Below are 288,358 nucleotides of genomic sequence, written 5' to 3'. Positions count from 1 at the left end.
TGTTCTCTGTGTGCTAAGCAGATGACAAAATGTTTCGGACCCTGGCAAACGCATCGTTTATTCATCCTATAGCAAGTTATTTCTGAAGGCAACAGATGAAAGCAGAAGTCTCTTCCTTGCCAAAGATGGGCTTTTGACCAGTGCAAGTACCTGCAAATAGGGGGGGAAAAAAGCAATTTAGAAAGGCCTTTCTGATATTCTTAGTGATCTTGTGCTGAAGGGAACCACTCTATGTGTCAAACCAAAGTCTCTGCTTCACTATCTTCAGTATAAGTCTCTGGTTTTGGTTTCACTTCCTCTTCCGTTATCATTTATCAAAGCTTAACAGATGATGCTGCCTTTGAGGGGTTGGACGGATGCCCTCCTCCACAGCGGCCTGAGACCATGCAGAAGGCAACTGCTCTCGGCTGCCCATCACCAGCGATTGCTGTCTCCGGGCAGCTCCACCAGCCAAAAAGGACGGCAGCATCGGGGGGTGCTTGTGGCCACATCCCAACTCTGTGCAGTGTCATATAAAATGAGGGCTTTCTCCACGTATGATGTGCCCATGTGTACCTCTGTAATGTTAAGAAGCATGTAATGTAAATCTGTAATTGCATGCTCTCTAACAAGTTGCTATTGAAAGTCTGAATATGTGAATTGATCTGCTTTGTATTTCACTGGTGCCAAAAGGGCCAGGATAACAGATGGCAATTCATCCTCTGCGTAAATGGACAATTGGAGGCTGAGCAGCAGAAAGATATCACCATTAAAAGATTTGTGTGATCATTGCTATTTTTCTGCTTTTCAGAATTGTTTTGCAGAGTCTTGGGCAGTTGCTTAAGCCTTATGGTATTAAAAGTTTATACATCACTACTGCAAATTTTTCTCATTGAGAGCAGAAGCTGCCAAGCAGAAAAAAAGAGAAAAGGTAACAGAACCGTACTTTGTGCTCAGGTTACTTTTTATGAGTCCCTGTTGTTTATTCTGCAGTGTACACCCAGTATCAGTTACAACATTGGAGACTGTGAATCCATCAGAGAGAAAGTCTATAAACGGGATAAAGCCATGTCATATTGTTCTCACTGTCAGTTTATCTCTTTTTTTATTTTACCCTTTCATAGGTGACAGTGGTGATAAAAAAAAATAAATAAATCTGAGGCAATGTGTTGTTCAAACCTTAGCTGTTGTTACAGCATATTTATGTGTTTAAGAAGTCAATGGTATCATCAAAGGGATGACTGACTGAAAAATGAAGTGATCTATCAGGGTGGAATAGAAGGATATAAATTTTTACTTAACTTTTGTGTTCTTGCATCTTATTAATGAATAAAAAAACCCCATTTAACAGACTTAAAATAAAAATATTATGTTTATCCAAGGAGTTTGTTGCATGTTACTTTATGTTTATTTACATGTATGCTTGACTACATAAACTCATCAGCAGATAAGTTTTGCATTCTTAATTTAACCCTTTAAAACAACTGTGATATATATAGAGTACTCATATTTTTCTTGATTTATGTCCACTGAAACCCTCATGGATTTTACTGGATTTGGGATTAGACTCCAAAAGTGTGGCTGTAATACCCACTACTGATAAACGTAGGAACCATGTTCCTCATCCAACTTCTCTGACAGTGCCAACACAGACAGAAACATTTTTCAGACTAAGTGGATGTTGTTCTCTTGACACAATCTCACCCTGTGCGTGAGTATAAATAATTTTCTGTATACTCTTACTGAGGAAGAGCTGTGCCTGTGACACAATGGTGTAGTTTTTGCCCTGGTGAGAATGTCTACATGCAGAAGTGAAATAACAGCAGGAGGAGCTGCCTGTAGAGACACGATTGGCTCAGCATCTTCCCAGAAACGTTAAAGTCACTGTCTTTATTTTAGCGTCATTTATGTTTTCTGTTTCTGTCTGGCTGTGCCTAGCTTGGCACTATGCACACTATGACTGATGCTCTCACCTAAGTGCCAGATTTTGCTAGGTTGGGTGTGAAAATTGTGTCCACGGGATGCTCAGTTGATTTAAGTAAAATTGTCTGGGATGCCAGACATCAGCCAGCAACAAACCTGAGAGACACTCCATGTATGTGTCTGAACCTTGTGAATCCTACCCTGACAACTGTGCAAAAAAAAAAAAAACCCTAATATTAAAAAGAGCACAGCAACCTCAGCCAGATTTTCACTACGTGGTGTTAAATATATAAAAAGGTGGCAACTAATGAGTGCCTGGGGCGAATACCCTTGGAGAGGGAATGTTTCCCTCTATCATTTCCCTACTCCTGCTGATACTTTTCATATTATACTGCACCTGCTGCTATAGTGACATTTAGAAGTTTGGAATTAGGACTCATCCTCCTGATCCAGAAAGCTTAGATTTAATTGAGTCAATGCAAACAGTCAATAAGTGAAAGGCCAGAGACAGGTTTTACGACCAGGTAGTCAGACTGGTGGAGAGGTGGTGAAGCGTGACCGCCTTCCACTGTCAACACTGCTGCTCTTTGGCAAATGCTTTTCTCTAGCAGAGACTTTTATTGCATTTGGATATCATAGATTCCTCTAGGTTGGAAAAAACCTTTAAGACCGTCGAGTCCAGCCGTTAACTTTGCACCGCCAAATCCACCACTAAACCATGTCCCTAAGCACCGCATCTTCACATCTTTTAAATATCTCCAGGAATGGTGGCTCAGTCCTCATCCAGACTTACACTTGGGTTCAGTGCATTGGAAACGTGAATGCTGTAAATTACTACAGTTTTAATTGGTGTTACAATTTACATCACATGTGCATTTATTTACTACCAGAGCCAAGCAGCTCATAAAGAACTATGTTTGTCCCGGGTGACCTGATTAGGAGGAGGGAAGATACCAACAGAGACTAACAAAAGAGCTAATATTATCAGGGAGGCTTCTCGTTAGGGCTTAGTAGAAATCAGAAGCAAATCACTGGAAGTCCTGCTACAAAGAAAAACAAAAATAACTTGGGGCTTTGCTGAGATGGCTGCTCGTGACTGGAGAAAATACATTAAAGTATGTGTTAGCAGTATTTGTTTGATATTTACTTAGAAAAGCTGGAAATGATTGGGCAGAAGAGCAGCAGCAGTGTTTGCTTAGCAATTTGTCTTCCAGTGTTGGACTGGAGGGCAGACAAAAAAAAAAAGAAAAGGCAGAAGAGGAACTCCCAGAAGGGGGAACATACATACTTCCCGTACTCAAGGTAGGGGAAAGGTACAATTCTTGAGTGAAGCAGCTAATAGAGGGCGGCTGAGGCACCTCATTTTCCTGCTAGGGCACTAGCTCTTTCCCCAGGCAATAGGAAAGATTTAGGATTTCTGGGATTCAGCAGCTTTTTGTCCTGGTCAGGTGTGACAGGAATGGTGTTTTGCAGTGATGCTGTGAGAAGTCTGAGCTAGTTTCCCCCCCGCCGCACACAGCCAAAGCTAATACAGTCAGAATCAACTCCTCAGCTGGCTGAAGATGAAAATCTTTGAGGAGCTACTTTTGGTAAAATCATGTGGTCGCACACAATGGGTGGTGGGAAAAGGACACAGCCTTGCCTCCTTTCAGACGCCATCTGCCCAACAACATGGGTTTGGAGAGGATGAATTCAAGCTATTCAAGATGGAGTCTAAACAGAGAAGTAAAAGGAAAAAAAATAAGCCACCAGCAGAGCGTGATCAATGCTGGAGGGTGAAACCTCTACTGAACTGAAGAAGATGCAAGGACAGCAAGATCAGGTATTGACCAATATGAAAACTCATTTCAAAAGGTCTCAGATTTCAGAATATAATCCCCCAAATTCCCTGAGCAATCCTGAAGTAAAAAGCTTCTTCCTCTCAGAAAATAGTCTGATAGCAACCTCCAAAGTCATGTTTTAAAGCAGAGCCAACTGTAAATCTAGTTTCCAAAATATGCAAGACAATAACTATCTTCAATATCCAAAACAGCCAAGACTTCAAAGCAAAGTCACAACTGCTTGGTGTCTCTACATTGTGGTGCAAGTGGTCAAAGTGAACAGAAATTAGGCATAGAAGCAATTTTTTTACTGATACTTACCTTATTTTATGTGGAGAGAGCAAGATTCTTGATTCTTTATAGTAGGACATCTCCCTTGAACAATACGAGCCTGGCCTGCTTTCGGTTCAAGGCGTCCACAACTCCCCTGCTCCCTCAAGTTGTACAGAACAAAAGCACTTATGGTATTTCCTCCCTCCTATGTCTTTTATTTCTCATGGACATAACAAAAATAAGGATATAAAGGAGACGGATTTTGTTCTAACTGCTCTGTGCATAAACACATGATTTCAGTCTGCAGGGGTTTTCCTTTGGTATCCATCACCCTGAGCACGCAGTGAAGGGGTGAAATGCACACAAAAGTAACCAAGCCAGCCAGTGGCTCATTTATTAAATTAAAAAATAAAATTTGAAGGTTTTTTTTTTTTTTCGTGGGAAGTATGGAGTGATGTTGGCTTCTTCCCATTGGCACTGGCTCAGCAAGTGGCAACAGAATACAGAAAAAAAACAAGCTAAGAGCAAAATGTTTACATCAGTGGTTCTTTAAATGAAAAAGTACTACAAGCTGCAGTCTTCAATGTGTTTATATTTCACCAGTGCTCAAACAACACACATCAACCAGGGCTATACACACCAAACACAACACTAAACTGTAATTTTCTATATGATAGGCTGTTTAATAAAATATTTCTACTCCATCTCCAGTCCCAATTAAGGTTGCAGTCAAAAGGACATGGAAAGTAATTTTGTTCCTGGCACATAAATAAGTTTTAAAGTGATTCGATATGCTGATTAAGTTATTCAAAACAAAAGAAATGAATCTATTTCTCATTAATTTTACCTTGAAGCACAAAAGTACATCCACTTGAGAGTATATAGTATTTTGGTTTTATTTATTGATATTGTAAAGCAGTGCTATGAATGCAGCAGTTTTGTTATGAGCCGTAAAATTCATCTGTAATAATCAAATTCCAAGCAGCTGTGGATGCAGTTTAAACTGGAAAACATACCATCTCATTATCTACTTTATTTTCTTCGGCAATTCATGCTGGATCTAATATACGGAGACAGTTTTTATCAGGATTCTAGGAATTGCATATACAGGCAAGAGTGGCCTTAGTTGTAAATATAAGTGATCAGTATCCCAGCATCTTTTCAAAGAATCTTGGAAAATTTAGGCTTGAAGAGCCCTTTGGAGGTCATCTGGTCCTGCCCAACCTGCAAAGCTAGGCCAGCGTGAAAGCTGTTTAGGTTGCTCAAAGCATTGGCCAGTTAAATTTTGAGTTTTCAAAGTGGAGATTGCACAAAGGAGAAATTTATCCTGGGAAACCTGTCTCAGCACTTGAGGAATCCTCATTATTTTGCAGATTCTTTTTGCTTCCCTAACTAGAATATCTCTTGCTGCAATTTCTAACCATTGCCTCGTGTCTTTTTTTTCCCTGCATGTTTAATGTATAATGTATAACACTTTGCATTTTCCCAGGGCATCACATCATAGGAAAAGTTCAGTTAACTAGTTCACATTCTACAGGTGAGAGTATTTAAAACTAATTTCAGGTTAGTACAGAAATTACATCTAAGGATCTCTTAGATCTATTTAGTCGGCATGACTGGAGCCATGTGGATTTTTTTTTGTTCTTAACATACTGGCTTGATAATGCTGATGGATGAATTAATTTTATTTCAGTCAGAAAATAAGATTTTATTTTCTGTCATGATAGGTACTGCAGTATGCTTTCTGCATCTTCACGTTCAAATTCATGAATATTCTTTGGGTTCTAAATGCATTGGTCTGGCTTCTGAAAGACTTTTTGCAGTGAATCTTCCATCTGTCGTAGTTCAGCCCCGATCGGGACCAGACTACGTAGTCTCTCTCTCGCTCCCCCCACCCTCCGAGAGAATAGGGGGAGATGATATAAGAAAAACGGTTCAAGGTTTGAGATAAGGACAGGGAGAAATCCTTAAAGTTACCGTCATGGGCAAAACAGACTCGACTTGGGGAAAACTATTCATTTATTTCTAAAATTAGCAGGAGAATGAGACAGGGAACAAGATAACCTCTCCCCACCCCTCCCTCTTCCCGGGCTTAACATTATCTCTACTACCTTCCCCTCCCGAGTGGCACGGGGGGGGAAAAGGGAATGGGGGTTACGTTCAGTTCATCACGCGTTGTTTTACGCCGCTGTATCATCGTCAGGGGAAGAACTCCTCGCATTCCTCCTCTGCTCCAGCGTGGGGTCCCTCCCACGGGCCACAGTCCTTTGTGAAACTGCTCCGGCGTGGGTCATCTCTTCCACGGGGTGCAGTCCCTCTAGAACAGCTGTCCCAGCAGGCCCTCCACGGGCCACAGCCTCCTTCAGGCCTCCACCTGCTCTGGCGTGGGGTCCTCCACGGGCTGCAGGTGGATCTCTGCCCCTCCGTGGACCTCCATGGGCTGCAGGGGGACAACCCGCTCCACCATGGTCTTCACCACGAGTTGCAGAGGAATCTTGGCCAGGAGCCGCATTACTCCTCCCCCTCCTTCTGAACTGACCTTGGCGTCTGCAGCCGTTCCTCACAACAGGCTGGCAGACGCCTCTCAGGATCCTTTTTACATCTTATTCACTTCTCATCTCCTCTCCACTTCTTGCAGCCGGGCCGGGCCGAGTCGGGCCCAGTCGGCTGCCCGGCGGGAGGCCAGAGGGTGAGGCCTGCAAGGCCCATGAGGCTCGCGCCTCCCCCTCTCTGCCCCCCGCTCAGCTCCTTCACATCTTCTCCTCCACTTTTTCCTGTTTTCCCCTACTTAAATACGTTATCGCAGAGGCGTTATCATGGGACATTCTGCTACCAATTGGCTCGGCCTTGGCCAGCAGCGGGTCCGCCCTAGGCCTGGCCGAGTCCACTGAACAAAGGGGAGCGACTTCTAGCAGCTTCCTACAGAAGCTACCACCTTAGGCCCCCCCCTCACTAACAAAACCAGAACACCATCTCAAATTATTCTGTACCTATAAACAAAATGAAAACTGGATACAGCATGTAGGCCAAAATAAGTTCTGTGGCTAAAATAAGTTTGCTGATGTTTTACTTCTCTCAAAAGTTGGGGTTTTTTTTGTTTCCAGTTTGCCAAGCACGCGGGTGAGTAGGTTCACTGCTGTGGAAAGACAGTGTGGTGATGGCAATGGACCCAGAAAAATCTGTGGATCCTCTTCGGACAGGTGTGGACCTGGAGCACAGCCAAGGCTGGTTGGTCCATGGCTGTAGGTGCTGCTAGGAGGGAACACGTTCCTCATTGGTGCTCCTACCCATCCCACTGCAACTCCTTTGCCTACTACCAGCCTGAGTTCAGCGCAGCTGCTAAGGATGGAGAAAAGGGAGCGGGTGAAGATGTAGTAAGAGAGCTCCCTTTTTATTGGAAAATAAAATTGTGCTCTGTGAGAGGGAACAGCTGGCAGAAGGTTATAGCCAATGGTGGGGTGCAGCCAGATTTACGGTTATGGCGAAGTTACAGAAGTACCTGTGAATTTATATTCTACAGACAAGCTTTTATTGCTCTAATGAGAATCTATGTACTCTACTGTGGAGTATTATTATTAATAAAAATTGCATTGATGGTTCTTCCTTTTGCCTTGCGGTGTGGCTCTAGTTTGTTTTTTTTTTTTTAGCCGTATACTTCGTCACTATGGTTGTTGTTGTTTGCAAGCCTGTTGCATTTCAGAGAAGAAATTACTTTTGAAGAAGAAAGCAGCTCGTTACCCATGGAATACAGAAAAATTAAAATTGTAATTTTTTTTGTCTTGATGCTCTTCATATCCTAATTCTCCAAATGGCTTGGATACCACAGTTGTATGAAATAAACCATGCTCAATACACATAGAAAAACGGTTGCAGCTACTTCTTCTAAACTATTTACTTACACATGTCCTTTAGAAAAACTGGAAGAATGCATGCTAACTTTACATGAACTTGTTTTATTTAAAATGTCATGGACATTTATAAAACTCCACTTAATTAATATAAAGCATATAAAAATGTGATCGATAAAGAAGAGTAAAATAAAGTTTAAGAACCTGGTTAAAAAAGCAGTTAGAACTGAAATGTAATTTAACCTAAGCTAGAAAATACCCACAATAACAGTGACTGGAAATCTATTAAAGTGAAAAATCTGTAAATCCATCTGGTTATTTTAGTAACCTAATAAATTTCAGCACTTCTGTCTGAGAGTTTATTATGATTTAATATATCTGCCTTACCACATTTATGGTCTAATTTAACAATGTAGCATCAATTTCTATGAATTATATGTGTTGTAAATTGAATAATTCAAGAACCGGAACACTGAAACAATAAATGTCTTAAGGTTATTGTTTTATTTTTCTTTTCATAGATTCTTTTCTTGAGACTATGGATTTCAAAACTGAAAGAAAACTTTATATACACATTTTGCACTCTTTGTATTAAAATGTTAAGATTTTTTTCTTAAGATGTAACAAGAGCTGTGACAAGCAATATCTTTTTTCTTCATGAAGGACTATCTCATAATAATATTTCTCTACCAAAAATGTGGTTTTGACACATCCTAAAAACAGACCACAAGATAGAAAAGCATAATAAATCTCTGTTTATTTATGAGCTTGTCCTTTCAGTGAGTGATGTCTGAACCTAGGTGACATTTATTTAAATTTCCTTTAATGGTGAATCGAGTAGTGCTGTCAAAACCTACTCACCTCTGTCAAAAGCACATGGTGATTTTTTTACTAGCAATCTTCTCTATAATTGTGCTAGTTTATCCACTATTTTTTTTTCTCAGAAAGTATCTTATTTTGCAGAATCTGAATCTCCAGTGACTAAAAAATAGTCATTCCACAGAATGAGTAATTATTTCATTACATTAAAACTGCAGGAATTGTTATACATCCATTACACAAGGACACGTATTCCTTCAAGAATATTTTAGGCAAAGGAATTACATGTATAGAAAAGAATTAGAATAAAGAACACTTGATTTACTGTAATATGAGATTAGTGTGGCCCAACTAAAGAATTGTTATTATCTCAACTTTTGAAGACAGTTGTATGGATTTCCCAGGGGATTACAGGGACTACCTTCTCCATTCAGAGCAGAGCGCTGCTCGAATTCTTGTGGCCATCCCAGAAAGGGCAAACAGTACTTTCAAACTTTTTTCTAATTCCTCTGTTTTTCACTTGCCACTGTAAATTTGTCAAAAAAAAATGTTACATTTGAGTGTCTTTATCTGTGAGTATTTCTACAGCATTAACCCTTAAGTAGGAGAGTCATCAAACAAAAGCATCCTAAAAAAAGATTTATCAGGACAAGAAGCCTGCTCTCAGCAGGAGGAGCAGATCTATAGCTTTTTTTCTCCTTTATTTCACAATATTTGACAAAAAAAAAAAAAAAAAAAGCTTTTCAATGAAAAAAGCCAGGCTGGTTGAGGATAAAATTTTACACATTCTATCATTAAGCTTAATTGTGATTTCATTAGCATTTGTAGTTTTATTCAGAACCTGTCTCTTCAGGCCTTAGTGAGGCTGGTTCCAGCCTTTTGTAGATGAAAATCTCATCATTTTAAAAACAATGAAATCTTAACAGACAAAAGAAGCTGAACTGTGCTTTCCTATTTTTAGCGATAAGCAGCTGAGAAGGCATCAAGGCCCAAGCAAAGTTCTGCTATGAAAAATTCATCATAGAACCCTTCTCCAGAGCTTGTTTCTGCTGCAAGTGCATTTTAATTTTATTTAATACTTGGTGAATTAGAATAGACTCTTGAGAAAGGAGGGAAGAAATAAAACACAACATACCACAAGACCAAGAGTCAGACAAAGAAATCCCTGAAAAGTAATGAAGTTCTTCTTACCAACTTTGTAGCTTAATGTTAAATTATTAACTTTGACTTATAACTGTTATTTAAAAGAATGAAAAAAAATATAAAAAACCACCAAATCTACCTGCATGCAGTTTACTTCTTAAAAGATTTTGTGTCAACTTCAGGACGCAAAACCTCTCTTTTAAGAGTAGGAACTTCTAAAGTATAGCTAAGATCAAACCGGATAGATTGTTTTAAAATATCTATACTGTCATGATATGAAGACTCAGTTCCTAGGGACTATGAAACACAAGCTCTGGGAAAATCTGAAGGAGCCAAGTAATGACTCAGTATTTAGATTGTGAGATTTTCAGCTTGTAGAAAGCTAAAGACTGACATGCTGAGAGACTGCCAGGAAACCTTAACCACAGTGGGTGGTTTATTTTTAATCACATCGCACACTGGTCTTACATGACAAGTGAGAAAAGAGAAGACTTTTTGGCATTGCATAAAATGAATTAATACGCAGTGTAAATGTATCAGGAAGCACACACTGCAGTGGGGCTAGATTTTTTTTGTTTGTGATCATAAGTGAGCAAAATTTCTGTATGGCTTGTGCATTCTGGCACACAGTCTAGAAAAAGGCATTCTGTGAGTGCCTGCTCCTGTGAACGATAAGGGAATTTTAATCCATGTATTCTTATTCATTTCTCTTCAGGTAAACAGTACGTACTGGCTACTAGTTAGCAAAGTCTTCCTTTTAAGCATTTTTGTTTAAGTATTTTATTGCTTGGAGTCACATGCTTCCAAGGGTCCTGACAATTAATTCAACCTGGACTTTTCTGAGAAGGTTCGGGCACTTGTGTTGTACTGTACCAGCCTTGTTGGTGCTGGAAGTAAGACATAAGCAGACTTCTTGTGCAAATATTGATTTGCCTTAGTTTTCTCTCTCTTTTTCTGGAACATGCGACCCCTGACTTAAAGAGAAGGGTGCGTTATGGCCCAAAGCTATGGGAGCTGTTGCGTTGAGATAGGAGGATCTGGATTCAGTCTCCCGTTCTGGCCACGACAGAATATTGCCTTGAATCCTTTCTCTCCCACTTGAGAGGAATTCTCTGTACGCTATGCCAGGCTGAGATGGCTGTCCAGCTGTGTCTTCAGTTTTGCTTTTAAATGGTTAGATGTTTCTGTTATCTGTAGTCTTGTTATGGAAACTAGTTAGAGTTTATGTTAATATTAAAACTTGCAAGATTGATACCAACATGTTAATATATGATAAATAAATAATTTCTAATAATTTGGAGAAGTAGAAATTTATCTTCTAAACCAACAAAGCAGCACCTGAAAACTTCTGTGCTGCACAGCTCTAAACAGAACCCAGTTGCACGGCTTGTGAAGGAGCAGAGCAGAAAACAGCGCAAAACATTAACTATCCCACACCCGGAAGACAATATTTGAGTTCATATTTCCCTTGTCAACATGAAGCATTTCTTAACTTTTTCTCCTTTTACATTTGCAGCACAAACCCAGGGTGAGCGCAGGCTGGTTGTCACCTGGAGCTGTGCTACCCAGGTGGGTGTGATGGTCCCTGCTGCTGCCCCTGATGCAAAGTGTCACCACCTGTGTTGCCCCCTGCCCATGAAAGGTGGAGGCTGGGGCACAGCTCAGTTTGGCTGGGGAGTGGGAGGCAGCTGAGCTGCTGGTGGGAGTCTGCAGTTTGGTCTCTGCTTTTGGAAGTGCCTTTTTTGAGCTCAGTGTTTTCAGGCTTTCCTTGTGCTGGATGGATGGAGACCATGCTTCTTCAGAGGTTCGTTTTGGCTGGTGATCTGCAAACAGGTACACCGTACTAAGGCTGGTGACGGAGTTGTTTATAGCATTTCTGCTGTTGTAAAACCATGCTGTGGTTCTTCAGTCCTGGAGAAAAGTTGGCTCTCCTGTTTCCTGGAGGCCTTTGCTGCTTTCTATTAGTTCAGTTGTGTCCAATTCCCCTGGCTTGCTTTGTTCTCCTTAATATCCCCAATGCTTGGCTTTATGTGTCCCCTTTGCTATGTTTGTCTGCCATCTTCCATCAGATCTTCTTGCTATTCATATGCAAGCTTCGCTTGTTTCATGAAAATCTTGTAGTGAATAAATTGCTTTTCTTGTAAGTGGGCAAGGGAAGGGAGGGGGAGATCTCTTTCTTTCTCTCCCTTTCTTGTTCAAAAAAGCCTTAAAGTTAGTAGATAAGTAGGTACTAAAAATCTCTAGAGGAAAAGAAGATTTAAGCTATAGAGGCTGGTATATCAGGGTGTTTTGTGTCTATATTAATTGATGTGGAATTTGTTTTCAATAGCATTGAAAATACAGATGTGAAAACGGTAATAAACTGACTGCAGTCTATCACAGATGCCTCTGGTGAGGGGGATCTGATACCTGAGAGCAGGCTGTGCTGCAGCACCTTCCCTAATACATATGGTTTTCCACCTCTGTTTTTTAACAGGTAGTTGTGATAGCAGAGATTGTGTGCTTTTCGTGCTAATTGAATTTCACTATGAACGAACATTATAAATGTGTAGCTTTGTGCGACACAGTTATATTTTGAAGCAAGACCCTCTATAGGTGTCATGCAGAAATACAGGTTTGCATTATCATTCAAAACTTTGTGTGGATAGCCTTTCACATTCATTATCTTCCAAGAATAGAAAGCAGTGGTATCTCATTTGCATTAACTGAATGCTTTCTATTTGATTTCCTCTTTAAAATAGTTTTGCCTCATTCTATGTTATCTTGAAAATTTGTGTGGATTTCCAGTAATGATTGCTGCATAGATTTAGCTGTGCTTCACCTCTCTGCTAGTGCCTGCCAATCATGATATTGCATTTAAAAATACCTCAGCTACTATCTTATCACGGGCAGCAGCATTTTACATACAACAACAGAATCTAGAAGAGTGGTTTTACATTTATTAAGTGTTGCAATTAAAATTGTAATAGCGTGAAATGCTTTTGGAATGGGAAATTGCTGCCTGTACTGAAACAGAAGTGAGGATGATCCCAGGCAGGTGGCCTGGGATGTTTCGTTGCAGGACTGGGGATGTGGCTGACAGACTGTATCCAAACGGCAGGTGGAAAAGGGTGATATTCATCTAAAAAAGTGCGTGTTTTCAGGCTACAAGCACACTCTCCTAGTCCAGAGGGAATTCTTAGCGGTTATGAGTCCTAGTTAGTGAAGATCAGAATAATTCCTTTGTTCTATTAAAAAAAAAAAACAAACACACACACACAAAAAAAACCCCCACACTTCTGTAAGCTCCAATTTTACTCTTACTCCAGGGAAGTATTTGCCTTTGATGGCAAAAGCAAATGTTTATCTGCAAAGCTTTAATTTTATAGCCTTGATTGTTCTATGTGCCAGGTCTTTGTCATTATTGTACCCAGAAGCTTTAAACACACCTGTTAGCAAATTTTGATGCAGCTCAGGCTATTGCATTCTTTTCCTTGTTCCTTATGAACTGACTATCTGAAATCACCAAATAAACAGTACTTCTAGGGGTTTTTAATGTTCAGAGGGGGAAGATAAGAGAATTTTCATTATAGATCTTAAATAATGTATTTTCACTATCATTTGCAAAGTGTCTGGAGTAGAAGCTGCGAATAAATCTCACTGGCTTTTTTTTTTTAAGTTGATTTCTTTCTGATTTGTCATGGAGCTTGTTTCTGATCATGTAGCACTTTGTGCTCACTCTTACTGGTGTACATGATGTCTCTGTCAAGCAGCAACATCAGGCTCTGTCAGCGTGGGTCTGATTTTTGGAGAGGGTCAGTGGCTGTTGATTCACAAGTGAAATTTGTGCTGCCTCTCAGAAAGTGTCCACACGTTAATGTCTGTATCTTTATTTTATATTTATGGGTGTATTAGTCTTCACTTGTGTTGCTCTGTGAATAGCTGAACTAGGGTAGCTGGTTGATTATCCTCTTTTCCATAGCTCCACTTTTCACCTTGTTTCTTTAAATAATTGCTGCCAGATTTGTTTCACTTCTAGTGACAATATACTACTAAATATGTATAGTCACACCTGCTGAGTTCTATTTGGGTCATACTGGCAATAAGTAAAACTTCCAGGTCCTTGGAAGTATCTGATCAGGTTTTTTTTTTTACATTTATAAAAGTATAGTGATTTTTATTTCATAAGTCTCAAAAAAAAAAAAAATAGTCTGGGGCTTCACACGGTGGGGAAAAACTATTTCAGAGTCCCACCACAACAAGAAATAGGAATTAATGGATGTCTTCTGAGATAGCATTTTTATCTTGGTATTATTCAAATCCCTGTTTTTATATCAGAGAGAGACAAATCAAAAGCTTACTCAGACAGGTTAATTTGGGGGAATGAGTGAGAATTAACTAACTTGAACAGTAATCACACTGAAAGTAGCATTTCTATCTGAACTAAAGCTAAGCCTTGTCTCAGGTGGCCTTCCACCAATAAAGTGTAAAAGCCTCTTCATAATTTTGGATTGACAGCCAAACAATGTTTTAGTGGAATGGACACAAGACATCAAGTCACTTAAGTGTTCAAGTGGACATTGTTATAGTGGAGATAGAAAACCCAATACTTTTCATTCTTCTGTAGGGTTCGATTGACTTCATGATAAGCTTATAATGAAGTGCACTTCTCAGGAAGATGGAAATCTGCAATTTACTCAGGAGAGAGAGAAGAAGAGCCTGTATCACAGGAGGTGCATAAGGACTGGGATTACAGTTGATGCAAGACAGCAGGTTAATATTACCATGAAAGTGTACAAAACAAAATGTTTCTCAAATTGAACTAAATGAATCATTCTAAATAAGGCTAAGAAAAATGATAGATTCTGATTTTATTCATCTGCAGTGACAATGAAAAAAATTCTTTATATTTGTCATGTAATAGTTCATGTGGAAAACATCTGACCAATTCTGCTCTTAATTTTTATGCTTTCTGTAATGTAAAAGTAAAAAAAACTACTGTATTTTCAGCTATTTGATATCCAGTTGCAATACAGGTTCCCTGCCACAATTTTTAGCAGAGTTTTTTCACTACCTGAATTCTCAGTAGCTCTCAAAGATGGAGTGATGTACTGCTCAGTTTTTCTCCAGGTGGTTTTAGTTAACAATAGACAGCAGACTGAATACATTTTATGTCTGTCTTTGTTTTTCACTTATCCTTTTAATAGGACAGAATCTACAGCAATGTATAATGAGCTATACAATTAAGTAAAGCAACTGTGATGTGTTGTCTCACTTCCAAGGATAAAGATTAATGCATTCAAGGTTCAAATCTCAAAAAATTCTCGTTTATTAGAGGGTAACACTTATATTGTGGAATTTGAAATAGTATATTTCTTCTGTGGGGAGCTTTTTCTTGTTTCTAGTTTTAGTTGTGTCTGTAACTTCATTTTTTCTTCCTAGAACATCCTTATCTTTCACTGTTTATTAGACATATGTAGTTCTTATCCTCCTTCACATTCAGGAAAGGAACTCCTTAAATGTATTAGGAGATGTATTAATTTAGTTTCCATCAGTTTATTCAATGATTGTTCTCCTTATCTTGTGAAGGGTTATCAAAGCTATCAGTTAACTTGATTTTCCTAAAGTGTTAGTTTTATCTAATACTAGTCTCCTCTCGTGCTATACAGAAAGGACTGAGGTGACTCTCTTGCATTTCTTGTGGCTTGGGTTTCATATTACCTCTAACTGGAAAATGCTACTGGAAACAACTTCAAGCTCATGGATGGCAGGAATGTTAACTGTGAACAAGAACAGTGGTAAAAGTCCATTTAGTAGCTGTTTACTACTTCTGTTTTTCTGATATATGTACTGGGGTTGATGTTGTTCAGTGGCCTTAACAATGAGTTTGCAGCCAGTGAGCTGAAAAGTGATTAAAGTGCAGATTCAGAGGAACCCTGGCAGGTTGGAGAAATGGGCTGATGTGAACCTCGTGAACCCCAACCAAGGTCAATGTGAAGTCATCCATGTGGAGTGATACAGCCCCACGTAACAACAGGCAGTGTATTGTCTGGGTAGGAAGCAGTTTTGCTGCAGAAAAGGAGCTGGAAGTTGTGGTGAACAAGTCTAGCAGGAGTCATCAACATGCTGTTGAAGGGAGGAAGTCTGGTTGTCTACTGCGCTGTGTTAGCCAGGGTAGATGGCAAGGGAGGTCATTCTTTCTCTATGTTCAGCACTTCTGCAAAAGCACCTGGAGTACTGTACCCAGTTTTGTGCTCCCAGGTGAGAGACTGACATATTGGAGCAAGACTAGTGGTGGGCAACCAAGATGTTCAGGAGGCAAGTTATGAGTAGAGGTTGGGAGAGCCAGGTGTCTTCAGCCTCAGGAAGGGAAGTATAAGGAGTGACCTTAGCATCATCTAATGCACCATAATGTGATGAGGTACAAGGAATACTATTTAAAAAATGGGAAATTGCTGTTAAGTATAAGGTTTCCTCACGAACGAGGGTGGTGAAACACAGGAACATGCTGCCAAGAGAGGCTGAATAATACTATCCTTGAAGACATTCAACACTTAACCAGGCAAGTGCTGCAACAAGCACTGGATGTCATGCTAGAAGTGACATCCAAGGACACTTTCCAACTTAAATTATTCTGTAGTCTAGAATAAGTGAAAAGAAGTCAGATGATCATAAACACCTATGAATACTGATTTTGTTATTTCTTTTTTAAGGGGGAAGTTAATAGGAAATTGTTCTTTGTCTACAGAAATGTGAGCATTAATGACCTCACCACTTCTGCAATATTTTTCATGTTGAATTTTAAAACTCAAACAGTAGATTTCTGAGGGGGGGAAATGCTACTTGACAGTTACCTGTCTTTCTCAATTCAATACTCTGCAGTAAAAAAAAAAAACCAAAAAAAACACCCCATCTTTAATTTGGATTTTATTTCAAATTTGAGATTCTACTTTGTGGCTGGAACTGTGTAGGAGAACAAATACCCTTGGATTTTGAAAGGCCTCTGGGCTAATTATTTTGTGCCTGCAAAATTTGGAGCAACTATGGAAGGTAAAGACATTTATATTCCTTCATATTTTTGATGTGGGACTGATATGTAGAACACATCCTTCTTTCTACTCAAATGAGTTTATAAAACGCAATTATGGCACGGAGAAGTATATATTTTCCAAAGCGTCTTGGGGAAATCCTGTTTGTGTTTGTCGAAATGAATTTCAGAGAGCTTTAACTGATATCTGCAACTTAATGAGTAGTTGTTTCTAGAAATTGGATTTTGAGTTGCAGTGGAAAATTACAATGTTGACAAGAAATGCAGTGCTTTGAAGCAACAATTTAGGGTTCCCTATAATGTAGATATTCTGAGAATTGGATTTTTTGGGAAATTATTTAATTATTTTCTAGGCAGTTTGAAAGAAAACAACAAAAACCACACTAGATATTTACTTTTTCTTTCTAAAACTTGATTTTTTTTTATTCCTTAGAAGTTGAAAAATCAGGGTTTTTTTTTTGTTGTTGTTGGAAAATCATTTCAAGAAAAGAGATATTGCTAATCATAGTGGATTTGTTGAGACTAAATGAACATGTGAGAAAAAATTGTTTTTAAGTACATTTTCATATTGTCTATCTCCTGAAAGTTTTTTCTTTGCTTTTATATTTATTCGTGGTGTGAAGTACCTCTAAAGACCTGAAAAATAAGCTTGACATTTCCTCAATTAGTTAGGATGCTTCATCACCATTTTGATTGGTATGAGAGTCAACATGATTTAAATAAAACTTCCTGATATTGTCCAATGTGGTAATTCTTTTTGTGCCACTTACTAAAAAAAAAAGTCTTTAAAATCCCCCTAATTTTGCAAGATATAACTGAGTAACTTGGTACCTGGAGTGTTCCTTGCTCTTCTCAACCTGGCTTCTTAAATGGACAGCAAGTGAAAAGCTTTTTGAATTGCCTGAAAGCATGTATATATGTTGTTGTTTTGACAAGTCATTAAACAGTAGTAGAGCTTTTACAAACAACTAATGTTAATCATTGCTCTGAGAGGAGAATCTCTTCTGAAACACTGTAGTTTCTTCAATGAAGCATCACTTTTTAAGAAAGTGTATACAAGCAGTGGTTTTATTCCAAGTGTATTGAGAATAATTCCCATTATACTGGATGTTGACTGATCTAGTTTTATGAAAACTGTTTTTAAAAGTTCTATTGTGTTATTCTGCTCCTGGAAAAGTTCATAGTGAAGCAATATTTTACTTGAGAAGCTGTTCCATGGCTCTAGAGCCATGTGAGTTTAATGCTTTAAGAATGCCTGAGAGAGATTATTTCCTCTAATCATGTTTGATTCCCATTCACTCTTAACCAGTAGATGCAGAGGACAAGACATGAGTGCTTAGGAGTGAGGAAGCTTCTCAGGGTAGGAAGAAGGGACTTTGCTGTCCCACCTTGGGGGGCAGAAAAAAGCAGAGTGAACTACCTTGCCATTTCTTCATTTATTCTGGAAAGGGAGGAGCACACTATTGATATTCTGGTGACCAAGCTGGCATGCAAAAGCTTCTGACTGCCTCAACACAGACCTTATTTTATATATGCATTCAGAACGTCCATTAAATCCATTTCATTACCCTAAGCACATCATAAATATTGCATGCTCTGAACTAAGGATATAAGATGCTTTTACTCTAGCCTCATAAAACATTTGAGAGTAGTGAGGACTGTGAATATTAAGTCAGAGTAATCTGCCTAAAGTGTACCTGACTGTCAGAACCTTGTGGTATAATTCCCTTACAAACCGAAAGCAGACTTTTGAGGAATGTGAGGATCTGAATTATTTTACTTCTCCCTTAATTTTTTACACTCCCTCCCCTCAATCAGCCCTGTCACTTTGATTTCACAGGAGCTGTCAAAGTGACTGTCTTAGTGTTAACAATTGGTTCACTTGCTTCTCTGGCAGATAGCTGCTAAATAGATATTTTCCAAAATATTTCTTGCTTTTTCTCAGTAGAAGATCAAGTACTCCAGAAATTAAATTATCTATATTGTGTTTTATGTCTCTGAAATCTGGAGACATCTTTAAAAACCTAAGTGAGAAATATTTTTTGTGCAGCAGCGATTTTAGTAGACAAAGCTTCCTGCAAGCTTTCCTTTTCTCTAACATTGGTTTTGACAAATTAGTCAGATGTGAGTGACATTCAGTTTTCCAAAGATGACTTGTAGAGCACTTAGTAGGTTGTTATCATACACAAGTGCTTTTATCACATTACTGTGCTTGAAACCATTACCAGAGGGGTGACAAGATGGCATGTGAAAAGCTAAGTATACAAGCTCTGACTACTTGAAATAAACTTTTTGAATTCATTAAAAAATCTGTGTGATTGGCTGCAAAAAAAAAAGAGCTGTGTTGTGAATGAGTAATTGGAGGAGTCTGTTACTGTACCAGTTTCTTAAAGCTCTTCCTCTGCCCTTTGGTACAAATATTTATCCACATATTTCCTCACTAGAAAAGTGACGTCTAGCTTTACAAAAATAAACCTCACCTCTGCAAGAGTTGATCTTTAGCTTTCCTTTAGGAGAACGTTATTTCTGTGATTCTTCTAAACTAAGCCCCAAAAATAGGGGGATGGTGTGGTATTAATGAAACTGCTATGGCATGAGTGACAAACCAGCTGGCTTTGGTGGGCAGAGTATTCATGAAGTGGGTCACCTTCAGGCAAGAATGGCCTTTTGCAGGTGTCCATCCTAGCCCTGCTTCTGCTGAATGGTAATGGATGAAATGGGTGGAGCGCCAGGATTTTTTTGCCTATGAAATGCAAAGGCAACACAAAATCAGAAGTCGCACAAAATTCAAAACTATCTTAAAAGTGAGAGACATGGCCTTAAAATTACTTATAATGCTATTTAAAATTACCTATAATGCTACTTAAAATGTAGAACTGCAAGATACTTTCCATTTCATGCTGAGAACAGGTTCCAATAGTACCTGCAAAAGAGTCTAAAAAGCAAGCACAGATTGGAAGTGGTGAATGCTTTCCTTTTTGCTTTGTTTAAGTTACAAAGAATGAGTTTTTAATAACAGAACTGAAAGGCAGCACATTTTTTAATGTGGAGAAATTACTGCAACATTGGCGCTGCAACAATATATTTCCTCAGACTGAAGTCTTGCATAAAAACTGCTATAATGCATTTTATAAGATGTTTATGATGAAAGAAAAGCAATTCTGCTCATTGGAGTGGAAGGAACGAAGTGAGATTAAATACTTAGCAGGCGCTTTAAGAACTTCATTCATGCTAGTGTTGTTAAGTTGAATGGGCAGAAAATAACTAACGAAGTAAGTTGTATTTTTAAACTCTCAAATCAGCATAAGGTTATGGACTCTTCAGAGGAGTGGCACTGAGGACAAATAACTGTATTACCAGAATATCATGCTTTGCACAAAATATATCTGGGTAGTCTTGAAACTGCATTCGAAGAGTTAATTTGCAATTAATGTGAATGGAAATTTGTGCTTAATTAATTGTGCTTAATTTTGGGGGAAAATTGGAGTGTGACAACCTGTCTAATAGATACAGATGTAATGAGTTCTGGGTTTAACTGCTAGACTAATGGGAAATGTGAGAGAAGACACTGGGTTGCTCTTCAAACTTTAGCCCATTTATTTAAACTCTAGATTGTTTTCAAGCAAGATAATATGTCATAGGGTGATTAGGTGCTACTCCCACTGAACTGTTTTCTACTGATACAGTCTAGTTTGCTTGTAGACTTTGTTATTGCCAGAATTATCTTAAGTATACAAATCCAATCATTCACATTTTTTATTAGAACTATTTCAATAAGAGTATTGAAAAATCGTGCAAGTTATAAATACTGAAAATACTTTCATTTTTTCATTACTGCAATATAGCACCTTCTAAAAAACAGCTACCACAATTTATTTCAAATGGTAGTAATTTAACATGTAAAATAAGCCAAGGTCAGAGTCCAGGTCCCAGTGAGGAAAAGGTATTGTGCTTCTATTGGAGACATGGATTAAAATAATGTAAATATTGGAGGGAGACACAAAGGACACATCCTAATGCCTCTCTACTAATTTTAAACTTTATCTGGGGAGTCTCCAGAATTTTTATTATAAAGCTCTGTTTTCCTTTTCACAATGTTTCTTCAAGTCACATGTAAGTTATCTCTGGAAAGTATCACATTATTTACTTTAGTTACTTTGTTGCTTTATTACATCAATATTTATATATTAAATTGAATTATTTTGTGGTATGTTCTTCCCCTGTAAGATGAGGGCTTAGGCAATATGAGCAATAATGAGGTTTTCCTCTTAATCTAGATATACAGATCAGATACATGTAATCAATGTACAGACTGTAACCTGAACAGGTTTTGGCTATTTCTATTTGGGGATATTGAGAATAAATCCATATTCCCTAGGCATTCCACATTTGCAATGTCAAATGGTAAATGCTGGATGGATTAAAGGGAAAAATCTAAAAGCTGTGTAATAGGAGTTAGATTTAGCAGGGAAGTATGGATAACAGTCAGATCAAGGAGAAAGAGTGCAATAAACTTGTTTTTACCCTTTAAACATCTTTATTTTTCCTTTTAGGTAGTAAGATGAAGTTAATTGGGTAATGAAGTTCAAGTTTTGAACTTTTTACTATTTCTTGTGCCTCTCCTTATAACAGAGAAACTTATTTTTAATTAAGAATTTAGAACCTTGCTGCAACCTACACAACATTATTTTATATTCACAGGAGCTAAGATAGGATATACACCAAAACTACTTAGATCTTTGGAAAATAAATAGGAAAGGTATCATAGTGCGTTCCCACAAAACATTGTAATTCTAGCTAAGCACCCAATAAATTTCACCAATTTCTTACCATCTATCTTCGGGGGGGGGGGGGGGGGGGAATTGCTGTTCCACAATAATTATCCTTTGATTGCTGTATTCTAATTGGGATATTTTGCCAATGTAAGAAGTTGTATGATTGACATACAGCTAATTTCTGCCTAGAACATTTTTTCCTGCTTCCCTGTGAGCAGCTGTATTAATGAGACGTGTCTGGCTTATTAGAATTGGTGTTTAGGAAACTGAACAAAATATTATTCTTTTGCATGTAACTACTAAAAGTTTGTCGAAAAGCCTGGATAGAAGTCACTGTGGTCTTAACTGAGGAAGAAAAAAAAAAAAAAAAAAATTAAAAAAAAAAAACCTTTAGAAATAAGAGACTTGGAAAAATATTGTAATATTTTTCTAGCACAGAGACTTAAATTCTTGTGGACTTAAGGAACATGTGAAACAAAGCACTCGCTATATAGGTGTGATGACTTTTGTACACACATGCATGCATAATCCTCATCAAGATGCAAGCTGATTAGACAAATGTGCAACTAGGTTTAAAATGAATTTATTTAATTAACAGCAATTTAGTCGCACTCATTAAGAGCAATTGCTGACAGCCTGAATGTCAAGCCAGCATGAGGCAATGATAACTGGGGGAGAATACTTTGAGTGGGTAAAGGAAATCCTCCTGGAGAAACCAAGAAAGGAGACTTCAGTGGGAGGCAACCAAGGTACAGTGAAGTAAAACATAATGGAAGGGGAAATTCCAGTAGAAATGGGTAAGGCATTATTCTAGAAGCATTATCCGTTGTGCTAATATTGATGCAGCAGTATGGAAGATGAGAATTTTTTGAGTAGCAGAGAGGAGACGGGTCTAACCGGTGAGTTGGAACTACAACAACCATTCATGTAAATAAGTGGTTTCCTCTTCTACAATGTGTGTTTCATACTTACTGTTCTATTCTGTATGGAACTAATAGATGTACTGAGATAGTAATTCTGCTTCATCTTAGCTCCGTATTTTGAGAGATTGTAATTCATTTGAAGAGCCTTCAACCATACCTGCAAGCTAGGAAAATCTTTACCAGTTCACTTGGGAATTTAGGCTGATTCAACTGTGTTCCTCTAGAATTCTTTATCTTCTCAGTTTTCATCTTTAAAAGGAAGTTAGTCTATTAATCTTATGGTTGAAGAGAGTTCTGCTAAAGAGTGACAGTAATGAACTTAGCTAATAAACTGGTCACAACAAAAAATATTTTTCCTTTAAAATCAGCTCAGATGAGCACTTGCACTTTGCAGGTGAAACAGTGAAATATGAATCTCTTACGCTAACTCTCACTGAATCAGCATGTGCTGGAGTAATCCTTTTGATGTTATATACAGGGATGAAGATCAATGGGACTTTGTCTACTCTCAATGGTATGAATCCCTCTCACTTTGTCTTATACTGGTCTTGTTTATTACTATATACAGAGCACTGTTCTGGGGTTCTTTCTAGTAGGGGACTGTCTTGCCTGTCATACGTTAACTGTCACAGTTTAATGAAATTTGTATGCGGTGTGTTCATTTTGTTCATTCATTGTGTTCATTTGTGTATCATCTGCGTGTGATATACAGGAACTGCTGACAGGGCAGTCCCCACTTTAAATCCATATGCAGGTGGAATGAAGAATGTTTATGGTCAAATCAACATAAAGTCAAACTCAAACACTAGTGAAAAAATCAAAATTAAGTGATTTAAGTTCTTCTCCATTGGATGTCTTGAGCTTTCAGCACTCTTGATCCTTTTTCTCCCAATTAAAATTTTGTAGTTGTACACATACTTTAAATAAACCTCAGCATCATCTCTTAGATGCAAAAGAAGGAAAAACTAGACTGTTTGTTCAAAACTTCACAAACTAATTGTTATGGCTAAGAAAACCAACTCTGTTCAGCATGCTGTTCTTGAATTGTGCTGTATGGCTAATGTCTTGTTCCAGGTGCTGCCATGTCATCTTGTTCTTACTGATGGCATGGTTATCCCTCTGTTCCTGAAATGTGATTTTGTTGCTGTACTTTCCAATAGAATGTAGAAAAAGCAAAAAAACAGCTTGTGTTTGGACTCAGTTTGTGATGAGTTTCACTAGCTCTTCACTCACTTTGTCCTTAACCCTCTAAGTCCTGACACTCAGACTTAAGGATTTTAGGAGTATTTGTACATGTTGAGGTGTGTGTATTAAGTGAGATCTAAGCCTCACTTCATCTTGAATGAGTTCTTCAGTGTCGTACCCACAGTTGTGCTTTCTCTGAGTGCAGCTTAATTTCGTTGTTCATGCTTTGGCTTCTGCCTGGCTGCATTGGAAGGAATAGTTTTTCCTATTTTGCTTTCAGTCTGGGTAGTTCTGATTTTTTTTTTCCCTCCCTGAAAACACATCCCAAATCAGCTGCTCTCTTGAAAGGCACTTTAACTACTGAAGGAGCAGATGAGAGATGACTAGCCTTTTGTCCTCTAACCTTATCTGAGAAAGACAGGACCTTATGTCGAAGGCACTGACGTGTAGGTTCAAGGCTGTGAATGTCAGACTGAGCCGTCTGTAGTCAGGCATCTCTTCTACAAACTTGAAGTGCTTTGTTCTCCAAGCTTTTTTTTTGTTGTTGCTTTCTTCTATACTGATGCACAGCCTACTCATGGTTATCACTCACAATAGGGTGGTTTAGGATATATAATGACCAAAACAAAGTATGGTGTAAGAATAGTGAAAAACAAAAGCTGTTTTCCTTGGAGCAGGAGCTGAGCTTGATGGTTTTAAACTCAATCACTTCACAGCTGCTTCTGCTTGGGGAGGGGAAAAAGTCTGCCTGCAATGCAGTCATTGACTTTAAAAGCTTGACTTGTCAGCTCTTTCTGCAATGTCTTTAAGGATTGGAATAATTAACGCAATGTTTTTAAGTCTCACTTTGTAGAGAAAATGAATTTGTATCCAACTGAATGTGTGATGATTAGATAGGATTTTGAAAGTTATTAACACATCAGGCAAACTATATTTCCACATTCTGCATGTACTGCAGTGCACACTGATAAGTGTGTTAGCCTGGAGGAACAACTAAGATTAAAGAAAAATATAGCATCTCTTCCATAAAGTATTGATGCTACAGTGAAGGGGAGAAACTATAACACAGACAGTGAGGGACAACCGAAGATCCAAGTTCTTCCTTACTGTTGCAAGGACAGGAGAGATTTCTGGTTTTGTTAATTATGAAATTGCCCAGTGTATTATCTCCAGGATAAAATACTAAATATTAATATTTGCTGTATCTTTTGTACTGGCCAATAACTACTCTTTTTGTCAGTTGATAGAATTGAGAAAAACTCTTGACAAATACTTAAGATCTAGCTGTCTTCCGACAAGTGTATCACGTTGGGGGGGTTGTAGGTAATGAAGATGCAGACTGTCAAATGATTCTTGCAATAATGAGTCCATGTTTCATACTGGAAAGTTTATTTTTTTTAAATCTTTATTCTTCTCCCAATCAATTCTGGATGCACAAAATGGTTTTAACATCAGCACTGCAACATTAGCTGAGTTTACGTTGTACTTCCAGTGTTATGGGCTTCACAGGAGTCGTGCTGCGATTTGTTTTTGAAATCTTTCATTGTGCTTTTTATTTTCTGTGTCTTAGGCCCAATGTGTTTCAGAGGAATTGTACTCAATTGCTTGGGGGCTAATGAAGTGTTGAGCAATACAACTGCAGACAAATCCGAAGTGAGAGACTGATAGGAGTGGCTTTCTATAGATGCTGGTTATACGAAGATGCTGTCTGCTGTACGTACCTCTTGGCAGACTTGTCTTGCTCGTTCTCTATTTCTTTCTAGTCTGTTCTGTTCTCCTTTTTAATTTTTATCCTCTCTTCTGCTCATTTTTTCAAAATCTTAAATCAAGGAACTTGACTTTCTGGGGGGAGAAGAAACATAAAATGTTAATATTCAAATCATAAAGCTATGTCTAAAAAAAAAATTCTTTCATTAGTTACTCATTATTGTAACAGAAGGAATGTTTCACTTGCCTTAGAGGAAGGCAATTTATCCTTCTTCCATTATTTTTTCATCAAGTCACATGCTTTATCTGAAAAGTTATAAATTGATTTAAAATGTTCTCTAATTTAGTTAATTATTAGCTAATGATAACATTTGTTATCTATTGGGTATCTAAAGGCAATTTCTGTTGCTAAATTTGATCCCATTGATTCTGCCCTCATTAAAAATAAAACCACAAAATGGAAACACCAGCTCTCAGGAAGGTCAAATGTTAAGGTGATTTGAGCTCTATAGTATTGACTGTTGAAAAAATGTGGTGGGCAGGTAGCTTTAGCACATTCTTGTAGCCTTTATGTAATGTTTCTTTCCCTCTGGTGTCTATGATTATTTCTTAATTTTATAATCCAGACACTTGCTACTCAGCTGACTTCTGCCCAGTAATTCTCACTCTACCTTTTGCTTTTTCTACCCTTCTTTCTGTTCATCTCCATGTTAGATTTTGATGGCACAAAGCTCTGTGCTCCCCAGTCTGCTCACTTTGATTTTTCACAATGAGCTTCCAGCCTCTGCCTGCAGTTCTGAGATGGGGATCTTGCCTCACACAAAAAGGGAGATGGACAAGATGATACACAGCTCATAGCCTCCCTTGGTCAGTGTGGAGATAACAGATGGGGTGAAATGAGCAGCCTGAGATGCCAGTTGAATGATCTGTTCACTCTTCTGCTGCTGGAGAGTTGGTTTGTTCCTCTTCTGCTATGTGTGATAGCCTTTTTCAATTTCCTCAATGTTGTTATTTTATCTTCCCTTGGTTTCTCTTGCACATGCAGCTCATAACACTGCCCTGCAATTAGCAGCTATTCCCCTAATGAATTAGACCTTTGCGTTAATGAATAAACTCATGTGAAAATTTATAAATAGTGACAACATTATCAATACAACTCTTCTGAAAATGAACATTCCACTACCTGATTCCTGTAACCATACCAGAGAGGAGGAAAACAAGTATTTAAACACTGAGATATTTAAAGGTTCCTTCCAACCCAAACTCTCCTATGATTCAAAGCCTATAGGACTTTTGACATTCCTAGATTGCTTTTTTTCGGAAAGCTTCCAAATATTTCTGTTCCAGCCAGGAGGTCTAACACAAGTATTGTTAGTGGCCAGCGGTGTAACTCCTCAGCATTTTTAAAGCTAGCTGAAGCTTTTTGTAAGGCACAACTTTAAGATTTCATTTTTAAGGACAATGTGTAATAAGACTGTATATATGCAGCAGTGACCCCAGGAAGATATTTTGGATCAATTACTTCCCAAAGGTATTTAAAATTTAATGGGTGTTCAGAAGTATTCTGATATTGGTTTGTTTTTTTTTTTTCTTTATACCCTGTGGGTGCTTACCTTCACTCTGACTCTTCCCTGGACAGCTTTTGGGGCTTTCACTGAGCTGAGACAAAATACACCTGGAGGTATGCTGCTCCTCTGTTAGGCCTTCTGAAATGGTCATTCCTCTTGAAATGGGAAAAGGTTCCCAGTCATTACCTGGTTGAGATGTGTCACCAGCTAATAATGCACAGTCCCTTGGGAGTGGGATCCATGAACTGCTCAACTAGCTCAGTGTACCCTCTGGACATCGTCTGTAAGATTCTGGTCTGCTCTTTCTTTAAGAAGTATAAATCTGTTTCAACCTTTTGTGCCTTGATGCAAGAAAGTAGCCCATGAGCTTGAAAAAAAACCAACTTAAACATTTGTTCTTACTCTAATTTACTTTTGTTAAAAGCACATTTACTCTCTAGGAGTTGAACACATACAACAAAGTTTGAATATTTTATATTGCTAAGCACCTTTAACTTTCATTGTGTTTGGCGATAAAGTAATTCCAGCCAAGATGTGATATCAGTATTAGTCATGGTAAACTGATTTTACTTTGTCAAGGACATCCAAATGACTTAACATCAGATTTCAAATTTAGTATAAACCTTCACAAAGCAGTTCATGCTTTTCCAGATCTCTAGATATTTGTCTGAGCCTGCTTTCTATAACTTCCTTTAAACTTGCCTCCCTCATACAGAAGTGCACTAACAGTTCTTGTGAATGAGCTATGGAAGATGGTGAGAGACAAACTTTTTCAGAAGAAAAGCCTGCCTTGGTGTCTTGTACCTTCATTTTTCAATGCTGCTGTTAACTTCCGTCTGATGGGATATACATGCTTGCTATGGCTGTAATCTGTCACCTGGCAGTATGTTGTTCCTATTTGTGCTCATGTAATAAATTGCTTGGTGTTGTGGGTAAGTTGTCTCTATTTCCCTTGGTTGCTTTTTTTTTTTCCTCATTAAGATTTTGTTGGCTTCAAAGCTGGGAAAGTTTTAGCAAAATTAACATACTAATCATGCATGTTTAGAGGGATGTCTGCCAGAGTCACAGGTTGAGAGCCAAAGCCATAGCTATGCCGCTCCCGAAGCAGAGGGGATGTGGTGTTTGGGGCAGTATGAGGGATCACCTCTCAGCATCCCTAAGGATTGTGCTCAAACCTGGACTTGGCTCTATACTCAGAGTATAAATCTCTATACTAACTCATTCATTGTATTATCCCTGTATTTTCTGGAAGATATTTTCTATTCTGTCCAAGTCCCTGGCAAGCTTAGGCTCTCAAATTTTTATTTGAGACATAAGGGCAGTGTAAATATTTAACTTCAATTAGCAAAACAATATTGTGTTTATTCCTTCTTTCACTCATTAAGTTGTTCTGTTGGAGATCTGAATGTTCTTCCTTAATAAATGTGGGTTTATAATACCAATGGAACATATGAGAGGACTTAGCATATTTGGCTTCTCTGTCTCCAGCCTTATTTCAGAATACCAACTATTTATTGGGGGTTTGAACTTGCATGTTCAAATGCTCAGGAAGTTAATTCTACCTTCAAGTCAGAAAGTTGCAATGGCTGTTAAAGCGTTTATCCAGCTCGAAAACAGAAACCAAATAGCATTGTACTCAGGATTTATGATTCATCTTGAATATATGAATCTGGGAACAGGGCTTTATTGGTCCCTTTAAAGGTCTGAGACTCCAGAGCTTCCTACCTGTCATAAGGAGGAAAATTGGATTCTGCCTTTCTGGGCAAGCTGATAGCACAGTCTGACTCTTTGCTTTTTTTCTCTGGTTACGGATGTGGAGTTCTATACGTATCTTTTAAAAATGTCCGGACAAGATGTTTTCTTATCATACTTGAATCACATTTGCTTTCTGAACTATTCGTGCAGATTTGGGGTTTGAGTGAAACGGATCACTGTCACAGATATTTTTTTTTTTAAAAAAAAAAAAAGCAAAAGCAAATTAAACTTTAAAATGTTGTTGCCTTTTTCCTAGGGGTAAAGATATTTGGCAAATGCAACACGAATCCTATAATAGCTTTGGCTGCCTTAGAAATGTCTTTTTACCTCCAATGAATAAATAGTTTGCCAAATGTTTATCCCAGTTGTACCTCTGATACTTTATTAAATCTAAGAATATTCATAAAGTGCTACAGCAAAAATAGACCAGGCACAGTATTTTTTCAGTACCAACAACAAAAGAAAGGCAAGGATGAGGGGGTAACACAGGAAATTTTTTTAGGGTAAGTGGAAGTGACCTGACATGTGATTCTCATACATCAAATGATGTTATGGATACCTTGTTGTGGCTTTTCCTGAATATGTACTGAAAGAAACCTGTCTGAAATTACTTCTGTTTTACCTTTTACCCAAATAGGTACAGGTCAGATTGGGTAAGGAGTTTGTATCATTGTTGATTCTTTTTAAAGTTTCAGACCAAATTATGAATGAATGCTGATCAGGAACTTGGTGCTGCTCAGGTGCTGAGGAAGGGTCAGACAACAAATACTTTGTGTCAAATAAGCTTGGAGGAAAATGGTGGCACAAGCAAGAGGAATAGACATTTGGTAAGGTCAGGTCTATGGCAGTCTGAAAAGTAGTGTTCAGGCTATAGTGTTGGGTTTGTGTAGCAGGGGGCTACAGTGACAGCTTCTGTCAGAAGTTGCTAGAAGTTTCTCCTTGGTCTGGTGGACCTGACTGGGTCTACAGCAGACCTGCCGCTGGCCAGGGCTGAGCCAATTGGTGACAGTGGTGATGCCTCTGATAAATAAAACAGAAGTGTGGGCAGGCCGTGGGCTTTGCAGGCCTCTCCCTCTAGTCTCCCACTGGGCAGCTGTCTGGTCCTGGCCTGACAAAAAGGAGAGAAGAGAGGAGATGTGAGAGAATGAGGTGTCTGCCTGAGCCTGACTGAAGAATTTCTTGAGAGGAATGATTGCAGATGTCAAGGTCAGTGAAGAAGGAGGGGGAAGGGTAAAGTTGCTCCTGCAGTTCACCTGCAGCCCATGGTGAAGCAGGTTGTACCCCTGCAGCCCATGGGAGGTCCACAGAGGAGCAGAGATCCACCTGCAGCCCAGGGAGGACCCCATCTTGGGGCAGGCGGATGCCTGAAGGAGGCTGTGGCCCGTGGAGGGCCTGCTGGGGCAGCCATTCCAGAGGGACTGCACCCCGTGGAAAAATGACCCACGCTGGAGCAGTTCATGAAGCCTGTGGGAGGGACCCCATGCTGGAGCAGGGGAGGAATGTGAGTCCTCCTCCTCCAAGGAGGAAGGAACCATAGAAAATAGTGTGTGATGAACTGACTGCAACCCCCTTTCCCACTGTGCCACATGGGGAGTGGGAGAGGTTGGAGATAGTTGGGAACAAAGTTGAGCCCAGGGAGAAGGGGAGGCATGGAGGGAAGTTGTTCTTAAGATCTGGGTTTTTTTCTACTTTAGTTTTATTGTTAATGAATTGAATTGTTTTCCTCAAGTCTAGTCTTTTTTTTTGCCTGTAACAGTGACCTGAATGATCTTTCCCTGTCCTTATCTCCACCCTTGAGTCTTTTGCTATATTATATCTCCCTGACTCCCTCAGAGTGGGGAGAGTGAGTGTGAGCGACTGCGTAGGGCTTAATCTTGAGTGGGGCTAAACTATGACAACGATGCAACTTCTTTCTCCATGATTTAATCTCTGCTTGCATAATACATAAGAGGGGAATAAATAATGGAAGTGTTGAAGATTTAGTGAAAGAACAGTTCCTGATCTTCACGTTCATAATTTGCTGCAGGATGTTGTATGCTAATTTTTTTTAAAATGATGGTTACAAGATGATCTTTTCTGGATGCTTGCACTGCTGCTGAGGGAAGACACCGAAATCTGACTGCAGTCCCAGTTTCTCTCTAAACCCATATCTAAAGCTTCTAGATAGAAATTAAAATTTCATTCCTCTGTGCAAAATAGGTATAAAGAACAATTGGTTATGCTCCAGGAAAGCACTGCAGATGAAGGAAGAGCCGGACATAGTTGTTTTACTTGCCTTTCATCTCAAGTAGTATGCCTTCTAAGGGAATTTGGAAAACAAAACTCCCAAAAACCACCAAAACTGTAAGAAAACTATTAAGAAACCCCAAGCGTGTATTAGCTATGGATCAGTGGGATCACAGCTTGCTTGGAAAGAATATGAAAAACTCATTCCAAAAAATGCTGGTGGAAGGATGAAGTCAGTGTAAGACTAATTCTAAAATCACTCAAATCAGGGGAAGCTATGCTTTTTTCACTGGAAACAAGACTGAATCTTCAGCAATTTCAGTGCAAAAAGAAAAAGTTTAAGCCTATGTTACATAATTCTATTATGAAATTTATATTTTGTTCTCTAAGAAAATAGTTTGCATAGGGGCCTTTGGGTATTATTGCTAATTATCTCCCCAGTCCTTCCTCAAGCAAAATTAATATTCTGAGTTTGCTACAGTAATTGAAATTTTAAAGGGAAGATTTTCAATAGCCTTCTGAGAATATTGGATAGGTGTTTAAACAGCAGAAGTGATTTAAGATTTGGATTGTAATAGCATCTTCTAGTTTCTTCAGTACATTAAAAAAGTAAAGGCACAAATGATTGCATGTTGACTGTTGCACTAAGTATAGAAATTAAGTAATACACAAATGAATGCTTGCCTACAGGGGTAACAATAAAACTAACGATAAAAACACTTTCAATATTGGTTTTACATATTGGAAGTTTAAAGTTGTTTGTGGGTTATAATATAAAAATCGTAAATGTCTTGGAGAAACAGTTCAACAAACTTTATTGAATTACTACTTAATGTTTTCTTTTTCTTGTTGATAATGGAGAAGAAAAAAAGGAAAAAATGTTTTATTTTATGCTGGTGTAGCTAAGTACTGTAGCTCAGAGAAGAAATGTATAGGCCAACTGAACCTGATAGCTGCAATACTAAAAAAAAAAGTGTGAAAACTGAAAGCACTGTTCTCAGCATCTGTGCAACAAGCAAATTCCAGAGAATCCTGACTTCAAGCAAGCTTCTAAAAAATGAAACTGCTGTCTGTGCCTGGCTTTTATTTCTATTGCTAATAGCTGGCTTTTTTTCATTTTTTAAAAATAATTTCAAGGAGGATTGATCTGACCGAAAGATACAAAGATAGTCTGAATAATGAGAACTTAACGTTTTCACTTAGATGTTTATCTGGCAATCACAGTCTGGTGACAGCTGCTGCAGATGTTACATTTGTGAAAATTTGCTCCTTAATTTAAGACAAGAAAAATGCTCATAATTCTCATGTGACTTTTGTATGGTGTGGGAGATCCTAATTTTCTAAAATTCAAATGCAAAGCTGTAGTTTTATTGCTGCAATTCTGTCTTGACAGTTTTTTTTGCTAATCTGTTAAGCACCATACCTGGAAAAGTGGTCAACCATTGCTGTTGTAATAGAACCAATATCATCTGTCCCTGTGAACACAGTTCAATTTCCTTGTTTTGTGGGAGTTTTTGTCTAAACAAATTCTCAATTTTAAAATCTGGCATACCTGTATGGACACACAAGAAGAAACTTGCACCTGCTACATGAATTCAGTACTAGTTAGGAACAGAGAGCAGTAAGATTAATTTGCAATATGACTATTTGTATATTTACTTGCATGTTTTCCTCCAGAGATACCTGGTTTTAGGGCAGATGAAAAAGAATTTACTGCAAAAATAAAGCTGTAGTTTTGTGTAGCTCTTAATTTACTGGGTTTTTTTTTTTTATTATTGTGAGGAAGAAATTTAATTCCACAAGTCAAAAAATGTTTTTTTCATTTTGTAAAGAAATTAAACTGTAGAGACTGTCTTATGAAGAATTATAAGTACTGTAGCAAATATACACACTCGTGAACATTATGAACTCCATCTCATGCGAAACACATTAGAGGTAATAAAGCATACATGAGCACTTCAAAAGCAAATCCAAAAGAAGCCATCATGTCCATAAGCCTGAAATCTTCTCTGATTACAAAACAATTTTTTAAAAAGAAGTGTGCCTCAGCAGGATGTTTGCAGTGAAGTGTATGAAAAGCCACCCTGATGAACTAATGTGCCAAAAAAACAACCTCATGTTCTGCATTCAATGCCAACGTTTCGAACACACATCTTACTCTTGAGCTTATCACTGCTTGGTTCATTTTAGTTATTTATGAAATAATTTTATTCAGCTTTGAGTGTATAAAGCAACAAATTGCTCCCATAGCTCTAATAACTTCTGTTTTGCTGCAGTTTAGCAATCCTATGCATAGAATGCTTGCTATCTAAGGTAGTATGTTTGTTTGTATCAAATAGTTTTATGACCAGACCATAAAAAGGTGGTGTAATATTCATAAATCTCTAGCTTATTTAGTCAGTTCATGAATAGTTGATGTTGTTTTGCTTATGGCTGCATCACTGTGTCATGGCTGAAATGGCAGCACAAAGCATTAAACAGATTTACCCAGAGAGGTTGTGGATTCTCAGTCTTTGGAGATATTTAAAAGCCATCCAGACATGATCTTGGGTAACTGGCTCTGGATGGCTCTGCTAGAGTCAGAGGATTGGACCAGATAACCTTTCAGCCTCAAACATTCTGTGGTTTGGTGAAACCCAACTATTCCAAACTGACAGATGAAGGCTGGCAGCTTGGAGTAGGGAAGAGACTTCCCAGAGCTGTTCTGTCCCACTGAGAGCAAAATGGGGGCAAGGTAACCACTGGTGCTGCAGCTGTGCCTTGGCACTGGATGGGATCTGGGAAAAGTGGGGTGTGCTGGGAGAAGGGTACAGATTCAGCTGCAGACCCTCTCCCAGCTCACTGATGGGAAATGGGAAACACAAGCAGGGTGTGGGGCTTGAGTGTTCAGTAGGGTGCCAGCATATCCTACACTCTGTGCCAAGACTAAACCCATCCCTATCCACCACGATAAACTGTCATGATACAAAAGGCATAGCTACCTGTTTACCTCAGACTATGTGGTGATGTTTGTCCTCCCTCTAGCCAGGGATATAAAAAGAGGAAAAATTGTGTATTATCCACTTTCTTAGTCTGACAACCCTCCATCTGCCTGAAAAAAAACCCTGACACACAGGTATATAACTTCATGAGGAATATTCAACACTAGAAGAGAATTTGCTACAGGGTATTGAATCTGAGACACTTAATTGCTTTTGTGTATTGAATCTAGAGTGCGAAGTCTAAATCAGGCTTTAATCTAAATAGTTAATCAGTTTAATCTAATAATCTAAATGGGATTATTTGATTGTCTGTTGTCATTATTTTCTGAAACAATTCAGCCAAGCATGAGAAATACTACAAGCTTTGAGGCAGCAGAGAGGGTAAAAACACCTAAAATATATAGGTATTAAATTCTTATGTATTAGGCACTACGTGTTTTCTGTTAGATCTAGTCTAATGTAGTTTCATAGAATTTGCCTGAAGTATTTTAAACCCTTTCCTAACCCTTATGTGGAAGACTTTTAGGGTAGAAGTGCTTTAGTGGACTAGTAAATATTTATAAAGTAATTAAAGAGTCCGTTCAAAGTGTTCATGCACAGCACTTCCTATTGCTGAAAACTTGTTCTACCTTCTTTTGCTGCTTTTTCCTCTTCCTTCTCTTCTCATGCCTTCTCCTGGCATGATTGACTACTGTTATAAGGTCATTATACACAGAACTTGGAAATGGTGCATCTAGGCCTTCATCGGTATCACTGGCTAGCATATGTATTACTGTTTCAAGAGACCTCCCTTGGACATGAGACTAATCTAAGAATTTAGATGTCCACTGAGAAGAAATAATGTGACCATCTTGGGATAGAAAAGCATGCCACAGGTTGGTGACTTTTGAAATGAAAATTGTGGTGATTTCTTGATGAAACATTTATGTTCATTTTTTGAAAAATCTCTGATACAGGTTAATAAATAATATACAACATAATGTGTCTACTAGAATTATGAAACAGCATTTTCTTGTCTTGGTGAGTTTACCAAGAATTGTACACCAAATTCTCACAGTGGAATTTGTTGTCAAATCTCACAAGAGGTCTATTAGGACTTGGAGTATAATTATAACTTTAAATATAATTAAGAGCTGTCATTTTGCTACTTGCTGTCTAAAAAAGTAGGTCTCTATGTTCTTGCTGAAACTACTATTTTTTCTAGTAAGAATTGTTTTGTTTGTCTTGCAGTGCACTAGTATTATCTTTGCATGGGACTCTCTCAAGCCCTACTTCACAAAAAGTAAATATTTTGCATGGGGAATCTATCTCTAAGAAAACTATAAGAACTTTAATACACTGAACTAAGACTGATAAATAGCACCTGCAAAGAAATTTTCCATTTTCAGAAAATATTGATGGAGTGTTTTCACAAAATAGTCTTGTGGTAAAAGAAATGTTGAGCTTCAGCATTAATTTTTCTGTCAAAACAATTTCAGTGATGCGTCTTTGTCTCTTGGTACATCCATAATGTCTGCAGATGAGGTGTAAAAGGAAGCTTTTAGATACCATGGTGATGAGTGTAATACAAAATGATAGACTTTCTAAAGCAAGGGTTGTCTCATGTATTGTTCTGAGCTAACAGAACCTCCAGAAATACTTGTAAATGTTTTGGATTTATTTTCATTGAATGTCTAATGAAGAAAAATAATGCATTTCAAAGTAAAATTACTTGCTAATAGAAGAAATGTGAATAAGATTTTATGATGAGAGTATGACGATGATAATGACAAAGGGATTATTAGACAAAGGCTATGAAAAAAGAAAGTCAGGATGAGTAAGAGAGGCAGGGGTGAGAACCTCATTAAAAGTCTGTGTTGAATCCTTGTGACAGCAGGTAAGATGAGAGAGAACTGAAGTATGTGAGAGTGGAGACCAAAGTAGCAGCAAGCCTCTTCAAATGAAGACATTATCATGCTGAGTCTTTTAATATTATTTTAAGAGGTGTTGTGAAGGAGAATATTCCTTGAATATTACTGAAGATTAATGTCAAACTCTTTTTAATGGAGGGACCGCATTGCGCAAGAAAGACCTGTGGTCTGAGGTAATTATGCTGCGATGGATAATACTGAGAAAAATAGAATATGCTAAATTTTGTAAAGTGGTGCGTGGAATGAGCGAGACATGAAATCTAAGCATATTAGTACAATATACTCTCTTGGTACACCTCAAACAAGTACAAATTAAAGAATGTGTAATGTAAACTAGAAGATTTTTTCTGCAATTTTTCTGTGCTTATATTGTACTGGGAAATGATGCAGGCAAATTAAAGTTGTTTATATGGAAAAACCATCCCATCTGCAGAGAAATGAAAACCAGTATAAATTGGTTTCAGTTTTCTTTCCAAGAAATATCTTCACCTGAGTATACTTTGAGTATAGATACCACAGTAAACAGAAACAACTTGAGACATCACTTTTACTTAACTTCTTAAAATTGTAACCAAGGGCATCTTCAATTCCCTCCTATTTACTTCCCAGTCCAAATATGGCAGTTTGTTTCAGTGATCATGGGGAGCCAGAAACCAGGCATTCCTTAGGATCAAGTGCCTTAATTTAAATCACTCTTTCAGGAAAGCTTAGATTTTAGGAATATGCACTATAACGATTAACTGTGGAGGAAGCTTGCAGAATTTACTGATCCTTAGTATCTAGTTGTGCTGGTTTTGTGTAGCAAGGAGGCTACGGCGACAGGTTCTGGGAGAAGCTGCTAGAAGTTTCCACTTTATCTGGTGGACTCAGCCGGGTCTAGGGTGGACCTGCTGCTGGCCAGGGCCGAGCCAATTGGTGACAGTGATGATGCCTCTCTAATAACATAGTTAAGAAGGGGAAAATTAAAAAAAAAAGTGAAGAAGCAGAAGCATGGGCAGAGAGAGGGACGTGTGGGCCTTGTGGCTGTCACCTTCTGTCCTCCCACTGGGCAGCTGTCTGAGTCTGACTCAGCCTGATGGAGAGAAGTGAAGAGAGGAGATGTGAAGAGAATGTGAGGCATCTGCCTGCTAATTGTGAAGAATTTTTGTGAGAGGAAGAGCTGCAGAAGCCAAGGTCTGTGAAGGATGAGGAGGAGTAATGCTGCTGCTGGCCAAGGTTCTGCTGCAGTCCATGGTGAAGTAGGATGTCCCTCTGCACTTCATGGAGGTCCACAGAGGAGCAGAGATCCACCTGCAGCCCAGGGAGGACCCGCTGGGGCAGCTGTTCTGGAGGGACTGCACCCGATGGAAAAATGACCCACACTGGAGCAGTTTCACGAAGGACTGGAGCCCGTGGGTGGGACCCCACAACGGAGCAGGGGAGGAATGTGAGGAGTTCTTTTCCTGAGGAGGAAGGAGTGGTGTAAGGTGATGTTTGAACTGACCACAACCCTCATTCCCTCTTTCCCCATGTGCCACTTGGAAGAAGGTAGAGATAATTTGAAATAAAGTTAAGTGCGCAAGAGGGAAGGGTGGAGGGAATTTTTTAGTCCTCTCTCATTATCCTGCTGTGGTTTTATTATTAATCAATTGAAAGTGTTCCCTAATTTGAGTCTGTTTTGCTTGTAACAGTAACTTGAATGATCTCTCTTTATCTCACACCTCAGCTTCTTGTTATATTCTCTCTCCCATTCCCTCAGAGTGGGGAGAGTGAGTGAAAAACTGTGTAGCTTGGTCCTGAATGGGGCTAAACTACAACTGCAGCATGTACTGGTAGCAATGGATTGACTCTATCAAGCCTTGAAGGAAACAAAAGATTTAGTAAGAAGGGGAACAGAATGCAATCATACACTCAGATTTTACTGCAATTGTCTTGTTTATACACAAAATAAGGAAAAAAAAGTGAAATATTTTCTACCCTATTGCTTGCACAATGTACAAATAATTCTTTAAAAAAAAGTCTGTCCTTGATGTTCTGACTTAACAGTCAGAATAATTGATATATTCAGTTATGACTAGAATTCAGAGCAAGCTAAACTACTAAAGCAATATAAGGGATTGCAAAAAATCTCATATTTGTTTTTCTACTGCCTGTGTTGAAAGTGTAGTGTGTGCATGTACGTGTTCATCTTGTCTTGGTATGCATCTTTCTTCAGTGTAAAAATTAAACTCTACAGCTTAAAAAAAGTAATTATTAATGAGAAAGTAATAATAAGGTTTCTGTATGCTATGGACTAAGTAACCTAAGGATTAGTTTTAGAGAAAAAAAATGCACCCACCACATACTAGGGGCAGATTTCTGGGCCTGTACTCGGTGTTTTAACACAGTGATGGGTACTAGTAAATGTGGTACTAGTAAACGTTAATGGCTGCAAAGCCAATAACTCCTACTATTTTTTTTATACAAGTAGTCATTGTCCATTAGGATGAGTCAGGGTGATTATTTTTTTTCTGCATTGATATTAGAAACATCCTACTTAATAATTTTAGTATAAAATTATGGCTGTTTTGTAGATTCAGATGAGTCACAAATGACAAGCTATTCAAAATGTTTTTCAAGTATTAACTATTTCTCAGTTCAAATTTAGAAAATTGAGTTGTTTTGCCCTGTGTTTTCTATGTGAAACTTTTCAGACTTATTGAAAGTGGCGTATAATGGTGACAGATAGCCAAAGATATTTGTAAAGCAAATGATTAAAGATGAACAATTTAACCTTTAAAAGAGGGAACAAACTGAAGATGAATTAAACAAAAAATATCTACAAAGAGGGAAACAAAAGAAAGGGAGAAGCAGCAGCATGATAATCTGTTTCTATTTGCTTAAATGACTAGGTTAAACAGCAAGGTTAACTTTGGACTAAGACCTACCTTACTAATTTTTTTATTTGGTTTGTATATCTCCAGTAATAATGGTTGCTTCTGAAAAAAAATTGTAGGCTGACTTCATCTTTCATTCTTCTAAGAACTAAACAGTATGGAATTCTCTAATTTCTCTGCAGATGCTTCACTGTGTTTCTTTGCTCTGGAAGTTACTATCAGACAATATATATAGTCACTGGTGTGCTCCACAAACTCCTTAAACAAAATGTAGCATATTCTCAAGGAAGAACAGATATAATAAACCGATATGCTGTCTGATACAGCTTCCTGGGGAGAAAAATCCAGAATAGGTGAACTTCTGAAGAAAATTAAATTGGAATATGATTCCTTCACATCTTCGGAAGGCTGTGAAAGGATCAGGCTGTACTTGCTCATTCCATGATGGTTTCTTGCCCTGTAGGAGTCAAGAAAAGCTTATCCTTTGATATCTGATGTAATATATAGGATCATAGAATGGTTTGGGTTGGAAGGGACCTCTAAAGACCATCTACTCCAACCCCCCTGCAAGGAGCAGGGGCCTCTCCAACCAGATCAGGTTGCTCAGAGCCCCGTCCAGCCTGGCCTGGAATGTTTCCAGGGATGGGGCTTCCACCACCTCTCTGGGTGGGCAACCTGTGCCAGTGTTCCACCACCCTCACTGTAAAAAAACTTTTTTTTTTCTTTATATCAACTCTGAATTTACCTCCTATTTTAAAACCATTATCCCTCATCCTGTCACAATAGGCCCTACTGAAGAGTGTCTCCCAGTCTTTCCTGTAGGCCCCCTTTAGCTACTGGAAGGCTGCTATAAGGTCTCCCCAGAGTCTTCTTGTCTCCAGGCTGAACAGCCCCAAGTCTCTCAGACTGTACTCATAGGAAAGGTGCTCCAGCCCTTTCATCATTTTTGTGGCCCTCCTCTGGACCTTGTCCAGCAGGTCCACGCCCTTCTTATTTTGGTGGCTCCAGAGCTGGACACAATGCTGCAGGTGGGGGTCTCACCAGAGCTGAGTAGAGGGGCAGAATCCCCTCCCTCAACCTGCTGGCCAACATTGCTTTTGATGCAGCCCAGGATGCAGTTGGCTTTCTGGGCTGCAAGTGCATGTTGCTGGCTCGTGCTGAGCTTCTCCATCCACCAGCACTCCAAGTCCTTCTCCTCAGGGCTGCTCTCAATCCAGTCTCCCTTTCAGCCTGTATTTGTGCCTGGGATTGCCTTGACACATGTGCAGGACCTTGCACTTGGCCTGGTTGACCTTCATGAGGTTTGCATAGGCCCACCTCTCCAGCCTGTCAAGGTCCCTCTGGATGGCATCCCTCTCTTCTAGCATGCTGATGGCACCACACAGCTTGGTGTCACTGGTGAACTTGCTGAGGGTGCACTCTATCCTACTGTCCATGTTGCTGACAAAGATGTTAAACAGGGCTGGTCCTTATGGGTATTCAATTGTTATTTCACCCTGTCTTTCTCTGAAAACTGGGAATTGAATGAATTGATTGTCTGCCCGTGACTACAGGGGACAAGACTTGGTGACTTGGGTGGTTCATAACATTCCTGTTTGCTGACACTAAACTGTCAAACTCCACTTTCCATTCCTTTGGCTGCACAGGTAAGATGTAGCTCTGAAACAGTTTTCAGTGACAGCAATGATTGTCTTGAGAGGCAACTTCGGTGTCTAGGTTTCAAAAACTGAAACTTGAGTTCCATAGGCATTGGCTAGGTTTTTGAAGTCTCTGTTTCAACAGAAAGCCCTGGAGGCTGTTACCACTGAGTGGAGTTAGCTAGGTCAGCTAAGCACGTATGAAATGCCTTGGGCAGTTTTCAATAAATATGACATGATTCATAGTGGTTAGATTTGTTTTGAGTCTTTCCCAAGCTGTTAATTTTTGTGTTCCTGAAAGCCTTTTCCTTTCTCAGGCAAATTAATAATCCTTTTTTTTTTTTTTTTTTTGCTTTATAACCTTATCTTCCTCTATAGCTCTTTGTCTCTGCCATGAAAAATCTTCTATTCTCTTCACTGACATTGACAATGAGGGTTGGCACTGTTTGTAGGTGTCTTTCTGCTTCCTGAAATGCTTAGCCTTTTCTCTTAAATTTCTTCAGAAAATATCTCCTTTATTTAATGAAGATCTCAGGTACACTGAACTTCTAAATCTGTATGTCTTACTGTTTGATTTTTTTCTTGTACCCAAGCACCTCTTCTCTTCTCTGATTAGGTACTTTATCTCCCTTATGAGAGGAAAAAGCATTGTATTGAAAGGGAGTAATCAAGATGGTGATTTCCTGATAAGAGCACACCCTCAATTGTCTCAATTTTCTTCTGTAATTCATTTTTAATATCCCCTAGTAGTTTGTTGAATATGAGTGAGAATGGAGGTATCTGGCGTTTTTTTTTTTTTTTTGCAGTGTGTGATCTGCCTGTGGTCAAAGGAATGCTTATAAAAACTATAGAGACTGTAATGCAAAGGGAGAGGCTTTTTGACCAGACTTTAGAATATCAGTGCATGCTACTAGAATGATGTTGAAAATGTTAGTCTAATCACTTTCACTTTTTAACTTCAAAAGAACATTACTATTACATTAATTCCTGAGGCTAGTATTTAAAAAAAAAAACAAAACAAAACAAACAAAGGAATGTGTGATGAGGAAGTAATAAAGGTGATTAGATCTGGCAGTTTTTCTGAGGCTTTTAATCTTTCCATCACACCTTTCCATGAAGCTATTGAGCTCTTGAGCTCTAGCTGCCTGTCCAAAGTGACTGTTACAGCATCATCTCATGATGAGAGAGAGAGAAAGCACCAGGCCCAGGGAAACCCTGGGACATGGGTTGTCCCATCTCTTTTCAAGATGGAACTTGATTCTACAGTTGCAGCTGTGCTGTGGGCTCTGGAGGTGCTGCCCAGACCTGTCTCCTGTGTCGATGCGTGCTCTGGTGTTGTTCCCCAGCCCATGCCTGTGGCCACTTCCCAGGCGCAAGTATCAAGTACGGGCAGGCAACACACGTGGACTCGCAGGTCTGTGAGGGTTACAAACGAACTAGTTTTGAAAGTAAACTTGCTATAAAACTTCAGATTTGGGCTCAAGCACTTCTGAAAACCATATCTTGACCTCAGGGTTTATTTTATCAGTTATCTAGGACACGTTTAATTCAAAACAACTTTTGTCCTAAAACAGCTTTTGAAAACAGAAATCCACAGAATATGAGAAAACACTGAAATTCTTGAGATGCTCTCTCACCTATCCCTTTTCAAGATTAGTTCAGTTACATCTAAATTTGATAGCTGTTATACCAAACCAAATTAACAAGTTACCTTATTAGAAGTCTTTCTTTAAGAGAATTTCAGTATGATTTACATTTCGTCAGTTAACTCTGAAGATTTAAAATATTAAAACTATAGAAGATAATCTTGAACTGTTTTCACCCGTGCTGGAACTGCCCTGGACTCTTAGTGACACCTCTGAAGGAAAAATTACACCAGTCATGTACAACATAGGTGTTTTATGTGAGGGGGGAAAAAAAACTTATCAATTTATGTATATACAGTAATATTTGTCAGAGCTAAACTTGCAACTTAATCACCTATTGTGATTAAGTTTGAAGTCATAAAACTGTGGGAAAAAGATTTGTTATAATCCTCATTTTCTCTTTATTTCAATCAGCTAATCTTGTGGAGACATGAAAGTAGATGTTTGCCCTTTTCTTTAGAGTAGGCATGCTATGTTTTACTGCAATTACTGAATAATGCCACATTCAGGTAATTAACCAGTCATTAAATACTTTCAGGAGAACCTGCTGTTGGGGGGACTGTTGTACCATTTGTTTTGTATGCTTTCATTTACAGAAGGCTATCAACAGCAGAGGTAGGTAGGCTAATGAAGCATGAAAGAATGGGACAAAAAAAAAGACAACTGCTGGCACTGTAATAGCTCTTTCAATACAAGGATTATGAAAAAAGGCTAATATGACATTGCTTTTCCTGTGCTTTGGGACTTGTGAGAACATCCCTGAAATGCCAGGCCTGACTCTGACATTTACTTTTGGCTAGCACTAAGATCTCTGTAGAGGGGCAAATATAACCATTGATATAAAGAGCCGAGCCACAAAATTGCATGGTTTCTTTCCCCATCCCCTTTGTGTTGCCCAAAAGGATTCAGATGCATGCTGTGCTGTTACTATGAGATAAAGCCACATGGTATATGTTTTCATGTATACCAAAAATTTATTTTCTTGCAAAAAAAAAAAAAAAATCTCTGATCATTCTGATTTACTTTCTATTTAGCAACAAGCATAATCTATCATGAAGCGAGTCAGACACCTAGTGTCTAGTTCAAATTATTTCTCTGAGTCTATAATTCATACACTAAACATGCTCAGTGTTGTTGCCTGGCACTGAGGAAATACTGTGCATCTAAAAGACTTTTTACACAGGAATTTTTAAAGGATTAAAAGTGGCTTCTAGTAATCTGATAGTAAATACTAATCTGAATCTTGCAAGAATATACTGATTTAAAATAAATGTTGCATGACTGTTAATGTTTTGAATAATATTTGCTATAATTTACTGTAAGGAAAAAGTATTGCATCTTAAATTGTGATATATTAATTTTTAGAAGTAATGCAAAATTCTCAAACCTTTAATTATTCTTAATTTCCTGTTGCCTAGGGAATACTTAGTGTGTTTTACTTCTGTGTGTCAAATTCCTTAAGAGGTGGTTTTTCTAGAATTTTCTAAATGAATCTAGGCAGCTGTATATTTTCTCAAATACAGCATCTTGTATATATAAAATAAGAACTATAATCAGGAAGTATCTTTCTATGACAAATGACATTATAGAAATAGTATTATTCCTGATGCTCTGCTTTGCTTTTGAGGAGGTCATGTGCTGAATCACAAGAAAATTCTTGTGTGCAATCTCAAAAAAAACCTCAGGTGAAGTTCCTGTGTGGTTGTTTTATACTCTTTTCATGAAAGAAAAAGGCATCAGGTAAAAAAAAATTACTTAATCCTCCTTCATTGGAGCTTTTTTAATACTAGCCAAGCTTCTGGTTTTTTGAGATACGTGTATGAGGATCCTAACAAAATATCTCTTGCCCAGAACTGTTGAAATGCCAGACTAGTAGAAAACTTGTAATTCATGAAAACCCTATTGTTTATCCTTGGAGGTCTTGCCAGGTTTGTATGTACGAATAAATGGGAATCCAGATGACTGATTTGACCCTTCTACCTTGAAATTTCTATGAAATGCAAACAAGTAGAACTTGTTCGTATTAAATTTAGTCAAGTCTCAGTTTCATTGTCAGTATGATTTCAAACCTGACAGATTAGTCTTAGTCAACCTGCTGCTCTTCTACATTTCTGTCTTTATATGACTGAATTGCTCTGTATTGATTAAATTATTACAGAGGTTGGGTTGGATTATATCTGCATTAGTCTGACACTAGTGTGGGTGAGGTTTGAACTATCACAGCAGTATCTTGAAACTCCAAAGCATTTCACTGTACATGTCAAAATCTTTAATGGTACTTAAATTTCCAACTCTACATTAAAAAAATTTTAGCAGAATTTAATAATTATAATAACGCATTGAGTTTAAATTTGGTTTTATTAGAATCTATGTTGAAGTAGCTCAGTACTGGGGAAAACCCCACACATATGTAAGTCTGCAAGGACTTAGCCTGTCAAGTGTTATAGAGGAAATTTGAGAGAAGTAATTGCCTTGTAACTAAGATGCGTTTTGGTCTTGGACTTTGCTACAGGTTTCTCCAAGGTTAATCTTTTTCTGTTGCATTTCTTCATTTTTCAGTAACAGTGGTTACAGGTGTATGGAGAAAGCTGTTGTAATGTGTCATCAAGGTCAAAAATAATCTTGTTATGGGGTTAGGGAATGGCTGGAAGAGGAACTGCCTTTTTGAATTGGGCAAGACCTTTTGCCTTTACTATTAGCTTTCTAGCCTTTACTTTAGGGTATGAGCAACACTTTGTTGGCAGAAATAGCAGATTGCTTTAGCCACATCAAGGTTTTTATATATATATATATATATGTTAGTAACTTCAAATGGACTTCATGCCTAACAAAGCAAAAGCCTTCCATCAGGGAAACAGTCTCTTATCTATGTAAGTATCTGATATCACAGTAAATTCCTCTATATACACAGGGAGAGCTGGTGATTATGCGCTGCCCTACTCATGTTCCTGGTTCTGAGAAATATTTTTTCATATAGCCCTGAAAAACACTTATCAGACAAATATTGGTGGACCAAAAGGGGCTGTTCCGTGCATACATTTAGCTTTCTGATGTCAGTAGGTCTTAAGTAGTGGTGCCCTCTTGCCCTTCTGAAAAAAAAAAAAATAAAATTATTGGAATGTATTTCTTCTGAATAAAATAATAATATGGAATGGTGACTTTCTTATTGGTAATTCTGAAATGTCAAGTACCTAATGTTAAACTTCACTGTTATTAACAAACTACTTATTCATTTTGCTGGATTGATTCAGCACATTAAAAAGAAAAATTAAATATAATTTGAAAAGTATAGATCTTACTGGAGGATAAAATAAATGGCAATAGTTGACTCCTAAGTCAAAGTACATGGTTTAGAGACTTAAGAATATAAGCTGTGTTTGTTTGGACTGCAATGACAGAGTATGCTCTGGATTAATTTTGTGTATCTGTGTATATATGTTGGTAAGATATCTATTTAGAAAAGTTAGATTGGTTTAAATTATCTTTAGATAAAGTATTCATACAACTAAGAAGTCTAAAGATTAAACAGATTTTTGGACTGCAGCCCATTAAGCCTGCCTTTATTAATGGAACTTCACAAATTATTTTCCTGTTACACAGGGTAAAGTGTTTGCTGTCTGGTTACTTAATTGTTTTGATTTTTTTCTTCCCTGGAGAGAATAATTGTCACTGGGTTGGTTTAGGATAGAACTTTATTGAATCCTGCAAGTAATGTTAAAAAAGGGAACAATCTGCAGTAAATTCTAAAGGGAATTTTAAATAGTTATGGGACAGTTAATTCAAAACTTAAAATTATTTCCTCCCAACAACACTAAATAAGAAAATGAAAGGTATAAAACTATGTTTTCAAGATTGATTATTCAATATTGCTCTGAAAGCTATTTGCAAAACAGATTCAAATGTGTGAATTCATCAGCAGAATGTAGCCAAAATTGCCTCCCTTTTCTACCAGCTCAAAAATGATAGAGATTATATAGTAAAATAATCAAATTGCTGTTGTGCCTGTGTTGATTTAGCAGACAGTCTGAGGTGTTCCTGGGTTGCTTACAGAAGATAAATGGCATTTTCTTCCCTACCTCTTTCTATAATATGAGTAGCTGCTTTGTGGAAATCTAAATGGGTAACTCTTCAGTTAATATAAAAGATACCATCAAAAAGTGTGCTAGAGAAGTATAAACATTTACTATTTAGAAACTATGTTGGTTTGTTACAGCATAACGTCCTTATGGTCTCTCTTTTTCTATTAGGTAAGACAGGAACTGTTCATTTCTTGTGTGTAAATCAAATCCCTTCTGTATGCATTGAAGCTGTCTTCAGTATGGTTTTTTACTTCTTGCTTGCAGAATAATGCCAAAGTTTCTGAAATCACAGATATTCCTTAGGATTTGTGCTAGAGACCCAATGTTTTGCTCTGAAGCACGGAAATCCTAAATTTTTACATGGTAACTGTGTTATTTAGGTGGCCTTTCTGAATTTATATATGCTAATTAGACTTGAAGATGAAAACAATTCAATTTGGGTAGATTTCTCTGTGTGAATGAAGGAATTTTCCTTTGACCTATACTCTTCTGAAACTGTCACTATTTTACTAAGTAAGAATAAAAACTCTAATTACTGTTGGAGCCCTTTTGGGTAGCTGGGTGTTCAGGAAAATCCTGGTTTAGATATCCAACCAGTAATAGCTGGCTTTGTCCTAACTGCTATGAAAAAGCAACCCTGGAAAGACTCTTTCATAACCTTTGCTACACATGAAATTTTGTCTATTGTGAGGGGGAACCTATTCACACAAAGCTAACACACATCATAAAGTCCAGTTAGGTTCACCCTGGGTGATTACACAGTTTCTTCACTAAACATGTAGGCCAGCTATTTCTGTCTCTCCCTTACCTGTTTTCATTCAGCTTTCTGCTTCTCCTGAAGGTCTTAACAAGAGCTCTAGGAAGGAGACAACTAGGCAAAGACATTTGGGGTTGGCTCTTTTCCTCTTGTCCAGAGTGAAGGATCCAGTAATTCAATCTTGACCCTTGGTGTGGTGGTTCATTGTCTATGTGACTGAAACAGTTGATGAGGATGATGGATACCAAAACTAGGAATAAGGTCTCGACCTTTTTTTATACTTCGTCTATTTCGATTCTTTTAGTAGGAGTTCAGGAGATTTTTTCTTCTCTCCTTTTCACAGTTCCCAGTTGTGTCAACAACTATGTCTAGAAATGAGACAGAAATTCATGGGCCTTATAATATATGTATGTCTTAATATTTCTTTCATTTTTTCTTCCTTCCTGAAATTATGCGGCCAGATCCAGCTCTTACCTTTGAGTGTGCTGAAGCCCCTGCTCTTTTGTCTGTTGACCTAAATCAAGTTTGTCCCCACTGTTAATGCCTTGCAAAATGCAGTTCAAGTAGAGTGTGTGCTCAAAAATATAGTCAGTTATGATTAACAGTTTTATATAAGAGATGAGAAACCCTACATTTATATTTACTTCCTGGTGGTGAAGATGTATCAAATTAAGATACTGCACTTCTGGGCAGATGCCATGCAACAAAATTTGTAAGCTGTTTTCCTATGTTTCTAAATGGTGGAGCATTTCCACTTTAACATAAGCAAATACTAATTGGATCACAGCAGAAGAGAATAAATTTAATTCTGTGTTAGTTTCATCCCTGTTCTGGGCAGGTGCTCTCTCTTGCTGTTGTAGTGTTTTCAACATTTGTTTACCTGTAGTTCAAATGGTTATGACAAGAGAGGTTGATTGCCACACCCATTTCTCAACAAGAATATAAAATTTCAGAGCAATCACTAGGACACAACTCAGTCCAAGCAGAGGAGGTCATTAAGCTTGGGCCTTCCATTACATGAGTTCCTTAGCATTGATCTGCTGGACAAAGGGAAAAAGCTATTAACACTTCCTACTCACAGTGTAAACATTCACTTCTCTTGTATTAAAACAATTCACAAAAGTCCCCCAAAAACCTGAAAATGAGATTCTACTTTTTCATACAAGTTAAAAAATTCAATTTGATATCAAGCTTTTTTTTTCTTTTGAGAAAAAAAGTATTTGTAAATGGATTCTATGAACTAAAGGTTAACTTAATTTAGTGTACTAAAAGCTGAATGATTTCAAATCCTTACATGTCTTACATCTGAAAAAAAAATTCAGTGATAAAATGCTACTTTCAGGCACATTTCACAATGTTCAAATATTGATACTTTGGGGACACAGCCATGCCTGCAAATATGGCAGATAGAAGCATGAGACAACTGAAAAGCATTTTAAAATGTACATAAGTGTCTAATGACCAGATTTATTACAAGTAATTATTGTTTATAGAGCAGCTTTGTAGTAGTAGTCAAATCGTTTAGACAGAGTTTGGAGGAATAACAGGTTCTGGTGCTTTTGGTTCTGTTAGGTACCTATATGTGTGTCTTTAGGCACCTAAATAAAGTTCTGAAAATTACTTAGGTTCCCATGATACTCTCAAAGATTTTGTTCAGATATCTTGCCAAAAGCAACAGTCTTTGAAGAGCCAGGGAGGAAGAAACAGAAAAACTCAAAAACGCTTGACAAATAAAAAGGTACTAAAGCCACAAAATAGCTCAGGTTCCAAGTTTTGACATCTGCTATTGATGATGTTGAGAGAGGAATGAGAGTGCAGAAAGAAAAGGCAGAGTTGCCAAATGAAACAGGGCTTCTGCTGCTCCCAGGCTGGCTTAGCTCTGCTAGATCAAAGCAGATGCAGTGTTAGGAAATTAAAAGCAAATAAAAATTAATATAATTATTTACAATACATTATCTTCTCCATCTCAAAGGGTGGCTCTTACCCTTCAGCAGAGCTGGCTGGTATTTCAGGATTTTTGCACACACTACATCATGCATATAGAGAATAGAACAGTTTGGGGATTGCCTAAATTGCCAAGGAACAGTGCTCGCTCTTTTGTCATATGTGTAAATGCATAAAATCAAGGAGGAACAAATCCCCTTTTACAAATGAAGAAATAGTCACAGACGGCTAAAGACTTCATGTGCACTCGACTGATTTAAATATTCAGGGTTACATGGGAAACTTAGCGGCAGCGATAGTAATGTGGTACTTCATTTTAAATTTAAACCTAATTTTTAAATTAAATCCCATTGAGATGAATGTCACTGGAGAAAAAGAAAACCTTCAGATAAAGATTTGTGCAGGAGGTGAAATTGCTCATGTATCCAGGAAAAGTTACAAGAATGCAGCTAAGGATAGTGTGAAGTTCTTAGGGCACTGAAGGTTGGAAGAATGATTCTCCCTCTGGGCATTTGTGATGCTTGGTCATTAGAGGGTTAAGGTTCTGCTTTCTTGAAGTTGTGATACACTGGACTTATTTGTGGAACAACTCCATGTAAAATACTACTTTTGCATATTTATAAACAGGGATGTGCAACTTAAGCTATGAATTTTGTGTAGGATATATTGATAGGATTGTTACCTCATGTAAAAACTTCTGACAAATTTAGCAGCCAGTATTTTCATTTGGGGGAAGTTTGGTTCAGAAAACAATCAGATTATTTCAGTCAACAATAACGGCATACCTAGACTTTATTTAAGAGGAACTGAAATAAAGGGCTATTTAGAAAAGAATGCATTAGAGAAGAATGCAATGCAAGTTTGTTTTGCTGATATTTCCTTTCTCTTTCATTGTGTGCGCTGTGCTGAATTTGCCTTCCAACGGACATAATGTTTGTTTGTTTGCCCGTTTTCCCTGTTATGTAACCTTTTCTAAAGTTTTGTTAAGTGCTGTGACACTTTCACCAAGCTGTCTTTTTACTACCCCTCATGTGTATTAATTGAACTGAAATGAAAAACAGAACTGCCACATTTTTTTTTGACTGGCCTTCTTGAAAAGCTTCCCTTGTGATTGATTTCTTTTTTTTTTTTTCTTCAATCCCATTTCCATGTTACTCCACTTGTTAGTATTAGCCTCGTTACCTCACTTGGGTTCCTTGTTTTGATCAGAGCCTATCTAGAAATTACTTCCTGCAGATTCCCTTAACTTAGGGAAATGTCCCACTGGTACACAGTTCGGTGTTTTTTGCAATTATTTTTTGTTTTAATTCATTTTTTTTTTTTAAGCTCGGCCCTGGTTGAGGATATGTTTCCTGTGCAAGCGCATGGGAGCTCCACCTGCTCCCTGCTTGCACAGAGACCGAGAGGATCACCAGCAGCTCCATTTAAACCTGGCTTACGTTAGCAGGGGCAGCCCTGAGAATTCACTTCTCTCAAGCTGATTTCAGAGATTTTGGATTTGTCCTGTAGTTGCAGGACAAGAGACTGCTTGGTAAAAGCTGCATAGATTTTTTTTTTTCCCCTTGTATTATTTACTTATCTTTCCCACTGAGCAAAGACAAGGAAGCTAAGAAAGCGATGGGGAGCTGACAGCTGACCGTATCACCTTTTCTCTAGCTAAGGCTTGGTCATTCTCTCACTACAAACTCCTGTGTGATCCCTTTTCACAAACGACAATTCATCCTTTATCAGCTCTGTTGCTCTTAAGGAAATTCAGAGTTGGCAGTGCATTTACCGGCCTCCCACCCCCGGTGCCCCTGCTTCGAGCATCCCCTGCCCAGCTCCGCTCCGGGCGTTTCGTGGCTGTGTCGTTTCCCACCATCGCCAGTGGGTGACTCTCTCGGCACTGCTCATCCCACTCGGGCTGGCTGGTGGGACAGGCTGGGGAAAAAAAAACCAGATCGTTTTCTTATCTTGAGTTCTGTTGAGGTTTACTTGCATCTAAAGAAAGGAAAACTTAATAATTCTTTAAAGCTTAAATCCCTTTCCTTAATATTTCTAGCACTGTTTTCCCTAGAAAGAAACTTTTTAGACTCAAGGCTCTAAGAAATGGTTCTCAGATTCTTAATTCACTTGTTTTCAAGGAACAATGCAGCCTGTGGTCATTTATCTTGCTGCACACAAAGACCTGAGTGTTCCCCGAGGAAACACAACGGTGGCACGCGTACCTTGCGCAGCTGGCAGGCTCACACTGGGCTGGCCTGCGGGATGCACTTGTTTCCATTGGTATTCCTTAGCCCCTCCCAGCTGGACCAGTGGGTAACAAAATGTGAATTAGACTCTTCAAACAAAGTTAGTAAGTCCAAAACTTAGCAGACATATAGATGTCTCTACTTCTCCTTGCTCTTTTTGTAGCAGCTACACAGAAATACCATAATACTGCTGTCACTACAAGAACAGAAGAAATTTTTAAAGCAGTGGTTTTCTAACTTAGAGAAGAGCTGCAATATTTAACAAATGCTGCAAAGCTGGAAGAACAGCTTCATGGAAATAGAGTTTCTCAGTCATTGATTTATACCTTTTGCACTGTTACAGTTTGGGGATTTATTTTTTTTTGTGATAGGAAGTTATTTTTCCCCAGACTGGAAGTTTGGGGAAGCCAAACTTAAAGTGGCTGCTTCTTTTGTTTTTATTTTGAGTTATACTGAGACTATCTTACAATGTCAGCTGTGATAATTGAACTGGATAAGCTTTCTTCAGATGCAGTTGAGAGCAAAGAGGATTCCAAGTCAGATTTTAAGGAAGGCAAATTCAGTAAATCGTATGCAGATTATCACGGTTTTCAACTTCACTGCTCGCATTCTGCACCAGCCGGTAAGCATGTGTTTATTTAAACTATTTCCTAAAATCTGCGTCTTGTTACTCATGTAACACTCTACAAGTAAACTATAAGACCCAATAAGTAAAACACAGGGTTTGATTCATTGCCATCACATGCATACAATATATGAAGTCATTTTTACTTTAGATAAAGGGCAGAACATAAATGTTAAAAAAAAAAAAATTGGTGTCTCCTGAACACTCTAGCACACAGCATACTGCTGAAGAAGAGCCCAAGAGGCTGTTACCTTTGCACTACCTGGAAGATGAGCTTTCTGTAGGAGGTGACATAGCTTTTGTGTAAGTTAGAGCAGCCCTAGCAGCTGCTCTGGCATTAGGCTTTGCAAGGTGTGTACGTAAGCTGTGCTGTCTGGTGTCTAGCACTGTGACTCCTCTTCTGCTTTTCTCATGTATCTTTTATCACATCAGGGCTTGTAAAGAGGGAACTACATATGCTGTAAGGTGTTTTGTGTGTGTGTGTGTCTTGGTTTTTTTTTGACCACTGTGGCTCACTTATTGATTTTATTTTGTGGCAGATGCTACATATAGCTAGAATGGGTCCCCAAAAATGTCAAATAAGCATCATGAAACTTGAATTTTGCTGAAAATTCATAGCCATGAAAAATAATGAATGTGTCTGCCTTGGATTGTCTAATATAACCAAGAGGACACATTTACAGTTAATGAACAGAATGTCAGTTATGCCCTTAAAGCTTTGTGAAGTATTGGATGGTCATTCATCTAGGAAATACCCATTAAGAATGACTACCCTGATTTCTTGTGAATTACACATGTACCTTGACTTGCACAACTCCCAAGGGATAGTTTGATTTTGATTGTGTTATCACTTGCGCCTGACCCCTGGAACAAAGCATAGACGAGAGAAACGGAGAATATCTGAATGTAAGGGACAATTTATCCTGTGACAGGACAACCTACCTGCGGTGGAAGATTGCAACTTTCACTTAGCTAAAGTAGGTGAATATTTAAAAAAAAACCTTTTGATATTTTTAACTCTATAACAAAATTTGGGAACCTCTTAAACTTGTAAACTCACTTCTTACACTTCGAAATGGTCAAATGGTTGGGATGTCATGCTGCCTATTCTTTTGCAGGAAAACCAGGTAACTTTGTGCCATGCTCAGTATAAACTTTCTATTTTTACTTTCTGTAAAGCTTTCACTAAATTTTGTAAACCAGAATTTTCTTCTAAATGCACTTTTAAAAGTTTGTCTTGTATGCTAGCATGCTTTTGCGTGGTCAGAAATCAAGTGTCTGTCAGTTCCCCTGGGATCCTATAAAATAACTTCAAAACTACCTCTCCTACCCCAGAAAAGTGCCACTAAAGAACTTATGCATGTGCTAGCTGATATACTTTGCTGTGTTCGCTAAATATCAGAGTAATCTGTTCTAGCCTACCCCGTTGATCAAGAGTAAAACAAACTTTCAGCATGAGCAGCATATTGTTTGAGGAATTATACCATTCAGAGTTTTGCAGGAAAGAAGGAAAGAGAGAGGAAAAAAAAAAAAATCTCCTTGTTGGTATTCTTTTGGAAAAAAAAAAATAACTTTTTTCTTCTTAAAATAATTACACCCTGCAAATATTTGTTGCAAACACTAAAGCAATTTTATTCTACTATTCCTAAAGCAGAAACATTGCTAGCAAGCATCTTTGCAAGATGTGTTGCTAGGGTTTGAAGATTTCTTTTTTGGTGTTTTTGCACCATGGGAAGAATTTTAAAAATGCTGATATATTGTCTTAGTAATTCCAGGTTTTATGAATAGTGACTTAAGGCAAATGCAATCTCATCTTTTCCCTTCTAAAAGTTTCTGATATGTTTATTTTAGCAATGTTTAAAGTAAGCAAGCCCTTTTGTAGTTTCCAGTGTTGGGTTGCGTTGACTGAAGTCTGAATGGAACAGTGTAAACAAGTCCTGTTTGGCTTCCACATGTCACTTCCTAAAAGGAACTTCTACTTGTGCAGCTATGGCTATTCATAAAAATAAACCGCTTTTGCTTATACTAAAATGATGAAACTTATTTCTCCATGGGTAGACTATTTCCCAGAAATGACGTTTCATAGGCAAAATGAAAACTTAAAGCTATGGAAAGTAACTGAAATTTTGCTCTTAGAATTTAGATTTTGGGTTGGTTTTTGTTTTGTGTGGGTTTTTTTTTTTTTTTTCTGATAGCAATAGTAGTATGAAAACCTTCAAAATCAATATCCTACATCAGGATGATGCACTGAGGTTTGTGAGTGCTGACTCCTTTGCCCCACAGGACTTCACCTCTTGCAGTTGCAGCCTTAGGAATCTTACATTTAGGTTCAATGTTTTTGTACATTTTCCTTTTTTTATAGGAGGATTTAAAGAACTCTCCTCCAAAATCACTCAAATCACAAATAAGTGGTAGTATAAGGTACCTATGCTATGAAAACAGAAATACTTACTGTTAACTTACATTAAAAAAAGCTGTAGAGAACATGTCCTTTCTTCTGTTCGATCTGCTGTCCATGTCCTCCATTGCATTATGAGAGGTTTATTGTTTAAAATTTATTATACTGTGCTTGTACTATGATATTTTTATATATAAAGCAGATGATTCAAGAATCATAAGAAAAAACTTTTCTTATGAAAACATCACACCTCACAGTGGAAATACAGAAAAGTGATTACTCTGACAAAGTCATATCCTGAAATTCAGTCTGAAGTTCTTGAAATGGAAAATGGAAATGTTATTAGAAAACTTGATGTATAGTCAAAGTTGCTGAGATAGGAAAATATTAACTATATTTTTTGTACCTATTTTAACCAAATGCATTCCAATGGGATATAAATGTTTAAATTACTTTGCTAAATCTCTCCTGTTAGATAAGGAACAATGTTGTTATAAATTAGATTAAGTTTCTGCATATCACTCCATTTTCAAGTCTTATGCAAGTACCAATCCTGAAGCATATTTATTTGGCATCTGCAGTTACATCAGAATACATTGCAGAGAGTGATAACACTAGAATAAGAACAGCAGCAATGTTAAATGGATATTTTTCTGTACAGAATACAGACGTTTTCCATGCAGAGCGTTACTGAGATCTTTGGGAGTTTATCACTTGCGGTGTAATACTGAGACGTTGTTTCAAAAGATTAAATTCAGAGATGCATGACCAAGCTCGGTTGATGAACGCTCAATGACCAACCTTGCGTTACCTGGACTCTGGGTGACAGTTGGCATGGAGCAGTGACCCTTGTAGACACAGCAGGTAATGTGGTGTTGATGGATTTTTAGAGATGCCATGCTATCTTTAATAACATAAAGCTTATTCTGATTTATATGCTACTTATCCTGCAAAGAATTTTTAATACAATATGATAACATGAATGCCAGTGTCACAGCTACAGCAATTTGTCTACACCATGGACAGCAGAAGGCTACTTGTGACACAGAAATATAGGACCAGAGCTCTGTTGCATTTGCCAGGGCAGAATTTCCTCCAGGGCCCCCGGTGTGTTTGCTGTTCAGACTTCTCACAGGAGTCAAAGCTAATCTGAATATTCCAGCTGTAAATATTTGTGCAGATTTAAACCTTATTACCCTGACAGATGCTGTTCTGTTTCCCTTCTTATTAGCATGGAAATGACTGAAAACACTCAACCTACAATAATGGTCTTTATCTCCTAATTTTTGTTTTACAGCTATAAGACAAACCATACTCAAACATTTCTCCACATAAATTCTACAGTATGTTCCTTGAGATGGTTTGGTCCAAATAACTCTTGATCTAGAATAAAAAAAAAAAATCTTAAAAAAAAAAAAATATATATATATATAAAAGTATGAACTGTAAGTAAGGTTTTTAGTAGCATAACTGGTAGTGGTGGGGTCAGAGTAGAGCACTCAAACTCTCCTGAAGTGAAACATGCAGTAAATCATAGATTTGACTCTGACTTTTGGTAGAATGGTACAAGGCTAGTGAAACATTTTTTTTTTCCTGCCTTTGTTGTGATTCTCTTACTGATTAGTTTTTGGGGGAAGGGATGTGAAAGTTATTTTCCAGAGAATAGTTGCTGTGTTTCAGAAGTTATTTTTACCGCTGGTCTATTTATGTACTACAAATCACCCTTACGCTGTATGAGGGTATAAATGGGACAAAGCGAAGTATTAAACTTGCAGCACCTAAAAAGGGTTAAATTAAGGACACATTGCGGAAAAATGCTTTAATCCATGCAGCACTACAGCACAGCTAGGCTAACACTCTTCAGGGAGAGGGAAAGGGGACTTATTGGGTAAAGATGATGGAACTAAGTAAATGCTTCCAAGTGTTTAGTATTTTGTGTTTAAAACCATCAGTGTGGTAGGTGTCTATACAGAGAGAGATAAGAAATGTATTTTTCTACTTTAGCAGATTTTGAAGTGTAGAAGAGCCTTTGGGAGGCAGAAGAGCAGTGGGGGTGGTTTGAGTTTCACCAACATAAAACCAAGTTCCGTTCTAGACAACAGAACATCTGGGGATGAAGAAAAAAGGATGAGCAAAGCTTGTCCTCATTTGCCACCAGGATGAATATGATGAAAAGGACAATAATTTAGCAAATTTCTGTATGGGTGTCTGCCCCTCTTTTCCTTTCCAAGATGGTAAAAAGGGAGGCAGCATCAGACTGAGCTCTGAGTGCTTGCTGTCATCCCTCTCAGCAACCTGTCTAGACACCTTGCTACATCACCCCCTCCGAAACACTTTTCACAATGCATATATCACAGCTTTATGGGAGTGTTGCATTGCGGAGGAGTAAAAGTACATACTTTAGTTTCATCTGATATCACAAAATGCAAAGTGGTGTATAATTGTCTTCAAAAAATAGCATTTCCTTTATTGAAGTGGAAGTACTTCGCAAAAATTTTACACGGCAGAAGGAATAAAAAATAATCTATAGCTTTTATTTGAAGTTTCTTTATTGTAAAGCTGTATATGAACATCCCTTATTTGAATGTATTTGTCATTCCTGAAACACCAAAATACTTTGCTTACTGAAAATCTGCTAAACCCGTGTTTCTTATTTATAAGTTTTAGAAGGTAGTTTAATTGCTGAAAGGAATTTTTTTTGCTCTCTTTATTTAAACTTTGAGAAGTGCTTCAATCAAGGTTGCATCCCAATGTCCAGGGAAGTGAATAAATACTGGCTTTGTGCATAAATCTGTACCACACCACCAATTTGCCTTAATTACTCACACTGGGATTCTAGAGTAAAAACAAGAAGGGATCACATACAGTGCACAGAAAATTGTCTAGTGGTTACAACCCAACTGAAGCTCCTGGCTTCTCTGTAGAAAGCTGCAGTGTAATGCAGAATCAGGACTTGAAACACCTACAGGAACCTAATTTTTGTTTACTTGAACAAATCTAACAAAGTAATCTTTACACAAAGATTAGGGGCTATTTTTCTTCTTTTCTATTTCCTCTTATAAAACACAAGGTCAAGAAATGCATTTTTCCATCATTTCAAGAAGCAATTTTAGAAACTCCTGTCAGGAAGATCAATATTCAGAAATAATCCTCCTACTTGTTATGCCATGTCAAGCCAACATTTAGTTGAAAGCCACCAAGAAACAGAATTAATTCAGCAGTAGAGCAGAAATATAAGTTATTAGCAGTCTCCTAACCTCAGTGCAGCCAAATGTATTTCATTATTTCTGACAGATAACATTATTTTTAATTCTAACTTTACCTTGGAGGCAGACTTTTCTATGTCCAAATCACTATAAGTAAAATGCTGCCAATTTTGAAATGAAGTGGGCATCTTGTGTGGGGATTGCAGGTGGAGGGAAAGCGGGGAGAAAACTATTTGTTCACACATGCATGGAGGCTGCGACTAAAAGTTAGGTAGTACATCTTCAGTTGAGTGAGACTTTAGTACTAGCCTGAGTCAGTCTTTTTGGTATTCAGCCTACAGATGTGCTGCGAGTTACAACTTCAAGAACTTTCTCTTTGGTGCTACACTTGGTACCAAAATTTCATTAATAATACACAAAATAAGCCTGTAGCTAATGCATAATTCAGAGATTGCAGAGAGGCCTAACGTACTGAGGCGTTCACCTCTGCCCCTGGGGGTCATGACTGCTATCCTCACACGGCTACAATAAATGGAAACTAAGCTGGATATAGAAATTTAATTTTTCCCAGAGGCATCGTTTCTCTTCTGTGCTCTTCCTTCCTCTAATGAGCTGTTTACTTTCTATGCGAGAGTGGGGTAGGTCAACTAACTCTGAGTAAAGATGCTCTAATGATTTATAATCGTGGATTTTATTTCCCAAATTCCCTCAGTAACAAGAGGCGAAGCATGTCTTCACAAAGAATATGTTACCCGCAGACATTACTAAAACTTTCCCTGATTTGAAAGGTAAAGTCCATACTTGAAAAATGGAGCAGTACGGATTTGCTAACAAAGGTCAAAAAACGAGAGTGAGAGTCAAGCCTGAACAGCCTTCCTGTAGCACAGTGTATCTTACACCTGCAAAGCCTGAATACAGCAACAAAACACTTGTATTTCAGTTGTTAGAAGTACTGAGTCTGTATGCTTAAGTTGTTTCTCCTTGTACAATGAGCATAAGTTGGCAAGTAGGCTTCCAGTAAAATATAGGATGCAAGATGACTTGAGTGTGGACCTCAGAGATGTCACTGAGGCATTCAGGCTTTATTAAAAAAATTTAGAATCTGAGGATATGTCACTAATATGCTATTACATCAACATGTTTTAAAAGAACAAGTCTGAAGGTCATGAGTGTTATAAGTAGAGTGGACAGGTGGCCACATAACGATAACCTTGGTAAGTAAAGAATGCTCCTCTGGTGATGCAGAATATGTTTATATTCCATGTTTGAACACAGACTTTACTATAAGATTTAATAGCTGTGTCTAGACAGTATGCAATGAGGAAAAAAAATGATGTAATTTAGTGCATGGTCTATAAGCTATTGCTTACATCCAATTTCTTTTTTTTGTCTTGATAAAACAACTTATTAGGCTTTCTGTTACACCATCATAAACATATAGAAACTCTAGCAGATTTTCTAGACCTTGATATTTGTATCAGTATTGTAATATGACCTAAGTTAATCTGATGTAAAAAAAAAAAAAAAACCCAAACAAAAAAAAAAAAACAAACCTTCCTGAAAACATAAGTTTAGTAATATTTAGAAGGGACATCATGGGAGAGGGAGAATTATATGGAGTTATCTGTGCAGGCAGCTGAATGTTATAAATAGAAAGAGTTTTGAGTGGTGCTGGAAGAGACAAGTGTGTTTTTTCCAAAAGCACATGGTGAGAAAGAATTTGGCTGCCTGTTAGTCTCAGTCCCAAAATGTACTGGTTCGCTGGTAAGATAGTAAATTGAGATGGTATGCATATGCAAAAGTATTAGTAATTATTCAGATCTTTATCAAATTTGTCCTCCCGCCTTTCGGGTCATGGGGAAGTCACTTAGATCAAAACACTTCAGTCTCTTGATTTTAAGCAAAAACTGTGCCAAACCTCTCTGATTGTATATATTTTATAAATAGAATTAACCTGAAGTTTCTGTTTTAACACTTTGAACATTTACGGTGACTACTTCTAAATTACGCATGGTCTTTTCTGTATTAAAATGAAATACACTTCAAAACAGCATGTTAAATTGCATTGTGTATCATAAATCTTTTAAATAAGCAATAAGCTTCCTTATTTTGCTGCTATATTACTGTTTTGCTCTGTAATGCAGTTTGCTTTATGAAAATTCGTATTGTAGTCAGCTACTAACATTAATAATTTTAGAATGTTACTAACCCGAGTTGGTAAAATGTTTAGCAAATCTCATTTGAAGGAACCGAATTATGTGTGTTGAAGATAAACTATATCGGTCTTACCTGAAGTGCAAGACTCATTTCTACAGTGCCTTTTTTCTTACACATTTTGAAACCAAGAATTTTCTTGTCCTTCCTTTTAGAAAGGAAATTTGCTTGCTTACATTGATCAGCAAGGCTTTCTTCTTCTGGTTTAAATACTCTTTTCCTTAATTTCTTTTTTTTTTCTTCCGTTCTTTTCCTTATAGATAAAAAGAATAATAGGTCAATTCATTGTTAGTCATTATAGATACAAAGATTGCTAGCAGTTATCACACTGGGACTGTGAATAAGAGGTTAAAACCGATTTCTGCTTTCCCTACCTAGGCACCAAAAAAAAGACTTAAATACCAGAATACTTGAGTCAATCCATACTGCAAGCTTTTTCTCATCTCATTTTGGGATTTGCCTTCTGTATTCCAAACATTTTGATTTTGACACTCCAAAACTGCTCCCACATCTCTTTCACTTCTGAAGTTTTCATTTCTGCAAGTTTATAAAATATTCAATGAAAACACTCTTGTAGGGGTATTCGATTACTCAGTTTTTCCTTCACCTCAACAACACTCTGCTGAACCCAAACAAGGAAACTAATGAATTATTTAAGTGAACCAACATCAAAATCCCATGTTGCTACGTCATAGACTTGTGCTCCAGGTTCCTGCTGTCTGATTCTATTTTGTCAAAGGAAGAGACACTCAAAGTCTGCACGGTTTCTCTTCCAGGATCCTCACTAAGGCAAGCTCTATTAGTGTAGCTTTAAATAAATAAAAAAGAATGAATAGAGGATCTTGCCCTGTAGGCTTTGCCAAGCCAAAAAGACTTTTTTTACTCAATGGCACTTTGACAGACTAAAGACTAGATTACAAGTAGTCTTTCAGAAAGGTAATTTCTGATGTACGTCAATCAAGAGCTCAACTATATTCATTTGTGGGTTTTCTAAAATGACTATTTGGAAAAATGTTTGGACTCTGGAATTTTCCTCTGAGAAAACAAAGGACTGTGGAAGGAGGAGTCTGGTTTTGCTATGATGCTTGAGTTGGCCGCTCATTGTGGCTTTGTGGAATGCCTGGTGCGAGGTGCCGATTGTTGCTGCTCACTTCTATTGACTAAACTTAATGTTATTTTAGAAATAAAACAGTAGTAAAAATAGCAAGTGTATTCTGGGTAGCACTGATAGACTTTCTGTCAAAAAAAAGACAAAAGATGAGTCATTTGGGATTAAGGAACCCTGTGACAGTATATATTTATGTGCCCTTTTAATTTTTGTTTATAAAAACTCAAGGAGAACATAAATCTTCAGAATTCAAGGATGATCAAAACTAAGTTGAATTAAGTTTATTCCAAATGTTGACATCTTATTCTTCTTGAGAGTGACTTGGCCTTGTTCTCTGATTAATTTAACTAGATGTACCTAATACAGGTTTTTTATATCTTTTTTTTTTTTCCTTCATTTCTGGAAGAACAGTTTTGTATGCGCTTTTCACACAGGATGTGCTACTGGCTTGTCCACTTACCTCAGGAAGGAAATAGAGAAGGGCAATTCAAAAGAAATTGAAATAAATGTCCCATTTATAGACACTTTGTCCTACTCAAAGTTCACAAAGTGTAATACAATGCATTTTTGTTGTGTTCTAATCTTTCTCTTAAAAGTATCTGTTATAGTAGAATTAAATGTGATAACTTTTACTTTTAGAAAATCTTGACTCCTAATGTTATTTTGATCTCCATATGCTTTCCTTCTTTGTTTAGCTGGGAAGAGCAAAGCACAGAAGATTTGGGAACTCTGGGAGGGAACTGTTATGCTTTCCTGTCCTTCACAGGGCATACAGGAATACTATACTAACTTGGGTCAAAATCTACCTTGTTTGGTAACCTGTTTCTGGCAGCAATCAGTATCTGCTATTTCAGAGGAAAGGAGAACAGGAAAGCATCTTGTTGGCCACATTTCCAGTAGCTCCTCAAGGATATCCCACCACTTGATCTCCTGAAGCAGCACTGAAGTCTTGCAGGAGGTATGGCACTCAGCTTGAGAAAAATCAATCCTAGTTTCACAAATGCAGAGTTTAGTCACTTGAGACAGAGGTTCCCAAACCACTGCTTTTAGTTAGTTCAAAACTCACATAAAGTGTACTTAAATGAGTCTGGGGCGGGGGGGGGGAACCCAAGACCCTCTAGAACTGATCATATGACTTTCACTGAAAACCCTCATAACAAACTTTAGGAATTTGACTTGTAATCTTGTACTCACGTTTTTGGCTCCAGTGCTGATTCCTTTCTTTCTATGTAGCTCATATTTTTGAGTTTTACAAGGTACGTTACTCTCATTCTTCTTCATGACCAGAACATACTCTCCTCTCCTTTTTGGTTTACTCAACATAGAGCACTTGAAACAGTCTTCCTCTCTGCTCAAATTCATTCCTAACTTTTTTTCCTGACCTTTGCACAAAGGTAACTTTTCTCATCTGTCCATCAGCATTTTTGATTCAGTTTCATCTCACTTGTGATTTCACATTGCATGTGTATTTTTTAAATTTTTTTTTTTACATCTGTTTTCTCACTCATTACTTTACACCTCTCACTTCTGGAGTGATAACTTTTTCCAAGTATATCACACACTTCAACCATCCATCTTCAGTTCATTTCTTAAAACCAATTGTTTAACTTTCAGGTACTTTCAGTACCTTAACTTTTCTTACCCTACTTTTTTAGACTAACTTATCTCTCATTAATAAGATACTTTGACTTTCTCTGATGGTGCCAATGACATGATCGTACTGACACTGCTTCCATTTCTTTCATGCTTTCCTTTTCTGTCTTAATCTTTAAAAAAAAAAAAGAGAGAGAGAAAGGAAACTGTTACTCCCTCCTTTTTAAAAAAGTATATGAAATTGTATTTTAAATATATACTTTCTGTGAAGAAAACTAAAATAAGGAGAGGAGTTTGAAGCTGATATTTCTAGGCTTTTTTTTTTTTGGTGAGTGCAGTTGACAAAACTACACAAGATCTGATATGATGTCCACCATCTATGTCTCCAGTAATAAAGAACTTTCTCTGTTATTATTCAAGCAATTTTTTGAAAATTGAGATGTGAAGAGATTGAGGACCCTCAATTAAAAAGAATCAAATACTAAAACTCCTCATTTTGCATAGCTGTGGGTCCATTTAGCATTTCTGGAAAAATGGGTCCTGACTGACGTGCCCAAGACCATGAAGGAGTTGGTGAGCCATAAACTTTAGGGAGCTGCTTGGCAGATTTAAAAAAAAAAAAAAAAATGTATTTTACAATTTTTTTTAATTATATCATTAATTTGGCATGCTTTATGAAGCTTACTGGATGTATACTTCAGCAAGAATAAAATATAATGCTCTACTTAGAGATAGAAAAGGTATTTTTAAGGTATTGGTAATATCTCTTCATAAAATGGCAAACATATACACGGAATCAGGATATGCTCTGTTAAATCCAAAGAGAACACAGACACGTAATTTTTAATCCTGTAGAATATTACCACAGGGAAGTTAAACTGTGAGCATAAAAATCATCTTACCTGAATAATGCAGTGATACTCTTGTGAGAAGTTATTTGGAGGAAGTGAGGATGTATATGAAGACAATTCCACCAATTTCACAGTTTCTCCTTCATCAGAGAAAGCTTTTGGTGCAATAAAGTGGCCATTGACTCATATTGCTATACTTTAAACATTAAGTAAGTAATGACTTACTTAAGTAAGTTTGCAGATGACACCAAGTTGGGTGGTGGTGTTGATCTGCCTGAGGGTAGGGAGGCCCTTTAGAGGGATCTGGATAGGCTGGATCGCTGGGATGAGGTTCAACAAGGCCAAGTCTTGGGTCCTGCACTTTGGCCACAATAACCCCATGCAGCACTATAGATTCGGAGCTGAGTGGCTGGAGGACTGTGAAGAGGAAAGGGACCTGGTGTTGGTTGATGCTCAGCTGAACATGAGCTGACAGTGTGCCCAGGTGGCCAAGAGGGCCAACGGCATCCTGGCCTGCATTAGAAATAGTGTGGCCAGCAGGAGCAGGGAGGTAATCATCCCCCTGTATTCGGTGCTGGTGAGGCCGCACCTCGAGTATTGTGTTCAGTTTTGGGCCCCTCACTACAAGAAAGACATTGAAGCCCTGGAACGTGTCCAGAGAAGGGCAACAAAGCTGGTGAGGGGTCTGGAGCACAGGACTTATGAGGAGCGGCTGAGAGAGTTGGGATTGTTTAGTCTGAAGAAGAGGAGGCTCAGGGGAGACCTCATTGCACTCTATAGCTTCCTGAAGGCAGGCTGTGATGAGCAGGGGTTTGGCCTCTTCTCCCAGGCAACAAGCAGGACCCGAGGAAATGGCCACAAGTTGTACCAGAGGAAGTTTAGATTGGACGCGAGGAAAAACTTTTTCTCCCAAAGAGTGGTCAGGCACTGGAACGGCCTGCCCAGGGAGGTGGTGGAGTCGCTGTCCCTGGCAGTGTTCAAGAAGCGGCTTGATGAGAAGCTACAAGATATAGTTTAGTAGCTGTGGCAGCAATGGTAATGGGAAGACTGTTGGACTAGATGATCTTATAGGTCCCATCCAACCATGTGATTCTATGATTAATATTTCTGTTGGAAAAAAAAAGGAAAATTTAGCTATTGTGAAGGAGTAGTTGAAATAAGTTTCAAAGGAAGATTTTTACTTTATGGGTTTTTTAATAGAAATGCAAATAGATTTGTTTGGTGTAATGCTTGCAGAAAGCTCTGCAGAAACGAATTTGTAACCAACAATTTAGAGTGACAAAACAGTTAAGCTGTTTCTCCTGAAAAGATGAGGGGGAGAACCAAGGAATCTCTTGGATGTGCCAAGCTTGACGCAATGTGCTTTTTGAAGCATTTTATGTGGTGATTTGAGATCTTGCTAAAACCTGAAACAACTCACAGTGCATATGTACATATGTTGGCTTCTTTGGGAACAGATTGGGAAGGCAACCACTTGGCGTTGTCAGTGTCCTTTGTTCACTGCCACCTGTGTTGTGCGAGTGAAACAAAGGTGGGGGTACGATCCAGGCTTTGGATTTGTAACAGCAAGATGTAATCATATGTCCTAATGTTCTCTCTCACTTTTGAGAAGCTATTTAAAAATAAGGGATATAAAAACCAGATGAGCGTTACAAATATGAAGCTACCACACATTCCAAGTTGGCTTGTTAGCTTTGTTCAAACTGCCCTCCAAAAATAGTTCTGATGATAGTGCCATGAGTTTAATGACACCGTAGGACTATTTCTCTCTGCTGCCACACAGGGCAGCAGGGCAAAAGTTTCCTTACTCATCTTTTTTTTCTAGATTAGGAGAAAAAGCCCTAAATACACTGTTCAAACACATAAAAGAACACACTATCTTAACTAATTAGCAAGGGTTATGCAGGCTCATTCTGTAACACCAACTTTTATTAGTGAAGCACTGGGATTTTTTTATAACAAATTAGAGCAACTATTTGCTGTGAGGGTACCTGAGTTACAGCCCTGACCAGAACTTTCCTTTCATTACAAGTACAACTAATATTAGGAAATGTGATCCCAATAATGTTTAAAAAACTGAAATAACTGTCATGAACCTGCAACGTTTTTAAAGACTTTCCATTCAATAGTATATTTTCCTTACAAAGCAACTACCAAAAGCCAAATCCTTTCCTCTATTCTCTAACAAAGCTCCCAGTGCCCAAATAAGCTCCAAATGTACTTTCCTTCCTCACATTGAAGATGATGATCAGACATGAACAAAAGCTACTGTGTAGAGGTCTCTCAAGAAATTCAAACAGGTTTTGGAAGAACTGTTTATAACAAATCAAGAGTTTGAGTGTCCAGAGATAAATTTGATCCTAAAAGTGGAATCCTGCTATGTCTCATATTTTCCTCTTGCCATTACAATATGAATTACGTTTTGACACATAACTTCAGAAAAAATCTCCAATGGACCAAGACTCCAAGTAGGAATACAAATAACTCCTATTGATACTTGCATGTTATGGGAGAAGACTTGGCTCCTGAAATTGCTGCTGTGTGAGTAGTCATCTTGGGCAGCACATTGCTAACACCACAGTGTAGTACCCAGCACTGTCTAAAGCCCTTGCACTTGTCTTTGGCACCGTGTCGCGTATCTAAATTTTCCAATGAAAGGGATACTGAGCGGCCTGACTGCACAAAGTTCTTTGTTTCCTCCCTGTGCACTGGCACGCACCAGCACCGGCTCTGAGGCTGCTTGTTTAAGAAACCCTGGGCCTCGGTCTGCATTCTTCAGTGTAGAACCACAGTATCAGGATCCTGAATATGCAGGAACTATGCAGTAATGCTGCAGAATATGTCAGCAAATCTTTGGAAAAAAAAAAACCCTAGAAATTAAATAGTACAGCAAAACAAAGGTCTTTGTGCTCCACAGAATTCACTCAGATGGCATTTACCGCAGAAACTGGACACTGTGTCCAAATAACAGAATTAATGACTAAGATATGACATGATATTTCTTTGTCTTTACTATTTCTAGTATGTTTAATACATTTATTTATCTTGGGCATATCTTAGTACTTAAAAGGAAAATACTAAGACTTCACTGTTGATGTAAGAGTATCAGCGAATTAAACATTAAAAGGTAATTTAAAAATCATATTCATTTGTGAAAGCTGTTTTTCATGGTATCTGATTTGTCATATAGCATAGTTATTTACATGATCTATGTTAAAAACTACTACATTAAAAGGTGCCCTTCTATAGATAACTCTGCTTTTGAAGAACCTTGGAGAACCAGGTGTAGTATGTAAAAGCTGACAACTTGGTCTGAAGGTGGCTTAGCTAATAAATCCTCCAACTTTCACCTATTTTTTTTTTTTTTTAAATTCTGCAACCATATGCTGAAATGACTAGTGCTCTGTGTGAGCACAACTTTCCTTTTACATAGTGCTCTGAATCAAGGCTGCTGTGATAGTACTGTTATTTGTAGAAACCACTAATAGGTGTGACTGCAGCTTTTCTCAGGATGATTAAATTTGACACAGCATTCAAATAGGACAGCTTCCACAGAAACTGGGAGGCTTCATTCTGACTTAGGCTAGGAAAGAACTGGACCTTGACTTTTGACTTCCTTGTTTACTCTTCAGTTTTTCCCATTTGGCCTCTCTGTTTCTGGGCTACTGACAAACTACATTTGTTTCTATTTTTGCGTATATAACAGGAAAGACATGATTGTGGAGGCATTGCATTCAGCTTGCAATCCTCTGTCGACATTTGAAATGCTGAAATTCCTTCTATTTTGTGTTGATGCCTTCAAGGTTTGCGTCTTCAATCTGTAGGCACTGATGTGTCACAAGTTGTTTTCTCACTATGTGTTCTTTGGCATGATTTTACTTCCCAAAATTGAACAGGCAGAATAATTGGTAGTGTTTGGAATGGAGTACAAAACCAATATTGTTTGAATAATTTTTAGGAATCAAATTATCAGAAGTGTCTAATATTGAGACTATCGGATTTCTAGTATTTTCTTAACATGGAAATAGTGGTCTTATGGTTGCGCTGTAGATGAAGTTATAGAGGCGGTCTCTTCTCTGTATTTTTATAAAAATAAGAGTCAGGTCAAAAATTAACTTTTTCCCCTTTATTCTTTTCATCTCTTTTTTTTTTCTTATCAAACCGTTGCAAATTTACTCAGAACGCAGAATTTTCCCCTGACTGTATTTGGTAGCTCAATATGGACTTTTTAGAACAAAGGCTGGAGAGTGGTGGGAAAGCTACTGTTGATTGAAGATGAGGAAGCACATCTTCAGCACTGAAAATGTGAATCCATAGTCTGCATAAAGAAATGACCCTGTGATGTGTATATCATTGATGGACTCTGGAATCAGTCATTCAAAATAAATCAGCATTTTGTCACCTAGCTAATGAAACATTAGCATAAATTTTCTTTTTTTTTTTTCTTTTTTTTTTAATTTGGATGGTAGGAGTTGTTTTTAATTTACTTTACCAGAAATGGCTGTGCTAATACGGTGGTTCTGAGACATCCAGCCTCTGTTCTTAGCATGCGGTCTTTCTGCAGAACATGAAAATTACCAATGGAGGCACAGCTTCACAGTTACTTTTTCATCTTGTGTATTCCTCTACCAATAACCTTTCTGAATCTTTCTAGTTAATTTTCATGATGGAAGATTTGTACCTTGCAATATGACAGTACAGATCAATAAGTACTGGGTAAAATATGCTTTGCCTGGTTTTATTCCTGTGTTTGCAGTACCATCGATTCATTTCTTTTTATGAAAAGAGTGTTGTTGCAAGAAACAAAAGCTCAGCCTTTGCTTCCGTGCAATCTTGGAACAGTGAGTTTCGTACTCAGCTTATCTGTCGTACAAACATGGCATTTTCCAGCAGGCCAAGTCTAGACTAGCTAGTTATGCAATGTCCAAGTCAAGCAGGGTCTAAGAGGGAGAAATGAAACTGGTATCTGCACTCATGCAAGGGATTTGCTTGTGAGTACTGTTGGCCATGCAGCGTGCTGGAGACTGTTGTAATAACTTACTATGTTCCACACTGTTAACAACATCATAGCAGAGGCCATCATGTGCTTCTGCCCACAATTGTTTAATTTACTGGTAGAGACGTGGCCTCAGAACCTCGGCATGTTGAAGCTACACAGAAGTATGTTCATTCAACCAAGATGCCATTGACAAATATTTTTCCTTGTTGAGTTCCTAATCTAGGAAGGATAGAGAAAGCAATTAGAATAACTGAGTTTTGCACTCAGCAAGGTTGCTAATGGGTCTTTGCACTTTTTGTCTCATATGCTAAACATTCATTTTGTACCACCTAATAGTTTGAAGAGGGGAGAGGTTTTGGGTTTTTTTACAGTAATAGTGTATCCTATGAAAGTAACGTGCTTATTGTTTATCTACAGCATTTATGACAAAACAAGAAGACCTTGTAGAAATAGATCTTCAAACTGTACTTTTCATGCCAGATCTGTTCTCCGAGAAATTGTCAGATGGGATTTTTTCTGGGGGTATTAACTACTTCTTCCTCTTTCCTGTCCTCTTCTCTTAAACCAAGTGCTTAAATAGTCTAGGAAGTTTGACTGCTAGACCCAAATTCTTACCGAGTAATGTTATGGTCTGTATTATACTAAAATCTTACTTAGGGATGGCTCCATAGCATCAGATTAAGTTTAGACTTTTCATTACCAGAATTTTAAATATAATGTTTGTGTTAATACATTTCTGCTTCACAATGGGTCAGGCACACAAGGGACTGAGTTAGAACTCCTGTTCAAATAATCTTTTCCAGATTAAAGTGGATTTGCTTGTTTTCTCACTACTGTCCCAGTTTTTTTTTTTTAAAGTGATCTGGCAGTTCCCACTCCATGAACAGATTGCCCAGAGAGGTGGTGGATGCCCCATCCCTGGAAACATTCAAGGCCAGGTTGGATGAGGCTCTGAGCAACCTGATCTGGTTGAGATGTCCCTGCTCCTTGCAGGGGGGTTGGACTAGATGGCATATAAAGGTCCCTTCCAGCCCTAACTATTCTATGATACTATAACCTGAAGGACTTGCTTGTTTAACATGAAGGTAGAATCTGTTGAAGGGTAAAAATGTAAATGTGCTAGTTGAATAGCAATTGAATATTTAAATGTTTTCATTACTCCACTTTTGTGCTCAGTTTTGGGACCCGAATAACTTGAATTAATCTCACTCTTGCGATTAAAGATGTAGCTGCACTATTCACTGCTTCAGGGAAAAGCACAGGGCGAGTATATACCGCATTACTTGCTCTGGTAGCTGCTTATCTACACATTCTTCCTCTGCACTACAGCTAAAAATTAATCATCTTTGTGATCTGACTGTGGACATGAGCAGTTACCACTGCTCTGCATCGTACTGTTTTCTCAATGCTTCTCATGTTGATTTTTTTTTCTTAACATCAAAAAGTTCCAAAATCCTGTCCCTGCTTTCTGTCTCTATCTTTAATTTGAGTAGCAAATTGGAATAACTTCTATTTATAAAACCTGGAGATTAAGGTTTCAGAGAGATTTATTTTTATCATTTAACTGCTCTGCAGAAGGATTTTTCTTGTTTCTTTTGTTTGGTTTGTGTGGAAAGTTTTCTGTTTGATTTTGAAACTATGTAATTATTTGATAGTATAAATATTAGCCTAAGTAGTCTCACATATCTGCTGCATAGAAATTATTTGTTTTTACAGTATTACCTTTGGCTTATGTCCTTTAAAACTCAGCTTTTGGCTTGCTTTACAATGATCGCAGACTTTCATGCAAGTCTGAGTCTTCTGGTAAAATTGCTTATAAAAATGTGAGCACATAATCTATGAAGTTGCTCACATCTACTTGAAATGTGTCCCCAGTTGGTAAACCCCCAAATCCCTCTCCCTCAGAAAAAGTTGTCTAAACGTTTCATAAGCCTTAATCTTTTCTGAATCATTCCTTGTTAAAAGTATTGATACATTTCAATGGCCATAACTTATAAACAAAGCAAAATGGCTAATTAGTATAAGTTACTAAGTTTGATTAAAAGAAAACTTAAGGCTAAAAGGCAAGCAAAGAATTAAATGCCAGGTATAGTTTCAGAAAGGTAGATCATATCAGGCAGAACTCTTGGCTTCTACTGATTAAAATAAATTTCCCAGATTTAAGTAAAACACAATGTGAACCGACCTGGGAAATTAGAACTTAAATGAGACAGGCAATCTCATTTAGTAGAAGAATTGTAAATGCTAAGATATGGTTAGAAAGAACGAATGTTGCCAAAATGTTATGTACTGTTGCAGGTAGATGTTATAGCATACTCTCCATTGAACTTAAGCAACATGCAGGAAAGTAATGGAGGAGTCTTGCATTTGGGATCGCTAATGTTTGGAAAACAAGAAAAAAGGGACTGTTATATTTTCTTTATTCTTTTGAAGCTCTCAAAAAAAATCCAAAGTATGTCTTAACATGAAAAATTTTTAATTAGTTTTTTGTCTAAGAAGCAAAATTAGGTTTTTTTATACTTTTCTAAGTCATATATTGGGAAGATAGGAAGCTTGTTAACAAGTGGAAAGACTTTTATTGAATCCATGTAGTACTACTGCTTAACAGAGCAAAAATTTGTATTTGTGACTGAAGTGAATGAGTCTGAACAAATACAACCACTATGATAACACTTCATTGTATTATTTTTATCCTACATTAGTCCTTTTCCCAGGCTAACATGTTTATTTGAAGCATGTATGTCTGTTCTTGACTGTGCTATTGCCTCCAGATATATGTGATTGTAGGCTGTGAGTGGCTAGTGACAGTCCCTGCATAAAGGAAAAGACATTTTATAATGTGTTTTGTCTAGCTCACTATCAGCGGATCTTGATCATTGGTCCCTGGAGTCTCTTGTGGTTGCCCATAAAAACATTACTGGTAAAGACAAATAAAGTGATGCCAAGAATTAAGATGCTGAAGAGACACTGGTCCAAGAAGCACAGGTTCAAACTTAAATGTATTTATATCATTTATGTCAATTTTTCATTGACTTCAATTTGGCCTGCAGTTCTTTAAGTCACAGAGATGTCTTTATCTCACAGAATTTTTCTGTCTCCCTATCAATACTAGAGAGTAGTACTTTGCACTGCAGGATCTCCATCAGCCTTGACCATGTTGTATTCATTTACTTTATAGTATTAGATACTAAGTATTGACTAAAACTTTATTTTAGTCAGGTTTTAACAGTTTTGTTGTTAATGATCCTGAATGGTGGCTTCCAGCATTTTGATATGTGCAAATGAGAACTGAAGAAGGGAACAGATTTTAATTTTATGGTAATAAACCCTTACTAGTTTTTTAAACTTGAATATTCTTCCTATGGAAACTTGGAATAAAATGTGGAAGCCATTTATCTGGTGGGAAAAACAAAAACCCCAAGCCCACCAAAAAAAAACAAGCTCTTCCTCAGCTGACTTTTTTTTTATCTTCTGTTTTGAAGGTGAAACAGAAAAAAAAATAAAATAAATATAATTTTTGGCAGAAAAAGTTGTGCTGTATTTACTAACAGGTTCCATGTTGTTAGATTTTGTTTTCCAATTACTTTTTGGGAGAAAGTCAGAATATGGTTATATATGTAAGTCTAATCTAAATGGACCTTTCTTCATGACAAAAGGATTTTTTTTTTCTTTCTTACGGCTAAATAATTATGTACTTCTAGATTCTTACCCACTATAGTGGGGTTTTTTTGTAAGTGACTGGCATTCCTATGTGTAGCCCACCTTTGTGTGATACAATTCTGGCCATTTAAGCCAGCACTAAACTCCGCTGTGGCTGAGCAAATAGCAATTTTGCAGAAGACGGAATCTCATCTGTAGTGCTCTTTTTGGCTCAAGTTTGCCTGGGTTCAAGTAGTTAGGTTTCTAAAAAGGACATGAGAGTGCTTTATCAAGTCATTTCCATATTGAAGTAATTGTTTTCCTGGTTGTAAAATCTTGTAAACTGATTTTAAAATGCTGTCTTTTATGTTTTATGCTATCTTTTGTCTTTCAAATGCTATCTTAGTGACAATTATGGTATTTTAGGATGTCTGTGCATCAAGACGACTCAGTTTTATCATTCAGAAAAAGATACAACTTTAAAATGTGGCCTTTGTTATATTTTTTTAAGTATTTTCGTATTATTATTCTGCAGTGTACATTTCTGTAACTTAATATTCCATTTGCTATACGGAAGTAAATTTCATTAATTGTTCCTGTAGCAGCAACCTTCCTCAACAAAAGGGATTTCAAAGATATAATTTCACAAATATCTTTGCAAATAAATTTTATTTGATACAAGTATCTCTAATGAAGTAATACAAAGATATTTTCACAATTTTAAAAGGTATTTGAAAACTTTTTGTGGTGCAGGGCTGATATTCTTGCTTGAAAGCTAGCTTTTCTTTGGGAATATTTTGGATGTCAGAAAAGAACTTCTCACTATTTTTAATAGTACAAATTTAAGTTTGTTTTTATTCCAGTGAGATTCATAGCAGTTAATTGAGTACTCTTTTGAACCTATGCCTTTAAATTCTATCTCTCGTGCACACAGTATGAATTATCATTATTTCTATTACTTGTTGGTTTTTGGTTGTTTGTTTTTTTTTTTTTTTTTTCAATAATAGTTGTCTTTTCAAAAGAGGAGTTCAACACTAGGGGACTTAAGGTTGAAAACTGGTGCTTTAATTGACTAACTTGAGACTGTTCATGTGGCTTTCTCTCTTGTGTTGCTTTGAAAACATGAAACTCACCTAAGGAAGGATGGGAAGAATTCAGAAGGCTGGCTGGATGTCACCTCAGCTACTACAGGATGGACCTGATGTTTTTCTACCACCCCTGCTCTTATGCCTTACCACAGGACTTGATCTGCCTTGACCAGACATCACCGGCCTTTGCTTATTTTCAGACCTTTGGAGACAATGTGACAGTAGCCTGAGGGAACAAAGAGTGGAACTGGTTAAAAACCTGTCCTTCACAAGTTCTTCCTGCCTCAGATGCCAGAATGAAACAACTAAGAACTTCTTGCTAGGGTGTAACTGAACTTGGCTTGATAGATGTCATATTTCAAAAACCCCCGCGTCTGTCAGCGGTTGATAAAATGCTGTCTCTGCCTTTAAAATAAACAGACACTCTTCTGTGTTTAGTTCTTGAAGAGAAGAATTGAATACAATTAACAGTTTACGCGTTATGTAAACCACATGTTAACCTTTTAAACCTAAGGTTTGCAGACTTTAAACAGTGTAGAAAATTTCACAATAAAATTATCTGCTTTCCTTCACAGTATGTAGACTGCAGCAAGATAATTTTCTGAAGGGCACTGTTCTCCTTTTCTTGCACGCTGAGCTCACCGAACCGAGCTCTTCTGCGGCTGCAAACACGCAGGACCTTCGCCTGCTTGTCGAAGCTGCTGTCCCCACACCGCTCATTGCTCCAGCAGCATTGTGTCCCAGGGACAGTGTCTTCAGATGTGCTGGAGCTTCCCTTCTGTGTGCTCTTGGTAGCATTAGAAGGGTTGGGGTGAAAGTACGATCTGCTCCAAACAATGCCCAAGTGAATTCAGACCCTTCAATGGATTTTGGATGAGACTTAACATTTGTATATAATGCAGCCAGAAATGATTAATGATGGGATAGAAAACATTAAAGAAATCCCCTGCCATCTGGTATTGTTGATAGTTTGCTGGTATGATGGTTTGCAGATTCCTTTACGTGCTGCCTTTGAGAATAGGTGTAAATATTGGTCTCTGCAATCATATCATTAAAATATGTAAATATGTTTGGGACGAAGTGTGTAATAATAATCTGACCAATTCAGTTATGTGCAGAGAAAAAGAAAGCAAGCTCTACTTTGAAGTAACCTGTAGCTGTTATCTATTACCAATTACAGCTTCAACAGTCAGCTGTTGACAATACTTGGTATGTGGTACTTCTTACTGCTATTTTCCAAATGGCTGATCCAAGCATAACTCTCTATAGCATGGAGTAACCCTGGGTAAGAGTTTTATAGGCCAGGATGCAGGTCTTCTGCTTTTGAATGTGTGAGCCTTTATTATTACTTTACTACTTAATCAAAAATTAAAATAAACAAAGATCTCTGAATCAGATGGAAAACATATTTCCAAAGTCTGTTTTTATGAAGATTGATTGCTGATTCGTGCCTAGCCTTTTGTCTCAGTGTTTATAGCAAGAGACTCATGCATACAGAGGAATTTCAAATTCAGAATAACATGACAGTTCCTAAAGTCAGAATTACTTCATAAATTGAGTGGTTGCATTACTGCTGACAGCAAGCTTAAAATGCTCATTATTGTAGTAGAGATGTATGGTGTGGAGCAGTTAACGTGACTAATACAATTTGTACCAAACCTACCTGACGAATACCAAGTGCCAAGTTCAGTGGCAAAAAACTTTTAATCATTTCACCACGCTACATGCTTTGAAAGTACGTATAATTTATGTTGCAGGTGCCTTTTCCTCAATGAAGCGCTTTTGAGGAAGGTAAAAGGTGTAGTACAGTTAGGACAGACTAGAGGTTTAAATTTTACCTTCACTGAAACCGCCTGAGGAATGATGTGTCTGTCACGCATGAACGGTAGTTGTTGAGTTCAGATGACTCTGCATGTGTGGATGGCAGTGAAATACTTTAAAGGACACAATTAACTTTTGTCAAAATACATCTACTCAGGGTACCCAAACAGACTGAACATGCTGTCAAGTGCCTCAAGTTCATGGAAGCAAGTTTCCCGGGGCGGGGAATCTAGTGTATGCAAAACTAGTACAACAAAGTAGGCAATGAAATGTTGGAGGTCTGTTTATTTTGCATTTATTTTGTACTTGGTATTTTCCATTTATTCGATAGGAATGGAGGTATGCATTGGTGCTTATGTACCTGTTTATATCTGGTTATGCCATCAGTTATTAATTGGGGGAGAAAAATTAGTCTCCTTTATGGCTCTGTAACACAGCTGTCACTGGCATAGTGAAGCTGGGTAGAACACAGTTTTTCTTTCTAGGAAAATAAATATTCAAAAGACACAGGTGGATGCCTTCTGAATGTTTAGTTCACAAAAAATAATGTGATTTATTTTGGTTGCAGAAATGTGCAGTTAATATTTTCATGACACTATTAGTCTATTTTCACTTTTCAAAATAAGTTGCACACAACTTTACTACGGAATTGAGTAGGTCACTCTATATGGTATTTCTTTTAGTAACTGATGAACTGTAGCATCTTGTAAATAGTATCTGTGTGCTTGAATTGTATGTGCAAGAGTATTAGCGGTGATATGTACTCTTTGAAACTTTTTGCGAAGCCTTTGGATTAATCTGCATTCAACTGTGTCATCAACTGTAGTATGTAAAATGACTGTAATGCGACTCTACAGGAATATTTGCTGTAATTTTTAGAGTTTGGCCGAAATGTCTGTTTGCTTCTCTGAACTGACTTTATGGAACAGAGATAAGAGTTCACTTAAAAAAAACCATACAAACAAACAAACAAAAAAACCCTCCACAAACAAAAAACCCCAAATTCCTTAACATGAAGTTCGTGGCATGTTCAACTCTTTTATGATCGCTGTGGTCACACAGCTGTACTGTCCCCTTATTAGTATTTTTAGGTGAACTCTTGTATTCTTGGATAGGAAGATAATTTGAAACATCAACTCAGATGATCCAGAGATATGTAAGGAAAATGGTACAATATGTTCTCCCACAATAATTTGCTGGTATTCGTGATTCAACAGATTTATCGGGAATGAAACAAAATTTATGGGAGCTTAAAGATTGCTATTGCAAATAGCACTGTAAAAAATCTTTATTGATTTTAGTTGTGCTTGAAAGCACTGAAGCCTCTAAACTTGGTATTTCCTCTTAGAATATTATGACCTCAGGGTAATGTCACTAGAACTATTCCCATTTCTTTTCAATCCCGTATAAGGGAAACAAAGGAAAACTAAGACCAGTAGTATTATATAAGCTATCCAGACTAAAATTCATTCCAAATACTTTTCAATACAGTAAAGCATTTCTTTCATCTATTCAGTGATAATTAGAAGTGAAAGCTGTGTCCTGTATTTGAAAACCATCTAACCCATGTCTGAAAATATAAGCAATGACAGAAAAAAAGGTGGTTTGTTTTTTTTTTTTTTTTCCTGTCACCAGCTACCCTAGTGTTCTGCCTGCTTCGTGTTACTCTAATTTAACAACTCAGATGCTTCAGGTACATTTACTGTGAAAAGGAGTAAAAACAACACTGTAAGATCCTGTGTAGTAAGATTTATTTTATTATTTTTAAGAAATGTGTGAAAATACGATACCTATTTAAGTAATGGCTTTGGGATGAAGACTCTGATAAAACAGGAAGATTTCCTCAGATAAGGAGCATTATTACTCTGCATCCTTAATTCAAGCATAAAATGCCTGAGGCATATTGAAGAGTATTAGAAATGTTAGTCAAATTGAGCCTTGCTCCGTGTCTGGATAATAGCGGTTCACTGAATACAGAGCTAGGGTTTTGCATAACATCGCAGAATAAGATGGTGATGATAAGGACAGCTCTACTCTTTTGATGGCTCAATTCATTCAGGTTTAGCAGTGGCGATGTTAACAAAAATGTGAGAATAATGAAAGCTCGGTATTTGCTCATCTGCTAAGATGCCAGTGCCTTTATAGAGAAGAACAACTGTGCTGTATCTTGTTAAACATTCTGGGCCAAATTTTCCAACATGAAGGGTTTAGATTTACTGTTATCATTTTAAAATAGCACCACCAAAATCATATACATAGCTCAATTCTATTTCCCTCTCTTTATAACCTCAGCTTTGCAGTGTCCAGTCCTTCGGGACTTTTTAGATTACTGAGTCGAACTGCAGTGCTGTTACATTTCCGATGCCTGGATGAAGATACTGGGAAACCATGTCGTCTGAGTCAGAGAGAATATCTCCAAAAACTTTTAACGCACACAGAAATACAGTAGAAGGTATTAAGAATGATCCTAAGACATTGCAAAGCTACCAGGTGGAAAAATCTTTTACTTTTTGATATCCATAAATACTTATCCCTGTCTTTGAACAGACAAGGACCTACACTTACTTTAGTATTATTTTTTCCATAGCTTCAGAAACAGCTGGTAGCATAGCTGCCAGGTCCCTCCGTGAGGTCATCTGAGACTCTCTTGCTGCCTTGTCACATTCTGCTTCCTGAAATGAGAGAGACATTGGTCTGTGGCCAAAGGGGACACCCAGGTCTCCTCCTTTGTGGTTATTAAACTCTATCTTTGAATACATGACACCTTGGGGGCGGTATACTTGTAGTATTTTGGATTTCCTGTTGTATTCACATCCTAATCTGTCACCATAAGGTACCGTCTGATCACCTGATTTCCTTTTTGCTTAAAAAATTCCAATTCTCTTGTCCAAAGGTGGCACAGGCTCACTGCCACGAACTGTCCCCAGCACAACTGTTTGCAAGCTGGATGGAACCAGGGAGATGAGAGATGGCTGCAAGCCCCATTTCCATGACGAATGTTCCTGTTTTCCTAGGCTGCTATTTAGTTTATATTAAATTCTCTGATTTTTTTTTTTTTTTTCAAGAGAACCATACCTTTTCCCAGGATTAAATGTTGGTGTTTAAATTAATGTTAGTGTCCTCTCTCTAATCTGCACAGCTGTATCACTTTCATGTACCATACTAATTTAAGCCACTAAAGGAAGAGGATGATTTGAAATAGGAATTAATGACTCCATTTTTCAGTGCTTGTTGGGTCTTATTTGTGTAACGTGTGCTGTTTCTGCTATAGCAAACTCTTCAGAGGAAAATGTAGTGAGAGTTCGTGACACTAGAATTATTTTATGAAAATTGGTAAACACTGATGCCAGGAGGTTGCACAAACTTGTTGAACTGTAGCAGTGTCAATGGCTTTGAGCATAACGGCGTATTACAAAAGGCATGTAGTCTGGTGATCAGACCAGGGCACTGGGTTTTTTTTTATTCTCTTTTCAACTGTTCTGCAGTCTTGTTTGGGTGGCTTTGAGTAAATCAGCTGAGCTTTTTGAAGATCAGTTTACTCATTCATGAAACTGCTTTAATACCTCTGGTCGAAGGTTGCTGTGTGCCTCCTGCTATTAAAGTTACATACATATACAGTGATTACATTTTTATTGCATTTTATTGCTGTTGTTAATTATCAGTGTGTTCAAAAATGAGAGAGGGAATCAAATTATAAAAACGGGCAATCGGTATCAGAAAATAACCCAAACTGTAATTGCAACTACAGATAATTTAGACAATGAATGAAGTATGGTGCTAACTGCCAGTAGTACAGAACTGAAGGTCCAAATCAAGAGAAACTATGGGGCTAACTAGAAAACAAATTGTTAATAGCTATTTATTCTCGTTTTCTTTGCACCAGTAAAACTGGCATTGACTTTATAACTTTTGGAAGTTTATTGTCATTCTATATAAGTATAAGTTGTCCATTTCAAGGGGTATGGCAGAATTTGCTGTCATGAAATACGTTTGGCTTTTATTGTTGAAGCAAAAAGCTGTTGACATTATTTGCAGCTACTCAGCAAAAGTTAAACTCAACCTGAGAAGCACAGCAAACCATGCAAAATAATTTTGCTTTTGCAAATACATCTTCTTGTAGTATTTTTCTGACATTGCACAGGGATCTTTTGGTGTTCTCTGGTTTAATACATCAGGAGTATGGATTTTACAATCACGTCAACGTTATGAGATGACTTGTCCATAGGACTTGGAACTTGGTGATGCTGGTGGGTACCACTGAAGTGAGCAGCAGCCCAGGCACAGCATTCCCGTTCCTCTTCCCTCCTGTTCCCTCTGCTTGCTCCCAGGCACAGCGCATGCTACGCAGCAGCTCTCACGTGCATTGAGCTCTTTGGTGAGCTGCTTCAACTTTGCAAACCCTGCAGACAACTGGGTGGGTGTTTTTGTGGGGTTTTTTTTTTTTTTTGTTCCTGCTGATTTAATCTTCTGTTATGCTAGCTAACTGAAACAGCCTGGGGAGGAATTTGATGGATGCCAGAGCGAGAGCAAAGGAACAGGCAGGAGTATGTGTCTGGAGGAGGGGGGAACAAGTTTTGGTGGGGTGCAGAAGCAAAATGCTTTTGCGACCAGCTGGAATGACTTACTGCTGCCAGAACTGTATATAGCTGGTTCTCTTCCGATCAGCAGTTTCTCGTTCTGTGGCAGATTTCAGTGTTGACAGATTTTGGAGTCACTTTCCTTAAGTTTGCAAAGAATATTTTTCCTTCTTTCTTTCATTTTCTCTTCCTTATTTGTTTTATTTCCATCTTTCTACTGTGACTATTAAGTAAAATGATGATGCAGGTATAAGAGAGCTTACTTAATAATCCCTTGTCTGTATACAAAGGCACTCCTCTCCTCCCACTCTCCTCATACCGTCCGTAATCTCCAGAGGGAACCCTGTGGTACATCACTCAAGTGGGTGGTCAGCCTGCGCATATTTGAGCACTCTCAGATTTGCCTGTGGAAGCCGGAATGTCTGCAGTGTGGGCTCTATTGTTCTCTCCACTTTTTAGAGGCTTGTTGGGTGACTGCATGACACAATATTAGAAATATTCCCAACCATCGAACGCTTCTTCTCTTTTCTTACTCCATTGGATTTAGAACTATTTTTACTTCTTAAGAATTTTCGACATAAATGGCAGGCTAGATAATCCCTTCAGCACTGGGCTATACTTGGCCCCTTTTGCTGTCTCTTTCCCTAAATGTGGATTAATCAGGTGTGGCTTGCAAGGAGTTGCAGAATCTGAAAGATACAACAGCAAGGAGGCAAGTTTCCTCATAGAAATGCGTGAGCTTACATGAAAAGGTAGCTGTTTTCATTAGAACAGCACTTAAATCAGTGTATTATAATTATTTTTTTTATGGGGAAAACTGTAATGCAGCAGTTAGCCACATTTTTCTGTTACCCTGTTATCAGTTTTAGACTTTAATGACACTTCAAAACGTGTTTTCTCATTACCCTTGTACAAGCCAAGGGTGAGCCCAGTACTGTGTAAATCCAGTTTGTTGTAAACTGAATCCAGTACTATGTAAAGTTTCTTACTCAGTGTTTCTTCATATCTCAGGTTGTGTTAAAAGTATTTTCTTCCTGACAGCCTGAAAGAAGCAGAAGGAGCCATTATCTTCCTGCACTTTGACCATTAACAAAATGCTCACCATCACTGAACTTTTCTTGTCGATACACCCAAGCACAGAGATTAAGAATTTCATTAACTTGTGCTGTACGGTTGACTCTGCTCAATCTAGGATGTAGGAAAAGCCCTGGTGACACCTATCTGCTTTGTGCGCCTCTTACAAAATACCACGCTTGCTTTGTATGAATAAGAAAGCTGAGATTTTACTCTGCTTCTGCCAAATCAGGAAAAATTGAACAGTTTAATCTAGGGGAACGTCCATTGTTTGCAGTTTTAAAACGTGTAAGGATTTTAGATATGCACCTTTTTTAAAAAAAGATATTGCTAGTATTGTTCTGTCCTTCATTCAACAGGAGTTATGTGCTTTTTGTATGAACATTTTTTTTCAAATGTTAAACTACCCTTTTGTAGAGCATTAAGATTTTCCTTCAGCGCTGTGACTTACGAGGTCACAGCAGTTTATTGTAAAAACTGAAACTCTCGGTAATGGTGAGAGGATGTAATACTTGTGGAACTCCCACTTTTCTGGCAGGATGTTTAAAGTATGTTCTCCTAACCAAGCAATAGCAGTGTCCATAAACTTGCTTGAGAGCTTAATCCAGCTCGCACTGGCAAACTTGGTGTCATTCGTCTGCTCCCTGAGAGGAGATGTGCCAATAAGGATTTTTTTTTTTTTTTTAAAACCTGTGCTGACATTAGTCTTAAAACCTTGCATTTTCACTCAAGTTACATTGGACTGTCATCTATCAATTTTGAATATATTAATTAAGGGCATTATTACACACGCTTGGAGTTTGAGTAATGTGGGCTGGCCAGGCCATAGGGAGGTCTCTGGCCCAAGCTGATGGTGCCAGTGGGGCTGCCTGCCAGGATGGACTTGGCATGTCCTGAAATCCCCCAAGGACGAGAGTCCCTTTGGGCAACCTGAGCCATCACCTGACTGTCCTCATGGGGAAAACATTTCTTCTTATACCCAGCCTAAAGTTCTCTCTTGGAAACTTGCCTTTTGTCCTACTTCCACGCACCTCCACGAAAAGCTTGGCTCTATCTTCTGCGTAACCTCACCACAGATGCCCAGGGCTGCTGTTAGGTGTCTCCAAAGCCAGCTCTTCTCCAGATTGAGCAAGCCCAGCTCTCCTGAAGCCCAACTCACAGGACATGTGTTCCAGCAATCTCACATGCTGGTCCAATTGCTGCAATCAGTCTTTTGTTTAGTAAAATTTTCCTGATTTTTGGTATATACTTGCTATGCGTCTACTCTGTAACTATTAATGTCTAATAGTTGTTGTGCAATGTTGTTGCTGTTCAACGCAATAGATGAATAGCAAAAACTATTGGATTACTTATGGATTCCCTCAAACTACTTCAGCTTCTATGGTGACAAACTGTGCCCACCCATATTATGCAATTCCTGTGGAAAAAAAAGCATCTTCTGTACGATGCTATATTCTCTGTGTGGGTTCAGGGCAAACACTTGGCTAATAGAAAGTTTTGTGTGGTTTCTTGAGAATACAGTATCCTATGTATTCCCTATGTTATTATATAGTGACAGGATTTTTTTAATTTTCATTACTCTATTTCATCTTAAATTGTTTCAAAATAGACTCTGAAAGGTAAAGTTTATGAATTTTTTACACAGTAAAATCTGCATTAATATTTTCCAGGGTATTTTTTTTCCTCCATTTTATATGAAATCTGAAAAGTAATAGCAGTGATTTTGTGTTTTGCTTTTCTGCCTGAACTGGTTATGGACAATATTTAAGTATTCATTAGAAGTACACTAAAGAAAGCGAGAATTAGCCTGCCTGCATTCACCCTAACATAACTGTGCATTTAACCAAAAAGTTATGTACAAATCAGATTATTTGGTTACTTAAACTTAGTCTTAAAACTATTGTACAAGTACTAGCTCCACACGTGGATAATGGTCAAACATGTGGATAGTTTGGATTTGGTACTGGAAGGGAGTCCAACCATTTGCATCATTCGACATAGAATCATAGAATGGGTTGGGCTGGAAGGAACCTTTAAAGGCCATCTAGTCCAACCCTCCCCCCCCCGCCCCCCTGCAAGGAGCAGGGACATTTTGAACTACATCAGGTTGCTCAGAGCCCCGTTAGACGTCTATTTGGACATGCATTTGTATTAACTAATGTATCATTTTCAGTCTCTTTTATTTGGAATTTATTGTCAAGAACAAAACAGAAAACTGAAGTAATAATCACATATATACTGAAGTGAAAGAAAAGGTAAAACAGCTAATTTGACCAGTGTTTCAAACTCATGCTCTCTGATGAAAAATACAAGATCAGCATAAATATATTATCAAACACACACTTGTAATGAAAAAATGCTTTTATCCCTATCAAAAATATCTAGCCATGAAGCTACATGAGGTTTTGATGTATACACCTAAACATTTTAAGAGAGTTATTTTGTATGCTTTAGATGCTGAGATGTAAAAGTATATTTATTCTACAGCTAGAATGTGCTTCTACTGGAAGGAAAAAGGAGTAAGAATTTTGGTTGTTGAAATACATTTTTTTTTTTTCTTTTCCCTTTAATTCACATGTCTTACTGGAGCTTTTTATGTCCTTTTAAAGCCAATGAATTTTCTGGGGAATAATACCTCTTGCTTTGAACTGTCCAAATGAAATATAGGACTTAAGATAAAAAAGCTTGAGTCTGCCAGAAAAGAAATCAATAGAATCTTGCAGCTTTAGAGTACAATACATGCATGGGATGAGATGGGTTGGAAATAAAAGAAGGTGAGGTGGACTTGAGTATTTCAAGAAATACCACGCAATTGATGGTATCGAACAGCAGGTGTGAGCTTTACTGTTTTCCTACATCACCTATATCTCCCATATTTAGCTGTGCATGCACTAAACACTATTTTTTTCATCATGTTGTTCAACATAAGATCAAGTTGGTTGCACTCTCTGAAGTGACTAATTTAGCTGGTGAATCAAGGGCTTCCTGCTGACCAGCACTTAAGAGTTTACCATATAAGGAAATCTTTCATCTGGTTTAATGATGTTTCATGCAGCCTAGTAGCCTTGGACCTATGACATCATCCACTACACCATATAAGTCTTCCTTGGGTAGAATTGCTCACTGCCATTTTGTTCTGTTATTGCTTTGTGGTGTTATTGAGTACTCAAAGATTTTGAGCTAATTATTTGTCTTCTAGTTCAGCTGCAACAGAACTGTAGTCATTGGGATAAAGAAAAGCTGCATTTCTTATGATGATGCTGAATTGCTTATCTGACATGGTGAACACTTTAAAAATAAGAATTCAGTAACCTAATTATAAAGGATGGTTGAGCTAGTTCTACTTTGGATAAGTTCAGTTATCACTTTTTTTTTTTTTTGTGTTGCTTGGTAGTTTTCATTCTCTTAAAAAAAAAAAAAAGGGGGAATTTGTCTACGGTATTAACTGTATTTTTTTTTTGTTCCCCCCGTTTTTATTTTCTATTCTCCAAAAATTATTTTTAACTTCTCTGCACTCTTTAGATCCTGTCAGAAGCACAGCAATTGCCTTGCATCACAAGTCTTACAGACTTTATTCCATGCATTAGAAGGACCCCAGCATTGTTATCTACCTAACTCCTTCCCAAAACCTCACTTGAGCAAAATACATAAGTTCACTTTATAATGTTAACACAGTTGTGCCAACCAGTTTCACAGCATATGAAAGTTTATTTTCACAGCTTTGTATGAAAATGGTTTTCTTTGATTTACACCTATTTTTGTGAAATAGGTGGAGGAAGAAAAATATTTTCCATGTCATAATGCATTGTTTGGATCAAAGTGGAAATTGAACACTGAATTTTATCTCACATTTTTTCACCCAGAGACTCAGCACCATGACATCTTTGTGCAGTTCTTCCTTCTTTGACCTTGAATTCCATGAATAACTTATTATCAGCAACAAATGCTATTACATTACTATTCATTCTTTTTTTTTTTTTTTTGGTGTCATCATGTACAAGTATCTTGAGGAGCTTAGTTCTCAGTACATTATCCACTAATAAATTTTCTGTCGTGATGAAATCTATCCATTTATCTTTTGTTCCTATCTTTTAAATAGCTATTAATTTATTTTACAAAAACAATCACTCTATGTTACAGGACCTTATTTATTGGGGGATTTTAAGAAACTTTGGCGAGAGACATTTTTGAAAGGTGTTCTGGAAACAACTATACATTTCATTCTTGGTCATTCTTTGTTTTGTTTTTAACTATCTACGTGTCTATGAAGTCTACATTTTGTCTCATTGGCAATATATCCTGCTAGGAATTCATACCTATTGCTTTGTATTTTCAGGGGGTACCAGGCAGATGTGTTTAAATAGCAGTCACCTTTGGTATCTTCATACCTGTTGTACACTGGCCATTTAATTCTATTAGTGTTTTTTTTTTTAAATAAAACAAATTATCATCAAAATATATTTGAGGTTTTTTAAGGTTGCAATTATTTTGATGCTTCAAATGGCTCTATTCCTGAACACTACTCTTAGCTCTGCTTCATTGAATCAAAGGCTTAGAAATAAGGGCTTACTTTTTAAATATTAAATATTAGTATTTATATTTTTTTGTAATTAGATGAATAAAAAAATAAGATTGTAAGGGCACTGTCTCATCTGAAGCATGCAAATAATTAAAATTCAGTGAGTGCCCTTAGAGATATGTTTGTGCACTTTTTGCATGTGAATTTTGACAAATAAGATTGGTACTCTCCCCACACTTCCAGTGATTTTATGGTATAAAATGTGCATCATGGGTTATCTACCTCCTCAAACTATGAACTGAAGAGCTCTGCAGGACTTAAAGTACTCTGAAATGAAAATTTGCTTAGCATCCTGACTTAGCTGGGGACCTCAGTTTGGTATTCTGTTATACGCTACCCCTTACGTTGCTCCAAAATTTTTCCTGCATGGGCTCCTTGTTACCAATTGGATTTGGTCAAATGAATACTGTTTCAAAAATCAGACAACTTTCAGAGAACAAATTTCTGAACAATTCTGGCATGCAGCAGAGAGTTCTGTTTTTTCCTCAATTGTATTTATACAGAATGGTCACATACCCCATAAAAAAGGATGGTGTTTTTAGGAGAGAGTGATTTCTCCCTTTTAAAACACATAAATCTCTGAATCTTCCCAATTCTACAAAACCCTCTGTGTACTGCAGTACAATTGGAGCCGTAGGGGAGTTAATTTTGTAAGCAGCAGGCGGACAGTGCAAGGGAACGGCTGTGTGCTCTGCATTCTGCTGCTGTTCCGGCACAACGTTCTTTGCAAAGCGCCGCTCAAATGTCACTTCAGTTCACCAAGGAGAGTGAGACATCATGTTAAACCAGATTTCATTCTTAGCTAACCTGGTGTTTTACTTGTAGGTTAAAAAATGTTCATTCAGGTTTGAATCACTATAAGATAGAAAAGGAGGGTCATAAAAAAAATAAACCAAAAATCCTGCCCCAACTCTGTGGTCAAATACCATAAGCAACAAATTGACAGATTCATGAAAGAATATGATTTCATTACGGCATGCTATTTTGGGATTTTTTTTACAAGTACTTTCCGTACTGTGTTGTGAAATGTATCTGTAGCATGTCAAAAAATAAGCTCGATATGAAATACAAATGAGCAGCACATGGCGTCGGGACTTAAAGTTTTTATCACAGGTTACCTTGAATTATGGAAATACTCAAGCCATACATCATATGTGTGTCCATACAGGTAATTTCATGCCAAAATTAAAAAGTAATGTACTTTGCCCAGTAAATTTGTAAATTAGATACTACATTTTTGGTAGGGACAACTAAAATCCTAATTACAAGGCTTAAAAGATGGGGATATTTTGGAAAATCCTCACAAAAATAAGGTGGTGGGTTTTTTTTTTTAATCATACATAATACATAATATGAATGTGAACACCTCTGACAGCAACATGTAGATCTGGTGGGTTGTATTTCGATGTGGTTAGACCTACCAAGTTAGAGTTAGTTACTAGCAGCTAGCTGGCAGAATTTTGCTTTCATAATAGATAAATTTGTGATTGACATGAAACCTGATAGGACCAATATTATGTTATTGTTAATGTGCCAGTGGAACTATGCCCGTTTTTAATCAGCCAAGGATTATCCTGGTCATTTTTTGTTGTTCAATGTTTTTCTGATGCAGTTTAGAATTCACAGATTTTGAAGAACAAATGGCTAAGGTTTTAAACACATTCAACAGGAGAAAAAGGATTTGTTGTATCCTCCTGATTAGTCAGATGCCTGCATTTGTAACTTTGGCTCCATATCCTAAAAAGCCATTATTTATTGTCTTCCTGTATTTATCAAGTGCAGTGATATCTGGAGTACTTCTCGGGGTGTGGGACACCTCCTGCCACCACTGGGAAAGGTGATCAAAGAAACAAGACAACTGAAATGAAAAGGGATAATTAAGATAACATTTGGTGGTACATAAAAGTTTATATGGAAGGTGAAAACACCTAAATCTAACAAGCTAAAAAAATAAGTTAAGCTTAGCTAAGATATGGAAAAAGAAATATCAAAGACTAGACGAAAAGGAATATTCTACTTTAACTGGCAATCTTTTCTTGCATTGATCTTGTCAGTCAGAGTTAAGACTGAAAACCAAGCTGACACATGACTATTACAAAAACAATTTCTGTTTATTCAGTGTTGTGTGTTTGAATTCATTTGGTTTGTAGCTACTGATTTTATTGGTACTATGATTTGAGATTTATCTGTAACTGGGCATCTTTTAAAATGCTGATGAATACCATGGGACAAAAATGATAACACAATCTTTCTGGAGCAAGATACAGATTAGTCTGCTCAGTCCGCTGCTAGCAGTCTGACTGCTTAACATTCATCTACGAATCCATCACTTGATAAAAAGCAAAGCAGTGCCGGGGGAAAAGCAAATGCAGCCTAAATACAGTGAGGAATTTCATATTTTCTGTTAGCACCAGAAACCTTACCTGTCAAACCAAAGTCATGCCCAGAAAACAAAATGAGAATTATTGCAGAAAAAAAAAAAATTGAGAGCGAAACAGAAAGCACAACTAAGCCATAACATAAAGCACTCTGTACAGCATCCTCAGGGTGATGTATGGCCGTGGACTCCTCACCTGAAATAGAAAACAGCCCAGCTAGAAGTACCTGAGAAAGGGCCAGAGCCAGAGAACGGCCTCTGTCCCAGGGAGAAAGAAAATGGATAAAAGTGGTCAGACCGGGAAAGGGTCTTCAAACTAAGACTAGAAAGAAGACGGCAAGCAGGGATGCATTATTTACAAACCCAGAGATTGGAAGATACTCCATTACAGGATCAGATGAGCAGAAATAAGGTAAAATTAAACAGAGAAGGACATGCTTTGCCTTGCTCTCTTGTTGGAGAGTTTAAGAGATTTGAAAGGGGGTTAGAGAAATATCGGGGGACAACAGAAAACCTGGCTGTGATGCTGGAGCTCTCCAGGCCACACACCGCAGGAAGCTGGCAGGCCTTGCTAGCAGAATAATCATTTTCTATCTGACATTTTTCCTCTTACTTTTTCTGGCAGCCTTATACTGATATCCCTCAGAAATGTGCTATTAGGCTAGACAGGCATTTTCAAGAACCAGGATGGCAATGGCTGTTTCTGTAAGTTCCACGGTATCTCACTGCCTGCCCAAAAGCTTTCAGGTGTCACCAGTGGTCACTGGAAGGCATTGGCTGTCCCATTGCTTCTGTGTGACCAGTTGCCCCTATGTTGATCTAGAAAAAATGGGGGTCCGTGCCATTGCCTTCTTCGTACAATGCAGGACAGGTGATGGGTGCTTGGTTTGGAGACATACTATGCTTAAACGAGGAATACTTTTTATCTTAAATCACAGTTATGGCAGGTTAAGGTAAAGTGCTAGCAAAGATCCTCCCTCATAGGGAAGTCTGCTATCTTTATGGAAGTTTTGCTGTTCAGCTGCAGCATAGCCAGGATACCACATTGCCCTGCTGCAGAGGACAGGAAAGGTTGGTCAACTGTTCCTCACTAATGAGGTATTTCTGAGAAAAATGGTGCGATGGAACTCTACACTTGCGTCTTAGGGAACTCAGAGCAAGTGAGCAAATGTGCCTGAAAAGGGGAGGGAGCTTGTACTACATCTTAAGTTGCGTGCTCTTCTCTACAACATCTTCACTATCACAGTGTTCTTCAGGGCTGATCCTGAGCAGCTCCACCAACAGTTTCTGGTTTTTTCTTCTCACTAGAAGGACGAAGGAAGTGTAGATTCAGAATAACAGAACACGAGTTTTTTACTTACAAGTATGACAGAGGACTGGACTTAAAGGTCTTGCTCAAAGATTTCTTGAAATCAATGCAAAAAAAAATGACACAAATTTAAATAAGCTTTTAGCTAGAGTCAACACCTCTGCATCCTAAATTCATGTGTCGTACTGGAGACAAATACCAGCAACTGGGAGTCAAGACAATTCCCCTAGACATCTTCCATATATAAGGAAAGATTCTTTTTCAAAGGTGTATTGATATAATTAATGTATATAAAAATCAGTCGTATTACAGAGTTTTTGTACCAGCTCTTTAAGCTTTTGTTCTGGGTTTGACTGTAGAAATGAGATGGACACATCTCCAGAGTTCTAAGTTAATTTCAGTTGTCAGCATGGATATCTGTGGTTTGAAGGACTAAGAATCTGCATTTCCCATAGGAAAAATCTTGCTTTGGAAAAGCTAAGTGGGCTTGGCCCAAGTGAGCTTTCTGACTTATGTTGTTGCTTACCCAGTCTTCTGATATTGATACTTGTCTTACAGAACCATAGGAAGTCCCCCTACTCCATTCCTCTTTGTTTTCTGTCTTTTATACAGGATATGAACAAAAAGAGGCTACCCACTTAAATGGTAGTGTATAGTTCTTAGCAGGCTAGACGTTAGCACAAGGTATGTGTTCGTGTTAAACCAATGTAAACACTAAGCACAGATCTTTAACCAGATATGGCAAATCTTCGTTGATAATCAAAATAATCAATTGGTAATCAACTGATTTAGTTTGGCTATATCAATACTCAAGACACTTTGTATAAACGTTTGTTATATACCTGTTCCCTTTCTTACGAGATGAGTCACGCTTCATATTCACAAATACAGGGACTGGAAAAGGTTAAATAATTTGCTTTATTGTGCAGCATGTCTATTGCAGAATGAGGAGAGAAGCTCAGGCCGCCCATCTTTCAGAGTCACAGTAGAACTAGTCCCTGCCTTGTAATTCAAGGATTATAAAAAATTCTTTATGAGAAAATAAAATGTAATGTCAAGCACATCTATCAATTTAATCTTCTGCTACATGAGTTTTCATTGTTAGAATGAAGCACCTTCTCTGTGTTTACTGTAAATCACATTTCTGCATTCCTTTCTAGCCCCTCAAATGCCATAATTGACCTTTAGAGGAACTGAAAGGCTCCTTATTTGTTAAAGCACCAGCTTGCACAACTGGTTTCTGCTGCCTCAGCTGACAGTGGTTGTAGTATTAAACATGTTCACAGACCTTCATTTTTCATGTTGGTGAAGCTGTTTAAGATATCATTACCACATTAAACTTTATCTACTGTTTGTTGAATAAATGAGAGAAGAACTCATCTTTATGAATAAATTTAACTCTGCATTCATTTTATTAATTATCTGAGAATTTAAGTAGTTCATATACCACTACAGTTCACTGTGCTGGAATAAATTTTCAGTCTGTCCTACAGACTGAATAAATTTTGTTTGACCTATAAAGCAATATATATTAAAAAAATTATAGTGGTCATCAGCGTTTTCAACAGTGAAGACAACTCATACCACTATCTCATATTTTTTCATTGCTTGGAGAGGAAAACAGAAGGAGTAGTCTCCAGTGTAGTTTCTTCATTCCCAAGCTTTCAGGTACTGGTTTTCCAAATACAATAATGTTGCTCAGTAAAGTTTTTGTAATAAGGATGTGCAACTCTAAATTTTGTGAGATTTTAAATGAAGGTAAACTGCACAAATGGGTTGTAAAAAGAATCAAAAAGACAAGTGCAGGTATAGTCCTAACATGCATCAAGGGTTCAGAAGTACAGCAGCATCTGCTGCTTCTTGTGGTACTTCATTTGAACACTCTCATTCATTCAGCATGGGAAGATAACTCAGGAACTGGTGCATTTTTTAAAATCTGAAATATGGTCACGGACCACTCTAGAGCTGAATCTGGGTTGTTCTCTCTATCTATTTATCTATATATCTGTCACATTTGAAATTATTTTTCTATATTTTTCAGCTTCAGAGATTACTAGCAGGACTGTAAACCTTTAGCACTGTTGTGTTGAAAGATTCTCTCCTTCCAGTTTTTAAGATGATGTGACAAATATAATGGGAACTGCTGGAGCTATGTGGTGAAGTAGGATCATGCTGTCAGAGCCTACTGCTAAGAAACAGAAGGGAAGGAAATGATAAGAAAATGAGCTGTGGGGAAATTCAGCATTCATGATTTTTACGTTTTTTTTTTTTTTTCCTATATTTTTATCTTTAGTGTTCTGGAGGGCCACTGAGTTTTGTATTAATTTGCTGACCACTTCTAGGTGGGCAGATGGTACTGTCACTGGAGGACATAAAAATAACTAGGTCTTATCAGTAGCAAAAACCAAGCTGAAACACAAGTAGAGGTTCAATTTTTAGCTTAATGTACAGGTTTGCTGAAGTGCAGAACTGAAAAAATTGAATATTAGCAGAGTTTATGGCTACAAAAAGGAAGAAAAATATATCAAATGCACCTGGTAGGTCATTTTTATGTTCTCCAATCCTTAGTTTACAAGTGTTGACAGACTTAAAACCTTTGCAGTACAGGGGAACGCTGAACTAGGATTTTATTTTTTTTAGCTGGATTTAGTCAATAGAGAAAATAGCTTTGTATGATACACTCAAAGATGTTAAGCTTAAGATATTAACTGATTCTATGAGAGAGTATATTACTGTCTGTGATGAAATTCATATGTGAGGTCAAAAAAAACCTGGTCATTTCAAAATCAGTTTGATCTGGTTGTGGTTTTTTTTTTTTTTTTCCCTGAAATACCCTAGGGTGTGGATTTTGCAGTCTGGTCACGATCTGTAGCTATTTATTAATACATGAGAATAAGAGATAGAGATGCTTTAAAAAACCTGAAAATGAATCCTTTGACAGTTAAAACGCCGTGTTTCTGAGTCTTCAAAGAACAGCGCTCAGATGGGTGTCACTGGGAAACAGCCACCAAAAAGCATTGATACGAAAGCGTGAAAGCCGTAATCATAAACGTCTGTGGTCACACACGTGGTTGCATGGGTTCATCTCCTGAAAATGACACAGTTAAACTTCTCTTGAAGCCAAATAACCTGGACTAAGGTCTATATTTCAGAAAGGTATTCAGACCATGTCAACCAGGCTCTCCTAACAGATTTCAAGGACTAGAAATTTCTGTTAATTCAGTGTCGCATGATGAGGAGCAGGAGCTCTGATGAGATGGTAAGTGAAGTGATCTTTGGGCATTCAGCAGCTATTGGAACATATGGTCATTTCTTTCAGGTTCCGTTTCTCAGAGAATACAGTGAAAATCTGCTTTTTCCAGAAATGAGGATGAAGATGGGTAGTGATGGGCAGTCTTTTATTGACTGATGGACAGTTCTTCTAAAAATGTGTTCATCATCAATCCTTAATATAAAAATGTAAAGCCTAAACATTAAACTTCATTCAAATTAATCTAGTTTATAAAAAAATACATTGATTTTTGTAGTTAGAATTACAATACTTCCTTAGCCCTGAATCTTTTCACATAGACTCCTACTTCTCTGAAGTACCTGCTCTGGGTGATATAAGGAGTAGCAATTTCTTCTTTTTTAAATTTTTTATTTTAATCAGTGGGCTTTGTTCAGACATGTTACAGCCTTTCATCCCTTTGCCCAAATGTTCTGCAGGGATCCCCTCTTACCTGTCAGCAGCGCAGGCTGCTCAGGAACTCAGGCAAGTTTTGGACTATAACCTGAAGATGACAAGGCACAGATTTTTTTTGGTGTGTATTCTAGAAAAATGATCTTCAGTCCCAGAGGAGCCCTGCTTGGGAACTCAGGACTCTGGGATATACCCAGGGATGGAGGGACAGGCCATGCTAAAGCAGCTTAGCTACAGAGCAGTGTACCCCTGAGATAAGTAACTTTTGTTTCTTCTTTCTTATCTCTCTGCAATTTCAATATCTCTGATGAAAAGATGGCAATTGGAAAGAAGCAGCAGCTTTTGCACTGTAAGAGGCTGTGCAAACCACTTTTAGTTTTGAGAATTTTAGGGAGTCTGAATATTCCTCCCCAGGGAAGCCCTGCAGCTGCTCTGAGCACATCAAGGATGAACTTAAAGCTACGTTAGTCCCTCTTTTCCCATAAATCATGTCTTCTGTAATAATTGTTACCCAAGGTGTAGCACAGAAAAAAGTGTTGTGTAAACACAAAGATGTGTGTGGTAGGACTGGGGAACAAGTACTGGTCTTATGCAACTTCCTATTACATTCTGCAGATGATGGTAGAAAATCTGTGTAATAGTTGAAATACGAATTCATTGGAATTCAGATTATTCAATTACTTAGCTTTTTGTGAATATTTAAGTAGAGGACAGCATATATATATATATATATATATTAAAAAAACCCCACCTCTATCAGGAATAATCAAATACATAATCCTATAACACACTGTATTGTCTGTGAGTGCCTATGAGATATCTTTGGTAAATCTGGGATACTCTCCCACAGCAAAATTATGTGTTATGGTGGCTATAAAATGTCGTGTCTTCTGACAGAGGCAGTGTAAAAATGAAATGAGGGGCCTTGTCTTTGAATTACAGCGGGGGAAAAAAAAGAATAAAATATCCATTAAAAACAGCAAGATCCTTGTAATCTTTCACAGCACCCCATGAATACTGGAATGAATCTGTGGGTCAGTTGTTTTTTTTTTTTCCCAGTCGATTTGCTTAGTAAAGTAATTGGATAAAGAGGAAAATATTCACTCAAGCTGGTAAAACTGTTAAGAGAGATGTGATCCCATACATGCATACTTTTCTAGTTATAAATAAATTCAGAGCTCCCTCTAGTGAGATTTCAAAATACAATGATATGCTTTTTCTGTGAGTAAATTTTAAAGTAAAATCAAACATTTCATTAGTCCATCAAGCAAAAATAATTAAACAAATCTGGATAATTAATTTAAATAATTTAGGAAATGTGGAGACATTTCCTCTGCAGTTTCCTGTTTCTCACCCCCCCAAAATGTTGTAACTGATTTCCAGTCAGTGTGTCTCCCTGTTTCTTCTCTCTTTGCTTTCATGGACTATTTATAAATGAGTTCCATAGTTCAGGTTCAGCTTGAGAATCATAAGCCTTTTTAGCCTTTTTTTTTTTTTTTTTCTCCATTCTTCGGAAGTACAGTATCTCAATGATTTGAGCCTGTACACTTGCCAGATGTGTTTTCTCTTGAGTTTTCCATGATTTCCTGCTCCCAGTCATTCGCGTGTGAAATGCCTTTCCTGTGATATTTTGGTGCTTCAAGGCCTGATTTCAGTAGGAATACAAAGAAGCGTTGACAACTGTGAAGATGAAGAATTGCCAGGGAGTCCTTCAATTAAGTTAATTTTGTCTGTTTTGAGAAATGGGGCTGGGGGGGAAGAGAAGGCTCAGATCATCAGTTGACATAAATAAACTCTATTTTAGGCCCAAACAGATCTGTCACAAGCCACTTAGGGGAGAGCAGTATCCGGTCTGCCTATATCTAGTATTTTTTTTTTTTTTTTTTTCACTCTGTCAATGCCCAGAGAGCCCAAACAAAATCAGACGCTCACTATAATAGGAAAGGCTTGTCCATTTTGTATGAGAAATAACCCAGTGCTCCGAAGTCATCATGAGCTAAATATAATACAGATAAGACCTAGGGGAAAGGGAAGCGGTATTATCCCATTTGATATGGAAAAAATGTTGGTACTGCTTCCATAAGGGAATCAGGGGTTTGTCCTCACTGTTGGGTAGAGGTACATTTGGGCTTACTCTACCTAGCCCTGAGCTTCCTTGACACTTCTCTCAGAGAGGTGGTTGATGCCCTGTCCCTGGAAACACTCAAGGCCAGGTTGGATGGGGCTCTGAGCAACCTGATCTGGTTGGAGATGTCCCTGCTTCTTGCAGAGGGGTTGGACTGGATGATCTTTAAAAGTCCCTTCCAACCCTAACTATTCTGTGATTCTAAATAATAAAACCTACTGGGAGAAAGGGTATCTCCATCTGGGTACAGTCCTCTCTGTGTGTTTAGAAGTCTCCTAGACCACAGCAGATTCTTGTTTTGCCGCTTCAGAAACAAATGAACCAAGGTGTTTATTGACTGCATCTGACTTAGATGCCACTCTCTGCTAATAGGAATTCTTCAGTTTTTATGCTGCCAACAACTTGTAGCCCCAGTTTAAGGCTAAATCCGGACAATTTCTAGCTGTCCTGACTGTAGGCTTTGATTCTGCTGGCAGTCATTAAGCGTGCTTCACCTACTCAAAAACCTCAGTTCAGACTTTGTTAGGAAAGTTCGGAATTTAACTGCAGCTAGTAAATGCCATTCAGCACTGAAACTGCATAAGCAAACACCTTCTAGAGTTCACTTTTAAAACAAAATACCAAAAAAGTTTGGATTGACTGTGTCCCTGTGCCAAATTAACTGTTTAAGGGGGATAGGAGGTATCAAGAAGAGGTTCTGTGTTTTTTTTTTTTTTAATAAGATTTTTTTTTAAATAAAAGAAATATATTAATTTATTCTCTACAGGATGTTCTCTCTTAAGTTATCTACCCCTAGTTCGCGTCACGAAGGTAGTCTGCGTTGACAGTATTGCTATCTGGTGCTGCAAAAGAGTCATTTCGACTTGAACTGATTTATGTGACTCCCTAATCATCATCACATCTCTGCAGGACAAGCAGAGCAGTGCATGCTGATCTTTGACCCTGGTGTATCTGTATGTCAGAGAAGCAGAAATCTGATTTCTAGTAGCTGTTTCTGCTGGATATGTTGCAGTACCAGATTTCTTCTTTTAGGGAGTTTTTGTTTGGATACCTGAAGGAAGACTGGAAGACTTTGGCACTCCTTTTTTCCCTATGTGATCAGGAGATATATCTGAGTGAATCAATGTTATTTGGGCTTCAGTATGTGATGATTTATAGGCTCCTTTTTTCTTCCATTTTTTAGTCTGTATACACTTTTGGAAGAACATCTGTGAAGCTGATAGTTTTAGGATATGTTTTCCTTAGGAAACATACAACACTTATAATGAAATGTGGCCTTAGTCTTACGTTCTTTGTCTTAAGTTAATTTTTAAGGCTGTTTCTTGCATGAGAATTTGAGATGAAATCTTTCTTAGTGGGCATTTCCCAAATGCTGTTAGTGAAGAACTGGTGCAGACTGGGGAAATAAACAATTGTATTGGGAATAGTTGTCAGCACCTTATCCTACTGATTTGTTTCCAAAGGTCTCTCTGAGGACCCTTTCTATAAGGTCATGCCACTTAAATGTTCATATTTCTGACTATCATTCCGGTGTCCTCTCCAAAGAATCTGTAGGAAATGGGCTGCTGCAAGCTATCTCTTTAATTTATTCTATAAGGAATAAATAAACCTGTGTTAATTCAAACATAAAAATTTAGAGACATTTTGAGAAAAAGATTCTCAGCAGTTTTTTTTCTTGCTATAATGCTATCTCTTGGATAATGAAACAACAGTATGTTGCTTAGGATGGTAGAAAGATGACAAAGATTTAAATGTGTTTTGCAAGCTATTTTAATATATGTAAAATAATAACATATCTTTCAAAAAACTTCTGGACAAAACCAAATTTCTGGCAGGTTTCCCAAGAGACTGGCCTTTGGGTTATTTTAGGTAAAATAGATCAGTTTACCTAATGTTGAAAAAAGATTTAGAAAATACAGAGAGGTGATGTTTGTTGCTTATATGTGGAGTGATGCTTTCGTACATTTTACAATGACAGAGTTAATCTTTTGATTCCTGAGAATCCAAATTAAAATTATTGACATTAAGACTTTTTTTTCTTTCTACATATTGTACGATGAGGAAAAATATTGTTGTTACTGAGCCAAATATACTGCTCACCAGAGGCAGCAATTTTATCCATGGTAACACAAAACCATGAAGAGGACCTGATGCTTTCCGTTAGCACCAGTGAAGGTTAGAACTGTTAATTTCATTTGATGTTTTGATCTGCTGCTGTAAATTTTGCGACAGAAGGTTGCTCTAATACTTTCCTTATGTGCTTATTGGCTAAATAAATCAGAGGCTAGTAAAATTTTGATCAGATTATCGTGCAATCAAAAAAGAACATGTATTTTTAAGTGCAATGAACTTATACATAAAGTGAAATTAAAATGTGCTTCTATTTCCAATTAATACAGTAAGGAGAGAATTTATGTTGATACTGTTGAAGTGACACTAAACATGAGAAAAACACAAGAGCATGCTGAAGAGCCATTCATTCCCCCTGAAGTTAGAGTCACAATTTTCCATCTAGCTGACCGGGACAGCAGTAGAAATCACTTGGCCTTGAGGCAAGGTAACTCTCAAATAGTAATAGTTCAGCTATTCAAGCCAGTCTTGTTCATTTCTAACAATTACTGTCTTGAGTGAGAGAGTTTTTAAATTTACACTGTTCCCTGGAAATTCGTCCTGAAATAACCATTATATTCCCATTTTACTTAAATATTTTTTCTTTTAATAGAATAGTGTTTCATATTTCTTCATTTTCATACCACTTAGTCTACATGTGGAGAATAGATTGAATTATCCTTTTGGGTGTCTCCTTTTAGATTTACGTTTTCATCGTGATAATGGATATTAGCAATCTCTTCAATTAGTTTCAATGCTCCTAAAAAATATCCAAATGAACGTATGGGAAGATTTACTGAAAACTAAAGGGTAATGTATCCAGATCAAGAATGGTACACATGACAGTAAACAACATCGTTTACTTTTCTGTTCTTTGACATCACCACTTTTCACCATATCACCTGGGCACACCCTCAAAACTCAGTAGATTCACACTTAGAAGTTAAACTTCGATGGCTGAAAAGAATCTTATGCGATTCAGCATATTGTAGTTTCTTATTTTACTTCATGTCACAGGCTTTCTGGTTTGCCAGGGCACCAGCAGGCCCATTGATGTTGTGCTCCCCTAGATAGAATTATTTAAATTTGATGATCTTTATATCGCCACTGCAGAAATTATTTTCTTTTTTATTATTTACAGAACCATCCAAGGGGAACATGCAATTTTTAAAGGAACGAAAATTTCATTCATTGGAGATTGATTATTTGCTCTAATAAAGTATGCTAAGGTAGTATCTTTGATTCCAGCCTTTATCACCTAGAATAACAATGTGTTTCATAAACTTCTAGGCACATAAAGGAGCACGTGCTTTTAATAAGCCTGTCTGCTTCCACTAAGAGTCCACCTAAGCTTCTGCAGGTTTTTCCAAAGTCCCAGATTTGCTGATGTGGCCTTATGATTTTCATTTACTTACTTAATGGAATTTAAGTTCTTTGAGAATCCTGATTTTATCCAGATATGCTCTTCTTCGGGTTATGAATGCTCTCTGCTAAAAGTGAACAATTAATAATTATGAATGCTGGACATACCTGTGATATGGTCCTTTTCCAAAATGTTTATCTAAATAGACATTTCGGTTTCGCAGGGCAGGGAAAGCTGAAGCAAAGAAAGAAGGAAATGTCATACAAACAGTAGGAACACAAGTTTGAAGGCTGCTGGTAAGCTGCTGTACGAGGAGGTATTGCTGGCTACATTCAGAGAGCACTTACTGGTACTGGTGGGGCTGCCAAGGTGACGTAGACCTTGGGTCTGAGCTGTTAAGACTCTTTGCCACCATGCAGTCAACCTGCATGAGCATAATTTTCTCCTGTTGGTGCTGCAAAGAAATACGAAACCTTTAGCTCTGCCACAGGCATTAAAAAGAGTCCTAACAACTGATCTCTATGTTAGCAGGGGAAAACTCTTTGGTTTTTCATTTTCACTAGTACTGTGACAGAATTATTTCTCATCTCACACTCCAGCGCAACGTGTGTTTGATTTGTCAGTGGGAACCATTTTGGCCAACCAGACTAACCCACACGACACAGCTGAATTCTGTAGTTGCCTGTGCTGAAGGGCCTGAAAAGAAATTCTGGACTTTTACCTGTCTGCCAAAAATGACCTTTCAGTAAGGACCACAGGAGCGTGGAAGATGTCTATGAAATCTTGCACAAAATTAATGCATAAATTTGCCCAAATGCAAATAAAAACACATACTGTTTGTTATAAGCAGCAGGAATTTTGAAGTACATGACAAGTGCATGTTTGTATAGACAGGTAAAATTCTGTAAGTCCACGTTTCTGTCAACCACAGTAGGCCTGAGATGGCATCCTTGTTTCTCATGGCATTGGGTGGGACCACTGCTATGTCTGCAGCAGCTATGCTATAAGGATATCACAGACCACTGGCAAGTAACAAGTAAGGGCTGCATGCTTGGCAAGTCATGCAGCTGTATCAGTCCGCTCAGCCTGCCTATTTCTACAGAAGAACCAGAACTCTCCATCGCCCCATCTTTTGCACTCAGCCTCTCCACCCATGTGGCTGTTCGGAGTGTTCAAACAGGGAGTGTGTTGTGCCAGGGACAGACAGATGATCTTACCTGCAGTGGAATGAAGGCAGTTCTTTAACAGCTGTCTTTGGTATTAACATAGTCCCTAAATAAAATATGGTACACAGAAATGCTGTGCGTTGGCTCTCGGGTGTCGTAGAGGCACAGTGGGGATTCCTAGGGAAGACCTGGTCAGAGAGAAGGGTCAAACTACTGACGTAGTTAAAAGAGAAAAATAGCATTGAGAGAGTCCAGAATGTGTTGAAACAAAACCAAAATAAATTTGGGCTTACGAAATTATTGAAAAATAAATACACCCCTTATAAAACAGTGTGAGTATTCAGTATGTTTTTTATATTTTCTCTCTTCCTTAACTATGAATTAATTTTTGCAGTAGTAATTCTTTGTCAAGTTTGTAGAAAACAAGCACTGTAAACATCACGCTACAGTTATAACCTGGAGAAACAACCAGTCCAAACAAAATGTAAAGAGCTCTGGAAGGCAGACACTCATTGAACAGGAAACCCCATCTGAGTGTGCAGGGCAAGATGCTCCCTTTTTTCAAACGCACTGAAGATCCAGGTGATCCAGATTCCTGGTGATCCAGGAATATGGCTGGTCTATAGCGGTTACACATAGATGTTAAATGAAGATCTGCATGGATTCAAATGAGCTGTTCTAGTACTTCCCAAGTCCCAGGCTAATCGTAGAATGGGGGTATTAGAGAGATACAAGTGAGATTTTTGCAAAGATCTTGCAGATAACTTCATTGAAAATGGAAGTTAACCTCCTTTCAGACTTTGCTGATCTTCTCAGTGCCACCGCTAGCCTGAATCCAGCCGAGTTCCTGCCCCAGTTTCCATTCCCGAGAGCAGACGTACCCAGCTCAACCCCAGCCCTGCGAGCGGGCAACCCCGCGCCTGTTTTGCTGCTGGAGCCCGGTGCTGTCAGCGTGTTTACACAGCCCCTCCACCAAACCTAACTCACACCAGGCACAGCTCCTCAGGAAATGATTTTTAATGCATTTAGCGTGTACTCACCAGCATTCCCGCTTCAGTAAAGCAGCTGGGTAGCTCACGGGCCAGGAAAAGAAAAATGTCAATCCTGTCGTAGCTGTCTATGATAGCAAGGGCACAACACTGTGATCTTAAAAGACTGAGTGCTGCATCGCAGAGTAAACCTCCCAAATTCCAAGTGTCTCCTATCTACCAGATGTTTTCTTTTTATCTTACTGAAGCTGTTCTAGGAGGCACTACTTCCTGTAAATTATTAAGTATTTATCACAGCAACAATTTTCACCCAGCTGAAACCGCATGCCATCAAATATTTTTTCCTGTGGTCACATAAATATTTAATTGGTGTGAAGTGGGCTTGGGGAGAGCAGAGATTTGAATTCTTTCTTACACTTTCTAGAAGAACATTTGTCATGAGACTCGTAGCTGCTGGTAGATGCAGCTCCATTAATAACCAGGGAACACAGAAAGAAAACCTAGGACGGAATGTCCAGGTGTGGGTAGGGTCCAGATGGATGGGTCCAAGGCAAGGAAGGAATTGAAATGAAAAATAGAAATGAAAAATTTAAGTTTCTTTGAAAATTGTAATATTCTTAATATCTTGTCTCTCCCTTACTCCATTGCATGTTAAAATAGGGATAGCCTTAGCACTCATGGATCATGACAGTATGAATTTTTAAGCGGTTCCTTGCAAGTACTTGTAACTGGATTGTTTTCATCACTCTTGGTTGTGATTTCTGGTTTCAGCAGCTTCTGAAGGAGAAAAAAAAAAAAAAAAGATATTTTAACCAACTGGTACAACCGGTATATCTTTCAAAATACAAAGCTATGGTTGAAAAACAAGAATCAATAACAGGTGGGGACTATTTGTCTGAGGCTCTCCAGGAAGTTGCAGCTTGCTTCCTCTTCCTGATGCCTCTCCTAAAATCTGCATCTTGGATAAAAGCAGTGGTAGAAAAATGACAAGTGCCTCATATTCAAACAAACAGCTGCTGCAGGGAGGTATCAGTGACCATTTTCCTCCCACCGTACTTGAGCATTGTTTTGCACATTTCATTTCTCCAATACTGACAGAAGAACAAAAATGAAAGCCAGAAAAAAGTTCAAAGCCCACATTCCTCGGTCACCTTCCGTTCTCATCTTCTGCTCTTTTCCGTGAACGCAGGCTCCTTTTCGCAGAGTAAACAGTTTCCCCATTGCGAGTCCTCTCCTGCAGAACAATTCATCATCACCAAGATTAACAGATTTATATTATCATCATTTCTCCTGCCACATGTCACCAGGGTGGTCCTCCCTTCTAAGTCTAGGGAAGAGGTCCAGATACTCAATGTTTGTACCAGTAGGGATTCTCTTTATTTGTGTACATTCTGAAGAGGGTAGACAGTTTATAGAGAGTATGCTGTGATTTTTCTTTGAGGGGGAAGGGGAAAAAAAAAAGCTGCTAGAGACATAATTTTTAAAGAGACAGTGAAAAACTTTAAGTTTGTTTAACCACTCTTGACAATGCTAGTTGTGAAGTTAGATTAGTTTTCTTGGGCTTATTAAGTTTTTGCAATATTTTGTTCAGAAGGTGAATACATCTATATATTGGGTTTCATGGACTTTTTTTTTTTTCTCCTTCTTCATTGAATTCTTCCATGAGCAAACAGGGAATGGATTTATAATCTTTCCTTTATCTAAATTTATTTGATTTCTCAATCAATATAGATCTGACTTTCTTGGAGGGTGCTTATCTTGCAACTTCCTAAGCTAAAGCATCAGCTGATCTTTAACAGGGTGTATTTCCTCTGCTCCTTGCTCTCTCTACTACAGAGGCATGATTTATTCTTGCTGTTGCTTATTGTGCTAGTATGATTATATTGTTACGATACTAGCTTTATCACTGGTATAAATTTGCTCTTGTAAAAAGGGAATCTCTTTTTTGCAGTATCTAGAATTTAGTCCAATTCTAACAAGCCAAGAAATTATATGTTGTTATTTTCTTGGCTACTGAATGATGGAAAAGCAGATGTCCTCAGAATAAATAAATATCTGCTCATCATTACTATTTTTGTAATGAATATTTATTTTCAGACTATTTTTCTTTTCTGCTATGTTTGATTTAATTTTACTTTTTAGTTTTATTTATTTTAGTTACATCTCCTTACCTGAAAAGACTAGACTTAAAAGTAAAATATTTGGTACTACAGTACCATAATCTCTAAAATATTCTATGTTTTACTGGCCATTAACTATTTTATTTACTTTAACCCTAAATGAATCTGTTTAGGTATTTAAAGTCCCTATCAGTTTGACAACAAAGTCCTATTCAGCGGAAAATAACTTGGTGCTATTTACATTGGCCAGTGGATGTCACTGTTACAATGCAAATATAACTAAAAATAGCCATGGAGAACTTTGAATAATGATATCACTGAAATGAAAAAAAAAAAATAAGGCTCATGTTTCTTAATAAGCCATTATTGCTGTGATTCACTAAAGTTGGGAATGACAAAAAAAAAAATATAGGCAATTAACCTATTCCACCTGTTGGATGGGATGGGATGGGATTACTGACTCTGTGCGGACCTTTGGTGGGCAGCACTGCATCTCCTGCATCCTGCTGCTCCAGGCTGCTAGACATCAGGGGGAACAGGCTGTGGCTGAGGAAGCAGCTCTGGCAGTCTTCTCCTTGCAGCTCCATCATCGTGATGTGACTGGAAGCACTGTTGTCATCTACACCTAGTCATGCGATGGGAACTATCTTTTATCCAGAAGCTACATTTACATTTGAAAGATATGGCATTGGATGCTGTTATAAATTCTGTTCCATAAACACTGGGCAATAAATTTGTTGGTTAGGGTACAGTGTACTAAAAAGCAATATCAACATGGGGTATCAGGTTTGCATATTTTCTTGACATCTTTTTTGGTGCCTTTTGCCAATCAACTACTAATCACAACGTGATGGCTTCATTGTTTATTGCTGTTACACCACCAGTCAGTATAAACTTGGACTGCTTGGAGTGATGACAAATCTCTCATACACACACAAAATTTTTATATATATATATACATGCATATGTATATATCTATAAAAGTATGTTTTTGTCTCAGTTACCACTACATGACTCAAAAAGTGGTATACTTGGAGATGGAGAACTGGCAAAGAGTAGTCAGGAAAAAAAAGCATAATTTTCAAGGGACTCTATTTTTCACCCTTCTCCTTTCCCCACCTCCACCTGCCTTTCTCAGAACCTTCGCTCCCTACGCAACCACCTGCAGCATTCCATAGCATGGTGTGCTGAGGCCTGCTGTGTTAACGTGATTCTATCCCTGGAAAAAGTAGTGAGAAATCATAGAATCATAAAATCATTTGGGTTGGAAGGGACATTTAAAGGTCATCTACTCCAACCTCCCTGCCAGGAGCAGGGACATCTCAACCAGATCAGGTTGCTCAGAGCCCCAACCAACCTGGCCTTGAACGTTTCCAGGGATGTGGGGCATCCACCACCTCTCTGAGCAACCTGTGCCAGTGTTCTGCCACCCTCAGTGTAAAAAAATTATTCCTAATATCTAATCTAAATCTATCTCCCTCTATTTTAAAACCATTACCCCGTGTCCCATCACAACAGGATCTGCTGAAGAGTTTCTCCCTGTCTTTCCTATCAGCCCCCTTTAGGTACTGGAAGGCCGCTATGAGGTCTCCCCGGAGCCTCCTCTTCTCCAGGCCGAACAGCCCCAGCTCTCTCAGCCTGTCCTCATAGGAGAGGTGCCCTCTGATCATCTCTATGTGTATTTGTATGTATATATTTGTGTAAATACGTGTATACATACAGATACAGACATACAGAGCTCAACTTGCTGCCAGTTTGCAGAGGCAGCCTGAGCTCTCCTACCTAAGCCAAGGTGACAGCTTTAAGACCCCCATGGACTCCTCCAGGTAAAATTCTCACTTGGTATCAAATTGAGCTTTGTTTGATTTGTAAAGCCGTTAACAGCAGAAATGAGGAAAAACATGAGGCTTTTCATTTAGGATAATATTTTCTTAAAGCTAAAACTGCCAATAACACACCATACCTCTCTATTTCTAGCGATCGTGTTTCCTCTCCTTAAGCACCTCACCATCTTAGGTTCTAGCATGTCTTGCTTCAGTCACACCAGTTTACCTATCTTAACTGAGCTAGAAACTTAGGTTTTGCCAGTGATCTGGCAAAACATTTTCCTGAAGAAGATAAAAATATGACGCTGCTTCTCTGAAGCTTAAAATAGACGGTGGAATGGCTGAATCCTACCTACCTCCTGGCTTCTCCCAGGAGCGTGCGTGCTGGGGGAAGTGGTATATTTGCCAAGTTACTCCCTTTTTCTCTACAAGTGCTGATTTGGGGACCTATCCTTGAGTCTTCTGCTATACTGCTTTGAGGAACTGAGGGATCTGGTTCTAGTGACACAGTGTGTGCTTGCAACTTACACAATCTCACTGGAATATGATTTCTTTACACTTCTAAAGGAATAAAGAAGAGAAGAATACTTCAATAATAATTTGAAATAAACCTTCCTCTGAGTGCACATTATGAAGCCACCAAGCTCTTCTGCAGCACCGACACTGAGATAAACAGTGAAACAAGAGGCGTGTGACAGACTGAGGTGAGCTGGCATTTGCATTTTTGAGAAACTGCAACCCTCGGATTTGGACAACGGCATACAAAAGCACTATATACCTCTTGTTTTCAGTTTGTAGAGGGAAATGATATATGTTGATTTCAAGTGCAAAGCTTCTCAATATATTTTAAAAACAAGAAATTAAAACGAGCATGTGAAAAGAATTAGCAGACTTTGCCTTGGGTGCATCGAGAATGAAATATTTTGCTGCTCTTGACAGCTTACTTCATCTGTACAGTTCTAAAGGATGCTGAAAGAGGATACAGTGCAGTCAGTCAGTTCAAGTTACTTCTGCAGCAGTAGTAGTCAGGAGCAGCACTCTCTTAAAGAGTAGTACAAACCCTTGAACACCACCGAACGGGCTATTGAGATGTAGCACTCTAGAGCATGTGAAATCAAAACACTAGATACAAGCAAGGAGTAGGTACGTACTGGTTTTCTTTTCTATGTTCTTTTTTTGGTGATCACAGAAATAGAACTGATTACTAATGTCTCTTCAAGCCAAATATATGTTTTTCAATAAATAAAATGCATGTAAATAAATTGAGAGATCAAAACTGCTTATGTCTTACAGATGAGCATTTTTTAAAAGTTTTTAATTTACAAGAGTACATTTTCAGAGTAACTAGCATGGATAACTTACTAAAAACAATGAAGCATTGTGTAATTAATCAGTGTAATTCCATACTAACACAACTATAATGAATATTTACATTAGAAAAAACCCTGTTATTTCTAAGGATTTTGAATTGCTAGAATCGTACCTAACACAAACAGAAAAAGTAGACTTGGAAACCTGTGTCTGCATATGCTATTATCACCTTAATTTACAGTGATCTTATTAAGTAAAATAAACGCAATTCCATAGTGTGCAATTCCACTTTGACTGAAAATAACCAGCCCTTTTTTCAGGTTGTTTAGAATCAGGTATCGACCAGCTGTTAAATTTGTTTCACATGAAAGACTTTTAAAAATGGATTTGGAAATAGAGTCCTAAATTGTTCTACCAACTTGAAGGTAAACAACCTGTTATATTTAAATGAAAGATATTATATGCAATGCTTCCAGCTTGCTGTTAATTCAAGCCTGCAAGGTAGCATAAATGAATGTAGCTGGCAAGACGAAGCAAGATGGAAAACTGGCCTGAATTCAAACAGATGACAGATTCAGTTATTCAGTAGCTCTGTTTATGTATATCATTCTGTCATCTGTGTTAAATGAATTGTTCCTAATGAAGGAAAGACAAAAGCCTTAGAGCTTTTATCTTGATCTTGAACTCCAAGCATCTTAGACACTCTTACACTTCTCCATGAACCCAATCCCACCTCAAAAGATAGTAACCACAAAATATAGTAACAAATTTTTCAATAGGTTTAGCAATCCATTATCCCTGTGGTGGAATCTGAAAGTCTCTCTTCCCCTCTCTCTGCTGCCCTGGCAGCAAGCTGGTCCCCTTACCAGCCCCCAGGAGCCTGTGGGAATGCCTTCTTCTACTTTATGTCCTATAAAAAGTCTATAGACTATATATGTATATATAGATATATAGCTAGTACCTGTATGTATTCCTTCATATTCTCACCCCACAGTGAAATGGAAGTAAGTCATGTCTTTTGCATAGATGCCTTATAGGGAAAAAGTGAGAGAGTGAGAGGAAGGGAAACAGAACAAATTATTTGCTTTGTCTACAGAACATCATGTTAAAATTCTCTATGCCCTTCCATCTACTGTAACAGCTAAAAGAATAATGCCGTGCTTCTCTCAGGGGAAAAAAAAAAATCCTTTGCACTGATACATGTACACTTTCACAGTTTCTCCAATTTCCATTTAAAAGAAGAGGAAAAAAGATAAATTTAAGCTAGAAATGCCCTCTTCAGAGAATAAAACTCTTATTTCAATGTAATAGCTTAGAAAATTATACCTAAAGGTATACGAAGCTGATTGCGTTTTTGTCTTGTTTCTGTGGCCACATAAGTAATTTTTTCAATGTGTGACATCTTTTAAATGCAAAAGAATCAGGATAGGAAACCTAGAGAAATGCAACACTGAAAGAAGAATTTAAATTGGAAAATGAGGAGGAGGAGTAGGAGAAAAAGGGAAAATAAATCTGTTTTTTGGTTAACCCTGATTTTCACTCTGGTTTGGCAGGTGTGTCTGGTGAGTAGTCCACAAGCCCCAGCATTCATGCTCCTGTTTATTCTTTTTAACAGTACATACTATGTGTTCCAAAATATTTAATTTTTTTTACAACATTTAGCATGTAATTACTATTTGTTTAGGATACAAGTAAGGTGTAGAAATACCCTGTCTGCAGTGAATTCACTTGCCTGATACAAGAGGCGTAGAAATAAATATATCTTCTGAGGGTAAGCCATGTTTTTACAGACTAATAGACTATCTGTGTGTACATAGGAACAAAGCGTAATCTAGATATCTCTTAAAATAAATCCTTGAGAACATGCACAGCTGATTTGACTCAAGTCCTTTTAGCTCATAGGGAACCTGACAGTGCCATTAAATTAGTGTGCTGTTTTTAGAGAAGGAACGTGCTCCTCTCCCATCATCTACTTCCTGATGTCTAATTCTTGCGTTACATTGACTTTCTGGGTTGCAAATTCAACAAGACAGTATTTAAATACTGAAACATTTTTTTTCTTCATTACTTTTTAAAACAGAAATACATATTTTTTATTATTTTAATTTTTCAGGTGCGTTGATAAACCATGACCAAATCAAAAGCAAATTGTGATCACAAATATTTGAAAATTGAAAGTCTTACCACACTTTTCCACCTGTTTTAGGTACTTTGAAAATCTACATAAAATACTCAGTTATGGAACGGAGCACTGTACTTTTGCCCTATAATAAAAAGAAAAAAAAAGCTTTTTTTTTTTTTTTTCTAAAGCCCACGTTATTGGATGTGTTGTTAAGGACACTCCGATCAATTTTATAAAAAAGCATCTGCAACATTACTATTGCTTATCTTCTTGTTGTGTAATAGTGTATAGTTCTTCCTAGGTCAGGATATAGGATTGCCAGGCCATATGGCACCACGCTAACTTCTCTGCAAAACATTGTCTTGTAGCATCAATGCTCAGAAGCAGGAGTCTCGAGGGAGTTCACCTGGTATAGCCAAGCAGGCAAGATCTGTGGTGGTGGAATGCAGAAGTCTGTGGGATGGGGTAACCCACCTCAGTATGTTTCTTCAAAAATGATGGGGAGGTGATTGATGAGTGATAAATATGTGTGTGGGCTTGCAGCTCACACGTTTGGCATCGATCCACTCTCAGATGCGGCTATTAAGAGAAAATAACATGTCATACTTCTAGTGGAGAACTGGAATGAGGACCTAGTAACCGGCATGGGGTTTTGCAGCCATGAAGGAGTCTAGTGATGCAACAGGAAACAAGGCCAAAGCTGCATGTGAGCATGTTACTGAAGAGAGAAACTTCTGTGAGGATGCTAGTTGAAACACTCTGCTATGATTTCATTGACGATGCTGCAATGAAAAAATAGTCATCTTTGAAGAAATTCTCAGTAGTTTCTTTTGCTTTGGAAGGTGGCAGGTTGGTCAGCAAGGAATGCAGGCACGCTGTGCGATAAATTTAAAATTACCATACCTGAACTTCAGTATTTTACACAAGTTAGAAAGGAAAAGTGTCATACTGCTATGCAACAACATTACACCACTGTGCTAGCTGCTGCAAGAGGGTATCCTCATGTTTTTGTTGAACTATTTTGTTTGCATTACTGTAATCCCAGGACTTTCAGCTGTGGACTTGGACTTTGCTGTTCTGAGTTCTGTAAAGAAATGTAGAGCAGGAAAGACTGTCTTTCCTGAACAAACAGTATGTCCAGGTAACATGGCAAGCTCGCATACTGTTGCCATACTGTTTCCATCTCGATGTGCATGGAAATAGCCAAATGAGGGCAGGCAGAGGTTTTACCTACAAAGTGGCTGGCCGTACTCATCAGACGTGCTCATTCCTCCTCCATGTTGCCTTTTCTTGCTGTTCCTTTTAATAGTTCGTCAGGTGCCTTTTCTTGGCTTTTTTTTTTTTTTTTTTTGGGGGGTGGGTAAAAAAAATGCAGTTGGGAAAAAAGAGCAGGTATGTGTCCAAAGAAATAAAGAAATCTAAATAGTAAGAAGTAAGAGTTTCTAAACAGTTAGCTTGGAGGTGAGACTTGGCAGTGAGAAATGCACTAACCAGTAATAGAGGGTTCACTTCTAAACGGAGGAGCTGATGACCCAGGAAACAATAGTAAATCCAGGAATAAATGCTTAAATGATGACTTTTTATTTTTTTTTTTTACTGTAAATTTAGATTATACAGTTAAGGATGATGTTAAAGTCTTGTTTCTAAAAGTTTCTACTACTATCACTCTTGAAGCTCCTGTGCTGAGAACGTGGTACTAAAGAAAAGATTTGCAGAATAGGTCTATACAGTGGAAAGATAAATTAGATTATAGATAATCTCATCGATTGTGATTTTTCTTTTAGTCTATCTGATTATTTTCTTCTTTACTTGATGAATTGGGCTGCTAATAAGAAAGAAAATTCTACTGCAGTTCGGTAGCTGGTACTGCAGAGCTGGATAACAATAATATTTCTTGCTCTTTGCTTCATTCAAAATGTGAAATAAGAAAAGTGAGCTGTAGGATAAAAAAGAAAAATATGACTATTTAGAAGGTTGCCTACCTGAAAAATTTGGACAGGCGTGTATGTTGGATGCTGCTATTGTAATTCTGGTTTTCTTTCTTCACTTGTTTCTTGACAGTAGTGCTTTGTTTATAATGTCTTTTCATTATCATAGAATAATTTTTTAGCAAACTGATATTTCACCATCTTTTCACTTCTGTATAGGTCTGTTCCAAGGATTCCATTGTATACCAGGCACAAGAATATGGAACTCCTTAGAATTCTAGGTTGGCATTTTAACCTAAATATTTTAGAACAAAATAAGCTCCTTTGCTGAGGGAAATTAAATTTTCCTAAATATATGAACCGTAAGTTTCTTTCTGTTTCTCGTGTTAGCTGGGTAAGTTAAGGCCAAAACTGAAAATGTAACTCTATTCAGGGAAATTATTAGAATGTAAACGTGAATCTATAAAACACAAGCTTAAAAATAAGCATGCAGTTACAGTGAGCTACAGAATCAAGGCCCAAACGCTTTCTATCAGTCAGAAAACAGTTTCATGGATATAAGAAAATTCTGTTTAGCCAGAGAGAAAATGTCTCCTAAATTACCATAGAAATGAAATATTAAAATATGGAAATCAGTGAGATTTCGAGTGTAAGTCTTAGCAACGCAAAGTAAAATCTTTATATAGGAATGTTCGATTTTTTAATTCATCTACTACACACTTTAGCGTGCTCCGTAATCTGCTTTCAAGACCTTCCCTATAGTGACTGACCAGTTTATTAGAGCTAATGAAGGGCCTCCTCATTGTGCTAGTGTCTATGGCAAAATGCCCATTGTTTTTGGTAAGATGAGAACATATGCAAAGTTCTACTGCAAATATTGAACAAGATGAATTTTGCATTGCAAAGCTTTACAGAGTACAGAACTGCCCTCCTTGAAAATGATGGACTCAACAATTCTGTAAACATAAATTTTTCATACTATTTAAATTTATTACATAAAAATTGATAGAAAATCAATAATTTTAAGTGCTGCTGTAAACATTTAGTGCCCTCACTCAGACAACATTTTAGACTAAAGTATCACTTTGATCTCAAAAATCTTCTTCCAAATTGTTTAGAAATTGTACTTTGCAAGAATTTTAGAAATTGGTATGTTTGAGAAGGGACATTTTATTTTAAATGTGTATTATAGACCATTTAATATTATCTTGCTATTTTGCTCTTTGACAAGCTACATAAGCATATATTCAACAAAAACCTTCATTACAGATATGAAAAAACAGCCTGATTTTATAGTTTGTTTTAATAACAATTCAAAATGTTGTGTCTGTCTCTCGGTTTGAATTAGTCTGGTTCCAACATTTGCCTTTTATTGTATCCCCTATTTCTCACCTTTGAGGGTCATCTAATCCAGCCTCCTGTTCTGATGCTTTACCATTGCCATCAGCAAACTGGGTCAGACATTTCTTGGTCAAGGCAAATTTCGAAAACCATCAAGGATAGATATTTCACTGCTTTGTGGGTAAGCTGTTCTGATGGTGCCTTACTAGTGCTGTAAAAACTTATTTTTAGTGTCCAATCTGAACCTCACGTGCCATCATGTGTGGCTGTTATCACTAATCAGACCATTTAGCACTAAGAAGTGTTTGGTACTGTTATCTTTGTAAGTGGTTTTCAAGTAGTTGTAGGCTGCTGGATCTCCTTGTTCTATCTTTCAGATTAAATAAACCCAGTTTCTTCAACTTCTCACAGTTCATATATTGTAGATTCCTGACCATCTTGGGTAGCCTTTTGATGGACCTTCTCCAGTTTTCCAACACCTTTCCTGAAATGAGAGGATGTGAGGTGGGAAAGCTAGACACAAAACTGCAGGTGCAGCTATAGTCAAGCCAAGTAAAGGGGACTAATAACCCTTTGATCTGCTGGCTACGTTTCTCCTAAGGTTTGCCTTATTTGTGATGCAAGTGCACAGTTGGCTGGTATTCAAGATGGTGTTTCCCATAACCTTCAGGTCCTTCCCATCAGAGCTGCTGCTCAGCCTGAACTGATGTATGGGTTTTTTTCAGGTGTGTAACTTGGCACTCACTGAACCTCATGAGTTTCTTTTGGAGTAAATCCAATTTTCTTTCTGGGCAATAGTAAGCAGCTGGCTACAATTCACTCTTGAGGTGGCTATATTTCTTAAGGAAATAAGGCATATGCCACTTATCACAGACTAATTAGGTTTTAATTTAAGGTTCTAGTTCATGTGGCTTTCTGAGAAGCACTATGGAATTACAAAATTTAATTTAAAACATATCTCTCTCATAGCCCGTTTTAGTAGCAAAACAACTTCCTGATAAAAAGTAAGTCTAGAGACTCAGTCCTCCTACTCTTATCAACCAAAATTTTTACAGATCACTAGCAATACAGATATGCATAGAGCTACACATATTACGATGAAGTGAGACCAAAATAGCAAATCTTACTTTCCAATCTCTCCTGACAAAGACTCTATCTCATGAAAAAGGCATGTCTATATCAGAGTTAATCTTTATGTCAAAACTGAATACTTCAAAGTTGAGCAAAAACTCAGTAAGATGCGCAGGTACAGCAACCTTAAGCTTTCGAGCCATGATGTTGGTTCTGTTGACTTGTAGAGATGTCAGGTTTAAGTCTAGTTCTGTTTGAGCCTGACCTCTTCACTAAGTCCTGAGTTTTGGTCTATTTTAGGAAAGGTTTATAAAATGTTAGAGGGATAACGTGAGACTTAGCTTAATATAACTAATGATTTCAAAATATATTCATTAGACAGTGAGTGTGAGGGTAGATTTTTTTTAATAAGCTTCAGAGCCAATGTAACTTGTTCATATGAAGCTTAAGAACGTATGCATTTCCTACATTTCTAAGCCATCAATTCATTATTGTTCTGTTGTCTGCACTCTAAAAATACTGTTAAACTGGACCAATCTCTTCTTATTTATAAAAAAATTATTTCCAGATTCTCATATACTTATATTTTAGCATTATCAAGCTTAGTCAGTTGCCAGTGTGAATGATTTAATTTAAAACACCTTTGTAGAGATAGTTTTTCTTCTCTTTTCAGACATTAAGCCCAGTTGTCATATCTGTAGTCTCATGCATACGTGCTATAGACTGCTAAAAATAGTGCTTTGTTATTAAGAAACAAGTAGAAAAATAACTTATTTCTGTCCTCAGAATTTAATTTTTAATCTGGGTTTCTGAGCACTACCTTAGCCTGGGTTTCTCTCCCCATCATTCTGTGCACTAATAGGGCCAAATTAATCTGTTTGAATTCAGGAGTTCTGTAATTCTCTGTGGAGGACTGTGGACCAGAAATTAGATGGATGGCCCTGAGTACCAGGCAGCTGACAGCCTCTTTTCCAAGAGTGTGTGAGATAACCTCTTTAGGCTGTAATTGTACTTATCAGCCCCTTTTTTTTTCTCTGCATTTTGTAGATTATCATCATACAAGAGCAGATAATGGTCCTCTCTTGTTTTCCTCTGGTAAGAAGGAGCAGAGTGTATGCTGCTTTTGTAGTTTACCTGCAAGTCAAAGGTGTCAGCCAAAGTATCTCAGAGAAATAGTTCTGGGCTAGAACCTCACCAAGGTTTAGACCATTACAGTGAAATAACTACACTTGTTGTTTACAGACTACATGTGATTACTAAGTTTATTGTTTGTATTATACTTTTTTTTTTTTTCTCTGGTGACTCTCAGCTGCTGGGTATAAATTTGGCTTTATTCCCTACTTACCCATTCTAATGTCTACATTAAAATTTGAAAGCAAACAATAAGGACTTAATTCTACCTCTTCTTTTGGCTTGCTCCTGGTTTTCCAGCATTTGTTGATCAACGAGAGCCAGCCTGGCTGGTCTCCATTCGCCTCATTCTGCTGTGCAATATCTATAGTGCTGACTCTCAGCAGGAAAGAGTTGTTCCCAGCAGTTTTCCTGAAATTGCAGGAGTGCAAAAGAATGCCTCATCTATTACCTTCAGTGTGCAGAAAGCCACTGGAGACTGACAAATGAGTAGGATAACGTCTTCACAGCACCATAGCTTCTGCATCTTTGCCTAAACTAACTGACAACAAACTTTCTCTAAACGTTCCAAACAAAACCAAAATTTGGTCAGCTATCCTGAGGAGGTAAGTAAGATTTTTTTTTTTTTTTCCCCTGATGGTAACAGTTGGATGTGTCAGCTGCACCTTACATAAGATCTACCTACCTATAACAGCTCTTGTATGGATGTATTGTTTTATATATGGCTGTTTAATTTCTTTTCATAGTGGAAAAACATCCTTATACTAAAAAAAAAAAAAAAAGCATGTATCCATTGCAGTTGTTTTAACTAAACTGCTACAGAAAAGTAGTACAACTTTATAGCACAGGCTGGCCTGTAGTAGGGGGTGGCAATCAAGTAATTTTTTAAGCAGATGGTGTACTACAAGCCCCAGTCAACCATGGGAAAGCTCTACCTTTGCTTTACTGTTGGAGGAAATCTCTAGTACATCTTCTAGCATACAAATGGAGGCACAAACTTTGAAGGAATGATACAGTTTTTGCCACTAGCTGCAGAGGTTGCAATAGATGGTTTAATTAACTTCTGTCGAGTAAATAACGTGCATAACCCTAAATGGAGAAGAGGGGATAGATACTGCCAGATGCAGAGTATTGGACTGACTGAATTTAGGAGGATGGGAGAAAGATATTGTTGAGGAAAAATTAAAAACAAAACATTTGATGGGAGTTGAATGATCCTATTGTGAAACTTATTTAGAATCCAGAGAGAATAATGTGAGTCGAGGGAGACAGGGAAAGAAACTGAAGTTATATACATTTGAATATTTTATTATCTGGAATGAGCCTCTTGGCATACACTGTGGAGAAAAGGGAAATTGTAACACAAATAGCACAGAAATGGGCCACATCGGGTCTTGAATGTGCCATTTACTGCCTTTTTGTAAGAAGCTATCTCCAGTAAGACTAAGACTGTAAATTTTGTAACGTATATGAAAAGAAGGGTGGTGATGTAACACAGGTTTATGGTGTGGCGACAGGGACGGAGAGGCTGACACACAAACTTAACTCACAAGACGGAGGTGTGAATCACTACCGTGTAAAGGAGCTGCAGTTGATACTAGGCTGGGCTTTAGCTCACTAGACACACCTGATGTTTTTTAAAGAGGGACAAGGGTTACAGGAAGGCAACGGGAACAATAAAACCGGCCCGATGAGGGATTTTCGGGTGATGCCGAGGCCGGCACTGCCCCGCAGCGGGGAGCCACGCAGATTTTCCCGCCCAAAGGGCCGGCGCTGACCGCACCGGTTCCCCCTCCGCCGGAGCAGCGCGGACGGGCGGAGCTGACCGAGTTCTCCTTCACCGGGGGGTGGGGGAAGCCGCCGGCTCCGAGCCCGCCCCTCGCCATCCCGGGGCCCCGCGTTACCTCCTCTCCTTGCCAGGCTGCTGCCGGCGCCATTCCCTCGGCCTCCGCTGCGCGGCGGGCAGGGCTGGGCCGGGCCGCTCCGCCCGTTGCCAGAGCAACGGCGGCGCTGGGGGCTGCGGGGCGGGCCGAGCTGGGCCGGGGCGGGCCAGGCCGCACAGCTGGGTTCCCGCCCCCCGCTGCCACCGCCGCCGCCCCGCAGCCGGCGGGCTGGCAGCTGGTGAGCTGCCGTCTGCCAAGATGGTTCACCATTCGGGCTCCATCCAGTCCTTTCGGCAGCAGAAAGGTCAGTAGAAAGCCGAGGCAGGGACACACACGCACGGTGTCCCCGCGAGTAACGCGCCGGGGGTGGGGTGCCAGGTGCGTTGTGTCTGCGTGCCTACACACATGGCCGTGCGCGCCCGCATGCCGGGGTTGTGCTCGGAGAGGGGGTGTCGATGCTTTCGGGTGTTTTACCGGTTTTTCAGGTGATGAGGGCGAGGCGCCCTCCCGTGCCGCAGCGGCCGGCGGGGCCCCGGTCGGGTCCGGTCCGGTCCGGCCCGGCCTCGCCAGCCGGTCCCTCGGCGGGAAAGTTTTCCTCCCCGCGAACCGGTGTTTTGCTCTTGTCAGTTGCTGCACAGGTGATTTTACAGATGTGGGCAGGTCGTCCACCCTCTGGAGTTTGCTGCTGTTGTTTCTGTGTTTGTTCCTGGTTTTAGTCTTCCTATCATGCTGTTATCCCAATTAAATGGTGAGAAAGAACAAAAGCTGTAATTGTCAGGGCGTCTCTGGCGTTACAAGTGCAAGTGCTACTTCGGTTCAATCCTTTTATCTGGTTGTTTGTTTATTTGGGGGTTTTAATTGCAAAACAAAAGCTTTTGTTGGCCAGCAAATACAAAGGTAAATGTTCAGATGTAACTGCAGTCATTATAAAACCTTTATTATGTTTGTGATAGGGGAAAAAAAACCCAAGATAATTACCATGTTTTTTTTTTCTTTGATCCTGGAACTGATACTTTTACTATTTTTTTTTCTCCATTTCTACTTTGACACATAAGATATAACCAAGGTATCTTTCATTATGAGCATCCCTTTGCACTCTTCCTGCTGTTCTAGTTCTTAACAAACTCTTTTTTTCTTAGCGTACAGTATGCCGTAAATAATTATTTAATATGCTGTGCTTCATACATAAATTATGTGTTCACTTATTGGATTTTGCCTCATTCAAGTTCTTCTCTTTGAATGGTTAGTGGAGAATAAATAATTCAAAGCACTTATTCCATTCTGGTAATTCCATAATAAATTTAGTTCCTTGCCATAAATGTTTTGCATTTAATGCCCATCTTGTGTGCAGTAATGAGTGGTGCTGTTACAAACTGTAAAGTGTCTACTTTAGTCAGGTTCAAAGTTAATTAGTTAGTATTTTTTAAAAAAAAATCTTTTTTTCATATGTTATAGATGTGTTTATAAAAGCATCAGGTGACTTGCAGCCACAGTGTTAATCCTTAGGTTTTTTTTATAAGAAAACATTTATTATATTACAGCAGTGATGAGCAAGCTCCAGAGTCCCTATCAAGGCCCTTCAGGAGCTTGTTCCGTTGTTCTGTAACAATCTTTAAAAAACAAAACAAAACAAAACAAAACACATAAAACCACCATTGAACACCATTGTGTTCAAGTTCAGGGATGAAGTTTATTTGGTTGAAACCAAGGTTTCATCATGTGGTTTAAGAAATGGTATGTTTGTGGTAGTCATAAAACTTCATAATAACCTAGTGCTTTTTACTAGTTACTTTTTGAGAGGTAGTTTGTTGTTCTCTCCTTATTTCTGAAAAAATCCTGATTAAGCTGCCTTGCCAGTCATATGGCTTTGGAAAAGAGAGAGGATGCTCTTCGGGAGCTGTGGAGCCTGTACGGCATTGACGAGTATGTGTATTGCTTTCCCAGATATCTCATGTGCAATGTTATGAACGGGTTTGGTCTCTGTTTTTCTCAACTTACAGCTTTTAGGGATGGTGGAGGACAGCATGAAATCTTGGGTAAAAGGCAACAGAAAAACTAGGCAAACATAAATCACAATCAAAAACTCATCATCTAATCATGAGACATTTAAAGGAAGCTGAGAATGTGGTACTCTGAAGTTCATAAGCACTGATCTCTCAGCAGCAGAGAGCATAATGTAATTTTCTTTATTTTTTTTTTAATTTGGTGTTTCATATCATTCTCCTACTTTAAGATTTCAGTTACTATCATTTCTAGCTTACTGTGTCTGAAGATTTTTACTAAATGCTCTATTTGTTTCCTAGCTGCTCACGAAACAGTGCCCTAAATTCCCTTTTTTTTCAGGGAATCAGTGGTAATCCTCATGAAATGGCCAACTGCCCATCACAGCTGTGCCTTGTATGCTTCACTTGCACTAAGACCATTTCTTTGGGGGGACTGAAAGGGCATTATTTTTATGTGGATTCTGAATCATACAGGAAAGATACAAATTAAAAAAGAAAATAGTTTGTGAAAACAAATAAAAGATAATTTTAACCTTTTTAGCAGCAGAGCCTGTATCTACTGCCAGGTAACATAATATTCAGACTCACTTGCTGAAGGGAGGTAACTTTTAAGATTAGGGATGGGGTGGGTTAGAGAGCATGTGTTTCCTTACTGGCTTTGAGCACTTTGTTCTAGCTGAGAAGAGAAGTAGTGATTTTGGTACCAAAGCTGTCTTTACAAGGCTTGAAAGAATAGAATGAAGTTCTTGAGTCTCTTGGGTGCCTAGGAATGTAGACAGGGAGGAAAAAAAAAAAGGCATTTATATTGCAAGGAATTGTCTCTGGTTACAGTTTGGAGGGTTTTTTTTTTTTCTTTCTTTCTTTTTTCCTTGACAGAGTGAGGAGGTGTTCGCAGTAGGAGGCTGCAATTCTAATGTGCCACCGTGGTTTTGTCTTGCTCTTTGTTCAGATTGTGTATGCAGAGCAGTTTGCAAAAGCTGCAGTAGAGCTCGACATAGTGTTAAAAAAAGACATGGAGAGTTTTGACAAAAAGAATCTCCTTCTTCTTGACTCCCACAATTTCTGTTCTTCTACTTGTAGCTGAAGGTATGCCTATCAAAAAGAGCAGTGCCCTAAACGTAGTCTAATCTGTGTCTCTGCACAGGAGTGTGTTAGATCTGTTGAGCCATCTGTATAGTATTTTGTGGCTATTTTTAACCTCTGCTGTGACAGAAACTGCTTTTTCTGAAATTACTTTCTTTGGTAATAGTCTCAAAGATAAAAAATTTGTTATTGAGTATATACCTTTATACTTTTTACCCCTTCAAAAGGTGAAGCAAGCTATAGCCTCTTAAGAGTTATGTCAGTGGAAAAAATAAAGAAATATTTCTTATTTACTAGGGTTTTTTCCCATTCATCCTTTAGAAAAGAAAAATCTCCATCCTCAGACATTAATATACAGTTTTGCTTAAAGCTGCTAAATAATAAATATTCAGGAAGGAGAAATAATGAGATAATGCTGATGAAGACAAAGATAATCTCCATAGATAATTTGTAGCTTAATAATTCCAGGGCAAGATAGCTCGTAGGGTTTGGTATTTGATCTCAATCACAATTGAATAACAATCTTTTAAATACAAGACATAAAAGTATACAGTAGCCTTACAGCAGACTTTGTGTTTTCCGTAATGGGTACGGGACTGGTGCAAAGCAATTGCTTGTTTTATTAGGAAGCTTTATTGAAAAATTTTGTCCTTCGGAAGGAAAGGCAACTTAATTTGCAAGACGCTCCTGTTTTAACAGATACTTAATGGTGAGTGGGTTTGAATATTTCTGACCTAACAGTACGTAAAACCGGCATTTAGGGTGCAGGTCAAGAAAGTTATGATGCTTAAAATTTTAAATATCTAGGATTTTAGTCCTAATACACAGACTGCAATTTCTTGCATACTCTGCTGGGTGCTTTGATTGACTGTTATTGTTCTCTTTAATACCTCTGTCAAATCTCTTTAATGAGAGAGTTCAAGACTGGGAAAAAGAAAATAAAATATGTTCATGACTTAAAATTGTGTTGCTTTTAACATGGTGTATGAGTTTTGGGAACATGTACTGCAGATGAAAATCCAGTGGCTACCTTGGGGTGGTTCTCATGCTTCCTTCTCAAGGTGTATGACGGGACAGGAAGGAACTCAGCAACTTCAGTACTCGTTACGTATTTGATCAGAGTGCTGATTTATCTTCTCAAGGGATTTATCTTGAAATTGCCTGACTTTTGAACAAATCGTGTATCTCCTTAAAAGACACATTCCTAGATCTGAACTTCTGATCAGCGCCAAATATTTTGTTTAATTTTATGTATTAGCCACCTGAAGCTGTGGCACGTTTTAGATGGATTAAGGGTTGGGTTGAGGATTTCCTAAAAAAGTTTCAGTCATGGAGGCACTTGTTACTTCATTAACTGGTCTTGTTAAACCACGTTGAACTACTTGGAGCACTGCTGTTGTAGAGTAGAGCTTTTCTGTTACTGTTGTTTTGCTCTAATTTAAAGATCTTAATGACCTGCATTCTTTATAAAACAACTTGTGAATTTAATTTGCATTTAACTTGTGAATGTAAATGAAGGCTTGTAAATATCACATCTTTTATATTGCTCCAGAGTTTTCAGTATTCAGAAACTTGGACTTGTAATTAAGATTCTCATGGTGAATTCTCCAAGGATGTTTGATACTTCAGTGGCACCAGTGGACCTAGTTTAGTAATCCAAAGAGACTGCTGAAATTACTAGAAGATGCGATTTTGTCACACACAAATTTATGAGCTATTGTAACTCTTAGCTGCTCTTCTCCAGAGCAGAAAGGTCAAGTTTCCGTGTCAGTGTGAGTAAAGGAATTTTTAGGGCTCAGCTCTTTCATTTGCATTCCAGGGAGCACTAACGTGTACAGAAAATTGCAGAGCTCTCCTCTTCTTGACTCTGAAAGCTGAGAGCAACACAGCTATTAATACACTCCCTTGAAATGATACCGTATTCGAACAGTGCTGTTTAGAATGCTCTTTCAGGGCACTGAAAAGCAGGACCTGATGGTTAATAAGATTTACCTGCCTATATTGGCTCTTACTTTTGTTGCCTGGTACAGCTGCATAACTGTGCACTTCTCCTTTTTCAGTCACATACCTTAGAAGGGCCCATAATATGTCCTTTTATTCTGGATTTTACTGTTGTGGGTTGTAATGTCAATAAAATATAGAGCTTCATTGAAAATAATCATTAAATATGACTTATTAAACCTTCTATTACGCAGATGCGTGAGTGCTGAAGAAATAAGTTACATATTGTTTCTATTTTTTTTCACTGAATATTTTATATGAGAAAGCTAAGGAAATCTGAAATTTTTGATTTGTCGCGTTACTCTGCTGTCTGGCTACAGACGATGATGCCGTGGTAAGATGTCTGGGCACCAGCTTCCTACGTTCTGATTTAAGTACAGCTCAATATAGTATTATCTGTGGAAAAACCTTGTACCTATTCCAGAGCTTTTCAAAACTTCCTCAGTAAGGACCTGTTAAAATAGGCAACCCCCACCAACGCTGATTTTCTTTAGAAGTCTCATTTTACCATTTATATTTCATTGAGTATAACCATAAAATTGCAAGTTCCAGTTCTGCCTTCATATTTTGGTTGATTTATGCAGCTTTTTGTCATTTTTGATGTCTGCTAAATGAGGATGATAAATGAAACAACTCAGCCAGTGTGAGTTCTGTTGAAGATTTGTAATAGTAGTTTCAATATACTAGATTTTGTTAAAACATTTTACAAAGAAAAAAGCAATAGTCAACATATTTTACGATTAAGGATATTTTACAGCTCCAACATCATCTTAACCAACAGTACCAAGAGCCCTGCGTTCCAAGCAATGCAGCCAGCTAGATAGCAACTATAAAAGTAATGATGCCTTTTCTCTCACTGAGAAATGAGGAAAAAAATAGCCATTTACATTTCCAACATACTGTAATAGCAGAAATTAACTATGCTAAATTCACAAGCTTGCAGCTCTTGTTGTCTGCTTGGACCTGTCTAAGCTGAAGAGAGTGTCTGTGCTGTCTTCAGTTGGACATGCAATGAGGTTTTCAGAAAGCATCATAGATAGGGTTACCCAGGATTGAAATTGCCTTTACCAAGCTCGTTTTATTATATACCCTAAAGCATATGTTATGGTAGATTATTTATCAGAGACGAGTCTAACTCAAAACTAAGCTCCAGTGTACAGCAATATGTTTTAACAACTCTGAGTCTCAATGAATGCAAATTCATCACTGTTTTCTCGGAATGAGATTCCGAGTCTGCCTCAATTTGGGTTATCATCTGGCTTGTGAGGGCTTGAAGCCAGTGTGATTACTTAAGTGAGGAATTGTTCATTTGTCTGACTGGTGAGGTCACAGTTTGATTCATGATCCATTTGATTATTTTAAGTGGAATTTTGAAGAAGCTGATACCTTAGTTATCCTTTTTGGGTCACTATCATTTGATCTGGTTACAGCTAGAGTCTCTTAAGGAAAAAAAAAAAGAAACTGTGAAAGCATGCTGAATTAGATTCCATCTCTGCAACTCAAGAAAAGAAGTGTAGTTTGAAGAGTATCTGCAGAAATCCCTTTTGAACAACAGATTGCCAGTGTTCATATGATTTTTTGTTTATTTCGTTAGTAACAACATAGGACAAGGAGATGCATGGATTTTCTCGCTTCTTGGCTGTGATTCTTACTGCATTTCTGTGTAGCACTGGTAGCTCAAGAAGGATACACAAACAAAGGAAACTAGAGCTCTCTCAAATCTGCATTGAAAAATTCATAAGTACATCACAGTTACTGAAGAGCTATAAGCTAGTCACGTATGCTCCACGTAACTGCTGTGATGATGGCAAGCTTTGGAGTTAGGGAATGTTTGAGATGTCATATTCTATTCACTGTCTGATTCAGTAGAATTACTCCTGCTCAAAAATTTCCTTACTCCTTACTGTTTGTTTGTTTAGTAACTTCACCTGTCTTTCTAAGACAGGTCTGATGTATGTACTATTTGCATTGTTATCTTCCTGCTTCATTAAACTGGTGGAGTTTAGTACATTTAAATAAATTTTGTTTTCTTCAACAGTTAATCAAATGGTTTTTGGGGGGGGGGGGAAAGTCCCTTTTTATCTTCTGGCTATTTTGCGGCAGTCCATTAGCTTCCTTTCCTGTGTGGTTGTTCTAAAAGTAATTTAATAGTGGGAGAAAATAGGAACAAAAGAGCAAAGGAGATTAAACAGTGAAAATGCTGGGAGAAGCAGGCAATCCTAAGAATTTCTGAAATTTATGAATGAGTTGAGAGATTATAAAGAGGAGCTTTTAAAGCACAAACAAGTAAATAAAGACAAATATAGAAAGGTGAGTATTGACGCAGAGACACAGAAATGATAGGTTGGTGGGTAAATAGATAGGTAAAACAATACCAGGTAGTGAAAGCAGGCTGAGCATACCGAACAGTCTGCTGTGTGTGAGCAGTGCTCCTTAACTGCTAATGCTGCAGCAGGACTTCACACCACGGGTTTGCAGGTATCTCAACAGAACCCTCCTCACCCTCCTCACCATGTCAGCAGCACCAGCTTCGACACCGAGTATTGATTTTGAAGTCACTTGCTAAAAGAAAGGGCACAAAGTAACTTTCAGAGACAGATGGTATTCAAATTTCAAAGAAGAGTGTGTGAAAAGTAATGGATGTAAGTGTGCATAGAGCTAAACACTTCAGAGAGAGAAATTCAGGTGCTACCTGAATGCAAAATTTGTATGTCTGAGTGCTCTGCAGAGGGTGGATCTTTCAGCTGAGAGAAAAATACAAGACCTATACTTTACCATTTACTCTCACATAAAACGTTCCTGCTTTTGTATTGGTATCGTACCTAAAATTGAAACGTGGTAAAATGTATTGCTGGATTTTGACTAGTCTCAGTGGAGAGACCTGGGGGCCTAGATTTCTTTTATGTGGAAAGCTACCATTTTATTGATACAATTAAAGATAAGTATGATATATATATTTATGTATTTTAAAAATTTACTTTTGATGTATATTAAGCATTCAATAAAGACCTCCGTATGTCTGAGGACTGACCCTTTGCAGAGGATGGTTGTAATTTCAAAGCGATTCAGGTGAAATTCTGCTGAACACTGTCACACTTGAGGACCTTTGAGTCACTCGCAGTCAATTTTTTTTTTTAAGATTTTTTCAAAGATACAGATGAGCACTCTGTCAGGGTTTTTGATAACGCTTAGGTATCTAATAATGCAGTAATTGTGAGGAGTTACGCACCTAACACTGTTTGCAAGGTGTTGGATTTCAGTGCACTCCAATACTGTAAAACACTGACCCTAAATATCTAAAACTTTTTTTAAAACAAGTTGTTGTTAATGAGAAAGTTCAATTCTTTCTTAAAAATATTAATTTAGACCTGAATAACTGTTCCTGGTTACCTCTCTTATAGATGCATTCATTATGGTGTAGTTGTGGCTGCACCCAGAGTTAGGCCAGAATTCTGACTTAGGCAAGCTGCAAGCTCCATCGTAACTCATCTAGCCTCCTGAGCACAATTGGTAGGTTGTGTGTGTATATCACTGCAGCCAGTGCAAACTAAAGAAGTTATAAAAGCCACGGATCCCTGGTAGCAGCTCGCTGCGGCACATCACAGGCTGAGGAGCACCTGCCTAGGGACATGGGAGACATCATGGGATGCAGGGGAAGAGCATCTGAGGACTGTACAAGACTTGTTAGGGGGGGAACCAAATCAGGGAAAGAGGAATGGATGTGCTTTAGGATCAGCGTATTACAATCACTTAAAAGCCTTTTTCTAGTATGCAGAAGCAAGGACTTTTTCAGATAAAATATTTTGCACTGCAACTTGTTTATGTTACAGTATTATAAGCAGGTGCTGTTGTCTATTCAGCAGCCACCAGTGCATTGCTCCTGCTGTTGTGAAGCGCCTTGGCATACAGGGTTCAGTAAAAAACGAGGAGAAGGATTTTCAAAAGCACAAATAGTTGGTAGGACTAAATGAATAATGCACAGGAGCTTAACCGTGTTGCTATTAATAATTCACAGTTTTAAGGAACACAAGACTTTGATGTTGCTGTTGTGGAAATCCAGGATCTAAATAAAATGGAAAAACGGAGTGGAAAAACAGCTTGTCATAAGAAAGCACTTATCATTGCTGCTCTCCTTCCTGAAATGTGGTTGGACTCAAAGGTATTTCTTGGTGATTGATTTGGTAATTATCTTGAGTATACTTGAACATAAATAATACTTTGCCGTAAAGATTTTAAGGATGTAGTCTGCACAGAAGCCCCACGTACTCTCACTGATAACAGCAGGATTTCAGTGACTGTACCCGAGATGTTGATTGAATTTGCTTTTATGAGGTTTAGCAATGAATAAGAAATGATGCGTCCTGTATCTCATTATCAAATGTAAGTAGCGGATGAAGAGGAATTAAAAAGATTATATTAGTCACGCTCCAAAATGATAATGAGAACAGGCTAATGAGATGAGAACAATACTTCAAATTTTGGACTCATGTAAAGAGAAGTTCCCTGATCTTTATCTCCTGGAGTGTCAGAGGTTTTCGCACGGCTGATGCATGTAGCAACTACTTTTTACGATACTACTCTGAGTTAAATATGATATGTTGTTAGGGATCAATCAGAACTTTCTATTTAGTACTGTAGGAAAGGAACGTCTCCAACTTTCTATTGTTTTATATTGTGGGAAATCTAGAAATAAACATGAGATTGACTTGTATTCAATCTGAGGAATAAATTTGAAATTTGCATTCATGAGTGCTTGTACTTCAATGGAAAAAAAATTATTCAGAAAGAAAAATGATGCTTCATATCCTAATGACAAGGCTTTAGATCTGTCTGTCGGTCTTACTGGTCTGTTTTCCGTCTTGGTCACCACTTGTAACTTTATGTCCAATTCCAGTGCGTTGGTTCTGGAGTGAGTTGTCTGAGGGGCCACAGATTTAGTTTCTGAGGTGTTTGGGATTTAGTTGTACTGAAGGTAAGTCTAGTGCCTAGCATCCAGCTCTAGTAGTATTGTAGTCACTGTGATTACTTAGTGATAGAAACAATCTTTTACTGTTCTACCTTTTATTAGACTTAATGATCGGTTTGACGAGGTTTGGAAATTACAGCTGCTCTTCAGATCAAATGGGACTTCCCTGGAGCTTTCTGATGCTTGTTTCTCACAAGTATATTAGTGGTCAGGTAAAGAGCCTCCTTCACATCTTGCGTGACTTCTGTATTATTGCTAGGAGAGAACTGCTAGCTCTTGGAAGATCTGAGCACAAGGGAGATGTTCTTGTGATCACATAAAAACAAAGGACGCTCTTCTTACCTACTAGTGCCATTATCTACTTAACATATAATCTCTTAGAAATTATTAATTTAATACCTATGGCCAGCCACAGGTATGTGCTGTCTTTTTTGCCTAGACAGGAGGAATCCAAGTTTCTTGACAGGCTAGAATGAAAACAAGGCAAGGCAAGGAATCAAGAAATTGATTAAACTGGCTATTCAGCAATTTTTTCCCTTTAACAAGGAAAAAAGAGAAAGAGATGAATGCCTTCAAAGCAGGTATTCCTTTAACTTAGAAAAGCACTTTTACCAGTGCTAAATTCTATCTGAGGTTAACAGTCACCGCTCCAGTCCTGCAGTTATTTTATATTTTTTTGAGAGTAACCTTGGACTGCTCCAAAGGCCTTGTAATATAAGGAAAAAAGAATCAATGTCTTTGGTATGGATGGTTAGTGAAAACGACAATCAGTAAAAGTATTAGGCATGACTTCTTGGCCAAATACTGTGTTAAGTTCCAGGAAAAAGCTAGATCTGGGAAAAGGGAGAGAAACACCTGGAAACTTGTTGGGGTTTTTTTGTTTGGTTTTTTTTTGTTTGTTTGGTTGGTTGGGTTTTTTTTTAAGATTAATATTAAAACTAGTTTGTGCTCTCTCCTTACCAAATTTCATATTACAAATATATGATGGCTGTGTCTCTTTAAAATGAACAGTCTTCTTTATAATAACACCGAGCAGTATAGAAAATATTTTTTTCAAAACAGTGAATGTTTTTTATGGGACTGTTCTTTTTTGTTCAGGTCTTTGCTATCTTCCAGGCAGGTATTCCTGCATGCTACATAAGCTTCAAAATTCAGGCAATTCAACCATAAAAAAAAAAGGGCATTGAGGATGTTCTTCAGAATCTTTCTTTTTTTTAGCACGTAGAACAATTAGTTCAAAAATACCAAAATCATTAGGTTAAAAAGGTAATAGAAGAAATAGTAGTGTGATACTTGTCTGTGAATTAAGAAAAAAAAAAAAAAAGATAAAGCTGAGTTTTATAGTTTAGAGTACATCAGTGGGACATACTCCCCCACTGCCTCCCTAAACGCTGAAGCTGTGGCTTTTTTTAAAGCTGCTGTAGAAAAAAAAAATAAGAAGAAATAATACTTTTTTTATTTTCCAGCTTTTAACTGTGAACACTTTTCTTGTTCACACAGAGGCTCCCAGGAGAAATGAATTTTAAGACATTAACTCAAAGTACTATGCAGAGGTGGAATAATTAGTGTGTCATGATTTAAATTTCCTTTCTGTTTTTTGATAATTATTCACTTGTTTCTGCTGCCAGTCACTTTCTTTTTACTGGAATTTTAACTGGCTGTTTTGAAAGCTGCGTTAGTGTGACTGGTTGGAAGAGTTGATCAAGTTTCAAGAAAATTCTGGTTTTGTGAAAATTTGGACTTATTACTGCAGAGTCCCCATTTTGAGCATTTCTGACTGGTTCTGTTGGGGGTATTACCAATTCATGACAAGGTAGCTGAAAAGAGTAAAGTTATAGAAGGACTGCAAAGCTACTTCACGTGGTGTCTGGTGAACTGGGAAATGCAGTGAAGAAAATATCTGAAGGTTTAAGATAGATCCTCCCTCTTTTGCTCTCTGAATGCTCAGATAATCTAATCTTGTAATGCTGGAAGTGTTGAAAAAAAAAATTAACACCAGATAGACTATATAGAGACGAACCAAGAGAAAATGAGTGGTTTTATTCTGTTATCTCTATTGAGGCCTGAAACAGTAGTTGTTTGAAGAGATGAAGTGACAGAATTTGCCCACCGCTCGACCAAGGACAAGACTTCATTGCTAGATTTCCCCGCTGTATTGGAGATGTCCCTGCTCCTTGCAGGGGGGTTTGACCAGATGACCTTTAAAAGTCCCTTCCAACCCTAACTGTTCTATGATTCTAAATACCTATTTTTGTTGGTTTTTTTTTTTCATAATTAGGTCATTCTTTGTGACCACAGTATTTATATAATTTATTCTTTTGGAAGAGATCGAGCTATGCCCTTTCTCCTTTCCCATCCCAGCTTTCAGGTAGTAGAGGACAAAAAGCTTTTCGATTTTCCTTTCAACTTCCCAGTACTTTGCGTAGAAGGCTATGCTATTAGGAAGAGCGTATGAGAGATACCTGTTACTTTGTGCTTATTGGAGCCCTTTCATGACTTCTGGAGAGACAGGGAGAGAATAAGCATCTGGAAAGAGGGTCAAAGCTTTGGTAGCTCTCTCTTGCTGTTGAATATGCGAGCTATTTCTTCCTCTGCAGTCATCTGGGGATCCTTGAATGACACTGGGGCCTTGAAATAGCCCATTTCTACATGGTTATGAGATTCTGCTTCATTTGCAGCACGCTTGTTAACCTGCCAAATGTACATTTATGTTTTATATGGCCAGTGTATATGTCCATACCTCAGAGAAAGGAAGCAACTACCAGTGAAAAGATGCTAGCCTCTTAAACCATCCCTCTTACATTAATTGTGTGAGTGTTAATACATCATGAGGAAGCAAATGATGACAGCTGATTCAAACCAGCAGGGGCGTTCTCCAGAACATTTCATAGATTCCACCAAGAATATCCTCAAGATGTATGCTGTCATGAAAAATACACTTTAGTTTAGCAATTTTAACCTTTTACTTTACTTTACCTTATTTTAGATTCATTAGGGCATTTTCCTCTTCTTTTTTTCCTCTCTTCATTTGACATTCACTGTTTTCAGGAGGTGAAGGGCTGGAGGAGAGAAGGGGCAACGCTCCATTTTGTTGTTGCTGCTGCTTTTATTCATTTTTTACTCCTTGTGTTTATTAGATGATTATTTAATACAGTTTCCACTCAAAAGTGTGTATTATTGTGGTTTTGGTTATGTGCTTGCTTTCCCATGCTGTTTTGCTTTTCATTTCATATGTTCATTTTTTTTTCTGGTAATGGTCTGTCTCTTGTAAACACAAGGCTTTCCTCACTGATTCTGTTGAAATTTCATTTTATACTTGCTGAGTACTTTAGTGCTGAAGTCACTGTAAAATACTCTAGCCTAAAATTAAATTGACTGTATCTATTGGATGAAGATGTATTTTATGCTACACAATAATTGTTGGGTTACCAATTCTTTTCTGTTTGATTGTTGGTTTGTTGTTTTTTTTTTTTTTTTTTTTTTTTTTTTAACACTTACTACAACTAGTCAGGTAGCAGATGCAAATCTCCATTACTATTGCAATATTTCTCACAAGTAATTCTGGATTTTGTGGGACACGTGAGCTTCTAGATGTGAGCAAGTGGTTCATTATGTTGCTAGTAAGACTTCACTCTTTATAGTTTGAATTTTTTTTTGTCTTGTCTTTTCTCCTGAGAACTGGCTTCATGACACAGCACTGATGGTCCAATTCTCTTCAGATTTGTGAAATATGCTTTTATTTTTCATTTTCTTACAAGAAAACGTAGCTAAGAACCTGACCAAAAATTACAGATCATTCATGGTAAAAAAAAAGATCTGAAGATATTGATTAATCTCTCTCTCCTTGTTTGTTTTTTTCCTTGGTTTTTTTTTTTAATAATCCAGTAATCTTAGTGTCCAGTAGGTAGATATTCTATCGCATTGCATTATGGAAGCAGATAGAGACTGAAATACTCATGGTTCTCATCCAAGAGCCTGCACTGAGAGAGAGTAACGGTGGTGGGGAAGAGAGACTTGAGAGACTGGGAAAGGGGAGGAGATCCTAACCATGCTAGTTACATCTATGGTAATATTTTTTTCTCATGCAGGAAAAAATACTACTTGTCAGAATAGGAAATGACACTTTTTGATAAATGTCTTATGAGAAGTTAATCTAATCAAGAGATTATAGATTCATGAGCCTCTTCTCTTCCTGTTTTGTGAATTTTTCTCAGTTTAATGTAAGTCTGCTTGGTAAACTTCTCACAAAATCATACCGGGGCTTAGGTTTTGAATGAATTTTAGTTCATGAAAAAGAGGGTCTTGAGGACAGTACCAGGAAATATGTGAGGAATAGAGCCATTTCACAGTCACACAGTTATAGGTGTTGAATGAATATATGATGTGAAGTCGATTTTCCACAAATAGTATTTTTTCCAATGCAGGAAGTCGTGCAAAAACTCAAATCTGTAATAGTGGGAAATGGACTGTCATAAATACAGCATAGTTTCTCTTTCTTGGCAAGCAGATGGATTTTGCACAGAATTGTCATCTTGCTCTATTTGCAAGCTGTTGTTTCACTGAGAATAGTTGCAACTGGAGTATTGCATGCTCCTGTAACTACAGAGTTTAGGCAACTTAGTCTGTGCCAAGCTCTCCAAAATGAACATCCATTTTTTAATGAAAAAGTGCAGGAAAAACACCACATCTGAACAGATCTCTTAGGTAAAACTAAGATTGCGGAGAAAGGACTCAGAATTTCCATTTCTTCCATTTTATAAAACCTTTACGTTTTTGGCAGTACTCAAGAAACTAAACTAAACTACCACACTGTAAAAATTGCATACTTATCTTTAAAATAAATATGCATAAATATTATAAAACTCAACAATGAGGTACTAGAACAGTAAAATATCCCTTACAAATGCTGTGAATATAGAAAGAGATGTAGTTTAGTGGAACCATCTGCCATATTGACTTGCAGTATTAATCTTGCAGGTACAGAAAGTAAAGCTTATCTTTTAATAGGTGTGACTTCCAATAACAGCTGCTTTTAATTTGCTGGATGTCTGTTTCCTTTCAGGAAACTCTTCGAAATTTAGTATGATTGTGTCAAAAAACATCTCTGCTCCTCTGCATCCTTTTATTTCCTTATTTCTTTTCCTTGTTAGTTTGCAGAACTCGAGGGATTCTTCTTAATCAGCTGGTTTTGACTTCTCATTGCCCCTTCTGTTTCCATATTTTGAACCTTCTGAACCTTCATCAATTCCACTTTTTTAAAAAAAAGTTTCTTTTGTCTTCATTCTGCTGTCGTTGCTCTGTTAGCTTAACTCTTTCTGCAGGATTTTTGTTTTATTTTTCTTGCTGTGAGGAAAAGCTTCCAGAACTGTACAAGAATTTAGGTCAGAAGGTGTCTCTGGAGGCATCTAGTCTAAAACTCTGCTCCAAGCAGCCAAACTTCAAAGCTAGGTCAGGTTGTTCAGAGCCTTATTCAGTCAGGTTTTGAAAATCTCCTGTTCCACAGCCCACTCCGTCCCCATGCTTTACCACTCTCACTGGGATGAATTGTTTCCTTATGACCAATTGAAATTTTCCAAGTTGCATCTTGTGACTATTGTCTCTTGTCTTTTTGCTGGGCATCTATAGCTGAGTAGTTAAGAAACTGAGTTCTTAGAGAAAGTGTTCTACCCTCCTGGAGTGAAATATACAGAGTTTACAGACAGAGCTTTGGAAAAAAGTTGAAGGTGACTAAATGCACTGAAGAGAAGTAGTCACATCTAACAAAAGTAACTGATGACCCTCAAGAGATGTGAGATACTTATCTGTAACCGTTGTTATTTACCTTGGTGTGCAAACCAGGATGATGTACATGTCTTTTGATGTAAGGCCAAATTACTTGCCACAAATTTCCAGCAAGAAATCCGAGCTTATTTTTTTGCAAAATCTTTTTACTTGCCATTTTTGCATTCTTAAATTTTATTATTAATAATTAATTAATTACCCCCCGCAAACAAAACCAGAACAGCTTTAAAGCACTAGTAAATCATTCCATTAATGTCTACTAATCACACCTAGGATTTAAATCACTTACAAAAATATTCTTTTATTAACTATGTTTGAAAGAAAAGGAAAACTTTGCACTCAAACTGTTTTTGCTGATTAATGTTAGCACTGACTCTATTGAATAGACATAGCTTTATTGGAGTTTTACAAGAATTTTAATTTCATATTTATTTTTCAATCAGATCAGGATTTCACTTCCACTTGACAATTTCTTTGAATAATTCCAACGTTTCATGTATGGGATGACTTTTCAAATCATGTAAATAACATCCATTGTTAGAACAGTGATTCAGTGAAGGCAGGGAATATTTTATATCTAGTTTGAAGTTCCATTTAATAAGCATTCAAAAGTTAATTTACTAATCGGAGTTCAGTAACCATTCTGTCCTCCACATCTGATTGAGGATCTCCAAAAAAAAAAAAGTCAGTTCTTTAAATGTGACCTTTCTCGGCACTGCTTCTTCCAATCTTGCTTGACAATTCTAAAGCATAAGGAAGTGCAAGCAATTTTTCATTCAACCTTTTTTTTCTAACAGAAAAGAGAAGCCTTGAAGAAGTTTACATTTTAGAGTAGTGTAAGACTGAAGACTTTTTCTGAAGTTTTCACTTTAGAAGTTCTTTTTCTTTAACTTAAAAATGTAAACAAAATATTTTTTTCTATTTAAATAAAATGTTTTTGAAACAAAAATGAATTATTTTCATCCTTCAGGTGTTACAAGAAAGAAACTGAAATAATTACATAAATTTGGGTTTTTTTAGGCTAGTTGCTTATGTACCCCGTGTAACATCTTTACCATTATGCAGAAGCTAGTTCTATATGGCATTGTCAGAGCTTTAGAACAGAAAGCTGGTCTTTTGCATCTCTCTTACTAAAATTTTGTATGAATATTGTAGGAAAGCATGGTGCTTTTAGTTTGTTTTAAGATAGTCCTTTAAGTTTTATTTTTCAGATAAAGTAGGTAATGTTTATTTTCATTGTCATCAGTATCTCTGTTTCAGTAACTACTTCAGCAAGAATGTAATCAAAATGAGCAACTATACTGATAAAGTATTTCCAATGATAATATGCAAAGGTTTTCTATCAGCAAAATGTGTTTCCCTTAGTATCTGGAAACAACTTTTGAAATCAAAGGCTGAAAGATGGAGGAGACAGACAGCTGGAATCTCTGCAGCAGAAAACGTTTAATTTTTTTGCTTCCCCGCAAATACCAAGTAAGATTAATTTTTACATTATCTGAAATTCGATCTAAGCAGTTGGTTGGATTTAGTATTATGGTATTAATTCAGCAGGAGGACTGAAAATCCATTTGGTGAATTTTGTTCATTTGGGAAGTTTCGGATTTCTTTTTAAGGTAGAAGTAGAAATGTAGTTCTCATTTGGAAGCCAGTTCTATTTACATAAGCACTGGCCAAACTTCATGTAATAAGGCAAAACAAAAAGAATAGAGCTGAGATTCCCCTTCTTTTCTATAATGGATTCTTATTTCTTTTGCTATTTTCCATGAAGGAATATAAAAGCAGAATAGTGAGTACGGCTGAAGAGCTTTCAGTTGAAGCCAAGGAAGAATAGAGAAATTTTACTGTGTCGAAGGAATGATTCTTTGAATCACTTCCTAACAAACACTTTATAAGAAGTTGATTTTCCCTTTGTTTATGCCAGTCAAGCTCCAAAACTCTTTTTAAAACAGTTAATACATAAAAGTTATTCCCCAAACTCCTGTCTTTCCCTCATATAATAGCATCATTTTACTTTCCTTTTTTCCCCATCTTTTCCCTGTTATTTTTCAGGCAAGGAAAACTTACCCAAATGTCTTAGGCATAAAATATAATCATTCCTTAAAACCAATTGCTGATTGATTTTTTTTTTTCTTTTTTTTTTTTTTTTAATTGTTTACCATTTGATTTTGGCTTTTTGGTATTTAGCTCTCCTTATTCTTTATGATAAGGATTTCCCTTGCATCCTTTGCATCCTTTTATTCAAGAAATATAATGTATTGAAACTATTTCTTACAATTCAAACCCTGAAATCATCATTATGTATCCTTTTCTACCCCTTCACTGTTTGGAAACAGAGTAAAATCTTTACCGTGTTTAGAGAAGTTGTATTCCATTTGTGTTTAGGAAGTCATTAATACCATTTCAAGTGCAAGAGGATTTTGTTTCCACTAGTTTATAGTGTGGGGTTTTTTTGTTAGAGCAAATAAATAAAAAAAGGATTTGTTATCTCACTTTTCCTCACACTGTTCCCGAATTTTATGACTGTGGTTCAAAATGTTAGTTTTGGACAATGTGTGTCAAAATGAAAGAAAAATTTAAGCAGATTAAGATTTTTTTAATTTGTTTATGAGAAGGAGCTGCTTTCTTCCCTGGCACTTTCATTATCAGAAACAGTAAACAATTTCATGTTGGCTTAATTCACGGATACTCCTTCCTAGTGAATTCTACTTTATAGGTTACTTCTAGAATATACAAATCCCCATCCCTCACCCAAGTAGTTCCATTTTTATACTTCTACATACCAAGAAAAAAAGCATGCCTTAGCATAACCTGAAATCATGATTATCCTGACCCAAGACATACCTTTTTGCTTCCACATAAACTTACTCGTATTGAGGTGGTACAAAGATGCCTCGCACAAACGGAAGGGCTGAATTTAATTGAAGGTGAATCTGTGCTTTGCCCCAGTAATGAAATCTGTATGCCGTGCCTAAACCACACTAGGTAACATGACTCTTCTGTACCTTCCTCTAAGGTTTTTTATTTAAGAGAAACATTTGGAATTACTGACGATTATAAAATTTTGTAAGTGTAATGTTAAGCGTTTCATTTGATACCTTAAATAAGTGGGATCAGTAGGGATGTCCATCTTAAAATTTTCAGGTCAAACAGGAGGATGACGAATGTCTTTACTGAGAGGGTCATCAAACACTGCAATGGGCTTCCTAGAGAGGTGGTCGATGCCCCAAGCCTGTCAGTGTTTAAGAGACATTTGGACAGTGCACTCAATAACATGCTTTAACTTCAACCCTGAAGCGGTCAGGAAGTTGGACTAAATGATTGTTGTAGGTACCTTCCAACTGAAATTCTTCTATCCTATCCTATTCTAAATTTTTTTTTCTTCTGGTGAAACTAGGCAGCTCTTCCCTGCCTGTTTCTCTCTGGCAGTGTCAGTTTTCTAGATGTTGAAGCTTCTAATATGAACCAAGAAGTTTTACACTCTTTCATAGTGCCCAAGGCATTTCATTTTCTCCTAATACAGAAGCAGAGTGTACAAATGAGCTGTCATCTTTAAACTACTTTTACTTCACTGGAGTCCTGGGCAGCCCCAGGGTTGGAGGTTCCCACGTGATACTTAAGACAGCCTTGGAAATGTGCTAGCTTGTGAAAAGACCCAGCTCTGCAGCTGCCTTCTCATTAGTCTTCATTATGCCTTTGTCTCCCTGAAAATGCCTCTGTCCTCTCTGAACAGCCTTGGAAGGATATGGACTTGCTGTCTTCTCAAATGACCCAACTGGGACAATCTCTCAGCGGTTAGAATGGGACATTTTAAGTTTGTTGAAAAGGCAGCCTGCTGCTTCTGTGGGTGGGAGGACAGGAAAAGCAGGAAGCTCCATAGCTACGTTCTTGGCAGCCTAGCCAAGACTGTGTCATTACAAATAATTTAAAAAACCTTCCAGGTATGAAAAAAAAATTGAAGGTGACTTTGCAGTTTTATTTGGAAGACACTTATTTTCATAGGATTATAGAGTCTTTAAGGTTGGAAAAGTCCCCCAAGATCATCAAGTCCAACCATCAACCTAACACTGCCGGGCCTACTAAACCACGTCCCGAAGTGCCACGTCTACGTGTTCTTTGAACACCTCCAGGGATGGTGACTCCACCACTTCCTTTGGCAACCTGTTCCAGTAGTTGACCACGCTTTTAGTAAAGAAAAGTTTCCTAATATCCAGTGTAATATTTTCCTACATTTGAAGTGTTCCGCATGGCTTATGAAGTGAACGGAGGGATCTATAAATATAAATTATTACAAAATAATTTTCAGGTTTTGTATGTTGTGGTTTGTCATTGCTTTGTGTGCTGATGCTTAGAAATGGTTGTCAACTGAACATTGCTGTCTTTAGAATTAATATAGCATAAGGCTTTTTGTTGAAGTGTACTTGAAAAGAGTCTTTGTACATTTTCACTCTTTTTCTCTGTTTAGAAATATGTTTATTTCAAATAGATTATCAGCCCTGACAAGATATTTAAAGTTCTACTCCTGTTCTTCTTATTTTCTTTATTAGACACAAATCTATTGTTTGTGATGGGAAACAAGATAGCACAGAAAGAGCAAGCACTGGGACACAGTCTTTCTACTTATGCTAATTTCATATTAATTACAATTCTTTACATATCTAACTATAAACAATATTATGCAACCTCTAGAAGAACGAGAGGTTTTTTTAAGTGAACCTCAAATGCCAAGTAAATTTTGCCTGTGTCTATATATAATTAATTTCATGTTTTACATAAAGTTTTGTGAAAGTATTTCTGACAAAAGACACTTAACTTCATAAGTGTTCAGCCCCATTATCTTCAACCAAAGAAACAAATTATTTGTGAGTGATGTCAGGAACAGCTATCAGTATTTGCCTAGCTGGGAACCTAAACAATATAAATCCAGAAGAGTCCTATAAAATTTTGTCACAGGACTGGTTAAAATATTGGACCCGTTTTTGTTGTCTTGGGAAGTTGTGATAGAAAGGCAGATGTTGGTAGTCAGCTCAATGTGATTTGCCATTGTGATGGCCTGAAGAAAAGAGCGGACAGTGAGCAACTGTTTGGAGTCCTGTTGGCAACTGGTCTCTTGGTGTCTTTTTCAGCATGGCCCTTTCTTAAGAATAGCTGTCAGGATGACAGTGTGTTGACTGTGATGGCTAGGACTACATAGACATGAAGTAGAGTTCTTTACTGGGCATTATGGCTGAGGAACAGAATTCAGGGAGAAAAAAAAAACAGCCAAAAAAACCCAAACAGACTTTAGGCTAGCGAATCTCCAGGACTGAAGCATCCTTACTTCCAAAGTCCGAACATGGTTGATCCATCTACTCCACATTAAAATTTTGATAGATGTGTTCATTAGGTGGTAGCCTGGTGTTTAATCAATGTTTTCCCAAGTCAGCATCATTCTTGCATCTCTTCATATTTTGATTTTGGTCCTTGGTCCACACACTGAGCTGCGTGGTTAGAATGGGCTTTGTAGTGAAGTTTCGCTCTTCTGAACTCTGCTTCAGACAAACTGGATCGTATTCAAGTTGGCTTATGCTAATGCTGATAAACTTGGAAAATCTCAAAGATGGTGTCAGTTATTTTCCCTTTTACTGCAAGAATCCAAATCTTCTGGCACGATCCCTCACTGCATGTGTGTCAGTGAAATTGCTGGATTGTTTGCCGGGAGCACATTACGTGTTCTTTTGGATTGGCTCAGAATGATTCTTCCTTGCAGGTCTGAGCTGCGAATATCACTGCCTATGATACCACTGCATCGCCTGTTTCTAAGTCTATCTGTAACAGAAGTATGAAAAATTGAAAAAATAAACTCAGATATAGCCTTGATGTTGAGTGAAATGGGGTAATTGCAAAATGTGAATTTTGCAGTCTCACTAGTACCAGCTGTTCACACTAATCACCTTTTTTCCACTCTGTTAAAAATTAAAGCATTTTTCTCCCCCTCCCCTTTTTTGCACTAAGATATACAGAAATAGTTTCCAAATGCTAAAAGAGTAGTAGCAATTTTAAAAAGACCAATAATTATCTGTAGAAAAGCTTTCCATGGATTTCACTTAGACTCTAATTTTGTGTTGGATATAACTCCTCTACATTTAATTACAGAGAATATGTAACAGTAAGAATTCTAAAGGCAATACTCTAAGAGCAAAAGTGAGGCAAGTTTTGTAGTGGTAGAGATAATATCTTTTATTAGCAAGCATAATTAGAAAAGTTAGACAGGCTTCTAAGGACGCAAGAACTTTTTGTAAATCTGAAATAAAAGCTGCAAACTTCAAATGTAAAATAAGAAATTGTTGTGAGATCAATAACCTCTATTAAACAAGGTCCGCTATCTTGTCTTCCAGATGGTCTAATTGATGTAACTGAATTTTAAATTAATCAGGGGCTTCTTGGTATTTGATAACACTTATTACACTGTATTTGGAAATAGTTACTATTTTATGCTGTGATATTACAAAGCTATGTACACCTACTTGTTTTATTATAGGAAACTTTGATGTTAATGAACATAATGTACAAAATACTGGATACTTCTTGAATGTCTCTTAACTTTGAGCACATGAGTAGGTCCTCTCAGATAACACAGGGACTACATCTCATTGAATTGATGGTATTTACATTGCACTGTAGTACTGTGATAAATGCTAACATAAAGGTTAGGCTGAAACTTTTTCAGGTTGCCTGTCTCCATTTCTAGGTATGAAATCAAGCAATTGTGGGTTAATAAAAGTAATGACTTATGATTTGAACAGTTTCAAAGTACGTTTGGCTTTCAGAAAACTTTGCATTGAATTTTATGTATCTCCCACCGCAGTGTCTGCTGAGAGCTGTTCCTTGAACAGTATTCAGAAACTACTTTTTGAGGCATATTTGAATTCAATATCTGTGAATTGTTCTGCCTATCCTGTACTCCAGGCTCATCCTCACAGGCAACTTCTCTTTCTTGTGTTAAATGGATTTTTTTCCCCTCTCTGCCCTATCATCATCTTCACTTTTTGTAAATGAATGCATTCTCTGTTTATTGAATATTCTAACTAGCAGCTAAAGTGTATCAGCTGTGATTAGTTTTTTTTTCTTTTAGTGTTAGATAACTGTATCGCAGCAGCAAAAAAAACCCCAAGCATATTTCCCTTGTATTTGACATGGTGTGACATTCCAGCCATTTTGCTCTGCTGTTGTTATAAACTAACTCTATTTGATGTGACAGCAATATACTGTATGAAAATGTGTTGAATTCAAAAATGGCCAAGCAAAGAGAGGAACATAAACTTTTATTTTTAGACTGTACTCAAATTCTTTCTGGAGTCAAATGGATTTTCTTGGGCTTTCTAATGTCTTCAGTATACACAGGCTTTAGACCATGAAGCTACCCTGATGTTCCACTGTTAAATTACTTTTTGCAGGATGCTAAAAATACAGAACTTTGAAAATATTTTGAGACAAAATTCTGAGTGCTTTCCTAGTTCCCAGTTGGTGTATGATTCTGTATTAATAAGATAAGTAAACACAATCTGTGATACGGATTCTTGTGAGATCCTGCAGTCTACTTAAAAAAAATACTTATTTGTACCTCCAAGTTAAAAAAAAAAAAAAAATTGCAAGTTCTCCAGGTATTTTAACTTAGGTAGTGAGACAATTCCTTATTTAAACATCAAGTTTAATAAGAAAAAATGCACGCTTATTTTAAATTTATACTTTGCAGTGGCTATGATTTTATTTTATATAATGCAAAATCAGTGAAGCTAATACTCTTCAGCCTGTAGTGATTGCAGAAAACATATTTTAGGAGACATTTTCAGTCCTCCTACCTGTAATAGCTGAGCTTGTGACAGTAACACGTACTTAAAACCAGCCTTGTCTCCATGTAGACCATGGTGGCTACTGCCTCCAGATGGCCCTGGATCTTCCTTGCTACCCAGGAAGAGTGGAATTAATTTATGGGAAAGGTTATATGCTCTGTGCTGAGTGGGAGGTTAGACTGTGGTCTTTTCTAAGAAAGAACATAAAATCTGTGTCTTACTCTTAAATGACAGAGTAATATGCTTGATAGGTTCAGGAGAATGCTTCGTTTGTGGTTAAATTATCGGACAAAGATAAGAGTCTCTGTGGCTGGATCCTGTTACGCTGGCATTATAAGGAAAGACCTTTTGTCACTAATTTCTCTCTTGTGTGGGGGGGGAGGTGTGTGTGTATACTAAGACACGTATCTTGCAGGACGCATAGTTCTGCAGCCTCTCCTGAACTTTTGCAAATTACATCTTTTTCTACGACAGGCACAGAAGGAATAACATCAGTTGGAAGGATATTCCAGCTTTCCTTGAGGTGCAGTGAATGTTAAGAGAAGTGACAAAATAATAGTTCAAGTGTATTTGCATTTGAGTTTGAAATAAAGAAATAAAAATTATGTTCTCTGTGAGCTATTCTGTAATTTCATAAAATTATATAACATTAATCTAACACATTATTCTTGATCTGTTGAAAGACATTATTAGTGAGCAGAAAAAACATCTTACAGTAATATTGAAATCTAAATCAGGTGCAAAGATGGATAGAGAAGATTTGCACAGTTCTGTACATCTTGCTTAATTGTGTTTATTGAAAGGATCTCATTTTCTCTTTAAATCATATACTTTGAAAGAGCACTGGTAATTTCTTTTTTTTGGGATATTTAACCTTTGGAGTTTTTAAGTGCTTTGATAATGATCTCAACTTTCCCCTGTAATTTAGGAAAATTATAAAATTACAGATTTTTAAAATAGCTCTGCACACCTCCACAGGATGTCTCAAGACACTGAGCTGTCTACGTGGGCCTGATGTTTCAGGTAGCTGACTTGAGTTTGGTACAAAGGTTGCTGAAGGAGGCTGAAGAAAACCATCGAATTAACAAACTTTTCACTGTATCTTGCTCTAAGCAGCCTTTGTCACATGCTAAATTTCATCAGTCACTGAGAGCTAACAGGGAGCTACACTGCAGTTGCTAAAGAAAAAAATCACTCGGTTCTTCAGCATCACCAACTAGTGATCTGCAGACAAATTCCCAGGTGAGCAATAATTGCACAGCAGCAAACTGCTGATCATCAGATGAACGCATAGTTAATATGGATTTTGTATATGGCCTATGAGCAACAAAATAGCATCTGGCTTTGTTTCAAACAAATGCGTGGGAAGGAAAACTGAATTTCACTTTCATAGAGGCAAACTAATACCTGGGGTTAAGGAGCATCTTCTGTTCTTCTCGGTGTCACAACTCGTTGATGCTTCTGGTTCTCGTATCGACGTAGCGTGTGTCTCTTGGTCAGCCTCTGTGTGTTTGTCTGTCTGTAACCTCAGACATTGTAATCCATTTCTGTGTCTTACCGAAAAGCATTTAGGAGATAAATGTATGTACCTCTGCTTCTAAATAGTGCTATGTGATACTCAGGTTTGATTCTATCACCAACATTGACTTTTTGTGACAAACAAGATGTCAGTTGCAAAGCTTCCATTTTAAAAAGCTTGGGAGTTATACTATATTTTCATAGTGAAAAGAAGACCTATTTAATAAGCAGATTTAAAAATTATCATCTTAGCTTGCTTCATCATGCAAAGATTTAGAACAACCTGCATCTTTATCTTGGTCCAGGTGGAGCTGCAGTCTGTCCAATGGAACATGAACATAGTATGTTTAGCAGTATTTAGCAGGAATTTCTGTTCCTTGTTTTTACAAAGCAGTTCATGCACAACGGGAGTTGCTTTACCCATATTGAACAGAGGATACTGGCATCTTTGGTTCAGAAAAATGGAAGTCTTGTCTGGCTGAGGCTTCTGCACTTGCCTGTGCAGCAAGCGTTTCTAACATTCTCCTTGTGCACTGCATTTTTCAGTAATGGGACGACTGTGAAAGGAATATCTCTTTTAATTACAGACATTAATAATTAAGAGAAATAAGTCTTTTCATGAGCTAGTTAACTGATGTAGCCATAAGTTATGCCAGATGTTAAGGTTCGTTTAGGGCTTCAGATCCTTCATACTTCCTTATAGGCAACATTTTTGAAGTAGTAGTAAAATACATACACCTTTTCTGCAAACATTTGTTAAGACTTAAAAATATAACCTAAGCATTCCAGATAACCCTGTGATAGAGAAAAAAAATATCACCATAGCAGCTGAAAAAGAAACTACCAATATATGGAGTTCTTAAATTAAAAAAAATAAAAATATGCTGGATTGAATTCCCTCAAGACTAAACTTGGTTGTTTATCTGCAGTGTAGGTGACGCATACGTAGTAGTAGGTTCAGCTGCCTACCAGCACATCCACTCTGCGATCTCACGGATGTCATTCTGGGGAATCTGTACTACTTACACGTGACCAGTTGTTGCAACTCAGTCTGTTTGCATCTTTTGGGGTTTTTTAGTCCAAAAAGTTGTATACTGTGATAGGAATAGCTCAGCAAGCTCAAGCAAAATTGTTACTTGGATAATAAAATCAATGGATGAATGGTATCTTTGAGGCCGTATGCAATCTCAAGAGATAGATGATTCTGAAACACAGGATCTGAAATATTTTGAAATTAAACTTCTATATACTGAAATGGATCACTGGTGAATATAGGACATAGCTCAGGAAATAATTAAAAACAGTTTTGCTTTTGTTCTATCTGCTAGATTCAGGCAGGAAACGTGCTAGAAGCAGGTAGGAAAGGACCTGAAAATTATTTCCTGTTAATATGACACTTAACTGGAATACATACAATTTGCTGGTCCTTTCCTGGTCACATCTTATAGTAGAAATAAGACTTCAGTATAGGTTTTATTTCTTAACTGGGAACAGGTAAATACAGTTTTAAGCCTTCTCTTGAAAGTTAAAAAAAAAAAAGTCCATAACGTTCTCGTTCACCCAGGTGCTAAAGACAGTGATTCTGTACAAACAGAAGATAGCATCAATAAGCTATTAAACCTTGTAAAGTGATCCGTTGAAAGCTTGAAGTATCTGCTGACTTAATCAGCTAAAACATTATATTTAAAGTGTTCATAAAAATTGAAAGTGTTTGAGGTCATCCTGCTGGTTGTGCATAAAGTCACAATTCCAGTAACTCAATGCAAATTACCGTGGGCAAAACTCCATCAGGGGAAAAGGGAACCATGGGAGCAGTGCCGAAACACACACGGGCTGTGCAGATGCAGATGGCTGTAAGGCAGCTCATGTCGTACCAGTGGTCAGTAGGGTTTAAAGGCAGCAAGGCAGCATTATAAAGATCAGTTACAAATGAATTAAAGTGAATGATACGATGCCACAGGGGAAAGAGTCCTTACTTGTTACAGACTGAGATCATGAAAGGCTATATCACAAAAGCTGAAATATTAAATATTTCTGTGTTTGGAATTAAGCAGAAATCTTATATGGACTTATGTGATGCTGTGCAAGGAATAGAAAGTTTAACTTTTGTAAAAAGGATTTTGTCAGAGGGCTGTTAAAATATTTTAAAATCATCCAATGTGGAAAATTTAGACTGAAGACTTAATTTAGACCAATTAATTTCATTAATTTAGACTTGGTTCATTTAGACTCTAGGCAATGAGTGCAGATAGTTGCACACTGGCTTTATCTTGTGGCCTAAACCAGTGGGATGCAAACCAGCTCCAGTCTGAAATCTAGACAGATACATCATGCTTGTGGTGAGCCTTTTGCAGTGCTTAATGTTTTGGGATACACATAATGCTACCAGAAGAACTTTTGCAATAAAGATTTTGGGCTGCCAAGGGCGGGCAAGGCAGCGCCTGAGTTAGCACGCTTGGAGGTACAGCACGTTGCGTTTGGCAATGTGGTCATACGCACAGCTGTGGGAAACACTGTTTGGAGGAGGACTTAGAGAAAGTTATTGTCTCATCTTGAGATCTATGTTTGATAGGAAGAAAAAAAATACTAATGTGACCAAGGGATGGATTTAAATATACAACTGGAATGATTTGGAATGATTTTTGCTTCTGTAGGTTAGGGAGCTGGGGGGGTACCTTTTGGAGTATGTGGCAGTAACTAGTTGTCTCAAGCAGAAATAAGGTGACAGCTACTCTTGCGCTTTCACTTTTTTTTTTTTTTTCCCCCTCCCCTCTCCCACTGTGTTATGGAAGATGAATTTTCTGACAGGATACTTGGAAACACCCTATTTAATGAAGCACTTGTGATGGGTGCTACCAGTGCTGACTGGAACATGGTCTGCTTTGGCTTGGTGGCATGTATAAGAATGGACACCTTTAGTTACACCATACTTTCAGGCTTAACCTAACCTAAGGCAGTAAAATTCAGGAACTTGTACAGTCTAGTGGCTTAGACTATGTGATTTCAGTCTTTTGAAATTGTACCTACACAGTGGGAAAGGCCAGACACACTAATCACCTCCCTGCTTTTCTGGATTGGTCTCCGCACAGAGGTGCTTGAGTCTCCCCATGTTTCGAGTGCTGCTGACCTTCCCAGTAGCCTCTGTACGCACCTCCTTTCCATTCCACCTTTTGGGGTAACATTATCATCTTTTCTATGGTAATTTCACAGAACAGAAGGTGGATATTTTAAGTGTGTAGACAGCTATTTTGATATATCTTTTATATATAGTTTGCCCTATCTTAATGCACAGGACTTTAAGATAAAGCAAAAAATAATGCAATAACCTATATATATTTCAGTATATTTCTACCTGCTTGGCATAATTAAAATAGGTAAATTAAAATATATGTGTGTTTACCATTGCACTGTACTTTATTGCATCAGTCTCAAACAGACTGGGCATTAGGAAATAACTCTCCAACCTGAATTTGTTATATTTGAACTTTCCTATGCCCTGAGTCCATGGATACCTATCTGAACAGCAAAGCATATTTTCTAAAGTCTAAAGGCTTGAAGAGCTTTGACAGTGAAAGGCTTGAAGAGCTTTGACAGTATTGTGCTACACATACTCTGTAGCTAATCCAGGGAACTACTGTTGAGAATAAACAGCAGGCTTCATTTTGGTTTAGATAATTTTTCAGTTTTCACTGAAAAGTTTTCCAAATATATAACAGATATTAATAAAGACCATAGTAAAGTCTTCAGTAAATAAAATAAAATTTATCAGTAAACGTGTACCTAGAGTTTAGAAGAAATTTTTCTTCTGACTGCAGGAATTGAGATAAGTTTTGCACTTAAGACATGGGAATTGGAGTCAGAATCTTCCTGCAATGCCAAATATTGTAACTTTTTTCTAGAATTTCTAAAACTTTTCATGATTTTGAGCATTCAGGAATGCCTATGCCATGTAAATATCGGCAGTGCAGTGTCAAAGCATGATATTCTATTGAAAAATAATGTTAGTAGTCCAATATCCCTCTGGTTTAAATGCTTGCGAAATTAAACTCTGATGGTCCTGTAATGCAAAAGGGCTGTATTGTGGGTGTTGCTAGCTCAGAGAAGGGTGCTGTACAGTGCTCTGTTTGTTTCTTGTTTTATTATGCTACGGTGTAGATTATTATCACAGCTCCCAGGATGCAGAGAGTGAATTTCAGAATGATGCTATGATAACGCTGCAGGGATCCATGGCTATTTTCTGTAAGCGGAATGTGAGAGGGTGGGGCTGTTCCTTGCAAACATATGGGCAAGTTTCCTTATTTCTCCACTGCCTCATAGTATTCTGAAGTCATCGCTGCAGTTCTGCAGCTTTTCCTTCCTTCTTGGAGAGTATAACCAGGCAGTAATTTTCACGTGAGCCTCAGGTTAATTACCAGAGTACCACCTTACATAACATGGTTAAAATGATAACAGAAAAGCAGAAAAACAGTAGGATTCAAAGCTGTAAGTGAAAGTGGTAAGTTCTTGCAATGAGTACTTAGAAGTTTTGAGACCTTGTCAGGATGTCAGGGCTCTCTGCCTGTTTGTATTCCCTGTGACAGGCTCAGCAAATTCACTGCAGTGCCTGATGCAGAGCTCAGGAGTGTCTGGTTGGTGCTCGGGTCTCCTGACTTGTCCACAGAGATTCATGTTATGTTATCTAGGCAGTGTCGCAAATGACTGTCAAAAGAGGGATAGCGTCAATAGTTTTTTAATCTTTTTTTTTCCACCCCCCCAGTACAATGCAAGGGGTTTCTGGACTAGTTTAAGAGGACCTTTTTAAAACAAATTTAAAAGATGGCTAAGACTTATGCCAGATTCAAAACACGAGGAGAGCAATGTGTATGTGGTGTTTAAGACACCAAATTCAAGTTGCAGTCATTCAAATATGTTTATGTTAAAATTCTCCTTCCAATCTAGATGATTAATGAAAAGTTGAAGAATTACTGTATCCCCTAACCAGATAATATTAATAGCAATCATTTATAATACCTCATTACCCCTCTCATCCATGACATGTTTTAGCAAACTTCTTGCAAAAGCAGCATACCGGTAAAGTAGGAAGTGTCAGTTTAGTTCTGAGCACCGTCTAATACTGCATCTGAAACAGGTATATCTTACGTCACTCAGAAGTGTGCTTAGCATACAGGGTGTTCCTTCCCAGCCATCAGGCAGCAGTCTGTCACTGCTTGAACCCTAAGTGCATAAAAGAGTTATACAGGAGGGTGAGTAAAATCTTTTGTACAGGTACTAGGGAATCTGAACAGAAGTGCTTCACTCTCCGTTATAGGAGGATGCGAGAGGAGAATGAGTTATGTAAGAGCAGCTATAAGTCAGAGTAAAGGGAAAGTCTCCTCAGGGGCGATGTGAACGTTTACAGGAGTAAGAACAGACTTTAAAGACAGCCTGGTGAAGTGCCAAACACCAGGTCCCATTGTCTTTTTCAAAAGCATGGGCACTGACCTGTCTTCCAAACAAAAGAACTTGAAAAATGCATGCATAATCGATTTTAAAAGCCATCCGGAGTATATTTCCTTTCCATGTGGAAATGGAGACGTCAGAGAGTGAATGGGGTAGAAGGATATATCCAGCCTTTCAAATTTAACCCAGGCATTTCTCCTTTCTGAGTATTCCTCTGGGCATACTCTTCCTCCTCCTATCACCCCAGCAATAATAAAACAAAAATACTGGAACTCACTGAACCTGGAAATTCACGTGTAATAAGAAATCTTGTCTTAAACAACTCTGCATTGGCTTCATTTGTGACTGTGTTTTCTCCCAATGAGCACACCATTATATTGTAGTCTTCACCCTCCGTGCTAATACCTGAAGACAGATATATGCTGAGACTTCCTCAGATTTTGAATTCCTTTTTCCAGTCCTCTCCTGACGGCACAATGAAGTTTTAATGCTGTCATGCCTTCAGCGTGCGTTTGGCTGAGCAGAGTGACGGTGGCACTGGACTGCAAATATAACCAGTATCTGGCACTTCGCTATTGACTTGCAGAAATGGTCAGAAAATGAGCAGAACTCAAACTGTGAAAGGTCATCACTTTCTGGAGCATGTAAATTTTGAGTTTTGTCAAAAATTGTTTGAAATCTGTTTCAATGGTCCACAATGTGGATTGAGTAGTCTTAAGTGGTCCAGAAAAATCCAGCTAATTTCTAATAAGAGAGCTTAGTTTTCTGTCTACCTAGATTTTGCTGGAATAGCTTGCCTTTGTGTGACAACTTTTTTTTAAGGCTACATTCCAACATTATCTCTAGTACTAGAGGCCTCAATATTTCTCTCCTTTCACTGTGTTGAATGCTCTGATATTGTAGAAGTCATGCTCAAATGGACATAAAAATTTTGCACACGCGTAAGTATTTTTCAGAGGACATTTATTGTCTTGGTCTGTGCCACCAGCTGATTCACAGTCAGAGAGAACAGCCATGTGTCTCAGGGCGATGGCTCATGGGCAGTCTTGCTTTTAAGGGGAAAAGTGACTGCTGGAGGTTGAAGTCTCAGGAGAGCCAAAAACAGGAGCACATTCACGCTGCTGTGGCTGCTGCATCGCACAGCCAAGTAGTTTTCCTGGGGCAGACGAGGAAGGTGGGCTGGACAGCCAGCAGTGGTTTTGAACTGGACTGTGGTCCAGTTTAGTGCTGCTGTGTTCAGTCTTTGCAGTGGGGTCTGTAGCCCTCAGCCGAGGGGCATGACAGACACCTGGGAGCAGAGGGGTTTGCAAGTGATGCTGGTTTCCCTTCAGTTTGGAAAGGCACACTTGTGTATTAAACTGTTTGTGTATTAAACCTCTCAGCACAGGGTGAATTAAGCTTAACATGTACCAATAATAATCCATTTCTAAAATTGCTGGTTTAGCTTTTAATTCAGTTTTAAAAGACAGCACAAGCAATAACAATTGCAGGGACATGAAGAGCAAAAAAAAAAAAACCCCAGCAGTTTTCTCTAGTTTTTTTTTTTTCTTTCTTTTTCCAAATGTGAACCATGTTGCTAAGTATATGCTCTAGCTGTCTTTAACAGGTTTTACCTCTAAATATTTTATGAAGGTCATTGCAGATTGCCTTCCTCCTGCACAGCACTTAGATTCTGAATTATCTTATGATAAATTGCTTGTTGTGTATCTAGGACTGAAGAGTACTAATTCCAACCAGAACTAAATTCAAACATCGTATGTTAAGATAACATTAATCATAAATTCTGAAGGCAAAATTGACAGCTTTAAGTATATGTGCCTTAAGCAACAAAAAAGACATACTATATGGACATGGGAGTAGGATTGTAGTATTTCACTAGTGTTATCTACTCTGATCCTGGCTGGTTTTCAGACAATGAGCTAAGCCCTCCTATACACAGAGAAAAATAGTGAAAGTTTAACCCTTACTTCTGTGAGCACACAACGAAATTCACAGTGACCTTTATTTTTCCCCAGTAAATACTCTCAGTGTATGTACACTTGGAATCAATTTTTCATGCAAGATGACTGTAAGATTTCTCCATTCAACAGGGATTGTCTGTCAAGCCAGTGACAGACATGCAAGAAAACTGGATTTTCTGATCCTGAACCCTTATATTTACATATCTGTGCATATCTAATGGATAATATAATTTCAGTTTGTGTTTGTTTAAAGTGTTAGGAGTGATTTCAATATGATTCACTGCTTTTGTCCTCCTTTAAGAGATTTGAATTGATTTCCTTTAATTGAGTTTACTCTTCATACACTTGAGGAGTTTTTCTTGCATCACTACATAAATCATGGTGGTTCTTGGTCTCAGCTCGGTGTACACTTTGTGTACTATTATTATGTGTTTGTTATCTTAGAAGTATTTAGATGCATTCTGAAATGCATATGACCATATAAATACATATTCAACTCTACACAAAGAGCTTTGAAGCCATTAGTGTCACTTTTGTAGATAAGTACTTAAGGATTCTTAAATCCAGAGATTATTTGACTGCCTCACTGTTGAGCCATTAAATCCTCATGTGAAACGTAGTATGAAATTTTGGGCAATTACGGATTAGCTTATCACAGAGTTCAGCAGCAAATTCATTTGTCTTCTTTAAAAGTAGAAGAGAAATATTAAGTTAAGCAAACAGGAGGACTGGCTGATCCTCGGCTGTGGAAGCACACAAGAAAATGAAGAACAAACCCCTCCAGACACTTATTTTCTATCATGTCTCAAAGTTCTTCTGAAAGTTTGGTCCACAGCTTCCTTCTGAAAGAGTTAAAGCCTCTAGCACTGTTTTGGTTGCTCAGATAAAGCCTGTGAGGCTGTGAGTCCTAATGGAACTATTGTAAAAACTAGGCCATCTGCAGGAATGACTCTGCTTGCATCAAACCCTTAAAAGCACCATGTGAGCACATCTGCAGGGATGGTTTCCTCTGGTTTCTCTAGCCTTTTGTATTTCTTCAAAACTTATTGACTAATGTATTTTATGTAGTTTTGAGTACCAGAGGCTGGAGAAGAATTTTGAGTCATCTGTTGAAGGCAACTTAAAAATAATGCTATGGTTTTAGCTTAACATAGAAGGTAAAGGGAAACTAGAAGATGTGATCTTAGTGTGTTGAATTGAAAACAAGGAGTTTGTGGCCATAACTCAGAAACAGTTCCTAAAAGATTATAAAAGTTGATAGGGAAATCACTATGAACATAAACTGTAACTATAATCATAGAACGGTTAGGGTTGGAAGGGACCTTCAAACGTCATCTCGCCCAACCCCCTTGCGAGGAGCAGGAACATCTTTAACCAGATCAGGTTGCCCAGGGCCCCGTCCAATCTGGCCTTGATTGTTTCCATGAATGTTTCTAAATCTACACTCTTTTAGTTTAAAACCTTTTCCCCTCATTCTATCACAACAGGCCCTGCTAAAAAATTTCTCCCTGTCATTCTTGTAAGCCCCATTTAGGTACTGGAAGACCACTATAAAGTCTCCCCAGAGCCTCCTCTTCTCCAGGCTGAACAGCCCCAGCTCTCTCAGCCTGTCCTCGTAGGAGAGGTGCTTCAGCCCTCTGATCGTCTTTGTGGCCTCCTCTGGACCCTCTCCAACTGGTCCATGTCCTCCTTATGTTGAGGGCTCCAGAACTGGATGCAGTACTGCAGGTGGGGTCTCACAAGAGCAGAGTAGAGGGGAAGAATCACCTCCCTCAATCTGCTGGCCATGCTGCTCGTGATGCAGCCCAGGATGCAGCTGGCTTTCTGGGCTGCAAGCACACGTTGCCGGCTCATGTTGAGTTTCTCATCTACCATCACTCCCAAGTCCTTCTCCTCAGGGCTGGTCTTGATCCATTCCCCGCCCAGCCTGTATTTGTGCCTGGGATTGCCACGACCCACGTGCAGGACCTTGCACCTGGCCTGGTTGAACTTGATGAGGTTTGCACAGGCCCACCTCTCCAGCCTGTCAAGGCCCCTCTGGATGGCATCCCTCCCCTCCAGTGTGTTGACCACATGCTGTAAATAGCCGGTTAGCCAGCTGATATTTTTCATACTCTATTTGATATAATGCTGTGTTAAGTCTTATTTTTACTGTTATTGCTGGATTTTGTTTCACATGCCATTACTGGTATTTTTTTTTGTTGACTGTACAGTGCTACTCAGTGCAGAAAAGCCAGAACATAAAAGGCTTGTGCAGCTTTAATTGCAGATATCATATAGCACGTCCTGTTGCATTTAATAACTCTCTTGCAGTTGCCTGCAAAAGAACCTGCAACCTTAGAGGAGCGTGGTTCAGACACTCCTGAAGGATGCTGAAGCCTGACCCCTGCCCGCACACCTAAGCAGGGAAGCCTCAAGCCTCTTAACCGAACCGCAGCATCTCCTGAGCGTAGGGCTGAAAGGATGTTCTTGGGATCAGCAGGCCGTTCCTCATCCACAAGTTAGGATTACTGTGTTATTTCTAACAGATTTTTTAACCTTTTCTAAACAGGGAAAAAAAGAAGTTTTTATAAAAGTGTTATTATGCTCTCCGTTTTAGGGATAGCTAACCTTATCTGTGAAGTTTTTCCAAGTGTGTAACTCAGTTGGTTTTCTTGTGATTTGAACTCATTGCTGTTTTCCTGCACTGCTGTGGACAGGGAGAACAATTGGCTTCCCTTTCAAATACAGAACTGCTGAGGTATTTGAAGACTGTTACCACGTCTGTCTTCGTTCATCTAGTGACTGAACGACCCCTGTTTGTTCAATGCAGCTTCATCGGACATGTGTGCTACTGCTAATTCCATCCCGTTTGCTCCTTTGTACACTAAGTGATCCATTTTTTCTTTCAGAAATGAAATGCTAAGAATTTAAATATATTAATTGTGCCATACTTTTCCAATGAAAAAAATACTATTTTTTAAATCTTTCAGAGTAAGGGCCAACTGTTTTTTCATCCATGCTGTGACACTTTTGCATGGTCTCTGAATTCTGTATGAAGTATAATCAAAAGCCTTACTAAATCAAGGTAGCTGATATACAATATGCCTCTCCCCATCCCTGAGGCCTGTTGTTCTAGTTTAGAAAGAAATAGGGGTAGTATGATCAGATTTGTCCCTGGGAAATGCATACTGGTGTCTACTGGTCTTGTGTTCTTTCTTGCCAGCAGTGTGCAACCAGCCATCTACCCATCCCTGCCATTTGAAGACCTCATGAAAAATAATTAATGTGAGCAAGCCTTCTCTCAGAGAATTGTATTCTCTTTGTGACTGGTGTTTATATTTGCAATGGTCATGATATTTCCAGGACATTTTAACCAGGATTCCTTTTTCAATCTCTTTTATATGACTGCAATCATGCCTTTCCCCCCTGCATTCTTCCTGGATGCCAGCAATGTGTTTTCAGCTTCTTATCACGGAGTTCCCCAGTGCGTACATCAATAAAGCTGGACAGAAGGGCTGCAGTGTGCCTGAATTAGGAGTGTGCAAGGTTAAAAATGTGGAGGGTGGAGTGGATGAAGCACATGGCTCTTGAACAAATTATCTAACATATACTAGAGATTTTTGGGAGTTCGTACTTTGACCAGATGTGAGTGTATTTTTCTACGCATTTAAAAAGCAAGGCTTTTGCAAATTCAGCTATACTAGTCTAAAACATGGGGGCAAGATAACTATTCATTGAAAATGTCAGAATTCCTTTTAGCATTAGCAAATGTATTTTTTTCCAATGTTTTTGAAACAGCTAAGTCATTTTTTAAAATGGAAACTGGTATTCAGTAGCACAACTCTCAGTGCTTTCTGCAAGACAGGGCAGAGGTGCAAGTGGTGTGGGATGGTGTCGCACCATCTCAGGAAGTGGGTTGTGACCTTCAGCTTCCACTTGCTGTTACAGTAAAGCTTAGATTTCTTGGAGGGGCCTGTAAGGTCCTACCTAGCAAAGAATATCTATTTTATTTTCAGTATAAGAGTAATGCATTTAAAACCTGGTTGCATTTCGTTGCCTGCAGCTGATGTTGGTGAGCATCTTTCAGTTTATGTAACTGGGTTCTGGCCCTAAAGTCTTGACTAAGAGCAGCACTTGCACCATAACTACACACATGGTTGTGCAGCAAAAACAGATGCTTATTTAGTTCCTACAATTTCAAAGTGTTTATAACGGAGTAGTGATGTGCTTAAATAAAATCACATGGCTGAGCTCTTTGCAGGGTCGTGTTCTGTGAGCAGTGCCCCTGCCGTGGTGGCCAGGTCCCTGGGCGTGCGAGAAGAGATGGATAAGGTGCAGCACCTTCTCCCTGGTGAATAGTTATTAGGTCAGTGCACCGTCCAGAAAACACATAGACCCTTTCATTTGCCTACGCAGTGTAAATCATAGATCAGTGTAAAGGTGCCAGAGGAGTTCCTTCTCTTTTTCCTCTTACTAGACAGATGACCAGAAAAAAATACAAGTTACAAAAAAAAAAAGTTATTTAGAAAAGCAGCAAGGTAATTAATATAAAAGATTGGAAAAGGGTGAACCCTCTTTATTGTATTAATACAGTGTTCAAATAATGGATTTTAGTTTCAGTATCTTTAAAACTAACTTGTTCTGTCCTTGTTCATGCTCACTAGGCTAACTTTTTGTTCAGGAATAGCTACGTGTGTTACTATCTCTTGGATATCCCTGTTTAAACAGTGTGTTTATTTGAAACTTGATTTAACATGTAATTAGACTTAACTGTATTTTAGTAATTCTGTTGCCTTAATATGACCACAGGGATGAAATTAGAAGCAGAAAATGTGGATGATTTGGGTTGTTGTTTTTTTTTTGAACTGCGACAAATACCTATTAGACTGTAGATATTTGTACAGTTTTATTGACAGGCACCTATACTGCAGCACACAATGTAGAAAATAGTATGTATGTTCTTTCATTACCCCTTAGAAAAATTAAAATTCCCATTATTTTTTTTTCCTTATACTAAGAAATAATTTAGCCTTTCTCCTATTTGCTGACAGAAGAAAAGGTATGGTGGGAGGAGAAGTTGAAATGGTAATAAGTAGTTTATAACTGAGGTAATAGCTATAAGTTAAGTTTAGAATGATTTCTGGAATTAGAAACAGAATTTTAAAAAAGGATGAAGAAGGAATTAAAAGGGTGAGGCTTCAAAGATTTGACAGGAAAAAGCGACTAATTACACAGTTGTACGGTACACTTTCTGTCAAACCTAGGAACTTTGGCATTGGTTATTTATGTTGTCTTTTACCTTGAATTTATACTCTTTCTTATACTCTTTCAGTACGACATTGCCATACTGGCTTGGAGATTTTTTTTTCAGTCATATGGATTTGTTATTTTCTGTGGGGGTAGTTTTGGATTTTTATTTATTTATTTTTTTTTTTTTAACTTGGCTGAATTTTTTGATGAGGAGTTCCACCTGAATGAAATGGCTCCTTCGGAGAAGGAAGGAAGGCAGATAAACCTCTCCAGATTATTTCCTCAGTACCATTGGTTTGTCTTACCATTGTTAAATTACTTTTTTTTTTTAATTACCTCAACCTAAACAGCATATTAATGCTATTAAATGCTTTCTTCTGAATATCTCAGGTTTTTTTTTACTTTTACTACTTGTATATCTATTTTGAATTATTTAATCTCCACAAAAGTGAGAATGCTTTTTTCACATTAATTACACCTTTATGATATATAGTACTGTCTCATTCCAAATTTCATCTTTCCTTCAGTAAATGTTTATATATATTTTATTCCCTGCAGCTATTCAGATTGTATTTATACTTGCATTTAAAAATAGATAGTTTATTTTACGTTGCACTGCTTTATTCTCCGTCTTGTGTATTCTGTAAACTGCCTGGCCACAAGCAACGCTACCATGCTAAGCTTTGAAGGTTACAGGACCGCGTTACGTGCAAAAGGACCATCCATCCTGCACAGCGCACAAAAGTCTCTCTTTAGCAATGTGTGATGCTTTTAACTTCTGCTACGTTGTCCGTCCATGCAAAACTGTCACTTACTGTCTGCTTTGATCTCTCTTCATCTTATCATTTTGAAAAATGTGAAAATGTTAAGAGCTTTTTTTTTATTTCACACCAAAAGAAATGTTAAACCTGATGTTTTTTTTACTCATTTGTTTTCAAAATTTATCTTACTTGTGTTTTTCCACCATCTCTTTCCTTGCACCAGTCCATCTACTGAGTATTCACTAATCCTCCTCAAAAATATTTGGATTTTTCTCTTAGAATACTAGTTTTATGATTATTTTTCAGTACATTCAGGTATAATCCATAGCAGAATATTATCCCAAAACATATCTCTTCTGTCTACTGGCGTGAATTCAGGTTTTTAATCAGTTTCATTGCACCACTTTTCGCTGGAAATACTGCAAGCCTCAGGTTGTTGTCCTGAGTGCCTGACTGCATCAGTTTTTCAACTGAATGTGATCAACCTCCTCGCAGGTTTCCTTTCAATTGGAATTGCAGAACCAAGAGCTTGGCATTTGTTACAAACTGCAACCGAGTCTGTCTCGGTAAATGAAATCTGAGGAGGGGAAAAAAAAAAAAAGGTTTTCCAGATATGACTGAAAATATGATGACCAAAATAAACTACTTCTTTTATTGTAGGTTGGTAAATGCTTAAACACTGCTCAGGGCAAGACTTGAAGCAGCCCTGTGCACCCGATGTATGTGTAGTTACCCTGCCATTCCTACTTTTGGAACAATTTCTGGAATTTAAATAAAAACTCTAGTAATCTGCAAGGTTTTTTTTGTTTGTTTGTTGTTTTTTTTTTTTTTTTGTGGTTTCTTACAGAACTAAATTCCAGAGAGATTTGTGCCAAAGTCTGAGGAATATTGGGTTATTAGCAGTCTACTGACTGAACAGCTCTTTTGAACTCTGATTTGCTCTGTACAGTGAATTACCCTTTTTGCCAAAGGCAGATCTCATACAGCTTTTATATATTGTTCTGCAAAGATAGATGCAGAAAGCTGAGCCAAACCAGAACTTTGTAATCATATTCCCATTGACTTTTTAGTTAAGTACACACGATAACATGGCTTGGTAATATACTCTGCCTTTTGTTTTACCTGAACAGCTTTGTTGTTGCATGACTTGTAATTTCAGTTAAATCATAGGACCTTACTTCTGAATTGTTAGCTTCTAATTTGACCAACTGTGACAGAACACAGAAGATAAATAAAGACGTTTCATACTCATCTTGCCTATAAAGGAGCTGGTTGCTGTCAGACCCTTCATCTCCTAAAGCGAAAGGGAAGTGGAGCCACGTTTTTATGCAAGTGGGAGAAAGCACCAGCACCTTGAGTTTCATACCTTCTTGGGCTGTTCACTCCATTTCTTTGCAGTTTTGTAAGTAAATTCTATAACCTGGCTCAAAACCCTTGATACCTGTTCATTTTATGCCTGGTGCGTTTAAGCTCTATCTTGCTCTGTTAAAAGGCAATTATGCACTTTCTTCTTTTTCCTTTACCTCATTATGTTGTTGCTAAGTCAACTCAGTTGTACCAGTGCCGGTCTCCTGAGGCTGCTTTGAGAAAGCCTTTTCTGAAAAATTCCAAGAATGAGACCCAGGGAATAGGCTAATTTGATGAGGAACATCCAGTGATTTACTAGGTTATTGGGTTTGGGGGAGAAAATACAAGTTTTTGTTGGACTTTTAATATTTTCTGGCAGATATGTTTATAACAACTTTGGAGATCTTCCAGACTAGTCAGCAGCCTTCTGAAGCCTTTTAATTCACATGTTCACTTAAGCACAAAAATATTTTGCTTTATTCGCATGCAAGTATTGTTGATTAGTCAGACACTAATTTCATTCTGTAAAACTTCAAATTAGGTAAGACCAGATATTAATGGAGGTAAACTTTATAAAAGGTATTGCATAAAGCTTTAGAATGAAATGGCTATTTAAAACTATTTACTTTTCTTAACTGTGCTTTTAACGGCAAGCAGACCCTCGTGGCAAAAAAAAATCCATTCTGCCTCTCTGAACTGTTCCTCACTTTAAAACTGTGTTTCTTCTGCCTTTTATGAGGAAAGATCAAATGTATTGGCTATTATCTGCAAACCAGACACTTAAAAATGCTTAAAGTACATCTTACTAACATGGGTGATGTCAGGAAAGTATATAATCTTGTTTGTAATGGTGATCATGAGACAATCTGCAAGTTTTGTATCAAATGAACAGTGTCCTGTATCGTGTTAAATTTGGATGAGTCCCGCCTTACTGATGCGGTACTAAACCCAACATTTTGTATTTAACTTGCATACAGTTTTTGTAGACCAAAAAATTTCCATTTTTCATTTCAATTTTGACACTCTCAAAATCCATGAACTAAAATGTGTTTAATTGAAAGTCATTTCCTTGTGGAAAAGGTGAGAAAATGGTCTTAAAGCAGTTCTCAATCAAATACAAAGAAAGAATAGATTTGGGGCCTGTATTAGATAATCAAGAAAACAGCATGAAGAAGTAAAGGGTGAGAATGTGGAAAAACAGGTGTTTTGTGTATACGTGGCAACCCACACCATACAGGGGCTTAAAAGACTTCAAGTAAGAGCTGTTGGGGCTGACACACAGTTGTCTAACTTCTTCCTAATTCTGTAAGCATTAAGGTATAATGGGACTGCTTAGAGATTTCATGAGAGATTTCTAAGCATGTTTCAATACAGTGACCCTTAACTATTGGCATTTTATTGGGTTCTTCTACAAATCTTGCAATTTGGAACAACTTTTCTGCATTTTGTAGATACGTACTTTCAAATCACAAATGAAAACATGTCTGTACTACTTTTTTTTTCTTTTTTTTTTTTTTCTCTGAATCTGTGAGTTAATTATGTAATTTTTATCAAGGTAAAGCTGTTTAGAGTAATAGACCTCATTTCAGTTTTACAGGTGCTCATTACAGGAATTATCCTGGTAGTCACGGTGTGGAAGCAAGGCCAACCTCCTGCTATATTTAGGAGGAGAGGTTTGTGTAGCTTGCAAGCAATTCTTTGATTCTGGCAGTTGAATTTCCTCCTGCTTCCACAAGGAAATAGGTCTTTGCTTCAGTGGCCTGAATGCAAAAGGTATATAAAGGAAGAAATGTAATTTTTTTTTTTTTTTTTTTTTATTATCTGTGAAAGCACGGCAGTAGATCTGTACTTGGGGGATTTTTTTGTTCGTGTCGTTAGGCCCCCCCTCAGTAAACAAAACCACAACACTTTGTTTATTTGTTGTTCACTCTGCATTTGTTATAGTTATGAGAAAAATAAGACCACAACTGTTTGAAAAGAGTTTGCAATCAAAGTTACGGGAAACAGAGAATCATAGAATGGTTAGGGTTGGAAGGGACCTTCCAAGGTCATCTAGTCCAACATCCCTGCAAGAAGCAGGGACTTCTTCGACTAGATCAGGTTGCTCAGAGCCTCATCCAACCTGGCCTTGAACGTTTCCAGGGATCCTGTTTGCAAACATAACTTAAATGGGAGGAATGCCATGAACATTCTTTAAATCCTTTGGTTTTGTGGCACTATTGGCTTGCTTCCCCTGGCAGAAAGGGAAGATGCCTAGGTGAAGATGTGAAGATGATGTTGCTAGGGAGTAAAGAGAATTCCGTATTAATGGGCATATCAAATGCCAACCCAAGCGTGAATATAAAGCTTAAAAATAGTTAAATAGTTATTGAAGAGTTTTCTTCCCAGTGGAGTCCTCTAGGGACCATTTTTAAACCTAGCTGGTATTTTTAGTAGTGACCTGGAAGCATATGTAAAATCATCGCTGCGCTAGCGTGCAGGGGTTATGAGGACTGACTCTCTTACTAAGTTGAGGGCTGGCCAACAGTAAGCATTTCAGTACAGAAGTTCAAGACTTTTCCTGGGAAACAGTGTCTCAGAAAGGGATTTTTATTTTTGCAAGGGGCAGCTATTTATAAAAGAAGATCACTCTCTGTGGAAGGCTTGTAGCCAAAAGGGCTAATGTGACTTCTAAGCCTTTGTGTTTGCTGTTATTACAGTGCTGTTGGAAAGTTGAGTGCTGCTCTGTTGTCTAGTCAGGAAAAAAAAGCTGAAATATTGATAGGGTTCCTTAGCCTTCCTTATAGTGCTGTACTTAGTAGTTCTTTCTAAATAGCTTGTCAATTTTTTTTTTTAAAGGTGATCTGGTATCAAAATCTGTGACTATTTAAGTAAATACAGTAATAGCTTTCTATTTCTTAATTTAATAGATAAAGTGCTATAAATAAAAAAATAGAAACTGAGGCTTGCACAAAAGGTTGATGCTATTTCCAAGATCTGTGGGGAAAAATTCACCATCTCTGAAAACTGTTATACCAGGATTCAGTGTGTTTTAAATAATCATTAATTGAACGCACTATCTGTTTTTTAAGTCCTGTTGTGTGTATTGGAGAACTTTCAGATAATTTCACCAGTTCCTTTCCCTTTCATTTGTTGTTCTTCTGGATTTAAAGTTATTTCTCATGTGCCTAACTTGAGAGAAGACAAAAGCTAGCACGAGTATAGGCATTTACAATTTACTTAATTGTTTATGCTCCTCTTTTCGCAATACTCAAAACTGCAAAAGGTTGAGGTAAAATCATAGTATTTAATGGAAGAAGTCTTCAAAGGCATGATTGATGATACCATTAAACCTCATATTATTTAATAAACATCTTCATAAATCAGTGTTATTTGTGTAGTGGGAGGAAACTGAAAAATATAATCACCATGATTTGCTGTCACTCAGGATGTACTTATTGGCTAGCCTAGGAGTTATACTCACCCAGCAGCTACATTTGAAACATTTAATCGGAATAACGTTGGACTTGCTGATCTTGTCCATGTAAAGGTCTTCTTGACTCAATGATCTTTTTCTATGGAAACTGCATCTGTCCAAGTCTCAGGCTGCGGGGAGTGCCAGAGCCTTTCACTGGTGATGTGTGGCAGTAGTGAGAACAGCGGTGTGAGGTGCGACCAGGTGGACGATCTACTCAGCCTGGTTTCAGAGCTACAAGAGGAAGTAGAAAGGTTAAGGAGCATCAGGGAGTCTGTGAAAGAGATAGACTGGTGGAACCATAATCTGGCCTCCCTGAGACAGGAACAACCATCAGTAAAAACCCTAGTTCAAGGGAATCCTGTATCCTCCTCCTGCCTGGCAGAAGGTAGTAGCTTAGAGGAGAAGAATGAATGGAGACAAGTTCATGCTTGGGGCAGCAGGTGAACTCCCTCCTTGCCCACCCAGCCTTCCTAGGTGCCTCTGTACAACAGGTATGAGGCTCTGGATGCAGAGGACCACCCCATGGATGATGTAGATGACACTCCATCTACACCAGAGGAGTTGCCAGGGTCAGAAAGGCATACCCCCCTGTCACAACCACCTCAAGGGAAAAAAAAAAGATGGGTTATCGTTGTAGGACACTCCTTTCTGAGGGGAACAGAGGGTCCAATATGCAGGACAGACCCTCCTCCTAGGGAAGCCTGCTGCCTCCCTGGGGCCCAGGTTAAGAATGTCACTAGGAAACTTCCTAGCTTGGTACGGCCCTCGGACTCCTACCCATTACTGCTCTCCCATGTGGGTGGCGATGAGGCTGCAATGCCTAGTCCAGGGGTGATCAAAAGAGACTTCAGGGCCTTGAGGGTTGGTAGGGGGACCTGGGGCACAGGTTATTTTTTCCTCTCTCCTCCCACTTGTGGATGGTAACACTGGAAAAAGAACACGTGCGCTCAGTCTATGAACACCTGGCCCTGTGGCTGGTGTCACTGCCACAATTTTGGGTTTTTCCATAATGGGATGACATACATGGCATCAGGCTTGCTGGCGTCAGATGAGATTCACCTTTTCTCAAAGAGGGAAGAGGACCTTTGCTCACGAGTTAGCGGGGCTCATTGACAGAGCTTTAAACTAGGCTTGAAGCTGGAGGGGGATAATATCAGACTGGCCTGTGACAAGCTGTGGGATGGCATGCCAAGGTTAGAGGAACGGGATGGCTCTGAGGTTTGCTGGGTACGATGCAGCACACTTGAAGTCTTATGAAGATGAACCAGGGATCCCTGAGGCAATAGGAGCCAACAGGGAAACACTGGTGAAATGCCTCGGAGGAATTAAGGGCTGTTCCTCTAAGGATGTAACACGGCCAAAAGCCCAGCTGAAGTCCCTCTACACCAATGCATGCAGTGTGGGCAACAAACAGGAGGAGTTGGAAGCCACTGTGCTGCTAGAAAGCTGCGACCTAGTTGCCGTTATGGAAACCTGGTGGGATGAATCCCATGGATGGTGTGTGGCTGTCGATGGCTACAGGCTGTTCAGAAGGGACAGGCAAGGCAGGAGAGGTGGAGGTGTTGCCCCTTATATCAAGAAATGGATGGAGTATGAAGAGCTGTCTCTGAAGAAGAAGAATAGGCACAAGCAGGTTGAAAGCTTATGGGTGAGAATTAGAGACCGAGGTGACACAGGGAACCTTGTGGTTGGTGTTTGCTACAGGCCGGCCGCCTGAGCAAGGGGAGCCTATTGACGAACCCACCTTACTCCGGCTACAGGATGCATCACACTCACAGGCTCTACTGGGAGACTTCAACCACCCCAACCACAGCGAGCTGTAGGCAGTCCAGGAGACTCATGGAATGCATTGAGGATAACTTCTTGAATCAGGTGACAGACAGCCGTACCAGAGGGGATGCCATGCTGGACCTGTTGGTCACCGATGCAAGTGAGCTGATCATCAAGGCTGGAGGCAGCCCCGGCTGCAGTGATCATGCACTGGTGGAGTTTGCAGTCCTGAGGGAAATGGGTCAGGCAAAGAGTAAAGTCAAGACCTGGAATTTTAGGAAGGCAATCTTCCAGCTCTTCAGGAGTTAGTCAATAGGACTCCCTGGGAAACTGCCTTCAGGGACAAGGGAGGGGAACAGAGCTGGCAGGTCTTTAAGGATGTCTTCCAGAGAGCATAAGAGCTCTCAATCTCCAGGTGTAAGATAGCAGGCAAGGAAGTCAAGAGACAAGCATGGCTGCATCATGACCTGCTGGTCAAACTAGAGGGCAGGAAGGAAGTGCACAGGTGGTGGAAGCAAGGACCAGTATCCTGGGAAGAGTATAGGGACGCTCCCCTGCTCCTTGCAGGGGAGCTGGAGTAGACGACCTTTAAAAGTCCCTTCCAACCCAAACTATTCTATGATTTTCCAGCTTAAATGATTCTATGTTGACCTGTTCACTTCATGATGGAAAAGGCAGTTAAGCTGATCTGAAAAAATACCTTTAGAAAATTGAGATTCATAAGCTTTCATGATATACTGATAATATTGAAGCGAAATAGAATTCATTATTGAGGACTGTTTTCTCCCATGTTTAGTGTGTCGTGGTGTTGGTTTTTTTTTCTTCTCACAAGAAAAGGATTGCTTAATTTTCTCCAATTTTGATGAGGCTTTTAAAGTGTGTTTGTTAGTCTAATAAGAATACTTGATGCTGGTTTGTTTTTTTGTTTGGTTTTTTTTTATTCTACCTTTTATATAGAAAATGAACGTATGGGTACATTCCTGACTTACTCAAATATGGGTCTAATATGTGACACTGACTACACTTTGTATTTTTTAAGGTATTACAAACAGATAAGAATACTTCTGTTACTGAAATAATTTATTATTTCCTCATTATTAAGTATCTTTTGGTTATTGTTTCTCAGAATTTAGGAGTAATTATCCTACATTAAGTTTTCTTTTGTAGCTAACACCTGCCAGTCAGGGTAAGCTTATTCTTTAGCCGTAAGTACCTGTTACATCCATTGAGCTGTTTTACACTTAATATTGTAGAAATATGTTTTCACATTAAACTTAAATGTCATGAAAACTGCTGCAAGTTTTTCTTCGTATTTTATGTGATTAAAGATTTTAATTATGATGATGGCGTTGACAGAAACATTTGAGATGTATCAAGTTCTCAGTCTGTTTAACGTGTTTTATGAATGACATTTCATTTTAATTAGTGATGTATGGTATGTGAAGCCAAAGGCTTCACAGGAGTTTTTTTACAATTAAGAAGTTGTTTTTACCAAGCAAACTTGTGATGACATGAGTTGGTAGGAACTGCATGTTGTTGATACTGTGTGTGGACATTATTATCTACTGCATCTCTATAAAACTGATGCTATTGATTGGACTTATGTGGTTGCTACTTCTATTTTATGCTAAGGTTTATGCTGGATTGAATGGGCAATAGCTACTGGGCTGTTCTTTTTGAAATTAACACTGGTCCAGCCTTGCTAAGGGTGCTGCCAGCATTGGGTTAACCTTGCACATGGACTAGCTGTCAAACTTCCCTCATATAAAATAAGAAACAAATAAAATATTTTTTCTCTTAATAATAAAGAAATTATTAACTATATCTATATTTCACAAAATGAGGCACAGGAGAATTTTTCCCTTTTTGTTTCTACTGGCCAAACCTGGAGGCGTCTGAGAGCTGGCTTCATTTAGACTCTTCCTAGATTGGCACGATGTTGAGCATGCAGTAAATTGTGCATATTGATTTAGCGATCAGAAAAGCTCGTCGTACTCTAACTCCATCTTTCCTGCCTGCTTTGCCAGGGAGCTATGAGAAGATGTAGTACAGCTGGCTATTCTGGCTTTGAGCCATGCAGGGATTTGCCTACATAACAGGAATCCCCAGCTTCCCCTCGGAAGGAACACTTTCCAAGGCAGAAGAGCTAAAATAAAAGGCAGGATCTGCTTAAACCATAATCTTAAAGCACCTTTTTCTCCAATGTGAGAAATTTCTGTACTCATGCTGTACTCATTTCCATACTCATGCTAAGTGCCAGAGGAATGTTTTGTAGGGAAAGAACCAATAAATGCAATTTGAATAGAGAGAAAAACAAGTGTCCTTTTTTTTTTTTTTTCCCCTACCCTAAGTGTATATATGCCTTTTATTGCAGATCCAAATGTCCCTCAACAAGCAAGGTCTGTGTAGCAAAGTTCTAGTTGGAAAGGTACAGATTCTAGAAAACACCCCTACGGAGTAAAGGGGAAGGAATAAAAATAATTTCAGTGAATCAATTTAGTGACCCAGTTGATGATGTCAGCCGTAAGCTGTTTGTCTGCCACAGCTGGGTCAGCATTGGCATGCAAGAGCAAATGCCACCAAAACTGGCATATGACAGAACTGGACTCTGACACACTTGCAGAGAATGAATTAACTTGTTAAATTTTAATTGTGAAGGTAGCTCGTACTACTGATATAACAGTGCACGTGCTCTGAGGTTACTGGGCTGTGATTCACTCTCTCCAAGCAGAAGCAGCGTGGTATTAAGGAATCAGTTAGAGGAATGTACAGTGAGAGAGAGAAAGGGGAGTAATTTTCTTTTAAATTGAGCCAGTGCCTCATAAAAGCATTATACTTCTTTTTTTTTATATGTATCGCTTAAGTTGTTGTTAAAATTGAATGACAGCGTGTGTGATTTGCATTACCATAAAGTTCTTTGGTGATAAAGTGATTCATCTTGCTACACACAGTGACTCCAATACAGGTGCAAGAAACATTCTTTTTTTGGCAACGGTAATAATTATGTGGTAGGGTCCGTAATTAATGACACTGCTTAAGAAATTGATCGTTAAAGCCATCCAGAACAATTACGAAATACAGCTTTTAAAATATTCTTCTTTATTACCCATTGCTGTGTCTAACTACTGTAGGCTTTGGTCTGATAAACACACCTATTTAGGAAGAGCTCCAAAGAATGCTTCTCGGAAGCCTTGCAGGTAGCACAGCAGAGGTGTTGGGCAGCATCACTCTGTTCTGAACGCAGCACGGTCAGCGCTGTAGCCCAGCACCGCTGCCTGCGCTTCTGGTACGGAGGCTGTTTCAGAATAATTAAGCAGCGGAGTCCTTTCTGCTTATAGCTATTTAAAGACTTCTGGTACCTTCTGAGGCACCAGAAGCTTCCCTCTGCCTGCCTTAACCTCCTGTTAAATTAATACTTCATCTGTCTGACCAGGAACAGTTGCGCTGTGCTGCAGATCTGGAAGAACTGTCCTCCATGGGCTAATGCAGCTCTGCATTTCTTGAGAGAGCAACACTCACACTGAAGCAAAGGACGTTGTGTGAGCTCAGGGAAGTTTTTAAATGAAAGGCTCTTTTGAACCTTAGCTATTATAGTTAAATGTGGAGAGTATCCTGCCAATCGAAGGACCTTCTTTGTGGACTGGTATGTTGAGATTTAGATACGAGAGAGACTTACTGAGTGTGACATCTTTCTCCGACTGGCACAGATTTTGATGGGGAAAACTCCTTAGACATTCGTGGCACTCCAAGCAGCAGCAATGTTTAGATTGCTTATTTCTTTCTAGCACAGTCAGTGAGAGGTAATATATATCACAAAGAGACTAAGATTTATAAGAACATGCTGCAGAGTAAATTGTGCTGTCAAGCAGAGGAATAGTGTAGTAAAACAGGCGCTCTACACTAATCTTCTGAGGATCGTTGACACTGTGTACAGCAATCACAGAGGATCTGCTGATCCTGTACAGACAGGAGGCTTTAGCACTCTTCATAGCAAACCCCATGTATTTAATTTTCCTTGGCATTGAAACCATGGATGTTTTGTGAGGTTTTTTTTTTTTTAGCCTTGTATTTTTGGTAGAGGTGAATACTAATATATGTTTGTAATCTTTGTTTATGTGAATATCCTTGTTCAGAAAGATTTCCCAGGTATTTTGGGGACTATATTTTTTCTTCTGTGGTGTGTTTCTGCATAGTTCACTTCGACAGGAAAGGCAGCAGTCTCTCAGAGGCCACGTTGTATTGCTCTTGGTGGAACAGCTTGAGGCGTTTGAACAAGAGAGCAGCAAAAATTTCTGGCGTTAACTTCTGAATGTGTCTACTGGATCTGGCTGAGATGGAGTTAGTTTTCTTCATAGCAGCTCGTATGGTGCTGTGTTTTGGATCTGCAACTAAAACAGTGTTGATAACACCCCGGTGTTTTGGTTGTTTGCTGAGCAGTGCTTGCACGGCACCGCGGCCTGCTCCGCTCTGCAGCGAGCAGACTGGGGGTGGGCAGGAGGCTGGGAGGGGACACAGCCGGGACAGCTGTCCCCAGCTGACCGGAGGGATGTCCCGTGCTGTAGAGCATCATGCTCAGCAATAAAATCTGAGGGACAGGGAGGCAGTCATTGCTCGGAGACTGGCTGGGCATCAGTCTGCTTGTGGGAGGTAGTGAGTGATTGCCATTGCATCATTGTTTTGTTTAGTTTTTTCTTCTTCTTTTCTTCACTTACTAAGCTATCTTTACATCAACCGATGAGTTTTCTCACTCTTGCTCTTCCCATTCTCTCTCCCCTCCTGCTGTGGGGGGCCAGCAAGTGGCTGTATGGTGCTTAGCTGGCGGCCAGGGCCAACCCACCCCAACATACAATGCGTTTGTCATTGAAAATGTGTTTCTAATTTTGTAAGCAATTTTAAAGCTTCATGAAAAATTAAGAATTCCTGTGAATCATGAACTACTGAACTAGTGAGGGCATTATGAGACTTTGGCTGACGTGTAAATATGTTTGCTTTTTTTTAAAAAAAAATATTTTTAAGTTGTAACAAGCAATTGCCCAGTGGCAAAGATCGACTTGCCCAGCTGCCTCTTGTCATTCACAAGCTCCTTCAGCTCTACCTGCGGCATGGTTGCTTGCTCCCTGCTTTACGCCATGGTTCCTCGTCTGCACGAACAGCGTGGCCCCGATGTGATGTGGCTCTTTTGCTCCCCAGCTTTCAGGAACACTACAGTAGTTACCCGGCTTGCAGGATGCCACCATGCCCCTTACTGCCTCACCTGCCAGTTCCTGGGGTACTGCGTAAGCAAATGCCGGAGAAACAAACTCTGTCCATCACAGAGCTGAGTACAGTAGATTAGCTCAGTAATGCACTTAGATTTTGCTCAGTGTTGAATTACTCAATTTTTACAAGGACAGTGTGAATCAAGGTCCTAGGCTGAGTCAGAAGGCGTAGAATAATGAGTTTGTCTTCCATGGAAACTTAGGAAAGCTACTTGATTTCCTTGTATCTTAGAAACAACTGTAAGAGTTGATCTTTTTCCAAATCATTGTCCCAACTGTTTTGTTCTAACTGACTTTGAAATGTGGGGGGTTTTGCCACCATGTGCTTCTACAGTGTTTTTTCACAAAGGTTGCCCAATAGGTAAAAGAATTGAGAGCATTAATATAATTCATTAATGACGAAGGGGAAATTAATTTTGTAGCTTTGAAAAGGAAGTGTAAATATTTTACAAAATGGAATGCCCTTAGCATCTGTATTTTAGCTTCTTTGGTTTTTTACTAAATTCACACCTTATAGTATCCAAGAGTCTTTCAGGAATAGACTTATTTTAAGTTTTCATAGTGCCTCTAAGCTATCCTTTGAGCTCAATGTGGAAATACAACATAAGACATAATTATTGCAGAGTCACAGTCATAAATTCATATTATTGTTCTATAAGCATTATTAAATAGTTATTTGCTAAAGCTGAATATTTAGAATCATAGAATCATAGAATGGTTAGGGTTGGAAGGGACCTTCAAAGGTCATCTAGTCCAACCCCCCTGCAAGGAGCAGGGACATCCCCAACCAGATCAGGTTGCTCAGAGCCTCATCCAGCCTGGCCTTGAACGTTTCCAGGGATGGGGCTATCTAATATATATATATATTAGAAATATATCTAATTATAATGACTAAAGTGGAATCATGACCATGTTTGTGGGTAATGGTAATTTAGTGTTTACCTGTGAATTTGTAGTAAAAATAGAAATTTTATAAATTACTATTACATTATTCCCTGCTCCTTGCAGGGGGATTGGACTAGATGGCCCTTAAAGATCCCTTCTAACCCGTACTATTCTATGATTCTGCTCTACAATTTTTGCAGTTTAGTATTAGTGAGGATCACAGTTAACATAAAGTGAAACTTGTTTCAGAATTCAGAGAGTTGAAAATGAGTTCCATACGTTCAAATGACAGATAACATTCTTAGTCCCTGCTAATGTAAGTATAAGTTTAGGAAAGGTAGCCAGTCTCCTGTTTGTGGACAGACAATGTAAGCAGTTACTACATTAAGTTTGCTCTGTCACCAATGAGGAAATATAATAGAGACCATGCTAATTATAAAAAAAAAAAATTGAGATATATATTTTGGAAACATGGAGTTGTAATGTTAAGATGGGAGAAACTCATGTTTGTAATGTTAAGATGGGATGAGTTTTGCATAGTTTTTAAAATATACATTGGAAACAGGGATCCCCAAATCACATTTTTCACTTAAATTAACAATTTTGTTTTTCAAATGTTTTCACTGATACCACACAGTTGACTGGTGCATCTGTCTGTAGGTAGGCACCTGAATCGAAAGCCAGGCAACACATGTGAAAACCCCAGTTGGGCATGTGTCCCAGAAGAAAAACTAAGAGCAGCTAGCAGAGTCATCAGAACTCTCAAAGAGCTGCGTTTGAAAGGAGAAGGTGTTCATGAGTCCGTCAGGAAGCTTTCGAACAGCTTTTGCTTGCTTGTTTGTTTGCTTATTTGAGGAGTTTTATTGATTTCTACCAGCAAATTAAAATTTTGTTCAGCAGTCATAGTGTGGATGATGCTAGGTGCTGTCGTTTGCTTCCAAATAACTGTGTGACATGCCTACCACAGAATCATCTGATTTAGAATATTGTGAATTCAAATCTTGGGGGTTTGATGGTAGGGTAGGTGAAGAATTCCTATATTTTGTTCCCAGCTCTGTATTCTTCTTTGAACTTCAAATATTTTAAACATTTTTGTTTAGTTGGAGAGTTACTTAGTAAGTGGATGAATAGCCTTGAGTTTTCATAATCAGCTGTCTTTTTTGTCATTGCCTAATATCACAGAGCTTATGTTCTTTTTCTTTTGGCTTTTTCAGGTATGAATACAAGCAAGAGTGAGACAGTGAAAGAGCATCCATTAAAACCCTCTAGAAGATCTATGCCATGCCTAGCCCAGAGCCAAACACATCCTCAGAGTCTGAGCAAGCATTCCTCATTTCTGCAGCCAAATCGTGCGCAGCCACAGCCCCGGCCTCAGCCTTTAAGTGCAGGGACATCAACAGCTACAGTGGATGTAGTGTCAGAACGAGGTAAGAGAGTTTTTTTTTTCTTTCAGGATCTTGTTCCAACACTGGGAATGGAAGGGATCTATGGGAACATCGTTTGAAGTCCTGTAGGGTCTTAGGTATAATTCTTGAGCATCTTTAAATTACAGGGGCATCTGATAAGCTTTGATTTGTTTAGGTAGCTTCAGTTTCTTGGGAGATGTTTTTGCACAAAATGGCTAGAAGAACCATAGTACCAAGTTCTTGAGTTAATCTCTATAATGTTTGAAGTGAAGCATAAACTAATTATTCTTTTATTTTTCTGAATTATGAGATTATTTCTTTCTCAGTGAAAACAAGACAAGGAAGTGCTCTTGTAAGCTGGGAAAGAGCACTAAGGTTTCTGTAGTCTGTCCTGGAGGATTTCAGCAAGAAATATCTTTAAGTATGAACACGTAGGAGCAGATGTATTCATTCATCAATAGCAGAGTCAGGGAAGAGTCATATGGAGGGAATGAGAGAAAAATCCCTATTAATTTTAGTTTATGTTAGAAAAAGGAACTACTTCTCTTTTAGGGTTTCTATTTTAACAGAGAGACTAGTCTAGTTGGAGATCTCAATCACGGGGTGTGTTAACTGTTACAAACTATTGCCAGCTGTGTGTGAACCTTTATAGAATAAATATACTCAACTGGCATCTGCTACTAAATTTTGATAAGTCCTTCCTTAATGTTGTTAGGCACTAATTATTAATCTAGTAAGTTACTTCAGTGAGTTAAATGTCTCTCATGGATAGAGTGAAAGTCTTCACTAAAGTGATCTTGTTCTTGTTCTTTTTTCCACCAGTACAAAGTGCTCTTCAAAATTTCAGCCTAATGTTTTTCTTTTTGAGTCGCTGACAGCTTTAAAAAAATGTATCTTTTACTTACAAAGTACACGTGGATGCTGATATGAATATTGCATTTATTCCAGCTAAAGTAATGGAGACTTTGGAAAACAACTTACTTAAGCTGTCTAATACAGAATACAGTGATCCATTTTTAGGTAAGTTTATGTCTGAATTGAAATAATAATAAATTAATGATTCTTCAGTTACACTTGCAGTATTTAAGTGTGGAAAGGCTGTACTCACCCTGAACTGCCAGGTTTTTTTTGAAAGAGAAGACTAAATGTGACTAAAGAAATACATGCTGTCATAAAATCCTGGTACTTTCTCACCTTTTAGACTAACAGTAAGTAGAGACTAAAGACAGAGAAGTATTTTTTCATACATTCAGTATAACCTTTTCCCATAACAATCCTTCATAATACAATCACTTGGAAGCATGTCTTTTAAACTTCTTTGAAATATTATTCAGTTATTATTCCTGTACAGTCATGTTATTCAGTATTGTCACGGCTGTAGTTGTTATGTTGTTGGTATTGCTTTAGATATTCATGTTTAAAAACTGTTCCAATCTCGCAAAAAACCCTCCCCTCAAAATGTGGAAAAATAGCTATAATTGGGGCAATTTGTGCCTGCATTAATGTCATTTGATACTTTAATTAAAGTCAAAGAAAGTAGGAAAAGACTTACTCTTAGAATAATTCCATCCTTGCAACTGCAAAATGAATCTGTATATACACACATGAGTAGTAATTTGCAAGTTCCAAAATTAATTAATTTTTTAATTCCCTGGCTGTGTATTACCCATCTGAAGTACACACAGATATTAGTGGACCTTGCATAACTACTGTGAAAGATCTTTTTGCTTACAGTCAATGTAGCATCGAACTAGAAATCATAACTTCGTGCTGAAGGAAAGAGACCTGCTTTCAGAAAGCTGTTTCTGCTCACCTCTCACATGTTTTAGCATTGATTTTTCCTGATGCTCAAAATATGTGATAGATGAGAGGCTCTTCCAGATCTTCTGAGAGATAGCTGCTGGGAATGTGAGTGAAATTGATAGTTCTTCCAAAACAATATCGAAGTGTTCCAAAATCATACTACAGACCAAAAATTTGACATGAAAATCGTGTAAGAAAATCGTGTGTCTCAGTAAGGTTCCAGTTGAAGCTACTGTACTCTCTCAGTGTAATTGGTCTCGTTGCATAGGCAAGCATGGGATTTCACTGTTATAACTTGCTTCACTTTTTTTTTAAGATTTTTTTTTTTTTTTTTACTAATTGTTTACACATACATGTGCTGATATTATTGCACATTTGTGTATGACAGCAGTAACTTTCTCAGTGTAAGAGATGTGCTGGTTTTCATTCACGTCACCTCGGTTTAAACTGAGAAGAAACATGGAGGGCTCAGTGTAAATAATTGTATTTATTAATACAATTTAATAAATTGTATTAAACTTTGGCATGGATGTTTCACCAGTTCTGACAACAGCTATGCTCTTTGAAGAGACAGAAAAAATATTTAAATGGTAGCCCTTTGCTTAATTCATTAATATGCCTGTGTTAGTTGCGTCAACCCCAAATTAGATCACTGAAATCTAATCCCAAATTAGATCAGTGAAGGTATTCTGTGTTTACAGAAGTGTAATTGATTAGGATGTTCAGCTACACGCAAGAAAGGAAACAGTCTTTATAAATAAGTCCCAGAAGTCAGTGGTAAGAATTGCCTTAGGTAAAAATCAGTGTTACCAGTTAGGTTCATGAAGAGAAATCAGGGACAGTTAAAGGTGCATTTTAAAAAATGGCTTTTCTGTAAACCTTCAAAATACAGTTTGTTTGTGCATGAGGATTCTACTTATGTGGGTTAGAATTTGTTTCCCAGACTAAAACTTTCCTCTTTAGCCTTAATCTGAGGGTTAAAAAAAAAGAAAGAGAGAGACTATTGCTGCTTGAACTTTGATCACCAAATAGGTGAGAATGATGCAGTGCTGCTACGTGCTTTAGTCAGTAGTCTGGCACTTTGATGGAGTTTGCAAAATAGGCCGATTAATGGATATCAGCTTCTTAGTGAACCTTTTCAAACTGCTCTCCTGAGAATGTGAAAGAAAGCTGAATTAAGTGAATGTGGTGAATTTTTAAATAGGCAGCATCATGGAAGTGTACAAAAATAGGCCAAATCGCTTTCTCCCCTTTCAGAATTGTGTCCATAGGCAAACTTATCTTCTTGTGGAAAGTGGATTAATAGAAGAATTAATAGAATTAAAAGACGATTTCTACTTCAGTGGAAAGATTCTCTTTTATTTCAGTTGACTACAGATGAGGCCATAAATGTGTTGGACTTGTTTAGGCAGTGATGTCAATAGATTTATAAAGTAAGCAGCTAATGTGTTACGTCTTTGTCAGTGCTAACACAGACAAACGAGATTGAGGGCATTATGGATTTGTGGGCTTTCACCTCTGTCAGTTTGAGGTGGTAAGTAGTGGTTTTAGTTTGAGGAATCAGTAAATTCAAGCAAAGTAACAGGCGCTGAGCTTCCGTAACATAAGGTTTCAGATGCGCTGGAATACTCAGTGTTTAGCCAAAGCGTCGTGAACTAAGCTTCCCACTGAGTGGAGGTTATGATCAGGGCTTTTGGATCTTACCTAGGTGGAAAGAACCTGTTGCTTGGATCTGGACATTAAATAAAACATTACGCCTTGCATTTCTCAAAGTGTGGTTGTGGAATTTGGTACTCAGTCCAGAGCAAAATCATGTTACTGCTTTTACTTCCTGGAAAAACTGTTTTCTTTTCCTGTATGTTTGCATTGTAGAAGAGTATAAAGTTCTGGTTTAACTGACCTTTGTCTCTTACTGTGACTTGAGTTCACAAAAGATAAAACTAAGATCAGAGTTCCCAGTCCACCAAAGAATGTTAATCTCTCCAGCTCCGCTGCAGCTTCTTTTAAGATTTTTACTCGTCAAATGAGTGAAAGATTCCTGCTTTTTGACTGTTCAGAAAAGGCCTTTTTACCTAAGAACTTCTGCAAGAGACCAATATGCCTGCTAACCCATATAATGTAGTTAGTGAAAAACTAATGGCAGTGAATTTATTCTTGACAAGACAGATTCATTTTTGTCGACTCATTTAGCTACAAGTAGCTAGTCAAATCCTATAACCACACACATGGGGTGTGATAAGAACATTCCAAGTTGTCAAGACTTCTTCAGAACTATTTACACAAGATTAGAAGAGGGTAGGATTTCTCGCCATGGTGGAGACGACCGCAGAGTAACCAGTACCCTGCTGCTGAAGCTGTGTCTCAGGGAAGTGGAAGACTGAGCTTCCAGTTACTGAATCGTACAGGAAAGACCAATTTTGTAAGATTAAGTTACAGATTCTCTTGAGGTAATACATTACTTTTTTTTTTCCTGAAAGATGCGTGAAGTTTTTGTTCTAGTATAAAATGGGAAGACTTCAGAGCAGCTTTTATAGGGGCAGTAAAAGTATTTACTGCCTAGGTGTATACTCTTTGGTGCCAGACGCAGAAAGATGCTTATGTGAGATGGCAGGGACAGTCAGACGAAGTCTCAGTGTGGTATTTTGGGTAACATGAACAGTATACCTGTGGTCCAGGACTTACCTGGACTGCTGTCTCCTGTTAATGGAATAGTCACAAATACCTAAAAGGCATAGATTTGGCAGAACAGGAAAAATCTTTTCCATATTTTTTGAGAATTGAGTGTTGGAATCTTTAAGAGGTAAATACAAGAAAAAATTAAAATACTTGTGTTATATTTGTAAATACATGTAAATTTGTGTTATACAAGAACTTGGATGTTAAAGTCAGAACTCATTGCTGTAACACTATAATTCCAGCATCATCCATTTTTTAATACATTTAAAAGTTACACTGATGATACACAGACATTTGATATTCATTCAACATTATGCTTTTGTTTCAAAGTCTTCTCTCTGTGGATACTTGCTTAAAGATGTAGTGTATATTTATATTCCATTGTGTTTTACTGTGTTTTATTTTTCTTCTGAAAGATATGCTCAGTAATTAGTTTATTCGAGCTGGATTTAAATGACATAGCTTTAACTTCAATTACTAAATTTCTGGCTTTACTGCAGCTACCAATAATAGCTTGTGGCTTTAGTTGGAGCTGGAAAAAAAAAAAGTGGGGAATGGGTAGTTCCTAGTAGCTACATAATGACTACATACAGAAAGTTGCATTAGTAAAAATCTGTTTCCTCTAGAATTTTTTAAGCTCTAGAAACAGCAGAACTGCAGCCACGTTAAGGTTAAGTAATGAGTTAGTTAATCCAGGAGCTGCTCCACTAGTGTGGGGCTACGTCTGTGTGTGCATGCATGTAACAGTAATTGGTAAAGTTTTAAATAACACTTTTCTTTTTCCTTAAAGGCCATTATATGCATAAAGAGAATGACCCTTATCTTTGAATGATCACTAGTTTGGCTGGCCATCTTTTCTAAAATAAATTTGAATTTTGATTAAGGCTATTTGTACTAAAATTTTATCTCCATGAACAGTTGAAAGATCTTCAGTAATCTCTGTTAAAATTATAGGAGGTGCTTACTTAGTACCTATCTGGAGTTCTGAGTTTACTTTAGAAATCAATTGACTGAATGTAAGAGAAGTTAGCTGTTCTTTATTACTGACTGAAAAGTGCTCTTGCATTAAGCTGGAGAGAATTTACATGATTTGCAGGAGAATGTTTTACTTTAGTTCAGTAATAACTTCCTTTTTCAAAGAAGAATCGATTTTTTTTTTCTTGATGTAACTAAGAGGAACACTCTTTTAATGCATGGTACAAGTGAAAAAGAACAGTGTAAGGTGTAAAGGCTTACAAGACCAGGAGATAATATTCCACTGGATAGTCTGATCGTTTCTCAAATTGCCCTTTGGCTTTAGTAAAATTAATAGCAGCACAGCAGCAGTATTTGGACTGAGAGGTGACTTGTTTTTCCGTTTGCTAGGTCCCTTTCCATTGTTAAAATTACTGTCATTGGTGTTGCAAGATTTGACTTCCTTTTTTGATGTTCACTTTCCAATGCTGTGAGCCAGAAGTACAAAAGGTATTTCTTAATGCACCACAGATAAATGCCTTTAACGATCCTCTTTATCACATACATAGCTAAGGCATCAAAATTTTCAGGAGTTAGGCCATAGTGGAAATCCAATTAGACTAGGAGAAAAACTTGTGGATCTGATAGTCTGCTTGTTAACTTAAAAATCCAATTATCTCATTCTAACACAAATAAGCATGTAAGTACCTTTCTGCAGATCCTCCCGTCAGAAATGGTGGAGAATCATCCGAGGATCTGCCCTCCATTCTTAGGTTGAAATACTTCATTTCAAATAAGATGTGAAAAATGACTAATGGATAATATAATCAACAGAAATTGGCATTCAGGATTTAAATATAACGATTGTGTAATCTTAAGTTATGTGGCAAATAAAGCCAAGGCTCATTAGCAAATAAAACAACACTAATTAATTTCTTCTTTTTTAATTTTTTTTTCTGAATTAGGTTAATTATGAGGGATTTATGCATAGTAAGTCATCTTCCTTAGCATGACATGAAATCATTCTTAGATAGGAACTTAATCATGAATAAAGCAACTAATAATTTTGCTGTAACGGTTACCTTGTATTCTGAATGTACCCTAAATCCTGTTACTACAAAACTTATATATAAGAACCTCCCTTATTTATATTGCGTGCTGCAATGTAGAGAACTGAGAAATGAAGACCTAACCAAAATTAACAATCCAACAAGCTATCAAAGTAACTGCCTGATAAAAGCTTTTTTTGGTGCTCGATTATGGAAGCGCTTTTTAGTGAATTTTGATTAAGTGATGGTGTGATAAGTTGAAATGGACAGAATAACCTGTGCAATGTATACAATGTTAACATCTAAGGAGGGACTGAAAGATCATAGAAGCTGTGACTCAAGAAAACAGAGTTCACATTCTGCTTTAACAGAAACGTGGCGTTTCCGTTGTGACTTCTAGAATTATTTTTTCAAAAGCTTATGGTCCTTGGGCAATGCCTTCATAGGTAAGGGCCATTATACCTCTGCTGACTGTGTTGCGAGACAGCTGAAAAGCTGCATTAGGACAGTTTTTCCTGCACCTGATGTGTGAGGGAGTTGTCTTGTATTAGAGTTGGTTCACGCCTGGAGAGCTGGCAGCATGGATGAGGAAGCTGTGTGATCCGTTATGAGCATAATTCTCGCTGACATGTAATAAGGATTAGTCTTCAGAAAGCTTAATATTGCGGTTCAAAATATCAAAGTGCTTGAGGCATTTAATGTGCCTGTACCAATTTTGTACACCATCTTAACTCCTCCAAACAGCACTAATACCTTCCTGACTCCATTTTTAAAAAGGAGAAACCTTCTGTGTAACGGTTACCACTGTCTGAAAGCTCATGAGAAAATGTACGTTAAGAAAAGCCTGTGCTTGTCTGTTATGGTAATTTTTTTATATATAAATACACATACACAGGTAGCTGAACGCCTTCTGTGTTACATACACAATATAGTATTCCAGGTACACAGCACAGTAAAATAAGACCTAAATCCATCACAGTGCCACTTATCCAGGTGTCTAATGATATCCTTCTCCAGGTTATTTGTTATTAGGACAATAGAGGATTAATTTCTTGACCAATAATCTTATTCTTACTAAAGCTTTACAAGGCCTGTCCCTAAATGTGTAAAGGCTCAAAGGGTGGAGTCGAGAGTCATATCGAAGTTTGTGAAACAGAAACTATTTAGGAATAATTTTTGTATTAATTTTCCTTTCCATAACTGTGTCACATTTCAATTGAAAAATATTTGCTATCATATACTACAGTTATCTAAAATATATTAGTGGATTGCACATTACAGAGAAATTGAAACAAATGCTTTTTATCCTGTAACTGTCATAAAATGAACATCTGCTCTTGGCCCTTCAGAAAAATAGGGTAGCAAGGAAGGTAGCCAAGCAGTTAAAAAAGCCCCAAAAAGAAGATGCAAGGTGTGGACCTAGAAATCAATTTCTAAACTAAATGCTTCTGTATTGTTAGGTAAAAAAACCTCCCAGAAAGAAAAGCCTCTCCAACATTTTGTCATGTAAGTGTCCTTGGGGCAAATCTCACTGTCATGCATCAAGCAGAGCAAAACTGTATGTCAGGAAGCATAGATAGGTTTTTGTGATGTCTGAAGACTGAATTGAGTCATCATGGCTCTGTATTACAAGATAGCAAAACAAAGCAACTACCAGGATGAAGAGATCTGTCATCCGCTTGATTAATGCTTGTTGAATCTCTTTTAAAACACTTTATACTTGAGGGTGGATCCAAGCTGACAGTACGCATTACTTAGTTGTATGTTCAGGTGTGCCAACGATTATAAGTATATACCTAATTAAATATAAGTATGTACCTAGTTAAAGTCCTTGGCTTACTGAATAGTGAAATTCCCATTGACTGCATTGAAATATGACTTGTTCTCAGCTTCTAGAATTACAAGCTGTCACCATTTTCTCTGATTCAATATCCTCAAAGTTATTTAAAATTCAGCCTTTTTTTTTTTCTGTCTTATTTGTGCAGTGTTAGGGAAAGCTAAACAGTTTAATACAGAAACCTTCCTTTTCCTGACTTGAAGTCATAATACCATATTAATTTTCCTTTCTGTAACAGGTCACTTGCGGCTTGCAAACTGTATATATAACTTTAATGATTTTTTTTTTTTAACAAAACTTTTTATGTGACAGCAGTTCAAAAATATCCCAACTACCACACAAGTTTTAATTGATGTAATTGAATAAGTGAAATACATCAGCATGGTGTTGTTACTGGCTATAGTAATTGCTTAAAAATGCATTACAGTTACTTTGTATAGTTGTTCACTCAGTATTGCAAGCATGTAGTGTTTTAAATATAAGATTTTGTAGAATTACTATTTAAATCTTTCTCTTTCTTTATAGTAGGTACTCTGAAAACTCACATAAAGAGGTTGTGTAAAGTCATGTACATTCTGTTTGCATTAGCAATAATATTTTACCTGAACAGCCATGAAAAACGGCGATTCTGCCAGGAGCTCAAAAAAAAAGGGAGGGGTTAAGAATGAAGGAAGATGTCCTTTAGATGTCCTTGTTGCTTTGAGGACATGGACATGAGCATACACCAGTCCCATCCTCCCATTTGCAGTTCTCCCACTGCAGCTCTTTTCTTTTTTACACCAATCATGGGGTTTTTTCTCTCTATTTTTTCTTTTTTCTTTACATCTCTTAAGGTTTGGCAGAGTTTCAAAGTTGTTCAGATAACTCTAGATCTGCCGTTTACTTTAATATTAATCTAGGAGAGCTGTTTTTAGGCAAGACTCTCCCCAGTAGGACGGAAACTATTTTATGTTTTGGTTGGTGTTTGTTTGGTTTTTTTGTTGTTTTTTTTTCCTTTTATTTTATTCTGCAGTAAAGGAGAAATGGAACAATCTTTCATAAGCAACTATTACAGTCTTTGCCAACTTTGCCAGATTTTTACATTGACAAAAAGGTTTTTAGACATTTTTGGAAATCACTGTTCAATCTGGTACCTTACTGAAGTGTAAGTGTAGATTAACTGAAAGCTAATACACTGTGTCTGCTCAGCTGATGTGCTTCAACATACAAACATTGATCACTGGCCATTGTAGAGCAGCATTTTAGTGATTAGATTTACACAGCTGAGAATCCGATCAAATTTTTAGCTCTGCAAAGAGGAAAAAAAATTTAAAAAAAAAAGCCACATTTAGTAAAAAACTTATGAGTGCTTTGAAGTCCCCTGGCATACAGGAATGGGTCTCCTAGCTCATGTCTTTCAGATGTGGCCAGTGAAGCACAGGTGGGACAGCACTTACTGACAGTGGGGAGGAGAACATACGCCTGGGGACGTGAGCAACGATCTCTAGTCTGTTAAGGAGCCATCTTTCTGTTAGTTGGTGTAAAAGCCTGAGCTTCTAGAGTAATATGAACTGGATTTGTTGGGGTTTTTTTTAATCTCCTTTGGCTTCTTGCCTACCCCCTCCGGAAGCCAAGCAGGCTAGTTGTGGTGGTTGGCATTAGAGCCCATCCAAGAACTAGAAGAGCAGGGAGCACTGGCAGTTCTTCTCACCAGTAACAAGTAAATGAGTTGTCATAGGCCAGGGAAGGCATGATGGGAAATAAAAAAGGAAGTAAACAGTAGCTTGCCCCCACAGTACAGAAGGAAAGAGCTTGAGGCAGCCAAGCTTTTCTCATGACGTTTTGTGGAGCCGCAGCCAAATAAAGACTCCATGTTTGAATTTAAAGATGCATACTTATAATGGAAGTCAAATAGCAAGACTGTTAGTCTATGTCATTGTTTTTGGGGTATGTTGCACTGAAAATGTCCTTGGGCAGTACAGCTCCAGCCGTGACATTCAGGGATGCTATCTTGATTTGGCTTGCAGTAATCCCAAATGGCATTTAAAACACAAAACAAAATAATAATAGAGACTGTGGAGGAAAGAATGGCAGAAAATAGTGTTACCTTATAGACAAACACTATGTTGTGGTAATTCAGAAACTGCAGTTATTGAAGAAAGGCTTAAGGAGTTAAATCACTATATTGTAGTACACATTGGTGACACTAGGAATTGTCAAGCTCAAGTTACTTTAGATCGTGTAAGTTTATCTTTCAGGGAACATAATTTTGGCTTAGTGGGTGGGAAAATTACAGAAGAGAGACTTTCTCTTTTAATAAAAGTGGTGGGTACCTTATTACAGAAAAAGCACCTGATCCTAGAAGCATACAAAAACATAGTCAATGCTATTAGTGGCAAAGGTTCATTTCTGTCACCTTCTCTCAAGATCTTTTTCTAAATCCAACAAATTTTGTTGTCTATTATTTAAAAATTTTAAAATTAATCAAAAGAAATTTACAAAAAGTTCAACTTAAGAAACAAAATGAGCCTCACAAAACGAGCCTCACAAAACACACACACACGTTGCAGTTGTTCTTTCTAATCTTTTCTGGTGTAGAAATATGATACAATCCATTGAACTTCTTTGAGTATAATTATTTATAGTAAAGATTTTGGTTTAATATGTGCTGCAGAAGCATAATTTAGGTGTTTTGTTGACATTCATGTCTAAAACTACATGAATGCTAAGAAAAATGCACACTTGTGAATATACTTTTAAAATATGGATTGTATGCCATGTCTCTCAATCTGACATTTTTTTCAGACAGCTATAACAAATGCTTATTCAAGTGCAATTTTTAGATGCTTTATTTTAATCTTAATTCCTCCCCTTTTTACTGTATTGATAACCATCACTTTGTAGGACAGTGTGCTGTAGGTGCATAAAATAAGTCATCAGCTGCTGAAAGGTAGAATAGTATTCTTAAATTTTTTTATAAGAAATGTACCTTTTTAATTCTAAATTTCTTTGGTTTTTTTTCTGTTGCTAAAACCTTTTTTGACTACATTTCAGACAAGATAGCAAGTATCTCTAAATGGAAGGTAATTTTTTTTTTTTTTTTTTTTACAGAAAATACATGCTACAATTTAAAAGCTGTGTCCTTGAAAACATAAAAATGTTTAGCAGGTAGAAGTATGTTGAGCACTAAAGGAAAACTCATTTCATAACTTTAAATAGAACATTATGTACCTTTGCAAAGGTTTTTTTTTTATGGAGTATTAGGTGTACTCATAATGTCTAATCCTCTAAAACTTCCCTCATAAAAATAGACTTTTAAATGTATGTAAAGTCTTTCTTTGAGCTTAAACAGCCTATGTAGATGCAAACGTTTAGGTTTCGTAGGCCTGTCTCTTTTCATTTTCCTGGGTTCTGTTACAAGACCTTGATCTTCAGTAGAGCTGAGGGCTCATCACACCTGGGCTTGAGTCAAATCTGCAAAGCTGCTTAACTGTCCTGTTTCCTACTTTGTGTACCTACTACTTGAAACCTTCATAGTCTTTTTACTACATTCACTATATTACACAGAGTAACCTGTATATTAGGTTAAAACATTGTTTAAAATAAATAAAGTCTCTGAGTTTGGTGCTCTGACAATTAAAATGAGTTATTACACACATTAAGAAATCCCTTCACAGATTTACTGAGTTTAATATCAGTCTCTGAAATTACCGAGGGCTCGTTTTGTGTAATCATTATGTAAGCTGCTAAATTGCAGAAAAAACAGCTCTTGGTAAATATTGCAGTTTAATATTCCATCTCAGAAATGCCTAGGCTACATGAGATAATTGTGGGTTGTTTTTTTTTTTTTTCTGTACTGCTTTCTGTGGAGAATTTAACTGAACAACTTAATGAAAAATACTTTGTTGTTGTAGATGAGCTTTTATGAATATAAAATTCAGGAAATTCAAGATTGTGGTTCCCACAGCAACCATGACTTGTTTCTTGGCTTCTATTTAGGGTTTAGAATTACTGGGCTAAATGCTGTTCCCAGTTCCCCTGACTTTTCCCATGTTGATGTGAAAGCTGGGATGAGAACTTGGCTCAGGATTTGTGGGTAACTTTTTTGTCTGAATATGTTTCTATTTCCTATTTGTCCAAGATATAATTGTGTGGGAATAATTATTCCATCTTTTTCATCTCTAAAATGTTTTTTTTTCAAGACTAACAGTTTTCCAACATGGTCCAATGTGGTACAGGCATTACCCCTCATTTTACTCCTACTGGGTGTATAGGTTAGGAATTGTCATGATTTTTTGATGGAGAATGTGCAAGGAAATTAAATGTCTGGGAAAAAAAGTCTCCCTTCTGATAGAGGATGTAGAGTGACTCAGAGACTGAAGTCCTTCTAACTTGCTTGCAGTGATGATGCAGGAGGAATTTTAATCTGAGACAGTGGCTCAGTCACCTGCAGCTATCTTAGGATACTCAACTAAGTTTTAAATAGAAACTTTTGTTGAAGAATTAAAAACAAATCAAATGAAAAAGGAAAACACTTTCTTCATGGTGTCAGCTATCTTCTACCACCATCTTTTTCCACCTCTTAAAATGTGTTCTGAAGTGGTCACTGCAATACTTTAATATACAAATTTTCAAATATCTCATGATGAGCGGCGTATGTGTAGGGGAGTCAGGCATTTTGACTACTTATTTACATTTAAGATGTTACTCTGGTCTCCAGGATGCACCTGCCTGTTTGATAACACATTTTGAATCTCGACAGTTGTGATTCAAGCACAAAAGCATTTGAATATTCAGTTTATATTGCTTTATGTTTAGTTGTTTTTGTTTTTTTTTTTAAAGTACTGTGAAGAATGTTGTGGGCTATTTTGATTCTCATGTTAACAGAAAAAAAAAAGTTTATATAGGACTTCTACTAAAAATAGAAGTCACTTGTAGCTTAAGACAAACATTACAACATTTCAAATAAGACTTTTGCAGGAAAGGGCAGAATATAAGTTATTGAAAAGTGGACACTTAAAAGGAATATTCGACAATACTGTAACAATACTGTCAGTTTCTCTCCACTATAACCTACAGTTGCCCCACTGTTTTCTTCTGTTTTTCCTTCAGACACGGGAAAGGACAAAGATGCATACACAGATGATTCAGAACATGGAAATTATGATGCTCGTACAGATCAGTCATTGCTTATTCAAAACAAGCTTACCAGACAGAAAACAGAGCCTCGGACTAAATCATCCTTGAAGGTAATGGACACAGAACTTTATTAATAAAGTGTCAATTGTCAGAATATACTTAAATATTTTTAAAATATATTTTTAAGGGATTAGATAAGTTGCAGCTTAAATAAATAGGCATCTCATGGTAAGAAATTTAGGTGGCTCCCATATTATAGTTTGACCTACAAGGGATTCTCTGTACCAAAAGCAACTGAAATTATATAGAATCAAGGGTTCTAATGATTCATATTGACTCATCTTCTTTCAGAAACTTTATACTGCACAGAATTTAGGATGTAGGATTCCCCGCATAGAGTGAAAATCGTATCAGCTGGGAGGCCTCAAGAAGTTAGGAGAGTTTAGAAGAACTCAATTCGTGTAGCAAATGTAGTGGTTGAGAGTGCTCTAAAGTGTAGGATTCTCCTTCTAAGCAAAATCCAAATGATAGCTAGACACATCGAATGAAAGGTAAAATTCACTTAATGTATAGGAGAGTGTAGGAGTATTTTCAGGAACCTCAACTAAAACATGGGGAAAGCCGTCTCACCAGATAAAACTGACATGTTATCTTGCTTAGTAATTACCTAATCACAGTATTCATCACAATGCATTTTCCACAGCAGTTCATCCACTATAATGCTAAAGAATTAGGACTGAGTTTTACTTCAAAACATGTATTTTTTTGAGTCTCACTCTGGACGGGGAAATCCTTAATTCTTCTTTCCATTAAGCATTCTTTAAGGTTCTGTGCTTTACATAGAGGATACCCTTCGGCAGGCCGTTACGCAATTCTCTCACCCATTATGCCTGTGGCACTTTGTAATTCTAGCATTGAACGCGTGTTTCACAGGAGTTATGTAATTGTTGTAAAGCTTATTCTCTCAGTCGCACTGATCATCATTACTGCAGGGTTCCGGAACACAGGTAGCATATTGATGTGACCCGAGACTTCATTGCATGGGATACTTTTAGAAAAAAAAACTGTTACAATAATACCTGTCTAATAATTTTGGTTTACAGGTAATCATATTTACAGATCAGAAAGCTGTGACCTGAAAATGAAACATCAGTAATGACAGAGAAGGATTGTTTGTTGATCTAAACCATTGCAGTGAGAACTTTTTGCTTTCACAGACTTTTTTTTTTTTGGTCTGTTTCTACATGGCTAGCTGAATTAAGACAGAAATAGTGATGAATGCTCTTCTTTGATTTTATTGATTAGGTAGACAAAGCCTTTTATGTCAAATGTGGCCTAAAAGACAGGAAAAATAATGCAGAATTTGCAGAATTTAGACTGTATTATAGAGAACGAAATATTTTTAACAACAAGTAAGACTGCTACCAAAAAATGTAGTAACAGATAATGTCTATTTAGTAACAGGCATTTCATTGTACTAAAGCAAAATGTTTTTTCTATTTTCTTGTAAAATAGAAAATTACCACTAGCTGTGTCTTCTCCAAGCCCTGCATTCAGGACTGATACAAAGTTTATAGGCAGCCAGTAAGCTAACTTTCTTTCAAAGTTTATAGAGGAGCCTTGTATTTGTTTTAAGTTTAAACAAAAATGCACTTTTTATGTCTCAAACTTCCTATGTCCTGACCTACTGAACAAAGTGCTTCAGAGTTTAAAAACAGTTTTCTGAAGCCACATCTGGCTCTTAGCCTTGACAACTCCTTTTATCACAGCAATTACTTTGGAAACTTCCTTCTGGTTTTATAGTGGTTTTACAAATGAGGCAACCAAGCAGGATTCTCCTCCTGTTTACTGTGTGTGCCTGCCTCCACAGGAAAAAGGCAGAGGGGATTTGGATTAGTATTATATTAGAAAAGAAGGTTACTGTTTTGCCTTTGGGTTACTGTACAAGTCTTTGTGGCAATTAGTGGGAGATGTCTAAGGGAAACTTCTTCCGGAAATGGATGTAAAACTAGCATAAGGAGGCTTATTGTTTTTGAGACTGTTCAAAGCACAGAAGACAACTCTACGGCTTTAGAGCTGGTAAGTACTCTCATATATTTGGAAAATAAACTGATCTATCATGATTAAGAAAGTCTCTTCAAACTGACCAGAGAATGAAAATGAGGAACACTGCACTGGCAAAGCATGCAAGGATGAAAGCTTATTCTTATTCTCTGCTTGTTAATGATTTTAATTTGGGCTTGGTTTGGAAGAGTTGCTTTACACCTGAGAGACTAAGGGAAAAATTGCTAAAAAAGTTATCTGCAATTAATGCTTGGTACTATTATCTGTCTCAGTGATGAGCTACTTGAATACTTCAGCAATAATGAACTTGTCTTGCTGACATGATGAAAGCCATACATGTTTTTTTTCAGGAATTGTTTAGTGTTTCAGATCACATACACGATGTGACGCTTCCGTAAATCTGATATGTATTGCTGCAGTTTTAAAGCTTTGGAAACATCAGATAATTTTTTATAGCATCTGGATACCAACATTCATCTTGATAGTCATCTGCTTTTCTCGTTTCCTTGAATATGATTTATACCTCATAATTGCCCTTAGATTATGTTGGTATCATTTCAGAATCCACAGATTTCGTATTGAAAAAATGTTCAGACCCATTAAAAAGCTGTCTTCGCTATCCATCTCTGCCATCTTTTCATCATCAACTGCTGTTGAAATTGTGTAGAAAGTAGGACTTCCTGTATGTGATTCTGCCAAGGGATCTCATGCCGAAGAATGATGCCAACAAGGGGCTGCTGAGCAAAGTGTGGAATGAGTAGTGTCTGCTATTGCGAGGGAAATGTAGGAAATGAGAAGGTCCCTGTCTGGAAAGTTTATATTGGAAATGTTCTAGTTTCACTAAGAAAGGAAAGCAGGCTAAACAGACTTTATCACTTTAATGAAAGGCAACGTTTGTGCAGAGAAGCAGGGAAGTCAGTAGCAGTGAGTTCTTTTCTGTACCAATTGCTATCACGTGTATAGTGGCAAGCTAGGAATGTTTGGGAAGTTACGCTTCCATCTCTTTTCATTCACTACATTACTGTTACTCTCTATGATCCAATTAATTTTTAATCACGTATTTTTTTTTCCTCTTAAGTGGTGTATTTTGCTATCTGGCAAGGTAAAGAAAGGATTTATAGAACAAGGTTCACTTATTATCACTATGGGTTCAGGAACGATAAAGAAATGCTGTCTATACAGTAGCCCAGTTCACTGCCTTTTTCTGATATCCACTAATATCAACTATAGTATTGCATGTCCAGACTGGCTTTGTGTTGGGTAGGATCTGAAATGATTTCTTTTTCAGTCTCCGGAAATGTTACATAACTTCTAAGGAATTTTAAATAAGATCTTAAATAAGTAATTGGCCAAAACATATGGGAAATTATATCTAATCAGCTGGACATACTGCTGAAAATTCATTATAAGTTGAGCAAAACTCGGTATGTTCAATGTAGGTTATTACAGTGGTTATTAAAGGATAAATCTACCCAAGGAAACCTGAAATACGTTGTTTAGGCATTTTATTGGATTCTTTGTGATTTTGAAAATAACTGTTCCTCTCTTCTGCAAAACAAATAGTTCACTTGGAAAATTTAATGTAGGTGGTTTTGAAAAATGGAATGAATTAAATGTAATACCTGCAGAATAAAACTCTTCTTCAATCTTAATATTTTATGTTCCACACTTCTGCAGGAATTATTTTCCGGTTTCTTTTTTTTTTCGTGTTTAAGTCTGTAACTTTCAGAGTTGCACAGATTTGTGCTATATGTTCTAATCCTGTCAGTTTATCACTAGTTTCACATACATTATTTCACTCATAATCCTGCTCCTGTGTTCAGTGGAAGTCAGGCATGCATGCTGAAAGAGATGGTTTGACAATAAAAATGTTTTAGTGTATAAATGAGAACAAGATGTTGTCAGTCGACAACAATGTACTGGAAAGGAGAATAGCAAAGGGAGCCTGATAGAAAATGCAGTCTAATAACACAAAAGTAAATAAAGCTTAAAAGGAATGATAACAGATAAAATCATTATCCCGGAATAGAATGACATGGTAAAGTGCAACAAAAGTTAACTTTATGCTTCTAGTGCATGGCTGTCCTCTGCTGTGAGGCTTTGTTTAAAAAGGGGGAAAAAAAAAAAAGATCAGAAAATATTTCAGGAAATGCAGGGAAAGTAGTAATTTTATCATAAAGATGAAAGTTTTAAAAAATTAACGAAAAAATAAACATGTAAAGACAAATTTTCAGTGCTTAAGTCAATATGCTTCTTAAGGCCTTCCTATTAGACTTAAAGAGCAAATAGAAATGGTTAAGTATGAAAAATGGGAAGCCTCCTCCTGTCTCCCAACATTGACTACCACTTACTCATAAGTAACATTAAAGACACTTCCTTTCAAAATTTTTCATAAGGTTACCTAAACCTGCTCCTTTCCTGAAGCAAAATGTATATTTCATATTATATACAAAGATATTTTTTGTGCTTACTCTGAATAGAAGGAAAACGGGGGAAAAAATGTCCTTTGAAGAACCTAAAATAATTACTAATTCTTTAGTTTGCTCCTAAAAAGTTAAACAGCGGTTTTATCAGGAAAGTCAGAAATTTCTGGAAGTCTTCCTCTTTGTTCAGAAAACAGGTAGGTGCAGCCCAGTACAGTGTGGTATACGCAGAAATACGTTAGCATGGGTAATTACAGCAGCCTGTCATCTTAGCCAGGCTGTGTTGTCTCTGGTGCCCAAGATAGTTTGGATATCTTTGCATGTGCAAATATGTCCCCAGTTTTCTTGCCTAGGTTATTATGCTCATGGTTATTTGCAAAAGGAAAAAAAAACAAACCAAAACAAAGCATTATACACTCAAAATCAATCAGTCTGTATTTTTAAGAATTGAAAGGATTAACATAATTTCTGACCCTTCAGACAAAAAAGATGATTACTAACTTAGTCATGTGCTTAGAAAATGTCTAATAAAGCACACCTTAGAGTATTCTTAATCAAAGTATGATTTTTCAGATGTAAAAAATTAGTACTATTTTAAAATCTTTTAAAACATTTTCATGGCTAATTTCATGTAACTTAAGAAGTCTGTAAACTTTTTCAGGTCCCAGGTTTGATTTTTAAATATCCTGAAACAAAGCAAGCATTAATTAGGAATCTCACTTTTGTTTCTGAAATAAACCCATTGCAGTTAGCATCAGAAATGTATTTATTTCCAGAAAATAGTTAAGGGTAGGAGTTGAGTCATAAGCTCTGAATGTAGACACCAATGGCTGGAATGGTGGCATCCTTCTGTGTGAATATTACTGAGGATGGTAATGCAGAGTTCATGGTAACAGTAGTAGGAAAAATTAGTAATCAAAATAAGCGAGGTGGTTTTCGTGAATCAGCCGGTAATCACTCAACTTAATAGCGCCTTATGAAGTTCTAAGAACAATAACAAATTATATTGGAAGAAAGTTTTCTTTTGTGAGAAATAACCATTCTACTCAGAACGGGAAAGCTGTTCATGTAGATTTTGCAGGTTTAGGTAGTTGCCATGCCCAAGGATTTCACACATCAGACTTTACCTCTGTCAGAATTCCTGCCCTAGTTCCTCAAATTGTTTCCATGGCTACTTCTGTCTGATACATGATTTAATAGCCCTGAACTCATCCATCATTATATCTAAAACACCTCTTAAAAACCAAGTCATGAAGAGATAACAGAATACTGCTGTTTCTTGCCCCACCTCTGATAACCAGTGTGTTTTGCCTTCTAAGCTCCATTTTCCCCTTCTTACTCTTCCATTCCAACCTGATTTTCCTTGCAAGTGTGCAAAGTGATTATACGTATATATATCTATATCTATATGTGTCGTTCCATACGGTCCTTTTTGAACTGTAAGACTTCATGCCAATGAACTTTATGGTGTTGTTCACAAAAGCTTTGTGTGTCAGGAGTAGGTTGATGAACATGATGTTGTTTCCATGAGGAAACAAATACATTTCAAAGTCTCTTTATTTGTCTTTCATTCTTCCTCCGATGTTTTCTGGTTCTACAACCTTTCCCTACGTCTTTGTCTCTAAAAACCGCTGCTGGCGAGGTGGTGCTACTGCAGAGTGGTGATGCTGAGACTCAGGGCTTCCATATCCAGTAGTAACATCACTTTTTCTACTGCTGGATTCTTCCTTTCCCTTCTATTTTTATAGTTTCCCTGGGAAAAAAAAACCCAGGACATTTGAGTAAGTCTCTCTTTAATATGTTGCTTCATTATTGGTAAGAGTTTATCAAAATGATTTTTCTCTAGCACATTCAGCTGGCAGAATTCACAAGCTGCCTTAGGGAGGAAATTAATTTTGTTCTAAACATAATCACCTTGAAATAAAAAGATTTTGGGGAGAGAAATTTAGTAAATTTGGGGTAGAGATTGTAAAAGAAGAATCCTGAGGCCCAGCTGTGTGCATCCATCTATCTTTTGGATCCCAGATACTAGTCTGTTGGTATATTTACTTTACATAATTTTAATCATAAAATATAACTATTAAAAGTCTTGTTCCCTGCTCTTCACTTGGCAATTATATGTTAAATAACGGTAATGAAAATCTTGAAACAAGATGAAACAAACAAGTTAGGCAATTTCTTTCATATCTTTTTTCTCACCTCGCTAGTATATATTATTCATTAACTTAAACTTTTCACTATTGTAAAGTGGGGGGAGAGGGAAAGAAAGTATACTGATATATTACAGTGTATTTTTCAGTAATTTTCAACAAGTTTCAAAATTTGCTGGTGGTTTTGCTGTTAATACAATACCGCAAAACTGAAGCCTACCATAACAAGTGATTTACTCTCACCTGAACCTGGAATTTGCTTACTGCTTTGGGAGTGGTTCCAACTCACTCTTCTAGATTTTTTGTTTCTATGTATGGTGTGAAAAATTGGCAAAAGTTTAATCTACAGAGCAGAACAGTAAGCTGAAATCAGTGGAGATGAAATAGTTATAATCTCTGTTAATTGTACTATTTAAATTAATTGGGGAGAGAAAGAGCCTGTAAAACAGCTGTTCCCGCTTTGTAAAGAAGGCATTGCTTATTAATTAGAATCTGAAAAATAATTTATTGAAAAGTCCCTTCAGGATGGCTAAATTCAAGGAAATTCTTCTTGTACAAAATCTGAATAGAAATGTAAATTTTTTATTTTGTAACTTTGCTAAATATTTGTGTAATACTTTTGTTTCGCTTTTTTTCTTGAGCAAAAGCTGCTTTTTCTCAGTTAACTTGATCAACTTGTTTTGTCTAGTGTAAACTGTAAGCTTCAGTTGAATGGTAACGTCAGTATTTTGAATTTTACACTCTTTCAGACTTTGAAGCAGTGTGCCATGTTATTCATTGTAATAATCACAAGCTATGAATCAACCAAAAAATAATGGCAAATAATAAAGAAAACCCAGGAATTGCAAAAGATCTCTAGTGGCAAAGCTTTAGGTAATATTTCACTCTGATACAAACCAGTGTAGTATGATTTTTGCATTGTGAACAAGTTTACTGTTGAGTGGGGAGGTGCTTCACAGCCTCAGTACACAAATAAATAAGGTTTAAAGTTTTTGTATTTAGAGATTCGGGAAGAACAAGGTGAAGCTAAAACTTGGGTTTACAAGCTGAACTATAGAGTCGAAAAGGAGTTTCTCCAATCAAACTTAAATAAGGTTTCGTATGTGTGTAAATGTCAGAGAGCTGATCAGATGGATACTGTTTCAGAAAATCTAGAAAACTGAGAGATCAGTCCTTTTCATACACGTTTTCCAAGTGAAACAGAAAATCTTTGAAACAGTACACAAAATATTTCTCCTGATGCTTTTCTTCTGCAGCATGTTGAAACAAAGGTGAAAGAGTGAATCAGAGATTTATTGGTCTGAAACAGCAGATAAATGTGGTTTTGCCTGAATGCCCATTGTACAAAAAGGCTGAGTCACTGTGCTAGGTGTGGGCAATAGACCTTGACTCGTATGTTTAATTGAAATTGCTTCTCCCTGTTCTGCTTACACGTTATGGAGCTCCTTCAGGTCAACTGAGAAAACACCTAAATCACCAGGTAAATTTTTACCAGTGCAGATATTCCTGCTAATATAGGTGGACAGCCTTGCTTGAGAATTACCCTGAAGTGAAACTAGCAGAATGAAAGTAGCAATAAAGTGAATCAGTCCTGAAATTGATAGGGTATAGGTTGGGTTCACTGCACGATTTGGTAAGTGCCTTCAGTATTGCGCATCTCAACCTGTGGCAGTACTCCTTTGAAAGCGGTCCGAGATGAGTAGATGGAAAATGTATCAGCGCAGCTCATTATTTATTGAACATTACCCCCAAATAATTCTATTTGGTGCGGATGAGTCCGAGTGCTTATTTCCATACTGTTGTTAATCTGTGAAAGAAAACATGTTTTCCCAAGACTGAAGAAAAGCAGATGTTTCAGAAATGCAGTAAGAAGGGCTAGAAATAATAATTCAAAGAAAGGTAGAAGTATATTACAAAAATATAGATTTAATTTGCATAATGTCTGTACAGTAATTGCACAAGCAGAAATTGTGTAAGAGAAGTTCCAGATTTCCCCTTTGGAGGAGTTTTCACCAGGCTTTTTATATGTGGTTTTATCTGCTTTGTGGAGCACAGAAGCTTGCTCTTGTCTGCTTTTGTGAAATACTTGTGCTGGAACTCTTCATTGTTAAAGAGCAGGTTCATTGCTCGTGTCATGTACCTGAAAAAAGTTTGGGTATTCAAAAACTGGCATATTCAAATTTGCCTTTTCAGATCTTTCGTCTACTACCTCACCTTCAAACCTCTGTGTCTTCTATCTTTAGATCATTACATCTATGACATTTAAAAAAAAAGAATAAAAATTAATGCTTACTTTTGAAAAGTGTCATCTGGAAAAGAAAGACAGTTGATGCTATCACCAGCTGCTGAGAGGAAAAATAAGCTTAACTGTACTTAAATTGAAGCTTAGTGTACTTAAACAATGCTCCTCGATGTGTGATGATGCGCTTTTTTGTAATGCTAGCTGGTCTGAGGATGACTGTTCCTTAGTTTTTGCTTTGGGGAAAAAAAAAAAGCCAGAGGAAGAGGAAGAATCTTGTTAGAAAACCAGTTTTTGCGGATGGTGGTGTTCTCAGAACCACTAAATATGTAGAGAGTTGGCAGTGTGGTATGTGGGAGTAAGAAAAAACCTGAATGTAGAGACAAGTGAGCCGGTGTCCGGTATTTATACTGCAGATATCACACACTAACACTTGATTCTGTTTATCAACACAGAGTGTAACTATTGGATGTAGCTCTGAGTATTATATATTTCATAGCAAACAGTGCAAATAGGATGAATTTCCAAGACTAGCATCCTGTTGCTAATAGATGTTGTATTCATAGGCTTGTGGTCCCGTAGAAGTGAGTGTAACGTATCTTACTTCAAACTGGCATACTTGTTCTGGACCGTTTGTGTTGAAATGACTGCTGCCTTCTCCAGAAGATGATCATAGTTTCTCAGTTTACCTTGTCAAAGTCTTCATAGTCTGACACCAGTTGATATAGTCACTATCTGTTCTGAATCATGCAAAACACAGAATGCAAAAATAGCTTTCAGGGGCAGCATGTAAAGCAGGGTTTTCCATATCAAGGTCAGAAAATCCCTGATGTTTGCAAGCATGGTGGGAAGGAACTAGACAAGATTTAAACGTTACTAACATGACATTGAGAAAGCACTTCAGCAGGAATATCCAGGAAAAGGTTGCAATCAATAGCAATAGTCTTTTTTAATTTTTTATATTTATTTCTCTTTTGGAGAAAATATAACTATGTTTGTTCTATAAAATTTGACCAGGTACAAAGCTGGGAAACTTGGTTTAATCTACTTGTCTTTAAATTTTATTAATTCCTTCTGGAAGGTGCGGATTAGCAGAAGTTTATTATTATATATCCCATACAATAATTTTTAAATTTTTTCCACATCTGAAACAAATAACTCAAATATAGGGTTTGTGGAGCTATTTTATTTTGGTTTGCTCTAGTTACTTTGAAGTCCTGAGCAACCGATGAGTATGAACTTGCCTGTTCTTGTGACTTGTTCTTTATATATTCATCCTGTGAATATGCTTTAGAAAAGTCTGTGTTACACAGAATTTGTGATGGCGCACTTCATCTTTATGAATGCCACATTTAGTGTATTTTTATTTTATCTTCTCCAGAGTGATGCCATGGCGTCATCAGGCCTCTTCTTCAAAGACGGCAAAAAGCGCATTGACTACATCTTGGTCTACAAAAAGTCAAGTCCACAGGTAGAAAAAAGAAGCACGTTTGAGAAGAATTTGAGAGCAGAAGGGTTGATGTTAGAACGAGAGGTGAGTCTTGTAGCTTATGTGGTATAAAAACCCCTTTATAATACTTTATTGGATTTATAAATGATACCTGACAATCTTACAAGCCTTTCCAGTCAGGCTTTGTTTAATGCTGTATTAAATTAATAATAACAATTGTTTGATAGGGTGTGTTTTATGTGTCTTGGAGATGTGTGCTTGTACACATATACACACACGCATGTACCTCCAAAGTATAATCACTTTGAAATTGGAGCAGGTGTAGTACTGTTAAAAAGGAAAACTTCCAGCTTCGGTGACTCATGGTGTTGCTTTAATATATAATCTCTGTGTCTTTCAGCAGAATGTATTATACTAAATGTCTCTGGTTTTAAAGGGGTAAAGATTTTTCAATGTCAAGTTAATCCATCTCTACTTTACATGACCTAATCTGCGTTGGGTTCTTTGACCTAGACTGGTTTACAATTTAAGTGCTACTGTTCAGAATTCTGATTTTTCTTGAATATATTTTATAAAAACCTGATTTTCTAATAGTGTTAAAAATTAAATTCATCTTTTACACAGAGTGCAACATTTCACTGTTAGATCCCTCCTCCCTTTTTTTTAAATACTGAAACTTTTAAAAACTTTGAGTATTAGAAGGATTTTTTTAAGCTTTTTTTTTTTAGTTGCATGGGTGTGATTTTTGTCATCTTGACTCCAACCTGTTATAGTTTGCTTTCCCAAAACTCCAAGTTAATATCTCTTCAAGACTCCTCATACAGTTGCTGACATCATAGAGGTGATTTAATGTTTGTGTCTAGGTGCTCACAATCAATATTCTAAATAAATATTAAAAACAAGGTGTTCTTTGCATTGTCAAAAATAACTTCTAGAGAATTGTGGGTTTGCTTGCTTTTTGGTTTTTTCCTTCTCTGCTATGTGGTAGTGGAGTGTGGGGGATATTGAGGAATTTTCACTTTCCTTCTGTGAACTGATGACATGAAGGCTTTTGTCCGTCTAGAACCATTTCACAAGCATGTTAAATTGTTACTGCTCTGACTGGGGTATCAGTAATGACAGTACTAATATAAAAAGGAAGGAAAACAGTCTTGGATTTTTGCTGTTTCATGACTTATAAACATGCATATGTTTAGTCTGTCCTGAAGTACGCTCCTATACTTCATGTGTCTTTCATCCTGATCTATACTTTTCAACTCAAAAGAATTAGCTTACATTTTCTATGTTAGAGCAACGAGCTTTTAACTGTTTGGAAGTCCTTGAAAGTTCTAGCTGACGATGTAGCATGTTGAATATTCATAAATAACCAACCTGACAGTAGTTTAAAAACTGGGTTTAAAGCTTTTGAAAACTATTTGGAGCCTAAGCAGAAACAAATTATTCGATTTTGAAATATTTGTTGAAATTAGAACAAGCCCAGTTAGAGTCAAGTGTAGGAACCTCTAATGCTGAAACTTTTGTTTTAGGTACAAACAAATCAGTGATGAAAAACATTTGAGTAGAGTATTCCTTGTAATTTTACAAAAAACCTCAATTCATACAGAGATCCCATTTATAAGTTCATAGCAGATACAGCAATTCCTTCACCGTTCCCTTGAGTTGCCATTTTGGCAGAGTGGGACCTGCAGCCTTCTCTCAGCTGTTCTTATGTCTCTGGCAGCTGAGCACTGTTCTCCTTAAGTGGGAGAGACACAGAATGGTCTTCAGACTGGTCATCTAAGATGATTTTGAGGGGATTTAAAATTAATTCATTTTCATTTATTCTATGTCAAAAAATGCTGCATTCTGCTGTGCTAATAGGCAAACATCTGTCTTATAGATTCCTTTTGACAGTTACTAGTTTACTCATATTAGAAGATTTAGGAGGAAAAAAAAATTATTAATTTTCCTTTGTCTAGCTCAGAGCAGTTACAGTGTTTTCAAACTTAAATGGCCACTTCAGGCTGAAAACCCGATTTTTATCCTGAAGAATGCTTTTAGAAAGATGAATACCATAGAGGTTTGAATTATTAATATCTATTTATTTGTTATCACCCTTTACAGCCAGCTGTTACAAACAGTGATATCATGTTTGTTAAAATTCACTGTCCATGGGAGACATTGTGCAAATATGCAGAAAGAATGAACATCAGGATGCCTTTCAGGTATTGTAGAAACTATTTTAAGAAACTTTTGATTTAATGCTTAATATTAAAACTTCATTACTTACCTTAATGCTAAAATGCAGGTTTTGCTGCACTGTGGCTAGGCATGCTTGTGTTTAATTTAGTGAGATGATGCGGAGAGAGGAGAAAAATAATAGGCACTGTTCTTTCCGCATTTACCTGTGGTGCTTGTTTTCCAGCTTACCTTCCAAGTCAAATTGAGCATATGTCTTTAGAAATTAGTGTTAATAGTTCACGCATTGTTTTGGATGTCCATGACAGAGTTTCAGGTATTCTCCATCTGAGCTGAAGTATTCTCTGTAATTTTAGGATATTTCTGAAGTCTTACTCAAAGGCAAGTGAAATGATGGAAATGACTGATATCTTCTGTGTCTCCAACACACATTGGCATACTTTGGAGAAAATGGGATACCTTTATTTCTTGGTCCTCTAGCTTTCCTTTGCAGAATAATGAGTTAAACTGAGTTCTTTCTTGATGTGCTAAACAAATTCTATCATATCTTTTTGCAATAAATATTTGTTATTTATTTGTGGGACAAGTTAATCTCTCCTGCAGTAATACAGAAGTTTTTAAAGGAGAAATGTCCCTTTTCAAATCAACTGGTAATGTTCTTCCAAAGAGAGAAGAGCATGTAGTATGCTGTAAACCTCATCAGGAGTTACAGTGGTAACCAGATGCCAAAGCTGCATGACTCACGGAAAATACCCTTGCAGCACTCCTTTCTCACTTGAATTGCCAAGTGCTCTATCTTTCAAGTCCCTGCTGATTTCAGCTATCGCAGTGTGGCTCTCTTGCGTTGATCCTAAGACAGAAACAGTCATTGTGAGGCATTCTTTGCATAAAACTTAATTCAGCCGGTTCTATACTGAGGTGCCTTATCATCCCAGTAAGCCTTCAAAGTCCTTTACATTAAAAAAAAAAAAATGTTCTGTGTTGTGTAACAGTCATCTTCCATATGTTTCAGAATATTGTTATAGTGCCCTTTGAGCTTCTCTAGTTTGAATAATACTTGTCAACATTTTAAATATAGAAATGTTTGCATATGTGTATATGCACACACAGTGTAAACTCCAATTAAAAAAAATAGTTCTTTCTTGCTTTTGATACTTGAAGTCACAAAATTAAGTTCGGATTTAGCAATGGTTTGAATTCTTCATCATTTTAGTAATTTCACAGATCAGTAGTGCTCTTCAGGGGAAAAAAAAAGGCTACTTTTGCAATACTACTTTGTTTAGAAGGCATTCAAAGTCGTGTTTGTTTAGTATATTATTAACTGGCATGTTAATATATTCTTTTTTATTTTTTTTCAAAAATGTCTGATCCATCTTTCTTTGTTTCTGGGCTGTTGCTTTAGCTTCCTTTTATCCCACCCAGTTCAGTACACCAAAAGTACATAAAATGCTGCATTTGGCTGCTTCACTTTGTTGGCAGTTTTCCTGTCGAATGAAACATATTTTTTTTGTAAGAAAAAAACCCGCTGTCCACCTCAACCTCTATAATAGCATTCTGAGAAATAGTAAATTCATCTCCATTTCTTTTCTCTTGAAATATATTTTAATAGGAATTTAAATGAAGTTGCAGTCTAAAACTTAGGTGCATATTTTAAATAGGCTATTTCTTTAATTTCCGTACTTTTTAAAAAATAAGTGAGTAATTTTATTGTGAACAAAGTGGACGTAGCAGAATAGAACAGAGGTCTGTTTTGCTCTGCCAGCAGCCAGTCTAAAGTGTCCAATACAGAAGCCCAGCAAATGTAAAGCAGTGTTTCATGATGCCTTCTCTTTCCAGAAGTTGTGGTTTAGAGACTTTCTGAGGCAGAGTTTGTGTCTTCATCTTTACTTATATTAGCCCCTGATGGCTTTTCATGGATGCAGAAATGGCCATCTACACTTCCTTAACAACATCCTGTGACCACACATTTTAAATTTAATTACATGTTCTCTCAAAAGCACTTTTGTTTGTTGTAAGTCTTGAGCTTGCTTATTTAAATTGAAATTTTCTTAACTGGATGGCATATATTATTTTCCTGAGGTAACTATTTTCTCCATTCAGTGGACAGAAGAAGCTCAAATCTCCCAGAATTACAATTAACTATTGTAGTTCCCTCCCAAGAAATTTTAGGTAGTCCTTAGGTAGTTTTAGGTAGTCCTGGAAAGAGCAGAAAGTTGGACTCGATGATCCCTATAGGTTTCCAACTTAAGATATTCTATGATTCTAAGAACAGATAATTTCTCTTAACCTTTATGCGATTTATCAGTGGCTTCTGACTGTCCCTTTTCAATACATAACTGAAGAAGAGAGCTAATCTTCCCTGCAGTACTTTAATGCAGTACATTCTTGTTCTCTGGCACAGCATTGCAAAATTTTGGCTGTCGTTTATGGTCACTAAAATATACCGTATGTTGGTATCATATATGAATAATACATAAAGAATTAAGCCCATACTTTTTGGGTTCATTTTGGCTCAGTCCAGGAACCTAAACAAAATCAGTAGAATTATTACACAGCTTAAGAAGTATTTCTCTCTCTTGATGAAAAGTAAAAATGCTTTTTTTTCTGACCCAAGGGACCATCCAGCAGCCCAGAACAGTTTTAGCATGGTATTATACCTAAATGTGTTGGCACATCTATATGTAATATAGATAGAATCTCAGTTTTTCAATTACAAAAGGAAATTTTTCTAACATTTAAAAAGACCAATCTGTGGTAGTCACTGTTGTCTTGTAAATGGTTTCAAACAGAATTTATGTTACCACGAAGATTAGATCATGACTGAATTGTACTTTTTAAAAAATTTATAGGTATTTTTCTAAGTATATGGTCTGTCAGTAGAAATGAAACTGTTATATATTTCTAGAACTCAGACAAAAGTTCAATTTTATCTGTATCTACAAGTATCTCATATGACACATAATTATTACTGTGTGTAATGAATAAATTAGATCTATCTGTAGCTTAGCTGGACTCCATCTGTGCAAAACAGCTAAGGGCAATTTTTTTTAATTTTTTTTTTTTTTAAATGTAACATCTGAAAATCCTTTAATAATTCTTCATTTCTTCATTTACAGTTCTGCCTAGTAGTACCATGTGCCAGGCTGCCAACAGCCTGCAGATTGGTAGATATGTGTTTTTCCAATGGCCACATATTTTCCAGGCAGCATTTCCTTCTCACTCCTTTTAATATATTCATTTCATTGTTGCTTTAATGTAAGTCATGGACTTTAATCAAATGCTGCCCAGATGGGCAGTTGCAGATCTTGCTAACTGTGTATGGTTCTAGGCTGAGAAGTGATGGAGAAGCATCCAGAGTGAAAGTACTATTTTTGTGTGTGTTAGAGTAGGTGGAGAGGATAAAATATCAATTGAAAATAATATTAAGATTTTATATTAGTGTATCCCAATAAACTTGTTTTAATTCCTCCTAAAATATAAGCCTTGCAGACGTAGAAAGGATTTAGGCAGATATTAAGTAGAAGATGAAAACTAAGCGAGGAGCCAAGTCCCTGGTGCTGAACTTCACTGTCCTCAGATGAGTGCTGTGGTAAAGATACGGGTACCCTGAGGAATCTGTGGGATCGAGGCCTTCGACTAGTTGAAACGTGGTATGAAATGATAGGAGATGGCCAGAAAACAAAACCTGAAAAAATGAGATTAGATGTGTAAAGTATTACATTGCAGCAAATATGTCTCTGTATGGTTTCACAGTAACTGTTGTCAGGAGACTTTACTGGGAAATTCTGGTCTTGTTTCTCTTAAGTTTCTGTGAGAAGTGAAGGGTGGAGAGAAAAGAACTGTTAACATAAAAGTTGTTTGTTGCACTTAAGAGTATTAAGATTTTTAGGGCCGTGTATTGTTCTTCAGTTGGATGCAAAATGTCAAGGGAAGGTGATGGTATACCACTTCAGAGAAGGAAGGTAGATCTAATGGCCCTATAATGCTTAGAGTATTTAAACCGTAGAGTGGGTAAAGCATTTAATAGCATGGAAGCCCTGGTGGTTCTTCCAAAATGAGTTTTATGAAATAAAAGCTGAGAAAGATAACATGAAATGAATACTAGCATGACACCATTGAACCCTGTCTGATGAGTGTCTTATGAATGAATTATTGATTAGCTATTATTATTATTAGCTGCAAATCTAAAATTTAATTTTGACTCAGGAACAAATTTTGAACTTGAAAATATATGAAATCACAGCATTTTAATGACTTACTCAATTTCAGTTGCCTTTTTCAAGTGTTTTTCTCCTTTCTGCCTATGAAAATGCATGTTTTAAATGTCCAGTGTTGTTTTTAATGTATATGTCCTTTTCAACTGTCTCCTACTTGATTATTCTCAGCTGATTTTTGCTGTTCTTTCAGGAAAAAATGTTATTACACTGACTGGAGGAGCAAAACCATGGGCAGGTTGGTGGGTGATGTGTAGCTTCTAATTTTGTCAGATAGTCACCCTGCTAAAGAAAATCCATTCGCAGTTGTAAATTTATCCAGGAAACTTAGAAAATGAGATTATTTTCTTGAAAACTCAAAATATGTTAGCTCAAAGTGTTAAAATATTCATCTGTAACAAGATGCAGTACTTTAAAGCTTTGCCGTTTCTCATTTTAGAAACGCAAAAGTGTTTACATCAGGAAAATAAAATGGCCTTATCCTGGCAGCAAAGATTTAATACCGGAGCCGTCTCTACAGTTATGTCTGTTGTTACTAAGGCATATTTCTTTAGCATGGAAGATGCTTTTGAGTGTATGCGTCAAATTCTGATAGTCAGCTGTTTCCTTAGGCGTGCAAATGTAACTTCTCTCCTGTGTGTCCTGCTGATCAGGACTAAATCAGTGCTGCACACAGAAGGCTGTTGTGAATTTTTATTTGATAGCTGACAGATTAACTTGTGCGCTGCAGTAAAAGCTGTGTAACTCTCTAGGAGGCAGACACATGCAAACCTCACCTGCAGCTACCGCCGTTGTTTCTGCTTCTGTCAGCCAGGAGGAAGGAACAAGAGGGCACAGTCGCGGGTGAAAGGAGCCTGGGGGCACTGGGCAGCAAGAATGGCAACGCAGTGAGCTGTAATCACCCCTCGTTGCTCTAGTCGGACATAATGATGTCTTGTAAATCCTAATTACCTGCAGGGGAAAAAAAAAAAGAAAAATTTTCCGTGAGAGAAATCTCCTGAAAGAGTTTTCTATCATGGGTTTTCTCAAGATGGATCTTGAGATGAGATTGCATTTGATTTAGGTTCTCCTGTTGTTACTTTAGATGATGAAGAGCTCTCATTATTGCTCAGGAAGAATTTAAGTAGTCTCATGAAATCGGTTTGCAAAATAATCAGCTAACAAAAATAGACAAAGCAATAAAGTGAAAAAACTTTAAACACATAAGCAGATAAAATATATTGAAATAAAACAATCTGTAACATAAATTTACAACTGCGTTTTTTCCTCTTCCCAGTCATTCACATGCTTGTTCCATTTTAGTGTGCGTTATGAAAAATGTAAGTGATATGCTTTGTAATGCAAAGGCAAAATCAATAAGCTTTACTGGAAAATTGTCTCATTTCATCAGTAATCCATCTGGTGAGTCCTAGATTTTAAATAAATTTATTTTCCTTATTTAGAAGGACAGATGTCTGAAACACGCAGTTGAAGTTGCACAGTACCTGTGAACCAAGTAATAAACAATTTTCATGCCAGATTGATTTTTCATTTGAGATAAATGTTTTTACTTGTGAGAATTTGGGGATTAATATTTCCCTGAATATTTTCTCCACCACTTTATACAATCCAGTGCACAAAGGACTAGTGTGAAGAAGAAGAAGAAAAAGAAACTGTCTTTAAAAATGAAAGCTAACTCTAAAATTGCTGTCATACACATCTCACCATTTTAATTTCTGCTACTGTCATTGTTTCTTTGCATCTTACATCTCTTCACAATTAACTGCTTCTCTGTAATTTATCAAATCTCTCAATATTTCTAAGTTGCTAAGTGGAGTTTACAAGAGCTATGATGAAGAACTATACTAAAATCTTTGTATATCAAGGGTAAAATTTTAAGCCTATAGAGTTTCTGTAATTATATGAATATGAGGTAGCACTCTAGTATATTAGACCCTGCTGAGGCATGCACACTTCTCTGAAGTTGTTGACATGGTTATATGGTAGATGTATATATCTATAAGTGTCCTTTAAAAAGTCTGCAAAAGACTATTAGGAGCATGAATGAAAGGACAGAAGATAAATGTAATGCTTAATGATATACTGTCTGTCTTGTATGTCATATCTATGTGGTATCTCTTTATTTCTTTACTTCCAAACCTTAGAAAAACCCTTAACACTGTACTTAATCCTATGAAGCTTGAATTCTACGGCTACGCTATAGAAATAATTTTATCATACTCCTTAAGAGCAGTAAAAGCCTTCAGCAAATCTTTTCAAAGGAAAGGAAGTTGCTAGAAGTGGGACATGCGAGTAGATAATGTAAGGATCAAAAATTGTCTGAACTCTCAGATTTAAGACTGAATAATCTAATGGATCGGTCATGTATCTGCCGTATCAGACACTCCGATTTCATGCTGGTTAAGAATGACATTGAGGAAAAGAAAATTAAAAGACAGTTGCCCTAGTATGCATCTCCACTCTGCCCACTAAAATGTTGAAATAAATTTATACTTCTAAGGATAGAGAACCAAAAATGACTTTATTTAGCAACTGAGCTGCAATAAGCCTTTTGCGAAAGGACTTTTAAAACCTTTAGAATTTCAATCTACACACTGAAGTGAAATTGTTAATATAATTGCATCAAAAAAAAAATAGTTATCCTTTAGTTTACCTTTTTTTGGTGATCATTGTGTCCATATATTGAATTTTTCACCATGATATATTTCTCATTACAAAACGTAGTACCATGCTCAGTAGTTTGGTGGCATATGGCTGACAGTTCTGGACACAGTCCTGTGTACTTTTGTCAGTATGTGAGAGGCACAAGCACCGAGCAAAATTCTGAGTGGTGATTGCTGTCAAAAATACTTAACGTACCCGAATTCAGCAGCTGCCACTGGTCATCTCATTCCATGAGTCTGACCAGGTAATTCCAAATTCACCTATACGTTGTTTCTTTGCATTTCAGTTTGCTGAGTACACATAATCTGCAAGGACTTTTTTAATGTCATTGCATGAACTCCTGACTTTGAGTGACTTCACCAGACCAACTCTGTCTACTTTCACTCTTATTAGATAGACTACACTGGATCGATTAATTCAAGAATCCATTTAAGTTGCTACCTTTGACCTAGAAAGTCACTCTGAATAAGAACGCTAGTATTTAGTCCTATGATTCAGACAAGGATTTTTCTGAAATTTGTAATCACTTTGAATGAAAGCTCCATGAAACTTCAGTTTCTTCTTTAGTTGTAAAATAACAGAAGCCAAGAAAAGAAGTCTTTCTTGCTGGGTTATTTTTGTAGATGGGAGGATGAACTTTTCAGCTGTAATATTCTGTGCTATCTGAAGGCACTAAGTTTTGGAGTGATCACACATAAATGACATAATGAAAAGGCAATCACACCTTAGATAGAAAGCCTTTTTGCCTCAGAAAAGAAATTGCAAATGTAATGTGGACATAATTTTTAAATTATTCCAGTACTCTTCTTCATTACTTTGCATGTTAAAAGGAGCAGACAGGAATTTTAGAAGGGAGCTAATTTCTTTAAGATAATAATTATCTACTAGCTTTTTAGATTTTTGAAGGGGGAAAATGATCAAGGCTTTTCATGTAACCAATTTTAAAAGAATTTCATAATTAAAAAACCTCAAGTCGGGTGCATTGTTTTTCTGTTCTTCCTGATGCATCTGCTTATTTTCCTCATGAAAGAAAAGAAGTTTGAGTGCCGTACCAGTTACATACAGAGTGTGCACAATACATATATAGCAAGAAGAAAATTTTGAGAATTTTAAATGTAAATGTAAAATTCTGGTCCCACCTTTGGCTTAGATTTCTATCTGGCACAATGTCGAAGGGGGTAGAGCTGTTTTTGGCTGATGTTGATAATAAGAGGTGCCATTTCACAAAGGTCGCTTTGCTGCCTGCGAGCAACTTACTGTGTCATCACTTATTACTTTTAATTATGAAATGGGTAGCTGTGCTACTGCTTAACACAGGCAATTAAGTGTTCACCTCAGATTAAAAAATCTGACACTTAGCTTTACACTTTTGGTGGATAGGAGATGTATACACTTTATATATCATGCATACATGTTCTCTGAGTAAGACCCAAATCCCACTGAAAAAAGATTATTTAGGGAATGATGCTCTAAAATTTAGACTTTTTCTAAATCTCTGTGCTTGTAGTGTCATAACATAGACTCATTTAATACTAAAAGTGCTCCTTAAATAATATTTCATTGTAATTGAATATGAAAAATGTATAGGTCATCAAGGAGGGCGAAATTGAAGTGATAAGGAGGTGACTTCTAGCATTTGCTTGAAAATTAACTGTGCTTCACTAGATACACCCTTGTATAAGCAATGTCCTTGGATACTATTTAGGCAAGTTGCCAGTAGAATAAAGCCCTTTATGTTACCAGTGTATAATCTAAATGAGGATACAAAAATGATGTTCTATTTGTGTTTTATATTGTTAATTTTTAGAAAACTGCAGGAAGCTATAGTTTTGTTTTGGTTTGGTTTTGTCTGAGTACTGTATTACCATATCTGTGTAATGTATCCTTTACTTTGTTTGATGTTGAGGTATAATGTTTGGTAAGGCAATATCAGCCCTTGGATTCTGAGGAAAATTTTGCAGGGGAAGGCTTTAGTGAAATCAGAAAACCATACAGATTTGATCCTGAGCAGTCTTGTATTTACTTTCAAATTTTACAAAATTTAGTATCTGAGTGTCCAGGCAAGGGAGGGAGGAGGAGTTTCACTTGCCTTGTCCAGGGGGGCTGGAGAAAGTGGTTAGAGATGTTCTTAAGTAAAGCATTCTATGTGCATCCACAGTTCTGCCAGATGAAGTACCGTAGAAAATTATTTTCCCCAGACTCAATACTGCAGTCCCGTCTTAAACCATAATCTCACTAATTTTAGGATTAATTGTGCTCAAGTAAAGTGTGCAAGATAGATCACAAATACATACTGTTAATTTTGCTCTTTAACTCCTTATTTTCTTTCCTTTATTAATGTGGAAATTTCCTGCTTTCATTTCATTTCCATTGTGATATGTCACTAAATATGCAATGTTGGAGATAGAAATAACAAGCAGATAGATGAGAGCATGCAAATCTGATTTCTTATTGTCTCAGTTTGCAGAGGAATATGAGAGAGCTGAAGAGCTGGTTGCCCAGGAATCCAATGAAGCTTGATAAGGAGGCCCTACCTGATCTGGAAGAAACAGATTGCTACACAGCACCCTTTAGCCGTGCACGCATACACCAGTAAGTGCTGGAACTGGAAAGGCAGCACCAGAGACCACAAGGATTTTTGATTTTTCTCGCTTTTTCTAAGCAAGTGCTGTAGAGGCAGCCGTTAACAGATGGTCACTGGCAAATACCCAGTATCATATTTGATATTTTCTATGAGTTTTCTTTTAAAGCCAAAAATCTACTCTCAGTTACTTGCTATGTGACGGTCAGTCAGTAATATAGGCAGAAATTTGACTGAAAAATGAACACTGCCTTTATGGTTTGGAATTTTTTCTTTCAATTACATTACAAAATTACATATTTTACTTAGGCAAAACCTGAGACAGCTGTTGAAATTGGGAACACCTGGAGGCAGGCTAAAACCAATGATGATTTTATTTTTTTTCTTATCAGATCTACATTTTAAAAATGCTTTTGTCTCTGAAAATGTAATTATATATAGCACCAAATAAAAACTGTATGTATTCAGATCAGCATGGTGATGGAGTTAAACTGTGCCGTAATTTTTTTCAGGACCCAAAAAGATTGATTTTAAAATTATGGCTGTTTATTAATTTTTAAAGTATTTTGTGATAATGCTTTTAGGAGAGAAATGTACATTTAAAGTAGAAGTATAAATTAGGTTAAGTAGGGATTTTTTTCTTCTCAGTAAAGAAGCTATATGCTAGTGGAATGACTTTAACCTGGAAAGACAGAGTAATTGCATTATAATCTCAATTTTTTTTTCAGTGATTGTATTGCATTGGATCAATCACTTGGTTGTGATGTTATTTCTCAACCACCTCAGCTGATGTTATCAACTGTAATTTTGGCACAGCTGAGTAGGCAAAAGCTTCTGCATGTCAGATTTCTGGCATCCAAAATCCAGAGCTGTCTGGGAAAAGATGCTTTATTTGGCTCCATCCTAGGATTCTGTAAGGGAAAGTGTTTGCGGAGCTGCTCCTTGAGTGTCTAGTGCATGGAGATAATTTTTTTTTTTTTTTTTTTCCTGTATAGTAGTTCTGGTAGTTCTATGACACAGACATCTGCCAACTCTTAAGTAACTTGAATTTGAGAACAACCACTGCTTCTGAAGATCTTTTTTTAATTATATCCAGAACAGAAATGACCTAGATAGTAGGATATTTTAGAATTTAGTTTTAGTTGCTCTGTTTTGCCAGCAATAATCTGTGATGATGATAAATTTATTGGTCTTGAGAAGATGCTCTAGGGATGTAAAATCTTATATTGTGTGCAGTAACCAGGGAGGGTAAAGATCCAATAAGTCACTGTAAGAAGAAAACACTTGAGCAGCTATGTTTCAACACCCGTGTATTGTTTTGAATATTAAAAGACATTCATTATTTTAATAGTTTTACGATAAACAACAAAGACAGCTTCTTCAGCAATTCCACAAGAAGTAGAATCGTGCATCACATGCTACAGAGAACTAAGTATGAAGATGGAAAATCCAAAATGGGTGAGAATGCTAGATTTTTTTTTTCTAACCTGAAGCTATAAAAATTGTGTATCTTTACTTCCCTGCAAAAGTATCATTTTAGTAAACTCAATTATTTTGCCATTCCTTTAAATCTTATTTGCTCAGTAATAGTGTTGATGGAATGTCAGATCAATTGTTTTCTTAAATAACTCAGGAAAAACCAGCAATATTTTTCACCTAATTAATCATTTTTAAAAATAAATACATATACCTCAGAAACACATACCTCAGAAAACTGTTGTGTGTTTTCATGGAGTGATGCTAGTCGTTCTGCTACTACCCAGCACTTCCAGTCCAGCAGAATCAATGCGAGCTACACCTAACTTATTTGAGGTCTCCGTGCAGCTCAGAGACAGGTGACCTGAACACTAAATTCAGTTTATATCAACATTCCTTTTCCGGGGCTAAACTAGTTCTGCAAAAAAGAACAGTCAGCCAAACAAAACGTAGCAGTGCAGTTGAGCATGAAAGTTGAGCAAAGCTGAGCGTCTTCATAAAATATTAATTTTTATATCTAAGAATAAAATATAGATGTGTTTCAGAATAATATTCGATAGTCCAAGATGCAGACGTTATAATAGCACCAGCTGGAGTGGTTTCAATAAGAGTGTACCTGAAGTGCTGCCCATATCTTTGCAGCACCGTTCCACTGGGACATTTTTGATCTCATTGCTTTTGATCTCAGAGACAGTTGACCTGAAGACTAAATTCAGTTTATGTCAACACTCCTATTACAGTATTATTTTTTAGAAGGTCTAGCTATTCATTTTCATTTGCAATGAACAGGGGATGTGCGTATGGTTTTCTATTTTTCTTTGCAGGAATTAAATTAAGAAATATATATAGACATACTTAAAACCTTATACGTATGAGGATGATAGAAATTACAGAAAGTTGTTGCTTGAGTTTCTGAAGAAAAATGGTAGTAAGAAAAATGTAGAAAATAAAGATTCAAATCTAATGCCTTTGAAGTTGATGGTGGCAAATTTCATCATGAGATTACTTTAGCATAATACGTATGTTGAATGGACAAATCTGAAATCCATCATAAATGCTTTATTTCTTGGGAAAACTGTTGGCTGTGGATGAGCTCTTACAGAGTACTGAATCTTTTTATTATAATTATTGATGGTTATTTAATTTTTATAATGTGCTTTGATTATAAAACAAATCTGGTTTTAGGAAGACTCTAGGAACTGATCCAAAATGCTGTAGCCAGCGTAGTGCAGGGCTCTGCTCTGATACGAACTCCTTTTGCTGGCTTATACTTAAAAATAACAACAGGTTAGCTTTTCACCCCGCAGGGGTTTTTCTGCCTCAGGGATTGTCTGTCCGTACCAGTCTCTGTGTATGTCAGATCATCTGGTCACCCATAAAATCTGTATCATATGCTCTGATTAGTACAACATGAATCTAACTCTCTTCTCACACTTGATCTGGTATGAGTACCAGACCCTGAGAGAAAAGTTGCAGACACTGGCCTTCAGAAAGTTGCTGTAGTTTGACAGAGCCAGAGCAAGACCTGCACAAATGGTTGGTGGGATTATTGACTGCTGTCATGTTTAGCAGCATCCTGAGCATTTATTATATGTTATGTTGTCAATAGGTAACTTGAAAATTCACATGGCTTGAAATTAAATGTGTAAAAAAAAAATTGATACCAGAACTCATACTTTTTTTCTTTTTAGGTATTAATAGATTACTAAATAATGGAACATATGAAGCAGCATTTCCACCACATGAGGTAACCTGGTTAATTTTGTATTTGTATTTATATTTGGGTTAAAGCTTGCATTAATGTTTTGAGATCCTACTTTATTTTTAATTTTGTCCTGCAGCTTTTAATTTCACTATGTAATCTGTTAAGACTTTTTTTTTATTTATAGCTCTTACTTTAATATTGGCTTTTAAAATTTGTCTTATGTAATGCATTATAAAAACTTCCTGGAGCATTTTCTTACTGATCTAGAATATTATAATCCTTTTTTATCTTTATGAACCGGACATTGTCTGTAGAGTTCTTAATGAGAATATCAAATTGTTCCAATTAGTTGTATTAAATTATTTTTTGCCTGCCACCTACAAAATGTTCTGTTTTTCTAATAGCTTGTGCAGTTGATCAAAGTTAGGGAGACTGGTTAATTATTTTCCAAATAGTCTTTTCTGAAGAGTTTTGGATAACTTCTACTTGACAACGTCTTTGTCAGCAGGTTAAAGTCTGCTGAAGACTGTAAACCCAGAAAGTAAATGAAAAACTTGTGTTTGACTTCAGAGGGTTTTCAGTCTTTGTGTATTGAAAAGGAAGATGCAAGCCACGCATCTCCAATCATTGAAATGCCAGTCAGCAGCATGGTGATTGCAGCTGTGAGCTCTGTGGTTGCTTGGGCAGAATATTGTTACTGGATGTCATATTTCAAATGACTGACCTGTGCTTTACAAATTGCTGAGAGTAATTTTTTATATGATATTAGGAGGAGTATTTTAGATAAATAATTGGACATTATTGTTAACACTTCAGCTGTGCATTGCTGACTTCAGGGAAATGCTAGCCATACTGCCAGAAGAACCTGTGAAGCTTTCTCTGGCTGTCAAAACCATGCTGTCACATCCATTTTATGTATATGTTCCTTTGTTATGGCATAAGCTACTGGTTCAAAGCTTCAGTTAAGGTTAATTAAGTCATATTTTTAAACCACTCTTAGCTTAATTGCTGCTTGACTGGTGCTGAGGGCTAGTGGTTGAACACTCAGTTTTAATTTTGTTTTTATTTTTTCTTTATCACGAGAGCAAATGAGAGTGATAATTTCGTCCCAGTGGGAATGGTGAGACTTGGTCTCTCTTATGGATAAACAGTGCAGAAAGAAGCAGGGGAAAAAAAAAAGATTTAAAAATATTAAATACTGGGTAATGTTTTATGCATTGCAGTCATTCATCCAGGTAACTGTGGGAATAAGTTGATGTTCTGTTCCTAGGTGTTCCTAGACATTGCAAAGGTCACAGTCTTTGTTGAAATTTTTTGTATGCTGCTTTGCTGACTTTAATGGGAAATGAGTAGAATCGAACTCTTTGCTACGTTTAACTTTGGTTTTAACTCGTTCTTAAACTAGAGGGTCAGCAGATTGAGACAAGTGTATGGTGTCCTTTCAGTTGCAGGGAATGCTCAAGATTTCAAATAAATGATAAAAATCTGAATGGCTAAATTATGTGGATCTACCAGGGTCCAAGAATCTGTCTGACTGCTGACTCTGAAGTACTGCTCTGGAGAACTCTCCTCTCCTCCCAGTAAATTATTTGGCTCACTTGCAGTTATTTAAAGAGATATTTTCTTTACTGTACTGAGTGGTGGGGATTTTTGGGGAGAAAAAAAATTGACGAAAGATGTCCTGCTTCAGAGCCGGAGTAAAACTACAAATACGGGTGATTCTGCTTAGGATGGTTCTAGTGAATCTGTGTGTTGCCTTTCGACTGTTGAGCATGAGGCTATTCTGTTAGGCTATCAGACAGTCTGTAAATGTCAGGCACAGCCTAGAGGGACTTCTTTTGGATCAGACAGATTCTGTGTTTTGCTTTTAATGCCTTTGAGAGTCTTGTGTAGTTTTAAAGTAATGCCAGTTCTGTTGTTTCCATCATCTTAGAAAATGCATACCACAGACTATATTTTTCTGTACTTTTAAAAAGGAGTTACATATAGACGTAGAAAATATCTAGGAGAGGAGAACTGAGCTGATATAGCAGAAATTTCTAAAATTTTATAGGAGAGAAAAGAGATACAGCAACCGTCTCATTAAAAATTTTGTAAAACTGAAGTAGCTGAAAGCATGCAAACAAGCATGTATTAGTGAAATAGCAACACTGTATTTGAAGCCATATAAAGAGTTGAGTAGTTCTTCGTAGCCTTGTACTAGTATGGTTCTATCATTAATTTTTAGAGGTGATGGCCTTTCAGAACCATTTGTAACCATCTCTCTTCTGTCAGGCTTACGTCAGGCTCCAGATGACATGTACTAGAGGTGTCCATAATATGAGAGCTATTTATTAGAAATAGTGAACACCTCATCTAAAGTTATATTCAATGACCTAAGAAATTTCTATATGTTCCTTAGTGCCTAGTAATATACTTTTGTTTCTTTATGTTTTTCAGGGAAGTCACAAAAGCAGGCATCCTATCAAAACACACGGAGCTCAGAATCACAGACACCTCTTATATGAGCGCTGGGCACGGTGGGGAATGTGGTACAAATACCAACCTCTCGATTTAATCAGGTATTAGTACTTTGAAGAGTAGCTTGTTTCTGTGATACAGCCAGCCTGGTAACAGTGCATTAACCATACTGGTAAATGCCTTGTCCTTATGCTTTCCTGTAAAATTTAGCTATTTGGTATGTTCAGGTAAGACTGGAATTCTCTATTTGCTTCTTTTGGGTGATCTTTTGTGCAGAGCTGTTAATTTTAAATGAAGGTGCATAAAAGGCTATGTAATCAAAAGCTTTTGAGCTGCTTGACAGTTTGCAGTGTGAAACTTAAAATACAAACCCATGAAGGGGTCTGTAGGTCAGGGACACTTGCTCCCCATGTGAGCACCTTTGAGAGCAAAGACTGTTACCGACGTGGACAGTCAGAGTTACTAGGTCCAGTGGAGGGAAAAAGCAGCATAATTGTTATGTCCTAGTACATCTACATAGTTATTGCAAGGACATGAAAATTACAGGGCACTTCAGTTATATGTTTATAAAATGTATTTTCTAGTTAGTCTGCAATTAGTGAATGTTAGGTTACTCTGAAATAAAACTTTTTGGTAAACTGATTTTTTACCATAAACATTTAATAGTAGTTCCTCATTAGAATTATTCTACTACTCTGAAGTTAGATAGAGGTCACCATAAGTTTTAACTTTAACAATATCTGTGTTTCCTTTTCATGTAGGCGATATTTTGGTGAAAAAATTGGACTGTATTTTGCCTGGTTGGGGTGGTATACTGGAATGCTTATTCCTGCTGCCCTGGTTGGACTCTTTGTTTTCCTTTATGGATTATTTACGATGGATTCCAGCCAAGTAAGGTAAAATCTCATTTAAAAATGTAATAGCCTCTTGAAAATTCGGAACAATGTGGCACAACTTAGATCATTATTGTACTTACAAATGCTTTCTAGATTTAGTAATCTTGTAAAAATAACCAAATACAACACTTAGGTTCTTCAGTCAAGTGTATCCACTTTGTATCTGTTTTGCATCAAGCTGGATGTGTACCATTCACAGCAAGTGCCCTTACTACTGCATAGCAGTGATTCCTATTCTGCCTGTAAGGAAAACCAACAAGTATGAATCCTAATGTCATAGGTACTGCGATGGTTATCATTCTAGTCAAGGCTAACAGGTGAAAAAACAGACATCATCCCTCTTTACCTCCATCTTTTCTGTAACTTCCAGAGTGTAATACCATTGCTGAACTTTAACTTACTTTTGTTTCTCCCAGTGTTAATAATGGCAAACTTTGAATCTAACAAAATTCCTAACTACATCAGCATAAACTGCAGCCAGGAGACCCAGCTTCAGGGACATTACAACTGTGTGAAATGAACCTTGTTTTCAAGTTTCCCACTGTTGTGATTTTGCTCTGAGAGGGATTTATGTCAATTCAGAAATAGTTATGAGGATGTTCGAGTTAAGTGCTGACTGTATTTTTAGGAACTGTTTCAGAGGACACAGCCATATTACAAAGTTTTCCATTAGATGTCATCAGACACAACAGTATCAGTGCTCTTACAATTGCAACTCTTCCTCCAAGCAGTTTGGATGCTTGGGCTGTGAATGTATACTTGGGAGTCAGATTTCCTAGGAAATGTTGTTTCTTGGTCTTCTAGCAGGACTATTTTACGTTTTCTTGATGGAATTGTCTTTTCCTTCTGTTTCACAGTGAGTTGTTATATTCTGAAGTGCTGTAATTGAGGCTTTTTTAGGCTTACTTTTGTATAGCAGACTCCTGAGAGACTTTACAACTTCAAACTGCATTAAATGTAATAAACTTATCATCCAGGAAACAATCTTTAGGATATTGTTCTCTCTATTAGCATTGTTTTGCCCGATAAATGTCTGTCAAATGCAATGGATGTAATGTAAAGTAGAGGACCAGTGTATTCTTAGATCACAAGGACTAGGACTGTTGAATTGAGAATCTGGTATTTTTCACATGTACAATGGCACAGATTCAACAAGAGGAGAACAAAGGGCCATTATCTACTGTTATTGTGGTATAGCTTAATATTTTAGGCACTCCTTGTGGAAGAGAAAGATGTGACATTGAGAGAGAGAGACAGCACTCCCCAAGAGAAAGAACAGAATTTCTAAGAATTTAATTTTTTCAAAATGTTATCTCTTATGTGCTTGTATGTGTGTCCTATGCTTCTCCCGAGAAGACTGGAGGTACGACTCCTGCTTCGCTCTCTTAATAGAGAGACGCAGTTACCTTGCTTGCAGAAGGTTGCAGGGTGTAAATTGCAGGAGGGCAGAGGTAGGCTAGGTTTCATCTTTTCCTATCCTAAGGTTTTCCCCTTGGCTGCTGTTGAGCAGCTGCAGACAGAACGTGCAGATTTTAGTTTGCTCCACGTGGAGGCTGGTTGAGTCACGTCCCGTCCTGAGGTGCCTGAGTGTCATGCTGTGCTGCACAGAGCACCAGGGTGCCTCCCAGGGGCTCTGGACTCTGTTCCAGAAGCAAGAGCCTGAAAGTTAGGTGATCCACCGTGTAAGCCCTAGACGCCTACAAGAGGAGGGGAGTATTTATATATTTATTATAGCTAACGTTAACCAGTGTTCACTTCAAAACACTGACAGAGGGTGGGTTAATGCAGAAGCCTTAGCCACGTGCTCTGGGGCAGCCCCACGTCTGTAATCTGAATGGGCAGAAGGTGCTCTCTGCCTTTGATGGTGTGAGTCTGTGCAGTCCTTCTGATTAGTCCTGACACAATACTGTTCTATCGGTGCATTGCCATGGCCAGCTTAGTAAGACCTGCTGTGAGACGTGGATTTAAGACCAGAGCTTAACTAACTCAAAGTGATTGTGATTGGCCTGATAAAATATACGTAGATGTTTTCTGCGTCACCTTGTGCACCTAACTAATTCTAAGGGCCAGTGATAACAGATGCTGCTCCTTGCCATGTTTGCTTCCTTAGCCTGGAAGGGTGTAGTGAGGGCTGGACAGAAACCTCCTATCTAGAGCGGACAGGAGTCATCCATTAGCAGGCAAACAGACTGCACAACCTAAATGCTCTTATTCTTGCCATATTTTGCGACTGTAAGATTATTTGTCTAGTGTTTCTGCAGCCATTTAAAGAAAACTGCTAGATAAACATCCATAACAGTTTTAAAAGATATCACTTGATTTTAAGCACTGCGGCTACTGCACTGTGCAAATGCAATGTTCAGCAGCCATCAGGAAGAAACAGTCAGGTACGTTATTCTGACAAAATCTAGACTCGGGAAACCCAGTGGCAATTAGGAGTTTAAACCTTGTGCGAGGGCATTATGGCAATGTCATAACTGCCATGTTGCCCCAGATCCAGTATTATTCAGTGTAATACTGCTTCATGTGGAACAGGTTTTACCGTATTAATACCTATTATTAGGAGTCGGTGGATGTTAGGAAGTGTTGATTTACAGTATGATTAATTCTGTCAGAAAAAAAACAAACCTATTTTTATCTGTTTTGTGTACCACCCCTCACTAACAAAACCACGACACCAACTGATCAAATTATTTTTGCAGAAGCGTGCTTTTCTCTGTGATGTCCCTTCACCTCTCCGGTGCAGGGAGCTGCCACGAGCCCCACTCTAGCAATTGTTTTCTTCTTTTTCCACTGAGGTCCAGCACAGTTTCAGCAGAGGAGGCATAAGCAGATACATGAACATACATTCCCATAGAAACAGACCTGGCTTGCGATCCCAGCCGTAGGTTTTGTGCAGCAGTAATTCCAGGGTAATGCAGAATGATGTCACACCTAAGAACTAATTTGTCTTGCTTGCGACATGTCCTGATACCAAGTGGCTCGTTTTATATATATATATATATATATATATATATATATATATATATATAAAAATTTATAAATATATATACCATCTCAGCCTGTGCTGAAACTCCATCTCAGCCTGGCATGAGGCCATCAGTCCCTGCCCCTGTGTAAAGGAAAGATGCTCTGTATGGTTCATCTGTGGCTGCCACAAGGAAGTTGGAGCATATTTAGTCCCTTTTGTTGGTACCCTTCCTTCTTTCCCAGGGCAACCGCCCCTCTCACACTGCCTTTTACTCCTTGTCATAGTCTCTCTCTCCTTTCCTGAGTTACCGTTTTAGGGAAACAATAAACTTTCAGGTCTGTTTGAATCATTCAATGATTTAAATGTATTGTACAGGGAAGAGGAAGGTAAAGTAGGATGGGAAGACAAAGCCCTGCACGCACACTGTGACATCGGGGACTAGAGACTTCTATAAGCAAATACGCATGTATGTGATATGTTTAGGAAGAGACGTTTCTCCATTCTACACGGTTAGGGACATCTTCCTTTCCTATCACAAAACAAGTGCATAAGACAAGCAGTGCTACTGAAAGCATGTTGCAGTGGAGTATATTCTTTTTCTTGCATGGGTTTGGAATAAAGCTGAATAATACTGTGGTTGTCAGGAGCCAGCACTGAGGCCCATCAGGTACTGAGATTACAGTGTCAGCAGCTCATTGCAAGATTCAGTGAGAGGAAGGTAACCAAGAGAAAAATCCAGAGAATCTCTGTTGAAGAAACTCCATAGTAGCTTCCAGAGTATTTGGATTATATTTGTACGGCTCAGATATGTAGAAATAAAAATGGAGAACGTGACTTTCTGTTTCTTGTTTTGTGCACTTTTGAATATATTTTTATCTGTTTAACCTTCCTGGACTAAACTGGGGGAAATGTGAAGTGGTTGTCGTATGGGAGAGCTTAAATAGTCCTACAGCAGCAATTCCTTCATTTGAGTTTTTCTTTCAACAAATTATGTGCCATACCTATTGCCTGTCTTTATTGTCAAGTTAGACATCAAGCTATTACCTGTTGATTAGTCTATATAAAAATAGATCTGAGGGGTTTTAAGAGTTTGGTTTTGATGGGTTTGCACATGTCACTAATTATCACTGGTTTAAGTTGTCCCTTTGTTGTCAGTCAAACAGAAAGGCCAGGAACAAACACAGCACAGCTTGAGATGTCTTTGCACCATGTGCTGCAGTCAGATTTCAGAGATATGAGTAAGGACAGTACAAAGCAGCTTATTTTGCTCTGTTATACTGAAGATTTGAGTTGCAGTAACAGTTAACGTAGCACCTGTCACAAACACTTTTGTCAGAAATGTTATTGTTATTTTGCAGAGTAGCGCTGGAGTCAGTAGCAGTGATATTGACAGTATCACTGTCAGTATAATTTTGTGAAACTTCAAATGTTATTAAAAACAAACCAACATTTTAACTCAAGATATATAATACAGAAAATCTAATATTTGTAGTGTTGAATTTAAATTCAAAGCACAGTACAGTTTGGCCTTGTATTTGACAAGAGTTTGTATTATTGCCAAGCCATTATAACATTCTGTTGAAATATGTTTTTCTGTGCTTAATCATTTGAATGAAAATGCAAGCAAGAAAATTCTCTGCTGTGAAACACTAAGATTTCTGTTACTCTGCGACTCTGAAATGACTGGCTGTGCTTATTCTGGCTTGAGGGTTACTTAGGACAGTTTCTTTGTCAGGTCCACATTCTGTTGTAGGATTTCAGTGAATTAGTGATTCTGATGTTATGTGAAGTATGACCAGAGATTACAGAAGTGACGTCTGGGTAACCAGAATCTTTTATTTGTATTTACTGTTATGTCAGACAGGATTTAATAGATGCACTCATTTGGAAATAAGCATGATCTACCATACAGCACTAGAACTGTAAATTCAGCTTTTATGAGGAGGAGAGTGAAAGTGCAATATTTATTAAAACAAATCAGTAGAGATTTCCTGGCATTTGTTTATACTGCTTCTTCCCTAGTGTGTCATAGGATCATGTCAGGCATGTCAACGTTGCAAAGGGATAGGGTAACACGATTGGTGAGGTTCTTTGGGAAGCTTACTGCAGTTAAAATTTGTCTTAAAATTCATTTTTACACTTCTGTTAATTCTGTTTAACCTTTGTCAAGACACTTCATTATATACTACTTTTTTAATGTGAATGGTCTCGGTGAAGGCAGTGGCTTCATCTTCCTGAATCTTAGGATCTTCATGCAGCAGAACGTGGTTTGAAGATATTTTTCTCCAAAGTTAGGATATTAAAGTGGTTTTATATATATTTAAGTATATACATAAGTTCTTCTGTAGGAAATAAAAAGGCAAAGACTTGAAATACTACTGCCAGAAATCCCAGTGGATTTTTATGTGTGACCAACTGATTGTGCAATCATGTGGAACAGCCTTTCAGCTGATGGAAACTGGGATAAATTGATTTAAATCAGTAGTTGTACCTGTGATGTCCATTCTCTTAACGTTTGGTATCTTTTACATCACTTACAAAAATATGCAGTAAATGAGTTAGAAGGTAGTGAACAATGTTTGGTTCTTCTGTTTGTGCTATTTGTGAGAGAATGGGATATTCACAAGCGTGAGAAGTGTAGCATGATGCCCAAAAATATTTGGTATACAAAATATTGCTTACTACTCTAGGGCCCATAGTTTTCAGGTTATTGATTTGGGATTAGGCTTTTCAAGCCAAACATTCACTTTTAATTTATTCTATTGAGCCACTTTTGTGGTGTAGGCATACTGTTAACAAATAGAGACCACAAATGACATAACCTCAGAAAATCTTAAGAATGTTAAAAGCCTTTTTATAACTCTTATTTTCTTGTCTCATACTAAAGCAAGGAGATCTGCGAGGCGAATGAAACCATCATGTGCCCTATGTGCGAACGCAATTGCACACTACAAAAACTCAATGAAAGCTGCATATATGCCAAGGTAATTACTGGCTTGTCACTATCAAGATGATTTTTGTCTAAAGATCCGCTTTCATTCTGCAATGACTCCCCTTGTTTCATCAAAGATTTCTGCAAAACATGTTGTTTCTCTGCAGAGGTTTATTCAGCCTTTGTAATTAATGTTTCTAATAAGGGAATGCTCTGAAATGATCAGAGATTTTTCTGAAACTTATTTTGACTTTCTGTGAGCCTTTCCTTCCTGAATCCTTGTTATTTTCATCAATTGAAAAAGTCCCCTGAGTAACAAGACTTTTCTTGGAAGATTTTTCTTACTTTCCCCTGTAATTAACTTCTTACTGTGTTTCCCTTGCTTACTTTGTAGTTGAATTTCTGCTCCTCCTAAAGGAATTCTCTAGCAGAATGTGTCTGTAATGTGCTTTGCTCTGTCTGCAAAGATTTTACACAACTAAATATTTTGCTAGAAGAAGCTATCATTCAAACTTAAATAATCACAAGTGCTTCTGCATATGTGCAGTGTTTTCAAGTGAGCAATATATTTTGATGTGTGATATGCTCATAATGCTGGAAAAACAGCCTTGGCATTTTTCTTGTAATTCTTTAGCCCATAAGAGAAGTCTTGCTCAGAAGCCTGTATTTATAAAATGTGATTGTGATTGTGTCTGGGCCATGACATTGCAACAACACTGCAGCAGTGTGGAAGAGAAAATAAAATTTGTGTTAGATTTTGAAATTTGGTATAGATAGGACCAATGTTGAGTAAAACTCAACCTTATTTGAATAAAACTCAACATTTCAAATCTGTCTATGAAGGAAAATTCTAAAAACATTTGACATTTATAAAAATGATTTATATTTAAGTTTTATAAACTTAGTTTTCTATTTTGTAATGCAAAAATAAAAAGTTGTTTTGCAACAACAGCAATAAATATCATTGAAAATATCATACTTAAGGCAAAACTAGGTTTTGTTTTTAAATAATTGCCATAACTTTATAGCAGAAAATAGCTCCATGAGATGTTTTCATAACTTTTTTTTACTAACTTCTTATGTTTTTAAAATGTGTACTGAAGGCCTTCTTAATTGAAATAACATTTGCAAACTATACAACCCATCCCAGAAAAGCCTCTCTTTAGAAGATGACAAGTACCTCTTCAGCAGTCCACTGCAGTTCAACGTGAAATTAATCCATTTAGCATTGTGGCACCCCTTTAACTTTAGGTCCTGTTATTTTAACATCCTCAGTTAGTAAGAAGCAGGGTTTGTCTCTCATATTTACATTGACATCCTTTGCTGAAATCATGCAAATTTCATATTTAATGTCACGTTGTGAATAATTTATTGCAGCAGAAAAAAAAATGTGGCAGTCCATCCAGACTTCCACGTATTTTTAAATCAGTCCTCTTGAAACAAATCAGGTGACAACCAGGGAAGAGAAGCAGTAACCAGCAGTATTCCATCTTCACAGACACTCTTTTCTGATGTCTGTAAATATTATGGAAATTCATGTAAGCTCCCAACTTCTCCTGCCAGTGCTTTTGCTCTGAAAAACTGATCAACCTTAGATTGGAACACAGAAAACATCCAAAAATCACCTCCTTTCAAGATTTGTTTGCTCTGCATCTCCCCCAAGTGGGAGAGAGACAGATTTCTCTTTGCGAAGGAATAGGATTACCGTCTGGCTATTCAAATGGGAAAGGAAAAAAAAAAAAAAAAAAAACAAAAAAACCTCAATGAGGCTTTTTGTAACTCTGAGGTTATAACTGTAGTGCATTCACTCACCGCGTTGTCTGTAAAGAAGAGTTCACTGCAGCTCCACTCATTACCCTCTCGCTAGGAAACGTCTGGTTTCCAGCAGGGGCTGTGATCCTGCCGGGTCCCACCGCGTTCCTCAGGTTGAGCAGCACATACCCAAACGTATGTCAGCACTTCCATGGTGTCTGCACCAAAATTAGTGAATGAAAACAGTCTGTGATGTTAGAAAACTGCAATTTGATTTCAAATCGAATCTTCCTTTGTACATTCTGAAGCACTGTTAGTACTACAAGTAAGTGGAACTAAAGTATTTAAAAATAAAGCATCAGATCTGCTCTCTGGGAAAAGAAAATTATATTTCCTACTTGCTTTCTTGTTCCTGAGGTGGAGATGGTCAGCATTTCCCTCTGGTTTTGTTGTTGTGGGAACATAACTTATTTCTCTGCATTCCTTGCATACAACTGAAGAGCTGATACGTGAGGGAAGCTATTCCCGATTCACTCTGGGCACTGGCACCCTTATTCTAGAATAAGTGTTTTAATCCTTATTTATTTAAATAATTTATTGTATAAAAGTACATAAGCATTGAGTTAATTAGGAAAACTGAGTTCCTTTAAATGAGGTTTATCTCTCCAAACCTGTTTGTATTATGGGACCCACGTCATTTATCTAAGGCCTTGTGCTCATATTTCACGTTGTTAAAACTGCTGTCAGGGTTTCTTTCATTAAATATCTGCCAAGCTTCCCTTCAGAGGAGCTCTTCAGACAGAGCAAACTGATACTGGAAAAATCACATACCTCAAATATTATTTCTGCCAAGATTTTTATAAAGGTGGAGACAAAATACAATAGATGCCTTCTTCCTTCTTGTTCCTACCCTTTTCTTTCCTCCCCTCCCCCTTTAATCCATTTCCATTTGAAAATGCCACACCAAAGTGAAGTTTATAATTAAAGAGAAAGGTATGTAATACCTGAGTTGTAATCTGAATTGCCGAATGCTCAAGCTGTCATTCTTGTCTGCGTTAAATGGACTCTTTGATCCGTGGGTGATTAGCGTGGGGCACCAGGGCTCTTTGGGCTGATCCGGAGCCCAGCACGCCTTGCCCTCAGGCCCCGTGAGAGGGTGTTGGTTCAGGGTGGGTTCAAAGTTCATGAAGCCTCATACCATGACGCCAACATCAGTCAGGTATGCTGATGGACTGGCACTGACTCCTGTAGTATTTCACCTCTGCTCAGAGGCCTGTGGTCAACACGGAGTCTCAGACTACACGTTTAGCCTTTAGGAGTCAAATCTTAATTCTGAGTGTGGTGCTGAAAGCCTTTAGCTCTAACACTTTTTATAAAGACAAAGCTAGATTGGGAGCCAGACACGTATTTTCTACCTTTAGCAATGTTAATTCTGGGTTAAGTTTGGTTGGTTGGTTCATTTTATGTTTTCTTGGAAAGAAGCAGTCTTTACTGAGCAGAATATCCAAAATCACAACCTCACATAGATCTACATTCAAAACTGAAAACGTTCATCAGGTTTATTGTACTGCTTTTGTTCACCTGTTTCTGCCACCAATTATGTACTCTGGGATTCTTTGGGGCAAGAGATAAAGTGGCAATATTATTTATTCCTGATGAATTTATTTTCTATTCAGGTTACACATTTGTTTGATAATGGAGGGACTGTCTTCTTTGCCATTTTCATGGCAATCTGGGGTAAGTACATTTTTATTTGTTTTGTATTTTTAGTTCACCTGACCCTGTTATATGATTACTGAGTAAAGGGAGATTATAGCTCTTGGTAAAATTTGAAGAAGGATTATGACTTTGAAACACAATTATTTTTTTTTCTATTTTAATCAACTTCAATATCTATTCTAGTAGTGGGTGAAAATAATACTTTTTATCATTAATGTAATGACTGTCTTTAGCATCTTAAATATCTTTAAGCCTGAATTTTATATAATGCAGGCATAAGTCTTTTTAGAGGCAAACATGTAGGTTAATTTACTGATCTGGAGTCAATGTAAAAGTCGCATCTTGTAGAAGAAATTAGAATGTTTTTGTGGGAGCTATTTAAAGGGAAATATAGGAAAGATTTGATGTTAAGTGCTTACAGCACTTTAAATATTTATATTAAAAATTTCGGTCTGAATATCATTATGTTCACTCTGCCATTGCACACATCATGTCACAGGGCCCAGAGCTAAGCAGGGTGATATCCACAGAGGCCACTGTTGAACAGGAGTTACCGAGAACAGTCTTGCCTCTCTTAGAAGGTCAGTGTAATAGTGCCATACAAGAAAGATGTAATGGTTCCAGCATGAAATGTTTGGTGGATTTAGCATTCACTGAAGCTAGCAGTATTTTGCTGCTGGAAAGTAAGGAAGACCGGTATTAGAACTAGATATAGTTAATTTTACTAGTGTGAATGTTTGTCTGTGTAAACTCTGAGAAAATTAAGACCAGTTCACATGCATGCAACATGTCTGAATTAAGCCAGAGTTTTACAATTTTAAATAGAGTCAAATGGCACACAACACCTTTATTTATGTAATATATATGAATAAGCATTAGTGATTCTAACTTAAAGTGAAGGAGGAACAAATGTCACAGATTTTGGAGGCTGACCTGGTAAAAGCAAAAAACAATGTACAAACAACAGCAAAACACCAAAGAGGTACATAGACAACACAAGCACATACATGCAAAAATCGTAATTAGCTTGTTAAAAATTAACACAATATAACTGAAGGGCTCACTTTGATTGCTTCCTCAGTGATATTTCTTCATTGGCTCCTAATCTTTTTGTTATAACCTTGCAATTACTGATAATTAGTTTCATAAATTCCTAAAATACATTGCACTTGGTTCTATGGTTACCGATGTAGACAACGCTGGTAGCTTCTTAGCATCTCTTCATCTTTATCTTTGAGTTCTCCTTAGAGAGAGTTCTTTCCATTTTCAGTTGAGGCCAAGGTTCAAGTGTAGGGAGGAATTTTGCTTATGTGATACTGCTTCACCATTTTCAGGAAAGATGGTGTGATATGTGCTACGGAAGGTGAAAGATGAACATTTTGTTTTTCTTGATTTCAAGCAGCAGAGTAATCTGCAGTGTGACTGCCATTTTTTCTCTCTGGTGTGTGTGTGCATGTAATTTACATATCAAATAAAAACCTTCTTGCAACGTTCACAGCCAATTAGTGAGATAACTTCATCGACATGATCTGCATTCTCTACACTAAGTAAAGCATTTTAGCAGAGTCATAGTAACAACCACATAGCCCGTGTGAGCCGTTATTTTCTCTGCACTTTTTGTTTATTCCGTACCTTTACAGCTCTATCTTTTTCATGTTCTTTCTTTCTACTTAGACATGTCTGGTAATTGCAAGCAGAGCAATTACTTGCATTACACTGCCATAATTTTACTCTTCAGCTGCACAAAACCAGACCATGGTTTTTAGGGTATCTATATACATGGCAGAGATAATTCCTTTCCTTTCACATTAAGATAAGTATTTCTTCTATCTAACCTATACCAAAACCTTTTATATGATTTCTGCAGATCTAGCCTGCAAGGCAAAGAACAGATCAGTTTGACAGAGGAATAGAATCTTGTCCTCTTGTCTTCTTTTTTTTTCCCTTTGATAGTGATTTTAAATCTATGTCATCATAGTCAAAGGTTAAATTTAGTCCCATGTTTCTCAGTAGTTCCATTCTCCCCCGTAAACTTCAACCTCTGAATAATCCAAGTAAATCTAATTCTTCTTGTCATGTTCATTGAAGAAGATACAAATGCAGAGTGAGGAAAATAATGCAGAGTCATTTATCGGATAGAAATTATATTTGGACAGAATAGTTTCCACCTCATAGTTAATTTGGGGGGGGGGGGTTTATATTGATGCTAAAATGTCATTGCAATCATAGTCAAATTTTACTCTGTTACAATGTCTGCATTCTTGACCAAAGTAACATAAGGCAGAATTTTATCTGGGTGCTATTTGTCTTTATTATTTTTAAGACAGCAAGTGTAATATCCTTCCAGGAAAACCACAGGTTGATCATTTAATTACAAAGTAGAAGAGTGATGCTCTGCTACTGGGCCCTACCTGTTGCATATCGGTGTATCTTGTGATTTTCCCCTTGCTTTCCGAAACATTGGTTGCACAGTAATGACTGTAAGAGAACAGCTGCCAGGTCGTTTTGGAAAAAATTAAAGTGTAATATAGCTAACAGGTGAGAATATAATCTGAAGCAAACATTAGGGTGGAGGGTGGGATGGTGTCATGTCAGCCATAGGAATGCCACCGGGTGGGCACCCCGCATTGTCTTCCCCTGCCTTGTCTGCTGTGCTGCTTTTGTCATCTGACACACATCCAAAACTTGTGTCGTATGGTCCAAGTGAGTTATCTAAGTGGAGAACTGAAAGGATAATGTCATTATTTTTGATATATTGCTTGAACAATTCTTATCCTCGTACGCTGGATACCTCACAGTTTAGTTCAGCAGTCCCTCGCGGCTAAGTCCAGTTAACCTCTTTCTTACAAAGAATGCAAAAGATGAAGGCCCTGATTCATGATCTTCTGAAGATAACATGTATCCTCCCAGTAAAGCCGGTTCAGTACTACATAGGTGGTCGACTTTCAAAGCCAGTTCCTACTCAGATGTTCTGGCAGCTTTCAGCTCTTGCGTTTACGCCAGAAAGGGCATATTGCCAGATTTTTATTTTGATTTGATTTTATATGAGAAAAAAATGTGCTTAGCCTCTCAGTGTTTGTTTAAACATTTAAAAATAAAGTCCAGGAACATGATGTAAATGTTTGGAGATTGTGTGACTGCACTTTAATACAGTTTATACATATTCATGGAGAAGACAAAAGCAATCTTCTTTTTAAACCTCTTAAAAATACTTTTACTCCTAAAAACAGATATAACTTCATCCCTCATTCTGTAATGGAAGTTGGATGAGTAAGCAGTCTAGCCTTTTTCCGTTCATCAAAGTTTGGGAGAGCTTTTGAGCTATAGTTTTGAACTTGCCTGCAATTCTTTGAACAGGTTCACTGGTACTAGATACAGTATTTCCTGGTGTTTCAAAGGTTAAAAAAATAACTTTTATGGCGGAGACATAGAGTTAAGAGGAGCATTGGTTAAGCTAAAATTTAAAAATAATAAAGTACTGTCAGCTGAAAACTAGTTTCACTGGACTCAATGATAAAATTCTTAATAATTCAGTAAGACCAGATTGTTTAAGCAGCTCTGTGCAGAAATAAAAATGTTCTTACACAAAACACATGTGCTGTTCCTTACCTGGGTCATTCCTTGTGTCATCATAAAGCCGTCTGTGGGAAAATGATTCTGATCTTTTCTTACTACGTATAAAATATCCAATCAGACCGATTAATATAGATCCCAAAATGGCTCCTACAATGGTACCAACTATTACTCCTCCTTTGTTGGTTTTCTCTAGGAGAGAAAGAAAGAAAAAAGAGACAGTTGAATGAGAACAGCAAATCTGTCAGAGCAGGTATTTGGCTCTCGCTTTATAGCAGTCGAGGGCTTTGTGGAGTGAGAGTTTACACCAAGGATCTGAAACACCTTGCAGATTGTGGCTAAACCAGTCTCTCTGCAGAAACTCTCTGCCTTTGTGAAAGAAAACAGACATCTCCATCCTTGACTTTCGAGGGAATAACCGGGGTTTAAAAAAAAAAAGATGGCTAAATGAGGGGTTTTTTTAGTCAAATAAGAAGGTTCCGGGTTTAATTACAGAATCAGCCACTATCCTTTTATTTAAAGAAATAAGCAGTAATCACTCATTGAATGCAATTATTTGTAAGTATTTAAGCCAGCAATTAAAAATTGCAGCCTCTGAATTTCAAGTGATTAAGTTTTAGAGTACTGATTTTTGAGTATGCAAGGTAGGAAACCCAGTAACGCTTTCTGCACCTGTTCAGTTAGCAGAACAACTGCATTCCTCCAAGACTTTCCTCAAATTTAATAAAACTTTTCTTCAAGGTACTTTGTTTTTCTTAGAACTGAACTTGCTCTCCCACCCTCTTTCCTTTTCAGTCGTGTTATCTAAAAACCAGGTACATTGTAATTATGAGAACTATGATGGGAAGCATGAAAGTCTGATGCTCCTTCAGTTCTTTGTACAAGCTGTGCTCTGCTGGATGTGATGGATAAGCTTTTCAGTCCTATGTTAAAAGCTTGAAAGCTAATTAATGGCAAAAAATCACTATGTCTTCTAAACTTTCCTTTTCTTTTCCTGAAGACCTGATTCAGAGCAGCAGGATAGAAAAGTGCCATGACAGTTTTATGCTCCATTGTTTTCCCACGCACGCTCAAGTTGTTAATTAAATGCACAATGAGTAATTCCTTTGGAAATATTTATAAGAAGTCATCTTTGGTCACATAAGTTTCCAAACTTAAATTAGTTACACATTTTAAATGTTATTTCTACACATCTGGTTTATAGGTCCACTCTAGTGTGAATGGGCAGTGCCTTTCATTAGGTTCCCTCACTCTTGGAAGTGTTAAACAATTAAACAGCAAATAATTTTTTTAAATCTTTTTTTTATTTTGGGTGAGTTTTAGTTTTAGTCTGCGCTAGGTCACTTATAAATTCATGCATCTTATGAAGCCTCCTGGTGAATGAAAAAAAGGTTTAATTTCAGCATTATAATTTTATTAAGCCAGTTGGACTTTAGGTAGATACTTACCTTCATTGACATCTTTTGAATTAGGTGATGCAGTAGAAGAACTGCTGAAATTCTGATTCTGCTCTGTTGTCTGCTGGCTGGCATTGAAGTTTGTTGTAGGTCTGCCCTGCTTCACTGTGGGTGATGTCAGAGGGATACCGGTGGGGAAAAACATGGTGGAGTTGATTGAAGAGTTATCTCTCGGGAGCACCGCAGCCGAAGGGGTGCTGTAGGTCACTGTGGAGTTATTTGGTGTCACCGTGGAAGTTGAAGTAGCTCCAGCACTTTTGGTCGCTCCAGAAAAGTCACCCATTGTTGTAAATGTCGCTGAAGACATTGGGATTCTGCTGAAGTTTGTGGCAGAGTTATCTACTCCTTCTTTTGATACCGTGGTGACATTTGAAGGTAAAGTAGTGCCATCAGTGGATCTCGGGGGTGTGCCGTTTGGCCAGCTGCTCATCTCTATTCTTTTTGTTACATTTTCTTTGACGTTGGCAGTTGGTGCAGCATGACTGATGGTGGAAGGATTTATGGTAGTAGTCACGGGCAGAACAGATCTGTGTGAAGCTGGTTGCACTGCAGACTGATTGTTATCTCTACTTGACCTGTTGCCATTATTTATTTCCTTTACTTTTCTGTCCTCAGTATTGCTTTTGTTCCATTGCAGACTTACAAGCAGAAAAATTAAAATAATTCCACAGGAGAGTTGCATGGTGTTGACATTGAAGTTTGTTTTGTTATGTAGAGAACCTGCAAGAAATTAACTGTTGTCTGTTATTTTATTTTGCAAATCAAAGCTACTCAGTTAAGACTCAAATAAACTGGTAAAAAAAGTTGGTGTTATACTATAGAAGTCTCGGTAGTCTACCATATGTTGATGCTGAAAACTTTACATTCCTGAGTGTTAATGAGTTTAAGAATGACCTAATACAATACTGATGATCAACAAAAGCTTTTTGAGCATGAACATTCCACGTTTCTCTAAACAGGTCTCATACTCAGACGGGAATAATTCAAAACCACTTTGCTATAGAATGAGGTAATGATACATTCTTGTATAGCATGCTCCAGGCAATGTTTTCTGGGCAGGCAGCAGCTCCAAGAGGATGCTAAAGATTTATGCTCCATTATGAAGAAATATAATTGTTACAATTAGCCATGAAAGTTGATGGATAACATTTTGTGACCCTGAGCAATGACTGCCATATGAATGCTGCCAGGAGCAAATTGAAATCTAAATCAATCTAGGGGCTATGGATGATGCTGAATTTGTGTGGAAACTTCTTGTCCTGTAGGAAACTGGAAGCTATATATTAATTTTTAAAATGTTAGATTGAGAAGGTTGAAAAAAACACATCTTGAAGTCACATGACTGTAGCAGGTATGCTGTTCAGTATGTCCGTGGGGTTTTGGTGGGGGCTGTGTGTTTTTTTTTGCGTATGAGACAGGTTGAGATCGTGCCGTTTTTAACTCCCACACATAACCTCTCATGTGACAGCACAATAGAAGTATAATAAGTTAAATCTTCAGCATCCTTAATTAATCAGGTGTCCATGTATGGGGGATACTTCACTGAAGAAAGGAGAAAAAGTAACTATTTCTTTCATATTCAGCCTCCCCTCCTACTGTTGTGTGCTTTTTCCTGTGAGTCTTTTGTTGAGATTTTTTTGCAGAGGGAGGGAATGAGTGCTGATTTTGCTCTTTTGTTTGTTTTGGGGATTTTTTTAATTTAGTTTTGCATTTTCCCCAGGATAGCTTCTTTGTATGTAACACCATCAGAGAAAGGGAAAGTGTGCTTGCAGTAACAGTAGATAGCAGTCAGCTGTGGGTAATGCTATAGCAGTGGGTAGATGATGATTAAATACCATGTCAAGGTATCTCATTTTGGCTTTATTCTTATTTCTTTTGTGGTTAGAAGGTGGTAGCATTACTTGAAAAGCATGTGTATTTCTAAAATGTCATTTAATCTGCTTTTTAACATATGTTCCATTTATCCACTGCTTATTTCCCAAGTTAAGATCAGTTATATGGTGGGAAGGACCCAAGTTTGGAAAATATTTGTAACTTATTTAGCAAAAAATTCAAGAGAGAACTTCTCCTTGAATATCAGTCAAACTCAGGATAAATACTTTGATCCCAAACAAGCAAGCCAGAGAAATCCCCTTTGGAGTTCAATTATCGGCTCCAATTTTGTTTACAATTTGAATGACAGGCCTTCAGGTGACCGTTAAATGCTGTGCAACCTGAACATTAGATTTTGACTTGTAGCACTAACAATTGCAAAACCTGAAAAAAAAACCTGTTGTATTTCACAAAGTTTTCAAACACATGTTTTCATTTTAAGAGTATTATTGTTTTAATTTAGTGGCATGGTCTTTCCTTCCTTGTATTAATAGATGAGTGGACAAAGTGGGTTTGGTCATGTCACTCCTTATCCTTTCACTGTAACTAAACTACATAGGGAAATTACACTCAATTCACTTTAACTGTAATTTTAATTTGCAGGACAGTGTGCAGAGAAGTCAGTATCCTTGCTGAACAAATTTTCTGTCATTTTTTCTGATTGGCTTACTTTTGTCATCTTCATGGGGATCCATAGAGGAGAAACCTGCTTGCTTTGAAGATTGTGTTACTGCAGTTTCCAGACTGTGATAAAGTGCTTCCTGGAAATCTTTTTTTTTGTGTATAATAATTAACTTTTCTTTTTCTAGTGCAATGTGAATGTTCATACAGTTTAGAAAAACATTTAAGTTATTCAAAGATACTCGTTGCCTTTAGAACTTAATATGCAGATAGTGCTATTGCCGTAAAACAATAGCCAAAACTTGCAGAAGAGCCCAGACCTTAAATTAGCTGGTCAAGTACGTGTTTACAGAAGCTGTGAACAGATAGAAGCTATGAAAAAAAATAGATCTTGTGTTTTGATTCACTGATATTCAGGTTACTCAGCACCAACTCAGTGGAAATGAGTGCAGTGGGTGTAGCCTGAAGTGAGTAGAAATGACATCAGTATGAGATTAGGCTGCAGTTCAGTTAACCAGGTTAGCTCCACCTTTTTTCAGCATGAAGAATGAGGTTTTTACATATTATGGTCACCACCATGTTTCTTCAGTGGATGTTGCCCTCCACATTTGTTTCTGTGCTGCTTAGAGTCAAATTTCATCTGAGACCTGTGACAGCTGGGTAGAAAACTCCAGAACGGGGGAAGGCTAAATTTCCTCCTTCAGTGTATGGCTTTATGAAGGGATGTAGTGGCCCCTGTTTGAGGAATTCACCAAAACTGGAATGCGATTTCCTGTAAAAATGGCCCTGAATATACGCGGATGGTATCTGTACTGGAAAATGTGTAGCCCAGCTGCAGGAGATCTGTAAAGGTGCCGAGGAGTTCATATCCACTCTTCACATGTTTCTGGAGGGCTTTGGTGTGAAGTCACCACAACCTTTTCCTGTTGACTGAGCACCCTTTAAGAGCTGGCTGCTCCTGAAGCACATCACGTAGTCTACTGACAGGAGTGCCTGGTGCTATAAGCCAAAGGGCAGCAAGCAGACATGACCAGGAGACTTAAAAAGCACTCTCCTGGTGTGGATTAAAATGCTAATGAAGGCATGGCCACGTTGAAGAGGCTGTGCTTCTGTGTCACACAGATTTCTCTATTTTAATTGAAGTAAATTGAAAAAAGGCTACAAAAATCCTTATCACTTTGTTACGACTGAAGATTAAAGTTGCTTTACAGCAGAAGGTGTCCAGTATGAAGCTATTAGTGTACATACATGTACATCTGCACGCCTATGCTGTGGGTGAAGCCCTCGTCCCATTCAAGCCAACCACCCCTGGGTCTGTGGGCTTCACCATGAAGGTTGCTTTGATATTGCATCTAGCTTTGTGTTTTACTCAAAGTGCTCAGATTTGTGCTGAATATTTCTGCAACACAGAGAAAAACATGTCCTAATAAACTCTTATGTGGCAATTTTCCTATAAATGTATATCCAGTGGTATATTAAGTATTTAAAAATAGAATTTTTTGAAAGATAAAGTAATTGCAACCTGTATTTCCTAAACACAACCCAGCACCTCTCAGTGATAGGTGTAATGTCTGCAAAAACCTCTGCAACTGTTAAGAAAAATAATCATTTCAACTTCTTATGGGTAGATACTACAATCTTCAGAATTGTAAATTCAAAGGACATTCTTTTGCATGTCAATAAATTGAATCTTGCACCAGTTCCCAGCCTTACAGTAGTGATTAGAAAGTACTTTATGCAGTAAACAGTGGCATGATGAGCAAATTATTAATGGCACTTTATTTCTTGTGGTCTGGAGTAACGTGTTTGTATTTGCAGAGCTTTCATACTTGCTATGCTCTTAAGCCTCATAAATCAGATGATTTTTAGCTTTACATCAGTGATCCAAAAATAGACGGAACAAATAAAGCAAGATATAGAGAGTTTATTAGAATTCAGAAAGAAATAATAACAAACGATGGTGCCAGAAACATATTGAATTTTTGCTCCTCTGGCTCTTTGCTCTAAAATTCAGATTGCTCTCCAAGGATGAGATACTTCTAAATCTAATAAGCAATGAATATTAAATTTTCAAGCTTAACTGTATTTTATTTTTTTGTACTGAGAAAATAATTTGTAAGTTTTTAGTGACTTATAAAGAGGAATATAAATAAGGAGCATAAATAACCAATAAAGAAAAGTATGAATTAGAGTGAAATACTGTCATTGCTTATGGTTGCTACTTCTCTGCTCTAATGTTTGAATCACAAAACAGGATTTTTTTTTTTTTCAATTATTTTCTCAGAAATACACTCTAAGTAGAATTTGGCTACACCACCACCAACATCAGTCTTGAACACTATATAAAATAACACTGCAGTTATTAATCAGAGCCACTAATAAGTATTAAAAACACCTTAGACTTACCTTTGAGCTCTACAAAATATGTAAGAACCTGTTGAAATACTGCTGTGGCCCAGAGCGCAATTAGCCTGATGGGAAGAGGGGAGCGCAGGTACTATAAATGTGGCAGTGTGACACCGGTCAGGAACGCGCCGTACAGGCGAGGTGAGGTGGGGCAGCCCTTCGCTGCGTGCAACGGCGCGTCTGGGAACCAGCCTGACTGACTTCGCCGCTGTCATGACCGAGCTCTGTCATTACAGAGTCCACAGAAATTGCAGTATTTATGGTAAAGTGGGTAGGCAGTGCTTATTGCCCAATCCTTGGAAAGTCTTTGAACTGGTATTGCAGAAGGGCGACTGTTTTCTGTAAACTATAGAAGCTATTGTTCCATGTACTGAGCAACTATTAATTTAGCAAAAGATAGCTTTTTATTATCGCAGGGTTTCCTATGGTACACTCTGTGAGATGAGAGCTGGAAAAGGTGTGTCTTCTACAAAATAAAGCAGCAAAATGAGTTCTCTTAAGAAAAACTTGCTGCTAGAGATGGGTCTGATCCCATCTCCAAATATGTTCACAGATGTGATAATTTAAGATAACAATCTAAATCCAAATTTTGTGAATTTATCAGACATCATTAACTTTTGCTTTGGAATACATAACCAGATATGGATCTGAATGTTAAAACTCTTAGTCCTCACTTTAGGTTTTACATAAACAATACTGAGTTAAAGTAAGGATGAGGAAACCAGGCATATCATACATAACTTTTAACATGCTGATCTATTCAACCAATGATTTTTTTTATTCTTGAATTCTTGATGTTTCTTTATTCTAGGCCAGTATGTGGTGAAGACCCAGTCAGAAATGTTTCAGTATTGTGCGACTGTTTGAGTGGGATGCCATGATGTTACCTGTTTCCACTTTAAATTTTTTAATTCAAGTGGAAATACTATTTCATAACTTATCCGCAACATAAGTGTTGAGGATATGGCATATAGAGGAGGTGTTTATATGGGAGCAACTAGTGGTGTTTTCTTGAAAATACTCCAGTGGAAAAATTGAAGGTTTTCTGTACAATGGATCAAGTTCTACCCTTTCTTGTATCCCTTTTGGGGAAGGAAATTATTTGTGTGGCATGAGGTGGGGTGGTCTGTGAGGGGAGGGGGGACAGTGTGATACTGTGGTTTGGTTTTCTTAGGAATCTAGCATTCTCCTAAAGCAGATTTTCTGTGTATCAACAAGCTTCCAACTTATATTTATTGCTGTGTCTGGGTGGACATGCATCTAACAGATTGACCATGAAATCTGAAAACAGGCACCACAATTTTATGTCCAAATTTGGATCTTACCCAGCATTAACCACATGGTAAGTGATGTACTAGTGTCCGCAGTATAGGCATTGGTCTTGGGAAGGTGCACTCACTCTGTCTTATTTATTAGCAGTTTCATTCATCTGCTAGGAAAAGGAAAAACTGCTTAACCTGAGTGACTTAACGCCGAATGGAAGGTGCTCCGTTTGTGAGTCAGCTCTTGGCTGAGTGTCGTACACCTGCAGCGTGGTGCTGGGACGCTGGTGCTAAGGGCTGGCCCACTGGTGCTGAGGGCTGGCCCCAGGGTGAACAGATTCAGAGCCTGGCCCTGTGGGGACAAGGTGCTTTAGAGTGCTCCAGGAGCAGGAGATGAGACCAAGCTGCCATTCAGCTAGCTCCTGGATTTATTAAGCGGCGGTTTCAGTTCTGAAGAACGTGTCTCAGTAGTAGGTGTGGTACTGAATCTGTAGGACTCTTGCGTAGCTTTGCTGGAAAGGAATCCAACAAAATAAAGCTGAAGAAGTAATTGAGCAAGAGTATTCAGAAGTGACCTGGCTGGCCACGGCCAAACTCTGCGGAGAGGCAGTGGAGACAGTCTCCGAGCTCCTTACTGAAAATCATCTTTGCAATAATTTTTTAGGGAAATAAACACACCATTCATTTTGACATGGTGACTCTTATAAAACATTCGGAAAAGATGTGCTCACATAACAGTCTTGGGTTCTCTGGGTTCTTGGTTTTGTTTGGGTTGGTTTCTTTCTCTGGTCTTTTCTTTCATTCCATAGCATTTAACAGCGACCTTTCATCATTTCTTCTTCTTGACAATGTAAAACTTTTGTTATACTTGACATTCTGTCAACACACAACCAATCTTTCCTGTCTGAATTAACCATCAAACATCACCCTACTTGTCTTCTGAAAGATTAAGAACTCTGTGAAGCACATGCCTAGAGGTTTTACTACTTTCACTTTACTACAAGTACTGATGGCAGTGTAAGGGCAGTAAACATAACATAACTTAAAAATAAATAAGAATTGAAAGAAGCTTTTGGAAGCATACAGTGGGCAGAACTGCAGACTGTGATGCAGAGCACTGAATAACAAATCCGTAAATGAGTGGGTCTGTACCAAAAATGCTGGAGAGAAAAAGGAAGTACACCATGTATTATGGGATTTAAAATTCAGAATGGCAATTGGAGCTATAAAATGGGAAGCAACGTGCCCTGGGAAAAGCAGGGGAGGCACCGGATAATGTTTTCTGTAGGAAGCTGGAGGCTTGTGTGTGACCCTCTAAACTCTAAATTACCCAGAACACTTGAGTGACAGGATTAGGCAGTAAGAAACTTTGCCACGTCAAAGGATTGTTAGAACATCAATGTTCAAGTGGTTGGATTAGTCATTTATTGTATGTCTTGTTTTTCTACAGAAGTAATTGATAAAAGTCAAGGCTTAGCAATTTCAGAGCTGGGAGATCAGGGTAAGAGATGAGTCAGTACGAAGTGCCTAGCAACTGGGGCTGGAGGGGCTGGATTGCATGGGGACAGAGATAAATAAAGGCAAGCCAGGAGGGATCCAGGCTTTCTGCAGAACTCGACAAGTACTTGAATTTCAAAATTCTGATTTCTTTTTTTTTTTTTTTTTTTTTTTGGCTGTCATTTAGACTAGATGTTTACAGCACGAGAAGTTTTATGATTTTTTTCTTTTCCCAGCATGCTGGACTTATTTTATCTTCTTCTGTCTTTTGGCACTATTTTCTCAGTAGCCTTGTAACACAGAAAAATTACCCTGAATTCTATTCTACCGTGTGAAACAGCGTATTGCAGCAGTGTAAGAGCTCAGTTGAGTGTGAGGTGCTTTAGCTGGCAGGTATGGTTAGCAGCTGGGCCTCATGTGCTTCATCTAGATGGGTAATTTTCTTGATTGTTGCATTATCAAATGCTTCATGTACATAAGTAACATAAAAGACATCATTTATTATTATTATTATTATTATTCCTATTACACTAGAGCCTATTATTCATGCTGTACCAGAGCCTGAAAACTCTAAATTAGAGACAGATCTTGATTTAAACAATAAGCAAGTTATCCCAAATCTTAGGGGACTGACAGAAGAAATAAATAGCATTCTAAGATTAGCACACATTCAACTGAGAACACCATTTCTCCACAGTCTCGTATTACTTCTAGACCACAACTGCCTCACTTTATTTCCAAAACATCAATGGATATTTACACAAGCTAAAGTACTTCCCAGTCCAGAAAAGATGCATATACTTCAGTACCCTTCCTCATTCTTTTCTTCAGTAATGACACTGGGGAAGAAAAAAGCTTCAATTGCTTGGTTTCAGTTTCTCTAACTCAGATATTTTAAATCAGTGGGATTTAAAATTAATGGTTTTATTCCTGATAACTGGGCCACTTCCCTAATTTCTATTACCTTTGAGTGTAACTAAGTGAATTATTTCATTTCTGTGATTACAGACTTACCACTTTTGGCACAGGGCTAGTGGATACCTTGGGTGTGCTTCCTAGAGCAGCCTGATGTGCAGAGGAACACCCAACACTGCTTTGCAGAATGTGTTGTACTTCTCCTGCCTATTTGGTCACATAGCGAAAGTATTGCTGGTTTGGTGTATGTATGTGTCGTATGTATGGTGTAGTATTCACGAGCATACATTGCTCCTGAGTCCTTGCATGTCAGGAAGGGATTTCTCTTGCAAGGTGGTGTCTTCTGTAACATTTCTGAGTATCGCGCTGTGTGGGTTGTGACAGCACTTCCACTAACGGTGAGAAGAGGTTGTTTCACCCTCCCGTTACTCAAGTGCAAATCCCACTGCTTCTTGTTAGGAGCATCTGAAACTTAGTGAAATCTGTGGTGAAGACAAGATCCATGCTTGGAAGAATAAAAGAACATACTACCTAGAAATAACGATCAAGGACATGTTCCTTTCATCCAGCCATCTGTTATTTATAGGTAGTGGTATAGTGAGCTTCTGCTAACTTCCAGGCATTGTGCTTTTCTATATACATAAAAATTTAAAATCATGGAGTCATAGAATAGTTTGGGTTGGAAAGGACCTTTGAAGGTCCTCCAGTCCAGCACCCCTGCAAGGAGCAGGGATATCTCCAATCAGATCAGGTTGCTCAGAGCCCTGTCCAACCTGGCCTTGAATGTCTCCAGGGATGGGGCATCCACCACCTCTCTTGGCAACCTGTGCCAGTGTTCCACCACCCTCATTGTAAATTTTTATATATTAAATGTTATGTATAAATATTTTATATATGATGATAGCTATAAATATATATGTAAACCCAGTAAGATGTTAATCGTAATACAGAAATATAGAAAAAGGTAGGAATGTGGGAAACCTGGAGTTATTTATTGGTTGTATTTATTTTCATAAGACCTACTGAAAACATTAAATACATGGAGAATATGATCATAATCTCACACATTGACAAGAAATAGTTGTTTAAAGAAACATTTTTATAGTGAAGCTATTCCAGTATAAAGCTGGTATAGCTAGGAAAGAAGTGAGGTTATCTTGATTTAAACTGAATAAAATGAGATCATAATTTAGCTCTTTATTAATAGAAAACATTGTGTATGCATATCCTTTTTTCTTTAAGGAAAGATTTTAAACCGTATATATTTTGAATAAAATGAAAAGCAAAATGATGATCTGAAAGGGATGGCAGTGTCTCATATTGACAGCTACCTATCTCTGTACAGATATAGCAGATAGAAAAAAAAATATTCTTAGATAAACACTTTAAATAGTGTTCCAATTTGAATGGTGATTTTCCTGAAGTTCCTTACAGTTTTCAGATTCTATGGGGAAAACAGCCTGAAAGTGGCTACTGACTGTTACCATGTTAGATATTGCTGATTTGCTTGAGATCTGCATGGCCTTTTTTCTTTCTTTTCCGTAATTAAAATGCGCTTGATGATTTCCACAGCTACAGTCTTTCTAGAGTTTTGGAAAAGGCGGAGAGCTGTATTAACCTATGACTGGGACCTCATAGACTGGGAAGATGAAGAGGTAAATCTAAAATGAAGTAAACTTGTACATCTTTCCATCAGCATGATTTAAGCGTAAATATCAATACATACTGTATGCCAGTAATCTGAATTTGTCATTCAGATTATATTTGTGTTTATAACCCTAGGTGCAGAATAAACAAGTATACTTGAGGCTATCCAAGAATACTTTGCCTTCTGCAACTGGCATTATAATTCCAAATATAATTCTATGATTTATTAAAAGTAGCCTTTGAAAAAATGAGTGAAAGTAGTGCCTGTACAGAGAACAGGAGCTACTACTGATGTCAGCACAGAACCTTTCCATTCTATGGTTTCTTGTACTGAAAATTCCTAATCCTATCTAAAAATGGGACCAAGACAAGGAAAGGGACAGAAACTAGATTTTATATCCTTCTGAGAGTCATACCTTATCCTTTAACATTCTGCTATCAGCATCAGCAATAATAAAATGATTTTATTACTTTACTTCATAAATCACTGGTGAACATAGCTGTAATTTAATTATATTGGTGATTTAACTGCAGTCTAAATCAATAGAGACTGTACCATTACTTGTTTTATAGCTTTCCATAGATGCATAGATAGAAGCTAGTGGCTTTTAATAAATTGTTTCATATCACAAAAAGTACCATCATAACTGACATTAATTTATAGTTTTCTTATCAATTTGTGCAGAGAGACTACTCTTTAAGTCAGCGTTATGACCCATGCTCCTTTTAATACCCTCACACAGTGGGGAGGGGTCTTACGGTTTCTGTTCTTTGTTGGACTCTGGCACTGTTTCCAAGAATTTTCAAAAGAGCAAATTATTTGGATATTTGAATTTTAGCATTATAAAAAAATAATTTGTATCAATATAAATTTCCTACTTTATAGCACATATAGGTCTGATTTTTGATAGTTCAGTGAAATAAGCAGTACAACAAATGGAATCTACCCTGTCATTCTAGGAAGAGCTGCGTCCCCAGTTTGAAGCTAAATATTCCCAAGTGGAAAGAGTAAATCCCATCACAGGAAAACCTGAACCTTTTCAGCCTTTCCCTGATAAGCTCAGTCGACTGATGGTGTCTGTCTCGGGAATATTCTTCATGGTAATGTTTAATAATGTCAGAATTATTGTAGCTTTTAGTCTTATTTTGATGTAAATCGTAATGCAAGCCATGAGTGCATTCATTAAGATTCGTAGATTTACATAATATAGGCAAAACTAATTGTCTCAGTATTACTGCTTGTTTATGGATCTGTTTCTTTTCAAAGATGTAATATAGTTCTATTGTGAAAGAACAGTAAAGAAATGTTTTAATTCATCGATCTAGTATTTTCTTTCTCGCAAAGTCTGCTCACCAAAATAAGTAGCAGTCTTTAAAACACTTGTTAATTTATTAATTCAGTGGAAATTATTTCAGGTATGGTTTATTTTGTTCTAATATATCTATTGATAAATACTTCCCTGTAGATTTCACTGGTCCTCACTGCAGTGTTTGCAGTTGTGGTGTATCGCCTGGTAGCCATGGAACAGTTTGCTTCTTTCAAGTGGTATTTCATCAAGAAGTACTGGCAGTTTGCGACATCTGGCACTGGCGTCTGTATCAATTTTATGATCATCATGTCACTCAATGTTGTAAGTCTTCTATTCTTTTAAAAGAGGGATTAATTTAAAAGAGTAGTTTTTACAAGGTTACGGAGTTTACTGCATATCAGATACATGAATGTTCTTGCTTGTTCACATAGCAGTGCCTGAAGTTAGTATTTCAGGGAGTTTTCCTCTTCTAATACGATGTTTGTCAATGTTTTTCTCTAATGCCTACTTAATTTGTCACTACACATCTTTGCTTATATCACCAAGTCACTGGTACAGACTACTGCTTTCTACATTTGCATCTTTGTTTTTTACATAACTTTTTACAATACATCTCTCCTCTAAATGGAATGACATTGTTTTCTTGGCTGATAATTTTCTTTCTGCTTTTTTAACTGATACCTTTGAATTCTTCTCTTTCTTATTTAAAATACAGCTGTGGTATCAGTGTTGCACAGTCCTAGACTCATGGTGATATATTATTTCAGCTTTAGTTTTTCCTGTCATGCAATAACGTGGGTTTAATAATTTACTGTGGTAGCACAGTGTACATTGATATAAGCTCTATTCCTTCATCTGCAATATAATTTACCGTTTTTCTATTCCCATGCAAGCACAAACAAGTAAAGAGGAATAATAGTACTGCAAACAATGGCTTTTCATTCTGTTAAAGAGTTTGTGTACTCACTGCAATAGCAAAGCATTGTTCAAGACAGACTGTCATGTATTTATTTCTGTTATTATATATGATCATTCTAAGTCATAAAAACTACATTCAAGTCAACAAGCACACCAAAGGTATTGAAAATAACTTGCTATTAATAGTAGATACTCAAGGAAATATTTTTTGGAGTTGGTAACTACCTTAGGCTATGTGTCATTTAAAATAAAGACTGGAAATAATCAGTATATATTCAAATTAGGAAGTTTTCAATAGGAGACTGATATCCTCATGAGTATGCACATTCATGCAAAAGAAAATTGTGTTGTGTAAAGGCTTTTGCCTCCTTTTAGATCACATAGATTTCTTCCTGAAGTTGGAGGATAAGCATCTAACTGCTCATTAAGAGAACCATTGATGTCTGAACACTTCTCTTGAACTATTAGCTCTTGATTTATCTTTACTGGATATTTAATGTATATACAATGCTGATTTTCCTTCTGGATTTGACATCACAACAGGCAGGATGTGCTATACTTATATGATCTCTTATTTCTGTTTCAGGTATATGAAAAGGTTGCCTATCTCCTGACAGACCTAGGTAGGTATGGTTTACTAGTGGTACGGTTCTTGCTAGCTGTGGCGTATACCTTTATATTTCAGTAAAGTAGGGGTTTGAAAACTTCAAAAACTTCATCTATGTATGGCATTTCCCTAAGCCCAGGAGACATATCAGGGAAAGAAATTATATAGAATCATGGAATAGTTACGGCTGGGAAGGGACCTTTAAAGGTCATCTAGGCCAACCCAATCTGATTATTTCACTAAGAAAATAATAGAAAAGCAAGTAATTTATTCTACTTTAAAAAATGTTTTTTAGTGTAAATTGAAAAAACTGTCATGTCATAATGGAACAAAAGTCAAAACTTACTCTTTCTTAGCATGCTAAAACAGAATTTTTTTTTCCATTCTTCCCAAATGCTTGGTGATTTTTATTACAATTTTTTAATTTGTACTTTTGTATGGAAAAAAATGAATTAAAATAAAATTAGATTGTCCAAGATAAAAATGTTAAGTCATAAATTTTTAAACTAGCTCTAATTCTGTCATGTTAAAAAATTACACTGAAGCCTCTAGTCATTATTCAGTCATAGAGGTAAAGCTTTCTAGGTTGTAGAAAACAAGAAGGCAAAGACAGCATTTAAGATCTACTATGTGAATATATTATGCTTTAGTGTTTCTTCTCTCTCTTTTAGCCCGTGTCAAAATATGCAGTTGATCCTGTCATAGTTTAGAAGCAAGCTCGGTGCTTAAATTTAATACCTCCCTCTTCTGGTTAAAGAGTTGAAGAGCATGCATTAAATAGGGTGCTCAAAATTTTATAGTGTTTCGGATGACAGGCAATTGAACAGGTTAGAAAGATTCAGACTGTATAGTCAACTTATTCAAATTATTAAAATATTTTTTTCAGATCACACTGAATTATATTCCTGCTTAACTTTTAAAATATATTGTTATGGACCAGGGAATGGGAAAGAAAGTGATTATGTCATTTAAGTATGCAAGCTGATTTTTCCCAAAATATATGAAAGAAAAAAAAAATGACTTCTTGAATTAAGTGTGATGGAGCATCAGGTGTTTGGCCTAAGTAGCTCACTCCACTTTCTAAGGTGTTTTACGTCAAAGAGTAGGAGGACGTCTTAACTTCTGAGGAACAAGTGTCTATTATGTAAAGCTAGTATCCTGTACGTTTTTATCCTAAATTTAGTCATCATTAGACCAAAGTAATTAAGTAGTACAGATTTTAACTGAATATTAACTCATATAGGTGCTTTAAAACTTTTATTTATGCTGTGTATTCCACATCTGATATATCCATCAAAGCAATTTGAAATTTTTACAAAAAAAAAAAAATTTTAGTCATTGTTACCGAGTTCTACTGCAGACCTAAATCATGTTCTACAAACCGTAAGGAAAAACATCCAAGGCAGTGCAAACCCACAAAGAATCCTTGTAGCCCTGTGAGCCATTTCTACATTACTTCAATAGAAACAGCGGTACTCCAACCTTTCCTTGTTGCATTATAAACTGTTTAATACTTCACAAGCATTATGATAAGGAAGTCTGGATGATGGAGCAGTGGTCTTACAAAAATATTTAGAAGGTGAGAAACCAACTGGCTCTTGGTTGTCTCTTTTCCCTCTGCTTTCCATGGCAGCCCCTGTCTATTGCTCTGCAGATGCCAAGTGCTTTTGCTTTTCATTTGGGGTTTTTTTTTGTTATGGTGGTTTGTTGGTTTTGGTTTTTTTTAATCAAGCTACCTGTAGCCCTAAAATTGAAGATGCACATGGAATTCAGAACTTTCTTATGGAAATGGAACACGTATCTTCCCATAGAGCTGTGACCTGTTCTGTACCGAGAGGCTTGTATCTCCTGTGTATCTCCTCAGTGTAGTCTGGGGGAATGATTTTGCCACCTGCAGACTGAACACTTTGAGGAAAAAAAAAAAAAAATAGCAATTGCAGCCTGATGGGGCACCATGACTTGAAGCCATCACTTGTTTATTGGTTGATCTGTGAGCAGTTAGGCATACCTCAATTTCATTTTTGTTTATGTGATGTGTATTGTGTCTTTCCGCAGAGCACCCTAGAACAGAATCTGAATGGGAAAACAGCTTTGCCTTGAAAATGTTCCTCTTCCAGTTTGTCAACTTGAACAGCTCCATCTTTTACATCGCCTTTTTTCTTGGCAGGTAAGTTATCTTCACTAACTGCTCTTAAAGGAAAACTTGCGCAGAACTCATAATCCTTGCTAGTTTTAGGGGTTTGAAGAAAATACAGTGACTGTTCAAACCACAAGATTCAGATGCAATTCAGTTTCTGAGGATAATTTATAACACAAAATCAATGTTTTTAACTGTATGTGAGGCTTGGGCCCTTGAAACCTTTACTTATGAAACTAGACAGTAAAAATCTGCTTTTTAAGTAGATCTATGTACGTGATTTCCTGTTAAATGAGAATTCAGAACCTTTGAAAATACAGCCGCTTCCTAAATGAGGTTCTGCATTTAGCCCTGCACTAATAGGCTTTATTCATTTTTTCTTATTTATTCCCCTTTGGTTACATTTCCCAGGATCCATTTCTATAAATAGTAAATAGTGTCTGACAGATCTCCTACAAGAGAAGGGGAGGCAGAAATTCTGGCTCTGATTTCTGTGTGTCTTTAGCTCAGAGCATGAGATACTGGACAGGTCTAACCTTGCTTCATCTTCACTTCAGTTCCATTACAAGCAAACTTTTCACTCCTGCAGAACCTACAGACTATTGCAGAGTACCTTCTATAAAGTTTTATAATATAATTTCAGTTCCAGATTGTTTTAAAGAAAAAAAAAACCTGTCGTAAAGACTGTTGGTAATATCTGCTTGTTAACTGTGGTGATGCATTTGCCATACACTTTCTGAACTTCTTTGTGTCTTGCTGTGTCCTCTGTCTAGTAGCACGAGGCATGTTTTTTTTTCTCTCATATATAACTTTCACTGAGGTCATTAAGAATTTTGATTCAGTTTATTCTACAAGAATCTGTTTAATCCATAAAAAGCATTTACTTATGATGGGTTTGGAAGTGATTTATTCTTGTATGTCTGAGGGTGCAGTCCAGTGCACATGGGCAAGCAGGTCCCTGTGCTGCAGTAAATTACAATGTAGTGCAATGGCTTATCTTCTTCTCTAACTCCATTCAGAGGTTAGAGTCTGAATATCTAACATCTAAAACCTCAGAAGCTAGGATTTTTGTTCTAGACATAATAAAAGCTTAAGATCACTTGCAAAATGATGGTCCTTGTTTGCATTCTGAAACTACCATATCCTATCCTACAGATGCCAGATTTAAGCCTGTGTGATTTAATGTGTTTATATGTCTTGACTTTGCTCAGTGGATGTTGTGAAATAACTACCAATACAGAGTGTTCTTGGAATGTCCACTGAGAAACAGAAATCTTATTTTCCAGATTTGCAGGCCGCCCAGGAAAATACAACAAGCTTTTTAACAGATGGAGACTGGAAGAGGTAAGCAATCCTATTTTGCGTTCCTGTGACATTTCCATGAGTAAAAAGGAAATGGCTGAAGGACATGAGTTATGTCCAGTTTGAAAGATTTATTATTTCATCTAAGTGCAGTGAAAAGTAAACTCTTATTTATAGCAAAAGATAGGAAACAGGAAATGTGTTTTTCCTTCTGTGTTCTCCACTGTGCTGAGTGACTCTGCACAAGGCACACAGCTCTTTTAGCCTCTCTCTTTGGGGAGAGCAAAGAGTTATAGTCCCTTACCTCACAGGCACTCTAAGTCCTACATGATTGGTATCTCCTGAGTATGTAGCATTTTTGGATGGAGGACATAAGTATAATGCCATCAGCTCTTTTATCAGCTTCATAAGTTTCTGCCAGTGTGAAAATACTGATTTTAAAGAAGAAAAATAGAATTTTCAAAATCTATGTTGAAAATGTGTTAGAATTGCACCTCCCTTGATATCACTAGCATGCTGAAGTTCTCTCTTATCTCTGAAAATCAGTTTTCTACTGTTGAACCTTAGTAGCCATAGAGTAAAATACCATAACTTTGTGGTCTGTGGTCTAAAAAAAGATTCTGTAATTACTAAAAATTTTAATATGGCAATTTTTATAGTTAAGATACCAGTAACAGAGATTTAGCTGCTGAGTCTCTCTTCAGACTTAGGATATTACACATGAAATATTGCTCCATTCTCATTGAAATGAATGCACGTGTATTGGTCTAAGTGAAATGGACTATATAATTTATCACATATCTAGCACACATACCCTTAGCTTAGGTAATATGATCCAGTTCTCCAGGAAATACGTCTAAACGTTGTTCAACTAAACTGTGTGTTAATATTTCTGTTATTAATATTGCTTTTAATATTTCTGTAGCTGGATGTTAGCATTTTTCACCAAACATATTTGAGTATTTTCCATTCACCCTGTGAACAAATAAAAATGAAAGGAATTCTCTGATTTTAGCTACTGATCTTTTTCCATTTCATTTCAGTGTCATCCTAGTGGCTGCTTGATAGATCTGTGTTTGCAGATGGGCGTTATTATGGTTTTAAAACAAATGTGGAACAACTTCATGGAGCTAGGCTATCCGTAAGTTCAGGTGTTAAAATTTGGTTTACAAACAGTGATTACATATTTGTGTGCTTCAGTGATAGGGAAAAATATTTTTTAATTTGAGTGAAGGGCAGAATTTCACCATTAATTGAAATGCATTGTCATCATTAATTGATGAAGACAATGAACAGCTGAAATACTGATCTCTGGAAGTGTATGTTCATAAGCACAGAAAATGGGATTCTTCAGCAGGTTCAGGTTTACGTGTCTTATGTTATCACTCAAAACCTAGTCATCAGTGTTGATTTTCAACCTTCCGTGAAGGGTGAGGAGGACTTGCTACTGTTGCTTGCACAAGGCTTGTGTTCGGAACTAGCTCTGTGGCCTAAAAATACAGTTGTTAAATACATAATTGGGTCTATGTTCTTCCCCTACGTGCTGTAAGAAGCATAAACAGTCCACTTTTGCCAAAATAACTATTTAAAGTACAACACATGTTTGCAGGATGTTTCCACTTTTTGCATCTCACATACTGTAAATTTGTTCCCGAGGGAAGCATTAACTGCTGCTCTAAGATAAAGTTTCTCAGGGTATGTTAACCATCTAAATTGTTTGTTGTGATTTCATTTTCCATAATACAAACATAGCTGTTCAGCTACTGAAGAGAGTAATGGGCGAAGAGTCTTACAGCTCTCTTGAAAATGGAAGAATATGTTTCCAGTAAAAGCAAAAGGTTGCTCATCAAATATTAATTTAATCAAAAGTCTCAGCCTTGAAAATATGTCAAAAACGGTTGTGCTCACAATGTGCAGTCGTTGTGCAAATGAGTGGCAGTGTAATGTATTGTTGTAAGATGTGGATTTCTGAAAAGAAGAAACCTACGTAAAGTATCAGGCTTCCTGTCTTCTCAGCCCAGCAGAATCTTAACTCTATCTGGAATTTATTTTAGATATTCTGCTTATATTCCTTTATGGAAAGCAATGTTTTGTGTTGACGAAACCATTGTTTGCAACTGAGGTCTTTGAGTATCAAGAGAGATCAACAGCTAAACACTAAATAAGCTTGAGAAAAAATAGCAGCCTGTTAATAAAAATACATATAAGAAAATTATTTCCCTTCTTCAGTCTCTTTTCAGTAATATCTAGAAACAAATAATAGCTTTTAATTGCTACTTTTGGTAGTACAGGATAGTATTTTTCATTTATAGAACACTTTAATTTATGAGACTATTCCCTCCTTAATATTTATAACTACTGCGTGAAAGGACCTCTGCACTCTTTTATAAAAAATAGTCTTAAATATTTGCAGCTTCAGCAATACTGCTTGAGACACTTTTTCCTTCTTCAAGAAAAAAGTATTCTGTAAAGCATTTAGATTTTTAGATTGGTTCAAAGAAGAGTAGACTTGTTCTACTATTCAATATATTCTAGTATCATAGAGTTCTTACTGAGCTCTACTTATTTGGTTTGCCTTTTACAGGATTAAAAATAAAGCATTATTTACTTTTCTGATGCTCTCACTGGGCATGATTTTTTTTTCCTGTTCTTCTTTTTTTTTTTTTTTTCTTTTTTTTTTTTTTAATTTAGACAGGCAGGCAAATCCTACCAAAAAAAAAGTCTATGCAAGCAAACTCCATATTCTGAAAAGCTTATTTGTGCAATGCCTAACATGCTGCATTAAAGACATACTTAAAATAATAATGCAGAATTGAGAACTTTTGGAAGTTCTTGTATCCTACATGATATTGTGAATATTTCCAGAAAATACCTAAGTAAACATTCAGGTTCTATCTAAGTGGGCCCAATTACTTCAAAATAACACCAGCAGGTATTGTAAATCACTGAGCAAGTACAGTAAATAATGCTCTGTTTATCTAATGAAGTTTATTACAGAATTGGTGGTCACGACGCAAAATGAAGAAAAGAGGGCAATTAATGGAACATAAAATTTCTCTACCTCAGTGGGAAAAAGATTGGAATCTGCAGCCTATGAATCTCCATGGTTTAATGGACGAATACTTAGAGATGGGTGAGCAAATTTAGGGAGATGTCAATTTTATTAAAAAACTGGAACGATGTGGCACATTAAAAGATGGTTTGCATTTCCAATTTCTAACCATAGAAATGCCTCTCTAGTTTTACAGTTTGGCTTTACCACCATCTTTGTTGCTGCCTTCCCGCTGGCACCTCTCCTGGCACTGCTTAACAATATCATCGAAATAAGGTTAGATGCCTACAAATTTGTCACCCAGTGGCGAAGACCTATGCCAGCAAGAGCAACAGATATAGGTGAGAGAACCTAATGACCGTCGCTGTCAGGTACCATCTCCTTGTGTTTCCTTCTTTCATGCAGCTTAACCCTTGAAATATTTCATGCGTCAAGAGTGAAACTGGTAACATAACCTACAGATCTCAGTGACAACTCTCTTGTTAAGCAAGCAAAGCATACTCAGTTGCTTAGCTAAGAGGACTCCTCAAATTTCCTTTCCATTTCCAATGAGAGATCATAATAGTTGGAATTTTGAAAACAGGCCAATGATATTTTAGGCTTCTGATTTGTGTGGAACTCCACATCTAAAATTCTATTCAAAATGAATTTAATTTAAAAATTAAATATAAGGACTACATTCACTTTTGGTTTTAAACTGAATTAAATAAAAGTACGAAATCTCTTTCTAAAATCTTGTATTTGGCCTTTATAACCAAAGATTATGGCTATAGCTTTGTTGCTTAGCTATTTCTTCACAGCAGGGTGTGCCATCCTGTAAGACTTGGTTCCGGTGGAGCCAGTAGTGGCCGGAATGTGGGTACATGGCTTAATCTTGACTGGCTTTTCTGACTGAATAATTTTTTCTCAATAAGAAAGGAAATCTTTATGATTAATAATGACTATAACATCACTGGTATGATTTTATGTGACTTAATATGACTGTTAAAAACTGAGGACCTTGTTGTCATTTCCCTTGTTTCTAGGTATCTGGTATGGAATTCTGGAAGGAATTGGAGTTCTGGCTGTCATCACCAATGCCTTTGTTATTGCCATTACTTCCGATTACATTCCACGTTTTGTCTATGCATACAAATATGGTCCCTGTACAGATCAAGGATACAGACAAGAAAAGTAATTAAGATATTCTTTATATATACATGTATATTTTAGTGGAAGCACACTTTTGCTTCTGTGTTTCTGTGTTAACATACTTCATCAGTAACAGTTTACCTTTTACATCTGTGCAAGTCTTCACAGATCTTAAGTGCAGGTAACTCAGCCATTCCAGAGAGTTTGTGAATGTGCTCCATAGTTACCTCAGTGGCAAATCATGTCTTCCCTTCTGAATGCAAACGACAAAGTTCAGTTGCATTCACAGGCTATGCCTCAGGCGAAACCACAGGGGTCTGTCCTTCCTTCTCTCCTTGCTTCATCTATGATGATTCAAAATAAGAGATTTACTCTTCCTGTGCTGTCACAGGAAGAGAGAATTTAAGGGCGAAAAAATGAGGCAGATAGGATGAAAAGAGACAACAGAAATACAAAGCTAGTGCTTAATGTACACTACCCATTTAATAGAGAACTATGTAATTCTATTTCTTCTTTTGCCAGTAGTGATTTGAGGTGTCATAGCAAATTTGAAGGTTCAGGAGTATAATAGGATTCCTGATGCATCTCTTTTAAAATGTTCTTTGCCTTTCAAAAGGCCCTTTTGAGTTACAGAACAGATTTCCAAGAAGGTGGGATGTCTTATGTGTCTGGTTTTCCAGGAACAGACAAAAATTTAACTCCTACAGTCAAAATTCAATGTATTTATGTGATTTCTGTCATTTATACTAATATCTTGTTGCTTTTAAGATGGCTGTTTGGTATATATCCACTGTTTGTTTTACAGTTGGTGAAAATTCTTTGATTTAATTCATAAAACCTGGTATATGATGTGTGATTTTTGGCAGATTCTGCAATGATATTAAATTATTCTCCTCTCTGCCTCTCTAGCCACCTTTCTAAGTTCAGTAATTTTAGGAGACAGTGAAGAACACTATAGCAACAATTTTGGTTTATATCTGCTGGTATATGAGAAGTGAAAACATGAAACGTACTGGAAATAGATTTTGAAACAGTATTATCCCTGAAACAGATGTTATTTGTTTCTCTCCAATAAAACTTTGCTTCTGTGCTTAAAATTTTATAATTACTTTTGTCCTGATAAGCAAATAAAATAGTATGCTTACAATATGTGATAGCAGAATATTTTTACATACAGGATCCATACAGGATCTTTATGAAGAAAGTCCTGGTCATATGTCTTTTCCTTTCAGATGCTTAAAAGGATATGTCAACAGCAGTTTATCAGTGTTTGATTTGAGTGAACTTGGGATGGGATACTCAGGATACTGCCGGTATGTTTCGATGCTCTCCCTTCCTGTAATGGAGGCATAGACATTAATACAGACATTAAATTGAAAGTCAGTGCTTAAATTGCTGGCAGAATAGTTTTGGTTTGGTTTTTTTTTTTTTTGGTTGTAGAAGCATTGAAGTTCAAGTTTGTTCAACAGGGAAGTCTCAGGTGCAAACAATGTGTGATAAGATGCAATACTAACACACTGGAAACCTGTGTTCTGAGGTTTTCCAGGACTCTTGCAAGCCATATCTTTTCATGACTCTATGAATTATTTCATTTTGAAGTTTCCCCAGCTGCTAAGAAGGGTAGACATTCTCATTTCAGTTTTGCTAAGCATTCTGAGGTCTGTTAATTAAAATATACAGCTAAATTTTTTTTTGTGGCTCTAAGCCAGGTCAAGATCCCAAACAGTTATGCAAGATGAATACAAGAAATTCAGCATAAAAATTAAATACAACATGACATGAAAACACTTCTGGTTTCAGATTTCGTTCTACAGTATGAGTTAGCTTTAATTGACTAAGAACCTGCAGAATCACGTTACATTTCTGCAGACTTTGTCTGGAGAATCTCAAATGCTTATAAGCAAAGAATCAATTTAGAGTCAACAAACTTGACCTTATCACTCCAAGGTGTCAGCTTTGTTACAATAAAATAAATTGTTTGCTCTGGACTTTTGAAGCAAAAATTACCATATTATAAGAAGCCTTTTAAAATCAACTGTATTGTGGACTATTCTTGTCCTTTTCTGTTTAATTCCTCTTGAGGTACGCTTTTACTTCCATTTCTCTCCTTGTAGCCATATCTGGGATAAGCTAGAGAGCTCTTCACCCTGTTTGAGTTTTTGAACACAGGCTAGCTTACTGGATTTTTCTTTACTTTACAGGTATAGAGATTACAGAGCCCCACCATGGAGTTCAACTCCATATGAATTCACTTTGCAGTTCTGGCATGTCCTGGCGGCGCGGCTGGCGTTCATCATAGTATTTGAGGTTAGTCATGGAAAGGAACAATTCCTTTCTACTTCTTTGAAGTCCAAGTTGATTTTTTACAGTCATCCCATAAATAAATATTCAGTATCATCAACTGCTTGTTCATTACCGTCAAGAGAGAAAAAAAAAAATTGCCCTCCCCCAACTATTGTCAATCAGCTGCTTCAAACTGAATTGACAGAGCATGCACAGATTTTAGAGTGCCTCCGAAATCGTATTTCCTTAACAATCTTATTACATATCATCTTGGTTCCCAACAAATCTTTCATGTTTTATTGAAAAAGAAGAAATGCAACTTATGTGTACATTAAGCACAGTTATTACTAGTTAAAATGTGTGTCAGGAAAATGACACCTGGTTCTAGCCTAATATAAAACTAGGAAAGTGTGTACTAAACTTGAAGAACGTATTACATTCTGTCCAGGAATCTGATTACTTACTTTGATAACAAGCTCTTAACAGAGACTGCTTCTTGGTAGTGTTTGCTATTGTTATTCAAACTAGCATATCCTGCAGTCACATCTTAAATGAGGTCACTAGCTATACCCTTAGTTTTACTTTTCAGAAGACTTCAGCATTTTCATGTTTCTGATAGACCGCTTGCTTACTCCCATGTGTGTATGTATTAAAAAACAAAGGAGTTGCTTTTCAGTCATGAATTGAATCTCAGTTCTAGTTTTGCCACAGTCTTTTAGGCCCTAAAATGTGATCTTAAAAATGAGTATTTATGCATCTTTGAAGCAATTCTTTTTGTTCTTCTTTTCAGCACCTTGTTTTTGGAATAAAGTCTTTCATTGCCTACCTGATTCCAGACATGCCTAAAGACTTGTGCGACAGAATGAGGAGAGAGAAATACTTAGTCCAGGAAATGATGTATGAGGCTGAACTGGAGCATTTGCAGAGAGAAAGGAAAAAGAATGGGAAACAGTATCACCATGAATGGCCTTAGTCACTACCACGTGGCAACAAAAATACTGGAAATTGAAGAGTGCAGTTAGAAAATGAAGTCAGAGTCTGGCATCAGTGCGTGAGATTTGCAGTGTATATATCTTCTTGCTGGGCTGTACAGCTGCAGGCTTTGGTGGGAACTGGAAAACAGACATTTCTGATGAAGAAAATGAAGACCCTTACCTGTAACTGGTCTGTGGTGAGCACCAAGGAGAATTGGCACTCAGGAATGTGCAGACAGATTAAAAATTTGGACATTCTGGTTTAAAAAAAGGCAATGAGTTTTTCATGCTGTTCATGAAGATACTAACAGAGTAATGAAAATAAAAAATTACCTGTGAACTTATACAGTAAAGGCATGACTAAAACCAACTTACATAATATCCACTACTTCTACAGCTTCTGATTGCTCAGCTCCATCTGTAATGCCTCTGAAGAAAAGAGCAATTGTTGCCTTTGTGGCCATAACTTGATATAAGTGATCTTTCAGGCTTACTGTTTTGTCAGGTTTGTCCTAGTCTCTTGTTGAGATTGTGGATGTGGTCTTACCCTAAAAAAGGGGTTTATGGCTGCTTAATATATACTATGCAGTTTAAGATTTGCACATCAGTGTCATTAATTTATCCTTCTAGTTGAAAACCAAAAATTCTAAATTCAAAGAGAAAACAGCAGCACTAAGGAAGCATCGCATTGCCCGCATTGCAGCTATATTTGAAAATGACATGGCTGTTGAGTTGTCTTTCCGCTTTTGTGTGCAGAAAGGCCACCTCCACATGCTTCCAGGATGAAAGAACTGTCATTTTCATGCTCTGATGTAGCATGCTGATGTCTAACTGTGTTACTGTTCCCTTTGACCTATCTGGGCAATGATTCCATGACTTCACAAAACGCTAACTTGAGATATTCTCATACAGTGCAAATGACTTTGTCCTGAGTATACGAATGACTCTATAGTATGCAAGCTTATGCAGATATATATCAGACACACAGTACAACATTGTGACTTGCTTGGTCAGGGAAGAAGCAGAGCACTTTATAACAATGCTCTTCTTATTGTAATAGTAAATGTTCCAGTAATGTGCACTTCTTTTATTGGGCTAAATAAGTCAAAGCATGGGAATTAGATACAGGCAGATATGTATACAGATTGTATATAAATGCACACACACACAGTGGTTACTTTTAGATTTTTTTATTATTGTTTGTATGCCTTCTTACAGTTTTGGGGGGCTTTTTGGATAAAATCGCTATAAAAGGTAAATGTTCATGTAAAGAATCAAATTTCAGTTTTTATGTGCATACAGAATACAACAGTGTTGCTTATGGTTATAGTCACATTTTGGTGATGAAATTGTCTGTGACTAACATTTAATAGTGTGGGAAAAGATAAGCACTTAATTTAAACAAGTGTGTAGGGTTCACTTGCAGAAAAAGAAGTGGAGAAACAGTTACAATAATTCTGTTTCCCTTGTACAATTTTAAATAATGCTTCTGTATATTGGAAGAGAAAAATTTAAAAAACGAAGAGTCAACAAAGCACAGTAACTATAAAGGCTGCAAATTTTAAGATTATTTTTAAGGATAAAGCTGCAGCAAAATCACCGCTGACAGATATGAAAAACCTGAATTTTTACTACTCACAATACCCTGTTGAACCAAAAGGTGTGATTCCAGTATTCACTTGTATATATTAGCACAATCATTTTATTTTATTGTGCCATATAAATTTAATTTTAAGAAACAAGAGCCCATTAAGTGGATGAGTAGGATCTGTTGTATGCAGGGGACCTAGCATCAGACTTTAAGTTCTTTAGTCATTTCACCATATTCATGAGATTTTTTTGGTTAATTCTAGCTCTCTGTGACCAGACAAGGCAATGATAGGAGTATCTACAGTATTTTGCACAAAGGAGGAAGGAAATTGGAAGGTATGGTCTAATCAGATATATTACCCATTAGTTCTATGATAAAGGGCTGGTGGAACTCAGCTTCCCGTATTTTGGAAAGGCTGTTTTGTTCCTTCATATTCTGGGTTGTGCATTAAGTTCCTCAGGAGTGTTTATCAGAAATAATTAATGCACTCTCCTCAGTGCTTACAGAATCTCACACCGTTTGATTTAATTTATTGTCATTCTATTTCATTCTGTGGGTTATCAAGCACTATTTGGCAGCATTAACCACGTGCCACAGCTTCTGTTTCTGTGCCACATAGTGATAGTAATTTAGTTCTTCAGAAGATCACAGATGAGCTCTCTTTTTAATGTTTTCTCTAAAAACAAAATGCCTTGGCTGGCCCAAGGTATAAAGACACAGGATAAAATTAGGCAAAAATCAGAAATACTGATTGATTATTTTATACTTTCCTGTTTCTGCTGTGGATATCAGCATATGTCAATACATACGTAGGAAAATTCCAATTGGACTTAAAAACACATAGGAAAGAAAACCTTTTTGTATTTGAGATTTAACTATATATATTATTAATGATTTTCAGCACTGGTGTATAGGAGTATATCAAAGGCAAGTATGTAGAGATGATGTGCATTCTATGCACTGGAAAAGCACAAGAAGTTTTGGAGAAACACTGTGTGTGTTCCTTTATTTTGGAGGACATCAGCAATGTCTGAAGGTTTTGCCACTATCTAGCCATTTGCTTAAGCTGAGAAAACTTTTTGCTAGACTTTGTTTAGTATGCTGTTTGCATTGACTGCACGTTATTTTACTGAAGTATAAGGCACACACTGTCCTCAGGAATAATGTATTTTATGAATGGTGAATGATCTTTTCATAGTCTAAATATTGTCTTTCCAAACAAATGACCAGTATGAATAGACTGTGCATGCAAGCTGCATTTGTGAAATCTGATAAAGCTTTAGAACTTCAATTTGTGCAAAAATGCTTTAGATCATTGCAGATCTAATCTAGGACAACTTTGCTCTATGCATGCGCCCTTAGAGACTGCATGAGCAACTAGATATTTTTAAACGCAAACGATTAGTCCAAAATGTCTTAATTATTCCTAACCAAATTCTGTGTCTTGATTCAGACAAAAGAAATTTCCATTTCAGAAACAGCAAAAAGTCCACATACATTATACACATCTCATCTCTAATGACTTTTTCCTTCTAAATTTGTGCCTAATGTGTGAGATCTGAATTCTGGTGACTAAAAAAGGAAAAAAAAAAAAAAAAGAGTTCTGCTTCATTAGCCATCCTAATGAGAGGTTCTCTCTTAGTGCTCAAAGTCTGCCTCCATAGAGAGGGACACGTTAAGAGCTCAGTATTCCCAACTGAACGCTAACAGGGTTGCCTAAAGATTGAGCACAGGCTCTCTGTTACGCTGTAATTCCGTTTCCTTGCCAGAAAGACAGCATAGTGATCAGGCATTTGGAAACAAGGCAAACCACATGACTATTCTTTTATATTTTTTTCCTTATCCATTTTTGTTAAGGGGTTTCTAGAGAAAATTTAGATGAATGTTGAAGTTAATATTGATGATGACAAGGCCAAAATTTCCATAGTGATGATGGACGATAAGTGGGTTTTTGTTAGGTGTTTCTTTGGAAATACCTATCTTTAGAAAATGCACATCAGCTGTTGCTGTGCCATTTTCTAACAGCAGCTTGTCTTAAATTGTGTTCTGAGATCAGTTAGGCTCAATTGGGTCCTGTTGGAAGCTCAAAAGAAAAATGTCTGGATGGCCTCATGAAAACAGGTTAATAGGTACATATCTTAACGCATAAATTCATAAATCTCCTGAGGTTTCCTTTATGGAAAATTCTGCAGAAGGAAAAATACCTTGAGAAACACAGCTTTAGGGTGACTTTTAATCCAGGGAAAGGCAAGAATTTTGGTGATTGGATTGGATTTGGAGATTCTGTTCTTAATGTGCCATTAAGACCATCAGTCTAACCTAAGGAGTGCACATCTGCAGTTTCCTTGCTGCGGCTTCTCCCACTGCAGACTCCAAACAGGAGTGCTGCCAGAGAGAATTTCTGGAGCTGCGGGATCCAGTTGCGTTGCCTGTGAAAGCCTATGTGGCATCATGGGATCTCTTAATCTTTTGCATTCTGTCACAGTTCAACCAGGGACAAATTAGTATATACGTATTTAGAAGGATCATATCATTTTGATTAACTGAAAATTATCCTTGTCCATAAAATCAAAAGAAATGGTTCTTACATAGTTAACTTACAAGTGTCACAAATTTTCATTAAAACTATTATAAACTAGATTTTTTTTTTTTTTACCCACACTGGGCAATGGCCATATCAATAAAACTCATTGTATACAAACAGCTAAATTTGAAGGCAATAAAATTAATGAAAAATCAAGCAATCACACTTTCTATTAAGAAGAAAAGGGACAGCGATAAAAGTATTGGTATCAACAATTACTATTTCCAGAAGCATTTTATTTTTTGTAATCCTCATAAACTACTAATGTAGCTTATTTTGGGGGTAAAGGTTGAAACAAATATACAGCCAGCTTTTCATAATAATGTTTCTTTGGTGTTAAGGCTGACACTAGAACTCAAACAGAATTCCACATTTAGACAGACCTGTTATTTTGTTAGCTCCAATGCACACCTTGTCGGACTGCAATGCGTGCAGTGGCACTTTTTGAAAGTGTTTAAGTGACTTGCAAATCTGAATTCCTGTGGTGGAAAATTTAGCAGCTTGACAAGATCCCTAAGTCTTTTCATACTCAACCTCATGCTCGCAAAGCCCATGTTCTGCTGGGGTAAAACGCAACAAGTCAGCATCTTGAGGCTGAGGATGAGCCGAGGGAGCTAAGGGCTCCTCTTCACTTCAGAAAGCTTTTTCTCCAGAACCCCAACAGGTTCTCCAAAAGAAGAGTTTGAAGATGGATCGTGGTAACCGCCCTCCTGATCCTTTTCTCCTCTGGCTCATTCTTTACTTATCCTCAGTGTTTTATTAAATGATGACTTCTTGCTGACAGTCTTGGCATGTCCCTGCAGAAAGTGCACAATATGAGTTTGTCTGGTGCTTTTTACAAGTCTGTATGCATTAGACAGAGCGGTGCGAGGAAGCACGGGGTGCAGCTACACGTGCTGTTAGGCCACTCGTTTCTGGACCTGTCCCTTCAGCCACTTTGCCAAGCGCTACATTTTGCATTTCTTATGTCCCTCCCTACACGCACGCAGGCATCCTAAATACCCTACACAATCTTAGCATTTGTAAATTTATATGAATAGACTCATACTGACCATTTTTCTTTAATATTGACATTGCAACCACATTTACCAGGAATATGTACTGGCGTCATTTTGGCATAATCATGATAGCACAATGTTACCACAACAGCACAAAGTTATAACGGCACAACAAGGAACTGTAGAGAAATCACTTTGCTATTTCATGTTTTTAAACCAGGACTGGGATTTAGTGTTGAAATGTTAATGGTGTATTCCCTCCTCACTGCACTGGAAATTTCTTTGTGTTGGTTCTGTTGGCTTGTTAGAACTTTTTGCCATACCCTCTCTCATGTTGGACTAGATGATCTTATAGGTCCCATCCAACCATGTGATTCTATGATTCTATGTTATATGTTCTCTGTAGTTTGCATTCTTATTGCTGTGAGGTATTAGGATGCTACTAGGTGAGAAATTAGGATTACACCCAATGCAGTCTAAAGCTAGTGAGGTTCTGAACACTGAGAACATGACAATTTTTCTGTTAATAATGAAGAACAATTCAGATCACCTTTTTATTTTGTGTTCTTTTTAGATGGCTCAGAGTTTTATATTGAAAAAACTTCCGAACTGTTGGCTCTAATTTTTACCTAGAGTAAATTTCAGTTGACTAAAATTTTAGTTATTTGAAATAATCTCATGTAAAATCTAACTGAATAACATAGTTCAATCATTTTTTACTCTGATAGTCCTGGCTAACTTGCAATATCATGATACCATAAGAGATTTCTTAAAATGTCTGTATATATGAAATTTATGTAATATTTAAATACAACTTGGTTTCTAAGTAAGGAATGAGAATAAAATTTCAACTATTTTTTCTATTCATGAATCCACAGTTTGTAAGTAATATTTAAAATATAGATTACAGTACCACAGAGAGTTTCAGAAAAATTGACTTTTATGCACTACAAGCTACAAGTTCCTCTGGCCTGTCAGCTTTTGGTGTCTTTTCTGTTATAAGATTACTTTTACAAGCCGATACGTACCCCAGAACTCAAAAAATTCACCAAGGATAAAGTTGTTGATCTGATTAACTATTGTAAGACACTTTTGGCATAAATTTGTCTTTGAGATGCTGTTTACTTTATCAAGGTTTACATGTACAAATGCAACTACTTACTGTATCATACACATTTGAATATTGCATTTTTTCAGTAATAAACTTGGATATCTTTGAAAGAGACTTTGAGCTTCATTACGCCAAATATTCAAAGTTAATTAGACAAAAAAAAATGTACACTTGAAAAGTGAGTGCTCATATGCCTTCAAACTATGGTATTGTAAGGAAGTAATTTAAGGGTTAAACTTCGCTCGGACACTTGTTTGACTTTTAACAATTAAAATTAATAGTTAAACAATTGTTAACAATTAAATACTTGTGGTCTCAAGGCACATATAGACTCACTTTTCAGATTTTCAATCATTTATGGTCTACTGCTTTCACTAATTAACAACAATTTCTTAAATTTAAGAAATTCTTGGTTTAGGATTTACATATTCCTAGTTTCTTAATCTCATTTTTTCAACTCAGGTGCACAGGCTGGCTCTTCTCTGTAAGGATCAGTGGCTCAGGACATAAATGTAACACGATAAGATGATAACTGTAAACAACACTGACCTGAATATTGAATCAGAGTGATAATTTTTCTGAATTCCACTTTTGCTAGGCCACATCCTTAAATCTTGGTAGAAGACTACTGGTTGATGAATTTAGCTGTCATACATAAGTCCCACATGTTCCCTGGGGAATGCCAAGTACAGAAGACACTTGGGCTCAATGAACAGCTTCAGTTGAATCAAAACTAGTCCATAAATACAAAGAAGTTAAAGATAAATTCTTCAGGATATTCCTTCAAAGATATTTTAAAAGATTGCGATTCGAGCTGACCTAACTCACTTTTTTTGACATTAAATGGACAAATTAAGATTCTCTTTTGTGGCAAAGGACTTGAAAATATACCAATTCTGTAGGTAATCCAATGTAAAGGTGTTGCTAAACTTGTGAAAAAATACTGAAAAATACAAACTATGCATCTTCCAGCATGCCGAGCATAACAGTACTGCAACGAGTAAGCATCTCAAGAAATACTCAGAGCAGACCTGGTCATTTTCACAGTTAAATATCTCTGAATCAGATACCTTCCAACTACCAGTAGACAGACAGGTTTTTTTTTTTCATCCAACATCTAACTATGTAGCTTTACATTGGTGTTTTGAACTACTTTCACTCCGGAAATGTTTTACATCCTTAAGCATCATTTAGGCTCCCTTAATAAAACCTATGCAATAATGTGTGTGGCCATGAGATGTAGATGGTACAACAGCAGTATTTACTGAGTTTCCATCTCTGTCTTGATAATGTTATCGAGGATTGAAGTACAAAAAGAAAGCACGCCATGTGAGACAACAGGCTGCCAGCTAGACTCAGCTGTAAGCTTTTATGAGATTATAAAAGTGGTATAAAAGGGATTAACACAATTATTTCCTTAATTCTCAGTTTGTTGACAAACTGTCTCACACAAGCAAGGCAGTGTCATTTACAGACTGCTATTCCTGTTCTCTGCTTGAATATCCTGGACCCTTCCCAGAAGTAGGGTATGAATGCAGACAGGGGAAGTAACTTCAAGGACTAGGTTGACGTAGATCTACATCATAAAGATGGTCGCTGATCAAACAAAGGCAACAGCTGGGTTCTTCAATGCAATATGAGCTAAATATCAGCTAGGTCCATAACTGAGTTATCTTTTATGGTTTCATTCAGTCTATTTCATTCAATTGTGAGTTTTGTTTAAAAACAAGTATATTTGTCCAAAAAGCTACATCCAGAACTTTACCAAGATGAAAGGTGGTCGGTTGAGTTTGATTTACAACACGCAAATTTTAGAGGAAATGTGTTTCACTGAAACAGAGCGCTTAGTTGACAAGGTACCTTCCTCCACGACATTTTGCCACACAGATTATTTTGTTTAATCAAGTGTCTTTTTACAAAATTCAGCATGGATTATCAATTAGGAGGCATCGTCATCAAATGGCATTTTATTTTCTTTATTGCATAAAGGAAGTAGACGGATCTTTTCGAGCTGAAAGGACGTCTTTCCAAGACTAACACTGATAACGAGCTATCCTAAATTCAAAATAAAATTTCTTACTCTCTCCTATAGCTTTTACAATAAGGTGTTGCAAAGAACTTGAAGTTCCACAGAGGACACAAATGCGATTAACTCAGTCCTAAAAGACCAGTCTGGTCTATACAGTGTTCCCGTGAGGAGGTTTTCTGTGATGCCTCGGAATAGGCAGGGACTAGCTCATCCCAACCTCCCTCCTCTCCCCTCCATCAGAGGGCCATTTGTAGTCTCACCTCAGTGAGAGACCTCAGAACCTTCAAGTCTTGTTTTATCTCAAGCTCACCTTTGCACGTTTCCTTTCAATGACTAGTTACTGAACAAAGCATGTGACAGAGATGTATGGCAGCCACTTCCAAGTAGCAGCCTCCACAACAAAGTTCAGGAAACATTTCTTCTGAAATAGCAGTGCTTCCAAAACCCCACATCGATGATTTCACAGGTCTGTCATGAAATTCATAAATAAAAATCTGGCCTTTATTGCTATAGAGAGCAATTGTTCCCTCTTGGTCTTCTACAAGCTGGTAAATGCGATAAAAGGAGATCTTCATTTCTGAAGCTGGAGAGATAAAGTTTGATTAAATGTCCCTTGTCCCTCAGCCTCTAGAGGTGAGATTCCATGCTCACATTAGTGTAGGATTTTTCCTCAGGATTGTAACCAGGGAATTGGCATTTGTTTTCTTCATTGATTTTATTCTTGAAGGTGTCAACATCTGTTCCAGTTTCATTTGCAATATCTTTAAAGTCCCCCTGAAAAAGGAAAGAAAATATTTCAGTAGTTTAAAGCCCTGTATTCCCTGCTTTTTAATTTTGCTTGAAGGGTATCTTGCTGCATTTTGAAATTTTTACATCCTGTCTTCTAAATCTGAGGAGTCTTTTCACTACATGGAATTACTTCCATACGCACAAACATGCACACTCTGGTGTGCGTCCCCTCCATATGCAGCCACAGATTTTCTCTTTCCCCCATGAAAAGTCTTTGGCAAAAGCAACAAAAATGACTTCTCACAACTCCTCTGTTCATGTAAATGTCGTGAAATGTGCCCTTGGCACATTCCCAATCACTTAAGTTTAGTTTTTCATTTGGATAGTTATATATTATCTGCATTTTAGTGGATTGGTTTTTTGTCTGGCCTACACATGCTTTAGTGATTTTACACTGCAACTACTTGATTAATGTTGTTATTCTACGTTTTAAACAAATACAAGGGGATAAATGCTTATGTGGGGTTTTTTACTGCTTTTATTGATATTTTTTTTTCTCCAGAAGAGGTCTAGATGAAGTCTGTGTTGAGCACCTAAAAGCCAGGTGAAACAGCTGAAGCAAATCTAGAGCCACAGCTGCTCTCCAGATTAAACCATCAGCTTTAATGCTGAACTTCATGCAAGCTGGGCAGAGGGACAGCTTCTACCTTATCAGCAAATACTGTGACCCTTGCAGCTGAAAGATGACTTGCAAGATTTAAAGGTACCTGCAGAGTGCTCTAAACCCGGCAGGTTCTGCTAAAACAGAGCAATCTTGTTTCTTTGCAAACTTACAGCATGCAAGAAAATGAGGTGCTGGTTTTTTATGGCTTGTTAACGAGCTGTGAAGCCCTGAGACACCTAGTCCTGTTTCTGCAGAGGGGTTGGTGGGCAGGGAGAGCCCAGGTGCGGGTGGTTGGAGCTCTGCCTGGATGGGCCGGCAGTGTTGGCCTGGAGGGGAGAAGTCCAGCCAGGCCTGGAGGTGGGGATGGCAGCAGCAGCAGGAGAGCTTCATGGAGGAGTGAGTGCTAAAGTTTTTTCTCTCTGTGCTTGGTGGGAGGAGACAGGAGCTTGGTGAACTCCTCTCTGAGGTGTAAAGTGCGGTTTTGTCCCTGCTTGAGACAAAATGTCTCTGAGCGGGGAGGGGCAGGGAGAGGGAGGTCAGCCCCTTGTTCATGGGCTGCTGGCCGTCCCAAGGGCTGTTTGTCTCCGGAGACCCCGAGTCCCCGTGTGCTGCCCGAACAGGGGAAATAGGTAACTTATTACTGACTGACACTGATCAGGGTTTGGCTGATCTCATTTCCAGTCTGCTGTGCCTACGCAGCATCCCTTGCGTAACTTTAAAAAGTGATTGTTGAAAACTAGTCTACTCTCCACGTAGTGCGTGCCCTCGCACACGTATGTGCACGTACGCCTGCCGCTCTCCGGACGCGATGGGGCTGAGCCGATGGGTTCGGGTACTCACCTCCTGGCTGTCGTGCCGCACGCCGCACCAGAAGAAAGTTTTGAGTCTTTCAGACCAAAAGCAAAACAAGTTGCAGACTGGCTTAATTAACACTGGTGGGATGTCTTCTCCTTTGCTAGGTCCTGAAAGGAGAAAATAATGATACGTATGTCTTAAGGAAAGCTTGGTGGGAGCCTCAGAGCATGAGGTGATGGGGAGTGGGATTGGAGCCCGCTGCTCTCTCCCAAGTCATTGTCTCAAAAGTCACTTACTGGACTCTTTTAAAGCTCTTTTAAGAGCTGAGTCAGGTTCTTGTGCAAAAGCATTTATACAGAGAGAGATATATTGAACACCAACCTGTTATAAAGCTTATCAACAGCCCTGCGATGGCACAGCCCAAGCAGCCGATGGCACTGAAGTACAGGTAGGACAGGGAGTACCAGGTATCTGCCAGCAAAGGCCTGTGAAGAGGTGACAAAAGGGAAAGAAGCAGCTAGCGATGACCAGCGGGTATGTTTGTATTGTCTCTTGATTGTGCAACTGATGCTGCAGTCGGTGTATGATCCATGATGTTATTTATTGCCCACTTGGCAACTACTGGCTGCAGGCTGTGCCAAAACGTAGGCTTAAGTGGTAACGAGAGGGGAAATACCTGTCTGGAGCCACTGTGGGAGCCGCCGTCGTCAGCGCCTCGGTGCCGTTCGCCAGCGTGCAGTTGAGAGTTGACAGGTGCAGAGGCATGGACTTTGCTGGTGGTGCAGGGTAAATGAAAGAGCCAATACCAACCCAAAAAGCTAAGGTGATCCCAGCTAAGAGGCCTCCGATAGCACCCTTGGCAGGTACAGAAAGATACTGTTAAAGGTGATGCGTGGGAATTGTTTTCTGCAAATGAGTTAAGCAGGAGTAGGTGGTGACTGGTTACAGTCTCTGGCTGTGTAAATCAATTCTGTTCTCTGTCAACCAAGATATGAAACGTGGTGATTTATTGCCCTCTAGTAATAAGAGTTGAAGCAAAACTGTGATGATCAAAACTGCAGTACAGAGTTAAGTTCTACTTCTGGGTAGATGTGATAGGACCACTCACAGGCAATACGAAATGAGCTCATATTGTGCCTTGCAAAGGCAGAGAAATTGAGATCATTATGAGCATCCCCAGGTGAATACAGGCTCTAATGTGGCTCTAATCACCAATTATTCCACAGCTGGGTGGAGTTAAACTCAAACAGGGTAAATTCAGACAGTGAAAAGGGACCTCTAAACAGATCTTGGACTCCTTGGGCTCTAAATCTGAAAAGCAGCCTGGAGACTAAATCTAAAAAACCTAAACTTTCAGTTTTAACCAAGCAACAGCAAGAGATTTTCTTTTAGATAAGAATATTTTTTTTTCTTTACCTTCCAGTTAGCGCAAGGAAACAAAATTCCCAGGGTAAATAATCCCAGCATGGGGCCCCCACACATCCCGTGGATGGAGAGGGAAGCCTGTGGACACAGAGAAGAGACAGGGGCTTAGTGCAGCAGCTGGAGGGAGCACACACAGTTCTGGTTTCGATCTGTAACTTTCGGTGGGAAATGGCGAGGGAGAAGGGAACAGCAGTGATTTCAGTGCACAATTAAAGAAAGAACCACACTCAGTATTGTTTCCCAGCAGTGAGTAAATTGTGAAGGAGTTGGGAGATTTATGATTTTTTTTTCCTAGTTATTCCTCTCAGCTGAGAGTCCACAGAAATTGTTCAGGTAATCTAGCAGTCCGCAGGGATGTCAGCATTATTCGGTTCATTGCATTTCTCTTCATTCACGTTCAGTTCACTGCATTTCTGAAGCATGAGATACCTGCACAACTCCTCCCAGCAGCGATGCTGCTGCAGCCATGGAAGTGCACAGGACGCCATATAGTAGACCTGGAAAAGATCAGGCAGCGAGGCTGTCAGTGGTGGTTAATGGCGTGGACAATTTCTAATTCATCTAGTGCCCGAAGTGACCAGGCAGCATGGAGGAATTTGTACTTTGGGCTTTGATGTTTAAGCAGACCATTAAGTACCCAGCAGCGTCTTGCGTGACGTTATGTTGGGTTTTTGGTTGGTTGGTTTTTCTTATGAAGCAGAACTTAGCATTGATATTAATTTAGAAGTTATGCCTCATGTAGAAATATTTCTCTCTCTGTTGCCTTTAAGTAACACTTTAAAAATAATCTGATGAATGAATTGAACAATTATAAACAACATGGCTTTCTTCCTTTGTGACCAGTTTTAACTTGGTGGTGGACAAAATTCTGTATATAGTAGTCTTGAGGAAAGCCAACCAAAATTCATCTCCTGTGTTAGCACACCTTGGTTTCAGAGGTAAAAATGATCTTTCTAGGTCCTGAGTAGTAAGTGAAAAAGCAGGAACAGAGAAGGTTAGAGACAGAGAAAGTATAGGTTTGGCTCTTTTTTGATCTTTGCCAACATCAACAAATGGTTATCATATTATTACAATACTTGTAAAGGAGTTATGATATTACTGCAATGCTTCTACAAAGTATCTTAAAAATTCAAAGTACTTTAGACGCTTGATATTTTGGCAGTCTGTTTTTCATTTCTCGTTTTTACATTATTTATTTTTCTCTGAAAAGCTGAATGACCTGCTTATGTAATAGTCGAAGTTTGAATAAAAATGTCTTATTGTACTACTATAAAATAATAAGTGTTTACTAATGCTCCTGTAGAGTAATACGGTAATAACTACATTGATATTCTTTCTATATTGTAAAGAAGATCCCAGAGTGTTCCCCAGTATTTTCAGCAAAGCTTTTCCAAGGATTTTTTTTAAGTAGTGCACATGTCTAATTTCACTGAAGCATCATGCCAACATTCATCCTGAGAGTTTATAAAGGGTTATGCTCCTGTGGAGGTTTCCGAGGCACAAGTGTGTTTCTGAAGTATCGTCTCTACACAATGCTTTTCACTACTCACAGAACTGCTCTTGGAGTCACTTGAGACTCTCAAGGCTCTGAGTATATAAAATCCTGCCCTATTTTCTCCTCTAGTGATAGCAGCTGGGGGGATGAACACCTTTGCAGTTAAACAAATGGATCCCATCTGGGCTACCTACATAAACCTTTGCTGATCCACGTGCTCATCTTCTCGGAGAGGTTTGGGAAAGCTTTCTTGACCAAGTCTTCAAAGGTAACAGTTGCTAAAGCATTGATGCTGGCAGCGACTGTGCTGTAGAAATGGAGAAGAATGTTAAGTAAGTAGAAAGCACTATAATGTGAAATAAAGTTGTATTTATAGAGGAATGCTGCCTCTTGTTCAGCATTAATATTGTAAGACGTATAGTTCTTGAAGAGTATTTTTCATGTATGCTGGTGAGGTTTCTGTTTCTTCTGCAGTTGCTAGGGTCCCTGCTTCATGCTGGCACAGAACAAGATAGAAACTCATCCTACTTGACCTTTCAGTTTTCCAAGCTACAAAGACCTTCAAAATACAGACATGTTCCAGAACAAAGATATTTCTCCCTTAAAAAGTCAAAGGATGTGCAGTGACCACTAGTGATACCGATACCTCATTCCTCCACAAAATCCCTGTTTTGTTTTCTCTCATAACTGAAAAATACAGAATAGGAATAGTCTGACTCTTTAACTAGGTGACACACATAGTTATAGTTAACACATATTTGGTGAATATGATCTCTGTGAATTTGTTGTGACGATATGACAGTGCCAATACCTACAGCACAGTCTTTGGTGCTCAGCGCCCTTAACTGTGTTCTCTTAGGCTGCTGCCAGGAGTAGCCAATGCCTTTTATGTGGGGGTTCTTTTGGTCTGGAGTTGGGTTTTTCTTTTTTTCTTTTTTCCTTTTTTTTTTTTTCTTCTGTTTCAATAGCTCTCTTGCTTTTTCTACAGATAAGTGTTTTTAGAAACAGGCTGTTGGAGATTGACTCTAAGGCATTTGAATAATATCACGGTGAACTTCAATTTTCTCTCTTTCTAATATCCTATGAAGTGTTTGGCCTGTAGAGAGTTGAAACTACAATAACTTTCAGCACCCCCCTGAAGAGCACATGGTTTCTGAAATGTATCTATGCAGACATCTGTTTTTCCTAGTCTAACTCTGTTCCATGTGGAGATAGGCTAGCTGAAAAGCTCTCTGTCCCTAGCTATGGAATTGTGGCAGTCCAGTTGAGTAAAGGCAACTTCACCATGAGCAGCTCCAAAGGTATTTCAGGAAGCTGAGCTCTTTTACAAAGCGAACTGGTATTTCCTCAGGTTTTCATACCCTTTTGACTGTGTTGGTGATGTTACTCTAAAATGTATTTGGGATAAAAAGATACTGGAGAAGTGGAGCTAGACTTTGGCATAAATATAACATAACTTGACAAAGCACTGCTGCTTCCTAGAACATGCTAAGAAAAACAGCTGGGCTTTTCCTAGGGTTTCATATTTTGACTTTGTTCTGGGCCCTCAAGAAATCAATGGTATGCAGCTAAAATGTCATTTCAGATTTACAGACCTTAATGTTCCACTGAATGCACAGGCAACAAACAGTCCCGGAACTCCTGGCATCGAAGAAAAAATGTCCAAGACAAAATACGGCATGAGCTGAAGTAGAAGGAGCACAAGAGCGACACAAGCAATTATGATTTTCCTGGGTAACAGGAGAGAAGTAGCTGCATCTGAGCATGTTGCTAAATTCTGGTTTTGTTCCAGCTAACAAGAGGGGTCAGATTTTGAGCAAAGGGGATGTCGTTTGGCACAAGTGGTCAAGCAGATCAATACTGCAGGAGTGCCCTGATTTGGCAACCACCTTAGTGCCTGAGTGCTGAAAGGTCATAAAGCATCCCACAAAACTTAAACTGTCTCTATAAGTCTTATGTCTGGGCCCAAAGCAGCTCCTAATTATGATAATGGATGTCTGTACCTGATCAGGTGCTGAAATGAAAGCAGCAGTCCAAGGGTCGCAACTCTTGTAATGCGAGTACATCACCAAACCACAAAATACTGCACACACCAGGACCGTCCAAAGTCCCAATAAATTCAGGTAAAGTGCCCTAGAACAAAGGAGAGAAACTCTGTTTAATACAAGATAAATATAGCAAAGCTGTTACAAGTTAGTTATTTCTGACTTTTTAGAGAGAGACGCTTATCAAAGCTAGCCCTACAATCTCTTAAAGGCATCACCAGGATAAGAAATTGCGTGTAATGTTGATTTTAAAAAACATGAAAAAATACAGTCTCTTTATGCTCTGGGGCAAGGTTCTGGGTAACTCTGTACAGTTGGAAGAGATTGATTGAAGACCAGTAACTTGTGGGCAGAACTGGCTGCACCAAGTGCTGGGTTTGTCCCTCCTGTCCCTGTAAAAGCAGATATAGGTCTGTCGGGAGTTGCTGTTCTCCCCATAAGCCACGCAGAGTATTATTTTACATGGATTTTGTCATGGTTGCAACACTGCTGTTGCAAAGTAGCACACTTGGGTTTCTTTCACTAGTCCATGAAATGGATGTACGTAACAGCATCTTCTGGGCAGGTCATGTGGCTGCCGTTCAGTAATCCTGTAGCTCCTGAGAGCTGCCAGGTTTCAAAGAGCCTACATCGTGTTTGGACATCACCTTACGCAAGGTCTCTCGCTGGGACCATTTCAGAGCTGTGCCACTGGGACTCAGAAATCTTTCAGGACTCATTACTAGTGACATTCTCACTGTTGTGACTTGCAAACATTTTTTTCAGAAACTGAATTTCAACAGGATAAATTCCTGTAGTCTGTCATGACCTTAAGAAAAATCAGTGTGATTGCTGCTACCAAAAAAAGCTAACTATTTGAAGAAGGAATAAATTACCACCTTTACGCTGTAGCCAAGTGGGCAAGCAAATAGTGCAAGGCATATGAAAGAAATCTGGTTATTTAGTAAAACATGTGGCTAGCTATGCACATACTAGTGCTGAACTTGAGGAAGGTAGCAGACTGGAGTCCTGTATGTTTATACTGTGAAGTTTCACTTGGTTCTCTGCCATTAATTCTAATTATTCTTATATTTTAGAATGTTAATAATTTTTTATTGGTATCATTTTATTTAGATCATGCCTTGTACTATGGTGCCCCATTACATCGATAACCACTTTTAATATAACATACAACATAAACACAATTCCAATAAATATGTTTTTCCGATAAAGCTGTAGATAGCACAACTTCTCTGTGAGCATCTTTTCCATACTCTGCTTCTGAGGATTAATTTGACAGCCTGACCCCAAATTAATAAAGAGCAAGAGGTGATAGCTATCTATTTTTCTTTCTTGATTTGTTGATGACTGTCAGCGTGAAATTAGCTTACTACCACCCAATGAGATCCTAATATTTATTTAACATAACTGACAAACTTAGTATAATTCCACATCAGTGTGTTTGATTGCTAGAATAAGTTCATTACAAGTAACTTACAGTTTGGCATGCCTTTCTGATTTGCAGGAAATGCATCTCTGTATCGTGGACTGATTAACTCCATAGATCCCTAGCCATGTAAATGTTCCCCCAATAACGACTGTCCAAAAGGTATGTCGTCTCAAAGGGTCAACATCAAAGCTAGAAGAGGGAAAGAAGCAATTCCGTTCACTTATTTAAACACACATTTATTTAGCAAGAGGTAGGTGATTTTTCAGAAATATCTGGTATGTATCCTACCCTCTGAATCAGAAGTACTGCAATGGTAATGCTGTTTTCCAGCACAGAGAACATCACAATGTGTTTAGGTTTGGAAGGGTTTTTTACTTTTATATTGAACACATTACTAGCAAGTCAGGATAAGCATATATCATGCAGACTTGCTCAGAGGACCAATTAATTGAGGTAAATCACATTCATAAGACTTTTTATGCTCAGATTTCTGATCTGTGTGGCGACAGAGCTGCAAGCCATCCTGCCTGGGACCTCATCCTCTGCAAGAAACAAAGCCACTTAGTAAATTCTCAAAATCCTCTGAACTTGTTAGTTACATCATCATGATGAGTTATTTCCTTTATAAGAAGTTGCTTCAGCTGCAGTGTTATCTTTTTTTAACAATGAAATGTTATTACTCAGTAATTCTAACCAGTGCACTTGCATCTTTCTGCCTTGCCTCTGTTGTCTTTGCAACTCTGCTCATCCTGATATGTACAGTAGATAACATTTGACCTTGCTGCTAGATTCTGTCAGTGACTTGTCTTGATCAAGGAACTTTTCAGCCAAGGCCGCAAACAGCCAAAGGAAGCTCATTGTGCTCTCCCTGTGCGCTGGTGCACCATCACTAGCGGCGTTGGTGAGTGTACTTAAAATGGAGTTTCAGTTTTATTAATAGAAAATAGATACATGGGATTGGGAGTAATAATTGGGCTGCATTTGTAGCTACACAAAGAAAAATGGCAAAGGTGCCTTTCGATTCAGCAGGGTTTTGACTTTGATTTGACAGAAAGAGGAGTTAAGCTCTCCTGGAAGGCCAGCTGTGTTCCCAAGAACTGAAGAACTAGGGAATAGACTTCTCTGAGTCACCGAGGTTGTCCACTGGTAGTATACTAACAAGTCTGAGTACTTTTGTCTTAGTGAGGCTAGGGTTTCTAAATGTTAAATATACAAAAAGAAAAGGTTTGCACCATTTGTTTCTTACTCAAATATGTTTAGTCGTGATCCTTCATAGGCATCTTCCCAGACTTTGGTTGTTCCACCGTTCAGAATAGTTCCTTGAATCAAAACTGCCAGGAAGCCAACCACCATGATGATCATTTGAAATGCATCTGTCCAGACAACAGCTTTTAATCCTCCCTGAAAAAAAAAACAGAAACTGTATGCTCTCATCTTCTTTCCTTTGTTCGAGTACAGCAAAAGGCAGAAAGACCCCTTATTTCAGGAGCTTCTGAGCTGTAAGTACATCATCTAGCAAATCAGGACTCTTCTTAAACTTTGTATTCTCCCATGAAGGTTGTATTTTTGCAGGTCAGAAAATGACACAGAGCCTAAATGGTTTTTCCACAGTCGTATCAGAATATTTGACCTCCAGTTGAATCCTTTTTTTCCTGCCTCCTTTATATGCATTTGAAGAGTATATCATGGTGTGGAATAAAAGCTTAGGGAATACGACTTCCGCTGCAATGTTTTCTTTGGTTTTTACTCTGGAGTCTCACGTTGCTTCTGCTCAGAAGCAAAACTCCCGATGACCTGTTTATCATCCTTCCTAGGTTTTATCGCTCTGCTCTTGATCTGGGAGGCACATTTTTCATTTCAGTGTTTCTCAGTCTATAACTTGCAAAAGATAAGAAGAATCATTTTCTCAAAGGATATAGTGTGGCAGAGGAAGGTTATCACCTCCTTATCTGGACTCTGCCTCAAGCTGTCTGGTGTAAACCTTGAGACTTGCAGCACAGGATTTGAGAGGAATTTTTTTTTTTTTCTCCAAATAGATTTAACTTGTACCTCAGAATCTAAAAGGAATTTATCTCTATATTCTACTACTTTAAGCTTCAGTCACTGGGACTGTATTTAGAAGCCGCCTGTCTGCGATAGCCTGTCACGTGTAAAGGATGATTGAATTAACAACCTGTGTTCTGGTTGTCCGGTTATGCCTGTTACGTACCAGAGTGCAATAGAAAGTGCAGACAATTCCTGTTGCAACTACAGAGCCCCACAGATCAAATCCAGTGACTGTGAAACAAAAAAAAAAACCAAATGGTTAGCAAAATGGGGGTAGGTCATCTGGGTAGTACCAGAAAAGCTATGATCCTTTACCCTTAGAAGGATGGCAGTAATTATTAATCTTTTGTGTCTATTAGGAGCTTTGCTGGATTGTTCAGGTTTCTTAACACTACTGGATACTGGTTTTGCATTGTTGTTTTCTTGCAAATTGGATTTAACTAACTTTCAAGCGTGCAAAAGTAATGCATAAGAAAAATAATTGCACAAAGCAAAACCATAATTCCTATGGGACACAGCTTTATAAGCAATGCTTTCCTTCTGTTCTTAGTCCAGAACTTTCTCTTGAGAAATCAAGGTCTTCAGAGATTTCCAAAGAATCCTAAGAAAAAAAACCCAACCCCAAACTAAATTGCGTTCACTGCAACTAGAAACAGTTTAATGCTAAAATGCGCTGCATTAAAACAATTTTGCATGTTCATTTTACTTTATACAAGAGGTACAAATTTTGGTTTGGCTTGTTTTGAAGTCTCTCCCACCAGGCATAGTTTGTAAGGGCAAATCTATTTGTCAAGGTTCTTTTATTAGCAAAGTTAGTATGGCCTAATAAAGAACATGAACTGTCAGATAAAATTCAGTTCAGCTCCAGAGGAAGGAAGCGCAGCACAGTGTGAGAGGTGGGATTGGGCAAACTGGATGCAACTCAGATGTCGGACAATGAAAAGAGCCTCCCAACCTCCTCCCAACTGATTTTAGTGAAATCAAGAGTTGGACCATGGTGGTTCCTTATGCCCTATGGCAGTGACGTTGCTAGTCCCATCTATCGTGATGGATGCTGTAAGCAAAGATTAATTAAAGAAGTGTGGGAAGTCAATACAGCATTCAGCTCCAACGAATGGAGTTGTGCCCATGGGAACCTGAACACGGGAGGCAAGGAAGGGGGGAATCAAAGTACAGAATACGTCTTGGATCATCAGCTTGTACTGTGAACTTTGTCAGGATGTTGAGAAATTGTTGGTTGCTAACCTCTTCGGGTGGTTACTGAGTGCAAAGGAGAGCAGAACAGCAAACACAGGGTTCCTGCTAACATACCGGTGTGGGAAAGAGATCTGGGGAGTGAGAAACACAGACCTACGAGGTGCAGGCAAAAACCTTCTTACAAAACTTCTGAGGAATTTTTTTTTTTAATTTCTGTATCTGTTTTCCTCACTTCGTTTATTCTAATTGCCTTGTGGTGTGGGTATTTGGGGCAACAATGTAGTGCAGCGTGGGAACTCACCTTGGTTGAGTGCCAGTGATGGAGCATAAACCACTATTCCTGTGTAAAGGATCTGAAGGAGAAAAAGTTTGTTAAAAAAAAAAAAAAAAAAAAGGCTGTGAATGCTCAGTGATAAGGTTTCTATTTAGAGTAGAGCTCAGAGCACAATACCAGATCAAGAGGTTTCTTTATAGATCAGCTTGTGTTGTATGTGGCTTTCTGGTTTTGCCTTTACAAAATAAAAATCTTTGATCTTGTTATTTTCTGCTGGAAGGACCGTTATCTGTCTTGGTATTACTTATTTCATCCATTGCTAAGATAACTGCCTGACAAAAATATCCCAGTCAAAGGGGAAGAGGAGTTCTCAGTAAAACACATATAGTGATGCAGAGAGAACTTGGATTGGTCTTGGAAATTCAACTTCCCTTGTTCCGTTCAATCCCTTTCAAAGTAGCTGACTCAGTGCCTCTTACGTGTGTGCTCTGACAGAACTGAGGGAGAAACAAAGCCTGGAAGTCAATAGGCATTCAAATCTATTGCAAAAGGGTTTGGAATTAATAAAATTGAATTAATGCACAAAGAAATGTCTGCCAATGTCCTAGGACTCTCCCTCAAGCACATAACTAATGTAAGCTTTTGAGAAACACAGTGAAGCTTTAAATCAAAGGGCAAAATAGCGATTTGATGTCTACAGTAGTGCCTTGGATGGCTACTTAAGTTTGGGTTCTTTTGGTAAAGTAAGTAGGTAAAATTAAGTAGTAGTGGTAGTGAAGTTTGGGGGTGTCAGTAAAGCTAGTCTCTGCTAGGAGCCAGGAGTGTTATGGATTTCATCTGCACGCACAGGGATGTGGACATGGCTAGTCAGCGGTTTACGGTAACGCCGAGCGGTGTACGAATGCGGAGTCTGCGCACGCTGGGCAGCGACTGCCCTGTGGGCTGTGAGGCTTCGTCCTGGGACCTGGCGCGGGGAGCGGCCCTTGACACGTGCCGCTGCTTTGCAATGGGATAGCCTCAGCCCCGCGTCGTAAATGGGGAACTGGGGAACTCAGTACAGCTAGTCTGGCTTCTCAAGACAGAATCTACTCATTTGGAAAGAGAGAGGCTTCAAGTGAGCATAATGAGAGCAAGAATTTGACAAAATGTGAGTGTTCAGCACAACATGCAAGTGTTAAAGACAACAAAAATGGCATTTTTAATCCTAAACAGGAGAAAGCTAGAAAGTCAGGAAAGCAGCTATTCTTTCTGTTTAACATTCCCAGTCCAAGTGAAAAAAGTAAGAAGAAAAGAGTACTCATTAAAACATCTCATTATAAAAAATGCAGTCTGAGACTAGTCCATCAAAATAACATTGACCGAAATTAGCATAAACAAAGAATCAACATCTTCCTACCGTCTGCACGATGTAGATCAATGTTCCAGCAAGACGGACAAGCTTGTTAAATCTTAACTCCAAATACTAGGAAAAAGAGAAATCTCAATAAATTGCACATGTAGCATCTGCGAGACAACTATTAACCTTCTGTTCACCCTGAGTAACAGCTTGTTGTGCAAGTAAAATTACTGGCAGCTGGCACTACTGCTGTAAGTAATAAGCAGGAGAGAATGAGTGTTACTACACGTAGCGATAATTACATTTAAGAAATCTTCTCATCAGTAGCATGTACTTGAAGTTATATGTTGGGCTGCAGTAATTAGGATCTGTTTTGTCTTGGGAATAACTGAAGAGGACAAAAGGCTACAAGGAGAAGAAATTTAAACTTCAAATGAAAGTATATTCCAAACGTATGAAGAGCAAACTTGAGAATATCTTGATATGAAGAGCAAACTTGAGAATATCTTGAGGAGAAGTAGCGTAGTTTGGCTCCTGTAATGACAAAAGTGGTGGTGGAGCAGATGGAGAAGCAGCTTGAGCTAAGCTGGCTTTCTCGCTTGCTCTGTCTCAGTCTAAAGCCGAATCATACAATAGCTTGGGTTGGAAGGGACCTTTGAAGGTCGTCTAGTCAAACCCACCCTGCAAGGAGCAGGGACATCTCCAACCAGATCAGGTTGCTGCACACATCAATATGGAGAGGAATGTGGGGTTCTTATGTACTTCCAGGTGGATGTACAGGTGTTCCCAATTACTGCAGAACTGCAGAGGTGAGTAGATCTCTAGCCCCAAAAAGCCCAGAATTTAAGCCTGACTCATCAACTGGAATCTCTCTGTAGAGCTGATCAAAAAAGTTAAATCTTCATTGCTAACCCTGTGGTAGCCTCTCCTGCAGCCTTGGGTGGGCTGGGTCTCCTTGGGCCATAGTCCTCAGCAGACACCAGGTGCAGGCTGTACAAGTCTTGTCCCGTTTACAAGTCTCTAAGCATAGTACTTCCAAAGCAGCTTCTTTCTTATTGACTTTGTTGATGTTCATCTTCCTTGTGTCTCTTGCATAATAAGCCCCACAGTCTGCCACACAAATAAATACCTACTTTACGTAGCTTGACTTGTTTCTAAAAATAATTAATGAAGTCAGCAGAGTCATCTTTCCAGCATGCTTGATGGGACTCTCTGACTTCAATGACACCTTCAGTGGTTCAGATGATAAAAGTAATTAATTCTCTGATCTTCCATCAGAACCAATGAGAAAATGCAGTTACTTGTGGCATTGGGAATAGATGGTCCATTTTACTTTTTTCCACCCTATGAGTGAAATATTTCCAAATACCCAGGCAGAGCTGTTTGACCAAATCCTCTCCTTGGGTTTGGGCTTAGAGAGGTTGAGCAGCCTTTCTGTTACCACGAAACACCTCGCAAACTAACTCCGCTTTCTTCATCCAATTCTTGCTTAGTTGAAACTGCCCACAAACAGGACCAACCAAATTTGTGGCAGGTGATTTGAAGTGATTAAACGGTTATTCCCAAATGCTCATCAGCTGCCCTGTGGGTGTGCAGTTGATAGGGGCTGCACACTGTGCTTCTAGCGATAACATCACAAGGACTAACGGATTATTTTTATTTTTTTTATTTTAACTACTGAACAGTCATAGGAAGATAACAATGTGTTCCAGGAGGCATGCCAGGCAAAAACTCTGGAAAATTCAGAGGTCATTCATTTCATTTCCTAGAGAACACCTGAATTCAATCTTCTGCCCTGATGTATGTTTGTTTATTTATTTATTTATTTATTTATTTATTTGCTTTGGAAGACACCTGCCATCATCTCCTTCTTTATCCCTTCCTCTCACTTCAACATTTTTGACATCCAGTAGTCCACTTTTACAGTAAATTGGACCAAATTGCTAGATCTAGACAAAGTTTGTATTGGATACTGTTGAATTTTGTTCTTAAAGTCCATCTTTCATACCTGCTCTCTAAACCAGAGTGGATTAGTTACTTACAACATCAAAAGCATTTGGATATGCTTTAAATGTTTTCCAGCCGTAACTTAATTTGTTGCTGGTGTCTAAACCCTTATTCAGTCTCTGCTATACGTGCATAACGGGAGCTCTGACACTCTATTTGTGCTTTCAACTTATTCAATATAAATAATTAGTTTGAATAATGCAACCTGTTTCTAAAAATAATTAATGTATCAACACACTTGTTCTGTAAAACATTGCAGAAAGTCTTCTGTCAGAGATTTTTCTCTAAAAATAGCTATATGCATGCTACTGACTTATGTTAGAATAGTGCCTTTTTGAAATAATTCTTACTTACCTCATAAGTGCTTGTAATGCCGGATCTGTAAAACACAGGTAGAAGAAGTTCGGCAGTAAAAACGATGATGAGCATGTATGAAAGAAAGAACAGAATAAAGGATGCCCCATAGCGATAAACTTCGGAGGGTGTCCCCAAAACTGTAACTGCTGACATGAAACTTGCTGTGAGAGAGAAAGCTATTGGCCCACATGTCATCTGCTTACCACCCACCAAAAATTCCTTTGAAGTTTTCTTTTTCCTCTCTTTAATTGCAAAAAAGACTCCAATGCTAGCACATACTAAAAACAGTCCTGCAAAAACAACGTAGTCCCAAGCCACAAATTTTTTTACATCTGGAGCTACGAAGTTTGACATAGCACCAGTTGGACAATTCTCTGATGGAGGATTCTGGTTTTCTGTAGCTGTTGCTCTGAACAGATTAACTCAGTTGACAGCAAAATCGATGCTTATCTGTAGCTCATCAATAACAAATAATAAACAGAAAGATTATTCCACTAGGAGACTAGTTTTTTTGTTTGTTTTGTTTTTGTTTTTTAAATCCAGTTCACTTCTAAGGAGAAAAAAAAAGTAGCAAAGGATGAGTTAGGAAAGTGCTGAATGCACTTGGACGCGAGTGCTACTCATGCTTCTGTCGGACAGGCTGGAGCGGGGGACGTAGCTGTGAGATCTGTAGTATGCTCCCTTTTTATCTGTGAGGTTTTAATTTAAGGTTAAACATTAGCCTGACACATTGACTTGATCTGACTTTTTTTCCAACCTCAGCATTTTTAAATAATAAAATGAGAGCGATAAAGAAATAGAGTGAAATGAAGGAAAGCTCAGTGTGTGGACCTATGACCACAGTGATGAGTTTGCTTGCAGAGGAGCAATTCCCTCACGTGAACATCAGCGGTAGGGTTCAAAATTGTCCTTTGGCATTCTAAGTTCGTAGACTCTGGAAGTTAAGGCTTCCTTAAAGAACTGGATCCCTTAATGGTTAAAAGTAACGTGCTGCTTTCCCCCAGCTCACTGTAACCCAGCCTTGATGTGTTTGGGAACCCAGGGGATCTCCAGATGAGCAGAAGCATGGTTTCTGCTACACTGTTTGAGGATGACTTTCAGTTGGAAACTAATTTTTCACTGGCCGCTACTTACAGCAATTTTACTTATAGCTCATATGGGTTCGTGTGAGAGGTGGTTTATTTATTCATGATTTAGTCGGGGATGTCCCTGCTCCTTGCAGGGTGGTTGGACTGGATGACCTTTGAAGGTCCCTTCCAACACCAACCATTCTATGATTCTACGTACAGTTTGGTCAGACCTGCAGGACAAGACAGCCAAAGAGAGGCAGATTAGACAACAGCAATGCTTTACTTAACTATGCTTCATTTATTGAATTCAATTAATTAGGTTTTCCTTGTATTGAGGTTGGTTTGTTTGTTTGTTTGTTTCTTTTTATCTCTATGCCATGACAATACGTTTTCCAAAGAAGCAGGCGATGACTTGTCATCCCAAAGGATTAACTTGTACAAAGAGGCAGTGTGTGCAGTTGCAGCCCTGAAGGAAGGGTGGAGGGCTCGTTTTGGAGACAATCAAGAACGATGCAGTAACCTGGTGTCATAGTTCAGCCCCGATCGGGACCAGACTACGCAGTCTCTCTCTCACTACCCCCCCACCCTCTGAGAGGACTGGGGGAGATTTGGTAAACAAAAGAAAACCAGGAAAAAAAACCAAACACGTGAGTTGAGATTGAACAAAAAGTAAATTTAACAGTAATGACAGAAGAAAACAAAACAGTGATGGAATACAAATACAGTATAATGGCTTACAACAAATCTCCACACCTAGTTTCTTCCAAGTAGCAGGGGGCCTCCCTTCAGCACCCTCCTCACTTACATACTGAGCATGGTGTCAGATGGGATGGAATAGCCCTTTGGCTAATTTGGGTAAATTAACCCCAGCTGTTAGCTAATTAGTTAACTATCCCAGCCATAGGGGCTACCAGCTTCAGTTCTCCACCCAGCTCAGGTGAATATTAACTCTATCCTAGCCAGAACCAGGACACCTGGAGTAGCCTTTAATAGTAAAAGTCCTTTCTTCAGCCTTGTCTTGGCTGGGGATGGGCCCCAACTTCTCCCTGTGTCATCAGTAAATGGGGATGGTTTTGCTGTGTCAGTTGTGCCTTGCGAATCAGCGGGTGCAATTTTGGTGGTTGATTTTGGTGAGACCGAGTGTAAAAGTGGGATCTGAAAGGCCTATTTCTGCAGCAGAAAGTGAATTAAACAAACAAAAAACCTCAAAAAAAAAAAAAACATGCAAAGATACTTCTTAAAAGGCGCTGCTTCATTTATAGCTGAAATACTTTTAGACTCCAGAAGCTGAAGAAGCGTGAAGCGCACGTTCGTGAGGTGTGATAAAGCCACGTCGGTTGCCATAGCGCTTGTTTGTGTGCTGGAACCTGCGGGTAGTGGGATGAGAGAGCACAGTAATTTCTTTATCTAAGTATATCCCCATCGCTAGTTAATGTTTCTCTTTTGTACAGAACGAATGTCTTAAGGTGTGTCCACTCTCAAAAAAACCAGCAACTTTCACTTGCTAGGCATTCCTCTGCTGTTGGGGTTGCTTTTTTATTTATTTCTATTTATTTCTTTCATCTCTCTCCTTGTAACTATAAGAACATGGATGTTTTCTGCAAGTTTGAATTAATAAATGTCTCTGACAGTGGTAAAAGCCATGCCATTACAATGGTGATGTTCTAGGGTCAACCATCAGCCCAGGCTGGCAGGAGGCTGATTTAATGGGGTATGGATGCCCCATCTAGGGCGAACGAGTCAAGCCCATGTGCCTGCTTCTTCCCACAAGCGACACTTGATGGCTAGCTCAGTCACGACGACGCCAAGTGAATTCACAAAAAGCTGCAAAGAAGCAAACTTGAGGGTGTTTCCATTTAGACTTGAGCCACTGAACTTGCACCATTTAAGCAAGACTGCATCAGTCTGGCATTGCAGAGAGGGTGGGGAACTGTTTGTGAGGGTTAAAAAGCAAAAGAAAACAAAAACATCTGGGTCAGAAGGTTTCTGTGCCAGTCATGTTAGCAGAGAAAGGCTGAAGTGGAAGATCCCTGTAACATCCATTTTAGGAAAATAAGTGTAGTGTGATATATTATCACTGGCTTGAATAAATTTTTTAAATGGTCTGTTTGCCATCAGCAAACACTGCTAATTAGCAGCTGGGCTAACTGTGCTGTCACACAGTGTCGAATAAAGCTGCCTATCAGCTCACGGGGGCTCAGTGTGTAGCAGTTTGGGTTGGATTCTGGGAAGCTTTTCTAAACAGCAAAATTCCTATTGGCACAAATGTAAGCCTACAGAATTTTTTTTTTTTAGTTATTATTATGATTCTTTTAAAATTGTGAATGATCTTTCTAGCAGAAAAATAATTTTGAATGGTAGTATTTTACACAGAAAGTAGGAAAAAACTAATGAGATAATAAACTGGAAATCAAGTTGGAGATGTAAGTTTGTGTATTACGCTATAGCCCTCTAATACATTTTCAGCATAGTTTCATGGTGGTGTTTGGGAGCCCACCTGGAGTACTACATCCAGCTCTGGATCCCCCAATATAAGGATGTGGACCTGTTGGAGACAGTTCAGAGGAGGCCAGGAAGATGAACAGAGGGCTGGAGCACCTCTCCTATGAGCACAGGCTGAGAGAGTTGGGGCTGTTCAGCCTGGAGAAGAGAAGGCTCCAGGGAGACCTGATAGCGGCCTTCCAGTGCCTAAAGGGGGCCTGCAGGAAATCTGGAGAGGGGCTTTTGACAAGGACATGTAGTGATAGGATGAGAGGTAATGGTTTTAACTGGAAGAGAGTAGATTTTAGATTAGATATGGCTGCCCCACCCCTGGAAGTGTTCCAGGCCAGGTTGGATGGGGCTTTGAGCTGCTGTGGTGTGGCGGCACGATCTCTCTGTAGTCAAAAGCTTATCTAAACACTTATATTCTTGCATCTAGGCTGATAATACTCAAGCATTCATTAGATTCCTGCATCACAGGAAATTAATTGAGCCACAATTCTATCTTCTTAATTATTGATTTTTAAATATTTTGCTTTAGAGACTTTGAATAAGTTATAAGACATAAGGAAAAGTTCTGCTATCACCTCAATGACTGCAGCGTCTCATGATAGCTCATATTTGGATAGTTACAATAATTAGATGGAGTTTCCTCATCTTCTAGGAAATTAACAACTTTCAGACCTTTAACTTGCTGAGTCCTTTTACCTTCCCTGTTAACCTATGATGCCAGTTAGATATCAATGTAATGATAAGAACAGGTTCACACGGAGAAATGTGCCAGGTTTTGCTGCTCACGTGCCATCCGTGTGGGATGGCATCACATTGCACAACTGTTGACAATGTCCTTTGGGTGTAAACTGCTCACTTCAAGGCCACATTTAACTATCCTCAATGACTAACTTAGAGCTAGCATTTCAAAAGTGGCTAGCGCTTAAACTTTTGCAGTGTAATGCTTTATAGGTAGATTTTTATATAGCCAGGGGATAACACTTGCAACTGTTCTTCATAGACCTCAATACTGCTTGCTTATGAAGCCTACTGATGACAGGACTTCAAGGCTTTTGAGCAAAGATGACCAGAGAAGAAAATAGATTAAACCATTGGAAATTTATAAAGTGAAGAATTTTCAAAGAATTATATTCTACTATTGTGTTTTAAGTTGGCAACATTCTTTACCCTAGGTTGTGGTAATTGTTTTACAGGTGAGAACATGTGAAATGAGAACATTTTTCATCGGTTATTCAGTTCTTTGCTTGGAACTATATTCTGTCTCGAATAACCTATGTGCATTACCTGCTTTTATGCATTTCAGTGAGATCTTTTAAGTACTTTAGTTATATATTCCGAGATGTATATTCTGAGAAGTGGTAGATACCCCATCCCTGGAAACACTCAAGGACAGGTTGGACCTGATGTACTTGAAGATGTCCCCGCTACTTGCAGGGGAGTTGGACTAGATGACCTTTAAAGGTCTCTTCCAACCCAAACAGTTCTATGATTCCATGGTATTTATTGAGAGGGAGGAGGGGGGAAATAAATGACTGGTTATATGTAACAGCCTTATTTGTTCAATAAGTGTAATGATGTAGGACAGTGATTTCTCAGACTTTTCTGTAGTGGCCTTTCTACTTCCATTAACCTAAATTCTAGCTCTAAGTCTTTTCAGGGAAACGGTGACTTTGTCATAAATTTCTACTGTAATATAAATATTTCAAATCTTGTCATATTACTGCTTACATAGATTCTTCAAATTTTAAAGTCATATTTCAGTTTGCATGAGGCTTTTCCAATAAAAAGTAACTCCCCTTTGGAGGGTGGACAGGGAGGTGTTGCTTATTAGAATTCAGTGTATGCAACCATGTTTAGGGATTATATCAGCTGAAACAAACTACTGAATCAAAACTTTGCATGATGGTTGGTTTTGTTTTGTTTTATTTTAATAATCTGAAATTTCCCTCTAGATCACAGTTCCTAAACTAATTTAGCAGGAGTATTTTATAACTAGTAACATATATCTCAAGTTTTGGTTTTCATATGTACTAAGGTATTGAGGATTTGATTTGAGGGGAGAGTTCTTTTCACAAAAGGCAGCTGGTTGCATTGGAAAAGACACCATGAATTTTAAGATGAGCCTTACTCTCTTAGCGAGGTAAAGACTCTTCTTCCCCAGAAATGGGAGACAAGCTACATATTAAAAAATGGTATAATGTCTTTCCTGTCAATACTGAATAATAATCTACAAAGTGTAGTAGCATTTCTGCAAGGCAGCATCTGCAGGAATGGTGAGCTCTAACTGTGGGTAGAGGGTTTGCCAAGAAAGCACTAGAATATGACTCAACTTTTAGTACTTGACTCTTTCCCGACTTTGCCCGAAGACATTTCTAACAAAATAACTTCTCGTGTCCTGTGAAAACACACTGGTTAAAGGGGTCGGTTGGGTAGCCTTCACAAGTGCACCAGAGTACTCTGTGTGAACAGTTTCAGTGAAGCTTGCTTCATCCCATCTTCAGGGCTGAGAAAGTCTTAATTCTTCTTGTCTATTTGATCCCGGTATTCCATGTCAAAAAAAAAAAAAATCAATCCTGGAGATCCCAAACAGAGGTCATAAAAAATATTCTAGGAAGTGCCTATCAAGTGTTCAGTTAATAATCAGCAGATGACAACCGGGTTTTTTGGTAATTACCCAACCAGGAGTCAGTTCTCCCAATGACTTTGGGCAATGTCATTAGATGTGATGAAAGAAGAGGGTGAAGAACGGTGAAATTGGTCTCGCGTAAGCTGGTTGAGAAGTGAAAGGATTGGAAGAACCTTTGGAAAAATTGGTGTGTGCATCTGCATTAAGATAACACATAATACAATAAATGGCAAAGTGAGGATACACACCTGCATGGTCAGATGGTCTCTTTGAGACTCCTGAATTAATGGGACCAGAAGGGGACTTGTAGACTCAAGTGTAACAGGATGGTCCCCTCTTTGAGCAGCCTCTCCCACTTACTTGCTAGTATCAGGGAGAGCCATGATAAAACATTTCTACAGATATCGAGGACCAAACACAAAGAGCAAAATGTTAATTAACCCCCAAGACACTCATGTGCTGAAGTGACTTTCGCTGTCACAGAGAATTCACTCACAAGAAAGAACACAACTTTATTCCTTACATCTATAAAGGGAAGGCAGAGAACTGTATCCTGAGTTTCTGCTATCTGGTTCTCCCTTATGATGGACAAATTTATGGCTCTGCAGATAAATTCCTTTTCTTGTATGATAATCCTGCACGTAGCATTGAAGAGTCTCAGTCCTGAGATACGCCAGCTTCTTTCAGAGCAGGAAAAGTTCTGGCACAGTGACACGCAGTGAGTGCTAAAAGGCTTCTTCCAGAGGACTCGGCTCACTCCTGGGGCTGCGGGCTCGCGCCGCTGAAAGCAAATACCACCCTTTGCCCACTCCGGCAGATAATTCCATAGGGAATTTATGAATATTTAAGAATTCCTTCCTATATGATACTAGTCAGCTTGTGTCTATTTATTATTGATAATGGAAAAACTGAAAATCTTTTGTGTAAAGTAATAGTGAGTGTGGGTCTGGGGAAGATGCTTTCCTCATATTCCAGAGATCGATAGTATTAATAATTGAGAAACTGAAATGCAAGCTACAAAAGCAACCAAGTATCTGAAGAGAACACGCAGGGAGCTTTTTAACATTCTCTCTTGAAAATGAGTATATAAAATATTCAATTTGACAGCCGCCTCTTACATATTTGCGTCTTTTTATCCTAAATGATATGCACAGTGCACTTCATGATCAAGTCAGACGGTGTCTTCCAGTTTGTACACAAGCTGGCGCACGTGCACAATCTGCTACAGCAGTATTTTGAGTATATTTCTCGGTGGTGTTATGAGTCTTTGGTATGATTCTTACTCCTATAGCAGGTTCAAAATTTCTGCTTTTCACAATCAAATACTGGTAGCTGTACGTGCATAATGCACTGTTCTGGAAGTAATAATTTTTGCTTCTAACTGTACCTTTTTTTTTTCCTTGATATGAAAGCTTTGCCTTTGGAGTAAATTCCAGTTTCAGATGACAGAAATCATCTCTTTCTGAGACCAGACCAGTGTCATGTAGTCTGATACTCAGTGATCAGACCATGAATATTTTAACTGGCTTCAGCTGAGTGAGTCTGTTGAATATTTTTGTCAGAAGTGACAGGCCCAGGACCTGACTTTTGATTACAGACTGATCATTAGTACTGACAAGATGTAAAAGTGAGTTTTGATTTCCTAAATGGCTTTAAAATTTTGTAGCTTCTGCATGCACTTTGGCACTTGAATTCACTATTTGAGTTTGAGATTTGTCCATTATTATGAACAGAAGAGTCATCCTGGAAGATAATATCAAATCACACGTAAAATGGGATATCGATTTGTTGGTGCTGCTTCAAATGCTTAGATCTATAGGTATAAAATACACCTGATTTAAGTTTCAACATTAAGAACTTCTCGTCGGTACCTACTTTGCATAGTATCCATGAAGAGCAACAGCATCTCTTAACAGTATTATAAGAAAATAATATTGCATATTTTTCTCTAAGCACTTCTTTTCTAACCCCTAGATCAGAAAGTTCCTCTATTTAGTATTTTCTGTTTTCACTGAAAAGCATTTTAACTGCAGCTGTCAGGTAATACCTGCTCAGTTCTGAAGTATTTGAAAAATACATTTTCCTCCTGATAATGCAGATAACAGAATCAAGCCTAGGAATAAACTGTTTGTTTTAGTATATAGTAGAGTGTTTTACTGCACACTGATACTGAATTATTTTTCAGCTTCCTTCTCAATATTTTTTGATATAGAGCTGTGAAAAATTAAAAGAAATAGGAACCAGAGGATTTAAGACACATAGTTAACTAGGTGGCTGAAAAAGAAATAGTAACTGGTCTATTGAGGAAAAGTAAATTTCTGGAGCTCAACATACACTGAAACTCAAAGGTATCTCGTTCAGAAGTCCCAGTTAAACTTATGGGTTATAATTGTTCCTTGACAGTGGACTTTGTAGTTTCTAAAGAGGCTTCTCTTTAATGATTACTCTTGCCTCAGAAAGACATGTTGGGTTATCTATGCAAAGATCATTATAACCCGGTAACGCAGGGAACTGGAGGTATTGCTTACAGTTTCGAAATAAAGATTATTCCCCAAGGACACGGAGTCCTCCCCACGGGATCGCTTTTCCCCGGCATCGCCAGGTCACGTCAAGCCACCCGGCAAGGACTGCGGATGGTGGTGAGGTCTCATCTCGTCCCTCTGCTTCTGTTTATTTTACCCCTTGGGATGTAAAGTTTGCAGAGTTACTCGCAAACCCAGTTGCACGCGTTGTAAGCGTGGCCGTTTGGGCTTGTACAGGGGTGGATTTTTATTGCATACCTGCTTAAGGAGAAAAATGCATGGTTGGCACTGAGAACTGGATTCTCTTCTACAAAGACAGTGAGCTGGGGAGCTGTGTGAGAAGAAAGTACTAATTTGAAATACTAGATTTCAAATAATCATACCCTTAAAAAAAAAAAAAAAAAAAACACCAAAAAACACACAAACTTAAAATCACGTGTCAGTTATCATTTACCCCTCCCAGCTTGTAGTGCAGTGAAAGGGGATCCCTTTCTACTCTGTGGCTCCAGTTTCCAAGAACCAGAGCCATCCCTGTAGCTTCCCAGCTGCCTCTCCCATGGGCTCCTGACGGGGCCACGCCAACCACCCGGCACACGGGGCAGCAGCCTGGCTTGGCAACTTCAGCTGCATTTTTTTTTTTTAGATACTAAACAATAGCACATAGGAAAGTAGTTTGCTACTTATCGACCCAGGGTAATGATTCATTTTCCAGGAATGGCACAGATATGATGTAGAATGATGTTTTTATTATCAGATAAATGATTAGATATTGCAGTCAAGACCGTAAGTTGTGCAGCCCGTGCAGCAGCTCCCGTAACAGAAAGGAGCCAGGTGGAGGTGCTGAGAAGGCTGGTGCTAACCTGGTTGTGAAACAGAACAAATCAGAAAGGCTTAGTACACTTCATATGGGCACCAGGGAGATAAGACTGTCCTTTAGATCATCACTTAGACACTGCGGTAAATCTCCTTAAAAAGTGGGATTGGGAAACGTCCCATCCTGCTTTGGCGTGCTCCCCAGTTACCACATTGAGATGCTGTTACCTGTGACGAGTCTTGTGCTTGCTCCGTTCTGATATCCAGCTGCTGCTGCAAGTCCTCAGGTCTCAGAGGAAGCTTCCAGAATTAATTTCCTTCCCCACGCCTCCCCCGCCCCCCCCCCCCGGCCCCGATTTTGCCAATGTAAGCATCTGTGTGAGAGAGAGGAAGCACACACAAGGGTGAGCTCGGTAGAGAGAAGGGAAGGAGATGGACCGAGGGCAAGGCTGTGCTGGGGAAATTCATACTGCATTGGCTATTTTAGATTCTTGCAGAGAAGAGCAGAGTATTAATAATATGAGGAAACATAACTTAGAGCTGTTTGGCTTACAGGTAGGACTACTTTTGAAAACTAAGGCAGTTAATTTGGATTTTTCATTTCATTAGCTGAACCAGGTAGTAAAACTTGTGGACTGATGGGAGGATGAGCCATCTGATCTCAGCGTATCTCATCAAAAGACAGCAGTCAGGGACTGAACAAAATAGCAGTGGTACACTCTAGTTTGTTTTAAAATGAGCAGAAGGTACAGCAAAAGGCTCTTTATGTGCTGATCAAAAGCCCTTCAGGGAAGTAGGTAGCCGCAAGAAGGAAGGAGAGAGTTGAGGTCTCACTGTGGGTGGTTTAAGGATAAAGAATCTCAGAGTGCACTTTAAAAGGATGAAAAAGCATCACGTGCTTCACTATTTCTGTGCCGCTAAAAGCTGCAGAAACCAAAGTCATCTGTGTTGGTCCTCAGTTGTTAATAAGTAGTAGAAATACTGCCTCAGCCCCGCAAGAAGCGTTTGGAAACAGTCTCACAGCAAGCTTAGGGACAGAAAGATGATGTGTACTTAACAGGATTGCCGTTAATGGTCTGTACAGGAGGCCTGTGCTGTTCATGGGCAGCATCCCTACTTGAAATAAAGCTGAGGATCACAACCCTTCGCTTACCCACACGTCACCCTGCTAAAGGGAAAGGGGAAGTTCAGGTGGTCCCTGAGGAATGAAGCTGCTTAACACTAAATTGACCTGGCATTTCTCCCCAGATTAGAGGTTTCACACACTCCAATGAACTTGTGTTATAATATTACCTTTTCCCACATCATAGAAAACCCAAATCAAAGCAAGACCTTTTTTTTATTAGGACTTGGAATTTAAATGGCTTTAATAATTCTTTTTTACATATTTATTGTATCACTTTCACTTTACTTTCTTAATATACTCCATACAGTTTGGAGATCCCATACAGATCTCCATACAGTTTGGCCTATATAATTTCACTTTCCGTATGTACTCACATCCTTATTTTGATATGGATTAAAGCACAATATTTCTACACTGCAAAAAGGGTTCGGACATTTTTCTGCAAAGACAATAGCTACTCTTAGACTGAGGAACTACTTGAATACTGCTTATTATCAGTGTACTTCCCAAATTATGAGCCATTCTCTTTTTTTTTTCCTAGCTTAAAATGAATTAAAATTATCAAAGATGAAGAGCTAGTCATAGTTAAAGTAATCCAGGAAAAATTTTAATTAAATTAATACATAATTGTCTGCAGCAACACAATACATTTCTCTTGAAAGAATCGGGTGGAAGAGCTGACCTGCTCTAGCCTGGCCTCAGATGTGTGTGGTGGGGCATGGGGTAAGGAGAAAAGGAGCTGGAGTGTGGCTTCTCTGTAGGTCTTTGCCCTGATGGACCTTCTCTCCTGTCTTGCATCTGAGGACCTGAAGCTCCTACTGCTTTGCTAACATCTTGTGATTAATTTAGATTCAGGTACATGAGCTTTTGTATAGATCTTTACTTGGGCTATCTTTGAGGCTGCGGAAAGCTTCTCCTCTTATCCTTCCCAAAAGCGCAAGAAAGCAGAAAACTTCAGGAGGGTACAAAAAATAATATGACATAAAGTAAGCATTAGGAACTGGAGAAAATGTATTTGGCTTAATGGAAAAGAGACTTTGCCCCTAGACAGTAGGAGAGTTCACGTGCGACATTAGTCTGTTTTTGAAAGAGGTGAGCGTGTGTTCTTCACCTCACATGAAGCTGGATGTGTAATGTGCTACCACAGTAATTGCTTTGAAATCAGGCAAAGGGACACCGTAACAGCAAGAATAGCTGTAATAAAGCCTCTGGAATTTGCTTATGCACACAACTACTCCTACATCTGTTCATTCTTTTTGATAGATTGCTTAGCTTTTTATGTGCTGTTGACTCCAGTATAGCAGGAACACTTTTGCCTTACTTGATTTGGGAAACCGGAGGTGTAACTCAGGGGTAACTTAAGGAAACATGTGCCCTGCTTATCTGGGGGCAGACAGGGGAAGCAGATCAGTGAAAGACTTTGCATTTTGGACACAGAGTTGAGTGAGAGTCTCTGAACAGGTATCTCAGGGACTACAGCTCACAGCAGGACAGGGTGGTCTTGGCAGGATAAGCCCGAGAAATACCTTAGGGTCACCCCAACTATTGTGAACTGTAGTGAAGGAAACAAAACCTCACTTGGAGGCACATAGCAGCACTTTTTATTTCCTTTAGAAGTATATAAGTAACAGTTCACCGCTCAGAAGAGAGCATCTTCTGATGCCCAGGAGAAGCGTTTGCAGGGTACCCGGGCTACACCCACAGCCCACCCGTGCTCACCCAACCCACGGGCACTGGCACATGGGCTTTGGCTTGGGATCTCCAAATCCCACCAGTGGGGGTTTGGGCTGGGATCACGATGCAACCTGAAAACTCCTAGTTTAAATTAAAGCCAGTTACAGCAAAAAATTAGGTCTCCGTTCTGCTGCTAACTTCCCTGCTTGCTGCCTGCTGAAGGTTTTCTCTCATGAGGAATGGAACAAGGAGAGAAATTGTGTTGGCGCCTAGGTGGCAGCTTAAATCACGGAAATTTTGCTTCATTTTTTATTGGCAATAAGTTTGTATGCTGGCCAATGTCCCAAATACCATATTGTGTGTGATTGTGTCTATATCTTAGTATATAAAATGTGATTGCCTCATGACTACCTAGTTCCCCTCCTTCTGTTTTGTGCCATTGTGTGTGCACTAATGTATAATAAAATTTTATATGCATGTTTGTGAGTTAGAGAGGCCATGGAGATTTGGTGTGTGTTTCTCTTTCCATTTATCATGTTTGTTTTGTTTTGGTTTGGGTTTTTTTTTCTTGTGTATGAAAATACTTCGGTGTGGTTCTCGGCGTAAGCTGCAGGGAGTTGAAAACTATTTTTATTCAGTCTGAGTCATTTATTCATTTGAAAACTTGCCTCTGAATACACATGTTGAACAGTTTTGGAAATCTAACCCATGAAGTTAAGCAGGGAAAAGAAAAATATTATGATGATAAAATGTGGTCTATGAATGGTAGTAAATTAGACACTGAAATTAAGGATATTGAAATAAACTGAGGTACAGCAATAAATTTTGGATCTAGATGTTTGCTATATATGAAGGCCTGCGGTGGAAAAGCAGCAGTTTTAAATGCAGAATATATTGTTCAGGAGAGATGAGGTTTTTTCCTCAGGTAACACATGGAGCATTTTAAACACATGCTTTGAGAAGAAAACCTTTTCCTTTGTCTTATTTCATGTAAATGAAAACAGGACATCTGGCTGTTGCATCTTTGCACTATGGTGCTTTGATGGACAAGTAGCTGAGAAATTAGAAGTTAAATAAATCTTGCCTGTCTACTACAGGCTTGAGAATAGATCAATTGCTTTGCTTCTGTTTTCTGTTGCTCTTGAATCTGTGACAGGGTAACCGAACAATTCAGGGTGAGTCGCTTGCTGTCGGGAGTTTGGTAACTTCACTGCTGAAGAATCTGGGATGTGGGGAGGACAGGAATTGGTTTTCAGCCTTCTGGGTTTTGCAGCTCATCTTGCTACTTCTGCCTCTTGTGCCTACTGCACCCAGTACAGAGCAACAGTATGCAGATTTTTTTTTTTTAATAATCTGTTTACTATTGTTGTTTGGGTTTTTCCCTGCTCCTTTCGAAATCTGGTTGTTTTGGCTTGAGGATTTTTTGCTTTGCTTTTTTAATTAGCATTTGTGTTGTTTTGGTTTCCGTGGTGTTTTGCCCTGTAACATCTGTGGAACAGTAACTCTCTATTGCTTTTATTTGGAGGAGTGAAGGGAAAAACAAAAGAGAGGCAGCTGTCTTTTTTGGGTTTATTTTTCGAGTAGGATTTGTCTGCGGGTGATGGTTTGGAAACAGAGCTTCCGATCAGATGCCTCTCTCCTGCCGGCTGCCTGCGTGGCTCTGGATTAGTAACTCAGTCCTTTATGTTCCTTTTCCACAGGAAAATAAGAAAGACCAGATGTTTGACTTGAGATGTAGGGAAAGGCATGACCAATCAGCCTTTGAACAGGTAGCCAAAGGGGACTGCATCCAGTGATGCTGCACAGGGAAACACTTTCGGATGGGTCCAGATCCCACTCGCAATGCAAAAATGTCTGTGTCCCTGTATCCCTACTCCTTTTCTCCATCATTAGATTTCAGCAGGCGTTTGGAGTTATGACCTGAATACTCTTTACAGGCTGTAAATCTTTGGGTTATAACTGTAGGACAAGCTGTAGGACACTTTGTTCTCAAAATGTTATCTAATCTGGTAATTTAATTATGCTAATACAAATGAACACTCATAGAAGTGCCGTTCCTCTTGACTACCGTGGTCTGTGTTAAACACTTGTGAATTCATTTTGCCATGTGCATAGCTCCTTATCATTTTTCTCCAGAAGGTTTGGTGACCAGGCACAGCTCCATAACCCAGAAACAGCCAATAACTGATGTCTCTGGAGGAGAAATGAGATAGGAATAATCTGGAAATGATAATATATAAATTGGAACACAGCAGTATTGAAGGCTTGGACTAATACTGGTTTAAAACAAGTGGCTGGGAATAAGTCAGTGTTTTTCCTTTCGATCTATGAGTGAAATTTGTAAGACAGGGTTTGATCTGCTTTTCTGTTGATCTGAGACTTAGAAGGTGTGAGTAAGTGTCTTGCTGAGTAGTAAGAGTAGTAGTAAGATTCCCACTCTTGCACTTTACTTTCATACTTGCATCACAACTTTCTTGGGAGTTGGCTAATTTAGAAGAAGGGACATAAGGACTGTATATAATTTATTGAGTAAAGACCTTTAGAATTGGGGTAAAACATCTATATCGACACCATTTTGCTGTTTGTGTTCCAGTCATTATTGTTTCTGGGCTTTGCATGGGTACAGCTCAAATGCAACACAGAGGATGGAAAGACACGGTGTTGCTGAGCAGCCTCTTTGAAAGGCAAGCCATGGTCCATGTGCTGAGGTTTATTTTTGATGTAAGAGCACAGTTTGATCCTGAAGGTGAACGTCCTACGTTAGCAACGATTTGATGGCATGAATTAGGTGCAGCTGAACTCTGAAGGCAGAACATATTCAACACAACAGTAATCACCAAAATTACACACCTATGAGGTAGTAAATTTAGTACCTGTGAGAGCGTTTATCAGTACTTGTGATATTAGGAACATTATGTCCCAAACACCAATGTATCAGAGAAATTCCCAGGTCACAGGGGAAAGGTGTTAGATAAGGAATGGAGATTCTGCTAATGTAAAAAGGGGAGAGGTGAGTGGCGCTATACTGGTGTCTGGCTCTGTATCGGCGTCAGTTTAGTTCACTGATAGCTCAGGAGGCAAACTTGGGTCAGATGGTCTCCAAAATAACAATTAAGTAGAAAACAGTAAACTCAAAGCCGTACCAAGTTTTGATATTGGTTCCTCTGTTGTTCAAAATAATTCAGGGTAGGGATTTGCCATGTGATGATGTGAAACAAAAGGAAAAAAAAAATTCCTAAGACAAATTTAGGAATTTGTTTGAAGAAAAAAAATGACATATGTTTATTTTCTTTAACATCTCGGTTTGGAAAAACTGGGAGTATTTTATCCTCGAGGATAAAATGAGATACTGCTGCCCAATCTCATAAGCTCTGAATTCTTCACAGTTTTAGGTCAAACTCTGCTTTCAGTTAAGTCCTGTGTAAATCAGTTGGAAACATTTTTAAAACAATGCAATTGCTTTTTAATTCCATAGGCTGGTGTGCACACTATTCTACTCAGTGCCACAATAAGTGTCAGGATGCGTTATTTTGATCCATAGACAATGGTATTTAAATTATTGTACACTCCTCTATACATAAGAAACTATAAATTGAGTATTTATCTAAATTTTTACCAAATGAATTGCCAAAAAGCCAATGGCATTCACCACAGGAGCAAGTTGACAGTGATGGTTACTGTGCTTTGAGGACAATTTTGCAGCTGAAATACATTCATACAAATGCATATTTTTCCCATGCTCAACTTAAACCTATCACATCTGCTATTTATTAATTCTTGGTATTTTTCATAGGCTACTGTAGTATATTTTAATCCTTCCACGCATTAAAGCCCTGGTACTAAATCTCATACTGATGAGGAAAATCCAGGTATTAAACCATAATGCAAGACTTCAGGGCATATGAAGAATATTCTACACCTTCTGATGTTATTTTTGTTCTCTAACTGCTTCATCCTGTCTCCTGCTTCTCCTATTTGTCTCCAGTCTTTTTTTTTTTTTTCATCTTTGTAAAAGTTGTAAATTCACTGCGGAAAAGGACTCATGTTATTTCTTGCAGAGACAAGACTTCACTCCAGACTGTAATTTTACAGTTCTATTCAATACTATCTTAATCTAAAAAAAAAAAAAAAAAAAAAAAAACCCCAACAAAAAACTCCAAAAACCCCCACAAAACCAGCAACAAAAAACCACCAAATCCCAAAATGCACCACCCCCCCCCCCCCAAACATCTTTAAAGGTCAGTTTGATGCTTTGAATGGACATACTTAATCACTAGTGAAAAGATCAGAAAACCATCAATTATTTGGGCAAAA

General features: G+C 37.8%; 3 protein-coding genes across 3 annotated transcripts; 1 reads left to right on the top strand and 2 right to left on the bottom strand.

Annotated features, from left to right (window-relative positions):
• Window positions 1-51,479: 51,479 nt before the first annotated feature.
• Window positions 51,480-247,607, top strand: ANO3 (anoctamin 3). The gene is made up of 27 exons (XM_086748795.1): window positions 51,480-51,633; window positions 167,142-167,354; window positions 168,282-168,353; window positions 180,744-180,880; window positions 191,028-191,180; window positions 193,200-193,300; window positions 197,682-197,726; window positions 202,613-202,744; window positions 204,085-204,191; window positions 205,901-205,956; window positions 208,354-208,475; window positions 209,136-209,270; window positions 215,129-215,225; window positions 218,602-218,662; window positions 233,820-233,902; window positions 234,855-234,995; window positions 235,361-235,525; window positions 236,709-236,745; window positions 238,785-238,896; window positions 240,153-240,210; window positions 241,212-241,309; window positions 243,156-243,301; window positions 243,409-243,561; window positions 244,246-244,393; window positions 245,584-245,664; window positions 246,553-246,658; window positions 247,425-247,607. The coding sequence occupies exons 1-27, from the start codon at window positions 51,480-51,482 to the stop codon at window positions 247,605-247,607; spliced, it is 3,096 nt and encodes a 1,031-aa protein (XP_086604921.1).
• On the bottom strand, window positions 221,208-224,356 carry MUC15 (mucin 15, cell surface associated). Its single transcript, XM_086750235.1, has 3 exons — window positions 223,666-224,356; window positions 222,254-222,409; window positions 221,208-221,368 (listed from the first exon to the last, which is right to left on the bottom strand). The coding sequence occupies exons 1-3, from the start codon at window positions 224,354-224,356 to the stop codon at window positions 221,208-221,210; spliced, it is 1,008 nt and encodes a 335-aa protein (XP_086606361.1).
• An 8,941-nt stretch (window positions 247,608-256,548) lies between the features above and the next one.
• SLC5A12 (solute carrier family 5 member 12) lies at window positions 256,549-272,074 on the bottom strand. The gene is made up of 15 exons (XM_010125283.2): window positions 271,718-272,074; window positions 269,417-269,482; window positions 268,048-268,099; window positions 266,713-266,780; window positions 265,750-265,904; window positions 264,552-264,692; window positions 263,033-263,162; window positions 262,625-262,713; window positions 261,224-261,336; window positions 259,964-260,031; window positions 259,526-259,612; window positions 258,786-258,964; window positions 258,491-258,594; window positions 258,155-258,276; window positions 256,549-256,695 (listed from the first exon to the last, which is right to left on the bottom strand). Exons 1-15 carry the CDS (start codon window positions 272,072-272,074, stop codon window positions 256,549-256,551), a joined length of 1,878 nt encoding a protein of 625 aa, XP_010123585.1.
• Between the last annotated feature and the right edge of the window lie 16,284 nt (window positions 272,075-288,358).

This window comes from Chlamydotis macqueenii, chromosome 5, assembly GCF_036417535.1.
Source record: "Chlamydotis macqueenii isolate bChlMac1 chromosome 5, bChlMac1.mat, whole genome shotgun sequence".
Classification (NCBI taxonomy): domain Eukaryota; kingdom Metazoa; phylum Chordata; class Aves; order Otidiformes; family Otididae; genus Chlamydotis; species Chlamydotis macqueenii.
This window is presented reverse-complemented; position numbering and strand designations above follow the sequence as displayed.

Coding starts and splice junctions, on each gene's coding strand:
- MUC15 (XM_086750235.1), bottom strand. CDS start 224,356: ATGCAACTCTCCTGTGGAATTATTTTAATTTTTCTGCTTGTAAGTCTG. Junction 222,410..223,665: donor TTCAAAAGATGTCAATGAAG/GTAAGTATCTAC, acceptor TTTCTCTCCTAG/AGAAAACCAACAAAGGAGGA. Junction 221,369..222,253: donor TGACACAAGGAATGACCCAG/GTAAGGAACAGC, acceptor TTATCCTTTCAG/TTCTCCACTTAGATAACTCA.
- ANO3 (XM_086748795.1), top strand. CDS start 51,480: ATGTCAGCTGTGATAATTGAACTGGATAAGCTTTCTTCAGATGCAGTT. Junction 197,727..202,612: donor AGGAGCAAAACCATGGGCAG/GTTGGTGGGTGA, acceptor TTATTGTCTCAG/TTTGCAGAGGAATATGAGAG. Junction 208,476..209,135: donor CAACCTCTCGATTTAATCAG/GTATTAGTACTT, acceptor CTTTTCATGTAG/GCGATATTTTGGTGAAAAAA.
- SLC5A12 (XM_010125283.2), bottom strand. CDS start 272,074: ATGTCAAACTTCGTAGCTCCAGATGTAAAAAAATTTGTGGCTTGGGAC. Junction 268,100..269,416: donor TGATCTACATCGTGCAGACG/GTAGGAAGATGT, acceptor TTTCTCCTTCAG/ATCCTTTACACAGGAATAGT. Junction 260,032..261,223: donor GTGGATCAGCAAAGGTTTAT/GTAGGTAGCCCA, acceptor GATCTTTTCCAG/GTCTACTATATGGCGTCCTG.